The 248867-nt window shown below is 47.3% G+C and overlaps 1 protein-coding gene across 3 annotated transcripts; it reads right to left on the bottom strand.

Moving 5' to 3' along the window:
- Window positions 1–16473: 16473 nt before the first annotated feature.
- Window positions 16474–159434, bottom strand: SLC8A3 (solute carrier family 8 member A3). Of its 3 annotated transcripts, none has more exons than XM_062181317.1 (7): window positions 157651–159434; window positions 34935–35041; window positions 26338–26355; window positions 22358–22482; window positions 21730–21829; window positions 19229–19504; window positions 16474–16850 (listed from the first exon to the last, which is right to left on the bottom strand). In XM_062181317.1, the coding sequence occupies exons 1-7, from the start codon at window positions 159432–159434 to the stop codon at window positions 16474–16476; spliced, it is 2787 nt and encodes a 928-aa protein (XP_062037301.1). The 3 variants fall into 3 exon arrangements, with proteins under 3 accessions (XP_062037301.1, XP_062037303.1, XP_062037302.1); XM_062181319.1 differs by lacking the exon at window positions 34935–35041 and adding an exon at window positions 31573–31676; XM_062181318.1 differs by lacking the exons at window positions 26338–26355; window positions 34935–35041 and adding an exon at window positions 31573–31676.
- Between the last annotated feature and the right edge of the window lie 89433 nt (window positions 159435–248867).

The raw sequence follows: 248867 nt of genomic DNA, 5'->3' as shown, positions 1-248867 counted from the left end.
AACCCCTAGCTTTAACCAGCCCAGCCCTGCTATTGCAAGCATTTGGGGAGTGAGCCAATGGATAGGAAATCTCTGTCTCAATCAATAAATACATTAAATACATTAAAAAAAAAAAGAATTGGGGAAGGTGCACGCAGAGAGGGAAGCAGGTGTAGACACGCTGAGGGTCAACAGGGCAGAGAGGGGCCAGCACAGAGTGGGGACGGTGCAGGGGACGCGGCTTTAGGACACGGAGCAGACCTGAGAGCGCCTCCTGGAAGAGGACCCACATCACAGGGGCTGGGCTGGGCAGGACGGGCGGAAACCACGACGGTGTGAATGTGTGTTAGAGAGGAAATGTGCCGGCCGGCGCCGTGGCTCAACAGGCTAATCCTCCGCCTTGCGGCGCCGGCACACCGGGTTCTAGTCCCGGTCGGGGCACCGATCCTGTCCCGGTTGCCCCTCTTCCAGGCCAGCTCTCTGCTGTGGCCAGGGAGTGCAGTGGAGGATGGCCCAAGTGCTTGGGCTCTGCACCCCATGGGAGACCAGGAGAAGCACCTGGCTCCTGCCATCGGATCAGCGCGGTGCGCCGGCCGCAGCGCGCTACCGCGGCAGCCATTGGAGGGTGAACCAACGGCAAAAGGAAGACCTTTCTCTCTGTCTCTCTCTCTCTCTCTCACTGTCCACTCTACCTGTCAAAAAAAAAAAAAGAGAGGAAATGTGCCAATGGGGCAAGAGGCAAGGGGAGGGGCAGAGAAGAGAGGAATGGTACGAAGAGCGCGCTGAGGGAGGGTCACATTGGAAGAAGTCCTGAGGGCCTTCTGGAAGGGGAAACAGCCCTGGAAGGGAGGGGCGGAGCAGGAGAGGAGTGGCGGGAGGGGGGGAGGGGGGAGCAGGGGTGGACGGCGAGGGCTTGGGAGGACTGAGGCATCTCAAAGTGGAAAAGCCAATGAGAAATAGACCGGATGGGCTGCAGGCTTTCTCGCCTGTGAGGAGGAGGGGCTGCAGGTGGCGCGTGGGTTATTTCCAGCTGAGAACAGACGCGCGGCGCACTGGACGGCTGCTGCTGAGACCGCCGAGCCCAGCTCCAGCCCGGGAGTCTGCTGAGCCCTGGCTCCTGGACCTTTCCACCTGGGCGTCCCATGAGCCCGCTAAGCCCAATATGCCTCCAGCTGGTGCAAGCGGCTAGCCCTCCCCCAGGCCTGGCCCGCCAGAGCTTTCCTCTCCCCTCCTGCCAGCATCCCTCCCTCCTTGTCCATCCTGGAGGTCTGCGTGTCCTGCAAATCCTCCCCCCAATTATCCTCTCACTCCTGTGCCCTCCTCTCCATGTCCTATGACATCACTCCACCCGCTTTCTCCATCAGCCCATGGTTAGGGTGGCCCTGGCCTCCATTCCATCCACTCTCTGCCCGACCACCTCCCACAGGCAGGCAGTCCAGAACTGGAAGGCGAATCAGATCCCTTTCACCTCTTGTTTTACGTCCCTCTGTGGCTCTGAATAGCTGCTGTGGGCTGAATTGTGTCCCGCAGTCCCAAATCCACAGGTCGAAGCTCTAACCCCTGATGCAGGCAGGCGGATAGGATAAAATTGATTAGATGGGAGCTGGAAGACCACGCCTTCACCATGCCACTGTGTGATCTCATGCCCCTACCTGACCCCACCTGTACATCCACTGGCCAATCAGACTACAAAACCACGCCCCCTTGGAAGTGGATAAAAGGCCTGGAACATGGTGGGCCCCGCCCTTTTGTTGCCCCTGCTGCCCGCGCCTTCGGGCAGCTCTGCCCGTGTTCTCTGCCTTCAATTCCCTGTCCGTGTTAGCTGCTAGGAGCTGTTCATAACCAAATGCTTGCTGCGCGTGGCTCCTGGCCTGCTCTCTGCTGGGTATGGGTCCAGGTTTCCCTTTTTCTCTTAGATAGAGCCCTCACTCTCCTAGGCATTTCTCTCACTGAATAAAAAGCTTAAAAAAACTTGCCCTGTCGTCTGGTCTATTTGAGCCAGTATTCAGAATTCTTTTCTGAATTCATGGCAGGAGCCCACACAGCTTATTAATTTCAGAAATATTAATAAGCAAATCGGTTTCATCCCAGGGTGCCTGCTTTTGGAGAAAGGGCAACAATGAAGGTTAAGTGAGGTCACGAGGCTGGATTCCTACCTGGAATGGCGCCCTTATAAGAAGAGGAAGACACCCCTGTCCTGCCCACTCCTGCAACTCCGCTCACAGGGCACACAGGAAAGATCGTGTGAGGACACATCAAGAACATGGCTGTCTACCAGCCTCGCCAGAACCCAGCCTGAAGCACCTTGCCCTTCTAGCCCCCTTCTAGGCAACAAGGGAGTAAATTTCTGTTGTGTAAGCCACTCAGTCCTGTCATCTTGTTAGGGCAGCCTGAGCGGCCCTAACACAATGGTTTTGAGGATTATGATTGCCTTAGCTTAGCCCAAAAGGCTAAGTAAACATCCTACTGACCTAAACCACTGCTTCCATACACATATCCCAGTGAAACATCCACATCTCATTGTGACATTGACTCACTGCTCGTACACAGCCATTGAAACCCTGCAGCTTCCACGTTCAAGCCCCTTTGAGTCATGCGTGTTATACCACTGTGTACCACGTGTTGTTCAAGGCCTAACACTTCTTGCTTTTGCCCAGAACAACGATGTCAGCCACGACACAACCACAAATCTACTAGGCAGCGTGATGCATGAGTTATAGCAGTTATGTATTTATTTCCCCCAAACTCAACAGTAGGTAATAGTATCTTAATTATGCAACTGAGTGGAAACAGCCAGGCTTCAGGACCTTTGGTGACACGGTCAAGGTCATCTTGTGGTAATCTGAGAGCTGGGGCTATGCAAATAAGACATTCTCTGCTCTCAGCCACTTCTTGCAGCACCGCTGAACTGCCTGGAAGATGCGTAGTGTGTTTTCTGTGTCCGATCTTCCAAACACAGCTCTGACATCATTCCTCTGCTCTGAATCTCCCCAGGCCTCCTCCTGAATGCCCCAGACTCTCCTCTACCTACCTTAGCTGGGAGCTTTCCGAAGGAATGTGCTGAAAATTAGAGTCTATTTTAGGATCTTAGGTTATCACCGGGGGAATGGTCAGCTAAAATCTTTGAGTTGGTACGAAAGCTGATCTCTGTGTTTGACGTTGTTTAAAATAACTAAGATCAAAACAAAACACAGTAACCATTCTTCAGCTTGAGACTTCCCTGAGCATCCCTTCCTTTTACAAAGAATCCCCAATTTCTTTGTCTGTTACTCATTGCTTCAGAATCTAATGCTTTAGCCCCAGGCTCCTAGATGTCTTCGCCTGCTCCTCCCCATAGCCTAATCAGTTATTTTCTTATCTGTTCGGTTTGACTGGCCTGGAGGCGCCACTGTAAGCCTTAGCATGCCTTGTATCCTGTGTGAGAACAGTGAAACGAAACCTTTTCAAGGATGTATGTGTTCGACTGAGATGTCTGTGTGAGAATAATTCTGTGATCAGCATATTTAAAGATGAAATTGGATATGCAAACACTGGGACTGTGTTTAAATAACAGAGTTAGACAGTGAGAGAGAGAGAGAAAGAGAGAGAGTTATAGAGAGAGAGAGACAGAGAGAAAGGTCTTCCTTCCGTTGGTTCACTCCCCTAATGGATACTATGGCTGGTGCTGTGCTGATCTGAAGCCAGGAGCCAGGTACTTCCTCCCGGTCTCCCATGCGGGTGCTGGGACCCAAGCACTTGGGCCATCCTCCACTGCCTTTCGGGCCACAGCAGAGAGCTGGACTGGAAGAGGAGCAACCAGGACTAGAACCTGACACCCCAACTGGGACTAGAACCTAGGGTGCCAGCGCTGCAGGTGGAGGATTAGCCAAGTGAGCCACGGCGCCGGCCTAAATAGCAGTATTGATATCTGCACGAGCATGTTATGTACATGGTAAGAGAGGAGACAGAGACAGAGAAACAGGGACACACACACTCACAGGCAGACAGTATAATGGCTCTCACCTTGGGGGTGTATCACATTTCCTCTGAGGACTTGGTAAACAGACTACCAGGATCCATTGTTAGAGGATGGCAGGGTGTCTGGGGGTGGGGCTTGAGAGTGTGCATTTCTAATATATTCCCAAATGATGCTGTGGGCCAGATAATGAAGCAATAAGAAATAAGCAATAATAAAGCAATGAGAATCATTGCTTTAGAGTTTGGTCTCCAGAATTGTACACATTGTGGTGTTAGTAGTTGTATGGATTCTGAGCAAATCAGTTGTCTGCTCTGAGCCTCAACTCCTTTGTCTGTAAAATGGGTTTAATGATCCTTTTTCATGGGGTAGCTGTGGTGGGTCAGTGAGATAATGATTTGTCCTGGGCACAGTGCCTGGTATAAGGCTGTCTCAGAGTCTGGGGCATCCTTCTCCTGCTCTTCCTTTGTGTCCCTGGTGGTCATTGGTACTGGGAGGAGCCTAAACATCACCTATTCTGATGTTTATACAGAAAGCTAAGTGGCCTTCTCCAGTTCAAGCTGTCAGTTAGTTGTAGAGCCAGGATTGCAAGCCATTTCTTCCAATGTCTAATTTGGTTTTCTTGGTCACAATTACTTTTCTCTACGTCTAAAGAACAATATGACATTTTTGAATGGGAAAGTCCAATAATGTGGAAGAAAGAGAGTACCTACTGGGATCCTGAGTAGTGCATTGCCAGTAGCTAGCAGTGAAACATTTAGGGAATATTTTGTCTACCTTCTAAAGCAGTGAAACAAGGTATAGACAGCATTGATGAGATGCACACACCGCTACAGAGTAGGATAAGGAGTTGTACTACGGGGAGAGAAATACTGGAGGAGGACATTTGTATGATAACTTAAACCTGATGTTTTTACTTATAAAATATTTCCCCCTCCAAGAAAGTTTTTCCTCTCTTAAGAGCTAAGACGTGATGTTTCCAAAGGAAAAATGAAATTATTTTCCTTTAGCTTTTTTTTTAAAGTATAATAGCTTTATACTTTCTTATTGTGGCAACAGACAGAAAATTACATGCAAGTGTTCTGGTATTCCTTTTACCACTTGGTATCAAGCCGTCTGAACTACCACCCAAGAGGTTTTTGAGCTTCTTAGCTGTTTTGAGCACCAGGTTCAATATGATACAGTATGGATATAAAATGTTTCAAAGGACAGGAAGTGGATACTCACTAATTTTTAGAACCCAAGCAAGTAATGTGCCAACATTTTTAAAGAAATCATAGAAAAAATATTCTGTACTATACTTAAGTACTGGCTGGCTTTTGATGTCTTCATACTTAAAAGTGATCATTTTCTTGCACTGTGAAATTTTTACATGAAGATGTTAAAGGGGACGTTTATCTTCTTTTATATAATGTTTTCTAAATGGCAATAAACTGGAAGCATAGACCAAAATAATAATAATAAAATAAAAGAGAGAGGCAGAGACCTAAGTACTCGGGTCATCTTTTGTTGCCTTCCCAGGTCCAGTAGCAGGGATCTGGTTCAAAAGCGGAGCAGCCAGAATTTGAAGTGGCACTGTCATAGGAGATGCTGGTGTCTCAAGTGATGGCTTAACCTGCTGTACCACAATGCCAGCCCCTGGATTGGCTCTTTTGATAGTATCTCCATGTATGGACTCAGAGCCCTCATCCATTGCCATGGTCACTTTCACAAGATTGTCTCTGAGCAGGTTAAACCAGTGGGTTTGACTGCATGTCTCCTTACCCAAAGGTGGCTTGACATAACTGTAGAATCACCTGCTGCAAACTTAATTACAGCACCAGCTAGAAGATAATATTTTGTGGTATTAAAGTGCTATCCTGCAGTGGAAGATGGCTCAAGTCCTTGGGACCCTGCACCCAAGTGGGAGACCTGGAAGAATCTCCTGGCTTTGGATCGGTGCAGCTCTGGCCGTTGTGGCCATCTGGGGAGTGAACCATCGGATGGAAGACCTCTCTTTCTCTCTCTCTGCCTCTCCTCTCTCTGTGTAACTCTGACTTTCAAATAATAAAATAACTTTTTTTAAAAAAATGCTATCCTACTGGATGCAGTAAAAAGCTTTAATTGAGGATCAATTTGTAGCTGTCTGGCCCTAGATGAGATGCACATGTCTGGAGACCGAGGGTTGGATGGAGTGACTCATCTCATTATTCTACCTAATAACCCACTTGAAGAATTTTGCATTCTGTTTCTCTAACCACAAGCTCCAAAGTCGCAATGCCGGAGGGAGAAATACACCCACCAAGGAACACAGTCATGGGTCTGAAACATTAGAAGCTGAGGTGCCCCTACTTATTCTGGGTTCACTGAGCTGGTTGGGGTGATTGTCCTGCACAAAGGGAAATCCGATTGTCGCTGCACCATGAGGGCAAGAAGGACTGTGTTTGAAACCTGGAGGCTAATTCTGTGCACTTTTCCCACCCCCTGGCCTGACAGTACCACAAATGAAAACTGAGCCACATGGCAAGAATTCAAATTTTGTAGGAATGAAGCTTCTCTCACCAGTAAAGAACTTCATGTGATAAGATGCTGGCAAAGATAATGGAGCATGGGTGATTGGAGAACATGACAGCATGGAACAGTAGAAAGTGCACATATGAGTCTACCACTTGCAAGCTATGCAAGACTCAAAATAATACAGGGTGACCAACCATGCATTTCTCATGCATGCTTGAGACTTCCATGCTAAAGCCATAATCCTATTTATGGTCTTCAATTTCATCTTCAGCAGTGTGACCATAAAGAAGGCATGTTTACATACATGCCTGACAGGTACATAGGAAGATAATGAGTAATTAGTTTGGAATCCAGTAGACCCAGATGTTATGTCCAGCTCTCAGGTAGATTACTTATACTTCACTTCTCCTGAGGTTTCTCTTTCTTTTTAAAATTTAGTTATTTTTTTTAATTTTTTTTTTGACAGGCAGAGTTAGACAGTGAGAGAGAGAGAGAGAGAGAGACAGAGAGAAAGGCCTTCCTTTTCATTGGTTCACTCCCCAAATGGTCGCTATGGCCAGCGCGCTGTGTCAATCCGAAGCCAGGAGCCAAGTGCTTCCTCCTGGTCTCCCATGCAGGTACAGGGCCCAATTACTTCAGGCCATCCTCCACTGCCTTCCTGGGCCACAGCAGAGAGCTGGAGTCGAAGAGGAGCGACTAGGACAGAATCCAGCGCCCCAACCGGGACTAGAACCCCGGGGTGCTGGCGCCACAGGCGGAGGATTAGCCAAGTGAGCCGTGGCGCTGGCCTGGTTATTTATTTTGAAAGTCAGAGTTACAGAGAGAGAGAGACAGAGAGAGAAAGAAAGAGATCTTCCCTCCACTGGTTCACTCCCCAGATGGCCAAAGCCAGGAGCCTGGAGCTTCACCCATCTCCCATGTGGGTGGCAGGGGCCAAGCACTTGGGCCATCTTCCACTGCTATTTCTAGGCCATTAGCAGGGAGGTGGATTGGAAGTAGAGCAGCCAGGATATGAAATGGTGCCTATGTGGGATGCCAGTGTCACAGGCAGTGGCTTTACCCACTACTCCACAATGCTGGCCCTGGGTTTTTCCTTCTTGAAGCCAAAAGTTGTTTCTGCTTATTATCACTTAGGTAGGCAGTAAGTTATTCCTTCCTACATTACTCTTTCTCTGACACTAAACATGTATATGACACCTATCTGCAGTTCCTTGGTGTTTGCCTGACTTGGAGGTCCTGATGCTCATTGTGCATATATCCAAGTCTTGACTTCCGAGTCTAACATTTCTAGGGTGTATGGTACGTGTTAGATACTATGACCATTGACTTGAAAATAGTTCATTTAGTCTATGCAACGATACATTTTTGGACTGGGGAAACTGAGGCTTAGGGAAGTAGACACTTGTTTAAAATTCCACAGCTCAAACCCCATGCAGCATGAAAGGCAAGCACAAGAAGTCGAGATGTCATACTTCATACCTTCATTCCATTGCTGGTATCACATGCACAAATGGCTATCGGCCTCAGTGGTCACTTGGATGAGAGAGCTGGGCAGGAACTCTGGTGAACGGAGGGCGTACGTTGTACATGCATGGGTGGCCACTTATCAGCTCCACTGGATTGTTCCCATATAGGAATGCCCACCCGGCACATCCAGAGAAGCCCAAATCCAGATTTTTACACAAAATATTTCAGTTTTAAGACATTAACAGGGCCGGCGCTTGTGTACTTGGGTAAAGCCACCGCCTGCAGTGCTAATATTCCATGTGGGCGCCAGTTCGAGTCCCGGCTGCTCCACTTCCGATCCAGCTCTCTTCTATGGCCTGGGAAAGCAGTAGAAGATGGCCCACGTCGTTGGACCCCTGCACTGTCGTGGGGAGACTTGGAGGAGGCTCAAGGCTCCTGGCTCCTGGCTCCTGGCTCCTGGCTTCAGATCGGTGCAGCTCTGGCCATTGCAGCCATCTGGGGAGTAAACCAGCAGATGGAAGACCTCTCTCTCTCTCTCTCTCTCTCTCTCTCTCTCTCTCTCTCTGCCTTTCTGTAACTCTGCCTTTCAAATATATAAATAAATCTTTAAAAAAAAAAGACATTAACAACTATTCCAGTTTTTGAAAAAGCACTATCTGGATCAAACACATTGATCCTGTTGGCCACCAGGTTTTAACTTCTGCACCACAGTCATGAAAGAGAACTGTATTGAATAGAGCCCAGCCAGAGGCACCTGTCACCGCCAAAGAATCATTAGTCATCAATCACGTAGTGTAGAAGCAATCCCGCTGATGTTTAAGTTGTAGTAAAGATGAAGGTGACTAAAAGCTCACATTGTGTTTCCTCTGAGATAAATGTTAGGAAGTACTTGGGACACTGCAGAAAAGATTGAGTATAAATCAGAATCCAAAGATTTTGAGGCACCAGGATAGTTTACCTTGAGTACTCTTTCTCAGATTTTTAAGAAGAAATGATGCAACCCTACTTCCTGGTTATATAAAAATACATGAAATCAGTATCTCAAAGAACCATCTATGTACTCATGTTCAGTGCAAGCATTATTCACGCACAGTAGTCAAAATATGGTGTTTGTTGATGGATGAGTGCGTAAGGAAATTATGGCATATACACACTGGAATATTGTTCAGCTTTGAAAATTTCTGCCATCTGTATAACATAGCTGGACCTTGAGAAGAATTTTTTTTTTTTTGGACAGGCAGAGTTAGACAGTGAGAGAGAGAGAGAGAGAGACAGAGAGAAAGGTCTTCCTTTGCCGTTGGTTCACCCCCCAAGTGGCCACTACGGCCGGCGCGCTGCGCCAATCTGAAGCCAAAAGCCAGGTGCTTCTCCTGGTCTCCCATGCGGGGGCCGGGCCCAAGCACTTGGGCCATCCTCCACTGCACTCCCGGGCCACAGCAGAGAGCTGGCCTGGAAGAGGGGCAACCAGGACAGAATCCGGCGCCCCAACCGGGACTAGAAACCTGAATGCCAGCGCCGCAGGTGGAGGATTAGCCTGTGAACCGCAGCGCCGGCCCGAGAAGACATTTATACTGAATGAAATAAGGCAGGCACAGAAAGATCTCACGTCTATGTGAAATCTATAAAAGTCAAGTTCGTGGAACAGAGTTGAAGGGTGGTTACCAGGGGTTGGAGCGGGGGAAGAAGGGAGGTGTCTGTCACAGGGTAAAATCTTGCAGTTATATGATGACTACATTTTGGGGATTTACTGTACAGCATGGTGTCTGCAGTTCTAGCAAAGTTTGTAGGTTATATATTTAAAATTTGCTAAGAGTGCATCTCAAGCGTTTTCATCACACAAAAGGCAACTCTATGAGGTGACAGGTGTTACTTCGCTTGATTGTGGCAATGATTTTACTTTGTATATGTATATCAAAACAGCATTCTGAACACCTTGAATATATATGTACATTTATATATAACTTTTATCTATTATTCTTTAAAGCAATAGAAGTGTAACAAAGAACAGGAGCCATTGTCTGGCCTAGTGGTTAGGATACCTGAGTCCCACGTTTGGGCTCCTGGATTTGATTCCCAGCTCCAGCTCTGGACTTCAGCTTCCCGCTAATGCAGACCCTGGGATGCAGCAGGGATGGATTAAGTATTGGGTTCCTGTCACTGACTTAGGAGGCCTGGATAGCAACTCCAGCTCCTGGCTTCTGCCCTGGCTCAGCCGCAGCCATCACAAGCATTGTGAACCCATAGATGGGAGTGTGCTCTCTCTCACATAAATAAGTTATTTTAAAAGGAAAAGAAAGAGTGATGACTTACTTTCAGGTATATGAGTAAGTGCTAATCTCATTTGTACAAAGTCAGTTTGATACCCTCACTCCTGTTCCCTTCTGAAAATGCTATAAATACCACATGACATACCTACCAGGAAGATTCCTGATAGTTTTTTTTTTTTTGGATATTTTTCCTAAGAAGATATCTTTGGATCCCTGCTCCCTGGAAACAGGTCACTAATGATCATTAATCATTAACGATCAGTAACTATGCTCTTCAAACTAAATCACTTTATCATGGTGAGATTGCCCCCAGTCTGCCGCTGGCTGCTAGTGGTATGCTGGTCCATTCAGGTGCCCCTGGAGGAAGCTCCTCACCCAGCCAGGATGGAGACAAAGGAGAGGAGAAGGAAACCTTAGGAGTACAAGAGAGCCCTTTGCCCGGCGGCCTCTGGCGCTCTGCTCCTTGGACACTGGCTGCTCTCTTCAGGATGCTGGCACTGGCTGGACCGACTCTCCTACGGGTCTCAGCTTGGGTTCTGGTGTTCACAGGAAGCCATGGTGTTCTGGCAAGAGTTTGGAGTTGGAATCAGACGATCATTGTTTGCACCTGTCTTTTACTATTCTCGTGTTCCTGGCAGATGGCTAACCTTTTGTGAATTCATTGTGAAAAAATGGGGAATAATATCTATCTCTTGTGGATCTTATTAGACTCAAACACATATACGGGAGAGGTTTTTCTGTAAACCATGAAAGTTCACAGATACAGGTCAGATTGCTTTTGGTCATTGATGTTAATACTATGTGTTTTGCATCACAAAGGGATTGTGGCAGAGGCAAATATTCATAAAATCCTATCCTTTTACAGCACAGAGAGGTCATCGGGAAGTGGCTGCCCAGCCAGGACTCTCCTCATCTCCTCTGAACTAGGGGGTTAAAGTGAAAATTCTTCACCAACAGAAGATGAGCAAGAGTGGCAAGTACTAATTTGGAACCAAGGAAGCTGGAAGCGTGAAAGGGAACTCTGCCGCTGGATGAAGAGAACAGCAAGGCTCCCAGGGCTGGCAGTCCAAGAATGGAAGGAACCCAAGGCCCTGGATCACCATGTGGAAGCCACCTGATGAACAAGAACATCTTCACTGTATGATCACAGGAGGGAGACACTTGAATTTTGCAAAGCCACTGAAATATTAGGGCTTACTTATTACGGTTGTTAACGTTAATAATACATGAGCCAAGGGGATGAGATGTGGCTCAGTTGGTACAAAGTGCTGAAAATGAACTTGTGCACAATGGCTGCCAATATCTTCTTCTTTCTGATGCACAGGCCACAGAGCCAGTGCTGGTCAAGTATGGTTCCCAGGCAGTTTGTCACCACCTTTGTTTATCTTCTAGAACCCCAGAGTTGAAGCTACAAGTTGGCTTCAGAGGCCAACTATGAAAACCTCACTTAGGCAGGGTGGGTGTTTGGTGCAGTGGTTAGGATGCCACTTGGAATGCCTGCATCCAATACAACAGTGCCTGGGTGCAAGTCCTGGCTGCACTCCTAATTCCGGTTTCCTGCTAATGTGCACCTTGGGAGGCAGAGGTGATGGCTCAAGCCATTGGGTTCCTGTCACTCAAGTGGGACACTTGGTTGAGTTCCTGCTCCTTGCTTTGGCCTGACCTAGCCCATCCATTACAGATGCTTTGGGAGTGAACCAGTGGATGGGAGTATTGCGTGTGTGTGTGTGTGTGTGTCTGTCTGTCTGTCTGTCTGAATGCCTTTCAAATAAATAAAATAAACAAAAACAAAAACCGCTCTCAAGATAGCTCAGGAAACTGTGATGGGAGAGGGAGATGGCCCAGCTCGAGGTCACAGAACCAGTCAGTAGTGGCATCTGGACCATTACCCAGGCACCCAGATTCCTGGGCTGCTCCCCTCAGCTCTCCTCCCCCCTCCCTGTGGCTCATCCCAGTTTCTCTCTTGACAAAGCCTAACATCTGGATAATCCAGAAAGGACTTAAAAGGCAGAGGCAAAAATGGATTTTATAATTTTGCATCTCTCATTTAATCACCTAAAAGGCAGTTTTCATTTCAACTTAATGCTTGGCAATAAAACCAAATGAACCTTTAAGCCAAACCCTTCTCTCCCTGCCTGCTTTTTTTGTGCTTTTCTGTTTTACTTGCAAGCCCCATTACTGTCTAGCTCTGTCTCGTTATCATGGTCACAGCAGGACTTGTATGCACTCCTGATCCTGCTTTCTAGGCCAACTACAGAGCCTTGCAAGGATTTTCTAGTACCCGCTCCCTGGCCTAAGATGCCCTCAGGAACCCACTGAAGGCAGATCCGGGTCCCAGCAGAGCATACAAGGGGTCCACAGTTAGGGTCCACCTCCCTTTGTTCTCCCTATTGACCCCACACTCTAGCTGGGACCACACTGCACCTGGTTTCATTCTTGCGCCTTTGTTCCTTTTCTGTCTTGTCCTTCCACACCAAAGTGAATCCCTATTTATGCTTCCTTCAAGCTCCTACTTACATTTTGTATTCTGTAAAGTCTTTTCCCTGACTCCTCCAGGCAGTTAGTCTTTCTTTTTAAGATGTATTTATTTGAAAGGCAGAGGATAGAGACAGAGATACAGAAAGATCTATCCACTGGTTCACTCCTTAAATGGCCACAACAGCTGAGGCTGGGTGAGGCTGAAGCCAGGAGATTGGAACTCCATCTGGGTCTCCCATGCAGGTGGCAGGGGACCAAGTACTTCGACCATCTTTTGCAGCTTTCCCAGGAGCATTAACAGAAGTTATATAGGAAGCAGTGCAGCCAAGACTTGGACCAGTGCTACTGTGGGATGCTACTGTTGCAACTGGTGGCTCAACCCACTGCACCACCATGCTGGACTCAGTGTCTCTTTCCATGGTGTCCTAGGGCCACCGTGGGGCACTCGTGGCTTAGCGCTGCTGTTGATTTGCACCTGAGTGTTCAGTTGCTCCAGGGCTCCTGCCCAGCACTTAGCTTGTGGGAGGGGCAGCAGTCCATGCCATCACCACCCCCCTCTCCTTACCTGAGTTGTTGGGGCCAGGGGTGGACACTCCGCCCACATCAACCAAAACATGGCTGCCCCAGCCGCCACGACAGCCTTCTACCAACGAGTCTGTCTTCTGGGACTGGCCCTCTGGGGATGGGCACTGGGTGACATTCTCTCAGCTGAGAAGCTGCACTCACAGAAGAGGGACGCTCCAGTTAGTCCTGGGGAGTGGAACTCTGAGGTCATGACAGTGTCAGGGCTGTGACAGCGCTGGGCTGAATGTGAGACAAGGGAAGCAGAGGCAGCCCCTTGGGAGACAGAGGAAGATGAGAGGCTCAACAGGAAGAGGGGGTGTGGACAGGAGTGACCACGTGGTACTGGGGCGGTGGGGAGCTGCTTTGGTTCCTGCGGCTTTATTTTTTTTTAAAGATTGATTTGAAAGTCAGAATTACACAGAGAGAGGAGAGGCAGAGAGAGAGAGAGAGAGGTCTATCCATCCGATGGTTCATTCCCCAACTGGCCACAATGGCTGGAGCTGCACTGATCCAAAACCAGGAACCAGCAGCTTCCTCTGGGTCTCCTAGGGTCCAAGCACTTGAGCCATCTTCCACTGCTTTCCCAGGATACAGCAGAGAGCTGAATTGGAAGTGGAGCAGCTAGCTGGGTCTTGAACTGGCGCCCATAAGGGATGGCGGTGCTTTAGGCCAGTAGGTTAACCTGCTGCGCCACAGCGCTGGCCCTGGTTGCTGAGGGTTTAAAGCTCCTGTAGCCTGTCTGTGTTTCCTGCCTTGGATCTCCCAAGATCCTCCTACTGGGTTTTCACAGTGGTCTCTGCCTCCGTTTTCTGAGGTTCAATGGGTTTCTAGACAAAAAGAAGTTTCACTTTACCCCTCTGGACTGTGAATTCCCTAAAGTCAAGCACTTTATCTTCCTCTTTGTGTCATTAGAATGTAGTTCAATGCATGTAAGACATTCAAAATATGTGAAGGAATGGTAAGTTACTGAATGAATTTATGTGTCCACTAGCAATAACTACGGGGATTATTTTCTTGCTGGATTCCTGCCCTGCCCTCTTTGTTAGAGAAAGATGGGGACACACACACACACACACAGACAGAGAGAGAGAGAGAGAGAGAGAGAATCTGTTGATTCACTCTTCAAATGGCCACAGCAGCTGGGGCTAGGCCAGGCCGAATCCGGGAGCCAGGAACTCGTTCTGGGTCTCCCACATGGGTAGCAAGGGTCCAAGCACTTGGGGGCCATCTTCTGCTGCTTTCCAAGGAGCATTAGCAGGGAGCTGGATCATAAGTGGAGCAGCTAAGATTCGAACCTGTACTCATAGAAGATGCCAGTGCTGTAGGTGATGGCTTAAACTCCTGTGCCAAAACACAGGTCCCCCAGCCCGGCCTTTCCAACACAAAGCCTCCTTCCACTTTAAACAGCACAGCTCTTGCTCCTTATGTGGCCCTGCTTCTCATCCGTCCAGGTTGTGACAGGCGACATTTTCATGAGGGGTTTTTGCTAGGAAAATACCAGGCCTGGCACATTGGCACTTGAGTGTGATACAAGCTGACACTGTCACCTCAACTGTAGCTGCTTCAGGAGAAACCCAAGGTGACCCTGGACCTTTCACTGAAGAAACACAGAGAGCGGCAAGCTGTAGGTACAGAGAGATAAGTAGAGCTTTTATTTTTTTTTTTAAACCAACCCAACGTTTCCACTGGCAACTGTCAACATAGCTTATGGCACAAGCACTGTTTCTTTTTTAGTTATTTTTTTTCTTAAAAAAATGTGTTGAAAATTAAACAGATGTTTTCTTCATTTCTCCTCCCCCCCTTAGAAAATGTATTTATGTCAATGCAGAAAAGCTAAAGACCCGTGGGCAGTTTCGTGGTGACGTCGTATGTGTGTTTCTTTGTGTGTGCCTGTGTGTATGTACGTGTGTGACTTCTAAAGCCAAGTCCTTTCAAAATCTGTTGGGAAAAGCTCAGGAGGGCATGGCAATCTCTTTTTCTGTGAACCCAGGCTCCCTGGGATTATGGCCACTAGGATTCCTCGTCTGGGGACAAGAAATAGCCCCATAGGCTGGGACGAGTTTCACCAAGTTTAAAAACAAGCAGGAACAGGGGAGAAATGAGGAATTCTGGTTCCTATCTAGGGAAGATGTTTTCAAATGCGACCGCTGGGCCAGGAGACGTGAAAGGAGCCCCTTGTGTCTGTGTCACTTGGAGAAATACAGTCGGCTTGCCCCGAATGGCCCATGAGGGAGTGAGGGGGTGGTGATGCCGACATCCTCAGAAACACAGATGTGTCTGATATGATTTCTTCCCCTTGGAAGCCCTCCCTGGCTGGCCACGTCTTCTCTCCTGCCTCGGACACAAAGCCACGTGAGAAGGCCTGTGTCCCCTCTGTGGCCTCAGCTGCCCTCTGCCATCACGTGTCTTTCCCATTTCTGTCCCATCTCTCCCACCAGGCGGGTCTTCCTGCAGAATACATACAGACACTGACCCAACAGCACATCCAGGGAAGAGGACATGGCGGCTAGAGCTTCACTTCATTTCCACGCCTGCCACTCCCCAGGTGGGTGTGGGAGCTGACTCCCAGCCGAACGCCAGCGTTCTCAAGGAGCTCCGAGAGAAAAAGACGAGCTGGGGGCAGGACCTGGCTGGACCCAAGGGGCAGCCTGTGATTGTTGGGAAGGCGTTGTGTCTGCAGGCCCCATGCCTCTGTGGGCCAGCTCAGACCAGGAGTCGCTCCGCCGCACCTGTGTTGCTAATTCGAGAGACGAGACGAAACAAAACGACAAGCAACACGGGATGGAAGAACAAAAGCAACCACAAGAGTGATTCCAATGAAGAGAGAACCGTAACCAGCCACGTGGCCAGGCCTCGTGTCCACGCGTGGCCAGCTGAGTGGCACAGTCACGACGAGTCGAACGAGATGGGCGGGAGGAGCTGTGCCCTCAAAGAAATGAGAGGCCTAGGAACAAGCAGAAGGTGGAAGAGGAGGAGGCAAAGGCACCTCCACTGTGGGCCAGGGGCCTGGGTGGGAAGGTGAGATGCAGGTGGATCTGTCGCTGCTGTCAGTTGGTATTTAATTAACTGCCTGGGGAGTGGGTGATTCCTTCATGGATGGATGAAGACTTTGCCCGCTCAGTGCACTGCCAGCGCTTAGGTCGGGTGAAGTTTCTGGGGCTCGGGCCCTGATGCTGCCTCTCTAGGGCTGCTTATCCCTGGTGGGGAGGCGCCCTTCTCTTTGGAGAAGTTCCAGGCCTGCCCTGCCAGCAGGCCTTGTTTTGTGGCTCAGAACCCCTTGATGTAGCAATAGGCCTCCAGTGTGGCGAAGAGTATGTAGAGGAGCCACAGGCTCACGAAGAGCCACGTCGTGGCCAGCTTGCAGCTGCGGGGACCTCCGAGCTCCCCGCCCAGGTGTGGCCGCCGCCGGTACAGGAGCACGCTGATGCAAACGAACGCGAAGATGGTGAAGAGGGTGACCGAGAAGGCCAGCGTGCCGGCCGACACGTGGAACTCCTGTCCCTGCACGGCCCAGTAGATGGCGGCCACGGACCAGGCCAGGCCGATACCCAGGAAGACGTTGACGGCGTTGCTGCCCGTGACGTTGCCAATGGAGGCGTCCGCATACACGTCCTGGAGGGCGGCAGCTTTGCTGGCAAAGGTGTCTGGAAAAAGGACACAGGCAAAGGGGAGCTGCTGGGGGGCTGAGATGTGGAGGGAGGCCCTCGAGGAAGCCCCCAGGGCAGACTGTGGCTGAGCCCAGAGAGGAGAGGGAAAGCAGGGAGGGAGAGGGAAGCTTCTTCCAGCTCTGCCTTTAACAAGCTGTGTGGCCGCGGGCAAGTCCCATCTGTGCTCTGGGCTTCCCAGCCCTCCCGGCAGACATCTGAAAGGTCCCACGGGCCTTTCCTGTCCTGGTACTTACTGAGCGGATTTATTGTTTTCCGCTGACTGTTTTACCAGGAGGGGACTTTGCCATCCCTTGTTATCTCCCTAGAGAGCCTTGCCATCCTGCTTGGAGGAGATGCCTGATTGTGACTGTCACATGGGGCATTCACCCACCTAATACCCGGTTACTAAGCAACGTCTACGGGCTCGGCCCTGGACCAGGAGCTGGATTTATGGGGGCAGAGGACACGGCGTGGCTCACGATGCCAGCATGAGCTGGGGACCTGAGGACACGGGCTGTGTCTCTGCAGCTTGTATGTGGATCACAGGGCTTTGCAGCAGGGTGGTCTTCAGACCTTGGCACAGTCTGTAGGCACAGGGAGAACCCTCCAGCTTGTCCGGCTCAACCTTATCTACTCTACAGGTAGGGAAAACAAGGCCCCAGGAATCTACCCCAGGTCACAGAGGAAGTCAGCAAGAGATCTGACCCTACAGGGCCCTCAGGCCCTCAATCTGCAGCAGAAAAGCGACAGCCCCACAGCCATGCAAGCAGAGGATGGGGCCACAGCACAGCCTTCTGAAAGGCCCAAATGTCAGCTGCTCTCCGGACCCACTGCCAGCCCTTGGAAGGGCCCCAAGATCTCTCCCTGCTCGGCTTGTCCTCATTTGCTTCACTGTCGCTCATTTCTCTGCTCTCCCAGAGAAAACCTCCTGCCCCTTTCTGCCTACGACCTTGCTCTTGGACCTCTGCTCCGCTGCTGTGTCTTCCCACATCTGTTCCTCACGTCAGCTCCTTCCCCTCTGATAGTTCGGATCCCTCAAGACTTGGAGACTGCAAGATGTTGCACACGCAAAGACTTCCCGGAATGCTCTGTCCCATTTCCTACCACCCAATGCATTTTTCAGGACACCCAATTTTGCATCTCTAATGTACAAATAATGCCTCCGGCCTGTGCTGGAGTTTTGAGAAAAAGTTTTCCTAGAGTATGATGAAGTTACACTCCAGAAGAGTCTGTTTCTTAGCAGGGGAAGGGTTTCTGTTGGTCCAACCAGCAGAATCCGGTCTGATGACACTCAGCCTAACTCTCCTGGAGGAAGATGCGGCTTCTGTTTCATTGTAGGGCAGCTGGGATGGCAGGAATCTGGGGTTCATGTCCTGGGGACCGCAAATTAAGTAAGGAACCTGGGCTAAGGCAGGGCTCTGCACCTGCCATCTCCCCCCTGCCCCTCAGGCCCATGTGCCTGCCATCTCCTCCCTGCCCCTCAGGCCCATGCGCCTGCCATCTCCTCCCTGCCCCTCAGGCCCAGCTTTCACATAACAGTCCTTGGAAGCCTCCCAGGCCTGACCCCAGACTAGCCAGGATCCCTGTTTTGTTGTTTACACAACACCTGTACCTTTTCTTCATGGAGCTCATCCACATGGCTTTGATTTCAGTATTGGAGTGTCATGCCCTTCACTAGATTATAAACTCAATGTGGAGAGGGAAGCCTCGTTATAATCCCAGTAACCAGCACTAGTCCTGTAGCAGGCTCAACAAGCACTTATCTACTGTATGAATTAACAGGTGCCTACTCTGTTTTGTCTTTTGGTATTGACAGGGGACAGCAGACTGTGTAATTCATCCTATGGAAGGACAGAAGCTCACTAAGCTCCCGTGCTTGTCCTCTGAGATGCAGTGCACTCAGGAATGTTCTTTTAAGCACGGAGGGTGCAGGGTGGGGGTGGGAGGGAATGATCGTAGGAATTTCTATGGTGACATCTCTGAGCCCCTCAGAGACCACCGGAGGTAGACAGGAGAATAATATCTATGTTCACTGAATTATATTGTTTGTGGCCCATTTACATAACACAGAGGTTAAGAAATTGGCCGCTTTACTGGCTTAACCTCCATGGTCCTCGGTTTCCTCATCTATTTAATAGGGCTCTGGTGAGCCCTGCAAGGATAAACGTGTCAATTGCTTAGCACCATAGCTCTCCATCTGAGAAATGCTAGCTGCCATTATTAACACGATCGTCCATGCACTTGACTGCACTGTGTGCATCTGAAGCGGAGAGGCGCTGTGAAGGCAGCTCTGAGATGATGAGGAAGAAGCAGCAGAGGGGTCTTTAAAACCAGGCAAGAACCTCTTTGCAAGCCCAAGCCCTTCTCACGCTCACCTGGCACGGAGGTGCCAAACGCCACAAAAACCACAGCCGTGACGGAGTCCTTGAGACCAATGGTGCAGCCGAAGTGGGAGGCCAGGTCCCCAATGATGGCGGTGAGCAGGCCGATGATGAGGATGGAGACGACGAAGCAGGCCCATCCGTGGCAGTACTCTGTGGGGGGCACGCAGGCAAACAGCACCTTCCAGAAGACTGTCAGGAAGTGCATGACGTAGTCAAAGCAGGACGGCAGCCGCTCCTCCCCGGATTCATCTTCATCTTCGTCCCCTGCTGCAGACAAGACACACAGGCCCGAGAAGGGCAGCGAGGTCATTCGTGAGAAGGTCAAGTCCACCCCAAGGACAGGCAGTGCTGGCCAGAAGGCAACTCCAGTTTTATTCTGGGCAGCTGATTAGAGCCAGGACACGTGCACCAGAAAAGAGTGAAAGAGAGGAAGAAGTGGGCCATTGGTCATCAGACAACTTGGTCATTGGTCAGTTTGGATGGAGAGTGGACTGGAGAGGCAGGAGGACAGGAGAGGAGGAGGGGAGAAAGATATGAGGAGGCAGAGCAGGAGGGCACGAGAGGACAAGACAGGGGAGAAAAGAGGATGGAGTTGGCTGCATTTGGTTGCTTTGGCAAAAAAAGCAAAATCAACTGTGTGCCCCCGTCTTCACCAAGGCTCCCCTTGAACTTTCTGATCTAACTGCTGAGATAATCATCATGGCTCTGGCCATGATCCACCCCCAGAGGGGCAGCTGTCATTCCCGATCATGGAGGTGCACCGGAGAGCTGGTGGGTGCCACCCTGCAAGTATCCCACGGGACAGGCAGCGTGGGCAACGTGGCCCAGGCAGCAGTCGGGTGGAGAGGATGTGCGGACCCGGGGCCGCCTCGGTCATGTTTTCACAGAGCCAGTGGAGGCTGGGTTTTGAGAGAGCAGGAGTCAGGACACTTGGGTTCTAATTCCAGCGTTGCCGTGAAGAAGATCTGTACCTGGGGTGCATTACCTCTTGTTTCTGAAGCTCAGGCCCTTCATTCTGTGGCCTACATTCTGTTTAGTGTCTCTTCAGGGGCACAGTCAGGTCATCAGAGGGGAACGAGAAGATCGATGTAAGAAGTGGGGCAGCGGCGGCGGCAACAACAAACCTCTCTCTGGCTGTACATTTGCTCTGGCTCTGGGGCCTTGGGGATGTGACCCTGTGGGTTGCTATGACAACAGAGCCTCATGAAAATAGACGAGGCCAGTAGTGCTCAGCAGTGCGAGGAAGCCTCATTGGTGCTGACGGGCAACAGAGCTGGAGCTCGGAGACCTTTTCCGTTCCCATCTGTAGGCCTCTGGGACTCCTGGCTGTGGCCTGGGTCCCTCCCGATGGACCTGTCAGTATATTCCAGAGGACAGATCTGGAATCATCTAGGGTGGAGGTTTGTCTGAGAGTTGATGCAATGCGTTTTATAAAAGGCTGGCCCTCTCGCCCTCAAATCAGACTTGTTCTACTCGATGGTTTCAGTGGACAAAGGACCACAATAACGAGCAGAGGAGATGATGGAAACTGGAATTTGTCGAGTGCCCATCCTGTAACCAATACCCCACTTTTCCACCTTCCCGGGGAAGAGCAGCAGTTCCCTTTTTGGCTGAGGAAATTGAGGTCAGAGAAGAACTTGTGCCCATTTGCAGAGCAGAACCAGGATGCGGCCCAGTGGAACAGGTGAATACCTAAGACTTGAGACAGGAAGACTGGACCCACAGCCTTCTGGGGATGGGTGGGTGTCATGGGTAGGTTCTTCCTTCTCAAGGGCAGCCGCCTTCCCCAACCAGGTTATCTTGAGGCCCCCACCCCCTTTTAAGAAGGATTTATTTATTTATTGGGGCCAGCTCTGTGGCAAAGCAGACATGCAGTGCCCATCCCATATGGGCACCGGTTTGTGTCCCAGCTGCTCCTCTTCCAATCCAGCTCCCTGCTATGGCCTGGGAAAACAGAAGATGGCCCAAGTGCTTGGGGCCCTGCACCTGCATGGGAGACCTGGAAGAAGCTCCTGGCTCCTGGTTTCAGGCTTCAGATCTGCCCAGCTCCAGCCATTGTGGCCATTTGGGGAAGGAACCAGCAGATGGAAGACCTTTTCTCTCTGTCTGTCTCTGTAACTCCACCTTTCAAATAAATAAATAAAATAATTTTAAAAAATAAAGATTTATTTATTCATTTGAAAGGCAGAACGGCAGGAGAGAGAAGGACAGAAAGAGAGACCTTCCATCTACTGGTTCGCCCTTCCCCCTCCACATGTTGACAGCATCCAGGGCTAGACGGGGGAAAAGCCAAGAACCGGGAACTCCATCAGGATCTTCCATGTGAGTGGCGGGACCTCAAGCACTTAAAACATCATCTGCTGCCTCCCACGTGCATTAACAGGAAGCTGAACTGGAAGTGCAGAGTAGCACTTGGCTATGGGAATGCAGGTTTTGTAAGCATTGGCTTAACCCGCCGTTCCACAATGCCCGCCCCTTGAGACCCTGCTTACCTGCACTGACAGTGATAGCCTCCATGAACTGGTCCCGCCAGGAATGGGTCCCCACAACCAAGGCCAAATTTGTCTTCCTTATCAGTTTGTCCACTGTAGTCTGTCAGGGAGAGGAAAACTGGCAACTATGAGGTTAGAATGCTCAGGACCAGTGAGGAGTCTGGTGATTCAAAGGAATGAAAGCTGTCCTGTCTTCAGGGGGATCCTAGAAGTCTTGCACGGAACAGCCTTGTGTGCCATCTACTGGGACAGTCCTATCTCCTTTTTCTTTGGATATTTACACTAATGCAATAGAAAAGAATGATAGTGATGTCAGTAAACTTTGTTCTGTAGCATTGAGGTTTAGTAACTTTGTTTAGAAACACAACCAAACAGTACTGATGACACATCTAGGGGCTTTCCAGCCCTTTTATTCCATGTTATGTTGCCTTGCAATATTCCTGGCATACAAATGGCTAGCATTATTTGTTCCAAGTTCCAAATGGGGAAACTGAGACTTGGGGTAGGTAAGTGATCTGTTCATTTTTAGCTTCATATTTTCCATGGTGAAACTGGAACAAAACCCCAGATCTTCTATCTCCCACCCTGGTTAATCTAGTATGCAGTTAGACCTCATTGGTGGCCTGACCTTGAACTCATAGGATTCTTCAATGATGACCTCTAGTTTAGGGTGTTCACCCAATACTGGCTTTCCCATTTCTGCTATCCTCTTGGCCTCCTCTTCTTCCACAGTCAGCTTTCTGTCAGTCACCTCTGCGGAAAAACAAAATCAGACTAGCTTTAGCACCTATTCTACTCCCGAGAAGTTCTACAGCTCAGGGCAATGGGCATGGGCAGTGTGTACAAAGCAAATAGCCCTTGAGAATGGGGACTTTGTATTTTTAGTGCCTCCTTCTTCTATGAAGTACCAGACTACCAGACTATTCCATGAGGGTTCCTTGCAGGCCTGGGATAAACATTCTTCCTTGGTTTAGACTTGAGTGGGCAACCTGATCTAAAGACATTCCTTGAAGTAGTACCAAGTGAAGTTCCCAAGTCACTCAGTGAGATGTTGGGGAGCTAGGGTGAAAAGCCAAGTCTACTGACCTGTAACTACTTTGAACTTTTGGCCATATTTGTTCAACTCCTTTGTGTAAGTGTTCTTGGAGGTGCAAAAGTTCATTTATCCAAAGGGAATATCTACTGGCTCACATTAACATCTGTTTCCCACACTGTTGGCACTATCCCCTCCACAAAGGAGAGATGGGGGATGCTTCAGGGAATGACATTTCATACAAGTGAATATTATCCTCACAATGAGAAACTTGGAAAAGTCCCCCCCCCAAAAAAAAAAAGAAAAAAACTTCATGGTATTCCAATGAAAGATTCCCAGATTTTCTATATGAATCAGGCACATTTCTTCCGTAACACAGTGGTTTTCCAAAACAAAACAAAAGGAAGTTCTTCCTTTTTTTGAGGCATTCTCTGTGTCCCTTGGCATCTTGACTCGTTTAGCAAGGGTCCCTTCTCATATTGAATAGTTAGAAATTTTTTCCACTTCAGCTAGTGAGTCCATTTTAAGATCACTTCGCCATGAAGACATGTTTTCTGGATTAGAGTGAAATAGAGATTGAATCTTTTTATTCCCCTTTGATTAGAAAATTGCTCTTGGCAGCCTGCTTCTTTGAGAGCTCATTTAAACATCTTCCCATCCAAGTCCACATCCTCACATGCAATTAATTCCTTTATTCGGCTCCTTAATTGCTTTCATTCCACACAGTAAACTTCCCAGGGGAATCCTCTATTCCTTGGATAATCTCAAGGACAAAATGGGTCAGAGGCCAAGATGATCTTCTTTTCTCTCTGGTTGGGGAATTGGTGAAGCGAGGCAAAGGGTGAGACTCAAGATTTTGACACTGCATTGTAAGGCTAGAATCTGATGGTGTATGTTACCAAGCAGAGAGCCTTATATTCTATAGAAGGACCGCCTAGTCGACCTCGATGCAGATGCTATGCGAATGTATGGAGTATTCCTGAGCTGGTGATTTTTCTCAGTGTTTCTATCACAAACACAGAAGGCAATCCTCAAATGTTTGGGAGCTGTCCGTGGTGCTGTCCTCTTCCCAGTGTGGGGGGCCACTTTTGGAAACTATTTCTCAAAGATTTTTGCACGTCTGTGTATTTCCAAGTCAGTAGATAGCCTCTATTAGCCTGTATTCATGATGAACTAATTCTGCAGGCAAATCTGGATTCATCCAGGGTTCTGTGTCCAACTATCCTAGAAACCAGACTGCAAGCCACTCTGGGAAAATACTCTCAGAAAAAGACACATAGATCTCTTAAAAGAATCGCTGCCCTTTTCCTCTGCTCCCAGGTTTTGGCACCCTATCACAATGCGTATCTCAGCAGTGTCAGTGTCATTCCTCAATTCCCCCATGTCACACTTTACATGTGCCATAAGAACTTTCTACCAAAATAATGAGCTCTCCAGTGACATATAAATGTACCTGTCTAACCCCTTGTCCAGCTATCAATCTAGCACTATATCCATCTGGCAGGATATTGATCTACCTGCTGACCTGTCCACCCCTGTGGTGACAGTTTTTCAAGCTAGCTTTCTGCAAAAGTCTCCTTGACAAATAACCAATCCTCTTATCTTTGGGTCTCCCACAACCTCACAGAGGTACTCTGTGTTTATCTGTTAATTGATTGATTCCTATGTCTTTCAATCAACTCTGATTAATTGTTTTGGTTTGGAAGCCGTTCCTGTCTTTTTCTACTTTTGTCCTGACCATGGCTTTAAATTCAAATGACGATAATTTCTGGAGAGAATATTAAGTCTTGAACTCAAAAGACCATGGTGATTCTAGACACTTGTTTATGTGATGCCTCAGAATTTCAAGTTAAGAGAGTAAATAACAGGTAATCTTAATATTCAGAATGACTAAACAAACTCTCAGTTTTAGGAATAGTAAGTGGGGGAGAGGAGAGACAGAATATGAATGGGATTGAAGATCGAATAAATAGTGGAGGAACAAAGAGTGTGCTAGGTCAGACAAGAATCGGTTCCTGTGAATATTTTGCAGATGTCATCAGAAAGAAGTGGGTGATGCAGCCAGTGCACTCACTCCCAGGGCCCTGCACACGGTGGGCAGCTCAGAATGAACATATTTGCTCTTCTCCTGTAACCAGCAAGCATTGTTAATTACGTTTGCCTTCCAACCCAGGAAAATTAGAAGGAGGATTTGAGATTTCCAGTGGATTTAAAGCCTAATCAAAGGCTCTTAAATGAAAGGTTTACAGATTGGAAGATCCAGGCCCAACTACTGTTCCCCTACATCCATTTTAGCTTCTCTAGGGATCTGCAAATATGTTAAAAGTATAACATTAAGCCACAATCTTTGTTGTATGTAGATATGTGTGTGGATGGAGGCAAGAGTTGGAACAAGGAAGTCAAAGCTCAGGCAAGTGGATGAGAGAAGTGAAGAGGAAACACCCATGCAATGAAATCAAGACCCTGGAAAAGAACGGAGCATACAGGGTTGGAGGTAGCTGAAAAAGAAACTGAAGTAAATGGGAAGTCAAAGTTGCCTCCGTTTCTGTTTAAGGCTCCACGGAGGGCAATGTCCTCACTATGTTCACCACCCTTCTGAAGCTCACGGTAGGGACTGTAGAAGAGTCTGAATACCAATGAACTCTGTAAGATGTTTTGCCTCTTAAGTGACCTTCAATTTTTTCCTGTGTCCCAAGAGCTGATGACATGTAAGATATTCTTTTAAAGTATATTGAAACTGTCTTGTATAGCCCACTCCGCCTGCACCAAGAGTTATAGTATTGCCACATATGCCGGACATGCTTAACTAACTCTCTGCTCACACAGCTGGTTGTGTTGTGCACAACTGGTTTCCACTCATGCATGTATGCTCTTAAAGTAAGTGTATATTCTACACAGGACCTGGACTTGGCATGAGGCAGTCTCCAGAATGAATTCTCTAAAATTTTTACTTCCAGCCAGAGCATTGCACCCAGCTCCCATACCAACCTAATTCTTCTTGCCAGCCGTGGAACTTATAACTTTAAGGGTCAATGACAAATGATCCAAAATTACAGCAATTTTGATCTCAGCTGTGAGATGGCATAGATCTCCAGGACTGGTAAAATTCCAGATTCTTTAAAAATTGCCTTTTGTGTTTTCACAGTAGTTCTTGATCATTTCCCCCTGAATCTCTTGGGGTTAAAATATTTTCTTTCAAATGCTATCACAATCTCATTAGGAAATTCCAGCTCTGACTCTCACCCTCTCGGCACCCACAACAAGAGAGGGCAGGTGAACTGAGCCGCAGGAGAAGTCTACAGCCCACTATCTCCTTGCAAAGTTTCAACTTTTCTTCTTGATCCCAGAGAGGATCAGCTATGTCTTATACCCACATCCACTGACAGAAATGCTGTTCAAGGAATTGTCTACTTCCTCATCATTACTTTATGTGGGGAAATAAATCACCCAGTTGTTGGATGAACTTGTCAGGTTGACTTGAGCCTGTAGTTACTAACAAATAAATCAAAGGACACTGGTGTTAAGCCAATCAATGGCGCTGGAAAGAACTGGAAGAGGAGGAAAGCACCTCTTACCTGGAGATAACAGGAGCGCTGTTTGCGAATGATACCAGACAGAGGGAAGAGAGAAAAGGAGAGAGCATTACGGTCCCATCTTGAACATATCCCCAGGCTCTGTGGCTGCTGGCAGCAAAAGAAAAGCAGTGAGCTTAGGAGGTGAAGCTCAGCAGCCACGTGCGAAAGAGCGGCGTTTGGAGCATGCACAGCAGCAGCAGCAAGAGGTGCGAGCAGCTGGAGAGGCCGACAAACACCAGGGCCTGCAGTTAGAAGTTTCCCCCTTGTCTTCCTTGTAAGCTTGAGGGCTAGGGATAGAGGAATGAGGGTGCAGGGAACCAAGCGGGCGAGGCAGAGACCAGGGTGGTCACTTATGATCTTTTGGGATCGCAGGTTATCACATCCACTCTGTAAAGATGCTGTGACAATCTGGTTATCCTAACTGTAGCTTGTGCCCCTGCTGGAACAGCTGGCTTATCACAGCAAATATCACCATGGAGTCTGAATGGGGGCTTAGGGCATGGGTTGCAGCGTCCAAGAGTGGCAAAGTGCTCAGTTCTGTGCTTTCTATCTCTGACCTCATAGTCAAGTCATGCTCTGCTTCCCAGGGCCCACAAGGTTTTCATGGCCACAAATGGCTTCCTGGTTACCATGCTGGCTAGAACTTCGATTTCCTCTAAAGAGTGGCTCAGGGACACTTAATTCCTGCAGAATGACTTCCCTGAATTTTTGTATATCTTGGAGATTGGGGCCATGAGCTTTTACAGTTTTCCATCACCTGTGTCTAGCACAGTCTCTGCACTTACTAGTGCTCAATAAATGTTTGTTTTTGCTATTTTGGAAACTGCTTTATCCATAGATCCTATGGTGCTGCATCTCTGAATGGTGGTCTTTCGTTCCATAAAAGGTAAGCTAAACCAGATATTCCAGAAGACAGAAAACTGTTATACTAACAGCTGAACATAGACAGGAGATGACAAATGCAAGACCCCTACATGGACTTGGAAAGTGAGTCAAAGACCCACTCAACATAGGTTGTCCCTGGCGACTGAATATGTACTTATGCTTAGCTCTTAGACTTCAAGGTCTAAAAACAAACAAACAAAGTATTGACACACCACATTTTCATCTCAAGGGTGTCCTGGTACAGCCCCTCATTTCTTGGCTCTTGTCAGATAAAGGTCTGTAAATACCCTTCTATGCAATCCCAGTGCAGCTGGTGACTGATGGAGGCAGATGAGGAAGGAGTGTGTGCATGTGTGTAGTGTGTCTGAATGGTTTCTTCTAAGAGTCTTTAGGAATGCAATTCGGCCTATGATCCATCATCCATATCCACAGCCACTGAATTCACATGTAGACCTGGAATCTCTGTGGAATATTAAGAAGAGTCAATAACAGTTGACTTTTTCTGATGTCTCTCATCTAGAAGTCCAAGGGAGGTAATGGATCAATGTACTTCCTCGCTATACAGAGATAGACAGATAGATAGATAAACAGACAGAGACATCCTGTTCATTTTGCTCCTTCTATGGGTCTGCATGGAAGAGCCCAGAATTTTGGCCCTCAAGTTTTAGTGGAGACAAGAGATTCCAACATATCACTGTACCCAGGTAGACCAGTTGTGGGTGGCTTCTCCAAAAAGCTCCCTGATGTTCTGGTTGTCACTCAGAGGTCCCTCCCCATGCCTGCCTGAAGCAGCAAGAAGACCTGCAATCAACTGGAATTGTGTCACTGTCTTGTCATTGTGCCCACGAATCCAAGACATCCCTCAGCAGTCATAGAGGGACCAGTGAGATCCAGGAGGGCCAACTCTGAGTGACATGGCAGCTTCAGGGTGTTTCTCCTGCTGCTTCTGTCGCTGCTGTGAGAAGCTGCAGCTGAACTTCCTGCTGTATTGATCTCCAGGGCCAGAGGAGAATCCTTCATCCTTTCTCAGACATCCAGAGATGAGCAGGAATGAACGTAGCTCTGAGTAATGAGGAAGCACCTGGGCGCTTGTCCAGGTAAGGCCATGGGTGTATAAAGAGGAGGAACAAACGGGCCCCTTCCCAGGGAGAGGTTTTCCCATCCCACCTGAGAGACTTCAGCATCCAGGCCCAGGCCCAGGCCCAGCAGCCCTGCCTAAGCTGCTCTGTGTTGCTCTCAGAAGTTTGCTTCTCACCTCCAGGGCTTCTCTACTTCCGGCCAACCATGTTTCCCCTTCATCTCTCCTTTTTTCCCTTCCCCAGCTTGCTCAGTTTTCACTCTCACCTCTGAAGTCCTCGTTGTTTGCCAAGAATAGAATCTCCGTTTCAAATCCAGTCCTTTTTTTTTTTTTTAATGCAATTGTCATTTGACTATGCAGAGTCCATGTCACTCTGAGTGCCCAAGACTCTCCCAGGCAGCAGTGATAATGAAAGGCAGTTTCCACGGTACCATCTCTCACTCAGAGAGCAGCAGGCAATTCTGGAAATCCGGAAAGGTACTCATTTGATTCTGGGTCTAGACAATCTGGTCTGATCCCAGAATCTGGGAAGAACTGAAGAAAATGAAAATCAACATCCTAGACAACAGAACAGGAGGCTGTGAACTCGAGGGATTTCTTACTGGCGCTTTCCATCTTAGCGTCTCGGTCACTGGGAAGGTCTGGAGGCATACCCCTCCGAGAGCTTACGAAATCCTTGTCTCTCACCTACTTACCTCGCCCTGCCAAGGCAAGGCTTCACGAGGGCTCTGTTGACATCTCCTTGGACCAAGAATCCAGGGAAATAAAACAAGATGTCCACAAATGGGGAGTGGCCATAGACACTGCATCTGAGAAGTCTCTTAAAAAGCACAAGTCTTATCTCAGGTCACTCTCCATCACTCTGCTGCTGGTAGAGGGCTTTACGGGAGGCGGAAAAGATCCTCTTTACCGCTGCAATAAAGGCATGGGTGAGGATGGCTCTTGGGCACAGCTGTTGGGCGACACTTGTATGCTCATATCCTATATCAGAGAGCCTGGCTTGGAGTTCAGTCTTCACTTCCAATTGCAGCTTCCTGCTAATGTGCTCCTTGGGAGGCAGCAGGTGATGGCTCAAGTATTTGGATCCCTGCCACCCATGTGGGAGATCTGAATTGAGTTCCTGGCCCAGTCACAGCTCTTGCAGGCATTTGGGAAACGAACCAGCGGATGGGAGATCTCTGTCTGTCTCTCTGTTTCCCTCTTTCAAATAAATATGATACATTTTTTTTGAAATAATGACACGGACAGACTTTCAATCCTGTTTTCCCGCCTGGAGCCACTGCCTTCTTCCAGCTGCTCTCTATGACTCACTGAGCTACTTTCATTAGTAGCTAAGTAGCCGGAGCTGTGGAAACTGATGAAGCTGCTCCACAATGGCCTTGGTTGTCCTCTGCTTCTTACCAGTCATGAAGATATGGAGCTAATGCACAAAGCAGGTGGAAATGAGGTAGGACAGGTGCTGACACACCTTCTGAGAGCACTCTTGGCAGCAGGGACTGGAAGATTGGCAGGAAAACAAAGCAGGAAGCAGTGACAATGGAGACTTTCTTCTCTCTCTGGCAGCCAGGCCGACGGCAGGACCCTATTATGTGGCTAACAGGAGAGCAGGCCCTGGAGGAAGGAGAGGCCTTCTGCTCCCAGGTGTGTCCAAGCCACTGTGGGCACAGAACTGGTCCGCTCTGCAGAGTCCCCGGCAGACACTGAGAACCGACTGACCGGGTGGGTCTGGGCAGAGGCCTGGGAGACGAGCCCTTTGGAGCGTCACTGCTGAGTCTCTTACATCTGGCTTTGAGTGACAGACAGACTTTCTGCTGCTCCTTGTCATGTAAGTAGGAAGTCGTTATACAATGCCACTCCTTTGGGACAAACAGGTGGATTTCACCGCTTCGGTCTCCATGAGACTCCCGGCAGCACACCCTCCCGAAGGGGGTGTGAATGTCCTCCTCTTGGTATTTCCCAAGAGCACTCTTCCTGCATCCCGCCTCTATCCCCCATCACTTCCCTCATAGGGGTTCCAATCACTTTCTTCAGGGAAAAAAAATTCTTCCTTACATGTGCTGTGGCTGTATCACAGTCAGCCCCTCAGGGAAGCCACTGGCAGCTAATCTGAGGTGTGCATCCTAGGAAGGGAGAAGGGGAGGCCTGTGCCGTAGGGTGGGGCAAGGGAGACTGTGGGGTCAGGGTGATATGCTCACTTGTAGATGTCAAGCAAAGGCAGGAGTCCATGAACCGTCCAGCACCTGTCTCTCGGGTGTCAGCACCAACTACACCATTTAAAGTCCTTTCTCCTGTTGGAAAACCCACAAGTCAATGCCCCAGCTGTGCCCAGTGTTTGTCCTTTTCCAGGGCCCACTGACTAGGACCATTACCCAACCCAGGGTTACTTCCTTCCATTTGTAGACTCTCAGTTTTCTGCATTCGAGACTGCATTATCCCAAAGTGGCCTGAATAAGGTACCCTACCCTGGGATAGGGACACAGTAGATGGAATTGTGGGGATAGAGGAGATGTAAGGGGAGGATAACTCAGGATTCCAGATTGCATGACTACCCTGGAATACAGCTGTCCTGTGGCCTCTCGTAACTGCTAGACTTTCCCATGCCGATCTGCCCAACTGTGAAATAGCCACATAATACACTTACCTCCACGAAGGGCAGAGGGGCTTACAGGCCACTCTGCGAGAACCTGCTAAGCACTCAGTGGAGGTTGGGGAGTACAGCAGACGGCTGTCAAGCACCCCTGCGACACAGGCCCGGCCCCCAACCCCAACTCCCCCACCTTCAGTTCAGGCCAGAGTGTGCGGAGTGGCAGGGCAGGGTGGCAGGGCAGGGTGGCAGAGCAGGGGCACAGGCATGCGTCACATCACATTCCCTTCCTTTTCTCCTCCTCCCCACCCACCAAGGAGTGTTCACATTTACAGGGGACTGTGTAGGGGTGGGGTCTGGGGGGAGTGCAGGGGACAGTGGCAAGGAGGTCATGGGATAACCGCAGCAAACCAGAAACGTAAGTCGTTAGGGGCAGGAGGAGTTGAGGCTACAGTGCTGCCCGGAGGCGGGAGAGGAGGAAGTGAACTAAAGCTGAAAGGCAGAGATGATACCGAAACAGGGTGAGAGCGAGAACGCAGGCGGGTAAAGAATCAAAACGCCCGTCGGTCAGAGGAGAAAGGAGAGGGAAGAAAAGGGTGGAGAAATAGGCAGCTGCTGTTTCCCCCCTCCCAGTTTGTTTAAATTGTGTTCTTTTCTTCTGTTGTTTTGTTTTTAAAGAGTCTCACACCTGATATTCCACGTTCCATCCATTTCGGTTCACCAAGGGCAATGAAGAAATTCTCTTGCCTTTCGTATTCCTCCTCATCTACTATTTTAACCCTTATGGTTTTCCTGTAGGGACAACAAGAGAGAGAGTGTGTCGATGGGGTCTGCCGACTGGGCGGTCACCGGGAGCACAGCCTTTCAAATGGTTCCCTGTCGCTCTTGGCGCATGGAGGCTGCTGACGGGGTAAGGGTGACCTAGGTTGTTCTGGTGTAAAAAATGGGCTTAGCTTTTCTTGTCTCCTTGGTCGTAGTTGTTCGTATGGTGAGAGGGACAGGGAGCCAGGAGGCAAGGCAAGGTGGGCAATGGAAGGGAGCTGGGGCAGACAGGAAGGGGAGGGGCAGACAGGAAGGGGGCAGACAGGAAGGGGAGGGACAGACAGGAAGGGGAGGGGCATACAGGAAGGGGGCTGGGGCAGACAGGAAGGGGAGGGGCAGACAGAAAGGGGAGGGACAGACAGGAAGGGGAGGGGCAGACAGGAAGGGGGTAGACAGGAAGGGGAGGGGAAGACAGGAAGGGGAGGGGCAGACAGGAAGGGGCAGACAGGAAGGGGAGGAGAACAGGGGGAAGGTGATGGTGGGGAGTTGATTTAGATCCTGCCAAAGGTTAGGAGGAAGTGAGTTGGGCAGCACATTCCATCAGGTGTCACATGGTAACAGTTACATTTCTTTGGGCAATAGGTAGACTACCTCTCCACTGGAATGACCCAGGGCCCTTCCACAGTAGGAAGCAGCAACAGAATCCAGAGCTTTCATCCTTTCTTTTTGTTAATATTTACTTATTTTTTGAAAGGTGGAATTTTAGAGAGAGAGAGAGAGAGAGTTCTTTCATCCACTGGTTCACTTCCCAAGTGGCCACAACAGCCCAGATTGAGTTAGGATGAAACCAGAACCCAGCAGCTCCATCTGGGTCCCCTACATGGGTGGCAGGGGCCCAACCACTTGGACCATCTTTCACTGCTTCTCCCAGACCACCAGCAGGAAGCTGGATCAGAAGTGGAGCAGCCGGGAATCAAACCAGTGCCCATATGGGATGCCGGCACTACAGACAGTAGCTTAACCCACTGCGCCACAGCTTGCATCCCCTCTTTGTGACTACAACCACTACTTAAGAGAGCATCATAAATAAAACTTTCAAAGTAAAGTGTTTATGAGGAAGGGAAGCAGAGAGAGGTGAAAAGGAAAAGGAGGCAGCACTCTACTCTCTTCCTTGTTTATTTCAAAGGCAGTGTCAGTGGTGGGAGCTAACATAAAATACAGGCATGTGCTTGAAAACGTTTGTGGAAAATGGAGTTTACAGATATGTTTATTTTAGTCTTACAGTTATTTTTAAAACCCATGCATAGTTTCTTCAACAACATGCATTTTCAATGAACTTTTGAGAGATCCTTGTATGCGTGGATTTCAAAATTTTGTGCACCAAAATGAAATAATATTTAATTCCATTTTCCACAAGCTTTTTGAAGCACTTTGTATTAACCACACTATGATGCACAATAGGAATCATTTACAGCTGAGGTGCTCCTGAGCAAACGCAGAGAAGAAGATGTAAATAATCAAATTCCAAATCATCTTTGGATTTCTATCAAATGGGGTTACATGTCCTAGGCTGGCTTCCTACATGCTGAGTACCATGGGGCCAGGGCACAAGGTGATGAAGGTTTCTATTCAGCTCTGGGTATCTCAGCAAAGCATAGGGTCTTTTAAAGTAGACCACCATGACAATCAAAAGTCTACTTGGAGAAAAATGACTTCAAAGATTGCCTCAAGGCTGGCCCAGGCCCACTATCATGTGGAGAGACTGCTGTGTGGGCCTGGCTTCTCTGGTCCTTTCTGGAACCACAGCGGTGGTGAGTAGTCCCAACAGTGGGCTGGAATTATTTTCTGTTTTCCATTTTCATTTTTGGCCTGGAATCTGAATGGTTTCAAAAGAATAAGGAGGTGCGGATGATCAACAGCCTGAATGTCCCCTCAGACCCTCTCTGTTCCTATAATGTTTTGAAGATGCACTTGATTTGCTATCACAGAAGAGCAGGTGGATCAGAGGTAGTTTGCTGGGCCCAGGACTTACTCTCTGTGTGTGTATGAGCTGTGTGTGTGTGTATGAGCTGTGTGTGTGTGTGTGTATTTTACAAGTCCATTTTTGGTTACTTTTTGGCTACTTTATTGACATCTTTCACACCTTTCTCAATGGACAACAGACAAATCTCATTGATTGGTGGCAATTTTGGAGCATTTCTCTCTTGGCTCTCTATATATGGGACCCCGTCCCAAACACTGTTTTTTTGTTTTTTTTTTTTTCCCACGTGGACTCTGCTATGGAATTGGCTGGGCACCCAGGGGCCTGGCCTGCAGGGCCATGACTGGGGGCTCAGCCAGGGAAGGGATGCTGCCCCAGAGGATTTCCTGACTTGCCAACCAGAGGCTGTGTGATGTGTGGGGTTATGTAAGAGGACGGCTAAAACTTGATCCCTTCCTTTCTGAGAAGTTGCATGGACTTTTGAGAGGGCTCCCACTCAGATCAGAATCCCCTGTCTCACTCCTCTCTCTGCCTCCAACGTAGATGTTCTCAATAAAGATGGCAGAGTAAGGCAGACAGGTCTTTGATGAAGACCTGGAACTCAAACCTGTGCTTTGAGTTTTGTCAAGTCAGGGCGAGAAGCAAGTCCCGAAGGTAGCGGTGTGGCAGACAAGAAGGCTCCTCGTCAGGCTCGCTCTGGGGTTGTGGGATGAGCCATGATGCGATCACACTGATTCTCAACTTCCTGGACGGTAAGCTGGGCACACGGACATCTACGGGAATCTGTGTCTACAGTGTGTCTCTTACTGCTGCCCTCCTGCCTGGTACTGTGCTATCTGGTCATTTTCTTTCCTGTACTCTCAGCCATTCAGGAGAAGTGATAGCCTCATATACAATACTCTTAGGACTTTGGATCTATTCCTATTTCTACTTCCTCTCTCTCTCTCTCTCTCCCTCTCTCTCTCTCTCCCTCTCTCTCTCTCTCCCTCTCTCTCTCTCTCCCTCTCTCTCTCTCTCTCCCTCTCTCTCTCTCTCTCCCTCTCCCCCCTCTCTTGATACTCATTTTCGCATCCCAGAAAAATTAATTACCATTTGTTTTGAGCCTCCCTCTTGTGCATACCATGTGACAGGCTGGTAGGTGTTAGGATTAAGCTGGGAACATGGAGGAGAGGAAGAAGTGAAAAGACAGCAAGAGAGAAAGCAGGGATAGTGAACCGGAGAGGTAGAAGACACGTGGGTTGGAGAAAGGAAGAAAGAGAAAAGGAGAGAAGAATGCCAGCGTCAGTGCGGAGGACAGGGTACTACACCTTTCTGAAAACTCATATCCACCATGCGGGGGCCCAGCATCTCAATGAAGAAATTCTTGTTTTTCTCATATGCCTCATCATCAATTACCTGGATGTGAACTGTTTTGCTGTGGATGGAAAAATAAGTATCATAAGCAGGGAGCAGAGAAGGGGACAAGCCATCCAGGAGAAGAAACAGGAAGAGAAGGAAATAGCAAAGAGATCCAGAAAACTTCCAGTTGCCCGGAGAGTGGCTGTCCCAGGCCCCCTCCAGCCTCACTGGGCGCCTCCTGGGCTTCATGTGACTTCGTGGTACACTCATAGGAGCTCGGGCTTGACCGTCAAAGGTTGGGTTCTAATCTTGGATTGCCATGTGATCTTGAACAAATACTTTAACCAATATACACACGAGACAAATAATGCTTCTATCATCTCAAGACAGTTATGAGAACAATGGCATAGAAATAATAATACAATAATTCCCCCCTTTGCTACAGGAGATACGTTCCAAGGTCCTCAATGGATGCTTGAGATCACAGATAGTACTGAATCTTACAGCTACAATTTTTAAATTTCTTTTTACAAGAGTACTTCAAAAAGTTCATGAAAATGGAATTAAAAGGCAAACTTATTTTGGTACAATTTTTGAAATCTATGCACAGTTTTTAATTGAATTTTGGGAAGACACTTCATATGGCATGGATTTTGAAACTCTTTTGCATCAAAATAAACCATTTTTCAAAAAAGATTTATTTATTTATTTGAAAGGCAGAGTTACAGAGATGCAGAGGTAGAGAGAAGTCTTCCGTCCTTTGGTTCACTCCTCAAATGGCCACAATGTCTGGAGCTGGGTTGATCTGAAGCCAAGAGCCAGGAGCTTCTTTATTTCCTATGGGGGTGTAGGGGCCCAAGGACTTGTGCCATCTTCCACTGCTTTCCCAGGCCATAGCAGAGGGTGGGATTGGAAGTGGAGCAGCCGGGACTTGAACTGGTGCCCATATGGGATGCCAGTCCTGCAGGCAGTGTTTTACCCATTATTTGGCCCCTGCAATTTTTAAATTTTATTTTTTATGACCTTTTTAAAGTTCCCTCATATATATCTGTGATAGGCTTAATTTATAAATTAGGCACAGTAAGAGATTAACAGCAGTAAGGGATCAACTATCAAAATATCCTTTAATGAAAGTTTTTAAAGATTTATGAATTTCATTTCTAGAATTTTCCATTTCACGCTTTTGCATTGCAGTTGACTGCAGGAAACTAACCACACAAAGTGAAATCACGAACAAGAACTACTGTTTACTTGCAGAGGCTCAGGCATTAAGGTCCTCTCCTAATGATTTACTTCCTTATCCTTCTCGCTTTGCAGGAAGGAGAAAAGCTTCCGGCTTTTGATATCAGCAGATACTGATCTGAAAGCTTTATATTATAGAAAGAGAGGGACAAATTGGGCTGTGCGAATCCTGCCAGAATCCCTCCCCTTCTGTATGGCAGGGAGTTTCCCAGGGGAGCCAGGATGGCTCTTCGACCCATGTCGCACATTCTGCTAATCTATAGCAGGACTCAAAACCCACCGCCAGACCCAGCACTGGCGTAGCAGGTAAAGCTGCCACCTGCAGTGCCAGCATCCCATATGGGCGCTGGTTCGTGTCCTGGCTGCTTCCGATCCAGCTCTCTGCTATGGCCTGGGAAAGCAGTAAAAGATGGTGCAAGTCTTTGGGCCCCTGCACTTGCATGGGAGACCCAGAGGAAGCTCCTGGCTCTAGGCTTCGGATCGGTGCAGCTCTAGCCATTGCTTTTCCTCTCTCTGTGTAACCCTGACTTTCAAATAAATAAAATAAATCTTTAAAAAAAAGAAGAAAAAGAAAAAAAAAAACTGCCACTGTCTCCAAAGAAGCTACTGCAGTCATGTGAACACGGTGGCTGGACATTATTGCTGGACACTCAAACACGATTCGTTTCTAAGGTCTTACAATGATCTTGTGGTTAGCACGGTTGCATTGCTCTTTATGTTAGAAAGTGCTATTTTATTAATGTAAACATGAAAAATAATTTTTGCACTTCTTTATTGAAAAAAGGTTATTGGGAGCTTTAAACACAGAAGCAGAGCCTGGCATCTCCAGAGCACGGCTGAAAGGGGACATTTCAGGACCTTGGCAGAAGCAGGAGGTCTGTGCTGCTCCTGGAGGGGGTGTGACGTTGCTGGAGGGAGTGGGCCTGGAGCTGTCTCCCCTCAGCAAGGGGAACCAAGAGCCTCCAGCAGGAGCCGCTGGTCCACTGCCCTGGGCATAGACCCTTCTAGGCTCTGCTGCCCTAAGGCTGGCCTGTGTTTAGGAGAATCACAGCTTTAGCTCCTCCCTTTAACCTTTTTTTCCTTTTCTAAATAGAGTAAGAATATTTTGCGATTCTAACTCAGGACATAGCCTCTGTGCTTGCCTGGGCTTTCTTGAGTCACTGTCAGAGCTTTGGGACTTTACGGAGCCTCTGTGGTCCATACTGTGGATGCCACAGAGTCCAACCTGGGTCTGTAGCTCTAGCAATGAACACAGCATGGCCGGCGCCGTGGCTTAACAGGCTAATCCTCCGCCTTGCGGCGCCAGCACACCGGGTTCTAGTCCCGGTCAGGGTGCCGGATTCTATCCTGGTTACCCCTCTTCCAGGCCAGCTCTCTGCTATGGCCCAGGAAAACAGTGGAGGATGGCCCAAGTCCTTGGGCCCTGCACCCACATGGGAGACCAGGAGAAGCACCTGGCTCCTGGCTTCAGATCAGCACGATGCGCCGGCCGCAGCGGCCATTGGAGGGTGAACCAACGGCAAAAAGGAAGACCTTTCTCTCTGTCTCTCTCTCTCTCTCACTATCCACTCTGCCTGTCAAAAAAAAAAAAAAGAAAGAAATGAACACAGCAGCAGTTACTGACACACCCCAGTCCCTGGCGCCCCACTGCTCATACAAACAAAGGCTCCAAACCTTCACCTCTTACCACACCCACCCTGGTCATTGAGAACCCTGGCTCACTGCCATGGAAAGCGTGACTATGCGACCTGTGAGGGGACCCACTGCTTTAGCATTCCATCTGCCAGGTGACTGGAGGCCCACAGACTGGGTTGGAATCCCATCCCCACTCCTCACGAGCTGCGTGATGTGGGGCAACGTGCTAACGCTTCCCGAGTCTCATGTGTAAGGTGGAATAATGGTGACGCCTCCTTTGTCATGTTCCTTAAAGAGACAGTGCAAGTGAAGCACCTGGCAGGATGTGTGTCCTGCATCATGTGGTGCAGACACAGCAGCCGTTACGACCAAGAGTAATAACGACTCTGTGTGGTGGTTTGAGAGGAATATGTAAAGGAATCTCACCATCTCCAGTCATTAAGTCAGAAAGTAAGGAGAAACCAATCAATAGACCTGGTGACCCAAGAGGTGCCAGCCAGTTCAAGAAAGGCTTGAATAAAACAAGCTGATAGATTCCAAATGGGCTATTAGAGGGGCCTGGAATGTCAAGCATGGTGACAGAGAGAAACTCTCATACTCGCTCAAAATCTGGCCTGTGCCCCTGTAGCAACAGCTCTGAGCGGGACCGACTGCTTGCCACACATAGCATAGCTTGTTCTTGGTCTGAGTTTTAGTGAACACATAAACCGGAAAGGAGAGGCCATCGACATCTTAGCTGAGGGCAGGCATTGAGGAGCAGCAAGTGGAATGCACCAGTCAGAAGGTGGAAGCGTGGGGGCTGGGTGCAGGATTCCCCCACCGCGGTGGTTCATGGGAAACACACCACTTCTCTCGGGACTGAAGGTGTTACGTTGCCTGGAGGAAGAGAAATCCCTCCTAGCTCTTGAAAAATCAAGGAAATTCTCACTTGTGCTCAAGTCACAAAGGAGGCCACAAGAACATTTAGGAAGCGTTCCCGGCTGAGCGTTGACTTCTGTTTCCAAACCGGTTCCCCCCATTCCAGTCAATGGCATCATCGTCTACTGAATGGCTCCAAGCCCAACCCCAGACACCCTTGATTCCTTCCTTCCCCTTCTCCCCCCTCCACTGAGCTGTCCCGCCTCCAGGATACTGAGTCTGCAGTCCAGAGCACCAGAGCCGCTCCCCTGGACTTTGTCACTGACTCCCGAGAGATTTTCCTAATCCCGCCTTTGCCATCTTTCTTTAGCTCCTCCTCTACATTGTGGCCAGGCTTAAATATGAAAAATGAAGTCCAGGTCCTAGCAGTCCCTGTCCTTGGAACACACACAAAGCCTTTCTTTACCCTGGTCAGCTGCCTATCTTCAGACGTCACTCATGGCATGCTCCCCTTGCTCTGGGTCCCAGACAGGCTAATCTTCCCTCTGCCTGGGACACTCTTCACCCAGGGTTGTGCCTGTCCTTGTCGTTTGGGTCCCCGCGTAAACGTCGCCTTCTCAGAGAGCTCTTCCATGGCCACCTGACCTAGAGGATGTCCCCTCTACACCACTGATCACCTTCCATCATGCTGCCCCGCTTGTTTCCTGAGCTTAGCTGATGAGTTACTTGTTCACAGCCGGTCTGTCCGCCTTAGAGGGTCAGCTCCATGAGGACAGGGAGCCGTCTGTCTTATCCATGACTGTAAGCCTGGCACCTGGCAACATACCTGGTGCACAGGAGTCTCCAGTCATGACTTGTTCAGTGACTAATGGCATTTCTAACACACCTGGGTCTTCTTGAAACAACTCCATTTTTTTTGCAGTAAAAATAAATAAATAAATATGTCATTAGGGACAAAAAGTATTTTGAAGGTCATGTGGTGTCTGCTTAAGACTTCTTGTTGGGGCAAAGAGGCTCAAGTCCAAGATCATCAAACGGAGACCCTCAGCTCACTCTGACCTACTGCATTCACCACTCTATTGAAGATCCCTCCAACCATGCTGGGATCGAACTTGTGGGTTCTGGTGAGGTTTATTTATTTATTTATTTATTTGAGAGGCAGAGACAGAGTTCCCTTCCTGCAATGGCTGGGTCTCAAAGCCCAGTTCTTGGAACTCAACACAGGTCTCCCATGTGAGTGACAGGAACCCAACTTCTTGAATCATCCCTGCTGCTTTCCAGCGCCTACATTAGCAGGAGCCAGAGGTGGGTATTGAACCCAGGCTGTCAGGCATGGGACCTGGTGTCTTACCCTCCTGGCCTCAGGTGAGGGTTTCTGAATCCTTCGTTCCTCCGATCTCCAGCTCCTTCTCCCGGCTCAGTGGCAGTTACCGAACGGTCATGGGGACAGATTATCCCAAGCAGCTACTCACGGAGCCAGTAATGCTGCCAGAGGCTACAGGGGCTGCACCTGCCTTTTCGCTAAGCCTTTTGCTGACGGCGGTGCCAGAGCATGCAGTGTTCCCAGCTAAGACCTGGCTGTGCTGCTTGGAAAAGACGCTCCCAAGAGATTGCCACTGACAATTTGGAAGGCAGCAGAAAACACATTTCTGTGCTACCTGGCTGACCTCTTGGAATATTATTATTATTATTATTTTGCACTGAGGACATCCAATTCCAAATCAGGCTTCTGATGCTCATGGAAGGCAGAGGGAGGTGTTCTCTTTGCACTCCTGGACTCCTTTAGTGTGAATGGGGGAGGAAGCAGCATTTATTAGTTAATGAGTGGATAGCACATCAGAGAAGGACTCTGTGAATTTCACTTCACACAGGAAAGAGGAATCTAAGCCAATGCAACTATATGAGGAAACTTCAAAAATTTTGTGGGAAAATGGGATTAAAATATGTTTATTTCACTGTAAAAGTGGAATTCCATATATAATTTTTCATAATATGCTTTTTCCAAGAACTTTTTAAAATTTTTATTTATTTTCACTTGAAAGGCAGAGAGAGAGAGAGAGAGAAAGAGAGAGAGAGAGAGAGATCTTCCATTCACTGGTTTATTCTCCAAATGTCTACAACATCCAGGGTTAGGCCAGGCAGAAGCCAGGAGCCCTGAACCTGACCTTGGCCACCCACATTGAGTGACAGGGCTCCAACTACTTGAGCCATCACCTGCTGCTTCTCAGGGTACGCATTAGCAGGAAGCTGGACTGGAAGCAGCATGGACTTGTACCAGGTAATCTGACGTGGGGTGCAGGTGTCTCAAAGGAGTCTTAGCTGCTGGGCCCCATTCTTGCCCCTCCATGAGCTTTTCGAAGATCCCTCCAACACTGTGTCTGGTACCACGAGAGTGTTCTTATTTCATTCTTACTTCTACTGTGTTCTCATAGGTATTATTATTACAGCAATTCCATTTAAAAAACGAGAAAACAGATGCTCAGAGAGGTTAAGCAATTTGTCCAGAGTGACAGAGCTAGTAAGCAGCAGAGCCGGGGATTTCAGCTGTGTCCCCTATTACTCCTATGGTTTAATTCCTACAAACAGATGCATGAGCTCCTGGTGCCACTGCAGCCACCATGGGGAACCTGGGATTCCCACACTGAACCTGGGCAACACAAGCAGGTGGTAAGTGGCCCTGCCTTTGCACCATAGCTGGCTTCCTAACCTTTTGGGCTTTCCACGCCAGAAATAACCCCTCAATTCAGCCTGGGCTCCTGGCTTGGTGACCCCTTCCCTCCTGATTCCTACTCAACGACTCTTCACTGTGTCAAGAAGGGCTCTCGCATGAGCCAAACTTATATTGATCTCATGCTCACAAAGCTTCCTGGAGCCAGGGCAGCAGGACAGAGCCTGCGCAGAGCCATAGCCTGTGCGTGGGAACTCTCCAAAGTCTCACATCTCCGTGTCGGCTTCTAGTTTTAGTGTCCTTTGTCATTCTCCAGGATTTCTGACTCTGTGAACTTGGACAGAAATGCCCCACCCCAGCACACCCTGACAGCCCCATGGGGACTCTTCAATATGCATATGAGTCACCCAGGCACCCTCCTCAGGTGTAGATTCTGATTCTAGGGTAAGACTGAGATTCTGCATTTCTTTAAGCTATGGCCCAAGACTCGGTAGAGAAGTTTCTCTGTTAAAAACAGGGAAAGGAGGCTGGCGCCGCGGCTCACTAGGCTAATCCTCTGCCTTGTGGCGTCGGCACACCGGGTTCTAGTCCCGGTTGGGGCGCCGATCCTGTCCTGGTTGCCCCACTTCCAGGCCAGCTCTCTGCTGTGGCCCAGGAGTGCAGTGGAGGATGACCCAAGTGCTTGGGCCCTGCACCCCATGGGAGACCAGGAGAAGAAGCACCTGGCTCCTGCCATTGGATCAGCGCGGTGCGCCGGCCGCAGCGGCCATTGGAGGGTGAACCAACGGCAAAGGAAGACCTTTCTCTCTGTCTCTCTCTCACTGTCCACTCTGCCTGTCCAAAAAAAAAAAAAAAAAAAAAAACAGGGAAAAGGATGGGGGAGGAGCCGGAATCAAAGGCTAGCACTGCAGCCACAGGCTGGACTAATTAGGTCAATTCTAACACTACATTTGAGAGTAAATACACCCAGAGGAGGGTGACTAGGGTCATGACGGGTTTAGAAACTACATTCCAAATTAATTTAGCGACATGCATGCTGTGTACCTTGTGCTAGGCATGGTCCTCAGCATTTTACTTGTATTAAGTAACTGAATCTTTATAAGGAAGTTGTGAGGCTCTATGAGTGATCTTCTAGAATTTCATGCAAATTGATTATTATGAAAAAGCTGTGTGTGGATTTCAAAATATTTTTGCACCCAGGGGCTGGCACCGTGGCTCACTTGGTTAATCCTCTCCGCCTGCGGCGCCGGCATCTCATGTGGGCGCCGGGTTCTAGTCCCGGTTGCTCTTCTTCCAGTCCAGCTCTCTACTGTGGCCCAGGAGGGCAGTGGAGGATGGCCCAAGTGCTTGGGTGCCTGCACCTGCATGGGAGGCCAGGAAGAAGCACCTGGCTCCTGGCTTCGGATAGGCCATTTGGGGAATGAACCAACGGAAGGAAGACCTTTCTCTCTGTCTCTCTCTCTCTCTCACTGTCTAACTCTAACTGTCAAATAAATAAAAAAAGTATTTTTGCACCCACCTAAACTCATCTTTAACTCCACTTCTATTTCTTTGAAGCTTTGGACATCTCCTTGTATTATCTCACTCAATAATGGGTGAGACAGGTACCCTTTTAACCCTGTTCTCACTGATGAGGAGCCAGGCGATCAGAAAAGAGACTTGTGCCCAAAGTCACAGCTACATAAGTGGCAGAGCTGGGATATGAACTCAGGATGGCTCTAAAGATCATGGTTCCACCCTCTGGGATCTGATATGTGGAACTAGAGGAGAGTTCTCCTGGGGAAGATGCACCCCACTCCAAATGGTCTGGGACTGTCACAAGGGCTGCTTCCAAAGGACCAGGACCAGGGAGGTGGACTTCAACTCTACCATGTTCCACTGCAGCAGTGAAACCAAACGGCTTTTAAAGAAGGAGCTGCCTCATTCCCATTGATATTAAAAATAGGTTATTGAGGGGCCCACTCTGGCGCACAGTGCCAGCCTCCCATATGGGTGCAGGTTTGTATCCTGGCTGCTCCACTTCCAATCCAGCTCTCTGTTAATGCCTGAGAAAGCAGTGGAAAATGGCCCAAGTTCTTGGGCCCCTGCACCCCTAGGTAAGACGTGGGTGAGGCTCCTGGCTTCAGACTGGCCCAGACCTGGCCACTGCAGCCATTTGGGGAGTGAACCAACAGATGGAAAATCTCATTCTCTCTCTCTCTCTAATTCATTCAAATGAAATAAAAAAGAAAACAATAGAATATTGATAGTGCATGAAAAAGGATATGAAAAGCATTCCTGCATGCCTCGGGAGGTTGCACCCAGAGGTGAGAGGGTAAACCAGCTTTCTGGGAAAAGAGGAACCTTCATTTGGAGGTTTGCCTTTCATGGTGAAAATGCTGCTAGCAACATCATTTTCAAGCTGCTAATAATTTGACACCCAACTCAGCAATTCTTAGACCTTTAACAATCAGCTCTTGTGAGCAGGTAGGAGCCTGCTCCAGTATACCACTGACAGCTCCACACTCTGCCAAAGTGTCTGAGTGGGGTTATGATGGGAAAAGGTAGTTCTGGCTGATTTACACATTACTTTGCCACATGGTAGCTTTGCTCAGAGTATCTGATAAAATGTGATGTGAACACACTTATAAGAAAAGCCCTTGGAAGAAAGTCTTAAAGACCTGACTTTTCAAAGAATTATCATGGTGGAAAGATTGTAATGGGCAGAATCTCTAAAACATTCTATCAGAGATGTTCTTCCTAGTCCCCCAAACCAGCAAATGTGCTGACACATCACTCCTGTAAGGTATATGGAATAGTACATGATATGGCACAGTTGACATAAAATAGGAATATTAGCCATGGCCTGGTCTAATCACATGAGCTCTTAAAAGCAGAGAGCTTTCTCTTTCTCTGGCTAACTAAGAAGGGTAAGCCGGAACCATCTGATGTGGGAGAAGGACCGAACATGATGGTTTCGGTTTGAAGATGGATGGTAAGAAGGAATATGGCCAGCAGTCCAGTGTGGTGAGTGATGCCTGGATGACAGCCAGCAAGGAACTGGGGACCTCAGACCACATGAGACTGGATTCTGCCAGCAACCAGAACGAGCTTGAAAACTGGTACTTCTTCCCAGCCTCCAAGACAAGATCCCAGCCTGGCCAACACCTTGATGTCAGCATGTGAGATCCTGAGCAGGGAGCCCAGTCAAGCCTGCCTGGACTGCTGTGCTGTAGAACCATGAGATCAATAATGGGTGTTGTCTTAGGTCCCCCAAGTTCATGATCATTTGCTACACAACAATAGGCAACAAATATGGGAGATGATTTATTTTATGGAGGCAGAGATTCAGCCAGATGATCTCTTGGAGTTACCGTGCAGCTCCTATTTTGTAACCAGAATACCTTGTCCTATTGGAGAGGTCCTTTGTACTAAGTAGAGGGATACAGCCTTGGATATTCACAGCTCAGCAGGGAAAGGGTGCCTTCCTCTGGCTTCCAAAGCACCAGAGTCTTTATGCAGTGCACAATTTGTACCCCTGAATCCAGCAGCTCTGATGGGCAGACTCTTGCCAGGTTCACTATCCCACATGCATATCTGAACCACTAGGAATATGGGACAGGGCTGAGGCAAAGAGACAGGTTTCCCTGGAGAGCTTTCTGCAGTCTTGGGAGATGGTCAAGTGGGCAGGAGGATGGGCAGGAAGGAAGGTGCAGAGTGGGAGAGAAGGGCATTTAGGTGTGTAGGGGGAGAATGCATGGGATCCCTGGGGCACAGGGGTCTCTCCTGGATCCTCCTGATGAGGATCTGCACTTGCAGCGTCTCTACCCCTGTGACTAACTGGACTGAGCAGAGAAAACCTAGGGCGTTGTGGCTTCCCCTAGGCGCAATGTAGGAGCATTTTGTTTCTACTGACAAATAAGACCTGACGGCTTGGCATGGCCATGAGTGCACGCCCGGGAACTTGCAGGTTTGATGCCTGTTCTGTCCCTTCCGGGATGTCTGAACTCGTAACTGGGCCCCACAGCTCATGGTTGACTCCTCTGCTCTCCTAAATATTCCCTTCCCCAGTGCCTGGGAGTGGTTACCTGCAGCCAAGGAAAAGGTCCTCTTAGGAAAATATGTGACCTAGGCTGCATGTCAGAGGTTAAGGAGGTATCCAAACCCAAAGGAGCTGTTCACTCTGTTTCCCAAAGGTCAGAGCAAAATGAGGGAAAGGTTAATTTTTTTAGAAAAGAATTCTTCTAAAGCAGCCACTCTTCCTATTGAGGCTGTCTTGCCTTGCAGGGCAGTAAGGTAGAAAAGACTTTACATCACAAGGTTTTTAACCCCCCTCCCCTTCTTTTTACTGGGGATAAGGACCTAATCCCCCTTTTAAAAAATGTAATGCTTTTTCTATTTTTAAGAAGAGATTTATTTATTTATTTGGAAGGCAGAGTGACAGAGAGAGGGAGAGACAGAGAGAAAGAAATCTTCCATCCACTAGTTCACTCCCCAGATGGCTGCATCAGCCAGGTCTGGGCCAGGCCAAAGCCAGGAACCAGGGACTCCATGCAGATCTCCCATGTGGGTGGCAAGGACCCGAGCATTTGGGCCAACCTCTGCTGTCTTCCCAGGCACATTAGCAGGAAGCTGGGTCAGAAGCAGAATATCCAGGACTCAAGCCAGGACTCAAGCCAGGACTTGGGGGATGTGGCTTAACCTGCTAACACCAACTCTCAAGGACTTAACCCTTTACCTCAGAAACTGGAATCTCTGTAGTGCCCATCCATCCATAACATCTATCTGTCCATCCATCCATTCCTTTCATTCAACAAATATTTACTAAGTACCTAATACATGTCAGACATGATTATCAAGCAAAAAAGACACAATGTATGCCTTTAGTAGTCAGGTAATTAATCAGGGAATAATTGCAGTGAAATATGAGAGTGTGATGAACGGGAGGAGCAGAGCCGGGGAACATGTCTAGAATATTGAGATCGGGAAAGCCTTTCCAGAGGAGGCTAGGCCAGCACAGGCCTGAATGATGAGTCAAGTTGTTCTGGCCATGAGGTGAATATCCCAGAGACAGAGGCACAGCAGGTGCAAAAGTCTTGCTCGGGAGAAAATCCAAGGTGGCTTCAAGGTGATGAATGAGTTGTCTGGCTACAGTATCAAGAGTGTTCATGGGAAGGAGTCTGAGATAGCCTGTTCTCTCTACCTAGTCTGTTTCTCCTTGTCCATTAAAATAGAGAAGGTGAAAATAGAGGTAGCAGTGATGCCTCAAGGACTAGGGTTCCTGTCACCCATGTGGGAGAAATGGATTGACTTCCTGGCTCTTGTCTCCAGCCTGACCAAGCCCTAGCTGTTGTGGGCATTTGGGGGAATCAACTAGCAGAAGGGGCATCAGTCAATCGTTCTCTTTCTGTCTCTGTCTGTCTCTTTCTGGCTTTCAATTATACAAAACAAATTTTAAAAATCTAAAACAGAGCCTAGGTACATCCATCCCAGGCTAAGTTTCCTACATTCTGGTTATTGCACTAAGTTAATTAGGTACTGCCTGATGTATGTCCTGGTTGCTTCATGTCTAATTATCTGGCCTCCTGAGCTAGGTTGCATTTCAGGGGCTCAAAATAAGTCTTATTCCCATATCCTTCTTTGCTTCCTCTTTAGTGAAAGAGTTCTGAAACGCTTGCTTACCGGTTGCAACATCTCCGATCCATCCATCCATCCATCCATCCATCCATCCATCTTCTTACCCACCTACCCATGTACCCAGCCTCCCACCTACTCATTGTTTAGCAGAGCCATGTTCCTGCTCTCATGTTTACAGTCTAGTGTTGTGCCCAGGCATAGAGAATCTTCTCCTTGCCTTTCCCCTTTATTTGATCATGGAATTGCCATGAGGCAGGGAGCAATATTGAGCTCTAGGAAATGCAGGGAGGGGACCAACCTTATTCACACTCCTCAGACAGCTCCAATATGTCTTGGCTTGAGTACATAAATCTCAAGGAGACTCCTAAGCTTGACTGTTTGTCACGGTTATGCATGTGTGTCCTCACACATGCGGGAAATGAGTGTGCTTATCAATGGTCTCATTTCTCTTCTAGGACAAACGTATTCTCATGTCTAAGTTACAGGAAAAACTTGGTTTCCTTTTTGCTGCCCCATATTGGGGAGCGCTTTGTGCTTCTGATTGTGTATGTGAGTGGGAGTCCAGCGGGGTGGGTAAGGGTTGGGACTATTTCCCCACACATTAGAAGAATCTGGCCTTTGTGAGAATAGCCGCTGCAGGAGTCTTGCCTACTCATTCTCAAAGGGGAATTAACTTTCCAATCTCCATCACAGTGGGCCTGTGCAGTTTTCAGCTGTGTGTGTGACTTGGTTATTTGCAACCCTATTTGGGTCCCAAGTTTGCCCTGACTCACCCCAGGGGAATGGGGTGTGGGAAGAGAGGAAGATTCATAACTCCAACTCTCTCCTTCTAAGTCAAGAGGGAAAGTTTAAAAAAAAAACAATAAAGAAAAAAAAAAAAACAAGAACAATGGTCTGGGAATAAATGGTGGCCGTGCCCTGAGGTTGATAAATCCCCTTTGTGGAAAGGCAGTGAGGGCAATCTATAACACCATTTTATTTAACAGTGTGTCCACCCTCCTAGCTCAGAAGAGATCAAGTGGCTGCTTCTCTGATTCATCACTCTGGAGATACTGGGTCTCTCCGTCTGGCTTTCTCTCTCTGCTGGAGATCTCATTTTTTAAAGAAGGATTTGATTCAAGCAGAATGAAGATAAGTTTTTATGGCATAGACATGAAACCTCAGGCCCAAGAAAAATGTTCTAATAATTAGGAAGAGAGAGGAGCTGGCTCTGCAGGACCCGCGTCTAATGCAGTCAAAGCTCCTGGCCTTCCACCTTAATTCCCTGTCTGCGCAAGTACTGGCGCAGCCCCTATTTCTGGTGGATAATTGCTAGAGATCCCAGTGAACAGCAAATCCAGGCTAGATTGCTATCTCTGGGTTGGACTGAGAAAATCCTTCAATTAGAGACCTAACTACACAGAAGAGGGGCTGACTCTATAGACATTTTCTTGAGTGACAGGCTAAATCAGGGACTACCTGAAGCCGGGCTGCAGCACTGCACAGCTGCCCTGGGCTCCCTGCACCTAGGAGGGAACTTCAAAAACGTCATGGAAATTCAGAATTAAAAGATCAGGTGACTTAGGTGCAAACAAAATTTGAAATCCATGCATAGTTCTTTTTCATAACAGGCACTTTCAAGAACTTTCTGAAGATCCCTTGTATGCATGGATTTCATTTTTTTTTTTTTATCACCAAAATAAGCTAATCTTGTAATTCCATTTTCCATGAATTTTTCTGAAGTGTCCTTGCAGGAATCAGTGAGAATGTCACCCCTGGGGCTATGTGATAGCAGTGGCCGTGGATGAGAGAGCAGTAGACAGTTTGCATGTCAGCCACTGGCACCAACTCGGAAGCATAGAATTGGGAGGGTCCTCAAGGGGATATCAGAAATGTACACCTGTGGCACTTAAAAATGACCTGTTTTCTGGCTCAGGATTCTTCTCTTCTGCCAGTCGACGGGCAGGTTTTTGTTTTGCAGCGTTTAGGAGAAAAATGGGGCCCAGGTTTTAAGAGTTGGTGCTAGAGGGCCCAGGGTCTAGGTCCAGCTCAGCTGTAGCAGTGGTCCACTCTCTACTCTCACATGAGAATCTAGCCCACTGCTGGTGTCATAGAACCTCAATATGAGAGGCTGAGAGAGTATAATAGGTCCAGGGCTGGGAATAAGATGAGACAAGTGAGGCACAGATGCCAACCCAAGGGTGCACCAAGAATTCTGCCATCAAGAATGCAATGTAGGCCAGCGCTGTGGCTCACTAGGCTAATCCTCCACCTGCGGCGCTGGCACCCCGGGTTCTAGTCCAGGTTAGGGCGCCGGATTCTGTCCCGGTAGCGCCTCTTCCAGTCCAGCTCTCTGCTGTGGCCCGGGAAGGCAGTGGAGGATGGCCCAGGTCCTTGGGCCCTGCACCCGCATGGGAGACCAGGAGGAAGCACCTGGCTCCTGGCTTTGGATCGGCGCAGCACGCCGGCTGCAACATGCTGGCTGTAGCGGCCACTTGGGGGTGAACCAACGGAAAAAGGAAGACCTTTCTCTCTCCCTCTCTCTCTCTCACTGTCTAACTCTGCCTGTCAAAAATAAATAAATAAATACCAAAAAAAAAAAAAAAAAAGAAAAATGCAATGTTTTCACAAAACTGGAATTAATGCAAGACAAATCCGCAACGAACAAAACAGCAACATTTCAAATAAAGGCAGGTCCCCATCCAGTACTTGCATAGCTCACCTCAGTCACCTCCCCCTAATCCTTCCCTGGTTAGGTTGTTCTGGTGGTCATTTGATGCCACGGAGGAGAGAATGTCAGACTAGGAAAAGACTCCCCTCTTGTTGCTTGCTGCAGGCTTTCCTAAACGTTTGCTCTTGCTGAGCCTATACAAAGAGGACAAGAGGGTCTATATTTCTACTGGGATTTTTATGGGTAACGACAGGAGCAAAAAAGCACAACCCTTATTTTCTGAAACTGTGGGTCTCATCCAACAGGGTGTGTGTGCATGTGCGTGCATGTGTGCATGTGTGTGTATGTCTGTGCGTGTATAATGTAAATAGGCTCCTGGTTCACTCTCCAGAACTAATCCCTAAGGCAGCAGGGCCACTTTCTCAAGCCCTCAGTCTGTCTGTTCACCACTGCCCCTCCTGTTCTTCTTCCTTGGCAGAGGAAGGACCCACACTCCAGAGCTCTGCTCCCGTGTGCCTGCCCAGGGCTCACCATAGGCCAGATCTCCACGGTGCTCACTATGCTATCCTTAGACAACAGGGAGGGACTGGGAAGAGGGTGGGATGCCTTCTTTGAGGAGACTGCCTGTGAACTACGCTCTGGAAGATGATGGTGAAAGTTCTCAGTGGCACTAACCTCTGCCTGCCTCCCCCTTGTCAGGCTTTTGTGAGCTGTGTGTGCTCCATCCGTCCACGCAGTCCCCCTGTGCAGGGACCCCTCCTCGGGGCCACGCTACCCTATTCAAACCAGGATCACCTCTCACCTGCACTTTTGCAACAGCCACCTGACTCTTCTCCCCGTGTCTGTCCCTTATACTTGCTTACTTTCCATTCTCTCAGCAATCAAGAGCACTTCGTAGCCTTTTCAAAGAAGATCACGGTGGTGCTGTGGCATAGTGGGTAAGGTCGCTGCCATCCCATATGGGCGCTGGTTTGAGTCCTGGCTGTTCCATTTCTGATCCAGCTCTGTTCTACTGCACCTGGGAAAGCAACAGAAGATACCCCAAGTCCTTGGGTTCCTGCACCCACGTGGGAGACCTGGAAGAAGTTCCTGGCTCCTGGCTTTGGTCTGCCCCAGCTCTAGCTGTTGTGGCCATCTGGGGAGTGAACCAGCAGACAGAAGATCGATCAATCTCTTTCTCTCTCTTTAACTCTGCCTTTCACATAAATAAATAAATCTTAAAAAAAAATAGAAAAAAGATCACAGCATGCCACTCCTACTTTAACCCTCAAAAGATTCCCACTGATCTTAGAATAAAATTGAAGCTGCACAATCTAGCTGAGGAACTCCGAACATTCGGCTACTCAGATCACCTGCAGAACTCGATAAAACACAGACCCGGGCAGGGCCTGAGAATCTGTATTTCTAACAAGTTCCTGGGTGGTGTTAATGCTGCTGACGCCAACACCACACTGGAGACTGTTGATCAAGCCCTCAAATTCAGCCTAGCTTGCCTCCCACCTCCATCCCCTGCGTACTCTACTCTGTCATACGTGACTGCTTTCTGTTTTCTCAAATGCACTGGCCACATTCCTGCTTCAGGGCCTTTGCACTAGCTGCTTCCTCTGCCTGGAACTTTCCTCCTTGGGACACTCTCATAACCTGGGTCTCTTTAAATGTCTCAGCGTGCAAACCACTCACTTCCTTGTCTACCCAATCCAATTGTCTACCCAATTCAGCAACTGTCCGTGGATCAGCAACTGTCCGTGGAGCATTCTGCTTCATTTTTATCTTGTTTGCTTATCTGTGTATAGTCTGTTTCCTCTACCAGAATGAAACCTCTTGAGAGCAGGCACCTTGTCTGTGTTGTTAGCCAGCTCTGGGCAGACGGCAGTCTCTAGCACACACATGGTACCCTATAGGTTCTATTGACTGAATGAATGAGTGAATGGTTGATTAATGAACACCAGCAAGTGCTAGATCCAGAAATTGGGCCCAGCACCGTCTGACTGCAGAGCTTGTGCTGAGCACCTAACATGGACTACTGCAAGGGAGACTGAGGCAGTCTTGCTGGTCTCCTTGACTCTATTCTTGCACACACAAGGGCACTTCAAAAAGTTCGTGGAAATCCATGCACAGGCATACTACTCCCCTTGGAGCACTGCTATTGGACTTCTCTTCTGAAAGGGCCATTTTAACTGGTCCCCTCTCCTTCCCCCAGCAAGTCTGAACTGCTTTTCTTGGCCTTCAAGACATGCATGAAAGGAGCCACCTTGGCTAGAATCCTGGCGCTGCTGTCACTTCAATTATTCAGTTACAGCTTTAGTTAAACACATTCTCCATTGTTCCTTCCTGTGGCCGATGCCATGAAAATAATTATCCGCTACTTCATTTAGCAGTCAAGAGCATGGGTCTTACAATCAGATGTCTGCATAGAGTCCTTGCACGTTTTAGGACTTGTGGTAAATTGCTCATTCTCTATGAGCCTTGGCTTCCTTATCTGAAGATGGGTACAATAATAAAAGCTACCTCGTAGGCTTTTTTGAGAGGATGAAATGAGATAATACAAGGAAAACTCAGAGCTTGATAACTGGCACAGACTAAGCAGTCCTAGATGTCACTTAATTTCATGACGGTCTGTTTGAGTTGAAACTGGAGCAACCAATTAAAAAAGATTTTCCTCCTGGTTTCAGGGCAGGGTCAGAAAAGGGTGCGATAACTTGGAAGTCTGACAGGTGCTAGTCTGGGACCACACTGGATATCTGATCGACTTCGTGGTCTGGCCTGAGGAGCAACTGCAGATGAAGGGGTCCACCCTGAGAGCGCTCCACTTGCCTCAACAGCATTGCTCAGGTCATAGCACTGCACACTGGCCGCACCCTGTCTCAGGAAGTCTGTTGGCCGGGATGTTAGCCGGAAATCTTTCTCAGGGTAACCTTCTGTGTCATCCCCCATTCTCTTTGTCCTCCCCTAGGGTGACTGCAGAGGCAGTCCATTTGCATACTTCAACCCCATTGGTTAGAGACAGCCTGAGCCTTCAAGGGTCCTGTTTCATCTCCATGGGGATAGGTGTGGGAGACCCAAAGGTAGCAACTTGCACTACTGAGGGCGAGGAGATGTTGGCCTTGACAGTCAAATAGGTGGCAACAGCATCCCCTTCCTTCTGGCCCCACCCTTGCTGAGACATGAGCTGCTCTTCGGTTCCTTTTCTAGTCACAGAGATGTCAAAACCTGATCTTGCGGGCCCAGTGCCCGTTTCTGAAGTTCTTTTTCCACCCTGGCCCCACTTCACTGAATCTGTCCCCTCACTCTCTTGGCCGGCAGGGTGAGGTGGTGGCAAAGAGTGTTTCCCTTTCAGAACACATCTGCACTCCCTCCAGCTTCCACCGCTCACCTCTGATAGGGGCAGAAGGTTTGCACTCAGTACTCATTTCAGAAAGGACACATTTACGTATTCCTGTCCTGTTGCGGATATAAGACAAGCCTGGGAAATCCTCAGCTTAACCAGAGGCGAGGGCCAGCGGACAGGGGCCAGCCCCGAGAGCCTTGCATCCCTCAGCTGCAAACATGTTTGTGGATCTGCACATGTGTGGGCTGCGGCCTCTCCGATGGCAGTCAGGGTGTGGAACAGGCAGGCAGAGCTGTTCACCTGAGTCAGAAGGCGGTGACACTCCAGGGCGATAAAGGAAAACATAATGACAGTGACAGTAATATAATACATTTTAAATTCTACATCTGCCCGGAGGGCCCTTAATCAAGGATTTCAAAGCACTTTCCCCAGATCTCGCCCATCCATCTTCACCACATCCCTGGGAAGTAGCTGGCAGGTAGGAAGCAGTGCACTAAGAATAGAGAACTGTATCATTATCTTTGATGGGAACACTATGTGTTTACACAGCGTTTTCTCTGAAGAGCTAAAGGGCTCTGCACACATTACATTATCTAATTCTTACTCCTTCATACAGCAGCCCCATATTGGCTGCCTTGCAGGTGCTTTGGAAAGCTTTGGATCCACAGAAATTCACAACTCTAATGCCTACTCCTCCGGCTACCACTTCTGCGTAGTTCACAAGCACTTCTTAGTGCTGTTCTTGCTATCCTTAAGTAACCAATACCATAGTTTGATTACTGTGTGTGTCTAGATATCACCATGACTCAAATACCCCCAGCTCACACACTCGGTTTTATGTCAGTGACACCAATAGCTATAGGAAGAAGACAATACTTTTCCTTACTGTCAGGTTCCATTTGGCTCTAGTTTGTTGGTTCTTGAGGTCTCCCTTGTGTGGCTAGGCGATGGATTTCAGGATTATTATGAAGATACAGGGAAGGGGAAAGACCTGCAGGGTGCAGTGATCATACAAGTCCAGGGTTGAAGCTAGGCTACTAGTGCAGTCTCTCTGTTCTCCTGGAAAATGTGGGATCCAAGGGACTTCTTTCCTTTGCAAGATATCCACGGATATCATTGGGCAGGTGGTACTGCCTGTACATATAGCACATGTCACAGTCTCAAGCGATCCATCAATCATGTAATCGTTTCCTTATTTGTCGTCTAAGCTCTGCAGGGGCAGGGGTTGTATTTGTTTGAATTGTCTCTAGGTCATCAGAGTTGAGCACATGTCAGGTGCTTAATAAAGCTATTCATTGAATGATTGCCTGAGTGTATGAGTCGCAGTGAGCTGACTCTTGTTTAAGGCCCTTTTGCCCTGGTGTTAGGTTCCATTTCTTTTTATTTTTTTTTAAATATTATTAAGAGCATGAAAACCTTTTTTTGAAAATTTATTTGACAGATAGAGTTAGACAGTGAGAGAGACAGAGAGAAAGGTCTTCCTTCCATTGGTTCACTCCCCAAATGGCCACTACAGATGGTGCCGCGCTAATCTGAAACCAGGAGCCATGTGCTTCTTCCTGGTCTCCCATGCGGGTGCAGGGCCCATGCACTTGGGCCATCCTCTACTGCCTTCCCGGGCCACAGCAGAGAGCAGAGAGCTGGACTAGAAGAGGAGCAACCGGGACCAGAACCCGGTGCCCATATGGGATGGCAGCGCCGCAGGCGGAGGATTAACCAAGTGAGCCACAGCGCTGGCCCCCCATTTCAGGGCATCCTAATGGCCTCCACCTCTACTCCACACCATCACACACTCACTTAGCCTCATCCACACTTCCCCTCATTCTCCTCGGCTCTCCAGGAACACACAGGGGTAGATGCCGCATATCTGGGTTAGTCTCACCCAGTATTTTAGTTGAGCTCTGGACTCAGATCATGCATGTGAGCTGCTCGTAAAGCCCAATGCATCAAGCAACATCTCTCATCTGCACCTGTCTGTAGGGGACTGAGGGGAACCACGTCATCTCTAGGGCCTCAGAAACTCGAGTGAAAAGCCTGGCTCTGTTACTTGCAGCTGTGTGAGCGTGGCCATGCTTCTGACCTCTGAAGGCTATTTCTTCAGCAAGAACATGGAGGGGACACCACCCCCATCAGGTGGTCATGGAGCTTCAATGAGAAAGCACAGGCAGCAGGCTCCGGAAATGACTGTTCTCTTTCTTTCCCTTGACCCTTCCTTTGACTCATCCTCCCTCCTGGCTGTCAGTTATCCTTTGGATGCTCCTTGCTGTCACCCCCTAGGGTTTAGGCTCCATGCTGGAAGTGTTGAGACTCAGATTATATTTAGATGCCTTATCTCTTGTATTTTTTCTCACTACTGTGTTGCTATGGTGATGGTGGAGTGGAGAGGGGGAGGACAGCTTGAAAGGGAGGATGAAGCTGAGCCGCGGAGACGGGCAGCTCTGGCTGTGGACCGTTCCTAGTGAGCCGGCGCCCTCCTGGGGTCCTTTCCTGTGCATTCCACCAGCAGGTGCTACCGGGAGACAGAGGAGGGGCCGCGAGCACAGAAGAAAAGGAGAAGCAAAGAGGACTGCTGAAAACCCCTCCCTCCCCTGGGCCAGACACAGCCTCAGCTCCCAAAGCCTTCCTCCAGTGGCTTCTCTATCCGTCAAGTCAGGTGTTAGTTTGGGGAGAAGAAGGACATCAGTTACACTGGAGGCTGGAAGATGCTCAGACCTGACTTCTTCCCAGGAAGAAAGTTCCATCTCCTGGCCATGGCCCAGGCTTGTTAGGAATTTAATCCACAAGGGGAAATCAAAGTCACACAGGGCAGAAGGAGAAGAGAATTCTATGTACTTGCTGGATTTGGAAGTGGGCATGGCAGTGCTGAGCTGAAGATAAAAACTTGCCCTGGAGACTGATCCAGTATTCCTAGAGCTGGGGCTCACACAGCATTGCACTGGGTCCACAAAGTGGCCGAGTGAAGCAGGATCACCTTTCAAGAGGAAGCGACACGGAGAGGTTGGCAATTTGCCCAATGCCACATAGCTGGTCAGTGGCAGAGCAGAGACTGGAACTTAGGCTGCCTGGACTCCAAAGTTAATGATCTTTCCAGGGTAGTCATGGCTACCAAAAATCAATTTTTTAAAGCTGAAGAAAATTTATGTAAGGAAACCTTACAGTGAAATATAATTAAACAAAGCAGACAAAAAGCAGAGCTTCTGAAACTGCTATAGAGGATCCCTACTGGACAAGAACCCAGGAGATTCTGATCAACAGGGACTTAGCCGGAGATACACTGGTAACTTTCAACTTGGGAAACTGGGAGAGAGCACAGCTGCCTCACTTACCTCTCACGCCCTATCCGAGCCCTCGGGCTCACCGGTGGCAGCCTGTGGCCAGGCATCCCAGAACAATCAGGCAGGGTTGCTTTGTGGTTTCCCAACCATCACTAGGGCTTCTGGCCCCAGGGCTCTAGTCTTTGGGAATCCTATAGTCCAGAGACCTTGGCGGGGTCGTCACTGTGCGGAAGGAGCTGCTGTTCCAGCGAGGAGGCTCTGTGTGGAGGGGACACAGGGAAGATGCTCTCTTTGAGAGCCCAGAAGGAACGTTTGTCAGGTGAAAAGTCCCAAAGCTTGCGTGACATTTGGACAGAAAAGAAAATGTATTGGTCATATAGAAACTATCAAGGAAACAGATGTTTGATTTCTCATTCAAGAAGGGTGGAAAGAACTGTATAACAGAGGGAAGGTGTTCCGGCAATGATGTTGAAGGGGCAGCCAGGACTGAATCAAGTTTTGTAGCTCCCCTAAATTCTGAACACCTTAGGATGCTCCCTCTTATAAATAATAGCTTCCTATAGGCCAGACACAGTGCTTTGCACAAATAACTCATCTAATCTTCCCCCTATGAGGGGCCATTTGCAGCCCATGTTACAGAGGAGACTGAGGCCATTAGAAGTTAAGTAACTTTGTCTGACACCCGGCTTGGAAGTGACAGCACCAGCCCTTGATCCCGGTGTTCTCATTCCAAGACCCATGCACACTTTTTTTTTTTTTTGACAGGCAGAGTGGATAGTGAGAGAGAGAGAGAGACAGAGAAAAAGGTCTTCCTTTTTGCCGTTGGTTCACCCTCCAATGGCTGCTGCGGCTGGTGCATTGTGCTGATCCGAAGCCAGGAGCCAGGTGCTTCTCCTGGTCTCCCATGCGGGTGCACGGCCCAAGCACCTGGGCCATCCTCCACTGCCTTCCCGGGCCATAGCAGAGAGCTGGCCTGGAAGAGGGGCAACTGGGATAGAATCCGGCGCCCTGACCGGGACTAGAACCCGGTGTGCTGGCGCCACAAGGCGGAGGATTAGCCTGTTAAGCCATGGCGCCGGCCCCCATGCATACTTTTACTCAAAACTAACCCACAAAATGGTTCAATTAGGTCCCTATGATGTGATTTTCTAAAATATAAAACTATTTCACTCTTTTTCCTAGGCTTTTTTAGGGGGACAACCCAATTTAGTGGATGCTGTCGGGGAATCCAGCATCGCACTGGGAAGTGAAGGAATGTCTCCCTCCAAGAGCACTACTTCCCAATTTTCACTTTGATGATTCCTGCTCTTTCATCAGATTATATTTTTAAGTTGTTTTTACAAAATTTTATTAAAACAACAAAAAGACTGAGTACAGTGATTATGTAATCCTGCCTCCAAAGCAGAATTGAGACCACATCTGCCCCAGAAACCCTCCCTGGTGGCCTGACCCGCAGCCCTCCCTCCTCTGAATCTGGCCTCATGTCCAGTCCTGTAGCACCAGTTGCACCCAGCACCCACACCTTCTCTCTTCTCCCAACCTGTGAGCCCTATGGGGACGTGGCCATGCCATAAACCTGCTTCTCCAATATCTGGCAGAGGGAGGTTAACTTGAGCCATCAAGTACTCCATACAGGAATAGGAAATTGAACTAAGGCGAAAATAAAACTGAAGGGAGCAAAAGAATTGTGAGCCCATGAGGAGTGAGATCCGGATGCACTGGCTTACCCTATAATTTCAATATGAGTCAAAGGCTCTTGAATACATTCCTCTATTCTCCATTGGTACCAATTCTCTCAGGCCATAATCTACTTCTACCTCCTAGCATTTTGTCCTGAGGTCAAGGAGGCATAGATAAGAAGGAGAGGGAGGGGAACTGACTGAAGGAGACCTGTCCTGGCCTAGCCGCAGCTCCCTATCTGAGCTTATGCAGTGAAGGAAGTTGGCTGATTTTGGTTCTGAAAACCAACCTGGTTCCTCTCGCTAGCATCTCCTTCATATTTTAGCCACTTACGTAGAAGGCTAAGTTTTCCAAGAATTCACGCCTTCAGCATGGTGCTCTTTAACTGAGATTTCTTCCCTTTGGACATTTCTTTACTGGCTATGAAATACTTTCCCATCCATGACCATTCAACACCTTCCCAACCACCCTGTAGGTTGGGCAGGGCAGATCATTTGTGGCTGAATATTGAATTGTGGGGTTACCTTTGGGGTATCGTGAACTATCTCCTTTCTCCCATAAAAAAGACAAAATCCTGCTGGGGAGTCAGCTGTAAAGTTTTGGAGGAAGAAGAGAAAGAGAGAGTAGTCCTCTTTTCACAGAGCCAAAATTGACCACAGCATCAGTCAGCAGATAATTGACCATATTTCTGGCTCCCAGTTTGTCTAACACCAACTTCTTTATTTTTATTTTATTTGACAGATAGCGTTAGACAATGAGAGAGAGAGAGAGACAGAAAGAAAGGTCTTCCTTCCATTGGTTCACCCCCCACGTTGGTTCAGCCACCACGGCTGGAGCTACGCCGATCCGAAGCCAGGAGCCAAATGTTTCCTCCTGGTCTCCCATGCATGTGCAGGGGCCCAAGCACTTGGGCCATCCTCCACTGCACTCCCGGGCCACAGCAGAGAGCTGGACTGGAAGAAGAACAACTGAGACTAGAACCCGGCGCCCATATGGGATGCCGGTGCCGCAGGTGGAGGATTAACCAAGTGAGCCACGGCGCTGGCCCCCTAACACCAACTTCTAATCCCTTAAGGTACAGAGTGGCAATAACCTTTTGAATTCGCACTGGACACTTCTTTTTATAGAATGATTCCATGTTATCCTCACAGTTTCCCAGTGAGGGTCATGCAGTTCCACTCCCTCCTAGTAGAGGGATGTGGCGATTGAGACGGAGAGGCACCAAGGACTCTGTCCAAGTTCATATGGCTAGTCCAGGCTCGTGTCTTCAGATAATGAGTCCGGAATCTTGTGGATACTCTGCTCTTCCCTGCCTTTGACCTTTCCCCAGTCCATCCCCAGGCATTCTGAAAGTTAACAGCAGCAGGGTAGGGAGATGGTCTGTGTCAATGGGCAGCGTGTATTGCAACAGAGGAGGGCAACTAAGAGCAGAGATCTGGTAGTCAGAGCAACGTATGCTTGCATGTCTCTGCCATGAACAGCCATGTAACAAACGCTGGAACGTGTACTTACAATTTTTAAAGACATTTAAATAAGGGGAACATATTTCATGTATTTCACAGATACAGTTTTTTTGGTTTTTTTTTTTTTTTTTTTTTTTGACAGGCAGAGTGGATAGTGAGAGAGACAGAGAGGAAGGTCTTCCTTTTTGCCGTTGGTTCACCCTCCAATGGCCGCTGCGGCCAGCGCATCGTGCTGATCCAAAGCCAGGAGCCAGGTGCTTCTCCTGGTCTCCCATGCGGGTGCAGGGCCCAAGCACTTGGGCCATCCTCCACTGCCTTCCCGGGCCACAGCAGAGAGCTGGCCTGGAAGAGGGGCAACTGGGATAGAATCCGGCACCCCAACCGGGACTAGAACCCGGTGTGCCGGCGCCGCAAGGAGGAGGATTAGCCTATTGAGCCATGGCGCCGGCCCACAGGTACAGTTTTAAGAACATATTATTTTCCATCCTTCCTCCTCTTTTCTTTCTTATTATTCTTTTAATTTTTACTTTTTCAAACTTCGATTTTCTCATTGTAAAAGGATTCAGTGAAGATACCCTCTTGAAACTAGCTTAGAATAAATTACGCAATATGTACCCATTGCTGTGTGATTGCTGACAATGACACTGACGTGAGTCCCTGCATCTGTGTCAATTAAGATTCTAAGATCGAACCCATCTTGGTTTTTTTTATTTATTTGAAAGGCAAAATTATAGAAAGTGAGAGAGAGATAGAAAGATCTTCTATCCGTTGGTTCACTCTTAAATGGCCTCAGGCTGGGCCAGGCCGAAGCCAGGAGCCAGGAGCTTCTTCCAGATCTCCCATATGGGTGCAGGGGCCCAAGGGCCTGGGCCGTCTTCTGCTGCTTTCCCAGGAGCATTAGCAGGGAGCTGATTGGAAGTGCAGCATCTGGGACTTGAACTGGTGCCCTTATGGGATGCTGGCATTACCAGGTGGCAGCTTAACCTGTTATGCCACAGTGCTGGCCCCAGATCTTGGCTGTTTTATAAGATGGAGGTGGTATCTCATGTGCTTAGATATCTTCATCTTTCAAACCTTCCTATCCTGTTTCCTAAAAGTGGCCACAATGGTGCTTCTTGAGCAGACCCTCCACTAGGGTGGCCTCAGGCTTCTTGTCTCGAGGATAGAAATTCCTATGAGTGGATGGTTATCATCTTTTCACCCTGCTGGCCATCATTCAGCCAAGCTGAACACTTTCCTGTCTTTTCCCTTTCCCCTCAAACTCTGTCTAGTCCAGTTTCTACAAAAGCAAACTTGTCATTGAAGTGATCAGACAGAAAGAACACTTAGCATTTTCCTCACATGCACACAATTTCACAGTACGTTTCCATCGCTCCCCAGTGTTCCATGTCTGGAGGGAATGTCCAGGAGTGTGGCATGAGGACAGGGGGAAATAGAATATTTTCTGGAATTTCTGTATGCCTAATGGAGACTCAGAAAATTCTCAATGAGGAAAAGAAGAAATGGAGCTGGGAGAGGAATTAACTAAAACTCCTGGAGTGCAGGAATAGCCCTAAGCCTTTAGATTTCTAGAATTGTGTTTCCTGAAACGGCACCAGCGATTCTTCACTCGGGAGAAGCACAGCAGAGAGGTGGTGGTGGTGGTGGGGGTGTGCCTGAGGCAGGGATAAGGTGCCTGAGGCATGTTTACATACAGTTTATAAGGTGCGAGACAAAGACAGATGTGGCTGGGCAAACTGTGTCGTAGAGGAGGGTCAGGAAAAGGTGAAAGCTATTCTGGCCTTTGGACATTCAAGTCCACTTCCAAATGGTTATTGGATTTCCAAGGACAGAGTATGTGACAGGCATTAGGTGCTGAGGGAGTGCAAAAGATGAGTAAGACATTGCACTTTATTGCAAAGAGCTCGGCGTGAGATAAACTGAGAAAAAAGTGACCTAGAACTCATCACAGCCAAATGCATAGCCTACAAATCTCTACTTGTGGCCATTCACCCTGAGTTCTAGTCTTGGGAAGCGGAGTGGCTTGGTTCCCTATTTTTCATGCACACTGAGACAAAACAAATCAACCTATACACAAAGCCGTATAGTAATAATAACAACAACAGCAGGAAGCAGGCTATGATTTCCTCCTGCACAGTCTCCCTGGGCACTGCTGGTGTGGACATGAAGGTGAAATACTGATCCGATTCCTCCTGGGTAGCAATGTTTGGCTTCATGTCGGTTGCTGTTCACTGGGATGGCCCCTCAGGCCTTGCTCTGACCTTTTGTTGACTCACCTCCCTAGCTGCACAGATCCACATTGTCTGGATCCCTACGATATGCCCTGAACAGTGTTTGGCACCTAGTGTATACCAGGCATTGTAAGCTAAGATGCTATGCAGACATGAATAAAGCAGTTCTCCTGTTCTTTAGGAATTCACGTTCCAGGAGCAGGTGTTTGGTGCCGTGGTAAACATGCTGCTTTGACCCCCGCAGCCCACGATCTGTGCCTGGGCTGGACTCCTGCCTCTGCTCCCAATTCCTGCTTCATGATAATGTGCACCGAGGAAGGCGGCAGGTGATGGCTCAGGTCGTTGGGTCCCTGACATTTAACATGGGAAACCCAGACTGAATTCCTGGCTCTGGACTTCAGCTTGGCCCAGCCCTGGCTGTTGTGGGAATTGAGGAGTGAACCAGAGGATGAGACATCTCTCTCTCTCTCCTTCTTTCTCTCCCTCTCTTCCTTTCAAATAAATAACATTAGACGAATAATTCTAAAAATAATTTGCAGTCCAATGGGGAAGGCAAACCATGTAAGCAGATATTAACACCACAAAATCAGTCCGATCTATGAAACCAGGAAAGCCGTCAAAGACCTTGAAGTTCCTATACATAAATAATGTGCCACACATTATTTAACAATAATAACAGCTAACACTACATATAATTTAATACATTTAGACACTGTTATAAGTGCTTTATATGTATTAACTCATCCAATCTCTGTGTCCCAACAGGGTATAAACTATTACCACTCTTCTTTAATAGATTATAAAACTAAGGCACAGGGAGGTTAATTCACTTGCCTAAGGTCACACAGCTAATAAATGACAGAGATAGAATTTGAACATGTGTGCAACCACTATACTACATGGCTTTTCAAATGACGCAATAAAAACTGCTTTTCAATGAAATAAGAAGGAGCTCACGGGGCCAGGACTGTGGTACAACTACTATGGCAGCATCCCATATGGGCACTGGTTCGAGTCCTAGCTGCTCCACTTCCCATCCAGCTCCCCACTAACGAACTTGGGAAAGCAGAGAAAGATGGCCCAAGTGCTTCCTACCATCCACATGGGAGAAGCTCCTGGCTCCTGGCTTCGACCTGGCCCAACTCTAGTGTTGTGGCCATCTGGGGAGTGAACCAACAGATGGAATATGTCTCTTTCTGTCTCTCCCCTGCCCCCCCCTCCCCAACTTTGTATCTATGCCTTTCAAAAAAATAAATAAATCTTATAAAAAGGAGCTTGTGGCCCCCAGGTCTCCCTGGTTTCCATACAATCAGCATTTTTGAGTGTTTCCCATGTGCCAGACACTATACTAAGTGCTTTCAGCCTATCTCATGTAACTCTCATTCCAGGCCCACGGGGGACGGTACCAGCGATGCCTCCATTTCACAGGGGGAGGGACTCAGACTCAGTACTTGCCCAGAGTTACACAGAGAAGGGAGAAGAAGCCTGGATTCCAGCCCCACTTAGTCTGATCCCAAGCCAGAGCCGTCCCTTCACCTGCATTTCTGCTGTCTGTGTGACCAGTCAGTTTTGTTGGCTTCTCAAGAACAGTGGGATAAATATTTCTATCAAGATTCCTCTGCCTAAGACCACACACACACCACACCCTCTGCTCCGGGACTGTGTTTGTGTCCACCTCTGGGTGAGATGAGATCAGATTCTATAAACCAGTCCCCCTGTGAGAGGGAGCCAGCGCTGCATCAGGAGTGCTGGAGGGCAGAGAATGGAGATGCACGTAGATGAGTCCCTCGTGGTTCAAAGGCCTCGACTGACTGGAGCTGGGGGGCTGCTAATGACATCGCCTAGCACAGGAGCCACTGCCCAAAGCACAGGCCCTGCTGTCTTCTATGGCTGCTCAAGAAAACAGAAAACCTCCAAGGATTTCCACCCATCTGCCCTATTTGAAAAAGTACCACAACTATCCAAAGGGGAAAATAATTCAGGATCAGTTCTATATCTGCAGATGTCCCGGGCAAGGTCCAGGCTAGTGTACTATTGGGATATCCATCACGATAATGAGAAGGGAAAGATGGTTTGATGTGACGATCGAGAACAGGTGGACAGGCAGATGGTGCTCCGAAGGAGCACCGCCTTCCTAAGGAGACTCTCGGGCTGCTGCTCAGCTCCCATTCATCTTCGCAAACTTCCTGGAACACTGGCTGCTGACGCAGATCCTCTACCTAGCAAAGGCCCAGCAGTCACAGAAACGTTGTCCAGCAGGGGCTGCGGGGGCTGTGTCCAAAGGTTCAGACACTTGCCATTCCATCTCCTTGAACTTCACTTTTTTTTTTTTTATTGCTCTGCTCTAAGAAAAATCTTGAGAGCTACAATCTCCCCCTCTTCCTGTCTCAAGCAGTTACTCGCTATCAAATACCTAACTTCATTTTCTGGATGTACAGAAAAATCACTTAAGCTGCCATTCACAATTTCAGCTCATAGGCAAATCAAACAAATTCAAAACAATTGCTACAGAGTTAAAAGGGGAAAAAAATTCAAACCTCACCTCTCATATGCTTTTGCCGCATGGAATTTGAGCTCCATTGAACCACCTGTCATTTCTATTTTATACAAGACACACAGAAACCAGCCATGTCAAATAGGAAGTTAACTAACCAATCTTCTAAATACCCATGGTGCATCCACATATCCAATGAAATGTGCTAGAAATTGACAAAGAATAAATCAGATTCTCTGTCTACAAAGAGACTGCAATGTGTGTGCATGTGATCACTAAAAAATGGGTGCTACAGGAAGTGTGTAGTCACTGGTGAGAATGATCACTTAGGTATTAAAGAATTCTTGGCAGAGCTGGGATGGAGCTGGTCATTAAGAATACATAAGGGGCTGTGGCTGGCACTGTGGCATAGCAGGTAAAGCTGCCACCTGCAGTGCCATGATCCCATATGGGTGCCGGTTCAAGTCCCGGCTGCTCCACTTCCGATCCAGCTCTCTGTTATGGCCTGGAAAAGCAGCAGAAGATGGCCCAAGTGCTTGGGCCCCTGCACCTGTGTGGAAGACCCAGAAGAAGCTCCTGGCTCCTGGCTTTGGATTGGCTCAGCTCCAGCCATTGTGGCCATCTGGGGAGTAGATGGAAGACCTCTCTCGCTCTCTCTGCCTCTGTCTCTCTGTAACTCTGCCTTTCAAATAAATAAATCTTAAAAAAATTTTAAAAATTTTTCAAAAAAATTAATACTATATAAGGGGCCAGTGCTGCGGCTCAGCAGGTTAAGCTGGATGCTGCAACCCCAGCATCCAACAGGAGCACTGGTTTGAGTCCTGGCTGCTTCATATCCCATCCAGCTTCCTGCTCATGTGCCTGAAAAGCAGTGAAAGATGGTTCAAGTGTTTGGACCCCCTCCACCTGGTGGAGTTCCTGGCTCCTTGGCCATTGCAGTCATTTGGAGAGTGAACCAGCAGATGGAAGATTCTCTCTCTCTCTCTGCAACTCTTTCAAATAAATAAATAAATCTTAAAAAAAAAAGTCAAATACATAAAGTTGGGCTGGGCATTCGGCCTAGCAGTTAAGACACGCATCCCACATCCTGGGTTTGATTACCAACTTCTGACTCCAGCTTCCTGCTAATGTGACCCTTGGGATGCAGTGGTGATGGCTCCAGTAGTTTGGTTCCTGCCAGTCATGTGGAATAAGTCCTCTCTCTGCTCTCGTGGGCATCTGGGGAGGGAACTAGTATATAGAAATTTCTCTGCCTCTCAAATAAAGTTTAAAATAAAAATAAGAATACGTAATCGGAGAGGTGAGATGAAGAGGCAGAGAGAAAGTCATGAACAGGGAGGCACTGGGACAGGAAAACGGGAACAGGAAGTACACCGAGCAGACAGGATTCAGGATCCTGTGGCCAGGCAGAGGGGTCGTGAGCACAAACAGTAAGACACACATCTGCCTGATGCTATTCTGAGAGCCAACCAGGCCTCTTGTCTGGGGAACAGAATTCACCTAGAGTCTAGCGCCCACCACCCATCTCCTTACTGCTGAGTCTGCCCTAAGAACTGCTCTAGAAGCAAGCCCTCCAGAGCTGTGCCGCTCTGGGTAACACAGTCCCTGTGGCCCCTCCCCACCAGGCTGGCGCCCTTCCTCCTCTGCTGCCTGCACTCTGAGGTTTCTGACATCTGAGTCACTGGCTCCACCTTGAGGACCTGGGTACCTGGGGCACAGTCTTCCCGCCAGCATCCTGGGGGATGTGAGTGGTCTAAGACCACTAAATACTCTTGACTGTCAGTCCCTGGATTTCTTCCATTGCATGACCTTTGCCTCTACTGCAGCCCACATGCGAAGCGTTATCACCTAGAGCTGTCCCGCATCAAACTCAAACATCCCATCCTTTAACCCCCATACCACTATGCATGCATTCCTGCACCAGGCAGCCTCTCTGGACTAACCCCCATTTCCAATCAGACACCATATTCTGTTGCCTTTACCTAATGTTATCTCAGCAACAAATTTTCTTCTTTTCATTTCCTGCTGAAATTCTCCATTGTTGGCCTCTATTACCTCTGGCCCAGATTCTGATGCCAATCTCCTAACTCGTCTCCCCGATCCGATGGGTGCCGCCCACTCAACTTCATTCTCCGACACAGAAGCAGTCGCCTGTTCAAAGTCCAAGTCCTATGCCTTTCCTTCCTTCAAACTTTAGAAAATTATCTATTTACTTATTAAATTTATTTGAGAAACACAGAGAGAGGGACAGAGACAAACGGAAGTCTTCCATCCATGGGTTCATACCCGAGATGCCTAGAACAGGAGGTCCACCTGGGTTTCCCATGTGAATGTCAGGGACCCAAGGACTTGAGCCATCACCTGCTGCCTCTCAGGGTGTGTACTGACAGGAAGCTGGAACTGGAAGTGCAGCTGAGACTCAAACCTAAGTATCCCAATAAGGGATACTGGTGTTCCAAGTGGTGTCTTAGCTGCTGTACCAAAATCTGCCCCCCACAGAAGTTTTCAGTGGTTTTTCACTGTCCCCCAAACTTCCCAGCATGCTGTAAAAGGCCTGCTTTCCTTCTGTCTTGCTCAGTGTCCACACAGTGTCCGGATCACAGACACCACCCTCTATGAGAAGCTTTTCCGAAAGCCCTAAGAGGGTGGTGTGATGGGGTCCTCCCCAGCACCCTGTGGCGGCCTCTGCAGTGGCACGCACCACACTCAGTTGAAATTGCTAGACCAAAGTCTATCTCCAGCACCCACGCCAGTTTCCAGAACATAGCAGGATTTCATAAACGCTTATGAAATGGATGAATGAATGAGTGAATGGATGCAAAGGGAGACGAGAGAAGCATTTTGAATGCAGAAACGGGAGGTCACACAAAGTCGAAGATAAATGTTAGGTTTCACACTGGGTGGAGCAGGTGGGTATCACGGTGTAGTGGACATAACAAGGGACTTCCAGAAGAGGAGAAGGAGCTGTTTGTGGAAATGGCCCTTTCACTCTGGGACTGCTGACTTGGAGAATGGTTGCATTTGAGGGACCAGATTTGGGACTCACACAGAAAGAAAATATCCTGGAATCCATCATCAAGATGAGGTCTTCAATATAGAATTTACAGAGAAAGGAGGCTTCCATATGATGTGTGCCAATTAAGCAGATAATTCAGGTCATTTTTTTCCTTAACTTTCTGAATAATTGTCTCCACTGTTGCTGTTGCTACTGTTTGAAATGACACATAATAATTGCACATACTCGTGGAGGACTGTGAGCTATTGTGGTCCATGCACACAATCTGCAATGATGAAACCAAGATGTCTAGCCCATCTAGCATTTTATCTTGTGTGTGTGTGTGTGTGCGCGCGCATGTTGGGAGCATCCAAAATCTGCTCTTCTAGCTCCCTGGAAACATACAATAAATTGTTGTTAAGTAGACTTTCCATGTTTGTGATTTTGATGACCTGCTGGGATGTTTTTCTCCCCTAACTACTCTGCCTCTCTTTCTCCCTCGGTTTTGAACATAGTTTGCTAACTCCAGCTGTTAATTACCTCCACGCAGTCAGGCCACTGTGACTTCTATCTGCTGGCTTTGTGCAGCATGATGCTTGTTTTTCAATTAGCTTCTCCTGTTTTCTGTCAAAAGATAATTTCTTTGATGGACACACTGGCTGACTATCGACTCATCCGAGTTTTACCGGAGGTATTCTTGCCTGCTCGCCCTCCTGCCTCTTCCGCATTGATTTTCCATGAGAAATTCTGTGCTCAGAACTATCTTCTCCACTGCAAGTGAACATCTATGAGTCCTCAACACAGCACATGGTACATGCACATCCTTCTGTCTCCTGGAAAACTGCAAAACTCAGTGCCCAGTGGGTAAAAGCCCAGGGCACCGGCTTTTCCCAAAGGTTATTTTACCCCTAGAAGCCAAAATCAACCAACATTTCCCTAGTTGAGGTGTGAAGGTTTGATTTAGTGAAATCACAATTGTCTTTCAGGGTTGAAACAGAAAAACAAAGGCATTTCATGAATTTAATCATGTTATTTTCAACCAAAAGTAGAATCACTGGACTTCTGGGAGGCAACTGTATACAGTGGTTCATATTCTAAATAAATTCAATATACTCAATTTCTGGTTCTTGTGGAATTACTGCAATACATTCTTGATGGATTTGCCCAGCTGGAAATAGATCTATTTTGAAATGTGAAACTGGCCGGCGCCGTGGCTCAACAGGCTAATCCTCTGCCTTGCGGCGCCGGCACACCGGGTTCTAGTCCCGGTTGGGGCGCCGGATTCTGTCCCGGTTGCGCCTCTTCCAGGCCAGCTCTCTGCTGTGGCCCGGGAGTGCAGTGGAGGATGTCCCAAGTGCTTGGGCCCTGCACCCCATGGGAGACCAGGAGAAGCACCTGGCTCCTGCCATCGGATCAGCGCGGTGCGCAGGCCCGCAGTGCGCCAGCCGCGGCGGCCATTGGAGGGTGAACCAACGGCAAAAGGAAGACCTTTCTCTCTGTCTCTCTCACTGTCCGCTCTGCCTGTCAAAATAAATAAATAAATAAATAAAAATTTTAAAAAAATTAAAATAATAAAAAAAGAAGACCTCTCTCTCTCTGTGTGTGTGTGTGTGCCTGCCCCTGTGTAAAAAAAAAAAAAAAAAAAAAAAAAAGAAATGTGAAACTGCATCACACTGATCAAAATCAAGGGTAGCAAAACTTTCCTTTGCTCTAAGGAGCGGCTCTTAGCCTCAGTCATGAGCTGGTTTCAGTTCACGATGCCAGTTGCCAGAAAAAATGTACATGCTCTCACACACTGTTTTGTATATAAAATTTCAGGGGGTTCACAGGCCCTGATCCCCTAAAAGCACATGGACTTCAGGTTAATAACCCTGGGGCTAAGGGCTAAAGAGAAACCGTTGATGGGTGAGGAGTTCACAGATCTCAGAATGTGCAGAAAACAGCAGCATTGCAAGTATGAGCCACTGGGCAGTGGCTACAGCTCACAGCTGCAGACGCGTGGCTCTTGTGCAGTCAAACCCAGCGTGGCACTGAGCAGACTGCCACCTTCCCTTCTGCAGGACATCCTGTTTCCTACTGATTCTACTCCATGATTTTATTTTATGATAGCATAACTCTGATTTTTTTCTTCCGTTATTTTACCTAAAACAAATCACTGGTTTTAATAAGGGGAAGGAGGACGGAAGAGGAGGCACTCACATTCAAGAATCACTCTTGGCCAGCGCCACTGCTAAATAGGCTAATCCTCCGCCTGTGGCATCGGCACACCAGGTTCTAGTTCCGGTCGGGGCGCCGGATTCTGTCCTGGTTGCCCCTCTTCCAGGCCAGCTCTCTGCTGTGGCCCGGGAGTGCAGTGGAGGATGGCCCAAGTCCTTGGGCCCTGCACCCTATGGGAGACCAGGAGAAGCCCCTGGCTCCTGGCTTTGGATCAGCGCGATGCGCCGGCTGCAGTGGCCATTGGAGGGTGAACCAATGGCAAAGGAAGACCTTTCTCTCTGTCTCTCTCTCTCTCTCTCACTGTCCACTCTGCCTGTCAAAAAATAAAAAATAAAAAGAATCACTCTTTTTGCCTGTTTCCTTCCTTCCCACAAACCTCTACTCTTCATTTTCTCTAGTACCATATATTCCCTTAACTCCGAACTCCTTTACTAGGTCTCATTTCATTTTCTTGGAGCTAGTGTCTGAAAATCCTACATCAGCTGCAATCTTTTGAATGCCTAGTATTTATCTCATTCCATTTTGCTTTGCACCTATCTGATCTCTGAGCTGCACATCATTCCCTTGAATCCTAACAGGCAGCGTGGTGCTTTTGATCATTTGAGTCACCATCTCCTCTGCTCTTTTCTAACTTGAGGCAACATAATCTCTCTCCTTCAATACTTCTTTTCAAATTTAACTGAACTTTGATTTTCCAAAGTCCTGTTTAAAAGCACAACCTGTTGGATAGGCCAAATTAATAACCACTAATTCCTACTACGCTCTGAACGACTTTGCCTAGTTCATCTTCATCCTCATAACAGAATTTATTCAGATTTTATATGTGCAGGGAAGCTCATTGGTTCCTGGGAAAATCTGAGCTTTTTCTCTCCCTTCCCAAAGGTAAAAATGCCACAGTGCTATGGACACAGCTTTCAAGCCAAAACTTCTCACCATCTTAGTTGCTGACCATTCCTCATGGCCCTTCCATTTGTTCAAGTTGCTCTTTGATCCCAAAAATCTTCTCAAGGTCCTTGAAATCCTAACTCCACAAAAATGGGCTACTTCAGAAAGTTCATGGAACTCTTAAAAGCTACCTTTATTTTGGTGAAAAACTTTTGAGATCCATGCATCATTTTTATAATACACATTTTCCATGAACTTTTTGAAGCCCCCACTCTAGCATTTGCATGGATTTCAAAAATTTTAGTAACAAAGTAAACTTATTTTTATTTACATTTTACATAAAGTTTTTAAAGTTCCCTTGTATGTTTTAATTTTTATGTAAAAATGTTAACATGAATATTAAAACTGTACATACTGATGGGGTATTATGTGATGTTTTGTTACCAGTATATATTGTGTAATGTCCAATTAGGGTAAATACTTTGTCCTTTCAAGAATTTACCATTTCTTTATAGTGAAAATATTCCCAAATCCTATCTGTTAGTTTTTTTCAGTAAAGAAATACACATCAACTTAACATTATCTATCTTTCCCCTGTTGTCAACAGAACCCAAGAACTTCTTACATTTATGAAACTATAACCTAGCACCCATCACTCAACCATTGCCAGTCCCTCCCTCCCCACTTCCCTCCTCAGCCTCTGGTAACCACAATTATAATTTCAGCTTCCATGAGATTATCTTTTTTTTTGGACTCCACATATGAGTGTGATCATGTGGTAGCTGCCTTCCTGTGCGTGGCTTATTTCACCTAACAACACAATAACCTCCAATTCCATCCATGTTACTGCAAATGATGAGATTTCGTCCTTTAAAAGGTTGAGTAATATTCCGTTGTATATATGGTAACATTTCCTGATAGACACTTACATTGGTTCCATTTCCTGGCTATTGTGAATAGTGCTGCAATAAACGTGGTGTGTGGACGCCTTCTCAATGGATGGATTTTACTTCTCTAGGATACAGTTCCGAAGTGGAACAGCTGGATTCCCTAAGTTCTATGAGTTTTTGAGGAACCTCCATACTATTTTCCACAATGGCTGTACTAATTTACATCCCCACCCACAGTGTGCAAGGGTTCCATTTTCTCCATAACTACATCAATGCTTGCTATCTTTTCTCTTTTTGATGATAGTCAATCTTACTGGAGTGAGGCGATACCTCACTGTGGTTTTGATTTGCATTTCCTTGATGATTAGTGGTGCTGAACATTTATTTTGTGGCTTTCTCATCCTCCCTGTTGTACCCTGACCTCCAAGAACACCGAGCTACTGAGCGCTCACATGCTGCTGCATTCTCGTCAGTGATTGTTCCTGTCTAGGATGCTCTTCCTCCCCTGTGTACTTCATGTCTACCAGTCATCCTCCGAGAGTGTGCTTCAGTGTCCCTCTGTCCCTCTGCAATGCTTTGCTGATGCGCCTTCTCACATCAATCCAGACCCACCTGGGTCACCTTCAGCTGAGCTCTCAAGGCTCTCGTGTGCCTGCAAAGCTTCTGACACTACTTTCCAGCTGTCTGACTTACCTTCCCTCTTACGACCCCACTAGACTGTAAGCGCCTCAACTTGAGAGCCATGTGTTGTTTGTGACCTGCAGCGTCAACCTCCTTCCTCCAGCTCTTCCTTTGGGGTTTGTTCATTCTTTTAACTCTGTGTGTTTCCAATGGGAGCTGCCATCTCCTGGCATACTCCCTCTCCTGCAAAGTGGAGGGTCTCAGTGTTCTCTGACCCAAGAGGGATAATCAGTCTCCAATGTTTAAGCTAAGGATGTGGGCCTGATGAATGCTGGGAGCTCTGTCTCCAGCATGGTGGAGGGAGCCAGCCCAAGAGATAAAAGCTAGCATGGACGGAAAACAAAGAATCCTGGAGACACATGACTTCTTAGTTTTGGTCATTCTGTGCTTTGTTTGTGGAAGCTGGTGAATTGTCTTTTGCCAAAGTAAATTCAAGTTGGGTTTCTGCCATTTGCAACCAAGGCATCCTCTCAAGGGATGGTGATCATCTTATTGACATCCCCACCTCCAGTAAGTAACCCAGAGTTTGGTATATGACAGGGGAGCCATACACTTAGTCACTGTTTAAAACCCGAAGTTGCATCATTGTAATGTGCATTCAGGTTTTGAGGTGAGAACGGATGCCATCCTGTGGTAGTTGTGTGACGGTCACACTTGAGAGCTGAACAGTCAAGTAGTGACTCCACACACATTCTGTTTGAGTCTGAGTTTATTTTGTTTGTATTTGGACAACCATCTTGCAGAAGTATTGGTTGTTTTTTCTCTAAACAAGAATAATTAGCTCTCCCAGGGTATGGCCCTGAAAGACAAAATGAGGAGACCGCAGCACGCATGCTCTGTGACGGGCTATTTGATTACCCAGCTGACTTCCTATTTGCGTGGTGCACAGAGTGTTGGATGTGAGAGACGGAACAGCTGAGATGGACACTCCCAGCTGTGTGGCTCTGAGAAGGAAACTTCACTGCTCTGGGCCCCGTTTTCCACATTTGCCAAATGGAGAGAGTAATACCTGCCCCACAGGCCTCCCAGGACTACTGAGAGGATGACATGAGAGAACACATATGGCGGCCCCTGGTTGTTTTTAGCAAATGGTTTCTTGGAGAATCATGTTAGGTCCTTCTGTAAACACAGAGGCCACTGCAGGGCTGACTGGCCTGCTTTGGTCAACACATGGCCTGAGGCAAGGTCACGGTCTCAGGGGCTGGCCCGATGCACTCTCATCAAGAGTTGAAGCAAGCCCCCCCAAGTCTGACATCCGCTTTCTTTTGTTTCTGTCCTCCTGGCTTGGTTGTCAACCAAAGCCTCTGGACACTGCCTACTCTGCCAATGCTTAGAAATCCTCTCAGCTCAGCCTTTGGTTTCGACACTGGATCCTGAGTCCCTTGCCTATGTGTTCCTTACTTTGGGACACACTCACTGGCACCTGCCTGAGCTAAGGACGTCGGACTGAACCCTGGTGAAGCCTGACAGACTGTTCCTTCACAGGCTCCCAGCAGTCTGTGCCATGCCTCAGTGTTCCTGTAGAATGCAGCCATCCCTGTCTCAAATCCGTTGATGATGACAGCTGGCTGGTGGTGTAGACCAGCATGGGCAAGCACCCGGGGAGGGCCCATCTGGTTTCAGCTGTGCGTCATTCCTTCTTGATACTTGTATAAGCAGCTTCCAGAGGCTTCCCAGGCCATTAGACTAGAAAAAGACAGCTCTGACACCAAGACCATGACCTCTCCTCCAATGAAGGCAACGGGAGAAAGAAGAAGGCTTTTGGGACTTGAGTTCAAATTCCGGCACTGCTGCTAGATACCTGTGGGAATTAACGCCTGGAACACAGCCTGTCTGGGTCAGATTCCAGCCTGTGGCATGGGGATCATAAAGTCTGCATTACATTCCAAAACTGACCAGCAGTCAGGTAGCTGCCTGATGTACAGGAGGTGATCAATAAACGTCCGTTTCCTTTCCCATCTCTCAATTATAAAACAAACAGTAGACTGGCCCTGTGGTGTAGTGCATTGAGGCGCTGCCTGCAGCACCAGCATCCCATATGGGTGCCAGTTCCAGTCCCAGTCCAGCTCCCTGCTAATGCACCCAGGAAAGCAGCAGAACGTGGCCCAAGTGCTTGGACCTCTGCACCCATGTGGGAGATCTGGAAGAAGCTCCTGACTCTTGGCTTTGGCCTGGCCCAAGCCTGACCATTGCAGCCATTTGGGGAGCAAACCAACAGATGGAAGATTTCTCTCTCTCTCTCTCTGTAACTTTGCCTTTTAAAATAAATACATAAATCTTTAAACAAAAAACAGTACCCATTTTGATATACCATATATTTCTGGAAGAAATTTGCATGCCAATTTGAATCCACAAATGAAAACATTTCAAAACGAAATCTTGGAAACATATATGTCCTTATCGCCCCAATCTGCTGATTCCTAAATTCCAGGTTCTGCATCCCCTCGGCCACAAGGCAGGACATAGCATGAGCTGCACTCCTTCCTCGGCATGGGGACACAGGGACAGGAGTAGGGCTCAGTCTGCTAGCCTTGTTCAAGATGGAGACAGACTCTCCCCCACCTCCCACTGTAGGTGGGGGGGGGGGCACCACCAGGGCTCTCAGCTGAGTACAGCTCAGCCAAGCCCCAGGGGCTGGTGGTGTGTGACAGCCGCAAAAATAATTCCCATCTGCAGGGGCTGCTTCCGTTTTCAAAGGACTTTCTCTTCTTTTATCTGGTTTCCCCCTACAATATCCATGTGAGATGGGTGTTATCACTTCCATCTGGCAGACAAGGAAATGAAGCAGAGAGCTGGAGGACTTCGAGCGGCTAAAGCACAGGCTCTTCGGAATAAGACACAGAGCTGTGTCCACGCACGGGCTCAGCCTTGTGACCTTGAACTCTGGCTACCTTCTGAGCCTCAAAATGCTTGTCTGTAATAGGAGCCTGAAAGCACCCATTTCAGGGGATGTTGTGAGGGGAGGTTTAGGAGGGCTTGTCACACAGTAGGAAGAAGTCTGGAGATGGACCATGCAGCAGATCAGCAAAGAGCTGGCCCAGGACCCAGGTGCCCTCATTCCAGGGCCTGAGTTGTTCCAGTTTCCCTTTGGGTGCTTTTGTCCTGGGGCTCTTGACCTGTGACTGTCCTAAGAGGGGTCCAGGACCTCTTGGTCAGCCAGTACTCTGTAGCAGGCCAGAAGACAAGGTAGAGAAACCCACTTCCAACAGAGATCAGGCACCACGCCCGGTGGATTTAACACAGGGACGTGGACCCCAGTTAGGGTCCTCTGTGCCTCAGTGTCTCTGCCTGGGAAAAGGACATGATTTACTTCTGCCCTGACCTTTTGCACTGCCACTTGGACCAGGACAACAGATTCGTCCCCAGCTTCACTGCCATTCATGGATCTGGCGGATGCATCTTTACTCCACTTCCCTGCCCTTCAGCTGGGCTCCTGACTTGATTTCTCCTTGGGATATGGTGGCTGTTGTGGCATAATCAGTTAGGCCACCTCCTGGGGTGCCTGCATCCCACATCAGAGTGCCAGTTCCATTTCCAGATACTCTGCTTGCCATCCAGCTTCCTGCTACTGTGTCTTGGGAGGCAAGAGATGATGGCTCAAGTGTGTGGGACCCTGCCACCCATATAGGAGACCCAGATGGAGTTCCTGGCTCCTGATTTTGGCCTGTTCCAGCTCTGGCCACTCTAGGCATCTGGGGAGTGAACCGGTGTATGGAAGATATCCCTCCTGCTCCTCCTTTCAGGTAAATGGAAATAAATAAATACACAATAATAAAATGATGCTATGGTCGCTAAAGCCACTGCTGTGATGTCGGTGTCCCATATGGGCACCGGTTCAAGTTCCAGCTGCTCCACTTCCAATCCAGCTCCCTGCTAATGGCCTGGGAAAAGCAGTGGAAAATGACCCAAGTGCTTGGGCTCCTACACCCAGGTGGAAGACCTGGATGAAGCTCCTGGCTCCTGGCCCAGTGCTAGATGTTGCAGCCATCTGGGGAGTGAACCAGCAGATGGAAGATCTGTCTCTTTCTCTCTCTCTCTCTCTCTGATTCTTTCAAATAAATAAGTAAACCTCAGAAAACAAAAGCAAAAAAAGGATACCAATGACTGCCCAAAATGAGAATATGTAAAACTGGGCATGTTGCTACAAGTCTTACCATGTGCATGATGAAGCAACAAAGAGATAGGAGAGAGAGAGAGAGAGAGAGAGAGAGAGAGAGAGAGAGAGAGAGAGAGAGAGAGAGAACACGGGTACACAGAGAAGCAGGTGAAACCTATTTGGTTCCAGGTAAAATGACAAGGAGGTACTGGCCACTCCCCTGTTCCTGTTTGCCCCATAGCCTATACATTCAACCTGCCTCCTCTTTTTTTTAACTTTATTTGAGAGGCAGAGAGAGAGGTCTTCCTTCCACTGGTTCACTCCCCAAATGGCTGCAATGGCCAGTGCTGGGCTGATCTGAAGCCAGGAGCCAGGAGCCTCCTCTGGGTCTCCCACATGGGCACAGGGGCCCAAGGACTTGGGCCATCTTCTACTGCTTTCCCAGGCTATAGCAGAGAGCTGGATCGGAGGAGCAGCCGGGACTTGAGCCAGAGCCCATATGGGATGCTGGTGCCACAGGCATAGGATTAACCTGTGTCAAAGCGCTGGTCCCCTCCTCCTCTTCTCTTGACTTGACCTTTAGTGAGCTCCTGCTTCTTGTAGCCAAGAGAGTGATGTGGATAATGTGTGCAGGCTCTGCCCAACCTTCCCTTGCATGGGCTACATGACTGAGGAAATCATGGCCATTGGCTATGCCTGCTGGTATCCAACTGTCACAGCACCCAGGCCGCTCTTTGGACTTTAGAGGCTACTGCTGAGCACAGCCCCTTGACAGTGAAAAATAAGGTCAGTGAAACTCCAGGACAGTTGACATCTGCTTTTTTCTTGTGCAAGGTTGCAGCTGAAGTATCTCAAACTTTTCCTTAGATGTTTTCAAGGGGGAAGCAGTCCATACGGGAGTGGTGGTTAAGAGCCCTGGTCCCAGAGCCACATTCCTAGTTTTGCATCAAAATTCTACCCACTTTCTAGCTCTGTGACTTTGGCAAGTTAACTGCATCTCTCTGTACCTTGGTTTACTCATCTCCCACATGGAGGGTATTTATGGCACTCAGCTCACGGGGATATTGTAAAGCTGGAGATGTGCAACACAGTAAACGAATCCTCACTACGCATCCTGCTTTATTTTCATGTTCTAAACGGAGCAGAGAACGCCTTGTGAGAGAAGGCCTCGGCCGTGGGGCTGTGAATGGATCTGGGTTTCATCTTCTCCACTTTGGTTCTTTGCAGGATGAAGAGGGAAGCTGGCAAGTTCAGAGAAAACCAGCCCTTGAAGAGGGGTGGTCGACAAAGAGATAATCGGAGACTGGCGGGCAACGAAAGAAGGGACGCAGCCTGCCAAGGCCAAGTAAGACGCGCAAGCCACCCCTTGGGGAGGTGGCTGGAGAGAGAATTGGGAAATTAAATGCAGTCCCGAGAGGGGCAGCAGGACTGAGGGGCTGGCCAAGGAGAGAAACTCCAGCTGCCTGAGAATGCAAAGACAGGACACAGCCCTGCAAGCAATGTCAGGGTGCCCTGAGGCTCAAGAGAGATGAGGCAATAAAAGTCAATGGAAAGTCAGAATGAGACTCCTGGAAATTTTGTTCGTAAAGGTTTTTATGAATTTAGATACCGCCCTCGGTAAAACCTTGAAAAAAAAAAACCTATCTTTGAAGATGAATGAAATCCCCACAGCTGCAGACTGCTTTCAGCTCATCAATAACAAGTTACTATACATGGCCTTGTGCAGAGAAAGTTGTGTAAAACGTATAGGACAGGGGCCGCCAGCATTGTGAAGTAGTGGGTTAAGCTGCTGCCTGCAAAACCAGCATCCCATACGAGTGCTGGTTCTGGTTCTGGCTGCTCCACTTCTGATCCAGTTCCTTGCTAATGCACCTGGGAAAGCAGTGGAAGATCGGCCTGAGTGCTTGGGCCCCTGCACCCATGTGGGAGACCTGGATGAAGCTCCTGGCTCTGGTCTGGCCCAACCCTAGCTGTTGTGGCCATGTAGGGAGTGAACCTGGAGATGGGTGATCTTTCTTTCTCTCTCTCTCTCTTCCCCTCTGTCTCCCCATCTCCTATAACTCTGCATTTCGAATAAATAAAAATAATTCTTAAAAATAAAAGTATGACGGGCCAACAAAATGCTACTGATTCAGGACTATAGAATCTCAGATCAGGTTGTTTGGATACAAAATCTGTCTCCAGCTCTGAGAAGCCAAATGACCAGGAGCAAATCTCTCACCTTCTCTGTACCTCAGCTTCCTTGTCTGTAGAATGGAGATGATAAATGTCTGTCTAGTCTGTAGAACTAAGGAAAGGAAAAGACGCATACGGCGTGCCTCAAACACCATGTGGTTTAGTACAGGTTCTGTAAATGTTAGCTGTTATCTCTGCCTGAGGCGTTATCTCTTTATATGCTGTTAAACAAAGACACACACACACACATGCATGTTCACACACACACTCCAACCACACCACTGCAACCACCCAGTCCAGCTTCAAGAGCTCTCTAGGGGGCAGGGCCAGGGTGAAGGCACCACCTAACTGAAGAGTTTGAGCAAGAGTTTGAGCCTGCATAGCCAAGGGATACACTCTGGGGCTGGTTCTTACACTGGGACACTGGATGCCCTCCCAGGACCCTAAATCTGGTCTTTGGGTGAAACCTCCAACGTTTTAATGTTGCTGTCTCCCCCCTGCTATGCTCTGCACCCTTACAAACTGCACACCCCAGAGCACCCCCTCTCTGCCTCTGCTCAGGTCCCTGGGAAGGGAAACCCATGGGCAACAGCAGCAACAGTCACACTTCCTGGCTTAAGTGTCACTCTTTCCAGGCCAACTGGGCTCACGGAAAGGGAGATCAGAGGTTCCCCTGACATGTGACCAGGACAACTGTCGTGGCAAGTGTCCATGGGCATCCGGTGGGAAGGTTCTAGCCAGGAAGCAGCAGCCATAGCCGCCCAAAGGGAAGGCTCCATCCTTCCCAGCGTTTGTGAAACCCTCTCCAGAGGCTGTCCTTTCTATCCTACCACTACTTTTAAACACATCTTCTCTCTGTCCATACAGTACCCCCCCTCCCCAATCCCTATCTCATTACGCAACTGCATGGGCTAAAAATACTCCTGGCAGCCGTGATCAAACCCAAACTGAGCAAGATGCAGATTTAACGAGGCTTCCATGGAAACAAGATTCCTCTTGCCAGGCAGGAGAATGTGTCTGCGCCAGGCAAAGGGAGAGGAGACGGAAGCATGTGGAGAGGAAATGGGAAGTTCTGGCTGGGTGGGGGCCGTGACGGGTGACAGGAAGCCTCCTGGGCCAGCAACTCTTCCTGGAAGGGGTTCAGTCTGCAGCCGGGGGCTGCACCTGCTGATACAGTCAGCCATCCTGGCCAGCAGCCTCCCAGGAGCCACACTGTGTGAGCTCTGCAAAGGCGACCCCGCAACTTCTTCCAGACTAGGGATAAATATTTACCACTGGGATCCCTTAAACAGTCAAACACTTAGCAGCTGAAAAAAAAAAGAAAGTATATAAATACAAAAAGTGCTGACTGTATGGCTCCTGATAGTGCTTTGAGTATAACCAAGAAAAAGAAAGGTGGAGAAAGGTCAGCCAGATGAAGATGGGTTTTTGTCCTGCAGGTTTTTTGCTCCCTTGAGGAGGAGCATCCCTGCAGCTCCTGCTGCTCTGGGCTGCTGGAGGCATGAGGTTCCTGGAAGAATCTCGGAGGGAAAGCTGAAACCTTCTGGGCACAGCTGCCAGGTGGACGAATGACTCCTGATGTCATCTCACCAGAGCAGGGACAGTGCCTACTGTAATCCTGCCACCCGTCCCGGGCCCTACCCTTGCAAACATACTGGCTTTTCACATCCTGAGAAGCATTGTGCACTTGGTTACAAGAGAGGGTCAGCAATTATAGGCCATATCCGGGCCAGATCTGACGCGTGAGCTGTTGCTGCAAACTTGGTGACTTTAAAATGATTTTTACACTTCTGGGGCCAGCACTGTGGCGTAGCGGGTAAAGCCGCCGCCTGTAGTGCTGGAGTCCTATATGGACGCCGGTTCTAGTACCGGCTGCTCCTCTTCCAATCCAGTTCTCTGCTGTGCCCTGGGAAAGCAGTAGAAGATGGCCCAAGTCCTTGCCCCTGTACCCAAGTGGGAGACTCGGAGGAAGCTCCTGGTTCCTGGCTTCGGATTGGCACAGCTCTGGCCGTTGTGGCCATCCGGGGAGTGAACCAGCGGATGGAAGACTTCTCTCTGTATCTCTGCGTCTCTCTGTAACTCTTTCAAATAAATAAAATAAATCTTTAAAAATAAAAAAAATGGTTTTTACACTTCTGAAAGTGTAAAAGTGGAAAAGTGTAAAAGAAGGAATTCTTGTATGTGATGGTGACCACATGCTGCCCACAAGGACTGAGATATTGATTATCTTCCATCAGAAATAGTTGTTTTACTCCTGGTTAAGAGCAAAGACAATGGAACCAGACAGAGACAGATTTAGGTTCAGATACCAGCTCCTCCATGCACAAGTTCAATAGCTTTGTGGAGTTTATTTAATATCTTTGCTTCTCTGTTTTCCCAGTGGTAAAAGTAGGTTAGAAGCACTTATCACATGGAGAATGAAGTTAACAGCTTAGCAGAGTGTTTGGCACATAAATGCTTGGAAAAGGGTAGGTAGCACTGTCACCGAAGGATGGGAAAGTAAGTTTGAAGTGTTGTGGGAAAATGACCTAGATTTGTTTTTAAGGATTCTCCCAAATGCAAATATTTTGCCCTTTGGTTTGGGCTAAGCATCAAATGGTCATCCTTGGGACCAACTGACTCAGAAATTAGAATTGATTAGAAATTAGAATTCCCAGAGTTGTGAGGCTCTGATGGAGGCAGGGATCCTGGGTGGCAAGGAGCTTGACAAGCTCTCTGATGATGAACACTGCAGCCAGAATCTGCTGTTCACCCAAATCGCTATCTTACACCATTGTGTTCTAATGTGCAAGTCACTCCAACGGCAACACTGCTAGGAAGCCTCTGCTGTCTTGAAATCGTTAGAATGTGAAGCACAAGGAAAGAGGCCAAGAACATGCAGCTGGAAACCATAGTATGAAACCACCACTTCTGCTCCTCTTCACCTTTTGAAACTGAATGGATGGATAAATGAGTTCAAAGGCCCCAAAGAGACACGAACACTGCATTCATTCTCCCCATGGAATATATCACTGGGCTGCTCAGCCAGAGTGGTGCTGAGAAGGTAGTGCTGGTGAGGTCAAGGTTAAACCTGGATCGGCCTCTCAGCTTTGTGTGGTCCAAAATCGAGATGGTGAGGCCAGTGCTGTGGCGTAGTGGATAAAGCTGCCGCCTGCAGTACCAGTATCTCATATGGATGCCAGTTCGAGTCCCGGCTGCTCCATTTCCAATCCTGCTCCCTGCTAATGTGCCTGGGAAAGCAGTGGAAGATGGCCCAAGTCCTTGGGCCCCTGCACCCACGTGGGAAACCCAGAAGAAGCTCCAGGCTTCTGGTTTCAGATCAGACCAGCTCCATCCCCCTCTCTCTCTGCCTCCGTAACTCTGCCTTTCAAATGAATAGATAAATCTTTTAAAAAAAATCGAGATGGTATTCCTGGCTTCAGCCAGTTGTCCTGTGCATCTCCCTATAGGTCACAGAGAGGCACTAGCTGGCAGGTGCACTGCTCAGCACACTCACTTCTGTCTGGTGACAACAGCAGACAAGTGTCTGCGGGGTTTTTGGATTGATGCTGAGTTTTATCACAGTCTTTATTGGCTTTAAAAGAGAGAAATTAAGATATTTGGGAAGTATTTTTGCAACAAAAGGGCCCCAGCAATTTTACATCTTAACAGGGATGGTAAAGAGCTCCACAAGGCCAAGAATGGGAATGAGGAAACCCTGTTGAAGGTGGAAATTGATGGGAACAAAATGATTGGAAGCCCATACGGAGTTTCCCCTGGGCTCACTGGTCTTTTTTTTTAAGGATTGAAAAAGCCAACAGGATTCCCATATGAGAGACTAAAAGCCTGTTTCAAAAACAGGATTATCCTTTGTAACATTTTGCCTGAAAAAGTAAGGGTGGAAAGAACCCAAGAATATGGGAGACCAGCAGGCCCTCTAGAAAAAACTGATGAGATGCCAGGAGACCATTCTTGCCATGTTTCTGCCGCTGGTGGTAAGAGCTTTGGAAAATCACCTAGCTTTTCTGTGTTTCAAAACTCTTATCTGATAATATTCACAATCTTCCTTACAGGGTTTTGTGAGACTCAGAGGAGTTATGTTGGAAATCCCTTTTTGAAAAGTGAAAAGAAAAAAGGCTATATGAAGGTAAGGTGTTCTGCTTATTATCAATGATGCAATGAGTACAAGATATAAAAGATAGAGGTTGTTTTATTTATTCAACAAGCATATATTAAGTGCCTACTGGGTGCCAGGCACTCATAAATGCTGGAGATGTGGAGAGGATCTCTGTTACCCTGGATTGTACATGCATTCCAGAGGGGCAGGCAGGCATTAATAACAACCACAAACCCGTAATTTAGTGTTTGAGGAAGAATATAGGGCGAAAAAAGAGCGTTAACAGGGGGCTGTACCCTGGACCAGCGAGGCCAGGAATGGCCATCCTCAGGAGATGACAGCACAGCTGAAACACGAGGAGTGCAGGGAACAAGGAAAGAGAACCAAGCATTAGAGTGAAAAGAAAAGCAGGTGGAACGACACTGGGGTCAAAGAAAGAGAGAACAGAAAGAGGGGAGTGGGGTCGCCGCTGCGGCACAGCAGCTTAAGCCTCTGCCTGAGGCATCGGTATCCATATGGGTGTCGGTTTGTGTCCCGGCTACCCATCTTCAGATCCAGCTCCCTGCTTATGGCCTGGGAAAGCAGTGGAAGATGGCCCAAGTGCTTGAGTCCCTGCACCCATGTGGGAGACTTGGAGGAAGCTCCTGGCCCCTGGTTTTGGATCGGTTCAGCTCCAGCTGTTGTGGCCATTTGGGGAGTGAACCAACAGATGGAAGACCTGTTTCTCTGTCTCTCCCTCTCTCTGTCTGTAACTCTGCCTCTCAAATAAATAAATAAATTTTTTTTTTAAAAAGAGAGGGGAGCACGTGAGGGTGGTACAATAAGAAACTGGAAGAAGCATTCAGAGTTCGCATCACAAAGGGCCTTGAAGATGATGATGTGGATCACAAAGTTAACCTAAGATCAACACAAAAGCTACCAAAGGGCCTGGCAAGGAAATGACATGAGTTAATTTTAATTTTTTAAAATATGCAAGCAGTAAAGGATGGCCCAAGTGCTTGGGCCCTTGCACCTGCATGGGAGACCAGGAAAAAGCTCCTGGCTCCTGGCTTCGGACTGGCCCAGCTCCAGCCATTTTAGCCATCTGGGAAGTGAACCAGCAGATGGAAGATCTCTCTCTTTCTGCCTCTGCCTCTCTGTAACTCTGACTTTCAAATAAATAAATAAATCTTAAAAAAAAAAAAAAAGATGCAAGTTGAACTTGTACCTCTGGTTACGTCAGAGTAACTGGTACCAGCATTGACCTCCCACTGAAACAGTCATAAAACTAGGGGGGGAGGGGGAAACCTGCAGAAGTGATTTTCAGGTATTAAACAACAAGTAGCACACACCATGATCCTTGTGAAAAAGGAAGTGCACGAAGCAAGTGCCATAATCAGTCCACAGCTGTCCGGCCTTTCTTCTGGGAGCTGATTCCCTGCTGTGGAGCAGGAAGATGGAGCCCAGAGTGGAAGCTTAGCTGAGCCGAGGAGGCAGAGTCCAGAGTTGCTGAGGTGGCTGAGATTTGCAGGGCAGGATCCCTGAGAAGAGGAAGTCAGACAAATGGGGGTGCCCGGGAGTTTGCTCAGGGGCTCCCTGAAAGTCTCTGGTTGAGGATGGGCTGCAGAGGTACAGGAATGATTCCACACAGCCCAGCAGAGACCTCGTCTTGCAGGCCCAAGAGCTGTTAGGATGAGCACAGGGATCCTTGTAGTTCCAGTCCCATCAAAGTGCTGACATCTCAGTATCTCTGGCAGGAGAAATAACTGTAGTAGAAACAAGGGGCGACCGGCGCCATGGCTCAACAGGCTAATCCTCCGCCTTGCGGCGCCGGCACACAGGGTTCTAGTCCTGGTCGGGGCCCCAGATCATGTCCCGGTTGCCCCTCTTCCAGGCCAGCTCTCTGCTATGGCCAGGGAAGGCAGTGGAGGATGGCCCAAGTCCTTGGGCCCTGCACCCGCATGGGAGACCAGGAGAAGCACCTGGCTCCTGGCTTCGGATCTGCGAGATGCGCAGGCCACAGCGGCCATTGGAGGGTGAACCAACGGCAAAAAGGAAGACCTTTCTCTCTGTCTCTCTCTCTCACTATCCACTCTGCCTGTCAAAAAAAAAAAAAAAAAGAAGAAGAAGAAGAAAAAAAAAGAAACAAGGGGCATACCCTACAGAGCATGAACTATACTGTAGGAGTAAATTTAAAACTAAACGAGACTCATTGTAACAAAGAATAAGACCACATTTGACAGGAACAAAAGTATCTGTCAGTAATTTAACTACTTTCGGAACAAAAATCAAGGGAAGTTGATATAATTGGTACTGTTGGTAATATTTCATTCTCATGCCTAGCAAATTACTAGACCTGTGCAAAAATAGGAAAATGTGGCCAAAAGACAATATAAAAATCAATCACTAGAAAACCATCCCAAGATGGCCTAGCTGTTGGAATTAGCTGACACGAATGTGAAAGCAGTTATAAATACATTTAAGGACTTAAAAGAAAAATGTGGTCATTGGGGCCGGTGCTGTGGTGTAGCAGGTAAAGCCACCACTTGCAGTGCTGGCATCCTATATGGGCACCGGTTTGAGTCCCAGCTGCTCTACTTCTGATCCAGCTCTCTGCTATGGCCTAAGATGGCCCAAGTCCTTGGGCCCCTGCACCTGTGTGGGAGACCCAGAAGAAGCTGGCTCCTGGCTTCAGATCGGTGCAACTCCAGCCACTGTGGCCAATTGGGGAGTGAACCAGTGGATGGAAGACCTCTCTCTCTCTGCCTCTCCTTCTCTCTCTGTGTAACTCTGTCTTTCAAATAAATAAATAAATCTTAAAAAAAAAGAAAAATGTAGTCATAATAAAGGATCAAGATGAAGACTCTTAGCATAGAAATGGGAACTATTAAGAAAAGAACATAATACAAATTCTAGGTCTTGATGACCTTACTATCAGATTGGAAGTGATACATAAAAGGATAAAAAAAAGAGAAAAATTATCTAATCTGAACAGAGTGAAAAAAAATGGAAAAAACAATGGACAGAGCTTCAGTGATCTATGGAGCAACATCAACCAATCACTTATGTGTAACTGGAGTTCCAGAAAGAGAGAGGAGGGGCTGGCGTTGTGGTGCAGTGAGCTACACTGTTGCCTGCAACACCAGCATCCTGCAGGAGAGCACTGGTTCGAGATCCAGCTGCTACAATTCTGATCCAGCTCCCTGCTAATGCACCTAGGAAGGCAGCGGAGGATGACCCAAGTCCTTGGGCTCCTGCACCCACATGCGAGACACAGATGGAGCTTGGGGAGTAAACAACTGGATGGAAGACCTTCCCTCCCCCATAATTCTCTGCCTTACAAATAAATAAAACTTAAAAGAAAAAACATAAAATAGTAACTTAAAATTTCCCAAATTTGTTGAAGAAATTAACTTACAGAGTTTAAAGGCTCAGGGAACACCAAGTAGTGTGAATACAAAACAATAATATTTAGGCCACCATATTAAAAATGCTGATAATCACAGATAAAGAGAAAAATCTTGAAAGCAAAGAAAAATAACACAGGGAAATATATAGGGAAAGAGAACATATTGAATGGCCCTTCTTCATAAATAACAGAGGCCAGAAGACAATGAAACCTAAGAAAGAGGGGGAAAAACTGCCAATCTATTTCTACAGCCAATGAAAATATATTTTGAAAATGAAGGCAAAATAAAGACATTTTAAGATAAATGAAAACAGAATGTGTTGCCAGCAGTTCTGCACTAGAAATGCTAATGGAAGTGACACCAAATAGAAACATATCTGCAGCTAAGACTGAAACAGTCTACAGATAGGAATGAAAAGAAGGCAGAATGGTAAATATGTAGGGAAGAATAAAACACTTTATGTATTTTCTACTCATAAAATTTTATAACCCACATGAGAGTTTGCAACAAAAGCTAAAATACTCTATTGTGGTTCTTAAAATGCATGTAGCTGTAAGATATGAGGATACTTCAAAATGTTGTTGGAAAAATGGAATTGAAAGACAAGTTTAGCCTGATGCTAAGTATTTTTAAATCCACACATAGTTTTTTTATAATACACAAACTTTTTGAAGGCTACTTGTATGTGACAACAATAACACAAAGGATAAAGGGTGTAAATGAATATAAATTGCTGCAAAGTTATTCTATTTTATGTGGAGTACTATGTATTATCCCCAAGTTGATATTGATAAGAATGTATACAGTTATTGCAGAGTAACCAAGAAAAATAGTGCAAAGAATACCTATGTGGCTAACAGAGAAATTAAAATGAGGTACTAAAAAAAAGTTAACATAAAAGAAGCCAATAAATAAGGAATTGAGGTACAACAATAGATAGGAGATGAGACAAATAACACAGCAGACTTAAACCCAACCATACTAACAAGCAGATTAAGTGAGAAGCTGGAAATTATCAGCTAGGAGTAAAAATAATCCATTCATGGTTGAAAAGAATTTACCAGGAAACAGAAATAGAAATAAAAAATTTCAATCCTGACCAGCGCAATAAAACAAGAATAACAAATAAAATGAATAAATGTAGGAATGAAGTAAAACATTTGCATATAATGTGATTGTCTATTTTTTTTTTTTTGACAGGCAGAGTGGATAGTGAGAGAGAGAGAGACAGAGAGAAAGGTCTTCCTTTTTTTTTTTTTGCTGTTGGTTCACCCTCCAATGGCCGCTGCGGCCGGCGCATCTCGCTGATCCGAAGCCAGGAGTCAGGTGCTTCTCCTGGTCTCCCATGCGGGTGCAGGGCCCAAGCACTTGGGCCATCCTCCACTGCCTTCCTGGGCCATAGCAGAGAGTTGGCCTGGAAGAGGGGCAACCAGGATAGAATCCGGTGCCCCAACCGGGACTAGAACCCGGTGTGCTGGCGCCGCAAGGCGGAGGATTAGCCTGTTAAGCCACGGCGCCGGCCTGATTGTCTATTTTCAAATATAAAATATAAAGCATATATTTTAAATATAAAATATAAAGCAACTTACTAATGAGGGAATTTAGCAAGGATGCAGGACATAGAATTATGAATAAGATATCAGTTTCGGCCGGCGCCGCAGCTCAGTAGGCTCATCCTCCGCCTTGCGGCGCCGGCACACCGGGTTCTAGTCCCGGTCGGGGCACCGATCCTGTCCCGGTTGCCCCTCTTCCAGGCCAGCTCTCTGCCGTGGCCAGGGAGTGCAGTGGAGGATGGCCCAAGTGCTTGGGCCCTGCACCCCATGGGAGACCAGGAGAAGCACCTGGCTCCTGCCATCGGATCAGCGCGGTGCGCCGGCTGCAGCGCGCTACCGCAGCGGCCATTGGAGGGTGAACCAACGGCAAAAGGAAGACCTTTCTCTCTGTCTCTCTCTCACTGTCCACTCTGCCTGTCAAAAATAAAAAATAAAAAAAAATAAAAAAACAAAAAGATATCAGTTTCTACACTAGTAGTAGACATCAAAAGCATAAAAAATTTAAAATAAATTTAACAAAATATGTGCAAGACATCTACACCGAAAACTATAAAACATTCCTAAGAGCAATTTAAGGCCTAAGAAAATGCAGAGATGCATCGTGCTTATGGTCTGAAAGCCTCAATGTTGTTATGAGTTTAATTCTCTCAAATTGGCCTGATGGCCAATGACATATTTTCAATTGTAATCGCAACCAGTTTTTTTTTTTAAAGATTTATTTATTTATTTGAAAGTCAGAGTTACAGAGAGAGAGAGAGAGAGAGAAAGAGAGGTCCTCCATCTGCTGGTTCACTCTCAGATGGCCACAAGAGCTGGAGCTGTACTGATCTGAACCCAGGAGCCAAGAGCTTCTTCCAGGTCTCCCACACAGGTACAGGGGCCCAATGACTTGGGCCATCTTCTACTGCTCTCCCAGGCCACAGCAGAGAGCTGGATTGGAAGTGGAGCAGCCGAGACTCAAACCCACACCCATATGGATGCCGGCGCTTCAGGTGGTTACTTTAGTCACCAAGCCACAGTGCCGGCCTCATAACCAGTTTTTAAAATAAAAGTTTATAGCCAATTTTAAAATGTACTGGGAGATGCAAAGAACCTAGGACGATCTTTGAACAAGAACAAACCGAGGAACTCATCCTACGTATTAAAATGTCACAGTAATCAAGCCAATATAGTACTGGCAAAAGGATAATCAGATCAATGTAATAAAATAGCGAGTTTCTAGTCTTCACTGAGGACAGACTGAGAAATCAAAGATTGCATAAGCTTTTCTAAGAAAATTAGATTACCTGGAGCTCAAGAATAAAATTCTCTAACAAAGAGCATGAGAACAGTTGGTAATCTGTGCAGTAATTGTGACCTTTAGTACTATAAGGGACAGGGACAATAATTAGAGCTATATAAATATTACGACTATGACAGTGCCTTCACCATTGCATTTCTAAATACCTGTGCAACTTATTTCACATGTGAATAAATAAAATTTATTTTTCAACCCCTTCACGTGCATTTTGTATTTTATGAAAAAAGGAAATATTCTTGAGAGAACAGACTACGTTTAATGTCTGTAAATGGAACTCATTTTATTTTACTGCTTTTCAAAACTATTAATATAGCTTCATTCCACTTCCTGACTGACAAACTTACATTAGTGGTGTAAAATACAATCAAGAATGCTAGCATTTAGAGGTGTCTTTAGAAAGTGAAGAGTCATCATTTTAATATGAATAATCTCATAAAATGTTGCTTTGAAAAGGTCACACATGATAAGCTATTTTTGTTATTTTATGATGATGGTGATCCTGTTGCTGCTGACTGTGATGGGAGGAGTGATTACCTTTATTTAAGAATATGACTCAGAGCAGGCGCTTGACACAGCCATCAAGACACTGCCTGAGAGTGCATGGGTTCAAGTCCCAGCTCTGCTTCCCTTTCATTTTCCTGCTAACACGCACCATGGAAGACAGCAGATGACGACTCAAGTGCTTGTGTCCCTGCTACCCATGTGGGAGACTCAGACTCAATTCTGCATCCTGGCTTCAGCCTGGCCCAGTCCCAGCTACTGTGAGCGTTTGGAGAGGGAACCAGCAGATGGGAGCTCTGTCTCTGTCTCTCTGGTTTTCAAATAAAATGAGAATGAACACATAAATAAAGAACTGGATGAGCCTAATGTATGCCTTGAAGGGTGCCAAGGTAGGAATATGAAATCACTAGAGCAAACCAAGAACTCCATTATGATGGAAGGTCTCAGAATTGGGGGCCATGTTTAATTTCACTTGGCTTAATTTTTTATCCCATGCCCTTGTTATAGAAAGCTGCACGTAGTGTATTTACTGTGTCTGCCTTCCGACCAGATTGTGAGGTTTTCAGGACACAATCACTTTGCTACACGACTTTGTATCCCCAGTGCCGAGCACAGAACCTGAGCTATGGGAATCTAGAAGAAAGAGCCACTCCAGTAGGGACAGGAAGGATTTTTCAGAATCATTGAGCTTTCAGCTGGATCATAAAAAATGAGAAAAAACTTCCCTGGTGGAGAGGAAAAATAGGACCAGTCCCAGCAAAGGCTGCCAGTTCAGGGGCCCAAGAGTAGGACAGAAGAGCAAGAGTCACAAAGAACAGGCAGGAGTGGAGCTGGAAACAAAGATTGGCCAGATTGGGAGCTCTGGTTTTGACATTAACAGCAAATGGTTTAAACTAATTGGCTTATCTCCAGGAACTCAGATGACCACCTCTATGACTGAGAAGGGATAGCACTTGGCCAGCAACTTCCTGTCTGCTCCCCAGACTCAAGGTAGAATAGTGAGAGAAAAATAAGCTAACTCTAGAGAGCCAACAGTGAAACCAGGCTCCTTATGCATCCACAGTGGCTGACAATTTTTATCAGACTCTTCGAACAGAGTAACGCATTTCACATTTGGGTTGTAACAAATGCTGCCTGCAGCCACTGCGCGCTTGTAGACATGCATCTATTCGTCATATCCTATTGGCAAGGGCACCCAAGGCATTTTCTGGCTCAGTATGGGGAGGCATCTGGCTTGCTCTGCACACAGGCCTTGGGTCATTTCCAGTAGAATCTAGCCTCTTGATTCAAAGAGATGCTGCAGTAGATTAATTCATGTTAGAACCATCCAGGGGAGTCCTACACAGTCACGGCAGCTCCAAGAGTCATGGCGTATCTTTTAGTTTAAGGTGCTTTCTGCCATAGGGCTGGACGTGAGGAAGTCTTCCTTTCTATAAACTCATGCTGGAAACCACTCCAGCATGAGCTCCCTGCAAGCTTTTCAAATTCAGGGCTGGGGTAGAAAAGGACTAGTGAGAGGGAGTGAGGTCCCAAAGCACACTGAGGTTGCCACCCAGATAATTCCCCTTGTCATTCCTTTCTATTTTCCTATCCAAAACCTCCCTTTTGTTATTCAGGTCAGGTCTTCAAATCCCTCTCTCTCTTGCCTCTAATAGAAGCTTGGCATCAGTGGCTATGTTTGTCCTTTGTCTTTCTGCTCTTGGACGTGTCTGCAATGACTTCCTATAAGGGTTGCTTCAACTGCCTCATGTGATGGAGGCTCCCTGACAGCAAGGGCTCAGCCTATTTCCTCTCCTCGCTACCAGCATCTGGCACAGCCGGGAACACAGGAGAGGATCAGTTCACTGGATGACTTGGATGGGTAGCCAGAGTTATTTCTGGGGTTCCCGTCTTCTCCAGCCAGGGAGTGCACACATGAAGACAGGTTTCCCTGGGTGACCCAACCGAAGGCTGTGGATTAGGGAAAAGGGTTCAGCACCTCCTTTCCTCCTCCTGTGCTTTCCATAGCCGTGTTCCCGCAGGCTGACTTCTTTGCTGTCTCATCTCTTCCTAGACGCAGGTACTTCTCCAGACAGACTGCTGGGTTCCTCCTGGAGAGAAATGCCTCCTCTATGAATCAGAGCTTTGTCCCACACAGGCTTTGGCAAGACGATCTTCCCTGAATTACAGCAGCTGCTGCTCTTGGTGTGGTCCAAGTGCACAAGAGTTTATTTAAGAATTTGCCATCCTCAGACAACTTAGCTTTTTAAACAGCAATCACATTATTTTAGAATGCAAAACTGCTTCAAACCTCCCATGTTCCTGACCGCACTGAGAAGAAAACCCAAAGTACTCGTAACGGCCTCTGAGGTCCTCCCGGCCTCTCCGCCTTCCCACTGTCCCATCACACTGGCTGTCTTTCATTGCCACGTCTTTGCTCGGCTTTTTATCTTGGACCTTTGCAAACGATGGTCTTTCTGCCAAGACTGCTCTTTTCTCAATATCTGTCCCTTCAACTATTCTTTACAATTCTTTCGGGTTTCACCTTAAATGTAAGAGGTCTCTTAAATCTAAAGTTCATCCATTGCTTCCTATTCTAGTACCCACTTATTTTACTGACAACACTTTTCACAAATTACAATTTATATTTATATTTATTTGTTATTTAAACCAGTTTTCCCCACTAAGGTGAAAATTCCTCATGGGGAAGTACTTGGTTTGTATTGCCAATGCACCATAACCACTTAGCACAGTTATTAGTATATAGAAGTTTCTTTCTTTCTTTCTTTCTTTTTTTTTTTTTTTTTTGATAGGCAGAGTGGACAGTGAGAGAGAGAGAGACAGAGAGAAAGGTCTTCCTTTTTCCATTGGTTCACCCTCCAATGGCCGCTGCGGCCAGCGCACTGCGCTGATCTGAAGCCAGGAGCCAGGTGTTTCTCCTGGTCTCCCATGCGGGTGCAGGGCCCAAGCACTTGGGCCATCCTCCTCTGCACTCCTGGGCTATAGCAGAGAGCTGGACTGGAAGAGGGGCAACCAGGACAGAATCCGGCACCCCCACTGGGACTAGAACCCGGGGTGCCAGCGCCACAGGCGGAGGATTAGCCTATTGAGCTGTGGCGCCAGCCAGAAGTTTCTTAATAAATGTTTTTTTATTTATGAGAGAGAGAGAAAGAGAGAGAGAGAGAGAGAGAGAGAAAGAGAGAGAGAGAGAGAGAGAGAGAGAACACTATTTGCTGGCTCACTCCTCAAATGCCTGCAGTGGCCAGGGCTGGGTCAGTGCCCAAGGAGGGTCAGGAGCTTGCTCTAGATCTCCCACATGGCTAGCAAGGATCCCATCACCTGGGCCATCACCATTGCCTTGGCAGGAAGCCAGAGTCAGGAGTCAGAGCCAGGATTGAAACCTAGGCACTCAGATGTGGGGTATGGGCATCTTATCTGCCAGGCTAAATGCCAGATTCTAAATATATATTTTTAAGTAAAGGAGTAAGTAAAGGGCTTATCTGAGCTAGCCATTTCCCCTCCTTCTCTTTAACACAGAAATGACCTCTATATTGTCCTTGACACAGAAATAAAGAGCTCATTGAAAACAGTTGTAGGGTTATAATGCTCCAAGTGTTATAAAGTTTTTTTTTTAATCAGGTTCATAATATCTTTCTGCTAACATCCACTGGTTGGTTTTAGTTCTAAGATATAGAGACACATAGATTAAACCTACTCTTGATCTTTCATGGATCTGAGACCACCAGATTTTCAAGCTGCCATGACAGTCCACAAACACTGCATCCATCCAGCGAATGAGGATTTTTCTAAAGCGAGACTTTAGATCACAGAACACACCTGTGGGCTAAAATGGAGATAGTCGTCCTTAAGTGATGAATATCTTGAGGACTAAAGGCCACAGTTAATTCAAAAGCATTTTGTAAACCACGGTGAAACAAAGCTATATTATTTGTTTCCTTCCCAGAAGGAAGTCTCTGAAATAATGATCCTAGGAGGCAGAATATGAGGAGAGACAAGAGAAATAAAATAAGGAGTTGGTTGGCGCCAACTAATCCTCCGCCTTGCGGCACCAGCACACCGGGTTCTAGTCCCGGTCAGGGCACCGGATTCTGTCCCAGTTGCCCCTCTTCCAGGCCAGCTCTCTGCTCTGGCCTGGGAGTGCAGTGGAGGATGGCCCAAGTGCTTGGGCCCTGCACCCGCATGGGAGACTAGGAGAAGCACCTGGCTCCTGGCTTCAGATCAGCGCAGTGCGCCGGTCGCAGCGCGCCAGCTGCGGTGGCCATTGGAGGGTGAACCACTGGAAAAAGGAAGACCTTTCTCTCTGTCTCTGTCTCTCACTATCCACTCTGCCTGTCAAAAAATAAATAAATAAAAATAATAAAATATGGAGTCCAAAGACAGTGACATACAAACATAAAGTCATTTATCTTCCCTGATCTGTTCCCAGATTTGTCCAAGGACAACGAATCCTTACCCTTTTTGTGAGACTCATGAGAAAACATTTTGGAAACTGTGAAACACTATTCAAACATAAGGCGACAGTTGTGATGATGGCTATGCTGACTTGGAATAGATTTTGAAATATATCCTGAATTGTGACAGGTAGAGAGATACACGGGGGACAGGGAAGAGGAAGGACCAAGGTACAGATGCTGAAAAAGATCAGGAGTGCCAAGGAAACTGAGCAGCTAAATACAGGAGAATAGTGGGAAGTTTATCTGCACCCCTGTGGTGGGGAGATTTGTTTGCTATCTTGAGATCAGCTTGAGTCTTCTGCTATGGAAGAATTCTCTCTCTCTCTGTCTCTCTCTTTTTTTTTTTTTTGACAGGCAGAGTGGACAGTGAGAGAGAGAGAGTGAGAGAGAGAGAAAGGTCTTCCTTTTGCCGTTGGTTCACCCTCCAATGGCCGCCGCGGCCAGCGCGCTGCGCTGATCGGAAGCCAGGAGCCAGGTGCTTCTCCTGGTCTCCCATGCGGGTGCAGGGCCCAAGCACTTGGGCCATCCTCCACTGCACTCCTGGGCCACAGCAGAGAGCTGGCCTGGAAGAGGGGCTGCTGGGACTAGAACCCGGGGTGCCGGTGCCACAGGTGGAGGATTAGCCTAGTGAGCCACGGCGCCGGCCAGAATTCTTTTTTATTAGGATGGAGTCATGCTCCTTATGGCTCATTCCTCAAACAGCACTTTGGAAAATATTTTTCTATCAGTATTGAAGTTGACATTGGCTCAGGGCGAACCCAGATGATAAGGACTAGTTTGGAATCACTGCAATGGTCCAGATGAAATGGGACAAAAGCCTTTTTGGAGGTATTAGGAATAAAAAAAATCTCAAAAATGAGTTTTCAGGGATAGTATGAAGCTAGAATCCAAAGGATTAGATCACCAATTAGATTTGAGGGGTGATGGAGATGAAAGCCTGGAAAATGGCTTTAGGTGACCAAGTAAGTTGGCACAGACAGAAACAGGGGCTCAGAAAGAATGGGGTCAAGAGTGGGGTGGGGTGCAGAGAGGTGCCAGGTACAGAGAAGAAGAGCACAGAATACTAGGGAAAGATAAGGAGTTCAACTTCAGGTACGTTGAGGAGAGGTGTCCGCTGAGCATCAGGACACAGCCACAGCTCTCAGGGTGGGGCCAGAGGGCAGGATCTGTGGGGAGACAACCAGCCAGCTCTGCAGTTCCCTGTCATCCCAAAGCCTGGCTGTGGGAATGAGAAAGGGCAGTGGACGCGTCAAGGCTGGGGCTTTCTGGCTCTTGTCATTTGCTAAAATGTGGCTCCCAGAGGTGTCTCCCTCTTGGTTTTATGAAGGTTCTTCAAAAAGTTTATGGAAAAACGGAATGAAATGTGTTTATTTTGATGCAAAACTTTCTTGAAATCCATGACTAGTTTTTTAATCAAATACATTTTCCACAAACTTTTCAAAGACCCCATGTATTAGTTTCCTTAGGCTGCTATACAAACCTTTCAAATTGGGTGGCTTGAGACAACCAAAACTTATTATCTCACAGTTCTAGAAGGTAGAAGTTCAAAATCAAGGTTCCTGCAGGGTCATATTCTCTTTAAAAGCTCAATGGAAAAATTCTTCTTTGCCTCTTCCTGGTTTCTAATGGTTTCCAGAAATCCTTGGCATTCAGTTCTAGATACATTGTTCCAATCTTTATCTCTGCCCTAACATGATCTCCCTTGTCTGTTTCTTTCTTTTTTTTTTTTTCCTGATAAAGACACTAGTTATAATGGATTTAGGGTCCAATGTTCTCTGTTTTCCATCTCATTTTAACTTATTACATCTACAAAAGCCCTGTTTCTTTATTTTTAAAGATTTCTTTCTTTATCTGAAAGGCAGAGTTACACAGAGAAGGAGAGATGGAGAGAGAGGGAGATCTTCCATCTGCTGGTTCATTCCCTCAAATGGCTGCAATAGTTGGGCCTGGGCCAGGCTGATGTTAGGAGCCAAGAACTCCATCTGAGTCTCCCACATGGGTCTTCTGCTGCTTCCCCAGGTGCATTAGCAGGAAGCTGGATCAGAAGTGGACCAGCTGAGATATGAACTGGTGTCCACAGGGGATGCCAGCACTGCTGGCTGCAGCTTAGCCCACTGTGCCACAACCCTGACCCCCAAGACTCTATTTCTATATAAGGTTGTATCTTGAAACACTGGGTGGACTTACAGTTTTGGGATGCTGTTCAACTTAGAACACTGGTTTCTGTGTCAAGTGGAGACTCAAGCCTGGGATGGTCTTGAAATTTAGTGTCTAGAAGTAGACTCAATGCCACGATTGGCCCAACAAGTATGACATTTGCCAACTGCAGGAGAGTCAAGAAATCTTCCTATTTCTACCTTTCACCTGTTTCTATTTATAAAGTCATTTGTATTCCAGAAAGGGATGTTATTAGCCATTCTTACCTCAAGGCTGATCCCTTAACATACAGAAAAGGATCCTGCTAAAGGGAAAGTGGAGATTAACAATGAAGTGAATCACTAAATTGTTAACACTATAACCACAGGTTAAGTCATCCTGCACTGATGGAGCCATGGTTGCTTAAAATTGGTTTGGAAATCCACAACTGCTTTACAGAAAGCAACAAGATTTTTTAAAAAGATTTTATTTATTTACTTGAGAGGTAGAGTTACAGACACAGAGAGGGAGAGACAAAGAGAGAGGTCTTCCATCCACCGGTTCACTCCCCAAATGGCTTTAATGGCCAGAGCTGGCTGATTTGAAGCCAGGAGCCAGAAGCTTCTTCCGGGTCTCCCACGTGGGTACCGGCGGCCCAAGCACTTTGGGCCATCTTCCACTACTTTCCCAGGCCACTAGCAGAGAGCTGGATTGAAAGAGGGGCAGCCAGGATATGAACCAGTGCCTGTATGGGATGCCTGCACTGCAGGCGGAGGCTTAGACTACTATGCCACAGCGCCAGCCCCAGGAAGCAACTAGTTTTAAAGCATTTCATTAGTTCACTTGTCTATCTTGATAGCAAGTTCAAAGTCAAATCAGAATTCAGCAACTTAACCTGATTATGGCATAGGGGACTCTTTTTTTCATTTTTTTTGATATTCTTAGGTGCTGGTAGAATTCCAGCCTTTGGAGATTTGAGAAAATGCCCTATGGATTCTCAGCATCAGGAATGATTCAAATCATGCTCCTTCTAGAAGGCATTTGTAATCCAGAAAGGTAGGTGCCTTCTACCTTTTTCCCCAAGAAAGCTTATAAAATAAAGCCCGAGGTTCTTGGATATTGAGGTGGACGGGCAAAATTGCATCAACAAAGGTAACTGAGAAGTTCTGGATGCAAAAAAGAATTTAAACAGGAAAAAACTAACCCTTTGTGGACCAAATGATATCATGCAGTCTTGGGTTTAACACTGTTGATGTCTGAGGATCATCTAGGATTTTAGAGTTGGAAGGGACGTCAGGGTTATTTGGTTCAACCTTCTGACTTACAGATGAGGAAACTGATATGGGAAGTAGCTCACTCAAGGACATTCCGAGGGCTTTTGGCTGAGCTGGGAACAGGCTCAGGTCTCTCGACTCGGCCCAGTCATCTTTTCACGGTTTGCAACAACATCCAGAGGAAAAATGTAGGTGCAGGAAGCGAACCCAACTCTCACACACACCTGCCCTGATTTAATTCAAGTTCAGAAATGCAAAGGCTGAAATCGTCGGGGGATTCATTGGCTCTTAAAAAAGCACTTTCTAAACATCTCTTCTCCTTGCTCCAGCCCTACCATCCTCTGGCAATTCCATTAAAAATAGCTTTGACTTGAAATTGGCCTGGAGATCATCATCGACTGCAATTATATAACCCCTCAACTGAGTGCATTATCATACCAAGCAAAATCCAAATGAATTTATGGTAGGACTGTGTTCCCTAACAGGAAAGCCAAATCCCAGCTAGGAATCTGCAGGTGCTGAAAACAGCTCAGATATGCAGATTCCTCCTCACCTGAGCAGGTGTGTGTGTGTGTGTGTACGCATGCGTATTGAGGGTGTGATCCAAAAAGTCCAAGAAGTTGTTTGCCCTTGTCTCAGTCTCTCTCGGCATCATGGACCAGGCAGGGCCAACATGAAGTGGACTTTGCAGACCTGGGTGGAGCCGAGGAACCAGTGCTTGCCTGCCTTGTCAGGAGATACGACCAAGATAACCTGAAGGATTAAAAATCATAGCTCCTGAAAGTGCGTCTGCTCCACAGACACTTGCATGTTCCATCTTGTCTGTACACTTGCTATGGCCTGGGTGTGGTTTATCCCCAAAGGCTCACCGGCTGGAAGCTTGGTCCTGGATGTAGCAGTATTGAGACATGATGGAACCAGAGGTGGAGCCTCATGGGAGGTGATTAGGTCAACAGGCCATGAGCTTGGGCTGATGTCTTGAATATCTGCGGGGATGGGTGGGTACCTGGGAGAGCAAGCTGTTACAAAGTGGGTTCACCTTTCTCTGCTTGCTCTCCAGCTTCCTGTCTCATCACCTGACCCCTTTCTCTCTCTTCCTCACTTTCATTACACCATGTTGACTGCAGCAGGAGGCCTTCACCAGATGTAACCACCCAGCCTTGAACTTCCCAGCCACCAGAGCCAGGAGCTCAATAAGCCTCTCTTCTTTATAAATCACACCTCTGGTATTTTGTTATAGCAACACAAACCGATGGAGATAAAGGGACATACAGGAAACACTCAGCTGGATTAAGAGTGGCAGAGTCAAGGTGAACCCCTAGGACATTCAATTCTACTTCCAAATGTACTTTCCTTATCTCAAGATCCTGGTTGTGTTCTTTTCCCCACTCTTTCATTTTCATTGCTGGCGCTTTTTGTTTGTTTGTTTGTTTTTGTTTTTGACAGGCAGAGTGGACAGTGAGAGAGAGAGAAAGGTCTTCCTTTTGCCGTTGGTTCACCCTCCAATGGCCGCTGCGGCCGGCGCATTGCGCTGATCCGAAGCCAGGAGCCAGGGGCTTCTCCTGGTCTCCCATAGGGTGCAGGGCCCAAGGACTTGGGCCATCCTCCACTGCCTTCCCGGGCCACAGCAGAGAGCTGGACTGGAAGAGGGGCAGCCGGGATAGAATCCAGCACCCCAACCGGGACTAGAACCTGGTGTGCCGGCGCTGCAAGGCGGAGGATTAGCCTGTTAAGGCACGGCGCCGGCCGTTCATTGCTGGCTACTTGCCTGGGATAGGGTGCTGGTGAAAAGCCTAGATTCTTTTGCTTGAATCAGTGCCTCAGCTTTCCCTTCTGCAAAATGGGTACAGTACTGTATTAATTCATGGGAAGCACTTACTTAGCACAACTCTTGGCACAGGAAGTACTGCCACATGTAAGCTGCTGTTGTTATTACGTAGTTTATACACGAGAGGAGCACAGCAGCTGTTAGGAACGGCTGCTACCAGCAACTACGCAAATGGAACATGGTGTCGATGAGGAGACGTGACTGACTCGCGGAGCACACGGCAGGCGAACTCAAATGGGCCTGAGTATTTTACTCCTGCCCCTTCTACTTAGCAACTCCATGATCTGAGGCAAGCAATCACACCTTCCTAGGTCTCAGATCTGCAAAACAAGGGGGCTGAACCGGTGCTGTCTGCGACACACTCCAGTCCTAACATTGTGCAGTTCTATGAAAATCTCCCTTCCCGTGATTAGAGGGCAGAAAGCAGAGGCCTTGTGCCACCGAAAAAGCATCTGCAAGATGCCTTTTCTCTCCACCCCTTTAAACTAAGCATTTGTCGGACATCTTCAGAATCAAGTTTCCCAACAGAATGTCTAGGCTTGTGTCCACTGGGCGACAGGGGATAAAGAGGGGAAGGGGCAGAAGGCAGTAGGGCCCCCAGAAAGGGGTTGTGCAGAGAGGCCAGAGAGACAACTGCAGACTTTGGCACAGGTTGGGAGTGGTGCCTGCGGCTTCCAGATACGGTACCTGGGTCTCCACATCTTCCTCCAGCTTCCCAAACGTGACCTTCTGAGAGGTCAGGGCAGAACCAGATGCCACACACATCCGGAGCATGTTAGCTAGCGGTGGGCATTGAGGACACTGTGTGTGGGCGGGGGGGGGGGGGGATGTTTGTATCTGTGTGTTTGTCTTTATGTATATAGGTGTACATGTCTGTAGATGTGTGCCATGTGTTTATGCACCCCAAAAACGACCTTCTGAGAGGTCAGGGGTGGAACTAGAAACCACAAACATTTGGTGCATATTAGCTAAGTGGTGGGCATTGAGAACACTTTGTGTGTATTTGTATTTGTGTGTATAGGTGTGCATGTGTGAATGGGTGCGCCTGTCTACATGCATGTATGGGTGTGTATACATATGTTTGCACGTATACAAGGTGAAATGTACGTATGGGAGTGCATGAGTGCATATATATGTATGTGCATATATGTGTGTGCATATGCACGTGTGTGTGTGTTACAAGGTGGAATGTACATTTGGGTGTACAGGATGGAGGGTGTATGTGTGTATAGAGTGAAACATGTAAGTTTGCAAGTATGTGCAGATATCTACGTGCATGTAGGAACATGCATGTATGTGTGTATGTGTTTGTGTGTGCAAAGGGTGGTGTATGTGTGTGTGTGTGTGCAGAGCGTGGGGTATGTGGTGTGCATGTGCATGTGTGTGTATGTGTGTAGAGCAAGGGGTATGTGGAGTGCATGTGTGTGCGCACGTGTGTGTGTGTATAGGGTGAAATATGTAAGTTTGCAAGTATATACATGAGAAGATATCTGTGTGTATGTGTTTGTGCGTGCAGATTGTGGGGTGTGTGGAGTGCATGTGTGCATGTGTGTGTGCGCGTGTGTGTGTGTTCAGGGTGGAATGGGAAGGATCTCTGCAGCCCGGCAGGAGGCACAGACAGACAACCCGGGCTCTAAGGAGAATGGCGCTTCCCAGATGCCGTGGGCGCTGCCGAGCCGCCAGACTGTGGCCGTCTTCCGGTGAAGACCGGCTGACCCTGGCCTTTCAGAGGACTGACACATCACCTACTCCTCACTGCACCTTGGGCCACTGATAAGTCTGAGTTACGAGAGCCAGAAGGTTAATGAAGAAAGGAAGGGGGGGCGAGTCAGTATCTGTGGCTCCCAAACAAGCCCTCTCCACTCAGTCTCCCTCCTCTTGTGAAAGACAGGCAGCAGCCGTCCCTCCTGGCAGGCCTGGTTTCTCCACGTGCAGGAGGAAGCTGGCACCAGATGAGCCTCGGCCTTTAGAAACACGCCCACGCACGCGTGAGGAAATATCGAGGCTTGGGTTCTCCCCGTGGGATTTTTAGCAACAGCGCCGCTGTGCCACAAGCATGTCAATAGATCCGTTCGATCTGTGCAGAGTCAACAGAATCCGAGCCGAGCTGTCGTTTCAGCATGAACAAGCCAATCTGGCTTGGTGACTTTTTAAAGGCAAAGCAGGATGTCTCACCACATAGCCTCAGACACGGCTTGATTTAGGAAAACACATTGCCCTGGTCCTCCAGGGGAACCCCTGGCTGGGATGCCACCTGGTTCTGAGACGGATTCTCCATGCCAGCTTCAGTAGGGGTCCAAGCGAGACTGCAGATCCCCCTTCAGGACTGAAGCACCCTTCCTCTGGTTGCTGAGAGCATGGGGCCTCCTCTCAGGGTTCCCTGTATACCCAGAGCTCACTTCCTTAAGAGCACACCACTCCTGGGTGGGGTGGAGAGCCCACGTGCAGTGATGGCTCTGACCCCGGACCCCAGTTTCAGAAAGGCTCTGCATCTCCCTGTAGACCTGGGTGCACTAAGGCCTTGGGTGCTGGGCACTGCACTCCAACTTCTCCTGTACCCGTCAAACCCCGTCCACCCTCTCTACAGCTTAGCTAGAGCATTACCCTTCCTTCATGCCAATCTCTCAGAACTTGATTTCTGGGGACCTTGCCCTGCAACACCAAGGATCAGCATCCTTAGGTCACTCTTAATGGTCCACAAACTAGAACTCTTGCAGGTGTATGAATTAATCACGTCTCTGTTGGACATTAATTCATTTTCTATATTTTCTGATGCTCTGACAGCTGACACCTTGCTGTCCCTGAGAAGACTGCAGAGAATTCACTTGCAAGTGCCCCTTTCATACGCAAACCAAGCCAAAGCCCATGGCTTCCTCGGCCTCCTTGACTAAGCTCTTAGACTGCAGGCCGCTGTCCATGAGCTCTGATCACTCCAGGCCTGGTGCCAGGCAACAGTCAGTCCCTGCACCCCAGAGCTCACTGACATGACTCAAACTAGACAACCCTAAGCGTGCCGCGGCTGCCTCCCCCACTCCTTCAGGTGGAAACCACAGCAGAGGTTCGTGCCCCCAAGCCTCCTCCTTAACCCTGGTGCTCCCCCAGGGCCCTGCCAAGCGTACTGAGCCTCCTGTTCCTAGGCACTTGTGAGGCTCATCACTCCATTCTTCTGGACACTCATTTCCTTGTCTATGTGTCCGCCACTCCTGGTTGTAATAAATTCTGAGTATACTCTACATCAAGGTACTAAACCAACAAAGTCTGAACCCCTGTGTCTGACATCCTTTAAGACACAGGAGCCGTGGGGAAGTCATTTGTTAGTTGTTCCTGAAGCTGCCTGGTGCTCCCCAAGCCAGGGGACAGCAGGCATATCCCAAGTGCCCCATGCTTCCTCCCCTGACTCCGTTCACCCTCAGGCATATGCATGAGAGCCACTTACTCCAGAGAATCTACCCAAACAAGGTCTTGGGAGAATCTACTCTGGAAATTCCTCCACCCAGAAGTTGGCCTTCTCAACTTTGGCCTTGTGCCAGTGTCTGAGGTCAAGTCTGTATTTCTCTCCCCTGCCTCCTTCTGGTATCCACCTGCTCTTAGAAGCATCACTCATCCCAAGAAGGAATGTCTCCTTCATAGCACATTTGTCCCCACAAAATGTGTGAGATCCTTTGGGCATGCTCTTCCTGTTTCTTAACCACCTGGTCAACGTACCACAATATAGAGCCTCCAAAAGACATTATAAGAGGCCTTTGGATCATTTCTTATCCCCAAGTTTGGGAAAATCCAAGAGAAACTTGGACTGAGCTTTGGGATGTTACATTAGCTTTTTATTATTTTTATTTACTTATTTTTATAAAGATTTATTTATTATTTATAGGAAAGGCAGAGTGACCAAGAGAGAGAAAGACAGAAAAATAAAGAGATTTTCCAACCACTGGTTCATTCCCCAAATGGCGTCAATGGTTGGGGCTGGGCCAAGCCGAAGCCAGGAGCCAGAAATTCCATCCCGTAGGTGGCAGAGGCCCAAGTACTTGGGTCATCATCTGTTGTCTCCCCAAGTGCATTGGCAGGGAGCTAGATTGGAAGCAAAGCAGCTGAGATTCGAATTTGGTGCTCCAACATGGGATCAGCCACTTAACTTGCAGTACCACAACATCAGCCCCTTGGTCAGCTTTTTGTTACCATAATTAGAATACCTGGGACAGGCTACTTTATGGATCAGTTGTTTATTAGGGCTCATGGTTCTGGAGATTCAAAGTCCAAGACTGAGCAGACTCTATTGGTAGGCCCCTGATGATGTCATTCTTGATGGCAGAGTCCCAGGTGACAGACACAGGCTCCTCATGGAGAGACAGGGAGGCGGCACACATCTGTCTCTTTCTTTATAAAGTCACCAGGATTCAGTCATGGAGGCTCCAGTATGGTGACATAAATCAATCTAAAGACTTCTCAGTGTCCCACCTCTGAACACTGTAATTAAGTTTCTACCCTGTTAGTACCACTAACATAAAGTCTTAGAATTTAAACTGCTGCATGAATTCGTGGGGCAAATCATATTCAACCCATAGCAGATGTTGTATATGGAGTCATCAGGAGGATGTAGCTAGAAAGGACACATGCAGGTACATACACACACACACACACACACAAGCCATGGTCTCTTTTAGACACAGTGAAATGTAGTATTGCTGTATGAGGCCATTGAAGGCTGTCCTTTCATTAGATATACTTGGACCCAGCATGAGATTGGAGCTCACTCTGCTACCACCTGAAGCCTCTAAGGAGAGGTCGTGCTGGGTAATTCATATACCTCAAACTCTTCAAGAGCTTGTCAAAGTTCTATAGCTTCATTCTTTGAATTAAGTGCAAAAAATCTAGGGGGAATGGTTTGTTTCCATGTGACATATTTTGGTTTCTGGAAACTAGCATTTGGGGAACAGAAGCAGCACTTCATCCCCTACCTTAGTGGCAAGAGTACTAGACAAAAAGTCCTCTTTCCAAGGCCACCCCTCAGTCACGCTATGATCTGAGGGGTGGAGGAGACACTCCTTTTTTCTGTACACTGATTTCTTTATTAGGTAAATGGGAATAATTTGACCTGCTCCCGCCCTACACGGACACCGTGAGACTTCCCGTTACTATGACGACCTAGGAAACCTCTGGAAGGGCCATGTTATGGTTAAGTGTCATTGGGGACCTCATCAACTTGATCTGTCCATCCTAAAGAGTCTTATGATGTCCCAGCTGGCAGACTACCTTGGATCTCCTCCAGTTTAACATCTTCACTTGACAGAGAATGAAGTCTAGGCTGAGAAGGGAAAAAGAAAACTGCTGAAGACTACATGGGCTACATATTGGCCAGTGCAGATTCTTGGGCCAGAAACTTCCAAGAGTAGAATATAGTAGTCATGCAGGCTCACAGCCTGAAGTTTGGATTTGCAACCAACTATTTAAGCAACTTCGAATGAGCTAAGCTACATCTCTACAGTTAGTCTGAATAATAAACAAGAATAATAACCACATGGGGTTGTTGAGAAGATTAAATGAAATAAAACTTGGCACATTTCCTGGAAAATAATGAGTTGTATAAATGCTAGTTACATGCGTTGGAGACCAATAAAGAAATCAGGCTTTCCTTTCTTAGCACAGGGTCGTTGCTCGGGTGTAGCTAGACAGCCTCCTTTGCATCTAGGTAGGCCCATGTGACTAAGTGATGACCAGAGGTGTGTAAGTTTCATTGACGTGTGTCACTGGTGGGCCAGGCAGTTGGGCAGTAGGTGTAAAACTTTCCTCCGCTTGTGGCTGAATTATGCAGAGCCACTCCGCAGCCCCAAAGTGACGAGGCCCACAAAGGGGAGCAGACTGCATCCCTGAGTGACAGCTTGGAGAATGGCATGCCCAAGATGCTCGACTTTGTACGAGTGAGGGATACATTTGAGAGTGTAAGCCAGTGAGTTTTGGAGGTTGTCAGAGCAGCTAGCATGGAATACCTAATATACTACTGCTGCTACAACCGAGACAGGACATATGCTAAGAAAAAAAAGGGGGAATGAGTATTTTGGTACACAACTGGCAGGCTTGCAGGTGGGGAAGGTGTGCGTTTGTGCCTCCCTTCCTTATCCTTATCATAATCCTTACAGTCAGAGGCTTACGCTCCCCTGCTGTGAAACAGCAAAGGGCAAAGAAGCAGAGTCCAGGCGAGCTCTTGTCCTCTCCAGGGGCTGACATGGGTTCCTGATGAGTGCTAAGAGGATTCTAAATGAATGCAGCCCTGGTGGCATGTTCCGGCAAAATCCCTTGCAAAGATGGCAAAAGAATTAGAAATGTCGCAGGAAGGGTGACAGCCAGGAATGGGGTCGAGATAGACCGGTCCTGGTCCTTCTTTGGCCTTTAGCTGAATGCCCTTGACCAATTTATACAGTGGTTTTTAAAATTATTTTTATTTATTTTATTTGAAAGACATAAACATGGAGACAAAGATCGTTCATCCAGTGGTTCACTCTCCAAATGTCTATAACAGCTGGTGCTGGGCCAGGCCAAATCCAGGAGCCTGGAGCTGAATCCAGGTCTCCCAGATAGGTGGCAGGGACCTGAATACTTGAGCCATCACTGCTGCCTCCAAGGGTGCTTTCGCAGGAAGCTGGAATTGAAAGTGGAGCTGGGACTGAACCCCTTGCACTCCCATATGGGATGCAGGCATCCCAAGCAGCATCTTAACTGCTGCCCCAAAGGCTTGCCTCCACATAATATCTGAGCCTTAGCTTCTCCATCTATAAAATGAGAGACTGAAGGATCTTAGAGGATCCTTTCACTAGAATGATTTGGAATTTTTACAATTCATTCATTCACTTAACAAACATTGAGCACTGTGCTGGGTGCTGAGCTATAAAGATCTTTAAGATACAGTCTGTGGGCCGGCGCCGCGGCTCACTAGGCTAATCCTCCACCTGCAGCACCGGCACCCCGGGTTCTAGTCCCGGTCGGGGTGCCAGTTCTGTCCCGGTTGCTCCTCTTCCAGTCCAGCTCTCTGCTGTGGCCCGGGAGTGCAGTGGAGGATGGCCGATGTGCTTGGGCCCTGCACCTGCATGGGAGACCAGTAGGAAGCATCTGGCTCCTGGTTTCAGATCGGCGCAGCGTGCCGGCAGTGGCAACCATTTGGGGGGTGAACCAATGGATGCAAGACCTTCCTCTCTGTCTCTCTCTCTCTCACTGTCTAACTCTGCCTGCCTGTCAAAAAATAAAAATAATAAAAAAAAAAAAAGATACAGTCTGTGACCACAAGGTACTCATGGATTTGCCTGTCCTGGAGTTGGTCTTTGTGCAGTGTTCTCTGCCTGCACAGTCACTCGCAGGCTTCACTTACTTTGGCATAAAGTAGAGGAAGAAGAGATAAGGACTATTTCACAAGGCCAAGCACACTAAGAAAGCTGTTCACAGGGGCCCAGTGCTGTGGCGCAGCGGGTTAAAGCCCCAGCCTGCAGTGCCGGCATCCCATATGGGTGCCGGTTCGAGAGCCGTGTGCTCCTCTTCTGATCCAGCTCTCTGCTGTGGCCTGGGAAAGCAGTAGAAGATGGCCCAAGTCTTTGGGCCCCTGCACCCACGTGGGAGACCTGGAAGAGGTTCCTGGTTTCTGGCTTCGGATCAGCTCAGCTCTGGCTGTTGTGGTCATTTGGAGAGTGAACCAATGGAATGGAAGACCTCTCTCTCTCTCTCTCCCTGGCTCTACCTCTCTTTGTAACTCTGTCTTTCAAATAAATAAAATAAATTAAAAAACAGAAAGGAAAGTGTTCACTTTGGCATAGCCCAGAATCAACATACGAAAGGTCTCTTCTTTCCCCCTAGAAACTCCAAAACACTGCATTCAGGACCACCCAAACAATCTCCTTTCTGTTATTCCTTCATTTCACAAGTGAAAACAGGCCGAGAGAGATGTAACAGGCCATCTGAGGCCGCTCACTTGAAGAGTCCATCAGGCCCAGGATTCGTGTGCCATCACCCTCGGGAAGGAAGGACAATTTGACACCAACACCCTGCGCCTCATGGAGAGCCAGGGGACAGTTCCGCTCTGCCGTGCCACCCAGCTGCCTTGCTTCGAAGCTCTGGATCTCTTTAGCAGCCGCTACCTAACTGGGAGACTCCAGGTTCTGATGACTCTTGCCCCTAATCAAGGCCGACATCCTTAGCTGCAACCTGCAGTTCTGAGAAATCTCTGGACCAGTGGCTGCTGCAAGCCTTCCAGCCTCAGTTTCCATAGATTTTACCTTTTTCAATTATGTTTGGAAATCCAAGATTGCAAAACCAGTCATGCAGCCACACCAGGGTACCGGTGGAATGCGGATTGTGGAGAAGTGCCAAGAGCTACCTCTGGTAGGAAGGATTCAACCTTTTGAGGAAAACAAAAAAAGCCCCTCACTCTGTTGCCATGGGAACGGCTCAGCAATGCTGAGGGTGCTCTGCAGGAGGCTGCCTTGGAGCAGAGCTGGGGAGGGGGCTTTCCTTCCGATGCGATGTGGTGAGGAGCACTATTTGTAAGAAAGCACCACTGTGGGCTCCTCTGATTCCTGCAGGGCTGGGAGTGGTCCCCTGGCCTCTGGCCCTAGGGCATCTTTTTTCTTAGCATTTCTCAGACAGCAAGAAGAGGAGCCAGGGCCAGAGGTTCATTCCCAATGATTGTGGAGCAGGGCTCTCTCAGTCACCCCTTCATCTCTGCAGCTACAGCTCTGGACAAGATGACTGGCACCCCTTGTCTGGAAGAGCCAGAGACAGAACCAGAAAGAGTTCCAGCGGAGAAGATCTGGGGAGGAGTGGTGGTGATGGGGAGAGGGGGCAGCTGGAGTCCTCCGGCACACCCACTCCCACCCCACCCATTCACACGGAGATTGACAGTGAGTCCTGTCCCCTGACCTGTTTTGTGTTGCTTTGCTCTCTTTCATGCAAGGGTCACTTCTCAGCCCATTCCAGCTGTTTCTGAGTCCAACACCCCTCTGGGGACACATCCTCCAGCCGTCACCTTTGAAGAACTCCGGTTTTCCTGAGTCCAGGACACTGGGAAAGCCTGCAGGGCACAGTTCTGATGTCAGACAGACTTGGTCTTGCCTGGCTCTGCCACTTCTTGGCCCTGTGGCTGAGGCCAGGACACCAAGCCTCTAAGTTTCAATTGCCTCACCTGTCAAATGGACAGTAATTACACTTGGCCCGTGAGACTTCTGGGTGGACCGTTTATGATGCATTGCATGGGTAGCACTTAGCCACGGGCCTGGAACATACTGGGTGTTTGGTACAGGTAGACTTAGGGAAAAAAAATTAGGCTAGATGATCTTTCACAATTCTCTCTCTTGCCGTAGCTTATGTTTTCTGTCCTCACATCTCTAAAAGTGAAACCACCCTCCACGGTTAGGATTATTTCAACTTTTCCTTTCAATACTTTATTTTCTTTCTCTCTCTTTCTTATTCTCCCTAAGAATAATCATTTCTGTTGGAAACAAAAAATCATGAAGTGAAGAAATACAATTGAGTATAATAACAGGCTTGGTGGTAAGATTCTCTATGGAGTTGATTTTTTTCTTTTATGATTGCAATTAAATAAAATATTTTGAAAAGTGGTGTTATCCAACATTCTACGTGATCTCCATTCTCTTTCTGAAATCTATTTAAGAGGTCTTAACCATCCCCAAACTTTAATTAGCTTTTCCATGTAAAATGTTTTCAAGTCTCCATCTCCAGATTTGGCTCCCCGCCCAGCCTCTCGTCCCCTGGGACCAGCATTCATCAGTCCACGTGGAAGACCCAGAAGAATCCATAATTAACCACTTGTACACGGTATCTAACTGTTTACCCAGGCCTGCCACACTTGTCTTATTTAATGCCCCAAATAAGCCTCTGATATGACTACTGATATCTTCATCCCCATTTCACAGAAGAAACAACAGACATGACTCCACTTCCGTTTCGGTCAGTGCACACATGGCATCACTTGGGATCTGAGCTCAGGTGTGTCAAGGCCACTTGAGGATTCCCCAGGGAGAGACGTCCGGACACCCCCTAAGTCAGTTCTCTCTGAACTGAACCAAGGGACTCCTCTTGCTCCTCTCTTTTCAGTCCTGACATCACCATCTCCTCACTTACCTAGCCCCCAAGCCTGGATGTCATCGACTTCTACTTTCTCTACTACTTCACTCTACCAACCACAAAGACCAGCCAATTCTTCTCTTTCAGTGTCTCTTACATTGTCCCCTTCCTCCTGGCCCCACCGTGGTCCCGCACGTTCAGGCCCTTGCCAGCTCATACTCTGATGATTCAACTCTGCCCCAGATCTCACTAACTGTAATTTCTTTTTCCTTTACAGTAACCAGGTTAACCTTATTTACAGTCTGTTCTGCAAAAACTTCAATAAGTCTTCATTGCCTAAGAAATAAAATTCGAAATCACTGCCTGAGAGGCAAGACCCTCCACGACCTCCTGTAGGTCCTGCTTTACACTTTAAATTATTCCCCTATTCCGTCAACCCACTCCAGCCACTCTTGCCCTTCCAAGAACAGCAAAAAAGACTCCTTAAGTACCGTGCGATGAAAGGGTGGTCCGCATCTAGATCTCTGCATCATAGGTTTATGGGGTCATACTTGGGTCAAATAATAAGGGCACCAAAATCAATGAGCAGCCCAGATCTGCCATTGTCAAAAGGCTGGAGGGTGGAATATGGTGGTGTCCCTTTCTGTCCCCTGTGTGTTTTCTATTGGTTTGAAAACTCATCTGGGACATGATCTTTCCTTCCCCCCAATCTAATTTCCCTATAGCCACTCAACATAGTGCCTTGCATGGAGCAGCTATTCAATAAATAATTTAAAACTTATCTGTAATTTTTTCTAAATTCAATTTTAGCTACAACAAAGCAGAAAATCCATTGAATAGCAGTGCCTTCCAGCCCTAGAGAACTTTAAAAAAAATACTGATGTCTGGGCCTCATTCCCACTAGTTCTGCCTTAACTAGTCTGGGATGAATCTGGTGTGTTTTTTTATTTTTATTTTTTTAAGCTTTATTTATTTGAAAGAGTTACACAGAGAGAGAAGGAGAGGCAGAGAGAGAGAGAGAGAGAAAGGTCTTCCATCCACTGGTTCACTCTCCAATTGACCACAATGGCTGGAGGTGTGCCCATCCAAAGCCAGGAGCTTCTTCCGGGTCTCCCACGTGGGTGCAGGGACCCAAGCACTTGGGCCACCTTCTACTGCTTTCCCAGGCCATAGCAGAGAGCTGAATCAGAAGCAGAACAGCCGGGACTCGAACCGGTGCCCATATGGGATTCTGGCGCTGCAGGCGGTGGCTCTACCTGCTCGCTACAGCGCAGGCCCCTGACGTGGTTTTTTTTTTTTTTTTTTTTTTTTTTTTTTAAAGATCCCCAGGTTGAGAACTGCTGGTTTCAGGAAACAGCACGGGATGTCAGAAATTCCAGTTTTATTGAATGGGTGTATGATCACAAACAAACCACTTTACTTCTCTGGGTCTCAAGTTCCCCTTCTAGGAAACAAAGTGGTTCTACCACATTATTTCTACAGTGCACTCAGGTTCTAACAAATTCTCTTCTTTTCCCACAGCAGAGTCCAGAAGCAGACCCTACCAATGCTGGGGGGACTCAAAGGTTTTCATGAGATGTTGCCAATCTCCGGAGAGACAGGCAGCCTAATGCGGGTCTTTTAATTTTTGCCTCAGCATGGGAAACACCGCTTCTTCAGTCAACTGATATAATAAGGAGTAACTTAAGGCGGAGTCATGAAGCCTTACCCTACCCATCCTTAGATGTGCACAATTGGCATTTCCCCCTATTTGTGAAATGTACTTTAGGAGAAGTCCCTAAACCTCTGTCCAAACAAATGGTTATTTTTAAGGCTCCTCCTACATAGAAAGTTGGGAGCTGCCTGAAAAAAGATCTTAGTGAATGCCTACTATTGTTTAGAGCCACGCAGGGGGTTGTGTAGAAAAGACCAAGAAATACAAAATTTTGTCCTCTTAGAATAAAAGTAAAGAAACACACACACACACACAGAATTCAAAACTAAATGCGGGTCCAGGTCCCTGACTATCCAGAAGGCATACAGGACAGGGCAAGTTTTGCATTCTTTCATCATTTCCACCTAGATCTCTTTGACCTTAGAAGGCTGGTGTCATTCAGTGCTTACAACCAAGTTTATTCCTGCTGTGAACAACGCCCAGCTACAGCAAAAGGCTCCCAGAATGCCTTCCAATTGTTGAGCACAGCGGGAAGCAACAAAAAACATCTTCCACCCTTCCCAATATGTCTGCCTTCTATTCCCCTAGTAATGGCTCTCAGATTCATTCCCGAGTAATTTCCATGTAAATTAGACTAGAAAGAGGCAAAAAAAAAAAAAAAAAAAAAAAAAAAAAAGATTGAGGGTGGGGATTGGGAGCAAATAAGTTGTATCCCAGCGACTCACAACTGAGAACCAAATGCTCTGTTACTGAAACCAGAGTCTGGGTGATTGTACCTGTGGAGGATGCGTGTGGACTTGGCAAAGGTCAGACACCTCGGCCCTACGTGCTGGGCACACAGACTTTTTTGTAACCTGCTCATTGTCTTACCTAAGTGCTTTCTTGGCAGTATCATAGGCCAGTATTCTCTGGCCATCTCCCTAGAGTTGTCTCTCAACTCTATCGCTTCTCTTCAGTGAGTGTGACCAGTAGTAGCCAAAGGCCACTGATGGGGTGGCAGCGGGCTATTTAGTGATCTGAGTGCTGTCTACTGGGGACCAGCTCCAGAAAGGGTCTTTCCCTGTGCTGGACTTCAGTGCTGAGTTCCAGCTGGGACGCGCCCTCGCGACAGAAGCTGGTTTTGTTACAGAATGTGGACCAACCTGTGCAAGCTTTAATCACACAGATGAGGGCTTCAGGCCTTTCTAGACAAGGACCGCCCTTGGTGGGCACACACACGGTAGGGTTTTCATCATGACATAGCAAAGGGCTGTGCTCAGCTCTGAAGGGCACCGTGGAGGAAAGGACACCACGGACTTAGTCTTTGCCTCATCTTTTCATTCTGAATTCTCCCCCTCGGTGTCCCCATCTACCCCAATCCTCTATAGCACCTCCACTCTGGTGATCCCCTCATCTGTGTCCCTCACCGTGACCCCATCTTGAATTCCAGGTCCATATTTCCAACCGCCTACAACATTTTCACTTGGCTGTCTCAAAAGTGATTATGCCCCAGAGAGAATTCATCAGCAACCTCCAAATAACTTACAAACTTGTCCTCCACTTTTGGGCTCCTCCATTTTTTTTATTATTTTTAAAAGATTTTATTTATTTTTATTTGAAAGGCAGAGTTACAGAGAGAGAGAGAGAGAGAATCATCTTCCATCAGCTTGTTCACTCCCCAAATGATTGCAACAACTATAGCTAGGCCAAGTCAAAGCCAGGAGCTAGGAGCCAGGAGCTTTATCTAGGTCGCTCACATGGACACAGGGGCCCAAGCACTTAGGCCATCTTCCAGTTTTCCTAGGTGCATTAGCAGGGAGCTGGATTGGAAGTGGAGCAGCCAGGACCTGAACCAGCGCCCATATGGGAAACCAGCACTAAAGGCCATGGCTTTAACCTGCTGTGCCACAGTGCTGGACCCAGGCTTCTCCATCTTACTTAAGGGCAATCGTTTCCATTCTGCCATGCTGGAGTGGACAGGGAAGCCATCTGTGCATTTCCTCCATAGTGTCACTCAGTGTCCAAATGCATTTCTCATTCCAGAATTCTTACCCATATTCCCCCTTCCCTTTCAATGGACACAATCCAGGCACCTGTCTTCCTCCACCTGCATTACTGAGAGTTTCCTGACCAGTGGCTTTCTTCTTGGATCCCCACCACCAGCACCACCACCCGTCCCATCTGTCAATTATCCATGTCCCATATTGCTGCCCAAAATTTCCTAAAACACAGGTCTGCCATGTCATTCCTTTGCTCAAAACCTGCTGTGGCTACTTCACTACCTAGAGTGTAATGTTCAAAACCTTCATCCTGCCGTCTAAACTCCATTTGGGGCCATACTCCGGCGTTTCTTCCCTCTGTGCCTGGTTCCAGCTGTGTTTTATCACTCTTTCTTCCATAGGCTCTGTACTTCCTTCTCCAATCTCATGCATTCTCCCAGAGTGGCTGCCTTTTTAACATTTTCAAGTTAACTGGATGACAGAATGATCATTTTGAAGATGTGAGAAGCAAAAATACGAAAAATCTGGAGAAGGGGGGCTCTCTTTTAACGTGTTTTTCTTTGCACTAATGGGCCAGGCTTGGGCTGTTCTTTCTTTCCTGCCGTTGAACTTGGTGCCTTCCCTGTAACTCTCACCATCTACCTTCCATGATAGGAGTAGGCAGAGAAGTTCTTCCTCCCCACCAGTTTAAAAGTTGATGGAGAGCATATAGGATGTCTCAACCTAGACTACCTTAACATTTGTTAGTGTTATCACCAGGCTAATGAGCACTAAGGTACTCCCATACCCTAGGTGAGACACCTTGGGAAGAAACATTTTCCTACACAAACACAATTCCCCTCTATACTCAAATCTATCTCAGTTCACTCCTTTCTCAAGCTTTGAAAGACCATACTTCATGTCTGAGCAGAGGGAAAGAGCGCAAAAGAGCATGATAGGGATCGGAATAACCCGATTTATTCTCCAGGGAGCACTCCCACAGAAAAAACCTGGGTTCCTGGAATTGGAACAGTGTGACCTGGACTTCTGGACAGACAGTACAGGAGGGGTAAATAACACTGAGGTTGCCCCTAGTGGTTACTATTACAGTAGTGGCCACTAACCTGTGACCTGGTGTCTGTGCTAAGAGTTTGTACACATTATCTCACTTAATCCTTCCAGCAGTCCTATGTGGGTATCACTTTTATTTTACAGAGAAGAAAAATCAAGTTCAGAGAAATAGGGTTTTGTGTCTCACAAAAACCAGCATTTAGTAAGTTTCATGCATTAATCCAGTATTTCTCCCCAGAGACTGAGATACAAAGATAACCTAGATAGACTCCCTGGCTCCAAAAGCTCACAGGCCAGTGGGAAGGAGAGTCATGTTCTCAAGGGAATCAGACTTGGTTAGGGAGAGGGAGAAGCTGCCACCTGCTCGGTGATCTTATTTAGGAAAAAGAATTGAGGGCAGTGGTCTTGAAAGATAGGTCTGACTTCAAAAGATAGAGATACAAGGTCATGTCTTTTCTGTGAAACTAAATGGTAAACTCTTTGAGGACAGAATCTGATGTTTTATGCATAGTTCAGGTCAAGAGATATCTAACAAGAATCCTATGTACCTGCCAAGGTATGTGGGGCAGGAGGGATATGACAATAAATAGGACAGAGTTACTGCCCTCTGCCTCATGGCAAACTTCTTCCTCAGTCAATGAGGGGAGTTCTTCCTCCAGATGCCCAGGGACTGTCCTCTGTCTGCCCCTCAATGGATACTGCACTGCCTTGTTTATCTTATTGTCCTCTGCTGTCTGGAGCAGACAACCCAGGATGGCACCAGGGGCTACAGATCTAAAAGATTATGGGAAAGAGTTCCATGCCCTAAAAGAATTGAGTCTATCTACATGCACATTTGATAACCTTCCCTAATGATACTCAACTCACCTGCAGTTCACCTGCTGATCCCTATGTCCCCACCCCTTGAGGGAGATGCAACAGGCCTGATGGCTGTGAAGGCAGAGATCCTGGGTTTTCCCATTTGCATCTGTCTTGTGTATGCACAGGTGTGTGCACGTGTGAGCATGTGTGTCAGGGCAGAGGCAGAGAACATGCAGGTACAATACTTCTTTTTTTTTTTGACAGGCAGAGTGGACAGTGACAGAGAGAGACAGAGAGAAAGGTCTTCCTTTTGCCGTTGGTTCACCCTCCAATGGCCGCCGCGGTTGGCGCGCTGCGGCCGGCGCACCGCGCTCATCTGATGGCAGGAGCCAGGTGCTTCTCCTGGTCTCCCATGGGGTGCAGGGCCCAAGGACTTGGGCCATCCTCCACTGCACTTCCTGGCCACAGCAGAGAGCTGGCCTGGAAGAGGGGCAACCGGGACAGGATCGGTGCCCCGACCGGGACTAGAACCCAGTGTGCCGGCGCCGCAAGGAGGAGGATTAGCCTAGTGAGCCGTGGCGCTGGCTCAGGTACAATACTTCTCAGGGTGTCCATCCACACTAGGGGAGCCCAGGTCAGCTTTCTTGCAGTCCTCTGCAAGGGGGATACTTTTGTGTAACCAGGAAATCACGCTCAAGCCTGGCTAATTGACCTGAATGGTAGGAGACTCCTCTGGGAATCCCCAGGGGCTTGTCTGAAGAGAGCCACAAACACTCATAATACAAAGGCAGAAAAAATAACAACAGTCCATCTTGGTGCCCTGGCTGTAAATGGCTCATTTACCCTGGCAAGAGGAATGGAGTTTTAATGACAAATTGTAATGCCGCACAGCAGGCTTGGTTGTGTGCTGTAAATTATTTTGAAAGAGGCACTATGCCTTAATAAAAAGAGGATTGCTTTCTGGGATGGAGTTTGGATTTAGCTGTGGAGAGAGAGCCTTGGGCATCTCCCATTTCCCAGCTCCACTTCCACTCCAGCTCCACTTCCCCACTCCATCCCCTGACACACTCTTTCCTGCCCCTTGGGCAATGAAGAAGTGGCATGGTGAGCGGGTTTCACAGAGGTGCATTTTCTTTCCTAGTGGGGCAAAAGGATCCAGTGGTGTCTGCTCAGAACCAGAGGGTCCAGGGTGCAAGGGGCATCTTCATTTGCCCTATTGAGAACTTTCTAGTCTCCTTCCATACAGGACTGAATTCCACAGAGGAGGGCAGAGCTCTGAGGACTGTGTTGGGAGGTTTCAGAGGCCCATCAGGAGATTTGAGAGCTCCCACCACCAACGTGGCTTAACAAGGTGATTGATGGGAACAGCTGCCATTGGAGGTAAGACACTGTGGCAGAGAGAATGCTTACTCAAGACCCACGGCCTCCATTGCATTTCCCCAGCTCCCTTGCAGCTGCAGTGGGCCACATGAACAGTTTCAGCCAAGGAACATAACCGAAAATGCAATGCAATATGTCATTTTGTGACCAAGGAAGTTAGGGACCTGGCCCTGTGCAGCCTCTCTCTCCCTCTCTCTCTCCCCCTCTCTCCTTCCATGGTGCTCTTGGAGGTCATTTGTTCCATGTGATGACGGAAGGCCACGTGTCCTATATTGAACTTTGCATTCTTGTGGGTAACAATTACATCTTGTACTTTGTGGGCCTGTGACATCTCAGGGTTCATTTGTTACCACAGCATACGCAAGGCTATCCAAACCAATGCAGCCAGCATCTCCAAGGCTTGTACTTGGATCTGTGTTGCCCAACGCTAGGTAGTATATTCCTTGCTCTACTCCCAAGCATTTGCCCTGTCCGTCTTGAGGCTTGGCTGTAGAGCAATGTCAATGCCATCAGACAGGTATGAATTCCTGCTTCTGCCACATGCTGTCAACATGCAGCTCACCGAGCCCATCTGTGCCTCCATTTTTCAATGTGTAAAATGTGAGCATCTATGTTGTCATGCTCTGTGAAAAATAAGGCAATCTTTGTAAAACCCTTAAGGCAGTGCTTGACACATAATAGGCACTCGAAAATATCAGTTCTTCCCTTCTCTCTTGCTTTGTTCCTTCTAGGCATGTGATGTGGTCCTGCACGAAAGTGAGGCTAATTTGGCCCATGAGAATGCAGCCTGCAGAATGGGTCTTCTCGGAACTCTTGGATCTAAATACCTGAATACGATACACACCACTCACAGGCTATGCCTCCTTGGGCAAGCTACATAAACTCTACACTTCCATTTCTTCAGCTACAAAATGAGGCAGCAAAGGGACTTCAGTCATTGGGTTGTTCTGAGGATTAAACAAGATGTGTGTATAAAATTTAGAATGTATAATAATATAATATGTAGCATATATAGTATAGGTATGTATGTATATGTGTTTGTAAATACACACACACACATAAAATTTGTTTGAAAGGCAGAGAGATAGACAAACAGAGATCTCCCAGCCACCAGTTCACTCCCCAGATATCCACAAATAGCCAGGGCTGGGCCAGGCCCAAGTCAAGAGCCAAGAATACCATCCAGGTCTCCTATGTGGATGGCAGGGACTCAAGGAGTTGAGCCATCATCTGTTGCCTCCCAGGTTGCACAGTAGCAGGAAGCTGGAATCAGGAGTAGAGCCAAGAGTCAAACAGCACTCCAATATGGGATGCAGGCATCTCAGCCAGTGTCTTAATTACTGTGTCAAAACCCTCCCCACACAAAGTGTATTAACTATGTAACATGCTTGAATGAGTGTTTGGCACTAGTACCCACTACACAGAAAAGTTATCTGCTTGTTTTTAAGAGTTATTTCTTTATTTGAAAGACAGAGAGGCAGAGAGAGAGAGAGAGAGAAATGTTGGTCTTCCATCTGCTGGTTCACTCACTCCCCCAAACAGCCACAACATCCGGGCCTGCGCCAGGCAAAAGCCAGAACCCAGGAGCTTCTTCTGGGCTCCCCAAGTGGGTGCAGGGGTCCAAGGACTTGGGCCATCCTCCACAGCTTTCCCAGGTGCATTGGCAAGGAGCTGGATCGGTTTTTGTTGCTGTTATTACTACCACTATTATTATTATTATTATTAACTCTCTGATCCTTGGCTAATCTCCCCTTGAAAAAGTACCCCACAGCAAACTGCCAGTGGTGCCGGTGTACTGGGATCAGAGGTGGCAAGTTCCCTCCGTGGAGCCCAGCTGGAGAGTGACACAGAGGGAACTCGAGGGCCATGAGGTGAGAGGAAAGCACAAAGCCAAGGAGCCAACGTGGAGTGAAATCTGGGCTAGAAGCTGGCTTGTCTGAGAGAGGAAGTCCCTGATCTGGACCCACCAACATCACGGCTCTGTCTTGACTCAGTAACCTTTGGTACCCCATCTTCTTCTGAATTCCTGGCCTGGGCTCGCCACAGCCCCAAGCTCTGCTTCTGTGGGAGCTGGGTTTTCACCACAGCATCCCCGTCAGTCTGTATCCCCACTGCCCTTCCTGGCTTGAAGCCCTGTCCAGTCAGCTCAATGTGGGCATTTGGGATGACAATAACCAAGGCAGCATCTTGGCAGGGACTCTGCCAAAAGTTACACGTTTAGTGTAAGCGTCTCACAGCCTCCATGCACTCCGTTCGGCGTAGGCTGTCACCGCCCAGTTTGCCTCTGCCAGAAAGGGTCCCCAGTCCTCTTATAGCAGGTGACAGCGAAGGAAGAGGTGCCGCTCAGAGCCTGGTGTCAGGTTTGCTTGCTCAGCCTGTTAAGTGGAGGCGTCTGCACAACCCAAGAGCATGTAAAAGTCTTACACACCCTTTATGTACTGTTTTATTGTCTTTCTTCTCTTTGCCTTCAAAGCCTCATTTTTTTTTGTTTTGTTTTGTTTTTTGGCTTACACTAATGGTGAATGTTTCTCCATGAAAGTTCCCCAGCCAATGTTGACTTGGTTTTATTGCCAGGCTGCTGGGCTGGAGGTGGGAGTGTGGGAAAGCTGCCCTTTCCGCTGTAAACCTTCAGAAAGCCACGTGTTTGGTTTGGGAGATTGGAGGAGTGGTCTGTCGTCGGAGGAAGGGAAAGTTTCCTAACTACTGTTTTCTTGGCCTTTATGGAGTGTTGGACCTGGCAGTAAATTCGAATCAGAAGACAGCAGCCAGAGGCAGGCCGAGAGGCCACACGTGTTGCCATGGGCAGGGAGCAGAGAGAGACAGGCTAGTGGCTGGCCCCACAGAAGGGATTTGAAAGTGTCATTCTGTCATGGGGCGAATCCCTAGGTGCCGAGGAATGCCTGTGATTACCTGAGCTCCTGCATCCGCTGGCTCGGCTGCCCTCCCTTGGGGCTGACAAGCAACACACTTTCGCTCACAGAGCAAGCAAAGCAGAGCGGAAGTCCTCCGGTTGATTTAGATGCCTTGTCTTAACACCAAAGTGCCAGCATCATCTCTCAAAAGGCTGCTCTGAGATGCAAGTGGAGAAAGGGACACAGGGTTTCCTGTTTATTCCACATTCGCCTTCTAAGCTCCTGAGAGCAGCCAGTGGAAGCAGCCAGGGCCCCGCTTGCTTGCTTCCACTGCACACAATGATGTCCCTGTGGCTGCAGGTCGGACGGAACACCTCAGCGCCAGGTCCCGCTTGGCCGTACATTCCCTGTGTGCTCAGCAAACAGGATGTTTCATCTGTAAAATGAGTTGATTGTATCATGGCTGTTTTTATTTTTATTTATTTATTTATTTATTTTGACAGGCAGAGTGGACAGTGAGAGAGAGAGACAGAGAGAAAGGTCTTCCTTTGCCATTGGTTCACTCCCCAATGGCCGGCGCACTGTGCTGATCCGAAGCCAGGAGCCAGGTGCTTCTCCTGGTCTCCCATGCAGGTGCAGGGCCCAAGGACTTGGGCCATCCTCCACTGCCTTCCCGGGCCACAGCAGAGAGCTGGCCTGGAAGAGGAGCAACCGGGACAGAATCCAGCGCCCCCACCGGGACTAGAACCCGGGGTGCTGGCGCTGCAGGCAGAGGATTAGCCTAGTGAGCCGTGGTGCTGGCCATGGCTGTTTTTAAAGAAGCATTAACATGCTATGATTCTTACTAATAAACTCAAGTGCTATCTTGTGCAAGGGTTGGGCCCCCAAGTGTTACAGGGAAGGCTACGGGGCTTCCTGATTGCCGTTTTCTCTGAATGAATGTTTTCATTTCTTAGTTTGGTTTCCTCTCTCCCGTTCTAACCTAACCAAAAGGGGAGCTCACCAAACCAAGGAAATCATTCTTGCATTTTTCATGCATTTTCAACCAAGCAGATGCCACAGTAATAGCCAAAGAATCCAGACTTTAGCTCCAGCTCTGCTGCTAACCACATGTGCAACGACCCCAATCAGCCGTTCTGGTCACCAGCATCCTCCTTTGCATTGTGAGGGTTGACGATCTGTAGTCACTCTTTCTCCCATGCGGAAATTGGCTCACCTGGGAACATTCCCAAGAGGCTTAGTACTAGAGGATGTCTCCATATTTAGAGACAACCCTTTACTCTCCTCTGCTTCCCTGTCTGTGACCTTGTCCCCTCTGCCCTCTTGCTTTGATCTTTTCCATTGTTCTCTGCCTGTACCTATCACTTCTGAATGATCTCCATGGCCACCCTCCCCTTCCCAGGGTGACTTTCTAACATCCCTGAACTTCGGCCTGATTTTCACACAAACACAGTGTCTTCCCAAACAATTACAGACTCTGACATGTTCTGTAGCTGACATATTTCCCTCTGTCAAGTGTAATCTAGGAAACCTACAATTTCTCCTAGTTCTAGCAAGAGGAATCAGCAGAGCTTGAATTACACAGCTGGACATTATTAGGGCCGATGTCTGAATGTGTCCTATCTGTCTCTGTCATTTCTGTTCTACCTTATCTTTTAGGAACCTATGACTGGTGTCCTCCCCCAGCTCTGTTTATTGAGCGCCTACTACATATCCTGTGAGCTTGCTTCTATTATCTAAATACCACGGATGAAGAGATATAGGCTTGGGGGTTAAATTATCTACCCCAAGCCACACAGTTGTGTAGGAGCTGAGGTTGCAACCAAACCTTGTCTGTCTTCAGAGCATGCAGAAGCTCCACTCTCGGCTTTCCTTTCCCACGTCATTCCAATGTTGTCACTCTTCCATCTCCAGTCCCTATCCAAGTTTCTTGGGTAATCCATTGTGTCTGTGTCCCCAGGTCCCTTCACTCTCAGCCTGACCTCTACTGAGATCATCCAGTGTGTCTCTGCTGTGTGTGATGCTGTGTGTGCGTCTCTGCTGTGTGTGATGCTGTTGATTCCTGACTTCCCTGGAGCTCCCTCCGCCCACACACCACGAGACAGAGCATTCTCCTGGCTTGTCTCCTTCTGCATAGTCTTTTTCACTGATGGCCTTTTCTCCATCATATCCTGTCCACGGGCCCCACCTTTGGTCCTCTGCTTCCTTGCTGTATAGTCCCCTTGATCTAGCTCATCTACTCAAGTGCTGGCCACAGCTTCTGTGTTGATAAAAACAATTCCACATATCAAGTACTGTATCCAATTGCCTGCTGACCATGTCTATCTGAGATTCACAGGTATCTCCAGCTCAACAAGTCCAGTTGTATTTCCCATTGAACCATCTCTTCCTCATTTGGTAGCATCATGGCCACTGGATGTATAACCTGGGATTCAGTCAGGAATTTGCTGTGCATCCAGTGAAATCCCACATCCTTCCTCCTAACACTTTCTCAGACATGTCTCAGATCTCACCTTTCCATCTGCCTATCACCACCCTACACCAGGCCTTCATCATGGCCATTCTTTGTTACCACAATAGCTTCCTAAATGGTCTCTGTCCCCTTTCAAATCCATGCTTCCTGTGGCCACCAAAGTAGACTTTGCTCCTGAAACTATCCAGTGGCCCCAGCATCAACAGAATAGGACGGAAGCTCCTCATCCCGGGGAGGGCGTAACCTCTGTAGCCCACACCGTGTCCACCCTATCGCTCTGCACTCTCTGCCTCATGCTTTGTGTTTTAGCAGAACATTGCAGCCTCTGGTTCCACATCCATAATTCAACCATTTGTCCCTGTGCCTTTGTGCAATTACAGTCACCTTGAATGCCTTCTTCCCTTTTCTGGCCCAGAAACTCCTACATACCCTATAAAAATCTCAGCTGTAAGTCATTTCAGGCTGCTTTAGTTTATGTTTCTTGACCTGCCCTGAAAATATATTGTGTACATCTAGTCTTCCCATTCATATTACTTCCTGACTGTTCATCTGTCCATCCTCAGGCAGCCAGCAGAGCCTAAAGACCATGACTCATCCAGCCTTGGTACTTGATCTAGTACCTGGAACATAGCAGGTACTAAATAAATGCTCAGGAGATAAATGAGTGTGTGCACCAAGGGCGGAGCAGATATTCAACTTAGATTTCAGGACATACTGTCCTTCTCCTTTCTCCTCTCCTAACCTTGATTGTCTAATCACAATTAAAACACTTAAGAGGCTCTTGAGAGCTAGAGAAGAGGAGAAAGTTTCAGAACATCTTAGGGCAAGGGAACATACCTTGTCTGTTCTCCAGGCTATGTGAGTACCTACTCTGGATCTTAGGGTTGCTCAAATTCTTGTAGGCACAAACGGGAGCCTACCAGTAGACCCGGCCAGGACACTCTGTGTGGATCTCATTGCTCTGTCTGTCCTGAGTGCGCTCTCTCTGATGCCCTATTTGCCACTTTGTCTCACTCACAGGCAACAGCTGCTTTGGGGTAACACATCCTTGTGTTTCCTCTCACAGGGATACTTGCATATTAACAAGAAATTGAGCTTTCAAAAATGGAAAGCTTTACTTACTTACAATATTTTAGATAAAAGTAAAATAGTGGTGATGGTGGTTAAGGAATGTTCCTGATTTTTAGCCCTGCATTCTCTCCATTCTTTCCCCATTCAACTATTCCCAGCTCCACATGGGATCCTTTCCAAATTTGCTCCAGAAAAGTAACTGGCACTGTCAAGCCTTGGCACCTGAAGTGAAAATCCCAGACACCACCCTGAGTCCTTCCTGGTCATCACCCCACATCCAATCCACAGACACATTTTGCCATTCTTCCTACCAAAAAACAAAACAAAACAAAACAAAAAAAAAAACCCACTAAAATCCCATTCTTTTGTCGTATCTCTATTGCTACCACCATAATTCAGACATCACGATCTCTTAACCTGGTCCAGCCCTTTACAAATCATTTACTAGTCACCAACCCAGCCTCCCCACCCTAAAGAAATTTTCATACAGCAGCTTTGAAAACACACAGCTCATCTTGCCTTTTATCTGCTTAAGACACTCAGGACGTACATGAAGAACAAAGTTCAAGGCCCACATTGTACTATGGAGGGTAGAGCTACTGCCTGCTATGCTGGCATCCCACATGGGCACCAGTTCAAGTCCTGGATGGTCCATTTCCAAAGCAGCCCCTTGCTAATGGCCTGGGAAAAACAGCAGCAAACAGCCCAAGTGCCTGGAACCCTGGCACCAATGTGGGAGACCCAGAGGGAGCGTTTGGCTCCTGGCTTCCACCTGGCCCAGCCCCAATTGTTGTGGCCATCTGGGGAGTGAACCAGTGGATGGAAGCTCTCTCACTCTCTGTAGCTCTGATTTTCAAATCAATCAATCATAAAAAAAGAGAACAAAGTTCAAGCATTTACCACGATATTGTAAATTTAATTATGCCCTACTAAGATTCATATATGGAAGTCCTAATACTTAGTTCCCCAGAATGTGGCCTTATTTGGAAAGACAACTGCTTAGTTAGGATGAGGTCATACCAGAATACAGGGGGCCACTAGTCCAACATGACTGGTGTCCTTGCAAGAAGGTGACCATGTGAAGACAGAGACACATAGAGAAGGCCATGCGATGGCAAAGGCAGGGACTTGAGTTATGCAGTTGCAAGCCAGGGAATGCAAAGGCTTGCCAGCAACCCACTGGAAGCTAGGACTCCCCTTCAGGCTGCAGAGGGAGCATTACCCTGCTAACACCTTGATTTCATACTTCTAGAACTGTGAGCCAATACATTTCTGTTGTTCTGTTTGTGGTGCTTTATTATGGTAGCTCCATGGCTTCTAAGAACCTGAGTGGAGATGTTCTGCCTGCCACACTCAACTCCTTCCGGGCCATCTTGCCCTCACTCCTGCCACTTTGGAATTCATATCACTGGTGAGGTCTCTGCATGCACTAGTCTTCTAACGTACAGCATTGTTCTGCCAGCTCTTCATGTTATTGGCTTCTGCTTAGGATGTGTGTTTTGCTTTAAATGCCACCACTTTAGAGAGATCTTCCTAGAACATCCTACATAGACTCAAAGCGTCCTGCTTATTTCCTCACAGCACCACCTCAACCTAAGATTTTTATTGTTGTTATTATAGCTGTGTGCTTTACTCTTCTACTGAAATATACTGCGTAGGGCATAGGCCAATAAAATGGGATTGCTGTTCTAAGCTGAGCTCACAGCCACTGATTGGAAAACGTTCACCAAACATCCTTGGTGTTTTCAAAATATATTTTTAGGGCTGGTGCTGTGGCATAGCAGGTAAAGCTGCCTGCAGTGCTGGCATCCCATATGGGTGCCAGTTCAAGTTCTGGCTGCTCCACTTTCGGTCCAGCTTCCTGCTAATATACCTGGGAAAGCAGTAGAAGATGGCCCAAGTCCTTGGGTCCCTGTACCCACATGGAAGACCCGAAAGAAGCTCCTGGCTCCTGGCTTTGGATCAGCATAGCTCCAGCCATTGAGGCCATTTGGGAGTGAACCAGTAGATGGAAGACCTCTCTATCTCTCTGACTCTGCATCTCTGTAACTCTGCCTTTCAAATAAATAAATAACTCTTAAAATAAAAAGAAATCAAGATTCAGGCATGAGTGCGTTCATTCTTAGAAAAAAATTAAATTAAAGAATAAAATTTATTTTATTTTTATCTGGCACATGGTAAATTTATGGGGTATGCTGTAACGTTTCAACACATGAACACAATGTGTAATGCTCAGAGCAGGGTAACTATCACCTCAGACGTTTGTCATTTCTTAGTGTTGGGAACATTCAAAGTTCTCTCTACTACTAGCTACTTTGAAATATCCAACTAATTATTGTCAAGCATAGTTATCCTATTGTGTAATAATAGAACATTAGGAGTCACTCCTTCTATCCAACTGCACCCTGGTATTCATTAACCATTTTCTCTCCATCCTCCTCTCCCCAACACATAGAAGGTACTCAGTGAATATGTTCTGAATGAGTGCAGGAATGCTGCTACATGGGAGGTACATTCTGTTTGTATCTCCCTATATTGAAGGCAGGAAGCAAAGTCTCAGGACACTTCCTATAAAGTAAATGGGCTAATCAATGTGGGAGATGGCATACCTTGTTAAGAGTCAGAAACGGAATTGGAAACCAGGCCACCGAGACTCAAAATGCATGCTCATGATGAGAGTATCATGAAAATCTGCTTATAGATCAAGTTTTTATAAATCAAGTCCTATTTTAAAAGTATTGGGGTTGGCGCTGTGGTGTAGCGGGTAAAGCCTCCACTTGCAGTGCCAGCATCCCATGTGGGCACTGGCTTGAGTCCCGGCTGCTCCACTTCTGATCTAGCTCTCTGCTGTGGCCTGGGAAAGCAGTAGAAGATGGCCCAAGTCCTTGGGCCCCTACACCTGCATGGGAGACTCGGAAGAAGCTCCTGGCTCCTAGGTTTGGATTGGCTCAGCTCTGGCCATTGCAGCCATCCAGGGAGTAAACCAAGGGATGGAAGACCCCTCTCCCTCTGCCTCTGCCTCTCTGTAACTCTGCCTTTCAGATAAATAAATAAATCTTAAAAAAAAAAAGGTATTGGGGAGCTGACCACTTAGAAGGATCCAATTTGTAAAGTGAGCAACAACATTAACTCAAGACTTGTGAAAATTCAGCATCCTAGTTATTGAGGTAGCTGGTATCAAGGCACTGTCAAGACTTCTGTTCTGCAAACACAATGATGCTTCATTGTACCACCTACCCAGAGGTAGAAGAATCTGCAGTGCAAAGTCATGCCTCCATTCCTCGCTCAGGGTTAAATGCCAAATACAATCAGCTCCTAAAAGCAACTTGAAATCTCCCCATATCTTGTTAGTTTTTGACTCTTCAAACAATGGGATCCTCAGTTCACCTCCTTAGGGAACAACAGTGAGGGGCTCAGCGTGGCCTGTCCTCTGAGAAAGTCTGTTTGTTCTCCATGCTGGGCAAAGATTCACTTGCACAGTGTCTCCATCCATCACTCCTCTCAACCCTCGCCATACGCCTGGCCCACTGCTCCTCAGGAAGTGGAAATGGTTGGCAGATGTTCCCCCAGATCTTGTTTTCAGGAGGGGGGAGGCAGCAGGGAAGAAGGGGTCCTGCTCACAGCACACTGTCTTTAGCAGATGGGTATCAGTGTGATATGATCCGCCCCAGGACTTGAGGGTTGGAGGCTCCTTTCTCAACAGCCTGTGGTTTCTCAAATGATGAGCAGCTGCTGGGAAAGGGGTCTTCAATCACTAGAAGGCAAGCTCCCCAAGACAGGGATTTCATCTGCTTTGTTCCCTGCTGCATCGTCAGTACCCAGCAGAGTACCTGGCACACAGTAGGGACTCAAGCTATCTTTGTGTACTGAAGGAATAGAAGAATGAACAGAAGATCATGTGTGCATCCCACCAGGCTGAAAAGCGGCTAGGATGCTATGGCTTCCTTCTTGGAACCTGAATTTCTTCCTGCTCTGAGCTCATAGCTCTGCCCACTGTACTGCTCATTTGGATCAAGCACATTGAGTTCCGATTCATACTTCTTCCTTCAATACATCAACTCTAAGCTCCTAGAAGATAAGGATTTGGAGCTCTATGTAGAACACCATCTCTTTCCTTGTCCCTGTACTTGAAGTTGTACCCTGATTTGGAGTTCAGAAAAGATGGTTTCCATGGGCAAAGAGCAAGCTTCAATAAAAGCATGTGTGCAAACCAGCATGTCTAGGCTCTGCCTTCCAGACTCCTGGGTAGGATAAGGACACAGGGCAGAGAGGAGCAGTCTCTAAGCTCTGTTTATCTTTCTATGTTGGGACAAACAGATGGTCTTGGCCACCTCAGAGGTAAAGCAAAGAGGAAAATAATACAGCAGGCCTCCGATTGGCTTCCTTTTAGAAAACACCTGCCTAGTGCCAGGCACTGGGCTAATATGTGTTCCATATTTAACAGGGCTTTGGATGGCTCTTTTCCTGCTGTCCCAATACTGGCAACTGGCATGCAGAGCTGAGGCAAAGAGACCTTCAGTCTCCCCAGAATTAAAGAGAACAATCAACAATTGAGGACAGGCTCTTTGCACCTAGCAGAAAGCAGCTGAACTGGCTCTGCCACCCCCAACATTACTCTAGCAACCCCTTCCTAGCCTACAGAAGAGCTAGAAGGAGAGGTGCCTGAGCTGTTGACTAGCGGGGATGGTTTTGGCTTCTTCCTTTCCTTTCATGAGGGAAAGGAGGTAAGTGTCTCTTCTCACCCCCACCAAGTCAAGTACAGGGGCACCAGTGACACTGTTCAGAAAGATCAAGGGTACACCGGTGTTCACCCCAGCTGGAATCTGCATCTATGCCCTCCTTTTTGCTGCCATCAAAATGAGCAGAGCAGAACACTGAGTTCTTAGAAGAGCTGATGTGACCCCCAGAGTCTGGAGGCAGATAAGAACACAGGGATCCAGGATCTGCAGCTCCTTGCCCAGCGGGAGACCTGAGGCAGCCAGAAGAGGAGGGATGGCTGTGTAAAGGCCTGCAGGGGAAGACGTTCCCAGGCCCCAAGTACCTTTGGATCTCAGAGGGTGTGAAAGAGGAACCCAGAGGCTCCTCCATGAAGCAGGACACAAAGACTAGAGGCTGGAGAAGAGCCTGAGGCCACCCAGGCTGCTGCAGGACCAATAAAGGTGATGCCCAGGGAGAGAGGGGCTGAAGATAGTGTGGCTGTATCCCTTGGGAGGGCCCACAGTGACTGAGGACTGTGACAAAGCTAAATAGCACCCCCCAAATAGCCAACATGTCAGTTGAGGGTGGTGCCAGAGTGAGAGATAACCCCTGACATCTCTTGGATTTTCCCTTCTTGAACCAAAACACCAGAGAAGTTACAGGCCAGAGGGGATCCAGGGAGGAGGTGTCCCAGAAGCTACTTTAAGGATGTAGGTATGGGCAGGGGGTCAGAGATCAAGCAGTAGACCACTCCTGAAGCCCCCACTGTCTACACATCCCTTGAGTCATGGATATGCATGAGATCAGAGGAGGGAGTTTCAAATCACCTTTGAGACTGGTGCTTTACATAGACGGACAGAATAATTTTAACATCAAAAGTCGCAAGCAAATCACACATTCTGCCCAAGATACCATCACAGAATGAGCTTAAGGCATGTGCCCTAGAAACAGAAGGCAACTCAACACAAGACTCTGAGAAACAAGGAATGGGGAAAAAGAAAACTGTCCCGTTGTTATCCCTTCGGAGTTCTGAATGTTCAATAAATGAGTGACCCTGATACTCCATCACTGTATCTCACAACAGACCTGTGAGATGTGCATGTACCATCCTCTCATTGACCAGATAAGGAAACTGAGTGCTAGAGCGGAAAATAACTCGTCAAAGACACACAGGAGTGGTTGCCCATGCTCACAGATCCTGTAGGACCCTGCCTTCCCACTCCTTTCTGTGTAGAAATTCCAGATGTGTTCACAGGCAGATGCCGGGCAGAGGGGTTGAGAGCATGGATTATGGGTGAGGCATTAATGGACGTGGTGGGTGTTTGCTCCACTCCACATGGTGAGATTCTGTGTGTCTGAGCCTCACTTTCTTCCTCTGCAAAATGGGAACAGTACTTGATTTAAAAAAAATATTTTTGCATTGGGTCTAGCAGGTAATGCAAGCATGCATTAATTACTAATTATTTCACTGCTTTTTTCAAAGCCTAGTTCAAAGTACACTATTTCCCCCTTGACCTCCTATGGCACCCATGAGATTGTCTCACTGAACCCTATATCTGCAACACCTGGCAATTACTGAAAACCGCTCTGCATATGAGTGCTGCCAGCTTAATTCCCATCTAATTACATCTCCCTAATCAGACTGCAAGCTACTTAAGGACAGGACCAAACTCAGTTCTCTTCATGCGCTATAGCATCTAACTACACACACAGTAGGGACCCAATTAAACCAATGTTTCTCCTGGAACTTTGCTCTGTTAAATAGCTTGGAAAACTTGAAGCTTGTGGAAGAGAAGAGCATGATGATAATAATACGGATAACAATTAATTTATTGAGCACTTACTCTGTGTCAGGCACAGTGCTAGGTGCTTTAATGCATTCTCTTGTGAACTCTTCCCATCAGTCCTGCATACAGGTTGGTTTGTTGGTGAGTGAGCTGGTTGGCTTTAACTAGCATGAGGAGCTTACCATTGCACTGACACTGTTGGAAGTAGAGACAATATGCATTGTATCATTTTTTATTTTACTGCAAAGCTGTCTGACACGCACTAGTGTATAGGTAGGAAGGGAGGCAGAGACAAGTTGGATACACTGCTTGTCACACAGCCAATAAGTGCAAGAACCCAAATTCACATTCTTGAGCTCTGTCTCCAAAGCACCATGTAGCCATTCTGCTCCACTGCCAACGGGTTAGGTGACTTGCCGAAATGCTGGTCAACAAAACACACCCTCCTTAGACTTAGTGGGAAGAAGAGTGAGGTTTTGGATGAGACACCGAAGAAGCAGCTCCCTGGTTCCAATGACTATCACAGTCTGCTAACGGATCCCACCAGAAGTCAGATGCTGTCATTTCAGTTGTGTCACCCTGCACGAGAGCCATCCCTGACGCCCTTCTCTCACACTCCCGGGGGCTCAGTACCTTACATCAGCTCTCGCTCCTTCTCCCTGGCCGGCCTCACAGTGCACCTGTCTTTCACCTGTTATCTGTTCTCTCTGGAAAGGGTGCCCACACAACTCCCATACCTGGCGTTTGTAGCTCATACCAATTGCTCTTGTCCTTCTGGTGAGGACAAGAGGCCTGCCACACAGCCTGGCTCTACCGAGCCAAGTCTAGCACCTAAGGAGACCCATGCAGCCCCACACGAGCTGGGTGAGAGAAATCAGAAGGGCCAGTAACCCTAATTGGGCTGATCAGAAACCCCCAAGAGAAGCAGGTGTGACGCAGAGAATGACATTGATTCACATTAGTGCAGCCATCAGATGGGTTTCTAGTCTCTCCCAGACAATCTTCCCTGGGCTCTTCTGTAACATGCTGTAGCCCATCCTTGTGACGCTCAGAAAAGGAGCTCAGACCTGCAGAAACTCTGACTCTCATCATTCAGATTCCTGTGGAAGCTGGGTGCAGTGGAGGAGAGCAGAAGTCATGACTTTATCTGAACGAGTCTTCATTTGGCCACCAAAACTACGATTTCACACAACTATTCACAAATGTGTGCCAAATAAAGCACCCAGGTGATCCTTTGCTAAGCTTTGTGGGAAGACTGCATTATTCTTTTTTTTTTTAAGATTTATTTGTTTATTTGAAAGTCAGAGTTACACAGAGAGAGAATGAGAGGCAGAGAGAAAGAGAGAGAGAGAGAGAGAGAGGTCTTCCATCTGGTTGTTCACTCCCCAATTGGCCACAATGGCCGGAGCTGCGCCAATCTGAAGCCGGGAGCCAGGAGCTTCTTCCGGGTCTCCCATGCGGGTGCAGGGGCCCAAGTACTAGAGAATCTTTCACTGCTTTCCCAGGCAAAAGCAGAGAGCTGGACTGGAAGTGGAGCAGCCAGGACTCAAACCGGTGCCCATATGGGATGCCAGCACTGCAGGTGGTGGCTTTACCCAGTACGCCACAGCACCAGCCCCAAGACTGTATGCTTAACTCCACTGCTCTTGACAGAAGAGACATCTGTCAGATTTTACCATAGACTGCTTGATTTCTCTCTGAGGCAAACAGGGGAAGTCAATGGATTTTCGTTTTGGAACAATATGTAAGTCAACACATTGCTCTTTGATACTTGCACTGGAGATAAACATATTGATTGTTGGGGACAGCGCTGTGGCATAGTGAGCAAAGCCACCGCCTGCAGTGCTGGCATTCCCTATGGGCACTTATTCGAGTCCGGCTGCTCCACTTCCGATCCAGCTCTCTGCTATGGCCTGGGAAAGTAGTAGAAGATGGCCCAAGTCCTTGGGCCCCTGAACCCACGTGGGAGACCAGGAAGAAGCTCCTGGTTCCTGGCTTCAAACTGGCACAGCTCCTGCCACTGCAGCCATCTGGGGAGTGAACCATCGGATGGAAGACTTCTCTCTCTCTCTCTGCCTCTGCTCTGCCTCTTTGTAACTCTGCCCTTTAAATACATAAATAGATCTTTAATAAAAAATGTTGGCTGCATTAGTCAGCTTCCTGCTGCTTTAAAATACGTTTGGGAAGCAGCTTAGGAGGGAAGGCCTTTTTCAGCTTAGGGTTTGGTGATTCAGGAAGCCCCTAATGGGTCTGGCATCTGCTGGAGACTGGCAATGGCAATGGCAGAGCAGGTGTGGAGGGAGGAGTCCACGGCAAGTCAGGAAGCAGAGAGACAGGGAGCACACCCTTCATCTGCCCTCATTCACAGAGCCTGGATATGGTCTCTCCTTGAAACACCATCATGATTTGATCATGGGGCTCCACCCTAGTAACCCAAAGCAGTCTAATCACTTCCTAAAAGTCCCACCCTCAGCCATCAAATTGGATTAAGCCTCCACCCTAATCCATCAACCATTAGCATTGATTTATCAACTGTTTTTTTTTAATTAATTTATTTATTTTTATTTTTTGCCAGGCAGAGTTAGACAGTAAGAGAGAGAGACAGAGAGAGAGTTACAGACAGTGAGAGAGACAGAGAGAAAGGTCTTCCTTCCGTTGGCTCACTCCCCTAATGGCTGCTATGGCTGGTGCTGCGCCGATCCAAAGCCAGAAGGCAGGTACTTCCTCCTGGTCCCCCATGTGGGGATTTATCAACTGTTAACATAAGACTTTGGAGTTCAAATGTCCACATGAGTCTGGGGAGTCAACTCCTATTCCATGCATAACATTGACTGACGAGGGAACCTTCTCCAGGAGACCTAACTCAAAGGCAGTTACTTGAATGTGAGTTGTTGTTTTTTTTAAATTTATTTGAAAGAGTTACAGAGAGAGGTAGAGCCAGAGAGAGAGAAAGATCTTTCATCCGCTGGTTCACTCCCCAAATGGCTGCAATGCCCAGAGATGAGCTGATCTGAAGCCAGGAGCCAGTGCAGGGGCCCAAGCTCTTGAGCCATCTTCCACTGCTTTCCCATGCCACAGCAGAGAGCTTAATGGGAAGTGGAGCAGCTGGGACTTGAAACTATGCCCATATGGGATGCCGGTGCTGAGGGCCAGGGCTTTAACCCGCTGCACCACAGTGCCGGCCCCCTGAATGTTAGTTGAATGTTAGTATTTTGATAGTGAGTTCTGTTCTTTTTCTCATTGATTTTTTTTTCCTCATCAACTCTATTTTTTTAAAAATTTTTTTAAAAAAAATTTTGACAGGCAGAGTGGACAGTGAGAGAGACAGACAGAGAGAAAGGTCTTCCTTTGCCGTTGGTTCACCCTCCAATGGCTGCCACGGCCGGCGTGCTGCGGCCGGCGCACCGCGCTGATCCAATGGCAGGAGCCAGGTGCTTATCCTGGTCTCCCATGGAGTGCAGGACCCAAGGACCTGGGCCATCCTCCACTGTACTCCCGGGCCACAGCAGAGAGCTGGCCTGGAAGAGGGGCAACCGGGACAGAATCCAGCGCCCCGACTGGGACTAGAGCCCGGTGTGCCGGTGCCGCAAGGTGGAGGGTTAGCCTGTTGAGCCACGGCGCCGGCCCTCTCATCAACTCTAAAGGGCAAGACTGCCCTATGGATTGCCTCAGGCTAAATATAATCTAGATTCTTCTGCTCACTGTTCTAGAGTTTTTCCTCTAGGTGTGCAAAACTAACTCATTGCTCTTGCCTCACTAACAAAGTTTTGGTCTAAGGGCTGCTCTCGTTTTTCATTAGCTTATTGTTGAGAACAGGTATGATTGACATCAAGTGTCTTCCTGAGTCTCAGTCTGTTCCCAGCTGGCCCCACGTAAACCCACAGGGATCATTCTCTCAGCTATAGCTTACAGGCTCTCCAAGTGGGAGCCACTGGAGATAAGCGGTGCCCACAGATTTTCACTTGTGACACAAAATCTCTTACATCGGACTGTTCCACGTGGTTACATTGAGTTTTGAGGGCCCAGCCCATGGGACCTGTGCAGAGATTATTCCATGGACACAGCACAGTAATCCTATAGGGAAGTACTATTGCTGTCCACATCTTAAATTAAGAACTTAAAAAGTTTAGGAAGTTTCGTGACTTGTCTAAGATGATCGCTAAGAGCTGAAAACAGGTCTTTTTTTTTTTTTTTTTTTTTGACAGGTAGAGTTATAGACCATGAGAGACAGAAAGAAAGGTCTTCCTTCTGTTGGTTCACTCCTCAAATGGCCGCTACGGATGGCGCCGCGCCGATCTGAAGCCAGGAGCCAGGTGCTTCTTCCTGGTCCCCCATGCAGGTGCAAGGGCCCAAGCACTTGGGCCATCCTCCACTGCCCTCCCGGTGCCCATATGGGATGCCAGCGCCACAGGCAGAGGATTAACCAAGTGAGCCATGGTGCCGCCCCCCCCTTTTTAAAGATTTTTATTTATTTATTTGAAAGACAGAGTTACAGACAGTGAGAGGGAGAGACAGAGAGAGAGGTCTTCCTTCTGTTGGCGCACTCCCCAGATGGCCGCAATGACCAGAGCTGTGCCGATCCAAAGCCAGAAGCTAGGAGCTTCTTCCTGGTCTCCCATGCGGGTGCAGGGGCCCAAGGACTTGGGCCATCTTCTACTGCTTTCCCAGGCTACAGCAGAGAGCTCAATTGGAAGAGGAGCACCCAGGACTAGAACTGGCGCCCATATGGGATGCTGGCGCCACAGGCAGAGAATTAACCTACTGTGCCACAGTGCCGGCCCCAAAAACAGGTCTTGACCTCAGGTGTGCTGGGTTCTGGAGCTCTGGCACATTAGCTGCTGCAAGAAGCCTGTCCACTGGGGAAGGGATGGGCTTGGGAGCAACTCTGGAGTGCAAGTAGCTCAGTCCCAGCAGCAGCTATCCACCATGGCTATGGATGGGACTCACCTTAGGTACTTTTAAATGCTTATTTATTTATTTAAGAGATGGAGAGAACTCCCATTTGCTGATTCACCACCCAAATGTCTGACATCAGGAACTAGAGCCAGGAATCGAACCCAGGCACTCCAATATAGACATAGCTTAGCTTCTAGGCCAAACACCCACCCCATGGGGTGCTTTTAAAATGTACTGATGCTGGGGCAGGTGTTGGGGACAGCACTTCATGCACCTGCATCCCGCATCAGAGTGCCTCCTTCAAGCCCCAGTTCCTCTGCTTCCCATCCATCTTCCTGCTAATGGGCATCCTGGGAGGCCACCCAGGTGGAAGATCCACACTGAGTTCAGGTTCCCAGCTTAAGCCTTGACTGTTGCAGGCATTTGGGGAGTGAACCAGCTGATGGAAGATCTTTCTCTCTGTGCCTTTCAAATATGGTGAATAAAAAATAAATATTTAAGAATACATATACTGATGCCCTGGTCCCATCTCAGCCCCATGAAATCGGCCTCCCTGGAGCCAGGGTCAAGGTATCTATTTTTTAAGCTCCCCAAGTTAATTCTAATGAGAAGCCAGGTTGACAGCCACCAATCCACAGGAAAGAACAGAGCTCATGGCTTGGATGATGCTTGGATTGTGCATCGCAGAGCTGATCTGAACTCCAGCAGCTCCAGTAACCTGCTGGTTTGGCTGCTGCAGCTTCAGAACCCCAGCCTTCTCACTGAGTGCCCTGCCCCTGCACCTTGGTGAACCAGCTGCACTATCCATTCCCTCAGGGCTCTGAACCAGAGGCTGTCAGACTGCACACACTTCATGCCACCCAGCTTCTCACCTATCCCCTGCGATCCTTCACCTGCACCCAGGCCGCCTCCTGCTTTCTTTCTTCCTCCCATGCTGAACGACACCCCCTGGCCTGTTCCCACAACACCACGATCCTCCGAACTCCAGGAGTACTGCTCTCTTTGAACTGTTGCTCTCTGTTCCTAAGTCTGTCTCCTTCCCTGGACTGAGAGCTGTGCAGGAAACGGGGCTGTGTCTGATTCCTCTCCACATCACCGCTGCTTGGCAGGGCCCTTGGCGCCTGGGTGGTGGGAGGGGACCCACACATGGGTTGGAAGAACATATTCAGGCTTGAAGAGCGGGTCTCTGGTACCAGAAGACCCTTTCTGCACTGCCAAAGCGTTTCTCTTTATTCAACACAGAGATTTCTATAGGAAGGAAAACACAAAAGCCATTCACCCTTCAAGATGTGGCTCCCCTCTCCCTCCAAAAGGAAGCGTCTGGGATTGCTCCCAGTTCTTAATGATCTCTTTTAATGAACGCTGAGCGTCACTGCAGTCTGTGTGATTCAGTTGTGGACTGCATTCTCCTGTGGCTGACTTCCATCTTTTTTTTTTTTTTTTTAATGCTTGGAGGTTTATGTTTTACCTTCTTACAAAACTGTAAACCCTTGAAATTTTAGGACTAATGCTAAGAGGGCAGCGTCATGTTGTGGACTCATTCATTTGATGCCTGAGCAGGCCTGACATGCTCTGGCATTCATCTTCCTGTGACAGCAAAGGCCCAGAGCTGGTGCTCACCTGGACTTTGTTAAATGAAGACAGTGGTAACCCCTTGTAGCCCCGTGACCTGAACTTACGAGGTACTCACAGATCATACGTGCTGACAAGGGGTGAAATGCAAAAGCTTAATTCTTATTAGAAGATGTGGTTTATTTGAGGCAGAGAAACTCCAAGAGTAAACTCTCCTTCAATATTTCTTTTGCTTTTTGTAAATGCTTGATGATTTGACTTCAAAACTGAATGTAAAATACTGAGGTGGTATCCCTCACCCACTCCCCAGTCCCACATATTTTACACAAAGCCCTAAAATCGCTCTGAATTTCACAAAGGAAGGTGATTTCAAATGTTCATAGAAAAACATAATTTTATTTAGGTGCAAAAAATTTTGGAAATCCATGCAGTTTCTTCCCCTCAATACACATTTTCCATGAACTTTTTGAAAATCCTCTCATGCATAGATTTCAAATTTTTTTGGCACCAAAATAAACATCATTTAATTTCATATTCCATGATGTTTTGGATGTCCCTCCATACGTCCATTAATAAATTCCACACATCACAGCAGAGAACAGAAAATGGGGCCAGCTGGGTTCGGTTGCTGCCTGTACACCCACACCTGCACCTAAGCGTCATTGCTAAATATGGAATCTGCTCGGCTCTTTAATTTTGCAGCGAAGGAAATAGATGCCCTGCCCCCTCACCAGAGATGCTACCCGTCTGTATCAGCTACAGAACACAGGGTTGGACTCTGTTTTGCTGACTGATTATACAGGAGGGTTCACCAACCATGGCAGGCTTGGGGCCCAAAGAGAGAGTCACACTGTCAAGTGGATTATGCTCTCCTGTTTTCCTGTGGTGCAGAAAAGTGTGTGTGGGAGGAACGGAATACAAAAGAAGCAAATAAACTCAACTGCCCCTGAAAACCACCCCAACGCCCTGTTCCCCAGCACGGAGTCCCCAGCCCATCTGTGGGGCTACGGGTGCTGCTGCCGGGCTCAAGCGAGCTCCACTTCGCAGGGTGGGAAGGAAGGAGGAGTTCCAGTGCCACCATGGGGGAGGCCGAAAGACAGGCACTCGGGATGTTGGCTTTAAAGCAGAGAAAGTGGAAGGGAGGCAGGCGGGGGGCTGGGGAGCCAGCTTGTCCCAAAGTGCTGGAAGGAGAGGCTCAGTGCAGGGTGTCCCCTGGGACACAACAGGTGCACTTCAGTGCCATTGCTGCCTGCCTCCTGCCACCTGCAGTCCTTCCCCACAGGCTGAGGGAGGCAGGAAAAGGCTGACCCACAGCCAGCTCCAGCCACCTGAGCCTTGGCCCCTTGACAACAGCTGCTGTGGCCCTGTCCCCGTCATAATGTCAACAAGGCCATGGCTGGGAAGTTCAGGCCAAACCACCTGCAGTGGGGATCCGAGTCTGTGAAGAGGGCTGGGGCAGGGGGAGGCGGTACTGCAGGTCTCAAAAGGCTCCCCCCCTCCAACGCCACGTATTTCACCTCTTAGCGCAGAGTGACTGGCAATCCTGGGTTTTTCACCAGCACTGACTCCATTTCCCCCTTCGACTGGTGCCCAGAAGTGTCCTGAGACATATCGAGGGGGTGATTACTCTCTGAAGAGGCCCAGCGAGGGAAACGGAAAAAGAGCCCTCAAGGCTGACCCTTGCTCTAGTGCCTCTCTGCATTCATTGACAAAAACACCAGAAAAAAGAAATCTGAGGACAAAAGTAACCTACCTGTTGTTTTTTAAGACATTTTTATGTTGATAAAATATAAGTGACCTGGCTGCACACTCCCAGCCGGGGATGAGCAAGGTCATCCTCTGCCTTCTCATTCAGCTCTTGTGCTATAAACAAGTGTATTTTCTACTCTGTATAGTACTATACTTTTAATATAGCACTAAACGTGTGTGTGTGTGTGTGTGTGTGGTATTGGTCATCTTGCTATTTAATGTCTGCCAGCGGCTAGCATCGTGACACAGACGATCAGGCCGTTGCTTCGGATGCCTGAATCCCATAGCAGAGTACCTGAGATCGAGTCCCGCCTAGGCTTCCCGTCCAGCTCCCTGCTAGTGCTTACCCTGAGAGGCAGCAGATGATGATGGCTCAAGTACTTTTTGAGTCCTTGCCATCCACAGGGGAGACCCAAATGGAATTATGGTTCCTGTCTTTGACCTGGTCCAGCCCTAGCTTTTGCAGGCATCTGGGGGAGTGAACCAGGCCGCGAAGGTCCCTCTCTCTGTTACTCTTTCAGATTAAAAAAAAAAAAAAATCACTATCTAATATATGTGATGGGACTTTGTTAGCAGCAAATTACCCTTAGAAAAATAAAATAAAATAACCCCCAAGTTAGTGCTGGCTACTGCCCCTAAGTGCAAAAGGCCTGGAGGTACCTTTAGGTGAAAATGCATGTGTTGGATAAGCTCCACTTAGGCATGAGTTACAGCCCCTTTGCCCATGAGTCCAAAGTTAATGACTCAACAGTGTGTATGAGACAAGAACGGGAATGTGCATAGACAAGGTTATTTATTGACTGGTGGAGGAAAATGTGACCCAAAGCTCACAGGAATCCAGCCCTGTATTTCCTCCAGGAGCGATGCTTTCATATTCACTATTTCAGTGTTTACTGCCAATTTATAGAGAATAACTATTATGAATCATGGGAACTGATTACACTTTCTGGCTTAACGTTGGCTGCTTGGAATTTCAAATCACAGAGACTCCAGAATAGATGGGAAATTGCTGTCTACCCGTGACTAGGATCTGCCAGCCTTGTTCACCCTGTTATATCTCATTTAGTCTTTGTGAGAACTCTGGATAGCTGGTCTTACTGCCTATTTTGCCAGGTAAGGAAATGAGCCCTCAAGAGACTTGTCCATTTATTTGAGGTCATGTAGCATGAGAGACAGAATTCTTTAGTGGCCTCCAAATTGCTTCCCTTCTTCCCATACCTACGCTGTTTATAACCAGTCCCTTCCCTCGATTGTGAATACAACAATGATGACAGGCTGTGATCATGTTACATGTCAAAAGGGAAGGGATTCTGTGGATCTAATTAGAATCCCTAAGGAGTAGATGTTAAAGCATTGACTTGTACAGCAAATTGTCCCGGGCGGGCCTGAATTAATATGGCAGGAGATTTCAAAGTTGGGAGATTCTGTGGCTGGCCCTGATGTCAAGGCATGAGTTAGTTCCACAGCTGCAAGGGACGTGATCCGGCCAACAACCGCCTGAGCTCAGAAGAGACCACCAGACTCAGCTAAGACCACAGCCCCAGCTGGGGTCTCAACTGCAGCTCAGTCCTGGCCCTGGGTGCTAGATCATGGAAACTGGGGGATAATAAACGTTATTTGTGGTCTTTAGTTATGCAATGATAGAAAATTGATGCACACAACCAAGGAGTAGCAGAATCAGGTTCAAACACAGGCCTCCCGGCCTCCAAAGCTGATACTCGTCCCCGTGATTCCACGTAAAAACCACATTTTGTTTGTTGGTTTGCACCGCAGGACGAGACTGGTGGAAGTGGGTATTGTTTCTTTCAGAGAAGGGGATATGGAAGACATTCCGACACAGTGGCTAAGGCCACAGCCCTAGCACAAAGGGGTTCTCTTCAGCCTTGGGTGGTGGCAGTAACTGTGACCAGTCAAAAGGTGGAGCGCTTCTCAATGCTGGCAGGTGAGGAATGAGCATACATTTTATCTCCTTTTGCTCAGGAAATAGCTAGAGGTGATTTGGAGGGCAGCAGAGTTCGCACAGGACAAGCTAAGAGCTCTGGATCCCGAGTGTTGGGTGAAGCACACAAAATGGCAAATCTGTGTTTCTGATGTTCACAACAGCAATTACATGTGCTTCAGCTAGTACATGGGGGGACAAGGCCTGAGCAGTGGTTAGACATATTAAATGAATGCATATTATTATTTGGCATTTCATAAGGTGTTAGAAAATAAGATAAAGGAAAGGGTGAATTATGTCCAAAATCAGGGATTAAAATACATATATATATATATATATATATATATGGTATAGGGAAGGTGTTTAGTCTAGCAGGTAAATACCTGAGATGCCTATTAAAATGCCTACATTCTGGGCTGGTGCAGGTAAAGCTGTTGTCTGCAGTGCCAGCATCCCATATGGGCACAGGTTTGAGTCCCGGCTGCTCCACTTCCGATCCAGCCCTCTGCTATGGCTTGGGAAAGCAGCAGAAGATGACCCACGTCCTTGGGCCCCTGCACCCATGTGGGAGACCCGGAAGAAGCTCCAGGGAGTGAACCAGTAGATGGAAGACCTCTCTCTCTGTTTCTCCCTCTGTCTGTAACTGTACCTTTCAAATAAAATAAACAAATCTTAAAAAAAAAAAAAAGCCTAAATCCCATGTTGGAGTACCTAGGTTCAATACCAGTGTCCAACTCCTGACTCCAGCCACCCTGGGAGGCAGTGGTGATGACTCAAGTAGTTGGGAGCCCTAGCGCCCAGCTTCAACCACAGCTGGGGGCCACTGTGGGCAACTGGAAGGTGAATCAGGATAGCATCTTTCTCTCTCTGCCTCTCCAGTTAATTAATTAAAAAATAAAAGGCATAAGACCACTATTGGGAAAACCAGCATCAGACAAGAAAGTGCTTAACTCTTCAGTCACTCAACTTCCTCTTCAGGGCTGTGGGAGGAAGGGGGAGGCAGCCTTCCACAGCGTGCAGGGTGAGCTGGCTCATCAAGGGCAGGGCTGTCCATCAGGGGGAGTACAGGGGACGGCCTTAAGGTTTCTGTCACATGAGCCCATAGATGTGGCTCTACTCTGAGGTCACAATTGTTCCGTGTGGACTCCTCGGTCATTAACTGGGTGTGGAAGGTGGTGGAGTGAGGGAGGCCTTCACCCTGGCTCCATGCTGCCCAGAGTCATGCCCACCGGCCCTCTGGAGTCCGTGTCGTAATTACTGGAGTTGAGGGCCCCAGCAGTAACTCCACGTGCACTCACCTTTGAGCTAACGGAGCCTTGCCCATCCTCCTCCCTCTGCTTTCATTCTCCTTCACTCTCTGAGTCCCTTCTGTCTTCCCCTTCATCTCCCAAACAGGTCTAATAAAGTCCACATCAAGATGCAGAAGAGTCAGTGTCAAGGTCACCTTTTGCCCTAGCCTGGGGCTGCTCTCTCCTCGGGGAACAACCTGTCATGTTTCCTGACATCCTCAAAGAAAGCCCAGGCAATGACATTTTCCTCCACCTTCCTCCTTTGACTTTCTATCTTGAGATCCACTGTCTCTTCCTGAAAGTTCACCTTGGGCTCAGGGAGGGAATATGAGGGGTCTTCCAAAAGTTCATGAAAAAGGGGAATAATGAAAATTATGCATGAATTTGAAGAATCTGGGCACCAAATGAAACTTAGCTCTTAATTCTATTTTTCTACAAACCTTCGAAGTCCCCTTGCACATAACAGGGAAATCTGAGCAAAATACTGGCCCAGACGGATCAGAATAGCTGGGACATGGTTGAGACTCTACTGGCCACTTAACTAATAACTAGCACATAAGACCCCTGTTTGAGTAATGGAGGCTGGGCACTAAGCTGAAGATCTTATCTGGCACGACCACATTCAATTTTTTCAGCAACCCTGGGAGGTAGGCAGCGACTTTCCACACTATGTGAATGAGTCAAATGAAAGGTTAGGTTAACTTTCCGCAGGCCACATCACCAACAAGTAGCAAAGCTGGGACTCCAACTCAGTCTGTCCTGGTCCATGCAGTTAACCATGCTGCTCTGGTAACCTGATTCAAACCACGGCCTTGCTCTCACTCTCTCTTTATCGATGATTTCACTATAGCAATGATTCTGTCTTCCAGCTCCCTGACCCTCATTCGGCATCCCCTGCTTACCACTGGGGCTGCACTTTTTTTTTGTCATGGACAACCGTGGCCTCAGTCCACCTTAGGAGGACCCATGGCACTTTTAGCCATGCCTCAGCAGAGGAAAGCAGGTGAAATACCCACATTCCAGGACAAGCAGGTGACATACTTACAGCTCAAGAATCTGGGAACTTCCAAGGGAGAAAGGGTTTGGGAATAGCTCCTTCACTCCCCCAGTCACAGATACATGAGGTGGGGCTTTCTCCAGTGCTTGGCAGGTTGGAAAAGCAGGTGAGAGCATGCAGCTCAGGAAGTATGGGCCACAGCCTCTGGGCTGTCCAGGGACCAGGGCTAAGGAGATGATGAGGACAGGGCAGGAGGCCAATGCAAAAGCTGAAACAAAATAACTCAACAGAATGCTGTGCATGGCTTAGACAATGTGGCTGTTCGGCTGATTTAGATTTTCATCTGCATGCAAACAGGAATTGAAGAGATTTACAATTAGAACCCTGCTATGTTTTAGATATGATTTCAGTGTGCTCCCCAAGCTTCCCAAGTTGAAATTTAAGCCCCACTGTGAGGTATTAAGAAAGCAGAAACTGGGAACAATGTTGTGGCAGTGGGTTAAGGCAGTGCTTTGCAATGCCAGCATCCCGTATCACAGTGCTAGTATGAGTCCGGGCTGCTCTGTTTCCGATCCAGCTTCCTGCTAATGTGCTTGGGAAAGCAGCAGAGGAAGGCTCAAGTGCTTGGGACCCTGCCACCCACATGGAGACCTGGGTGAAATTCCTGGCCCCTGGCGTCTGCCTGGCCTAGCTCTGGCTGTGGCAGCCATCTGAGTAATGCACTAGTGGTTGGAAGATCTTTCTCTCTTTCTTTCTCTCTCTCCTCCTCTCTCTGTCTCTCTCTGTCACTCTGCCTTATCTTTAAACAATGATAAAATAAAAACATAAAAACAATGTGGAGGGGCCGGAGCTGTGGCATAGTAGGTTAATCCTCCGCCTGTGGCGCCGGCATCCCATATGGGCGTGGGTTCTAGTCCCGGCTGCTCCTCTTCCCATCCAGCTCTCCCCTATGGCCTGGGAAAGCAGTAGAAGATGGCCCAAGTCCTTAGGCTCCTGCACCCGTGAAGGAGACCCGGAAGAAGCTCCTGGTCCTGGCTTCGGATCAGGGCAGCTCTGGCCGTTGCGGCCATCTGGGGAGTGAACCAGCGGATGGAAGACCTCTCTCTCTGTCTCTCCCCCTCACTGTCTGTAACTCTACCTCTCAAATAAATAAAGTTAAAAAAAAAATGTGGAAACTTTAACTCTGGGGCTTAGAGGTGGGGGTCTTTGGAAAGTGATTAGGTTTGGATTAGGTCATTAGGGTGGGGTCCCCATGATTGAATCTGATGGCTTCAGGGGAAGAGGGAGGGGCAGACGAGTGTTCACCCTAGTATCAGGCCGCCAGCTAGGACACCAGAACACCAGCATCCCATATCAGAGTACCTGGGTTCAATTCCTGGCTGTGGCTCCTGACTCCAGCGTCCTGTTAATGCAAACCCTGGGAGGCAGCAGTGATAGCGCAAGTACTTGGGTTCCTATTACCCATTTGGGGGACCTAGATCACATTTCTGGCTCCTGGCTTTGGCTATTGCAGGCCTTTGAAGATTAATGGCAGGCAGCTCGCTCTCTTGCTCGCTCTCTCTCTCCTTGAAATAAATCAAAGGTGGGAGACCACACACACACACACACACACACGCGTGCCCCATCTCTGGCCAGGCAATGTTCAGTGCTACCTTCAGACCCTGCCAGCAAGGAGGGCATCAGCAGACAAGACTTTTGCACCTGTAAGACCATGAGCCAAAATAAACCTCTTTTCTTCCTACCTCAGAAACTTTGTGGTAGTGATGAAAGCAACCCAGCTGCCATGCCACAGAGGAGGTGAGTGAGTTCTAGGCCCTTCTTGTCTTGGGAGCTGAGGGTTAGAATCTCGGGGCAGTGCCGCCTGGGAGCATGTCTTCCCCTCCCCCAGTTCTTAGTGACCATGGCTGTGAGGTCCCTAACTCCCATACTGACGTGAAGAGGAGGAGCTATATATGATCACTTCCTTTAGCTGCCATGCAGATGGCACAAACAAGGTGGCTTGCAACAGCACGAGTATGGAAGTGAGAAATCCGAAGGCAATGTGTAGCAGGGTTGGTTCTTTCTAGAGCAGGGGTGGGAAACCTTTGTTCTGCCAAGGGCCATTTGGATATTTATAACATCATCTGTGGCCCATACAAAATTATCAACTTAAAAATTAGCCTGCTATAGATTTATTGAATTTTGAGACCTGCCTGTGGTTGCCTAAATGATTTCATGAGGCTTATGGATGTTCCCCACCTGTGCAAAGGCTCCCACAGAGACTCTGCCCCAGGCTTCCCTACAGTTTGTGTTGTTTCCAGGCAATCCTTGGAGCCCCACGTCTGCATCCCTGCCATCTCTGTCTCCGCCACTAGAGAGTTCTTCACTGAGCGTCTTCACTTGTGGAGGATACCCATCACATCCACCATCACTTTATCATAACTAGTTATATCTGCAGAGAGTCTGTTTCCAAATAAGGTGGCATTCTGAGGTTCAGCCTAATGCAGTTGTCAGTGACATTGTGGATGGAGCTCATGTAATGCCAGGGAAAGTATTTCTGCTCTTCAGCAGGAACGTTGAAGTTAACCTGGGCCACTGGTTCCCAGCAGGGTGTGGGTGAGGGGTCACCACCTTGGGCAATGACCATGTCACACCGAGGCACCACCTATGGATTTAAAACACGGCATGGAAATCATGCTGAAGGCTAGCATTGTGGCCCAGTGGGTTAAGCTGCCACTTGCTATGCTGGCATCCCATATGAGAGCACTGGTTCAAGTCCCAGCCACTCTGCTTCTGATCCAATTCCCTGCTAATGCACCTGGGAAGGCAGCAGAGAATGGCACAAGCGTCTGGGCCCCTGGGGAGACCCAGATGGAGTTCCTGGACCCTGGCTTCAGCCTGACCCAGCCCTGACCATTGTGGCCATTTTGGGAGCGAACCAGTGGATAGAAGATTTCTCTCTCTCTCTCCATCACTCTGCCTTTCAAATAAATAAAACATATCTTAAAAAAGAAAAAGAAATCATGCCCAAAAGAGCAAAAACAAGTGACACAGAGAATTACAGCAACTCCCCCGCTGCTCCAGACACAGCAGGCTCCTCTCCACATAAAATCCAGCATTCGTATCCTCCAGGTAGAACCCACAGTGACTCCGGCAAACATCTTCTCTCCCCCGCAAGCTGAAACAGAAAACAGGCAAAAGCCTCCAGTCCTCTCTCTCCCTTCAATCCCAGCACGACTGGGAGAGACCACAGGTTTGTGACCAGGAAATGGCAGGGGGAGGTCTCTCGGCCTCCCACACACCAAGGACAGTCCTGAGCACAGCAGCTCAGGTAAAGAACAGAGTGGGACTGAGGGACCCCTCAGTGTTCCAAGGCAGACCTGTCCTGCTTAGCAAGGACTCCGTTCAGAGGCGCTCGGGTAACTGCTGCACAGAACTGCATCCAATCTCCTAAACAGATTAGCTGCCTCCCAGGGACAGGTCCTGGGCAGCTCCAAGCAGTGGCAGGGGGCTGTCAATACAAGGCCCAGATAGGACATAATTACCGGCTCCCAGGAAGGGGTGCTTAATTGAATTACAGGGTGTCTCCTGAACATCAAAGGCAGCCCATGCTCAGAGGTAGCCCAGCAACAGACCCTCTGCAGGGGAGGGAGCCCCCGCAGGGGTCAGACTGTGGAGGGCCCAAGGATGCTGTGGATCCTGCTGAGCCTGGGAGAGCAGAGGAGAAAGAGGTAAAGAGTGGGGGGGGGGGGGGGGTGGCGAGCACTCTCTGGGCTTCAGTGTCGCTATCCTGGGTCTCCCCGGGTTCCTGCAACCTGGAGGTGGCATATAGATCAGGATGTGCCAGGAGTCCACTCATTCATTCATTCAGCAGACATTAATATTGTCCCTATGGTGTGTGAGGCACCCTGCTCAATACTGGGGAAGAACCAGGTAGAGCTCTGGCCTGACAGCATGTGGCCGACATGGGACCACTCCTCACTCCTGAACCAACTTCTACTTCCGTCAGTGCGTGCTCACAAGCCAGAGCCAATGAGCTACCCTTCTGAATCAACTGCAGGAGGTGACGAGCAAGTCACTGTTAATGACAACCTGACAAAAGGCAGGAGAAAGGCTTGCCTCTGTGTGGCCACAGCCCTCGGTGGCTTCCTCTTCCATAGCAACTAACACCACACTCTTGCTCACCAGGTTCCGGTTTTGCTGAGCACCGGGACTGCGCTATCTCTTTCTGTGCTCGGCCCACAGCATGAGATCCACAAATGTCTGTGGACTGTGCCCCGAGTGCCTGCCACCCAGCCCTGCTCCACGCACTCCTCTGCTGCTAGCAGCCTCACAGCTGTGGGAGCCAACAGGCTCCAGGGGCTGCAGCACAGTCCCAGCTGCTCCTCCTTCTGGGGCCCTTGGCCGTGCCTGCCCACAGACATCAGGGACGTGGCATCAAAGGAGGCTCCCTGCCCCAGGATCAGAGTGTGTGGCCCTGAGCCAGGCTCGCTCTGTCCCACAGGCAGCAGGTGGAAGCTGCACTTCTTGGTAGTTCCTGGTGACGGATGACACAAACAAGAATCCTGCGTGGATCAACTTGGGTGAGCGGGGTGGTTCTGAGCCAGCAATCCTGGGTGGTGAATCAGACTTCAGAGCTGGGCGTTCAGGAGCTTATGTGGCCCTTGCCAAATGCCCTGGGCCCAGCTGCCCCTGAATTAAAAAGGAAAGATGCCGACTGTTGGTACTAAGGAAGAAGTGTGGGAGACGCTCTCAGCTTCCTCCGTGACAGGAAAAGGAAATCCTCTGCTTTCAGCCTCATCGCCTTATTCTAATGCAAAAGTATGGAATACAGCAGAAAGAACATGCAACTTAGAATCAGAAGATCTAGGTTTTGAAACTTACCCTTAAAAATTCTGTGTTCTGGGGCTGGTATTGTGGTGTAGCAGATAAAGCCACCTCCTGTGCCACCATTATCCCATATAGGCACTGGTTCATGTCTTGGCTGTGTCACCTCCAATCTAGTTCCCTACTAATGTGCCTAGGAAAAGCAGCAGGATGGCCCAAGTGTTTGGGTTCCTGCCATATATGTGGGAGACCCCGATAAAGCTCCTGGCTCTGCCTGGCCCAGCACTGGCTGTTGCGACAGTGAATCATAGGATGGAAGATGTGTGTGTGTGTGTGTGTAACTTTTTCAAATAAACAAATAAATGCATATTTTTTTAAAAAGTCTCTGTTCTGGGGCTGGCTTTGTGACACAAAGGGTCAAGGTCACTGCTCATGACACCAGCATCCCACATCCGAGAGCCCCCACTCTGATTCCAATCCAGCTCCCTGCTAATGCACTTGAAAAAGCAGCAGAAGATGGTCCAAGACCTTGCCACCCATGTGGGAGACCTAGAGGGAGTTCTGGACTCTTGGCTTTGGTATAGAATAAGTCCTGGCCATTGTGGACATTCGGAGGAGGGAACCAGCAGATGGAAGATTTCTGTCTTTCCCTCTCTGTTGCTCTGCCTTCCAAAATCAATCTTCATAAAAAAAAATTCTGTGTTCTGGGGTCAATTACTTAACATTTCTTAGATTCTGTTACTTCAAACAGCATCATACCAGTAAATTGGAAGATATGACTAAATCTTTATACAGTCATCCCCAGCATCCATGGGGTTGATTCCAGAACCCTTTGTAGACACCAAAATCCACAGATGCTCAAATCCTTATGTAAAATGGTGTAGCACTTGCATAGAACCTACACAGTCCTCCTGTATCCTGAAAATCATCTCTAGATTGCTAATAATACCTAATACGCTGTAAATGCTATGTAAATACTTGATACGCTGTATTGTTCAAGAAAGAATGACAAGGAACAAACATGTTTAGTACAGAAACAATTTCTCCCTGAATAGTTTCAGTGCATAGTTGGTTGGATCTACAGATGTGGAACCCATGATGGAGGACCAACTGTACTTTAAGATGTTTTACACAAATACTACATGTCATTTTGTGTAAGAAAAATACAACCAGGAGTAAGCCTTACCAGACGTCTCAACAACGGCGAAGCCCAGGTAACCAACACTCCCCAGAATATTCCGTTCTCCTTAGAGGTCTACCCCTACCTAAACAACTGTAAACATTTAGTGGCTAATATTTGCAAAGCATTTTATATCATTCTGTTCCTTTGACAGCCAGCCCTTGGCTGTGTTCACTCTACACTCTCCTTAATGCCCTGAAACAGAAACCATAATATTCTTCTAGCAGTCCACACAGATTAACTACAGCAGTATCAATCTTTGCTTTGGATAGAATTACATTAACTCATTATAGTACTCTTAGTTCTCTTTTGCTGTTTTATAAGAAAAAATGGAACTCTATTCCATCATCAGCTAAAAATATTCTAAAATGTGGGTTCCATGGGGTGGGGCAGGTACTGAAAAAGGTCGAGGAAAAGGCTGGATTGGCGTGTTTAGGGAACCTACTGTGTTAGGAAGGGGTTTGGAAGATGCTAGTCTGATAATGGAATTTTCTTTTTCATATGTCCAGGTAATTCATGTCCCCGTGGATTCATCCAGGGAACAGAAGGTTCTGGGTCTTGTAGGATAAAGAGGGTGATGCAACGGGGTTTTTCTCAGTAGGATTGGCCCAGTATGGGAGGGACAGTGTGACTTCATCCTAATACATCTCAGTGAAATGGAGATTCCCAGTTTCTTTATTTTTTGTTTAAGAGTGATTAATTTATTTGAAAGGCAGTGTGACAGAGAGAGGGAGAAACACACATACATGCATGCCCACAGACAGATCTTCTATCTGCTGGTTTACTCCCCAAATGGCTACCAATAGCCAGGGCTAAGCCAGGTCCAATCCAGAAGCCAAGAACTTCCATCTGGATCTCCCATGGGCGTGGCAGGGACCCAAGTACTTGGGCCATCATCTGTTGCCTTCCACGTGCACCAGCAGGGAGCTGGATGAGAAGCAGAGTAGCCAAGACTCTAACCAGCACTCCCATAGATGTGGGATGTGGGTGGCCTAAGCAGCAGCCTGTTGCAGCACAACGCCCAGCCCTCCTAAGTTCCTTGTATCTCTAGTCTCAGGTCTAGGGTTGGCAGATACCTGGTTTTTCCTTCCCACATCCACAGCTGACTTCAGATAGAGCCTCACGCATCCTATCCAAGTTGGCCCTGGATAGCCACTACTAACTTACTGCAGCAGACACAAAAGGAGAGTCCCATTTCCACCCCAGCCCCGTGCACCTGATAGAGCCACACACTGTGCCTCCAGCAGATGAGAACACTCTGGCTTCCGGGGGAGCTCCTAGACAGGACTCAGGTTACAGCTCTCAGGATCACCAGTGGGGCTGCCCGCTGGCTGCAGCAAAGTGCAGCTGACCAGTTGTCCAGCAGGGGAGGGGTGGGGAGAGAGGCTCAAGGGGAGCCGACATTCTATCCCTGGAAGGTATTTCAGGCAGCGAAGCTTCTGTCTTGGTCTGGAACACAGGCTGTCCTGGAAACCCAAACCCAAGGAAAAGGCTTTGGAAGTGACTCAGCACCCAAAGACAGCACCTGAAAATGACAGCCAATTATCTTCTGACTCTGGTCTCCTGCAGAGGACAGACTGGAAAAGGGTAAAGGGGGAGAAATGACCCAAGTGGCCTTGAGATTGGTGCCACCGAGCATCACCCACTAGGAGTGTTTTCTGTTGATGCGGGCAGAAGCCAGTGTGACCTTGGCTGTGGGGTTTGAGATCAGCTTGTGATAGGGCAGGGGAGCTCCAGAAGGGGCCTATTTCTATTTCTCCCATTGTCCAGCCTAAGGCTCCAGGACAGACCACTGTATAATCAGCATTCTCTCAGGATGTGTACCTGTGCCAGTTAGAAGGTGACAGGCACCTACCTCACTTGGGACTACCTTCTAAGAGACACTGCCCAGCACCTGTAGATACATCTGCTTAAGTAGCTTACCACCAAATCCTCATGGCAACTTCATTTTTCCATCCCATAATCCAGCTGTGTCAGATTAACAGGGGTGGGAGGACAATGTACTTGACACAGGGAAACCAGCTTGCATCTGGCCAGTGGCTTTGACATGGCCAAGTTGGGGGGGGGGGGAAGGAAGTGTGTGTGTGTGGGGGGGGGGGGATCAGACTCCTTCTCTCATGAATGTTTTGACCAGAAAGATCTTTCCAGGTAGGAGCTGAAAACATTTATGGGGAAGGAAACCAGGAGAGAGGACTGACGGGCTGGCAGGTATCACTGCAAGCTTCAAGGAACCAAGAAGGCCCCAGAGAGAATCAGAGATGCTAAGACACAGAGACCATGAGGCCCAGGCGGGAGTGACGGGAGAGCAAAGGCAGCCCCCAGAGCTACTGCAGTCTCCAGCGGCTCTCGGATACTTGTCCCAGCCTGGGCTGCATCTTCACAGTTGTGTCTTCCTGTCTTCACATACATTCAGGTAAACACTTAACAGTGAAGGGAAACAGAGCACCAAAGTGAGCGAGTGCCTGGCTTCCTGGGAGAAATCCATCGTTTCCGTCCAATTCTGAAGCGAGTTCTGCCCGAATGATGTAGGCTCTGTGACGGGACACCTGCACAGCAACTTCTCCGTCCCTCAAAGAGACCATGGATCAGATGGGAGGCAGGCAGTGGCCCAAGTACAGATGCCAGCCTGGTGGTGGACGGGAGTATCGGGAACGGGGTAAGAAGAAAAGAGAAGACGTGGCCCAGGGAACTGAAGATGTAAATGTGAGGCGTGAGTAGGCGTGGGACCATGGTGCTGCGGCTGCCACCCCAGACAGAGCGTGTGCAGTGCAGGAGGAAAGGGTGCAGTGGGGAGCACTCGGACAACACAGAAGATCTCACACAATCGGGGAAGCCAAGGACACCCAGGTGAAGACTTGCTGCCACAGCCTTGGTTAGCCTGGTGGCTGGGAACCCCCTGCACCACCACAGCTCAGAAAGAGAAGGCCAGGAGGGCAGTGGGGTCAGCGAGGGCCACGTGGGGTTCACAAGGGGAAATCCAAAATGTTGATGAAACAGGACCTAACAGTCTGGGAAAGGATGGATTACCTGAGAGATAGTGGTTGGAGTCCTCTAAAATCTATAACCTGGGGGGCCGGTGCCATGGCTCACTTGGTTAATCCTCCGTCTGTGGCGCTGGCATCCCATATGGGTGCCGGGTTCTAGTCCTGGTTGCTCCTCTTCCAGTCCAGCTCTCTGCTGTGGCCCGGGAGGGCAGTGGAGGATGGCCCAGGTGCTTGGGCCCCTGCACCCGCATGGGAGACCAGGAGGAAGCACCTGGCTCCTAGCTTCAGATCAGCACAGCGCCGGCTATGGCGGCCATTTGGGGAGTGAGCCAACGGAGGGAAGACCTTTCTCTCTGTCTCTCTCTCACACTGTCTATAACTCTGTCAAATAATAAAAAAAAAATCTATAACCTGTTTAGCAGCCAGACTCTGAGTAATAGATTATAATCAAAATTCTTTTATTTGAAACCTAATACAAAATGTGGCATAGATCATAAATAACTGGTTCTTCCAGAACCCCCACCCACCAAACAGTAACTCAAGTGGGCTCAAGGTAGCCAAGTTGTATTGTGCCTTTACTGATCCTTGGCTAGGAAGGGTAAGGACGGGGCCAAATCGATAGCTGAACTCAAATACACATACATATCTGGTGGTCTCTAAGTTTTCAGAAAAATGTTTCTCCATATTAAATAAATTGCACTCTGAACTTTGAATTCTTCTCTATCTATCCAGGTAATTTCTTACTTGGATACCCAGTAGGTGGTAGGGGTGGAAACAGAATTCTTATGAATGATAACGCTCATGCTACCTGAGAATATTTACCCAGTGCTTTCCTTCATGGTTATTTAGCCAAATCCTCAAAGCATTTGATTCTTGCAAAAAAGTTTCCACATTGTGCAAAATTTAAATATGGGGGACCTTGCTCTATTTGCAGATCAAGTTCTCTCTCTTCACCTTTCAAGTATATGCCACTGGCTCTACTTTCAGACTGGGTTCTGGAAACATAAATTAGTTTCTCTCTAAAACAACAACAATAAGTTGAAGACCACAGCTCTGACCTCTACCCTGCCTCATGCAGTGGACAGGGGGCATAGCCAAAGGGGAACGAAGGCATGAATGCCCATGCTCCATCCAAATACATCCGGGAAACTGATGAACAGTGGGCCAGCCAGGGAGGGCCTCCTCACTCCCCAGCCTCCCCTTGTTCGAGTAACCCTGGCCTTCATTCTTGTGAAGGAAGGAGGAAGCTGACTGTTAAGGGCCAGAACCATTAAGAAAAAAATCCGCAAGGCCCAGGGCAGGATCTCCGCCTGCATTCCTTTATTATTGTTGCCTGAAGCCCCAATTAGCACGTCTCCTAGCAGTAGGCAGGAGAGCACACTTTGAAGATTAAGCCTTTCATTTTCTGAGTGGCTGGTCAAGCGACCATCTCCAACTTCAAACCCACACTGTGTTCTCCCCACAGTGACCTCCTACCCTACACCGCTGGGAGAAGATCCCTGTGAGCAGGCCAGAGCGGGCACACTAGACGTTCTGCTGCAGACAGCACATGGCTAAGTCGGGCAGGAGGAGAGCTGCCTGATCCAGCATTGCCGGGCGAGGCTGCACCCCTTGGCTCTAAAGCAAACTACCCAGGCGGGCCCTGGACTTCCTGGAGATTTTTGCAGACACACAGGTTTTCAGGTGGTCCTGAAATTGGAATATGCCATTTTTTTGACATCGTCTTCTTTTGAGATTTTGGAATCAAATATAATAATATAATATTTATAAGGTCTTTGATGTATGATTTGACAATCTCAGTAATTAAGAGAAAACATTTTATCAGTACCTAGGGTCCTTCTGGACATAATACCAGAGCTTTTGCTAAAAAAATACATATAGCATTGGGCATTTAGCCTAGTGGTTAAGACACCCGAATTCCACATGGGAGTTCCTGAGTTCAACTCCTGGCTCTGGCTCCTGATTCCAGCTTCCTGTCAATGCAGACTCTGGCAGGCAGCAGGTGATGGTTTAAGTAGCTGGGTCCCTGCCAAGCACATGGAAGACCTGGTTCCTGGCTCCCTGGCTTCAGCCCTGAGATTAGCCCTAGTCATTACAGGCATCTGAGGGGTGAACCAGCAGTTGGGAGTTGGTGTGATTTCTCCCTCTCTCTCATTAAAAAACAAACAAAAAGCCCCACATAGCCTTTCATCACTCCTTTGGGCATGGAAACCAGGGAACTGTGTAGGAACAGTCTTACTTGAATGCTCCACTGCACTGCTCCGTGGCCCCATTCAACAGCCTCCTCAGGACAAATCCGGGCCAAGGTCATGGACTACTGAGGGTTTCCTGAAGCTGCAGGTTCTAGTGACTGGATGTCTGCCAGAAGGCACAAAGGGATCTTGATCCTGGCATGGAAGGCAGGTGGAAACAGAAAGGGAGGGTGTGGCGGGCAGAGAACCCTCACTGCCTCTCCCCTGCTCCCACCCTCCCTGAGCCTGGGGTTTGTGACTTGTCTCAAGCAGTGAGAGATATTCTAGAGATAAGCAAGTCTGCTGTGTGGCTGGGGAGACACTATCCCACACCTGACTGAGCCAAGTCAAACTGGATATTATACAAATTGTACCCTGGCAGGTTTTGATGGGCAGATTTCTCTGGGTTAGAACATTACAGGGACAGCAGCCCTGGAAGAACATGGCCTTCAATACTGAATGGAGCAAGATCTAACCTGCAGCTGATCAGCACTCCTCAAAGCTGTCCCAGCTCTCTGTGTCACCTTTGCTTGCTAAGGAATCAACTCAGAGAAAAGATTAAAAAAAAAAAAAATGTCTGTGGGGGCTGGCGCTGTGGCATAGTGGATAAAGCCTCCGCCTACAGTGCTGGCATCGCATATGGGTGCCAATTCGAGTCCCAGCTGCTCCACTTCCAATCCAGCTCTCTGCTGTGGCCCAGGAAGGCAGTGGAGGATGGTCCAAGTCTTTGGGCCCCTGCACCCACATGGGAAGACCTGGAGAAAGCTCCTGGCTCCTGACAGGTGCAGATCTGGCCATTGTGGCCAATTGGGGAGTGAACTAGCAGATGGAAGACCTCTCTCTCTGCCTCTCCTCTTTCTGTATAACTCTTTCAAATAGATAAACAAATATTTTTTAAAAATGTCTATGGACCCAATATTTTCCTTCCTCAACAGTCTCAGGTGAACCAAAGGTTAAAAAGCAGTCATGCTGTGTTATCACTCTCAGTTGAGGCAGTCACATCATGCTCCTGGATTCGGAATGTCAGAGCATCTCTCACTCAAGAACTGCCTTGTCCTTTCCAAACCTTTACTGATGGATAAAAATAAAATGGAGAATCCAAACCAGAAAGGGGATGTGCATTACATTGGTAGCTTCTACTAAAGTCCTTTCCAACACTGTCACTTTTTTAAAAACAAGATTAATTTTATTTACTTGAAGGGCAATGAGAGATGGAGGAAGGGAGGGAGAGAAGGAAAGAGGGAAAGAGAGAGAGAGAGAGAGAGAGAGAGAGAGAGAGAGATTTTGCATGCGCTGGTTCACTCCCCAAATGGCCTGGAACTCCACCCACGTCTCCTATTTGGGCTGCAGTGACGCAAGGACTTGGGCCATCTTCTGCTGCTTTCTCGGGTGCATTAGCAGGCAGCTGGATCAGAAGCAGAACATCTGAGACTCCGATATGCAATGCCTGTGGATGACTTAACCCGCTGCTCCACAAGCTGGTCCCCCATCCCCAAGTCTTTTATGCCAGCTAGCTGTGTGATCTTGGACAAGTCCCTTTCCCTCCCTGAATCTCGGCTTTGTAATTTGTGAAATGGGAGGTAAGATATCTTCCAGCTTTCACTTTCTGATTTGGTTGGCAAACGTACAGCCCAGTCAATACTCTGTTCTCCTTTGAAGGAGGCCTGTGCTATTTAATTATAGTAGATATTGGCATTTGCATATTTGACATCTGTGGCTTTGACTATTCCCAGGGACCCCAAGGGCCCGTGAGCTGCCATAATCTGTTATTTTGCAGAGGCATGCTGTGAGCCCGGGATAGAGACGCCAGTCATTGTTTTAATGAATGGTATTAGCATGCGGGCAGAGCCCATAACTCCATGAGGTTTTGTCATTGTATGCTGAGTCTGAAAGGCCATAATTCTCATGAAGTACTGTAGTGACAGTCACAAAGGTGGGGGTTCTTTAGGTCATGAAGACATCAATAGCAGCCCTCTCCAATGTCGAGGGCTTACTGTCGCATGGGTGCACCTTCCCCCACAGCACCCCTCCCTGCTGCTTCCTTCACGAAGGTCACTTTGGAGTGTCACACACGGCACGAAGCTCCCCTTCCTCTGTTACTGATCTACCTCTGCCAGCCCACTTTGATTTGTCTGGATACCTTGATCCTCTCTCCCCGGGAGTAAGATCCCTGAATGCTGAAATGCCATCTTGTTTTATTCCTTTATCTTTTCCTGTTGTTAACTGACTTGGTACCTTCTATGAGAAGGTACAGTGCTAAGGTGCATTTTTTTCATATTTATAGGTAGTACTTATCACTCCCTTGCATCATTATTTTTATCATTCCAACAAAAAATCTGGGACTTGGATACGCGAAGTGGCTTCATTAAAATGTATATGGTTGGTGAATAATGGATTCACAACTGTTTGTCAGATTCCAGTGTTCACGCTCCTCCATCCTACTGCACTGCTAAGGACATCTCTGAAGAAGTAAAGCATAAAACCAAACAAGTGATTTCATGGATCCAATATTATTAGTAGAGCTCCAACCTGACTATATAACTTGATGATATGTCGAGGGGTATGGTGAGGACAAAATATACGCTGCTACCAGGCTTGGTAAGCAAATAAAGCTACACAAAGAGGGGGTATTAGAAAATGGAATTGTTCCAAGTTCACACAACTTCTGTCCAAGTACCCTAAGGGTTTCAATTTCAGTTTCCGGATTGGTGTACTGCAATTAGCAGGGCCTCAGGGTAGGAGCTGGGTTCTTGCTAGGCTGGGGTTGGGGTAGGAGCTGGGTTCTTGCTAGGCTGGGGTTGAAAGCTGGAACTGGAAAGCAAGCATTTGTGATTGAATTAGCAAGTCATTTTTGAAAAGCCACTTTCTTGTCTGCATCTCATTGTTTGGTCAAGAGCTTTAAAGCCTTTCCACTCTATGCTGGGACTAGCAGCATCAGAAATATTGCAAATAAAGAATCTCAACGCCTAGCTGAGACCTTCTGCATCTTGGCAAGACCACTGGGAGAAAAGCAAGTTAAAATTTAGGAAGAAAGACTTCAGAAAGCATTCCAAAGTCCTTTCTAGCTCTAATATTTTATAAGTTGATGTTAGGACTCTCCTTGGTAACCAAAAATCTAGCATGTTCATTGATTATGGTTCCACAGCGATCCAAGTAACTTGCCCATCTCAGTAGTGTCTTCTGAAGAATACTGTTAATTCATCAATATTACTATTAAGGGCCTCATTTGCTCAGCACATATCATCCACCAGGTACACTGCACACAACCGAATCATCACAGCCCTGCAAGAGAAATATTATTCATTTTCCCCATTTAACCAATGAGGAAATGACCTCCTAAGTTGATAAGATTTTCCCAAACCACATAGTTAAATCTGTAACAGAGCCAGAACTCTAATCCAGAGTACTTAGAACCCATGGCTTTTCTGCTTACATAACACCGCTTCAAGTTGGAAAATTACAATTTGTCAAGGGCAGGGCCACTAGGTGAGGACACAGTAGTGGGTTCTGGACTCATTACTCTACAGTGAAGAAGTCTAAAGGGATAGAACTACACAACAATCTAAAAACATAATGCAAAGAACAGATGGAAGCACAGAATTGTTTATCAAAGCCTGGAATATCTGGATTAGGATCTTAAACCTCTGGAGGTTGACACGCACATAGAGTCAATGTCACCTACATGTGATCGCTCATCAGGCTCACTTACCCCCAGGTACTGCACAAACTAAAGCCCAAATGAATCTGAGGAAGGTTTAGTCACATCAGAGATCACAGGTATAGGAATAATTATTAAGAGAATAAGGAAATTGGAGCCCAGTCTCTGCTCTCTCAAAACTACCTTCCCTGCCATCAGTAGACAGGGTACCAAATCAGAGGCACCCTGAGGCTGGCGAATTGCAGCAAATTTGCAGCAAATTTTGTGGTCTCGGTGTCATACGATGCCGACTGACATTACCACAAACATGTGTGAAATTTCAGAGTTTGTCTTCCCAGTGGGGCCTGTCCTTCATTTGTATGTATAAGCTCTCTCCCCAGAGCATATATAAATGGATAGTATTCTCTGGAAGACACAGGTTTTTACTTACGCTAACAAATGATTATCCTTCCCAGCAAAATGACTAAACAGAGCCCTAATAAATCAATTTGTCAACAGCTATTTTCCTTCAGCAGACAATATCCCCTGTTCCATTTTTGGCTTAATACAAATATGACCTACACTGAGCACCTGTGTCAATGCTCCAGACAATCCCAGAGCGGGAAGGAACTCCAGAAAGATCTCACCCTGCCTCCAGGCAAGGAACATAATGTTATTCCCACTTTGCATGTGAGACAGGTAGTACCAGAGCCACCATGTGACTTGCCCAAAGTCACATGATTAGCAAGGGATTGGAATTGGGGCAGGAGCAGAGTCCCGGGGGTCACTCAGCTCCGTGGCCAGCAGAACCCGCCCCTTTTTGAAGAAGGACTTCTAGGACACTTCTTCCTGTGTCTGAAGATCCCTCTTTCTGGGGCGTTCCTTCCCTCCCTCTTGTAGAAGCCATATGGTTTCATCTCAGGTTCTTAAGGCAATTACACATCTCCCTTTTTGTACCCTTCACAGCATCTGAGGCTTCTCCTTGTTGCTTGTGCAAACCAACAGGAATTCAGAGACAGGCTCCCCTTTCTCATCTCTGTCCTACTTGGCCACCAGAGAAAGTCTACCATCTCGTAGGCTGTAAATCCCAGGAAAAAGGCAGTCTGTTTTCTTTTTCAAAGCCCACCAGCTAGGAAAAGAACAGAACACCCCATCTGCAAGAAGGCTCACTGGGGGAGATGCCGTAGGGTCACAGAGACACCTGTGGTCTCTGGGAGACTACATGTATCAGTAACCCGAGCAGTATTTCAGGAGAGCCATGGACTGTGAAAGATGACCCCACAGAAGGCGGATTTTTCTCCCACAGTTCTGAAAAGGCTTCTTCTTTACTGTTTGGCCATATTTTGGAGTTTAGAGCCAAGACTGCCCTGGGAGTGCTGACCGGTCCAGCTCACCTAGGCTGGGGAACCCTGCACTGTAAAACAGCGCACGGGCCTTTCAAGATATTGCCAAGCTTCAATCAATTTTACAATTTCCAAGGCGCCTGTCACTTGGCTATCCAACTGCAGAACGGGACCAGCCAATGCCGCCTGTTCCCTTGGGAGTGTCCTGAGTGGGCTATCCCTACCACAGAACAGAAAGGACTGGTTTCAAAGTTCAGAAACTTTTGGTATGAGATGGGCAGAAAGGAGAGGCCTAAGCAGCTTCCAAGCTCCTGTTTAGTCACAGAACCCTCCAAAATCCACTGTCACAAAATACTGGTCAAGCCACACCCCCACCGGCCATCATTCAGTGGACAAAGTGTCCTATACCCAGAGGCCCTGTCACCAGATTCCTTGTCCAGCCACAATTTAAAGAGAGAAAACTGGAAGGGGGGTTGGAAGCAGAACCTGGCCGGTAGTATCTGCTGATCCCACACACCTGTGACAGAACCAAAGTTTGATGTTAGCACAAACACAAGCAAGAGTGTCCAAAGAAGGGAACAGAGGGACAGAAAGAGAAGGCAAGAGATGGAGTGGGGAGGCGGAGACTACAAAGAGGTCACTTACACAGTCTCGTCGTTCTGGAATTCCAGCTCCCCGTATGTGTCTTCAAAGTCCTCACCACCACCCTTGGCTGTCCCTTCCACTGTCCTAAAGGGGACGATGACTGTGCCCCGGGCACCTGAGGTCCGCAGAACCTTGACCTCCATAACACCAATACTTTCACTGACGTGAACAGTGTCACACTCAAAAGTGAAGATGCCTGCATGGTCATCATCCAAGATAGTCACTGTGGCCACACAAGGGGACGCTAGGACAGCTTGAGGCAAGGGAAGACTGTTGAGCATTGTTGGAGGCATCCCCTCCTCCAGCTGTTCCTCCTCTACGCGGACGTTGCTCAGCCTCACAAAGAAGTGCTCGTCTTCCTCGAAAATGTCGTCATCAATGATGCCCACGGAGAACTCCTTCTGCGTCTCTCCTGGCTTCAGCACCACGGTGCCCTCTGTGAACTCATAGTCAGCCCCGGCATTGGCAGAACCATCCTCTGTTTTGTAGTCCACATACATGGTCTTGGACATGTCTCCCCCTTTCCTCACCACTGTCAGGAGCACGGCCCCACAGTTCTCCAGACACTGGTAAGAACACGGGTCAAAGAAGATCTTGGAGACAAAGTCCTCCGGCTCGTCGGTGTGCACCTCACTCATGCTGGATGCCTTCTTGGCTTGTTCTGCCGCGTGCTTCTTCAGGATGTTGCCTGCGCCCGTCATCATGCGGGTGGCCTGGATCCGGTAGAAGGCGCGGCTCTTCTGCTGGTGGGAAAGGGCATAGTAATTGGCCATCTCCACCAACTGATCCAAGTCCTTCTCTGGATGCTTCTGCTTCAGATCCTTGAGAATCCGGATCATCTCCCTGCGGGACTCATCCACTTCCTTCCCTTCCAGGGGCACCAGGTTCCCATCCAGGAAGTGGGAATTCATCATTTTCCCATCCATCTCAATGCCCTTGGGGTGCTCACCCTCTGTCTCTATGATAATTCCCCGGTGTTTATCTGTGCGGTACTTTTTGTGCATGTATTTGTAGAACAGCAGTCGTTTATCTGCCACCCAGGCCAGAAGGACACACACCGGGAAGAAGAAGAGAGTGAGGAGGCCTTCCCAAACCTGAACCACACCAGGGGAGAAGACTGCCAGGATCATATAGAGCCAGATGTAGGCAAAGATACTCCAAGCAGCGGTGACGAAGAAGACTCGTAAGTGCTTGATCTTGCGCGTCTCTCCATCGGGGATCACGTAGACACAGATGCCAATGATAATGAACATGTTGAAGGCTGCACTGCCTACAATGGTGGAAGGTCCCAGATCACCAGCAATGAACCCGTGACCACACACTTCAATTAAAGAGAGGAGTATTTCGGGAGCGGAGGAACCCAGAGCCATAAGAGTCAGGTTGGAGACAGTTTCATTCCAGACCCGAATCGTGGTTGTGCTGGTCTCTCCATTAGGCTTTCTGATAGTCACCTCCCTCTCCTGAGAGGTGATGACCTCGATAGATGCCATGAAGCGGTCAGCAATGATGGACACCCCTAGAAACATGTATATCAGGGCTACGAAATAGACAATGACCCTGGCAATCTTGTCCCCGAGGGAAGGGTTCTCCGGATACCATATGGGTAGGATGACGCCCTCTTTGCAGTCTGATGACCCCGAACAGGACTCATTGTTCTGCCCTGTGCCGGGCACATCCCCTGAGCCACCAGCCTCTGCCCGAAGACCGTTCAGGAAGAGCACAAAAGTAACCAGCCCAAAATGGAGGAAGGCAGAGGTGAGAGGCTGCAACCTTAACCACGCCATACACGAGACTTAGCCGCTGGCTTCCACCGCAGCACCAAGGGTCCTCCTGACAGGCCAGAGACCTAGGAAAGATCAGAGGGGCAGGAAAAGACGTGAGAAATTGGGTCAGCAAAGGGTAGGTTCCCACCAACACAAAAGGATGCTTCACCTTGAGTGGTACAAGGCATGAACTTTGGGGCAGTATCTCACTTGGAAAAACAGATGTCATTGGGAGGCACTAATTGCTGTTCTGTCCTCAAAACTATCAGGTGGGGAGACACAGTTAAAGAATGGCTTGAGATAGCTGGGAACACTGGTAATGGAAACACAAGTGATACCCTTCTAGTCTTACCTTCCAACCCCAGTGGAATCTGTGAGACTCAATGAAGACAGGCCACGGATAAGACAGGCCTGCCTCTTCACTGCCACGGAAGCTGTTTCTAGGGTTCTCAGCCTTCCTTGTCCCATTATCATCATACTCAAGAATTCTGCATAAGTTTGGGGCAAGGGTACATACTGAATTACATTACCATGGGTTAGTCCCCCAAGAGAGAATACTTTGCTCTGTGTGTAGGTTAAAAACTTTCTCCCCAAATTCATAACTTCTGGAGGCAAGCGATGATTCTGAGTGTGGGAAACTGAAAGAGCCAATTCACACAGAATACTACTGCCCTGTAGCTCAACTAAAGTCCTGTACAATGTGCCCAAGGCTGAGTCCACAGCAGCTCTTAACACGCCAACGAAATATACTTATGGATGGTTCAGGCAGTTGGTTACAGGATGATAAATTTCAACCAGTAACTCAAATTCTTAACTCAAACATGGAAAGATTCAAATGGTACAGCTTACTATTAATAAAGCAAATCAGCTATTAGTTAATAGAGACAAGATCTGGGGGTGAAATACAGCCTCGTGTGCTGGCCTCACACCACTAAAAGGTGAGTACAAAGTGAATAGAAATAAACAGAAATGGAGGGCCCAGTGTTGTGGCACAGTGAGTTAAGCTGCTGCTTGCAAAAATGGAATCCCATATTGGAGCACTAATTTGAGTTCCAGCTGCTACTGATCCAGCTCCGTGTTAATGTGCCTGGGAAAGCAGCAAAAGATGGCTCAAGTACTTGGGCCCTTGTCATCCATGTGGGAGACCTGGATGGAGCTCCATGCGCCTGGTTTCAGCATGGCCTAGGCTTGGCTATTGCAGCCATTTGGGGCGTGAACTAATGAATGGAAGATACCTCTCTCTCTCTCTCTCTCTCTCTCTCTCTCTGTACTCTCTCTCTCACACACACACACACATACACACACTTGTGTGTATACATATATACTTGTATGTGTGTATATATGTATATATATTTGTACTCTGTCATCTAAATAAATAATTTTTTTAAAAAGAAAGATATGGGGCTGGCACTGTGGCATAGTGGGTAACAGTGCTGGCATTTTACATGGATGCCAGTTCGAGTCCTGGATGCTCCACTTTCAATCCAGATTTCTGCTATGGCCTAGGAAAGCAGTAGAAGATGGCCCAAGTCCTTGGGCCCCTGCACCCATGTGGGAGACCCAGAGGAAAATCCTGGCTTCAGATCAGCCCAGTGCCAGTCGTTGCAGCCATTTGGGGGAGTGAACCGGCGGATGGAAGAACTTTCTTTGTCTCTCCCTCTCTCTGTAATTCTACCTCTCAAATAAATAAATAAATAAGATCTTTTTTAAAAAAATTTATGATCTAAATCACAGCATTTGTTTTGAAAATACATGGCAGGCTTATGGACAAATTCTGACTATCATTTAGGAACTATGTCAGACCTCTTTAAATCCTTTAAGCTTGTAATCAAAGAGAAACTCCCTTTGGGACATGGTATGCCAGGTGTCTGCTATAACCAGAAAGGCCTTCCTTCCAAAGGACTCCGTGGATTAACTTGGTTTCCTGTGCCCCAGAATGGCAGCCAAGTGCTGAGGCCCACGTTCCCCACTGGTCCAGCTACTAAACTCGGAGAAGAGGCCATGAGGATGACTGTGGAAGAGCTGGGTGATTGAAGATGTTCAGCATCCATTTTCAATGGTTGGCAAAGCTCTCATAACTCTGATATGCACAGAGAGCCTCATCTCCAGGTTAGACACTCATCCACCCTGCAGAAATGCACAGTGATCGTGGCTCCTTGCCTTGACCTCCGAGCACCCTGACGTTGTCGATTCTGATATGCCTTGTGCAGAAGGGGACAGAAGTTGGACACAGCTGAAGCAGCTGTTTAATCAGGAGCCAACATGGTGACGGGAGGTGGCAGCCCCAAGGGGACGAGGTACCCACAGGTGAGGGAAGAGAGTTGGCCTTCTGGGGGAAAAGGACACGGAGTATTCGGGGCGTAGCGTTATCCTGATTGATGGGGTCACTGGTGCTAGGAGAATTAATGTGGCTCAAGGTCTTTATTCTCCCTTGGCCTTGCAGACACTGGTGCCAGGCATCTAGAGGGGGTGGAATAGGCTACCCTGTGGTTAGAATCAGAAGCCAGTTTAGAAAGACAAAGGAAGCAAAGGACGCAAGAAGACAGGCAAGAGGTGGTTAGTGAATGCCTGAATCCAGGTTTTAGAACTTTTGGTGGAAAATGCCCTGGGAATTCCCAGTTGCTCTTTCTGTTCCTCCCAGGAAATTGTTTCTGGCTGAGATGCCAGAGGGAGAGAAGGCAGCTTCCGGGACCAAGTCAATGGTCACTTCTTTGGTGCTATCGCTCGGGGCCCAGGCGCCAGTGAGATGGATCCCAAATGACCTCAGACATACTCAGGTCCAGGACTCCACTGGAGACCCTGTGAACCTCCCCAGATAACAACAGATATTAATGATAGCAATTAACATTCATACGTGTTGACTGTATACATAATGCTAAGTACTCTCTCATGTAATTTTCATACCAACTCTATGAAATTACTCATGTTTTCATCCCTATTTTACACTTTAGGAAACTTGTGTCTTAGTTAAGTCACTCATTCAAAGTATACAGCAGGAAGGAAGAGCGGCCCAGAACAAGCACGCTGATGACATAAAATGTGTCTTAACCACTCCTTACAAAGATGTCCCACTTGGCTGTAGAAACTGTGATTCCCCAATCCAGCTGGTGTGGACTCAGCAGCCATGTGACTGACTGTCCCCCTCATAGAAGAGGCTAGCCACTGGCAGAGTTTCCCAGCCCCCAGGTTTACTGGGGGTGTCCTGGCTGCCTGCTACAGTCTCCCACCTGAACATTCTCTTCAGTTCAGTTTGACAATCCCTGACAAAAGCCCGTGCCTTGCTGAGCCTGGCACTAGACACTGGTGGGCAAAATGAAAAATCAGACAGGGGTCTGCCCTCAAAGGTACGATGGAGCAGGGGGAGGGAGACGCGCACAGATATTCTTCAATTCAAAAGCAGAGGTAAAGGCAGAATGCTGGGAGAGGACTGAGCAGGCCCTGAGCCAGCCTGGGGATTCAGGGAGGCGTTCCGAAGGAGGTGATCCCTGAAATGAGTCTTCAAGCATGAGTGAGCTTTAGTCAAAAAGAGAAAAAGAAAGTAGGAAGGGCATTTGAGTCAAAGAGAATAGCTGGAGCCCAGCAGACAGGGAGACATGGGAAAGCCCATTGTGGCCATGGGATAATGAGGGACGCAGGGTGAGGCAGGAGGCTCGGAAGCTGAGGCTGACCATAGAAGACTCCTTTGCTCCTGGCAAGTCTTAGAGGCCAGGTTGCAAGGATGAGATTTTGTCCTAATGGCAGTGAGAAGCCCAGGAAGCGATTTTAAGCAACAGAATGACAGGGTCTGATTTGTTTTGCAGAAAAACCAATTTCACTAAAGGGTTTAGGATGGTTGTCAGGGGGCAAGACTAGAGCAGGAAGATCAGGTAGGAAGCAATTGCAAATGGAACAGACCCAGATAAGGAGGGTGAAGCTGGGGTAGGTTCCACGGATGACCACCCTCCGCCCCCAGGTCACATTCCTCCCTCTCAGCCAAACTGAGCACTGGTTCAAGCCAAAACCTCTCCTCTCTGTCCTGCGTTATTTTCCTGACCCCCCCCCCCCCCGGGCCATCTGCAAGGTGTCTGTGTCCTCAGCAGTGGCTTCTGACAGCTTTTAATATCACTGGCAAATTTAATTAAAGTCACTGTTCCTCTGCTCCTCCAGATCATTAATAAAACAGTGCCACCAGGCCAGACTGAGCAAATTCTCCCTCCCGCTATGCCGTCCACTTCCTCCAATGGGAACACCGCTCTGGGCCTGTCACCAGCCTGAGTAAAGTCATCCTGCTCTGCTTCTACATCTGGGCCCCTACACGGGCATCACAGCCAGTTTACGTTAGAGTTTTAGGTGCAGCCAGGCAGCACTGGCTCCAACATGTTAGCCAAGTTCAAGGCCACTCTTCTGCTCCTGCACTTACTCTGCCTACAGGAGGTGAGAGTCAGTGCAGAGATTTTCTCTGCAAAGCAACAGTCTGAGAAACACAGGAGCTGAACTCCCTGCTCTCCCAACAGCAGGAAAGCTGTAACCTCTGCTGCTTACAGCTGATGGTCACAACGGGAACCTGGATCCAAGGAAGAAACACAAAACTGCAGAATGCCTTTCCTGCATTATTATCTTTCTGAATCTTCAAGGTGAAGAAGCTACTATTACCATAATACCCATGTTTAAATTATTCATTTTATGTATTTGAGAGGAAGGGGGAGGGACAAACTGCTGGTTTGTTCACCAGATGCCCACAACAGGCAGGACTGGGTCAGGCCAAGCCAGGGGCCAGGAACTCAAACTGGTATCCCCCATGTGAGTGGAGGGACTCAACGAGTTGAGCCACGCTCTGCTGCTTCTCAGTGTGTGTGCATTAGCAGGAAGCTGGAATTAGGAGTCCAGCTGGGACTTGAACCTAGGCAGTCCAGTATGGGATGTGGGCAACCCTAGTAGCATCTTAACCACTAACACCAAACACCTGCCCCACACAGATGGCAAATTAGAGCTCACAGAGGTTGAGCACTTTGTCCAAGATCACAGTTAGTAAGAAGGGTAAATAATTCCACTCTAGTAGTCTGTTTCCAGAACACCTGGTGGTGACCACTGTGCTTGGTCTGTACCCTGGGCTGGGAGACCCTCAGACCAATGGTCTTGGGAGGGCAGGGTGACTCTTTCTGGATGACTTCTTCCCACAAGCTTGAAGGGTCTAACACACCAAAGCATCATGGGGAAGTGCTAGAGCCCCTGCTGAAAAGAAGGAGCAAGAAATTTCTTCCCAGCTGTGCCTCAATGAACTGTGAGACCTTGAAGAGTGGGTGACCCTTGGCCGGCACTGTGGCTCACTAGGCTAATCCTCTGCCTGCAGTGCTGGCACCCCGGGTTCTAGTCCCGGTTGGGGCACCGGTTCTGTCCTGGTTGCTCCTCTTCCAATCCAGCTCTCTGCTGTGGCCCAGGAAGGCAGTGGAAGATGGCCCAGGTCCTTGGGCCCTGCACCCGCATGGGAGACCAGGAGAAGCACCTGGCTCCTGGCTTTGGATCAGCGCGGTGCACCGGCCATAGCGGCCATTTGTGGGGTGAAACAACTGAAGGAAGACCTTTCTCTCTGTCTCTCTCTCACTGTCTAACTCTGCTTGTCAAAAAAATTTAAAAACAAAGAGTGGGTGACCCTTTTAAGGCGTCAGTTTCCTTATCTGTAAAGCTCAGGTTGGGTCAGACATCACTATAGTTCCTACGAGTCAAAGACTCTTTATTTTTATTTTTATTTTTATTTTTTTGACAGGCAGAGTGGACAGTGAGAGAGAGAGAGACAGAGAGAAAGGTCTTCCTTTCCATTGGTTCACCCCCCAATGGCTGCTGCAGCCGGCGCGCTGTGGCCGGCGCACTGCACTGATCCGAAGCCAGGAGCCAGGTGCTTCTCCTGGTCTCCCATGCAGGTGCAGGGCCCAAGGACCTGGGCCATCCTCCACTGCCTTCCCGGGCCACAGCAGAGAGCTGGCCTGGAAGAGGAGCAACTGGGACAGAATCTGGTGCCCCAACCGGGACTAGAACCCGGGGTGCCGGCGCCACAGGCAGAGGATTAGCCTAGTGAACTGCGGCACCGGCCAAAGACGCTTTGATTACAGGAAAACAAAGAAGTGAAACAACATATTTAGGTTGGGTTGGCCAAGAGCTGTGTAAAAGGCAGGAACACGTGGACTGTAGACTCTCAAGGAGACTTCAGAGGGTCAGAGAGGGAGCTAAGGGAGGCAGGGAGGTGGGAAGACAGGGCCAAGAAAAAGTCAAGGGGAGCCTACATTCTGGCTTTGCCAAAGCCCTTGGATCAAATCCATTTCTTAAATGACTGCTCTTTGACCAAACACTGTGCTCGCTAGCAACTGAGAGTCAGCCATGAACAAGCTGCACCTCATCCCAGCTTGCAGGTTTATCTTCAGATGATCAGAGACAACCAAGTAATTATCGGAATAATTGATTACAATTATTACAATTGATTACAATTGATTACTGGGAAGTAAGCTCTTTTTCTTGTCATGCTCTAAGACCTCAGGTTGGTGGCTCTGAAGCTGCCTCAATCTATGTGAGTGGTGGCTGCAACGAAGCAGGGTGCTTTAACACAGAGAATCGTGCAGCAGCATGTGAGGCAACATCCCTTGCATACTGTTCTTGCTTCTCCAACCTCATGCAATTGTTATGTTACCTTCCCTGAGGCCCTTCAAACACTTAATGACATTGAGCCATGTGATAGCTCCATGGATAGTCTCCTGCTGACATTCTCCCAGGCACTACCGCACTAGATGAGAAAGATCCTTAGGCCAGGGCACCAAGAGGCCTCTGTCTCCTCATGCTTTATGAACCAAAGACTTAAAAAAATGACAACGACAACAAGAATCACATCCATTTATCAAGCACTGCTCTATGGCTTGCACCACACTAGGAACTGTTTGTTTATTTATTTATTTATTTATTTGAGAGAGAGAGAGATCCTAATGCTGACTCACTCCCCCACTCCCAAAATGCCTGCAATGGCTCAGGTCTAGGTCTCCCACATGGGTGGTAGGGACCCAATTACTCAAGCCATCACTGCTGCCTCCCAGAGTGCTCATTAGAAGGTAGCTGGAATCAGGACCCAGAGCCAGGAATCAAAACCAGGTACTCTAATATGGGACACAGGCTTGGACCGTCCTCCACTGCTTTCCCAGGCCACAGCAGAGAGCTGGACTGCAAGCGGAGCAGCTGGGACTTGAACCGGCGCCCAGATGGGATGCCGGCTCTACTCGCCACGCCACCACACTGGCCCCGGCCCCCTCTAGGGGGCTATTTACACCTGCTATTTAATACCTCAAAACCCCACAATGAGAAATGTACTATTTTCTGATTTAGAAAGGAGGAGATGAGGGCTCAAAGTTGAAGAATTCACCCAAGGTCTGTTAGCTAGGCAAGTGGCACTGCAGGGCCTGAAAGCTGGTACATCAAATGCCAAATCTGCTTTTAGCCCCAGGGATGAAAAGGATGGAGGAGGCAGAGGGGAGGAACCTGAAGACTCTTTCAAGTCAAGAAGCCAGGGCACCAGAAAGCTCCAACTCTTCTGGGAGGACATCCATGACCACGCCCTCTTCCTCGAAGTGAGTCCTTTACTCCCTTGGCTTCCTCCAACACACTGACCACCACTGAAGCACCTGTTACACCGCACTGTTTACATTTATCTTTACACATCCACCTTCCACACTCTTCTGGAAGCTCCATGTGGGCGAGGTTTTGCTTTTGTAACAGTGCATAGTCACACTCAGTAAAACTCTATGGAGCACGCTAAGAGGTTGGACTTGATCCCACCTATCTTCTCTGCTTCTAAAATTCTATGATTCAAAGATTCCTAAAGCTTACTGGGCTTGGAGAAGTCAAAGAACTTTGCCCTCTGCACGTCCTTCTCAGATCTGGGGAGTCACAAACTCTGAGAGCAGGCCAGAGGCTAGGAAGAGAGAAGGCTTTGCTCAGCTTAATTGAACTTCTGCTTCTCCAGTTGCTGAACCTACTTCTGCACTGAAGGCACGCTCAGACCAGACAGCCAGCATCCAAACCGGGCCACATTCTAGAGATGGCTGTGAGTCGGAACAACTCTGGAGGACTCTGGATTCTACTCCAGACCTAAGTTACGCACCCTCCGGGAGTGGAGCCTAGGTCTTCCTGTTTTTAGGTTGATAATTCCGGGAGGGAAGACAAGAAGACAGCCTGACAGTGTCAGCTGCATCTCAGGGATTCCAACCATGAGAGACTCTGAACTGGGAGGAGGGCCCTCAGGGCATCATGCGTTCACTCACAAGGCCTTTTCGACAAACAGCCCACCTTCATGGACTCTCACTTGCTTCCCTACCCTGCCAAAAATAGCATAAGCCCCTCCCCCCATATAAGCAGCTTTTCTCTTTGTTTCTTCTTCCACCTGCCCATCTGCTTGGTTTATACTTTTCACTGAGCAAACATAAAAGACCCACAGTTCCCTTATCTTTATGGGAAAATGATGCCACTTGTCCATTTGCAACAAGACATGGGTCCAGTTATTTTCCTTTCCGGGATGATAACTTCAATCAACTTCACACTTCCTCACGGTCTTTTGTTTCATCCACTCATTCACTCATTCCGTCATGCATGCATTTGTATGAAACCCAGCCAATGTGTCACAGATTGACTTTCAATGGATTATAGTGAGGCTACTCTAATTTCTTCCAAGCTCAGCTTTTCCCCACATGCTAAAAAGGAAAGAAAAAAAATAAAAGTAGAACATAAGCTCCAAGAGAGTAGGCATTTTTATATCATATTTTTGTATCCCCAGTGTCTAAATTAGTGTCATGCATATAGCAGATGCTAAGCATATATTTATTGAATGAATGGATGTCCTGAATGAAGGTGCAAAAACAGAAGGGATAATATCCAGTGACTTCTCCCACCCTTGGCCGTGTTCAAATGGAGGCTGGAGAACCATCTGTCAGAGATGCTGCGAGCAAGGTTTTTTCAAATTTGAGTAATATGAACAAAAGATAATCCCCCTTGAGAAGCACACACTTCACTGGAGAACAGTGACAGAAAACCAAATAATTACAACCAAACAAGTATTAGATACTGAAGCATGTGCAGTGTGCCAAGAATGCACAAGGAGGGAAGGTTTAACACCGCCTGGGATCAGCAGAGCCAACTCCATGAACCAGGTAACATGAGGTCTAGGATTTGAGGAATGAGCATGAGTGAACTGGGGCGAAGCCAGTGCATCTCAAGCAAAAAGCAGTAAGGAGGATGTCCATGCTAGAGGGCATGGAAGCATGAGGGAGAACAAGAGTGAGCAGCTTGGTTGAAGGACGGGGCACCTGACAGCAGCTGCAGAGACATGGGAGGCATCACTGGCAAAAGACCTTGTGTGCCCAGCCAGGGAAACTGGGCATTAGCTAGGAGGCCATAAGGAACCAATGAATGTTTTTTAATCATAGGAGGACCAAGAGCGATGTTTTCCCTTTTCATGGGCAACCTACAGTGTGACAGTGAATGGAAGAGGAAGACTGGTTCAGGTCAGACTCTCACAGTATTTGGTGAGGGGGTGATGAGAACCAGGTGAGCAAGGCTGCAGGGGAAGGTGTGGGCTTTACAGTTATAAAAAGTAGAGTCAGCACAAGTTGGAGAGCAGTGAAAACAGAAGATGATGGTGAAGGAGGATTGAAGTGGCACAGCAAACACCAAACCACCTCATGCACCTTCTTCATCCCACGGGCCCTCATTCAGAGAGCTTTAGGCCCAAACAAACAGCTGAATCAACGCAAAACCACCCAATTGACCTCTCTGCTTGGCTTTAGGACCTCTTCTAATGGTGGGACAAATGAGACCAGTGGAAGGTCTGGGTTTTCCAGGTGGAGAACAGGAGGAAGTCCTTGAAATTCCACCAAGATGTCAGAGTGTTTCTCAGTCTCGTGAAGGTAATAACCAATTGTAGGCTCAACAGCCCAGACTGGGATACGCTCTGGAGATGCACTGATGAAGCAGGTCTGGTCCCCACCCCACAGTTTCACATAGAAGAGTTTCTATGATCAGTATCAAAATAAAAGCATGGGTTTGGGGAATTGTGATTACTGACTGAGTATCACAGAAGTGTGGAGTTGGACTTCTCAGATCTATTTCAAAATAGAATGTAGCTGCACACAGAAGAAAATGAATCCATGGAACCCACTGATGCTAAGAAATACTGCTAGCTAGAAAAACAGTATTTTTAAAAGACACAAAATACTGAGATTATCCCAAAGGCTAGGGTGCCTCCAGGAAAGCCTGATTCTGTCCAATGATTCACAAAAGGAAGTATTTTTTGAGCACTTCATCTATACTCATCACATTTGCAAGTTCTTTAAAGATTCTACGGGGACCGTTGCTATGGCATAGTAGATTATGCTTCTGCCTGCGGTGCCAGTATCCCGTATGGGTGCTGGTTCAAGTCTCGGCTGCTCCACTTCTGATCCAGCTCCCTGCTAGCGGCTTGGGAAAGCAGCTAAGGATGGCTCAAGTGCTCGGGCCCCTGTATTCCCGTGGGAGACATGGGAGAAGCTCCCGGCTCCTGGCTTCAGATCAGCCCCCCCTCCAGCCATTGATACAGCCATTTGGGGAGTGAACCAACAGATGGAAGACCTCTCTCCGTCTCTTCCTCTCTCTCTCTGTAACTCTGCCTCTCAAATAATAAACACATCTTTAAAAAAAAAAAAAAGATTCGCCTGGATGTGCTCTCAGATTAACTGTGTGCCAACTATGTGTCCCACTACATTCTAGCTATGGAAGATTCAAGATTTCCTCCCTTGCCTGGGTCACTGCAACGGCTGTCAATCTTGCCCCACTTCTTAGAGACTATTCTCCACAAAACAGCCAGAAGCATCTTTTAAGAATATAAATCAGTTACATCACACCATTCTTTGTGTCTCCTCTCCTCATGCAGCACCTACTAACTCCTCTTTTAACATCTAACATGCTGACCTTATCTCTTGTCACTTTGTTTTGCTCTGCCCACAATCCATTCCAGCCAAGATGGAGTTCTCTGAGGTTTCTAGAACATGCCAACCATGTGCCTGCCTTAGGACTTGGTATTTACTCTGCTGGAAACATCTCCTTACCCTAAATAACCACATAGGTCACTTTTTCATTTCAATCATGTCTCAGATGCCACTTCTCAGGCTTCCCTGTGCATCTTCTGTAATGGTGACCAGCCCTCCCACAGAACTCTAACACATCACTTCTTGTTTTCTTTATACCACACATGACTCGCTGAAATAACTGCTGTGTTTATTTGTTCACTTACAATTAGGGAATATAAACTCAGTGTCTCAATGAGGGCCTGGGCACAGTGAGTGCTCCGTGAGTATTTGTGGAACGGTTGTACGATTACTCTATGGGAGCAAATGATTTTAGAAGGACGCCATCTGTGAAGCAAGACTCCAAACTTCCTGGCAAGCGTTGGAGGACAGAGGTAAAGGGTTAAAGCCAAAGCTCTCAGAGAGCAAGCAGTCTCGTTCATTCAGAAGAACCAACAGGTCCCCACAGCGTTAGGACAGGAGCCCTAAGTGTATTCCTAAGCACAGTTCCTTCTGCCCACCACAGCCCATTCACTGGCACCTGATTTTTCCTCCAGGCTAGGGCATAAGGATAACCAACATTTATCATTACGCATTCAATAAAGGCTTCACCAAGTTCATGGAAAGTGAAATGAAAAAATGCTTTGATGTCAAAACTTTTCAAATCCATGTATACAAGAGGTCTTTCAAAAGTTGGTGAGGGCCGGCGCCGTGGCTTAACAGGCTAATCCTCTGCCTTGTGGCGCCGGCACACTGGGTTCTAGTCCCGGTTGGGGCACCGGATTCTATCCCAGCTGCCCCTCTTCCAGGCCAGCTCTCTGCTGTGGCCCGGGAAGGCAGTGGAGGATGGCCCAAGTCCTTGGGCCCTGCACCCGCATGGGAGACCAGGAGAAGCACCTGGCTCCTGCCTTCGGGTCAGCGCGATGCACCGGCTGCAGCAGCCATTGGAGGGTGAACCAATGGCAAAAAGGAAGACCTTTCTCTCTGTCTCTCTCTCTCTCACTGTCCACTCTGCCTGTCAAAAAAAAAAAAAAAAAAGTTGGTGAGAAAAGATATTGTGATAAAACCATGCACGGGCTTCAATTTTGGCACCAAAATAAATTTATCTTTTAATTCCATTTTACCAGGAACTTTTTGAAATTCTTTGTACTAAGCAACTCTGTGTGTCATTTACAGAGGCCTTCTCATTCACCCAATCTCATTTAATCCCATAAGGACGATTGTTCAGGTGAAGAAACTGGGGCTCAGTTAACTGCCAAGAGTCTCTTTTTCTAGATGTATTTATTTCTTTGAGAAGCAGAGAGAGACAGACACCAACACCTCCCTTACCAGCTTGCTTCCCAGATGCCCATGACAGCTGGGGTTGGGCCAGATTAAAGCTAGGCGCCAGGAACGTGATCTGGGTCTCCTTAGTGGGTGGTAGGACCCCTGCCACCACTGCAGCCTCCCAGAATCTGCACCGGCAGGAAGGTAAGAGACCAGGAGCTGGAGCCAGGTATCGAAACTAAGCCCTCCAATGTGAGACGCAGGTATCTTGGCCACTAGGCCCAAAACAGAGCCGGAACCGAACCTTGGTCCTCTGGCTGCCAGAGGGGTCCTTCCACCAGGCCTGAAGGAGTGCATCATGTCAGGAAGGACCAACAGAAAACAGCTCCTAGGATCTAAAGGAAGTCAGGGCCAGGATCTGAGGAGTGAGAAACTCAGGGCAGCCTGGGGCACACATTGTCTCTGCGCCCCCAGAGACAACCATCTGACCCCTGTCTCGTGAAGTTACCCCTGGAGATAGGGCTGACACCCCTCTGCCCCACTGCCCAGCCAGCAAGGGGAACTGGTGATCAGCTTCCTTTGTGTACATTTTCCTTAGACCATTCTCCAGGAGCCTGATTTACTTCAATGCCCTTTCATTTATCTTAATTTTCCAAATGCTGAAATATGGATTTAAATCATATCATTCCCTGGATGAAGAAGCAATGGGATCTGGCAAAGCCATCGAAGCCCTCTGAGACACAGCTACAGTGTTGTCCTGTATCAGCTCTAGGGGAGTGCTGGGCCCCCCTGCCACAAGAGAGTGCCAAAAGCAGACTCCTCACCCTCCCAGAAGCTGTGTTCTTTCCCTCCTCCCTTGCAGCTGATCTCCCCATTCCTGCCTTCCAAGGGGCTGAAGGGTACAGGCCCTCAATGACTCTTTCCATCTCCCTCCCCAGTGAGGAGTGGGGATGCAGCTGTAGTAGGCAGCGCCTCTGGAAAGCCACTGAGCAGAGAGCAGCTCCTTTAGACTCTCAACAGAGTCAACTTGGCTGTGAACACACACACCCTTCCTGGGGGCCCTGGGTAAGGCAGAAGCACGGGGTGGAGACAGGACAGCTGGAGTATTTGGAGGACTAGCACTCCCGGTCATTCTGTGAGCGCCCTAGAGCACTGAGGTGGCAGGCGACCGGGGAGGACCAGCCTGGGACCATCACAGCACTCTGCCCAGCTCAGGGTGCCTGGGAGGCCAGACACACAGCCAGACTGACCCAGCTGACGTCTAGATAACAGACACACTTCAAGGGCTTCCAGTTATAGCTGGAACGTTCTGAAATGAAACATACCAGCAGCGCTAAATGTATGCTCAGCAGGAGGCAGTCCACAAGGGTCCTCAAAAAGTTCATGGAAATACGTACTATGATAAAACTATGCATGGATTTTTTAAAATGTTTTGCGTCAAAATAAACATCTTTTTTTTTTTAAATTAAAAAAGTATGTATCTGAGAGGTAGGGAAACAGAGAGACATAGACATAGCTCTCACCCACTGGTTCACTCCCAAATGCCTGCAATGGCCAGATCTGGGCTGGACTGGACCTGGTAACTCAATTCAGGTCTCCCACATAGATGGCAGGAACCCAATTACTTGAGCCACCACGGCTGCCTCCTAGGGTCTGCACTGGCAAGAAGTTGGAGTCAGAAGCCAGAGCTGGGAATTAAACCCCAACATGACAAGGTGGGAGCAGACAGCTTAACTACTAGGCCAAATGTCCACCCCGACTTATCTTTTCATTCAATTCTCCATGAACGTTTTAAAGCACCTTGGGGCCGGCGCTGTGGCACAGTGGGTTAACGCTCTGGCCTGAAGTGCCGGAATCCCATATGGGTGCCGGTTTGAGTCCCAGCCGCTCCACTTCCGATCCAGCTCTCTGCTATGGCCTGGGAAAGCAGCTAAGGATGGTCCAAGTCCTTGGGCCCCTACACCCACGTGGTAGACTGGGAAAAAGCTCCTGGCTCCTGGCTTCGAAATGGCACAGCTCCAGCCGTTACAGCCATCTGGGGAGTGAACCATCAGATGAAGACCTCTCTCTCTCTCTCTCTGACTCTCTTCTCTCTGTGTAACTCTTTCAAATAAATAAATAAATATTTAAAAAAAAAATAAAGTACCTAGTATATGCTATAGATCAAGACTCACAGAATACAAATTCGACAAGTCAAGGGAGACAGTCTTAGAAGTCAACACATCCAACACAAACTTTTTGATGGATAAGGAACTGAACGTACAGGGTGAAGATGGGTTTTACCCATGGCTGTCAGAGTGCCAAGATCTAGAAGATAACCTCTTAGCACCAGTTCAGTGCTTCTTCCATTACACCATGTTGCCTGTTCCTGGTCTGGGTTTTTTTTTTTTTTTTTTTTTTTTTTAAGATTTATTTATTTATTTTAAATTCAGAGTTACAGAGAGAGATGGAGAGACAGACAGAAAGAGAGATCTTCCATTTGCTGGTTGAGTCCCCAGATGGTTGCAACAGCTTAGGGCTGGACCAGGCTGGAGCCAGGAGCCAGGAGCTTCATTCAGGTCTCCCACATGGATGGCAGGAGCTCAAGCACTTGGGTCATCTTCCATTGCTTTTCTCAGGCCATTAGCAGAGAGCTGGATTGGAAATGGAGCAGACAGGACTTGAACCAGCAGCCATATGGGATGCCAGCATTACAGGTGGCAGCTTTACCTGCTACGCCACAATGTTAGGCCCCTGGTCTGTTCTTTTAAAGTTTAATTATTTATTTGAAAGAGCAACAGAGAGAGACAGAGACAGAGATAGAGCTAGAGTTAGAGCTAGAGGGGGTGGGGGCTCTTCCATCCACTGGTCCACTCCACAAATGCCCACAACAGTGGGGACCAGGCCAGGCTGAAACCAGGAGTCAGGAATTCCATCCTGGTCTCCTACATCAGTGGTACAAACCCAATACTTGAATTATCATCTGTTGCCTCTCAGGTGCATTAGCAGGAGGCCAGCTCAGAAGAGAAGTAGTCAGAACCTGAGCTGTCACTCCAACACTGGACGTGGGCATCCCAAACAGTGGGCTGACCTGCTGCTCCACAACACCCACTCCCTGGGTCTCGGCTCTGACTCCACCTCCGGCTCCTTTTATGATGAATGGTACAGGTTCCTCTCTTGACCTTGTTTCATCACCTCAGGAGCGAGGCAGGTATTCAGTCATTCACTCCTTCATTTTTCTTCCTTTTTTTTTTTAAAAAAAGAATATTATTTCTTTGAAAGACAGAGTTACAGAGAGAAGTAGAGCCAGAGAGAGAGAGAGAGAGAGGTCTTCCATCCGCTGGTTTACTCCCCAGAATGGCTGCAATGGCCAGAGCTGAGCTGATCTGAAGCCAGGAGCATCTTCTAGGTCTCCCACATGGGTGCAGGCGCTCAAGAGCTTGAGCCATCTTCTACTGCTTTCCCAGGCCATAGCAGAGAGCTGGATCGGAAGTGGAGCAACCGGGATTTGAACTGGCGCCCATATGGGATGCCGGTGCTGCAGGCTGAGGTTTTAACCCGCTGTGCCACAGCACTGGCCCCCACTCCTTCATTTTTCATGGCACACCCACTGAATGCAAGAGAGGGGTAGAGCAAAAACACTTGGTCCAGGAGGGGAGGTAAACCATATGCCAAAACATAAAAATAAAACTGCACTTTGGTGTAAAGAACTCAGGAGAAACAGATGCTGTGTTATCAAAATCCAAGTAAGAAGGGGGCTGCTTCTCCAGGAAGCCCTCTCACACTTGGAAGAAGTACCTGAATGGAACACTGGAGAACAGCTGGGAGCCTCAGGGAAAACCGGGTGCAAAAGCATGGAAGAGAAAAAGGCCAGTTTCCACAGGGGACCACATGGCTGGACGTGAGTTGGGATCCAGGCCAAGGAGGGCCGTGAATACGTAGAGTTGGAGAAAATGGGAAACCTTTCATAGTTTTTTGTGTAGGAAAGTGCTAGGCTTAAAAGGGTGTTGTAGGAGGCAAATCTTGTAACAGCGGGTAAAATGAACTGAAGGAGGAGGATGTTGAAGCTGGGAAGAAGCAGATAGCTATTTTATACAGTATAATAGTAACTACGTCAACAGCTATGCTTAGGACTGAATGGGAAAATCAATGTAATGCACTTGCAACAGAGTGGCTGACAGATGTGATGATGATGATGATGATGCAAGAGGTTATAAAGTCTGCACTTAAGAAGTGGTATCAGGAATGCAGGAGAAGCAGCTGGGCTTAAAAGACCTTCAGCAATACCTGGGCAACAAGGGAGAGAGGTCCAAGATAACCTTAGGGAGTTTGAACCAGGGTGACTGGAAGTTTGCTGGTGTGATCAAGAGGAAAGTGAGAAGTCAGGAGGAGCTGCCCCTAAGGACAAAGAGGGCATCTGATCAGTGAAAAATGCCACTGAGGAGTTGATGGGAAATCTTGTTGGAAACAACTGGGTAACCAAAGTTGCAGACTCTGGGTACTGTCCACACTGGAGTGACAACTGAAACTACTGAAGGAGCCTTCTGTGGGCTAATGAAGAACAAGACAGTTGGGAGAGAGGAGAGAATCTTGGAGCCAAAGAGGAACAGGTGCTTCCTATAGCCGGTGGGGCCTAGAGAGAGAGTGCAGGTTGAAAGAAGCCAAAAGAATGAAGTTTTGAGGAGCTAATAGTCAATGTTATCTGGTGGGCACGGGGAGGAAGAGAGACAGCAAGAACAGGAACAGCCATTATAATTTGGGGGATGAGAAGTCCTTGGTGCATGTACGTTGGTCAGGAAGAGAAGTTGGGGAGTAAGGACTGAATGAGTGAATGATGAGTAAATGTGTAAAATTTTGAGTTCGTTGAAGGCAAGATGGGGAAGGGCGACTGGACAAGTGCTGTTCCTTTTAGGATGGGGTTTTTGGAGGGAGAAGATTCTGTGTCCAAGGAGCAAGAGATTCCAGCTAAGAGAAAGAGCCTGGGGCAGCTTAGGGCAGGGGTAGCTCCTGGGCAACCATACAGGAGGATGTACCCTGTGATTAGTGACAGCTAAAGATGAAGAACCACGTAGAAGAAGGTGTATCACACTCACACCGTTTGGCTTCAATCTCTAGAACTTTGAGGTCCTTTCTTTTCAAGTGACTTAGAAATTCCCCCATGGAAGCCAGGCCAGGAAGACAGTTTCCAGTCCCATTTCCAGATCCAGTCCCCAAATGACCCAGTGTTTCTGTGCACAACCAAGAAAGCTCTACGTGTCGTTCCAAGTATCAAGCAGCAAATACTATTTGACCTGTTCCAAATTACATCTCAGATGAGATGGAGCTGTTCTCTTAGGAGATGTGACTCTGGATGGCCCAGACACACATTTTAGATTGTGGAATTAGTCTTTACTCACTCTATATTACTTTTTTAAAATCTATATAGATGCACACGTAATACCTCTGGTGTAGACCACTTGCTTTATAGTTCCTATGGATTAAAGTGTGGATGGAAATCTTCCTTAGCCTTCCAGGAGAACTCTCCGTCTCAAATCACAGAGAGCTGGCCTTGCTCGGTAGCTCCGTGGGCCAGCAAGTATCTGTCAAACCTTTTAGACTCTTTTCTCCTGTCGCCTAAGGAGCTCTGCCCAGTGCTGGGTTTAGAAGACTCTTTCAGAAAACCAATGAACAACCAAACACAATCCGATTTCACTGAAGAGAACTAGTGCAACTTCCTAGAATGGTAACTCCGGTTTGTAACTAAAACCAAAGGAGGACCCCCTTACCTCCACCCTCTTAAGTCTTGCCTCCCTCTACTGACATTTCATTCTGGCAGACTCTCTAAAATGCGTATCTAACCTTCCCGTCATGAGTGAAAACCTCCCGAAGTCCCACCAGAAACTCAGTAGAAATCCTTAGCACGGAGAGTAAGACCTTTAAGGCCTGACCCTCTGGCTTCTCTAAGATATCTCCCTTCCTTCAGGCACTGGAAAGAGCTCTCACCTGTGTCAGGTCCTGGCACAAAGACCCCTTCATCCATAAACTTTCTCCCCTTCCCTCTCCTCCCCTCCCTGCTTTCACCAACACTACCTCCTACTCCGCCTTCTGCACCGACCTGCCCCTACAAATCCTCCTGCCTACGGAGAAGTACTCTCCCCACAGGCTACCTTTCAGCTGGCATTTACCCTCCACAGGTAGAAACCACTTTACACAGAAACCGCCTGTTCACCAATTGGTGCTGCCTGCTGGAATGTATGTTTATGAGGAAGGAGCCATTCTATTTTATTTGCCTCTGTACTTAACACATGCCTGGTAGAGTGGGTGGTTTGCTGAATATTTAATGAATAAATGGCTAACTGTACAAACAAATGAATGCTTTCTCTTTTGGAGCCCATTGTATTTCTGAATCTCACCAAATAGTTGAACCTTCAGGCAAAGTAAGCAGGCTTGAGTGAAGGGGAGGTTCTTCTCTTCGCACTGAACCTTGGTGATTTGAAGAGGAAGCAAGATGTGTGACATACAGGTGAGCATTTGGCACAGGAGTTACGATGCTGCTTGGGTTACCCACGCCCCATCTCAGAGTGCCTGGAGTTGAGTCCCCAGTCCTGCACCCAACTCCAGCTTCGTGCTAATGCACACCCTGGGAGGCATCAGGTGATAGTTTAAGTACTTCAGTCCATCCACTCATGTGGAAGATGTGGACTGAGTTCCAGGCTTCTGGCGTTGGCTCAGCCATGACAGTTGCAGGCATTTGGGGAGTGAACCAGCAGTTGGACCATCTCTGTCTGTCTCTGTCTTTCTCTGTCTCTCGGCCTTCCAATATTCCCTACATATGGACTGCGGGCAGTGCCTGCACCATGTCTGCCTGGGAACAGTGCTCATGAGTGCTGCTGTACAAGGAACAGCCTTGCACAGGGATAGGGCAGGGGCCAGCTTCAGGGTCCCAGCTCACGGAAGAGTGCAGGTGTCAGTTTGATAACTCTATTTTCCCTTCCATGGACAGGAGGCCGTGGAGGGCAGAGCAAAGTGGAGATCAGAGGAGGAGGAGCACAGAAGGGAAGAGGTAATTTGCTCCTCCAATTCCATTCATTCATCCAACATTTACTGAGGTCTCTTCTCTGCCAGGCACAGGGCTAGGCTTGTACCCTGAGGGCACAATGTGCATAAACATCAACCCCCTTTCCTGCCTTCGTGGAGCTTACAGTCCAGCGCTGTGCCCAGAATTAACCATGCAAATAAATGTCATGCGCATCTTAAAACTTAGGGGATCTGGCCGGGACGGTGTGCAAAGCTTCCTTGGGGAAGGAGGGAACTGATGGGTCCAGAATGACTAGTAGGAGTGTGGGAAGGGCTTGGAAGAACAATCAGGCATGCCAGGTGGAGGAACCCACACCAATGGCATTGCAGTGCCCAGCAAGTTAAAGAAGGAACCGCCTGGGCCAAGTTCAGTCCTGCAGATGCTGTCTGCTTCCTCTCAAGCAAGCGTCTGTATTTATTTTTCAGAAGGGGAGCCTATGGCCGGGACTTGTGTGAGTGCACCGCTGATGGGAACTGGAGGCTGGCAGTGAGGGGCCGGGGTGGTCAGCCCACATCTAGAAGGTGCGAGCTCCCCGTCGGCCGACCGGCATCCTCATCTGGACAACTGCAAGGCATGCAGGGGCAGGTTGCTCTCAAACTTGGATCCAGCCTGGCTGGCCGTTAGAAAAGAAAGGCGGGCGGGAGGCCAAGCGCCAGACACGGGGAACTGATCCCCCTACTTCAGGAAGAGCATGGCGCAGCAGCTATATTTGAAAAGCGAGATAAACAAGAGCTCAGCTCCCGTAGACGGGGCACAACAGCTGTGGAAGATTAATCACACGCGGCTGCGAGTCACCAGGTCGCCAGAGGCCCGGAGGCTTCCCTTTCGGTGCCCCCACCAGAAGGCCGGACGCGCTCCTATCAGGGACCCGCAGCCTCCCTGCTCTGCGCTTCGGGGGTCGCTTGACCACCCAGGAGCTCGGCACCTGGCGCCCAGCTGCAGCCTGCGGTTCTGATAAATTGCACCCAATTTCAACCCTTCCGCCAGGGAGACCTAAGCACCGAACATTCAGGGGTTTGTTTTTTAATCACTAGGAGAGAAAGCGAGAAAGAGGAGGGGGGAGAGGAGGCGGCAACGGGCGGGTAAATTTATGGCACTGCATTAAAGGCGTTTGTTCTATTTAACCCCCTCCCTCTCTCCACCGTTAAAAATAAAACACAATGCATAAAGACCAAAACTACGGTTTTTTTTAAACGCCCGGAACAAATAGCTTTCATCATCTCCCCCGAGTGTCTCGGGTCCTCGGGGCAGGTCAGCCGGGCCCGCTGGAGCCGCGCTATCCTCAGTGGGGGCCTGTGGCGGTGTGTGTGCGCGCGCGCGGGTGTGCGTCCGTGTGTTGGGTGGCTCGGGGGTGGGAGGTAGGATTGATGACTTCTATACTTCGCTCCTGTCCACCCGGCCCGGGAGCTGGGCAGCGCAGGACGGGAGAAGCCCCCCCCCCCATCCCCGCCCAGCGGCCGCGGCGCACGGCTGCGCCCGGGCTGCGGCTCCCGACCGCGGCGGCGGAGTCCCGAGGCTGGGGGCGCGCGTGCGTGCGTGTGTGCACGCGGGCGCGCGCCGAGTGCCCAACACGCTCCCCTCCTCGCCCCCAACCCCAGCGGGCACTCACAGTCCCAGGAGCGCCACACGCTCCGGCACAGGCGACACACGACATGCACACGGGCGTCCGGCGCGCGCCACGCAGCAGGCGGCTAAGCCCGCAGCTCACGGCCCGACTGGGCACGCGTTCCCGGACGCCGCTTCCTGCCCACCCCCGCAGACACTGGCCTGGCCAGGACCCCTCCCCGCCCCCAACACCGCATCCACGGCGTGCACTTTCCGGGCGCGCCCCCACCCCCTCCTCCTCCTGGCACTAAACCCAGAGAAGGAGGCGCTTCGCATGAGCGATATTGAGAAATAACTTCACTCACACCATTATGCGTAACCAGGGACCCTCTTGGGGGCATCCCGAGCTCCCCGAGCCCCTGCCCCTCACTCCTCGGCCGCCCGCCGGGGGGAAGGGCAGGAGGCTCACCCCATTACTCACCGTTTCCTCTCCGCCTCCCGAGCGGAGTGGGCAAGCGAGGCGGGTGAGGAAGGTGCGCGGTGCCCCCGCCGCCGGGCTCTCAGCGGCCGCAGCGGCTCATCGCCCCCGCGGGCTGCCCGCCGGCCGCAGCCGCGTCCGGGGCATGTCAGTCCGCCGCCGCCGCCGCCGCCCGCCGGGGCCGGAGCGCTCGCAGCTGTCAGGGAGCTGCGGGGCAGCGCATCTGGAGCGCGAGGTCTGCGCGGCCAGGGGGCTGGGGCCAGGGCGAGGAGGCCCGGGGTGGGGGGCCCTGCGCACCGATCCTAGGGCCGGGGAAGACCCGACCGCAGCTCCCGACGACGACGCCCGGGAGAGGCCCGGAGTCCCGGCCGCAGGCGGCGGCGGGGCGGGGGGATCCCTGCCGGCAGGGGCGGGAAGCAGAGCAGCCCGGCGCGCCCCGGCGGCTCGGAGGGACCCCGGCTGGGGCTCGCGGCCGCGGCGCCCGGGCTTTCCCAGGGAGGGAGCGAGCCGGCTCTCCGCCTCACACGCCGTCACCGCGGGAGACGTCTCGGCCGCGCCGCGCGCTGAGGGGACGCGCGGAGGGGCTGGTTTCTGGGCGAGCCGAGAGCTTTGCCCATTAAGCTGCCGCAAGAAGCCAAATCAAAAAGCCAATCTCCAAGCCTGCAAAGCGAACGTCACCCTATCAGCTGGGAGGGGAGAGCCGCACCTCAGGACGAGCCGCGCGTCTGCAGCGCCGCGCGCCGCGGGGCCCCTCTCCCCGCGCTTCCCGCCGGGCCCGCACCGCGCGCCGCCTCGCGCCCGGAGAGCCCCGGCCAGGACCGCGCTCGGACCCCGGCGTCGGCGCCTCCCCGCCCGCGGCGGAGCCGAGACGGCGGCGCGTCCTGACCTGGATTCCCCGGACTTGGGCGCTCCAGGCAGCAGCAGGCGGGCGCGCGGCACCCGGCTTTCCCCTTGTCCTCAGGAGACGCCGCCTGCGATTCCGAAATTAAAGTCTCCACCAAACACATCTGTGGTTTTTAAATATAGCAGGAAGCGATTACCCAGGCGGGGTCCACCCAGCGTGGGGGAGGAGCTGAAGGGATGGGGGTTGGCAGTGGAGGGAAAATAAAACTCCTTTCTCCCCCCTCCCCTCCTTTTTCTCTTCTCTTCTTGGTGCAGAACTCAGCCTCTCATTTTCTCAACCCAAATCAAACAGCAGCTTGTGAGAGACGGCTTGGGTGAGCGCGCTGGTATGTTGGCTTTGGGGGTTTTTAAGGCTAAAAATAAGAGGGGGGCTGCCTCTCAAATTGCTGCTTACTCTGGGCTTGGAGACTGGAGGAGAGACGGTCCTTTGATGCAGGAGGAGAAGCAGGGTTTGGGGCTTGGCGCGGGCCGAGTGTCCGCACACAGCTTGCATCAGATGCCTGTAATTTCTGCTATATTTGTCGGGCTGGGTCCTGGAGGCAGCAGGGGTGGGGGCAGGCTTCTCCTCCGAGCGGGGCTGCGTGTCCCTAGTTGATCGGTGGCGGTCGGCACATCTAAGCGGAGCACAGTGGCTGGCCTTGTGTGGCCACGCCGGTGCACCTGGGACGGCGCGAAAGGGCCAGAATTGGTTCCCTGAGGCTCTGCTGCCTGAGGCCACGTGTGCAGGAGCCAACAAATGATACTGACCCGAACCAGGGCCAGGGGTGGGTGGTGCCGGAGAATAGGCTTGTATTGTCTCCGTCTTCCTCTTAACTGCGACTGGGGACAACTACCAGCTCCTTTTCTGTTGAGGAAGCTGCCTTAGAGAGGCTAAATTACCACCCCAAGGCCACATGCGGCAGAACCACAGCTTGGAATCAAGCGGAACCCACCACAGTGCGCGTCACTCCCGGGATCCCTGGCTGCTCTGGGCCCAAGAGGTTAAGTGGGAGTGGAGCTGTGTGAGTTCTTTCCTGGTCGCCTGATGCCCTTGTTCCTTTAGCAAGTCACGTGGTAGTTTCCGTGTGGAATTTGAGTCCTGTGTGTGCTCAGCTAGGAGCTTTGAGGCCACAGACTCTTAGGAGCCTGAATTCAGTTGCAGTTCGGGCTGAACACTGGCCCCGTGAGGTGTCAATAACCTCTGAAATGGTGGGATTGACCTTGGGTCTCCTTGGGTTTGCCTTGATTCTGTGTGGTGCCCTAATGCTGATGGGTCAAGACCCAGCGACGGCGGGTTTAGCTTTGAGGGAGGGTGACTTTGAAAGACACGTCAAATTCCCTAGAAAACGTGAACCACTATGGCTCAGTCATTTTGTTGGTAGAAATGTGTCCTGTGGCAGTCGTGAAGGATTTGCTCAAATGTTCAATTACAAAAATATGCGTGGCCGTGTTTGTAATAGGGAACGGTTGGGGCGAGCTTAATTTTCCGACAGAGAACTGATGGAGGAAATCATATCATCCTGTGTTTTACCCTATGAAAATGCTGATGCAGCGTTCTGTGTACTGACACGGGAAGGTTTTCATGATATATTATTGAGGGAGAGAAAAATGCAAAACATTGGATATGATACAGTGTGTGTGTGTATGTGTGCGTGCGCGCGTGCGCTCCAGCAACATAGAAATGCCAAAATGCTCCGGCAATATAGAAATGCCAAAATAGCAATGGTTATCCTTGGTGGGATTTCTGCTAACTGCTTTTTCTCTTTACATCAGTTTTATTGAGGCATACTTTACACACAATAAAACTCATGCATTGTAAGTGGTTAGGTTGATGAGTTGTAAGAAGAGTTCCTATAAGTAGAGCAACAACCACAAACAAGGTACAGAATATTTTCGTCTCCTCCCAGAAGTACCTCAGGTCCCTTGGGACTCATCTTCGCACCTTCCAAGCAATCATTGATCTGCTTTGTCTCAGTGCAGATCGGTTCCATTTGTTCCAGAATTTTCTTTGTTTTACTTATTGAGACCTATTGATATTTCTCCATAGAATATTACCTAATCGCTAAAATGGCAACAGTGACAATAATAGGTACATAATTGGTCTTGGCACTTTTTTAGTAAAACTATCCAAAAACAAAAAATCAGATAAGAGCCTGATTTTCCTCTCCGTGCCTGACCAGGCCTGGCAGGGTAGGAAGGCAGGAAGCGAAGGAGGTACCAGAGCCTGTTCAATCTAGCCATAGGCAGAGCCGTCTCGGGCGGGTTTTCTGAGCTCCGGGTAGGCTGGCCTAACAAAGTGCAGCTCTACATTCCGGGCCTCAGTGTCCGCTCCAGTAAAACGGAAATAATAATAATAGTAACACACACTTCATGATAGTGTTGTGAGGGAAATTCATTTTCCAGCGTAGAGGAACTGCCAAATCTAGGTGACTTCTCTTTCTCCCGTGCCTCATCTGCCCCCAAACCCTGCTTCCCATCTACTCTGCGTTCCTCAACCAACCTTTGTGTGGTTATCAAATCTCAGACACCTTGACCTCTGGAAAGTCTCACTTTTGTTCTCTCTTGAGGCCCAGAGAAATTAGCAAATTCAACCCAGTTACAGACCTTATCAATGAATAGATAGAATATGATATGAGCTGTTTTGTGTCCTCGAAAATTTGTATATTGAAGCCCTAAGCCCCAGTTTCTGAGAATCTGCCTGGATCTGGAGTTAGGCCCTTAAAGATCATCAATTTAAATGTGGTTGCTAGGGCGGGGCCTGAGACAACATGTCTGATTCTTTACAGGGAAAGGCTATTAGAACACAGGTAGACAAAGGGATGGCCTTGTGAGGACACAGCAAGAAGACAGCCATCTGCAAGCCAAAGAGAGAGAAACCAAGTGTGCCAACACCTTTATCTCAGACTTCTAGTCTCAGGAACTGTGCAAAAAAAAAAAAAAAAAAAAATTGCTGTTGAGGAAGTGTGAGGAGTTTCATTGTAATGGACCTAACAAACCAGGGCAGAATCCAAATTTTCTGGCTGGTTCCATGAGCCTTTGTCATGGAGTGCCCGTCTTCAGCACACAAAGGTCCCGACTGGGTGAAAAGTGGGAAAAGGCCATGCAGCGTCTTAGTTACACACTGTTAGTTACTGTCGTGCTCCCCAGAACTCCACGAGTAGGTGTCTCTCCGAAACTGGGGCCTTAGAAATTTCCCAGGGAGCATCCCTGCCTGCCCAGATGCCTTCAGTACAAACAAAAGTGTTGCTTCTTACATACAATCTAGATGCCAGCATCCTGTAGCCCCTGGACAGTACCATCTATAGCAGTTAAGGAGAAGCAAAAGCAGACCATCCAGCTAGCTCTGAAGCAGTTGCAGGCAAGATCCAAGTTTAACAAGTGCCATTTGATAATAGGGTAGTTCAGTGAGACATAAGTCTTCCCTGTAGGTTGGTTATACAGGGGTACTTCAAAAATATTCAGAGAAGAATGGAATTAAAAGATAATGCACATTTTCCAGGAACTCTGTGAAGGTCCCTTATATTATCTTAACCACGCTGTAACTTGCATTTCACAAATTTATCACCAATTATGTTTTCCCCTCTAGTGAAATTGTTTATTATAGCATAACATATATAGAAAACATGCACACATAATAAGTGCAAATAATTTTCACAAATAAATTTTAGTTAATGATCACTCAGAACAATAAACATTCCCAGTACTTCAAGTGCTCTTCTCATGCCCCACCCCCATTCTCCTTTCACCTTCTTTTCAAAGGGAACTGCCTTCCTGACTTCTAAAACCACACTTTAGCCTCACGTGATTTTGCACTTTATATAAATGGAAGCATATGTCCTAATTTTGTTCAATATAAACTTTTATGAGATGCACTCATATTGTATATAGCAATAGTTTATTATTTTTATTGTTCTCTAGCTTCTGTTGAATAAATACATGATTTAACTTTTCATTCTGCTGTTGATTGACATCTAAATTTTTCAATTTACATGCCTGTTTTTTGATTCACATGTAGTACTCACTTCTTGCAGGTATACACCTAGGAATGGAATTGCTGACTATTGATAGAGTATATGAGTAGATCATGACAGTTTTCAGTCGTGTATACCTATTTACAACAATTGTTTATAACACTATACTGACATTGTTTTGTCTCATTCCTTTTCCCACTTGATATTGCCAGTCTACTTAATTTTAGCCCTTCTGCTGGGTGTGTATTTAACCTTAATTTGTGGTTTTAATTTTCATTTTCCCAATGACCACTGAAGTGGAAACTTTCATACATGCATTAGTTTTGGGATATCCTCTTTTGTTAAGTGTCTGTTGAAGGCTGTGGCTTAATAGTCTGTGGAGTTTTCTTTTTCTTATTGATTTGTGGAGATTCTTTACATATGCCAGGTGAGTCTTCTGACAGTACATGCATTGCAAATATATTTTCCTAAACTGTGGCTTGCCTTTTCATTCTCTTTATAATATCTCTTGATAAATGAAATTTCAGCGTATAATCTGGCCCACTTACTGTGTTTTTCTTTTTTATCCTACATGCTTTCTGGTTCCTATTCCTTTGACTACCAAGGTCATGAAGATATTTTTCTTTGTTAGCTTTTAGAACTCTTTCTTTAATCTTTCAAATTTAGATCTTTGATTCTCCTGGAATTGATTCTGTATTTACTGGGAAGAAGGAATGGCTTTCATTACCTTAACTAGAATGCGATAGAGGAGCTTCTTGGGAAAGAAAGAGTTTATCTCAGCTTGCAGCTTGGAGGCTACAGGCAGGATTGGGGGGCCCCATGGACCTGTGTCCCTAGTCGTGGTGGGTACAGAGGAACAAACACATGGTGAATCAGGAAGCAGAGAGAAAAGCTAGGCTGATCTTGACCTCAAAATAACACTCTCACACAAGAACCACCTCCTGAGGACACACCCCCAATGACCTAAAGACCTCCCACCAGACCCACGTCTTAGACGTCATAATTAGATCAAGTCTCTACCCTTAATCCATTAACGATTAACACTAAGACTTCAGAGTTTAAACATCTGGATGAGCTTTGGGGAGGCAAGTCCTAGTGTACCTATGACAAGTGAAATTTAATTTTTCCCCATATAAATGTATAAATGACCCAGTACAATTGTTTGAAAAGTGATCATTTCACCTGCAACATCACCTTTGAAATAAATCAAGTGTTTATATTTGTATAGGTCTGTGTATGGACTCGCTTCTCTGTTTTATTGTTTTTTTTTCCTACTCTTTAACATTTATTTATTTATTTGAAAGGCAGAGTTACAGAGGGAAAGGCAGAGAGAGAAAGATCTTCCATCCACTGATTCACTCTCCAAATGGCCACAAAGGCTGGCTCTGGGCCCGAAATAAGCCAGGCGCCTGGAACTCCAGCCAGGTTTCCCATGAGAGTGGCAGGGACCCAAACACTTGGGCCATCTTCTGCCCCTTTTTCAGGAGCATTAGCAAGTAGCTGGATCGGGAGTGGAGCAGCCAGGACTTGAATCGGTGTCCATTCTCTGCTTTTTTCTGATCTCAGTGGAAATGCTTTGAATATCTTCTTCTTAACTATGATGGTGGCTCTGTGTTCTTTATAGAAACTCTATCAGATTAAGGAAGTTCCCTCTTTTCTTACTTTCTTAAGGTTTCTTTTTTTGTTGTTGTTATAAACCTGTGATGAATACTTTCTTTATAGCTGTTGAGATGATTATGTGAAAGTTCTCCATTGTCTGTTTAAGTGTTAAATTATAAGAACTCAGTTTCTAATGTTAAATTTCACATTTCTGAGATAAAGTAATATCTGTTGTGTTGTATTATCCTTTTATACATATAAGAGTACTTCATCAAGTTTGTGGAAAGATGGAATAAAAAGTTAAGTTTATTTTGGTGCAAAAAAGCTTGAAAACCACGCATATGAGAGTCCTCAAAAATTTCATGGAAAATGTCTATTTTAAAAACTGCATGGATTTCAAAAATATTTGCACCAAAATAAACACCTTTTAATTCCATTTTCCCACAGACTTTCCTTTTTTAAGACTTTATTTATTTATCTGAGAGGCAGAGTTAGAGAGAGAGGGAAAAGCAGAGAGAGAAGTCTTCCATTTGCTAGCACACGCCCTACATGGCTTCAGTGGCTGGAGTTAGGCTGATCTGAAGCCAGGAGCCAGAAGCTTCTTCCAGGTCTCCAACATAGGTGCAGGGGCCCAAGCATTTGGGCCATCTTCCACTGTTTTTCTCGGGTGTATTAGCAGGGAGCTGGATTGGAAGAGGGGAAGCCAGGACACGAACCGGTGCCCATATGGGATCCTAGTGCTGCAGGTGGAGGCTTAGTGACACCAACGCTAGTCCCATTCTACAGACTTTTAAAGTACTCCCATTTTACTAGATTTGGTTTGCTTGTTATTTGTTAAGGATTCATATATCTGTTTCCATGACAGAGATTAGTCTATAAATTTCTATTCTTGTAATATCCTTGTCAGACTTGGAAATCAAGGCTTTCTGGTCTCATCAAACTAGTTAGGAGGAGCTGGCGCTGTGGCGCAGCGGGTTAATGCCCTGACTTGAAGCGCTGGCATCCCATGATAGGCGCTGGTTCTAGTCCCAGCTGCTCCACTTCCAATCCAGCTCTCTGCTATGGCCTGGGAAAACAGTAGAAGATGGCCCAAGTCCTTGGGCCCCTGCACCCACGTGGGAGACCCGTAAGAGGCTCCTGGCTCTTGGCTTTGGATTGGCACAGCTCCGGCCATTGTAGCCAAATGGTGAGTGAACCATCGGATGGAAGATTTCTCTCTCTCTCTCTGCCTCTCCTCTCTCTGTGTAACTCTGACTTTCACATAAATAAATAAATCTTAAAAAAAAACTAGTTAGGAAATGTTGCCTGACCTCTGCTCTTTGGAAGATTTTGTGTAACTGACAAATCCAGTCTGGACTAGAGTTTCTTTGTTTGGGAAGATTTTTGAATTAGGGATTCAATTTTCTTAGTAAGTTGTATTAGGTTCCTAAAACAAATTAACACAGTGTACATTCATTGGCTTATCGTTTAGTGGATTAGAAATCCAACACGGATCTCACTGGGCTGAAACCAGGGTGTTGGTGATGTGTGTCTTTGGAGGCCCCAGTAAAATTCCTTGCTTTGCCTTTTTTGGACCCGAGGTCATCCCCTTGGCTCACAGTCCCCGTCCTTGCTCCTCACTGCCAGCCAGCGTTGCACCTCTCACCATTCTTCTCCAGTCACATCTTCCTCTGACTACAGAGTGGGAAGGTTTCACCACCTCTAAAGGTCCAAACTGGACAATCCAAGATAATCTCTCAACTCAAGATCCTTAACTTAACTGCATCTTCAAAGGTTCACAGGATTAGGACACAGACAATTTTGAGAGACCGTTATTCTAAGTAGCATATTTCAGTATGATCAATTGTTTTTTAAAGGATCTGTCCATTTCTTATATATTTTCAAATTTATTAGCCTAATATTATGTACAGTGGGCTTTTTCTATAGGATCTGCATTTTGATGCTATTTTTCATTTAGATCTTATATGGATAATTTTAATTGCTGAATCTTTAATTTTTATTTATATAAAGGGAACAAATTTTGTGTATTTCATATATACAGTTTATGTTATATGGATAATTTATGTCACATTTTTTTCTTTCTTCAATCAGTCTTGCTAAGGTCTATAATTTTGTCTATTTAGTATTTTTTTTTTTTTACAGGCAGAGTTAGACAATGAAAGAGAGAGAGAGAGAGAAAGAAAGGTCTTCCTTTTTCCGTTGGTTCACCTCCAAGTGGCTGCTACGGCCGGTGCACTGCAGCGGGCACGCTGTGCCAATCCGAAGCCAGGAGCCAGGTGCTTCCTCCTGGTCTCCCATGTGGGTGCAGGGCCCAAGGACCTGGGCCATCCTCCACTGCACACCTGGGCCACAGCAGGGAGCTGGACTGGAAGAGGAGCAACTGGGACAGAATCCGGTGCCCCAACTGGGACTAGAACCCTGGGGTGACGGGCACCGCAGGCAGAGGATTAGCCAAGTGAGCCACCCACCGGCCTATTTAGTATTTCAAAAGAAACAAATATCAACTATGTTGATTTTAAATATTGTAAGATTGCCATCTATTTCCTGATTTATTTTTATTATACCTCTTATTTCTGTCATTATTCTTTCTGAGGGTTTGATTTATGGTTCTTTCCCTAGTTTCTTGAGATACATATTTGGTCATTGATTTTTAACTTTTCTACTTTTTTCAAAAAGGATTTATGTATTTTATTTGGAAAGACAGAGTGACATGGACTGAGAGGAGAGCGAGAGCAAGAGTGAGAGAGAGAGAGAGAGAGATAAGTTCCATCTGTTGGTTCATCCCCAAATGGCTCCAAGGTCAGGACTGGACGAGGGTAAGACCAGGAGCCAGGAACTTCACACAGGTCTCCCGTGTGGATGGCAGGAACACCTGTACTTGGGCCATCATCTGCTGCCTCTTAGGCGTATTAGCAGGAATCTCCATTGGAAGTGCAGAGTACCCGGGACTCAAACCAGGCACTGTTGTATGAGATGTAGGTGTCCCATGTGGCTACTTAATCCCTGGCACCACAACGCCCAGCCCTCTCTCTTCTTTTTTAAGTGCATGCTTGTAGAGCTTTACGTTTTACCCTAAGTATGGTCTTAACTTTATAAATTTCTGAGGTTGTAACTTCTGTATCTTTTGAGCCAAAAATACTTTATAATATCCACGGTGCTTTTTTCCCCCTTTAACACATGAGTCATTTAGCTAAATTTTTTCCCCTTTAACTCATGAGTCATTAGGAGTGTGTTTCTAAATTTCTATCACTTGGAGATTTGATTTTCTTGTTACTGATATCCAACTTAGTTCCACTGTATTAGGAAACATTCCCTCTGTGACTTTCCTCCTTCCAATGAATGGATTGAGACTTGCTTTATAACTTACCATATGGCCATATGTCCCACATGCCCTTGGGAAGAAAAATGTATATCCTGCAACAGTTGGATAACATGTTCTGTATTTCAGTTAGGTTATTGTTAATTGTATTATCCAAGTCTATTTACATTTTATTTCTTTTTTTTTTTTTTTAGTTTCTGAGATAAATATGTGAAAATATCTCACCAAGAATGTGGGTTAGGGTGTGATAATTTGTGCAATTTATATTTTGAGACTATGTCATTGGGTACGTTACCTATTTGGAACTGCTTTACCTAGCAGTGCTTCTTTCTTTTCATATCTTTTCCCAATATTAATGTAGCTGCATCTTTCATCTTTTGGTTGGTGTTTGTGTGGCCTTTTTCTATCCTTTCATTTTCAACCTTTCTGTATTCTTATACAGATGGTGTCCCGTGCATAGTTTTGCTTGTTTTGTTTTTGAAGCCTCGTCTGATAATAGTTTGCATGGACTGAGTTTGTATTTAATATAATTGTAGATATATTTGGATCAATTCTGTCATCTCTCTTTGCTTACTATTTGTTCTTCCTAACTTACTCTTTCTTGTGCACTTATGTCCTTTCTTTGAGTTCATCTGATTTTTTTTACTGCTTTCTTTCTCCTTCTTTTTGCTTATTTGTTCTATATACTTTTTACTGCTCTTTTAGAACAATAATCCCGTAATCTGAAAATATGTGGTGGTATACCAATATTTATACTGATGGTTTAATTTTATTTTCTTGTTGTTTGGGCTAAAACTTGTCAAACAGTGTTGAGTACTGAAAGAAATAGTAGGCATATTTTTCTTGTTACTGATTTTAGTATGACGGATGTGATTTCTTTCTAAGCGGGTCTGGGGGTCTCTTGCTTGCGAATGGCCATGAGCCAAGACAGTCATGCTCCAGGAGATCCCAGAGCAGGAAAAGAGTCAGGCCCAGTGTGTTGGACAGGAGACACACAGAGGCAACAGCAAACCAGAACCAGTAGGGAATAACAGGAGCATTTTATTACTCACAGGTCCATGAGGAAGAGAGTGTCCACAAGGGCTGGCGTGAAGACCAGAAAAGCAGCATACTCAACCAGTAGGGAAGGACCTGTGGCACTAAAGCTTTTGTTGGAGTCCAGGAAGTAACCCAACCACGTTTTTACTTGGTGTACGTAAAGCAAGCAGGCACGTTTCATGGAGTCACTCTGTGACTTCAAGGTGCCCCAAAGCTTCACAATTCATCCCTGGTTTCAAGGCAAGTGAGTCAAGTCAGGTATGTAGCATCTGGATATCCCATAGAAAGAGGGTCCCCAGGAAGCAGCTGGAAGTTTGGTCTTCAATGGGTCCCCTATCAGATGAGCCGTTGCCTGGCCTGTGGAATAGCTATGTTTAAGGCTTTCATGGAGCATATGTGACCTTAATTCTGGTTTCCTGCCCTTGTAGGGTGGGGATAAGACTGAAAATTTGTACAGGTAGGTTAAGACCAGGGGCCAAATAGAAGCTTATTTGGGCGTTTACTTGTTGGAGCAGAATGTGCAAAGGGAAACCAGCGTGTCTTTGAGTTAAGCCGGTCACTGGGGATCTACCACAGACATGAAAGCTCTGCCATGTCTTTTTTCAAGAGCTCAGCATTGTGTACTTTCTGAAGTGAAGAGAGTTTCTCAGTGGTCTCTGGAATTCTGAAGGAAACAGGTGTGTCTGGCAAGGCCTTGTATGGTGGTCTTGGCATAGGCGAAGACGTGTGTGATTTAGATTTGTGTCTTGGGTATCTGTGAGTGTTCCTACCTTAAAAGGGACGTTATTTAGGAAATGACTCAAAACTGTCCCATAAGCATGAAGATGGAACCATTTGTTGACTAGAGCAGCCAGGGCTAAGATGACTGACTGGAGTTTGGTCAAATGTGTTGTTTTGGGGGTTTCACTCTGGCTCGGGATGGAAAAAGAGCAACATTACTTTATGCTCCCTCCTGCACGATGCTGAACGATGCATTTCCTGTCCAAGCACCCCATGATTGCTCACTCAGTTAACCCCAAGGAGCTCCCCAGGAGGTCTAGGGGGCTGGAGAAGGGTGATGTCCTCCAGTGCCCTGGCCACTGGCAAGGTGCAGAGGAAGTCACCCATCCTGTTCCATCCTCTCTTAAGGAGGCCTTGGTGGCCCTGCCACAATGGTGGCTGAGTTTGGAGGGTCACAGGCTCAGAGACCATGGAAATGTCTGCTTCCAAGAGAGCCCAGCGGGTAGCCAGTCACTGTTGTTGGAATGGTAAGCAGCATGAGGCCAAAATGGACAGTGTCTTTGTGTCAGAAGTCCCGGGGCATCTTAAGGAAGCAGAGAGTCCAAGAGGTAAGAGAAGAGACTGTCAAAGCCTTTACCATGAGGTTTTTTTTTTTTTCTTTTCCTCTTTTAAGGCACTAACAGGATAGTATATTGTGTCCCTTCAGAGGTGGAAGCAAGTAGCAGTCAAGAGGCTGCTGAAATAGGCATTGAACAGAACATTCCAGTGAAATCTATGAGTAGAATATTTACAAGTTGTTGAACATAATCAGTGATTTAAATAATACTGGGTACTGGGTATGGGGGCCTTGATGGATGAAAACACATTGTCAGGTTTGTAGTAATCTGTCACAAAGTGCCATTTATTCTTCCAAGTTGAGAGCAGGCTATTAAGTGGAGAACTTATATTAATTATTAATTATATTTTTATATAATACATTTTAATTCTGAAAGGCCTTATTTAAACTTCTGTTGGGCCATGTTAATTATCTTAACTGGAGGTTCACAGGTCCCATTTTATCAAGTCAGTTTTTTAAGTGGCAAGAAAATACTTTGTTTCGGTGTATTCTTAACTTTCGACTTACTTGTTTACATTTTATTTGAAAGGCAGACAGACAGACAGACACAGAGAGATTGTCCATTTGCTGGTTTTCTCCACCAAATGCCCACGATGGCTAGGGCTGGGCCAGGCTGAAATCAGGTACCTGGAACTCATTCTGGGTCTCCCATGTGGGTGGCAGGGACCCAAGTACTTGAGCTGTCATCTGCTTCTTCGCAGGGTGCCCATCAGCAGGTATCTGGACCAGAAGCAAAGCAGGACTTGAACCCAGGCACTGTGATATGGAACCTGAGCATACTAAGTGGCTTCTTGATGGCTGTGCCAATCACCCACCCCTAATTTATTTATTATTTCATAGCATCGATACCCAACGTTGAATATTTTGTAACAATATTTTATATGACAATGGAAAATTTAGGCAAGGGGCAGTTAAACAGAGGCCTATTCATTTTTCTCCAGTTTAAGTTTTGTTACTTTCTCAAGATGGTAGAGGCTGAGGGTTTAGACTTAGTGAGACTGCCAGGTGAATGTTAATTTGAGTCCTAGTTTTGATTATATGCATGAATTTTTGTTAATTAGTGCATTTTAGCAAATGTAAAAGTTAACTGTGAACCTATACTGTACAGCCACAAAGCTAATCAGCATCCTTTTTAGAAATCTTTTTTGCTATATAAATTATTTTGTTAAGATTTATTTACTTATTTGAAAGAGTTACAGAGAAAGAGTTACAGAGAGAGATAGATCGAGAGATCTTCCATCCGTTGGTTCACTCCCCAGAAGGCTGCAACGGCCAGAGCTGGGCCAATCCAAAGCCAGGAGCCAGGAGATTCTTCCAAGTCTCCCACGCTGGTGCAGGGACCCAAGGACCTGGGCCATCTTCTGCTGCTTTCCCAGGCGCACTAGCAGGGAGCTGGATCGGAAGTGGAGCCGTCAACACTGCCTACACTGCCTTGGAATTCTCAGCACCGGCCTCTTTGCAGCAGCGGCACTAAAGAAAACAGTGCAGGAGGAAGCCGGGCTTGGCAGTGGGCAAGACAGTGCTCCACGTGGCTGCTGTCTGGGGCAGGGCCCCACTGTGATGATCCTAGGAGTCTCCTGACCACCCCCTGCTACTCCCTAATTCGTAAGACCTAGTCAGAGAGCATAGGGAAGACTCAGAGACCAGGGGACTGGTTTTCAGAACAAGTTATTTTGTTTGGTGTAGAGCTGTCAGCCAGACTTGCTTCAATGCCTAGCACATGCTGAGGAACACACACACACACACACGCACAAATACATTCCACAACTACTGTGCCCGCCCATCGTGGCACCCACATCCTGACTGGTGCCCTCGTAAGTTGGCCTTTTTAACTTGAGACGTTGTCTGATTCTTTGTCTTAAGAGATGGGGGAGCTGCCTTCACAATGGTGTGTCAAAGATTTACACTTCTTCTTCTTCTTTATAATGTGCTTGTTTGAGAGACAGGGTGAGGGAGGGAGAGAGAGAGAGGCAGAGAGAAAAGTCTTCCATCTGCTGGTTCACTCCCCAGATGGCCGCAACTGCTGGAGCTGTGCCAATCTGAAGCCAGGAGCCAGGAATTTCTTCCAGATCTCCCACGTGGGTGCAGGGATCCAAGGACTTGGGCCATCTTCTACTGCTTTCCCAGGCCATAGCTGAGAGCTGGATTGGAAGAGGAGCAACCAGGACTTGAACAGGCGCCCTTATGGGATGCCGGCGCCACAGACGGAGGCTTACCCTACAATGCCACAGCGCTGCCCCCTAAAATTCACACTTCTCTGCCTGGTGGGACCATGAAGCTTCAGTTGTCTCCTTACTTTGCTCAGGCTGGGCCTCTTCATAGTGTTCATGATGAGCCAGGCTGTACAGAGCCTTTTAATAAGCTTCTGCATTCCTGTGGTCTTTGTGTCTTTGTCATCTTATTCATTCTGTAACCAAGGCTAAATGCACAGATCCAAGCCACCCTTGTGGCTCAATCAGCATATGGAGGGGGCAACTTGACCATGGTTTTCAGAAGACAATAGGAAATATCACGTGAGCAGCAGGCAGTTTAGCTGCCTAATAGCCATTTCCGCTCCTGCCCTCCCTCCCTCTCTTTCTCTCTCTCTTTTTTTTTTGGGGGGGGGGTGGTTATTTATTTTATCTGAAAGGCAGAGTTACAGAGAAAGAGGTAGAGATCTTTCATCCACTGGTTCAGTTCCCAAATGATCGCAAGAGCTAGAGCTGGATGGGGCCGGAGCCAGGAGCCCAAGCACTTGGTCCATTTCCCGCTGCTTTCCCAGGTGCATTAGCAGGAAGCTGGATTGGAAGTGGAGCAGCCGGGACTAGAACTGGCGCCTGTATGGGATGCAAGTGCTGCAGGTGGTGGTTTTATAGGCTAGTCCCCATTTCCCCTTGGCCATAGTGAGAGTGAGAAATCAGGGCCTGTGCTGTGGTGTGAGATAGCAAAAAAGGCATCAAAAAGGTGGGAATAAACAGACTGAACTAAGCCAATCATGGGGATCTTAATTCCCTTGGCCAAACGGCCATGTCCCAGCCTGTCTTAAAGTGACAGTGGCCAGTGATTTCTTTCCTACCATGGGCATGGGAGAAAACCTTGGCAAAGTTTCCTTCTTGATGAACAGAAAGATGTTTGCCATTTGCCATTCTTTTTCTCATTTTGGAATGAAGTGTGAAAACCTAATGCTGGGAGCTGTGGCAGCCATACTGTGACAATGAGGCAACAATTGTGCGAATGAGAAACCAGCATACTGAGGATACTGGAGTTGAAGGATGAAAAGTATCAGGACCCTTGATCACATTTTTTAGTTTCTGATCAACTCTGAACTGCTGCTGTGGAATCTTTCTTTGAAAAAAGAAACTTTTGGCTGGCGCAGTGGCTCAACAGGTTAATCCTCTGCCTTGCAGCGCTGGCACACCGGGTTCTAGTCCCGGTCGGGGTGCTGGGTTCTAGTCCTGGTTGCTCCTCTTCCAGTCCAGCTCTCTGCTGTGGCCCGGGAAGGCAGTGGAGGATGGCCCAAGTGCTTGGGCCCTGCACCCGCATGGGAGACCAGGAGAAGCACCTGGCTCCTGGCTTCCGATCAGCGCAGCGCGCCTACCGCGGCGGCCATTGGAGGGTGAACCAACGGCAAAGGAAGACCTTTCTCTCTCTCTCTCTCTCTCTCTCTCACTGTCCACTCCGCCTGTCAAAAAAAAAAAAAAAAAAAAAGAAAGAAAGAAAGAAAGAAAGAAAGAAAGAAAAAAGAAACTTTCTTGTAGTTTCAGGCACTCTTTCTGGCAGGTGAACCTGTGGTGATTCCTGCATGCCTGGCGTGGCCGATGAGGTGAAAGGCCATTTTTCTGAAGGGCCACCTCATCATGTAGGAACTGCAAAACTTCAGTCTGACAAATTCGTTTCAAGAGTTGACCAGAGGGGGAACAACTTGCACTTATGCTTCACCTGGTGGAAGGTGGTCCCTCCAGATGATGGACACACTGGCATCACAGAGTGGGCAGAAAGAACCAACCAGAATCTATACCTCACCATACCCTGAGATCAAGTCACGTAATATACTTTTCTCTGTGTTTTTGGTTTTTTTTTTTTTTTTTTTTTGCTGTCAAGCATAAACTATATTGGTACTAGTTCTTATATTTTTTGACAATAACCTACAGAAAAAAAAATGCAAGGCTTCTCAAAGAGCTGTAGAGAGGGGCCGTAGCAGGTAAAGCCGCTGCCTGCAGTGCCGGCATCTCATATGGGCGCTGGTTCGAGTCCCGGCTGCTCCTCTTCCGATCCAGCTCTCTGCTATGGCCTGGGAAAGCAGAAGAAGATGGCCCAAGTCCTTGGGCCCCTGCACCCAAGTGGGAGACCTGGGTGAAGCTTCTGGCTCCTGGCTTCGGATCAGCTCAGCTCCGGCCATTGCGGCCAATTGGGAAGTGAACCAGCAGATGGAAGACCTTTCTCTCTCTCTCTCTCTCTCTCTCTCTCTTTCTCTCTGCCTCTGCCTTTCAAATAAATAAATAAATCTTTAAAAAATAGTAGTAATACAGTGCAAAACGAAAAGAGCAGATTTAAGATATCATGGAGAATAGAATCCATTTTGCCAAAATTACATGTATATTAAATGTGGGATCTATACTTAGGTTTAGATATAATTATTTAAAGCCAGACTTCGAAGATTCTTTACAGATTTTTTTTTTTTTTTTTTTTTTTTTTTTTGCCAGGCAGAGTTAGACAGTGAGAGAGAGAGACAGAGAGAAAGGTCTTCCTTTGCCGTTGGTTCACCCTCCAATGGCCGCCGCGGCCTGCTCATCGCACTGATCCAAAGCCAGGAGCCAGGTGCTTCTCCTGGTCTCCCATGCGGGTGCAGGGCCCAAGGACTTGGGCCATCCTCCACTGCCTTCCTGGGCCATAGCAGAGAGCTGGACTGGAAGAGGAGCAACTGGGACAGAACCGGTGCCCCAACCGGGACTAGAACCCGGTGTGCCGGTGCCGCAGGCGGAGGATTAGCCAAGTGAGCCTTAATCAATTTTGCTTTCAATCCTGAAAGAGGCTGGGAGTTGATTTTACTTTTGGAGCTGAGGGGCCAGCCTTAACCTGATTCAAACCATTTGGATGCTGTGGTTGGTACTCTGATTGTCATCTTTCCCTAGTGTGCTTCAATCAGAGCCCCCTCGAGACTCTGTAGTTTCTTTGGGTTGAGGGGGTCAAGATGAAAACAAAAAGAATGGGGCTAGTGCTGTGGCGCAGAGGGTTAACGCCCTGGCCTGAAGTGCCAGCATCCCATATGGGCGCCAGTTCCCAGTTGCTCCACTTCCGGTCCAGCTCTCTGCTATGGCCTGGGAAAGCAGTGGAAGATGGCCCAAGTCCTTGGGCCCCTGCACCCACGTGGGAAGACCCGGAGGAAGCTCCTGGCTCCTGGCTCCTGGCTTTGGATCGGCATAGCCCGGCCGTTGTGGCCATGTGGGGAGTGAACCAGCGGATGAAAGACCTCTTTCTCTCTCTCTCTCTCTCTCTCTCTCTCTCTCTCTCTCTGTGTAACTCTGCCTTTCAAATAAATAAATAAATCTTTAAAAAAAAAATAAAGAAAGCAGAAAGAATGTTGTGTTGCCTGTGCGAATTCCGAGAAACTGCCTTGCCAAGGGGTTGCTTGTTTTGGTGAAGTTATTGGTGTGGTTGTTTTTGTTTTTTGATTAATTATGGGCAGGATATCTGGCACGGAGGAACTGAAAACTGCAGCAAGGACACGAGACAGGCTCTTCCCTTATGAACAGAGTCTATAAAAAGTAGCAGGACCGGCCGTGTTTTAGCTCAGCGGGGGCTGGATGATTGATGTCCATGTGCGGAATTACTTAGGACAGAGAAGCCCCGAAGGCACAGCTGCTGGACCATTGTGATCGAATCTAATTGTCTGGCTCAGGCCCTATCTTGGGGCTGGAGGAACGGAGTATCCTCTAGAGCAAGGGGTGCAAACGGAAGTGCTGAACCGTGGCAGCCGGTGGTTACACAACAAGGACCACTTACACGTGCCAAGGCGTGAGCCAAGGGCTTTGCCTGAATCGTTCCTTTAGACGTTCACATATTCTATGAAGCAGATACTGCTATTTGCTCCCATGTAGAAAATAAAAGAGATCTAGACACAGAGGCTGATTAATTTGTCTCAGGATCCAGGGCCGGTAAGTAGGCAGAGCTGGGAAGAAAGCCCGGTGTGGTTCCAGAGCGGTGTTCTTAACCACGGTGCCACGGTGGTGTGCTCGGGCAATGTCCTGAGTGAGGCTGCCCGGAGAAGGGCCCCCGGGCAAACTGGAGGTGAAGGTCCCGAGGACAGAGAGCTCCCGGCCAGCGCCCGCTGCTGCGCTGGGACACCCTAACAAGTCCCGGCACAATTTTTAAAACACAAGCACTTCTCACATAGTGTGTGGAATGCATTTATACTAAAAATTACTCACTATTTGAAATTCAGGTTGAACTGGGGATCCTGTGTTTTTGTGGGTTAAGTCTGGCGACTCTGCTGCATGGACAAGAGGGAACTTGAGAAATGTAAACTGATTTTTTTTTTTTAAATCACACTTTGACAAAGCTAGAGATTATGTAATCAACTGATGGAAAACTGGAAAGATAGAAATCCGACGTCAAGGCCGGCGCCGCGGCTCACTAGGCTAATCCTCCGCCTTGCGGCGCCGGCACACCGGGTTCTAGTCCCGGTTGGGGCGCCGGATTCTGTCCTGGTCGCCCCTCTTCCAGGCCAGCTCTCTGCTGTGGCCTGGGAAGGCAGTGGAGGATGGCCCAAGTGCTTGGGCCCTGCACCCCATGGGAGACCAGGAGAAGCACCTGGCTCCTGGCTTCGGATCAGCGCGGTACGCCAGCCGCAGCGCGCTGGCCACGGCGGCCATTGGAGGGTGAACCAACGGCAAAGGAAGACCTTTCTCTCTGTCTCTCTCTCTCTGTCCACTCTGCCTGTCAAAAAAATTTAAAAAAAAAATTAAAAAAAAAATAAAATTGAAATCCGACGTCAGTACTGCCCTCACTGAGTGGCAGTACTGCAGTGATGTTAACTCCAGCATTGTTCTATGTTAGACAATTAATACGGTGTTTGATGAGAATTAATATGTAATTAAAGAGAAAATAGTGTGGTTTCCCCAGTGAAGAGATCTAGAGACCTTCCTAAAAGGCGCACTGGTCAGACCATGCTAGCTGATAGGATACACAGCCTCAACCCTCCAGTGGCCTAGCCCAGCAAAAGTGTATTTCTCCCCCACACAAAGTCCAAATGAGATTTAAGAGCAGTGGGCTCCTCTCCTTCACATGGGATTCAGGGGCCCAGGATGCTAACATCTGTGGCTCCTCTATCTTCAGCCCGTGGCTTCCAAAGATGTCAGGGCTTGTTTCCACCTCCATCTAGCCCCAGGAAACGGGGAAGGGAAGGTGGAAGGCCACTGAGCGAGAAGACTTTATGACCTCAATCAATACATCATCAATTCCATACACCAGTTTAATCCATGGTGCAGTCGCCGGAATTCACACAGTGGTTTCTGCTACCGAGGAAATGAATGAAACGCTTGAACAAACTCACAGTGTGGCTGTTCCCAGTATGTTTCATGGCTACTTGATAAGTTATTCTGAAAATCCTCTAGAAGTAAAACTATTCTCAAAAGAAAAGAAAAAAAACAATAGCAATGAAAACCTGTGTGGAGGAAGGTACCTTCAGAATCATATCTGAGAATATATTAAAAGCTTACAATGTTAAAATCAGAATGAGAGAGTGAGAGCGAGAGTGAGAGAGAGAAAGAAAGAGAGGATAAATAGCCCAGAAAGTGACATTTTTTTTTTTTTTGGACAGAGTTAGACAGAGAGAGAGAGAGACAGAGAGAAAGGTCTTCCTTTGCCGTTGGTTCACCCCCAAAATGGCCGCTATGGCTGGTGCACTGCGCTGATCCAAAGCCAGGAGCCAGGTGCTTCTCCTGGTCTCCCATGCGGGTGCAGGGCCCAAGCACTTGGGCCATCCTCCACTGCCTTCCCGGGCCACAGCAGAGAGCTGGACTGGAAGAGGAGCAACTGGGACAGAATCCTGTGCCCTGACCGGGACTAGAACCGGAGTGCCGGTGCTGCAAGGCGGAGGATTAGCCTAGTGAACCGCAGCGCCGGCCGGAGAGAGAGGATAAATAGCCCAGAAAGTAACATGACTTTTAACTAGAAGTCACTTCCAGTGATAGAAATAGACCTCCCCTCTCTGCTGCACCCCAGGACAAAGTAGCAAAAGCTTCCATCTAGTGCACACTGCTTCCCCCTCTATTTGAGAACAGGGAAAAGTCGGACAATTAAAAATGGAGAAACCTGCTCTGGGTCATGATCTGGGGTGCTACACAGCCATTTACCTTTGTAAAAATCCATCCAGCTGCACACTTACGAAGCGTTCACTTTATTGTAAAGAGTGTCTCAAAGGACGAGCCTGAGTGACTTGAGCATTTGCCACAGGGGAATCTGATTAAGCCTGGCTAACCCAGGAAGGCCTCTCTGAGGAGGTAACGCACGTACTGACATCTGAAGGGCATGCTGGGGGTCGCAGAGGGCCCAGCACGCACCCTGGGCCCGCAGGTAGGAGAGGAGTGTAAGGCTCTCTCTGATACTGTCTTTGAGAACCTTTATAGTGTTGCCTTAAACATTTACATTCTTCTTAAAAATTATTTTATTTATTTATTTTAAAGGTAGGGTTACAGAGGTCTTCCATCTACTGTTCCACTCCCCAAATGGCTACAACGGCCAGGGCCTGGCCAGGCTGAAGCCAGGAGCCAGGAGCTTCTTGTGGGTGGGTACAGGGACCCATACAGTTGGGGCATCCTTCATTGTGTTCCCAGACACATTAGCAGGGAGCTGGATAGGAAGTGGCACAGCCAGGACTCTAAGCAGCACCCACGTGGGATGCCAGCATTGCAGACGGTGGCTTAACCTGCTGTGCCACAACACCAGCCCTGACATCTAGATTCTTGATCCACTCCTTAGATATTAATTTGTTGTGTACAATGTGAAGTATAATTGCATTGTACCCATGTAGAGAACCAATTGTCTCTGCATCATTTATTGAAAAAACAAGGAATCCTTTATTGCTATTTATCTGCTCGGCCAATGCTATTACATACCAAACTTCAATACTGAGGCTCTTTCCACGCTCTCGTTTTATCGTAGATTGTCTGCATCACCACCAATAGCGCACCATCCCTAATTACTGGAGGGGAACAGACATTCCATATCTGGCAGATTCCTTCCATCTGGAAATTTTTCCTTGGGGGCCAGCACTGTGGTACAGTGTGCTAAGCTGCTGCATGTGACGCTGGCATATCATACGGACGTTCCGAGTCCTGGCTGCTCCACTTCCGATCCAGCTCTCTGCTGTGGCCTGGGAAAGCAGTGGAAGATGGCCCAAGTGCTTGGGCCCCTGCCCCCACATGGGAGACTTGAATGGAAGTCCAGGCTCCTGGCTTCAGCAGGACATTGCTGCCATTTGGGGAGTGAACAAGAGGATGGAAGATTCTCTCTCTCTCCCCCCCCCCCCCACCACCCTCTCTCTGTAACTCTGCTTTTCTAAAATAAATACATAAATAATGAATAAATAAATAAATCTTTAAAAAAAGACAATTTTCCTCAAAAGCATCTTGGCTGTCCTTGGACCTTTGTTCTTCCCTAGACATTTTAGAATTAACTGTTAATATCAGCAAAACTGCTACTAGTGTTTTAATTGGAATTGCATTGAATTAATAACATTAATTTAGAAGAGAATTGAAATCTTTGTGATATTGTCTTCCTATCCATGAATATGATGTAGGTCTTCTTTTACTTAGGTAAGTAATTCACCGAAGATATATAATTTCCTCAGTGAGAAATCTGTGTGCCTTTTGTTGGCTTTTTCTAGATATTTCTGTTTTTGAGGCTCCTATAAATATTGTTTTTATGATACTTACTGTTTCTTAGTATCACACAGAAATCCAATTATTCTTTTGTAATTATCACATACAAATACAATTATTTTGTAATTATCACATACAGATCCAATTATTCTTTTGTAATTGTATTCATCTAGCAGACTTTCTAGATGCTCTTAGTCTGATAATTTGTAGATTATTTTGGATTTAATCATATCACTTGTGAAATGTGACAGTTTTATTTACTTCTTTCCAATTCTTATACATTTGTTTCTTGTCTTAGCCGGCTTGGAACTCCAGAAGAATGATTAATGGAAGTGGAAATACATAACCTGTGCCTCTAATAAATCTTAAGAAGAACACTGCCTTGGTGCAGAGATAAGTATGACATTTGATGTAGGTTTATTTTTGTTATAGAAGGAATTTTCCTCCTATTTTTAGTTTGTTAACAGTTTTTCTTTTAAGGTTATGAGTGGGTGTTGAATTTTAAGCAAGTAATTATAATACTTGATCTGATTATCAGGTTTTTCTTAATCTTTTAATGTAGTGAATTATGGTATATCTATTGATTTTCAAATGATGAACCAATATTGAATTACTGGGATAAATCAACTACATTATAGCATACTATCTTTTTATATGCAGGTTAATTGAAGTAAAAATAATGTATACATGCACACATGTACTTGTTCATCTATGGAAAGAGGCCTGTGCTAGGCGTCCCTATCTCTTCCTAAAAGTTACCTCTGTGCCTGGGAGTAGAGTGGAGTGGGGTGAAGGCAAGTGTTCTCCTTTACCCTCTGCAAGCCCTCAAGAGCCGCCTTCTTCCTTATTTTTTCATACATTGCTAAATTCAATTTGCTAGTAAGATTTATTTATTTATTTGAAAGTCAGAGAGAGAAGGAGAGGCAGAGGCAGAGAGAGAGGTCTTCCATTCGCTGGTTCACTCTCCAAATGACCAAAACGGCTGGAACTGAGCCAATCCAAAGCCAGGAGCCAGGAGTTTCTTCTGCGTCTCCTATGAGGGGGCAGGGGACCAAGGACTTGGCCCATCCTCTTGGCCATAGCAGAAAGCTGGATCAGAAGTGGAGCAGCCAGGACTCAAACTGGCACCCATATGGGATGCTGGCGCTGCATTTTTTAAAAAAGATTTATTTATTTATTTGAGAGGCAGAGTTACAGAGAGAGGGAGAGACAGAGAGAGACAGAGAGAGAGTCTTCCATTTGCTGGTTCACTCTGCTGGTTCAGCCAGAGCTGTACTGATCTGAAGCCAGGAGCCAGGAGCCAGGAGCTTCTTCCAGATCTTCCACGTGGTGCAGGGGCCCAAGCACTTGGGCCATCTTCTACTGCTATCCCAAGCCATAGCAGAAAGCAGGATCAGAAGAGGAGTAGCTGGGACAAGAATAGGCACCATATGGGCTGCAAGCAACACAGGCGGGGGCTTAACCTACTATGCCACAGCGCTGGACCCAACTTGCTAGTATTTTAAAATCCATGCTTACTAAGAGTGACCTATAATTTTCTTTTGCATACCCTTTTTCTCGGGCATAAGTATGATAATTGCCAATTAAAATGAATTGGAAAGTATTCCCTTTTTTATGATTTCTGGAAGAGTTGGTATAAGATTTGAGTTGTGTATTTCTTGATTGCTAGGAAGAGTTCTCTTAGAATGCCATCTTAGCTTCTTTCCTTTTCATAAGGATTTTTAACTACTCATTCAAATTTTTAATTGAGATTTTAATGAGATAATTATAGATTCACAAATAGTTACAAAAATAAAACGGAGATCCCACAGAGCCTTTATCCAGTTTCCCCCAATGACTTTGTCAACATCACAACCAGGAAACTGATGTCAATACAATTTAAATCGTTTTTTCAGATTTCTCCAGTTCTATACAATTTTTTTTTTTTTTTTGACAGGCAGAGTGGATAGTGAGAGAGACAGAGAGAAAGGTCTTCCTTTGCCATTGGTTCACCCTCCAATGGCCGCCGCAGCCAGCATGCTGCGGCCGGCGCACCACACTGATCCGATGGCAGGAGCCAGGTGCTTCTCCTGGTCTCCCATGCGGGTGCAGGGCCCAAGCACTTGGGCCATCCTCCACTGCCTTCCCGGGCCATAGCAGAGAGCTGGCCTGGAAGAGGGGCAACCGGGATAGATTCCTGCGCCCCAACCGGGACTAGAACCCGGAGTGCCGGTGCCGCAAGGCGGAGGATTAGCCTAGTGAGCCGCGGTGCCGGCGCAGTTCTATACAATTTATCATGTCTTCAGCCCTGTAGTCAAGACATAGAAAAGTGTCATTAATACAAGGATCATTTAGGCTACCTTTTTTTTTTTTTAAGATTTATTTATTTATTTGAAAGGCAGAGATACAAAGAAGCAGAGGAAGAGAGGGAGAGAGGAAGAGAGGGAGAGAGGGAGAGAGGTCTTCCATGTGCTGGTGCACTCCCCAAATGGCTGCAATGGCCAGAGCTGGGCCAATCCGAAGCCAGGAGCCTGAGTCACGCAGGTGCAGGGGCCCAAGGACCTGGGCCATCTTCTACTGCTTTCCCAGGCCATAGCAGAGAGCTGGATCAGAAGTAGAGCAGCTGGGTCTCAAAGTGGCACCCATATGGGATGTTGGCACTGCAGGTGAAGGCTTTACCTGCTATGCCACAGCGCTGACCCCTATGCTACCTTGTTTTAGCAACAGTGTCTCCCTCTTGCTCCTTTCTGTTCCCAACCCCTGCAAACCATTAAATGGCTTTCTGTATTTTTTTTCCATTTCAGTAATGTTATATATGACATTATATAGTATATAATATTAGAGGGTTAGTTCTTCTTTCATTCAGTATAATTTCCTAGAGATTCATCCATGTTGTGTGTATGGATAATTCATTCCTTTTTGATCCTGAGTAGTATTCCATGGTTGCATATGACAAAATTGTCTAACCATTCATTCGTTGAAGGACATCTGGGCTGCTTGCAGATTGTGGATGTTACAAATAAAGCTTCTATGAATCTTCACGTACAGCTTTTTGTGTGAAAAGTGTTTTGATTTCTAAAGATATTTGAGAATGAATGCCCAAGAGTACAATTATTGGGTTGTACAGTAGTTGTATATTTAGTTTTTTAAGCACCTGCCAATCAGTTCTATCTTCCCTATCAGCAACATATGAATGCTTCAGTTTGTCTGCAGCCTTGCCAGTATTTGTTGTGTCACCATTTTTTATATTAGCTATTGGGACATGTGTATGGTTTATCTTATTGTGGATTTGATTTACACTTTCCCGATGACTAATAACGTTCAGCATCTTTTTATGTGCTCATTTGCCATCTGTTTATCTTCAATTAAAGCTTCTTCATGTCTTTTGCTCATTTTCTGATTGGATTGCATAATTTTTTTTCACTTTTAGTTTTGAAAATATTTTTATTTTCCAGGTGTTAGTCCTAGTAGGACGTTGTTTGCAAATATTTTCTCCAAGTCTATAGTTTGTCTTTTCGTCTTTTGCACAGCAAACATTTTTACTTTTTCAGAGGTATTATTTAACAAGTATTCCTTTTTAATAGAGCATGCTTTTCCAGGTATTAAGTGCTGAAGATTTTTCCTACTGCAGATTTGTCCTACCTTTTTCAGAAAGTTTTATAATTTTACATCCTTTTGAACTAGTATTTATATGAGGTGTGAGGTGTAGGTCAAGATTCTCTTTTTATTCTTTTAAAAATATTTATTTATTTATTTATTTGAAGGAGAGAGAGAGAGAGAGAGAAATATTTTCTATCCATTTTTTTACTCCCCAGATGGCTGTAACAGCTGGTCTGGGCCAGGCTGAAGCCAGAAACTCCATCTCGATCTCCCACATGGGTGGCAGAGGCCCAAGCACTTTCTTCTGCCCCTTCCTAGGCACATCAGCAGGGAATTTCCACATGGAGATTAATTGTGAGAGCTTTACACAGGCAGATGTAGCTACCTGCCTGTAAGAGTAAATATATAAGAGTTTACAATCATTCAGGCTAATTTTGTGTCTCTAATTCCCAATAACACACATTCCAGTGTTTAAACAAAAGAATGAAATGAGCAGTGATTGGGAAGATGAAGAAATAAAACTTTACTTGCATTCTGTCATTCTATGTGATCACACGGAATTTGGGTTTGTGCGTTAAGTTTTTGGATTATAGATATATTTGAAATCACTAGAATTAACCCTGCAGAACTAAGACAAGAAATCTAGCAATTTGGGGAATTTTGTTGTGAAACTGGACTCCCATAAAGCTCTTCATATCTTTTTACTTAAGACTTTTCTTAGTCATTTTATTATCCTGCTTCATATTAACAAAACTTTTGAAGCTGAAATGAAGAAGAGATTGACAAATCTAGCTACACTGTCCATTGAGTATGACTACGTGTAGATGAGTTTGTCAAAGTCATGAAAACAATCGTGAAGTTAAGGCTCAACAAAACAGAGATGTTACTAGTCATTTCTCTGACAAGCCAATATGTAGTGTTCAACAGGGGTTAATTTCTTACCTTTTTTTTAAAACTACTCTGTTCTTTTATACTGCCCTATTTATTTTACTTTTTCTGTTTAAAACTTTTCCAATGGTTTGATTGTATATGGCAAGTTCAATGAAATAAAAAATTTTACTCTTTTTCTTTTTTTGAAATGGGATTTTTATTTTCACTTATTTCTTTTTTTTAAGATTTATTTATTTATTTGAAATTTAGAGTACAAAGAGAGAAGGAGAGGCAGGGAGAGAGAGAGAGAGAGAGAGGTCTTCCATCTGCTGGTTCACTCCCCAATTGGCTGCAACGGCAATCCGAAGCCAGGAGCCAGGGGCTTCTTTCAAGTCTCCCACAATGAGTGCAGGGGCCCAAGGACTTGGGCCATCTTCTACTGCTTTCCCAGGCCATAGCAGAGAGCTGGATCGGAAGTGGAGCAGCGGGGACTCGAACTGGCACCCATACAGGATGCCAGCACTGCAGGTGGCGGCTTTACCCGCTACACCACAGCACTGGCCCCTATTTTCACTGACATCAGATATTATGAAGTTCAGTAAAAGAAATTTCACTATTTAAATTTTTTTCTGGCCATTATGATTAATTGTTTCGAGTCAAAATAACATTGCCTTATTGGGGAAGAAATGCTGTCAAATCCACTAGATAAAACACCGAGGTTTGATCCAAAAATAAGTGGAGTTTATTTCCAAGGCAGTCCAGTCAGTGTTCGCCCTCAAGCAGCAGGGGTCCTGCCTTGCCCTCCTCTCTTCTCTCTGCTCACTCTGTTTTCCTGCTCCCCACTGCCTCACTCAACCCCTAAGTGCCATGTTAATATGATGGGACCACTGGTATAAAAGTGATCCCGAGACAATTAATCATGCCGCATGGGGGAGTGAATGCAAGGCTGTGCGCCACAGGCCAGGACACAGGAAGGGGCCAGCAAAGGATGTTTTGTCAGGTGGTCACCTTTTGGCAGCAGAATTCTCGACTCAATTTCCTGTTGTAGAGATGTTCAGTAGGTCTGACCTTGTTGTTCCCATGAACTCTCTTTAAAAAGGATTTATTTGAAAGGCAGAGTGACACAAAAGTGGTGGGGGGAGGAGAGAAAGGAAGAGAGACTGTTATCTTCCATCTGCTGGTTCACTTCCCAAATACAGTGAAGGTTGGGCCAGGCCAAAGCCTGGAGCCAGAAACTCCATCTGGGTCTCCCAGTTGTGTGGCAGAAACCCAAGCATTTGGGTCATCATTTGCCACTTCCAGGTACATTAGCATGGAATAGCTGGGACTCAAACAAGGCACTCTGATTTGGGATACGGGCATCCCCATTGACAGCTTAACACTCTGTGCCACAACACCTAAACCATAGCTTTTGGTAAAGATATAACCCTATGTATGTTAATTACAGCATTATTAATCATATAGAGAATTTATAAATACGTCAACTGTCCAAATATAATGTTTTGGTTAGGTATACGATACCCTTTGACTGGAAATTTATCTGGTGGTTAAAAAATTACTTTCTAACAAGTGTTTAAGGACATGGAAAACGTATCAAGTAAAAAAGCCAATTGTAATAATTAGATTTTTCCTCTGCTAGTAAAATGGAAAGATGTATTTTGAAGTAAAAAGAAATGTCTTCATCTTTTGTCTTACTTTCCTTTCTTGTTCTCTCCTCATCCACTTAAATCCCAAGGAACTGCTAATTTTTTCAAATTCCGAGGTGGTGTTTGGGTCACTTACTGACAGCCATTGTATAGTTAGCAGTACCGTGTGGACCCTTTCTTGCTTCCTATTGCCCCCATGTGGTGGAATTAGTGAACTGAATCAAGGGTGTTGAACTAACCAATTGGGTTCCCCTGGTCTCTCCTTAGAGGCATCACTGTTGCGACAGAGAACAGAAGAACCTGAGAAATGGAATTGAACCTGGGGAGAGGTGGAAGTTCTGTTAGGTTTACAGGGAGCAGGCACCACGGCTGTCCTTCAGGCCCATGCTGTCTTACCCACAAGCAAGGTGAGGAAGCAGGTGGGTCTAATAAACTATTTACAGAGCCCAGAAAAGAAAGTTCAAGGAGTGGAGGCTTTTAAAGTGAAGATGTTTTCTATCAAATCAAGGGTAGTAAGAAATGGTAGTAAGCATCTGATTTTGTTTATCATGAATTTATTTTTTCCTTTTTTTAAAAAAATATTTATTTATGTATTTGAAAATCAGAGTTACACAGAGAGAGAAGGAGAGGCAGAGAGACAGAGAGAGAGGTCTTCCATCCGATGGTTCACTTTCCAGTTGGCTGCAACAGCCAGAGCTGTGCCGATCTGAAGCCAGGAGCCAGGAGCTTCCTCTGGGTCTCCCATGTGGGTGCAGGGGCCCAAGGACTCGGGACATCTTCTACTGTTTTCTCAGGTCATAGCAGAGAGCTGGATTGGAAGTGGAGCAGCTGGGACTTGAACCGGTGCCATATGGGATGCCGGCACCACAGACAGCGGCTTTACCTGCCACGCCACAGTCCCGGCCCCCATTTTTTTCTTATTCTGATAAAAGCCCTATGACTTCCTCCACTCAGATTTTTGACTTGCATGAAGCAAAACTCTTCCTGGTATCAATAGTTGTGTCAAGGCATAGACTCAGCCACTAAGGGGACTAAATTCCTCTGTTCTCAGCCTTTTATTTGGAGATGGATACCTTGGAACCAAGTCCCATGTTTGGAGCGCTGGCACCAACTGCAACTCTGAAACCTGGCAAGTCTGTACAAGTACAAACAACCTCTGAAGAGGTCCTCTAGGCTGAGCAGCAGAGAACACGTGTTATAGGTGATGTCAGTGGAACAACCCCTGAGGCCTGACACGAGGTCCCACAATATTAATCCCAACATAGCTAAAACACATTCTTAGAATATATTGAGCTTTGGACACCAAAGTTGGATCACTATCAGAGGAGTGGCCACAGGGGAGACTGATGGCGTCTATTTTTCTGATTTTTAACCTGTTTTTAAGTGGGGACAGGGTACAGATCAGGAGGCTTAAAGCAGAATAGTATGATTGGTGTAGGATCTGGCCAAATGGGATGGTTAGTTATGGCAGTGAAAACCAAAAATGTCGATGATGTGTGCAAAGGCAAATTCTAGGGAACAGCAAGGTAGAAACACTCCGAAAGCTAAGTTTGTGCTCAAGTCGAAGAAGTCATTTGGAGTTTGGGACAAGAAACAAAGATAAAAAAGTCAAACTCTGATTATATTGTGGATTCAATTAGAAAGCAGAAACCAGGAAGCAGGCAAGGTAAGAGAGGGTCAGGGTAATTGCTTAGAAAGGGGAGTGCTGAAGATTCCCTGCTAATGGGGTCAAAGCCAGTAATCACTGGGTAGGTTAGTGTTTTTAAAGCTATATGGGGGGCTGGTGCTGTGGCGTAGCGGGTTAAAGCCCTGGCCTGAAGCACCGGCATCCCATATGGGTGTCGGTTTTAGTCCCGGCTGCTCCACTTCCAATCCAGCACTCTGCTGTGGCCTGGGAAAGCAGCAGAGGATGGCCCAAGTCCTTGGACCCCTGCACCTGCATGGGAGACCTGGAGGAAGCTCCTGGCTTCAGATCAGCGCAGCTCCGGTCGTTGCAGCCATGTGAGGAGTGAACCAGCTGATGAAAGACCTCTCTTTCTGTCTCTACCTCTCTCTGTAACTCTGCCTTTCAAATAAATAAGATAAATCTTTTAAAAAGAAAAAAGCTATATGAATCAGTGGCAGGCCGGCGCCGTGGCTTAACAGGCTAATCCTCCGCCTTGCGGCACCGGCACTCCGGGTTCTAGTCCCGGTTGGGGCGCAGGAATCTATCCCGGTTGCCCCTCTTCCAGGCCAGCTCTCTGCTATGGCCCGGGAAGGCAGTGGAGGATGGCCCAAGTGCTTGGGCCCTGCACCCGCATGGGAGACCAGGAGAAGCACCTGGCTCCTGGCTTTGGATCAGCGAGATGCGCTGGCCGCAGCGGCCATTGGAGGGTGAACCAACGGCAAAAAGGAAGACCTTTCTCTCTGTCTCTCTCTCTCACTATCCACTCTGCCTGTCAAAAAAAAAAAAAAAAAATCAGTGGCAGGCATTTGGCACAGCAATTAATGTTGCTCCTGAGCGCCCCAGCTTCTCTGCTTCCAATCCAGCTTCCTGCTAATGCGCATTCTGGGAGGCAGCAGGTGATGGCGCAACTGCTTGGGTCCCTGCCATCCATGTAGGAGACCCAGATGGAGTTCTGGGCTCCCGCCTTTGGCTTGGCTCAACCCTGCTTGTGGCAAGCACTTGGGGGAATGAACCAGTGACTAGAAGCTCTCTGTCTGCCTGCCTTTCAAATAGATAGTAAATAAATAGATTTAAAAAAAAAAAAAGGCTCTATGAAACAAACATCAGCTCTACAATGGTCTCACTAGTGTACCTGTTACAGAATAAATGAAAATCAAGGGACAAGCTGGAAAATTTGTCTTACACACTTAGCAGACTGTGCCCAGTTCTACAGTCACACAGTAAAACTGAAACTTTGGACAAGTGTTTTCAATTCTTCTCATTGCTTTAATATGTATAGTTGTGCTAGCAAGGACAATAGGGAAGTCCCAAAGACCAAAAGAAAGGAGCAAAAGCAAGAATTCAGAGAGGAAAATGACATTGAGGTTGGTACCTTCCCTGAGGGTATCTGTCAAACCCTGGTGGACCTGAACTTTTACTTGGATGACTCCAGAGAATGCTGGAGCCAGTCAGCAAACTCTGGGCTCCACCCGGGAGGAGATGCTAATAGGGGTGCCACAGGATAAAAACAAGGTGAATGAAAAGAAAATCTACCCTGCAGGAGGGGATGACAAGGAAAGTTGATTATTGCCTTTGGATGTGGGAGAAGGAAAGCAAATTGCAGGAGTTTTCCTGCACACCAGCTGGCCCTTGTGTGAGTTGGCACTAAAAGTGTTGAGTAAAATGTAATTTATTTTGAAGGGATATTGGGTTGTGGTATTTTTAAGGCATGGAAGCAAAAAATTGCAAATCCTCTCTGGAGCAATGCATTTTAAATTTAGGCTTCCTAAAATTCCCCCACATATTAATTCACCAATCTTGAGCTCTCAAACATCACAAAATACACAAGAAAACAAGGTCCCATGAATGGCAGTCAATAATAAAAATAATAGCAGAAAGAGCCTAACAACGAATTCTGTTGCTTATATTATCAGACAGAACATAAAAATATGTTTCAAAATGTCAGTAATAGGGGCCGGTTCTGTGTCTCAGTGGGTTAAGCCATAGGCTACAGTGCCAGAATCCCATATGCGACCCGGTTTGAACCCCAGCTGCTTCACTTCTGGCCCAGCTCCCAAGTCCCTGGGCTCCTGCTACCCAAGTGGGAACCCCAAAAGAAGCTCCTGGCTTCAGCCTGGCCCAACCCCAGTCGCTGCGGCCACTTGGGGAGTGAACCAGCAGATGGAAGATCTCCCTCTCTGTGTCTCCTCCTCCTTTCTCTCTGTATCTCTGACTTTCAAATAAATAATTAAATTTTTTTAAAAAGTCAGTAAGCATATTGAAAGATTACTGAAATACTATAAAATGGCTAGATTTTTTAAAAACTAGAACGTGAAATATATATTTTAATATGTATATTAAAACATACATGTGTAATATAAACATTCTACCTATGCATACATGAGTGCACTTTTAATGGAATTGTACGATAATCCTCTATTATCTATGAATTTTTTGAAGACGCCTCATGTCTAGAAACAAAAAGTGGACAGGAAAAGTTTACTGGCAGGTTATATATGATTAAAGAAAAATTAGTAAGCTGACAAGTAGTTCTAAGGAAATTATATAGTATATATAGAGAAGAGGCAGAGAGAAACAAAACGTAAGATAGATTTAAAAAACTCCCTGGATGTTAGAATGAGGTTTACCCTGTATCTAATCAGGCTTTCAGGACAGAATTGATAAAGGCCATGATCCGTGAGATGGAGGCTGACGCCCTCCAGATTGATGAGAGACAAGAATCTTCAGATGTAAGATTGCCAAACCCCAGCTTGGATAAATTAATTATTTCCACATCCAAATTATAGCTCATGACAGAACAGTAAAGAAGATAATGAAAGAAGCCGTAAGGAAAGGCAGGTGAGGTTCAAAGTAACGGTTTCTTACAGTTGAATTCTCAACAGCAGTACTGTCAAGACAGCAAAACCAGACCTTCAGAATATGAAATGAAAGCCTAGGATTGGGTACCCAGGAACATCAACTTCCCTTCCAAAAGGGAGAAGGCGATGAAATAAAACCTCGTCATACAAATGAAAGAATCTGCTACCAACAGACTCAGCTGAGGGATTCTAAAGGCTATGCCTGCATTTGACACATTAAAAAATAAATTGAGTGGGGCTGGCGCTGTGGCGCAGTGAGTAAAGCCACCGCCTATAGTGCCAGCATCCCATATGGGCGCCGGCTGCTCTACTTCTGATCCAGCTCTCTGCTATGGCCTAGGAAAGCAGTGGAAGGTGGTCCAAGTCCTTGGGCCCCTGCACTCACGTGGGAGACCCAGAAGAACCTCCTGGCTCCTGGCTTTGGATTGGCGCAACTCCGGCCATTGTGGCCATTTGGGGAGTGAACCAGTGGATAGAAGACCTCTCTCTCTGCCTCTGCCTTTCTGTAACTCTGCCTTTCAAATAATAAATAATTAAATCTTTTAAAAAAATGAATAAAAATAAATTGAAGTGCTAAAGATGTAATATGAAAAAGGAATAAAGAAAGTGGTAAACATATGAATGACTGAATAAATACTGACTGTATAAAACAATAGTGTTAATACTTAACTGGGAATAAACATTAATATATAAAGCTAATAATCTGGGAACTCAGAATTATACTTTCCTAATGCCCTATTATTATTTTAAAAGAGGTTAAAATACTGACTTTGTTCTTTGTTGCTGACATTATTTATTTATTTATTTATTTTTGACAGGCAGAGTTAGTGAGAGAGAGAGAGAGAGAGAGAGAGAGAGAGAGAAAGGTCTTCCATCTTCCATTGGTTCACCCACCAAGTGGCTGCTACAGCTGGCGCATTGCGGCTGGCGCACTGCGCCGATCCGAAGCCAGGAGCCAGGTGTTTTCTCCTGGTCTCCCATGCAGGTGCAGGGCCCAAGCACTTGGGCCATCCTCCACTTTACTCCCGGGCCACAGCAGAGAGCTGGACAGGAAGAGGAGCAACCAGGACAGAATCTGGCGCCCCAACTGGGAGTAGAACCCGGGGTGCCGGCGCCACAGGCAGAGGATTAGCCTAGTGAGCCGTGGCACCGGCCTGTTGCTGACATTATTGCAAGGCTTCAGTATTTATGGCTCTCCTCTCCTTTAGGGAGTGTGGGAAGCCTGAACCTCCTTACCTACGTGGAAGTTAGTCTTGACTATGAAGCCAGGTAGGACAGTGTCACTTCCTAGACAAAAGATTCAATCCTGGTTTCAGTAACCATTCTCTCCCTGGCCACTGTGACTAGTGACTTCATAGCCTATAATCCAGAGTGAAATCCTGGTTCCTTCTGGAATCTTTATTGTTTGTGGTTTGTATAACATACAACATGTATGTATAACAACATAACTTGCTTTATCTCAACAGAAGAAGCACTGGAATCGGAAGCAGTGAGGAAGATCATTTTCAAGGTGAGAAAGAGATGATGCCAACATTCGTGGTAAAATGTCTACTGGCCATAACCTGTTATGTGCCCAAGGAAGTTATCTGTAGCTCTCAGGAAAGAAGCTGGAAAACAAAACTTTACACTAGTGAGCCTTGGTTGTTGGCTGAATCTGGCCAATTCCTGAGTTCAGGGAATAAACAGAAACAAAAGAGAGCAGAAGGTGTATAAAAGTCCCTGGGCTTTCAGGAATGGAAAGCCACCTCGCCACAATGTGCGAGTTAAGAACAGCTCCGAGGAACAATGGCCGATTTCAAGTCAGCCTCGAGGCAGGGGTTAAGACAAAGTGTGGACCCTACCCCCGGTGAAAACTGATGGGCGGGCTGAGGAGGAGCTTCGTGTCTATCATGTAACTCAGGATAAAGAGCTGCGCTGTCTTTCCCAGACACAATTACAAGACTCAGCTTCCTGGGTACTAAGGGAGGTGCGGAGTGGGGAGTGGGGAAGTCGAGCTGTATGTGTGAGGAAGGAAAACAGAGCTCCTGCAAAAGCCCATCTTAGAAAGAACTGTGGACATGGACACTGGGCGGGTAAGAAGCGGATAGGAAGCCCATTAACACCTGGGGCAGTTTTATTACAAGTAGGACAAGAAGAGGGCTGAGAATACCGCATGGTCCATGAGGAGGCTCTGCTGCCTTCTATTTCAGATGTGGCCACGGATAACAGAAAAGGAAGAAACTTCTAGAAGGTGGAATTAGGGCCACAGAGGATAATTTAAAAGGAAGTCCCTCCATCCACTAGAAAGTAGGTCTCATGAGGCACATTCTCCACTCCATGGATTGAATGCCTGGACAACACTTGCCGATCAGAATTTCAAAACTGTGCTGGGCCAGAAATCCTATGTATCCTGATGGTTTTCTTTTCCAAATGGCAGTGCCTGTGTCATCACTGTCTTCTGGGTGCTTGCAATCAATGCAGTGTATCTTTTGGGCTCAGAGACTATGAAGAGCGCTCATATGAGGATCCGGTGTAGAGACTGCTGTGCCTCTGCCCTACCCCAGTGTGTGCAGGGAACCTGACTTTGAGCGAAGCTTTCTAACTGCTAGGACTTTGTGGTTGCCTCCTTTGAGAGGCGCGTATATGGTGAGCAGAAGGGCAACTGTGCAGGCGTTGCATTTCCTCACGCATGTTTCAACTTTCCTTCTTCTTCCACTCATACAGGACTGCACTTCCCTGTTGCCATAAAAGTAGGTGCTGTGACAGAACTTTTGTCTAATGAAATAGGAGCAGAAGTGACCCAAAGCCTTTTTTCAGGCAGACCCATTTAAGTGCCACTGTAAATGACCCAGTTCTCTTCTTGCTACTGTCCCTACACGGTGGCTCCTCTATCAGCTATATTGCAGAGGGAAAAATGGGAACCTTTATTGTTCTAAACTTGAGAACTTGGAACTACTCCTAGTGCATAATATAGCTTACTGGCACACATGTTAAAATAGGTAGGGGCCAGTGTTGTGGTGCAGCAGGTTAAAACCCTGACCTGCAGCGCTGGCACCCTATATGGGCTCCGGTTCAAGTCCCAGCAGCTCCACTTTTGATCCAGCTCCCTGCTAATGTGTCTGGGAAAGCAATGGAAGATGGCCCAAGTGCTTGGATCCCTGAACCCACGTAGGAGACCCAGAAGAAGCTCCTGGCTCCTGGCTTTGAATCGGCTCAGCTCTGGCCACTGTGGCCCTTTGGGGTGTGAACCAGCAGATGGAAGACCTCTCTCTCTCTGTGTGTCTCTACCTCTCTCTGTAACTCTGTCTTTCAAATAAATGGAATAAATCTTTAAAAAAAATAGATAGGGAGATAGCTTAACAGAATATAGAATACAGAATATGATTCCAAACTGTTAGGAGGAGAAAAAAAATAAAAACATCTTCAAATTAATCAAGAAGAAAGCACAACATGAAAAAAAGAAAGACAGAGAACAATATATAGAGTAGCAAATAATCTAGCAGAAATAAGTGTAAATGTATTAATCAGATTTGGAAGGTTGCTCTGCAAACAAGTCAGCCACAAATGCCAGTGGCTTTCAGAATCTGTTTATTTCTCACTCTCATCACATAGCAGCCTTCATTTAGCTTTAGCTGCCCAGTCTGGGACCCAGGACAAAGAAGCAGCCTCAGCGGGGAGCCCCCTGCTATTGTGGCAGAACTGCATGATGACTCCACATGCAAGTCTACCCAGAAGGGGCACGTTTCCTTCTACTCACTTTTAGTGCTAAAAAAAATCACATAGCCAAGTCTATTAATGGGCTTAGATGTTAATGGGGTTAGAAATGATAATACTTCAGCAGGGATGGGCCTGGGAGAGGTAGGCCTTGTAAAGGGGGAGCTCAAAGGAAGGGCCAGTGAATATTTTGATGATATAATGACAGATCACACTAAATAGACAACTGATCCCAACCAGCAGAAATTACTGGTTATTATCCAATTAAAAGTCAAAGATGGTCAGAGGGGATTAAAACTAATCCAACTCTGTGCTCCCTGAAACCGAAGGACAAAGAAAGCATGAAAATCAAAGCATGGGAAAAATAAACTAGGAAAATACTAAACCAAGTGCAGCTAGAGCAGTTTCAGACACACTGGACTTTAAAGAAAACAGAACTTCTAGAGGAACAATCACCACATAATGAAATAAGCCTTAATTCATGGGAGAATATAAATTCTAAACTTGTATTCACTTAGTAATGATATGTACCAACTCATCATCACAGAGGAAGATTTTAATAATTTCATAGTAATTCAAAGAAACAAGCAAAAAACCCAAAAGGAGCTATAAAAGATCTGAGCAACACAATTAATAAGCTTAATGCAAAAGGTATATATAGAACCACTGCACTCAACAGCTGGAGAAAATACAGTCTTTTCTTTCTTTCTTTTTAAAGATTTACTTATTTATTTGAAAGTCAGTTACACCACAGAGAGGAGAGGCAGAGAGAGAGAGAGAGACAGAGAGAGGTCTTCCATTCAATGGTTCACTCCCCAATCAGCTGCAATGGCTGGAGCTGCGCCGATCCGAAGCCAGGAGCCTCCCCCAGGTCTCCCACACGGGTGCAGGGGCCCAAGGACTTGGGCCATCTTCCACTGCTTCCCCAGGCCATAGCAGAGAGCTGGATAGGAAGTGGAGCAGCCAGGACTCAAACCGGTGCCCATATGGGATGCCAGTGCTTCAGGCCAGGGCATTAAACCGCTGCACCACACCACTGGCCCCCAAAATATATTCTTTTCAAGCACAAAATATTTAATACAGCACATAAAGAAAGTTCAATAAATTTTAAAAAATTGGCATCATACTGACTACTGTAAAATTAAATTAAAAATGAATAACAAAAAGACAAGTAGAAATACCCCCATGGGGACTTCAACACCCCACTTTCATCAATGGACAGATCAACTAGACAAAAAAATCATCAAATAAACCACAGAGCTAATCTACACCATGGACATAATTGATATCTACAGAACATTTTATCCCACAGCCGAAGAATACACATTCTTTTTATCAGTGCATAGAACTTTCTCTAGGATAGACCATATGCTAGGCTATAAAGCCAGTCTCAACAATTTAAAAAACACTAAGGGGCTGGCGCTGTGGCACAGCGGGTTAATGCTCTGGCCCGAAGCAATGGCATCCTATGTGGGTGCGGGTTCGAGACCTGGCTGCTCCACTTCCAATCCAGCTCTCTGCTGTGGCCTGGGAAAGCAGAAGAAGATGGCCCAAGTCCTTGGGCCCCTGCACCCATGTGGGAGACCCGGCGGAAGCTCCTGGCTTCAGATTGGTACAGCTCCGGCAGTTGCAGCCAATTGGGGAATAAACCAGCAGATGGAAGACCTCTCTCTCTCTCTCTCTCTCTCTCTGTGCCTCTCATTCTCTCTCTGGGGCTTTCAAATAAATAAATAACTCTTTAAAAAAGAAAAAAAAACACCTATGGGATACAGCTCTGCTCATCTCAATAGATGGGAGAAAAATTCAATTATTTACTATCTATCACAGTAACAATTGCTAGCAAACTAGCATCAGAAGTAGATGAAGGCAAACACCACAATTACATGTGAGATGAGTACGGGAACAGATTTTATTTGTGTGAGTATTGGGGGGTATTTGTAAAATTTTAGCAAGATATGGCCCAATTTTCCCATTTTTCTCACAATCCAATGTAGAGGTGAGCAGGTGCCAAAATATTGGTGGACAGGGATGTGGCTGTGCGCTGGGAGTGTGGGAGATACACACTCTGCAGACTTGTTCTAGAGCTTACCATGAGGAGTGAGAGTGGCTTTTGTGCACGAAATACATTTAGGGCATTTGCAGCAAGCAAAAAGGGACATGAGAGCCCCTGAGAGATCTGTGATGATCCCCTGTCCCTTCGCTCCTCCAGCTTCCATGCAAGCATCAGGGCAGCCTTGTGTGGGCGAACAGTCAGGTAGTAGCTCGACACCAAGGGCTCTAGCCTTAGATGCCCGCCCGTGAGGCAATGGTCAGGGAACATCAGCCGCTTCCACTGGATTTTCTTAAAATGGTCTCATTGAGATATCATTTACATTCCAGAAGTTTGTCCATTTTATTTTAGTGAATCTGGAAAATGTATATTATGAAAAAACTATGCATGGGTTTCAAGGTTTCTTTGCACCCAAATAAACTTATCTTTTAATGCTATGTTTTCCACGTACTTTTTGAAGTATCCTGGTACTTACTTAGCAGTGCCAATCTTCCCTTTCTTACAGTCAGAAACAAGACATTTCGGGGCTGGCATTGTGGCTTAGTGGGTAAAGCTGCCTCCAACCCATCCCATATGGGTATCGGTTCAAGTCCCAGCTGCTCCACTTCCAATACAGCTCTCTGCTAATGGCCTGGGAAAGGCAGTGAAAGATGGCCCAAGTGCTTGGGAGTCAAGTCACGTGGGAGACCTGGAAGAAGCTCCTGGCTTTTGGCTTCAGCCTGGCCCAGCTCCAGCCATTGTGGCCATTTGGGGAGTGAACCAGCAGATGGAAGATTTTTCTCTCTCTCTCTCTGTCTCTTTCTCTCTGTAACTCTGACTTTCAAATAAATAAAATAAACCTTTTTTTTAAAGGAAACAAGACATTTCTATACGATGTATTGAAGGTTCTAGCTAGCAAAAGCAAGAAAAAGTTAAAAGTTCCAAGGACTAGAAGGGAAGAATCAAAACAGTTCTTGAATTCAGAGATGCAGAAAAAAATTAAAATAATTTACAGATAAAGTATCAGAATTAATGAGAGATTTTGCAAGGTTACTGCATTTTCAAGATTTTGTCAGTTACTTCTAACCATCACAATCGCAGTTAATTTTAAATATAAAACAATTTAGAAAGAGACTGCAGTCAAAATAGCACATTAAAGTAAGGCAGCAAAAAATGTATCTAAGCAAAAATATGCAAGTTCTTCCTGGGGGAAACTGTAACACTTCACTGAAGGACACTGAAGATAACTTAAGATAACTTCCCAAAAAAATGTATATATATATATATATATATATATATATATATATATACACACACACACACACACACTTATATATAGACTCAATACTGAAGCAATGTCAGTTCTCCGCAGATGGATTTATAAATCCAATTCAATCCCAACCAAAGCTTATTAAACAAGCTTTGTTTTTTTGGTCATTGGCTCAACAAGCTATTTCTAGAATTTCTGCAGAAGAATAAAAGGCCAAGAATAGTTAGGACACCCCTAAACAAAAAGACTAAAGTGGGATTCTTGTTGCCTTAGAGGCCAAGACTTACCACTGAGCTAGTATAGCATAAGTCTGCATGGCACTTGTACAGAGACATGCACAGAACTCAGGAACAGATCGCATGTCATGCAAACTTGATTATGGCAAAGAAGATACTGCAGATCAAAGTGTTAAGACCTCTTCAGTAAGAGTTTTTGTTGGTACTGGGAAAACTGTTTTTCGAAATGGTTAGCTATGAAATTAAGATATAAACTGTTAAAGCCCTTTGAAAAAAAACTCCATTTGTCATCATCCAAAAGAGTAGAAGTACGATGCAGAAATTCCACTCCTGAGCACACTCGTTGGAGAATCGTATACTTTTTCACCAGAGCTCATGAACAAGGGTGTTCCAGGATTTATCATATCTGAGATCCAAATGTAGGGGATGGTGCCAGCATTGTGCAGCGGCCTAAGCCACTGCCTGTGATGCCAGCATCCCACGTCAGAGAACTGGTCTGAGCCTGGCTGCTCTGCTAATGAGCCTGGGAAAGCAGTGAAAGATAGCACAAAGTGCCTGGGCTCCTGCCACTCACCTGGGAGACCTAGATGGAGTTCCAGCCTCCTGGCTTTGGTCTGGCCCAGTCTAGGCTGTTACACCCATTTGGGGAGTGAACCAACAGATGGAAGCTCACTTCCATCTCTCTCTCTCTCTCTCTCTCTCGCTCTCTCTTATGTGTGTGTGTGTGTGTGTGTGTGAGAGAGAGAGAGAGAGACTCTGCCCCTTTCAAATAGAGAAATAAATCTCTTAAAAATAATACATAAAAAGGGAGGGGACAAAATCTAACATGCCCATGGAAAGTAGAGTTCATATGTCACTTGTGGGCAGTGGATATATGATACTGTAGAAAAAAATGAATGCATGAAACTACATGAATCAACAAGAATAAAATCTTCAGACACTGTTGAGAAGAAAAGCTTCCAAAATAGCATAAGTAGTACAAATTCATTTACATTGGATTTATAAACATATAATGTATATGTACATGTATATGTAATTTAGAAATTTTTACATCTGTGGTTAAAATATAAGGATAAATGGAGTGATAAACAATAAAAAGTCAGGCTCATTAGAACTCTAAAGAGCTGGGATGAGGAATTGGTTCAGGAAGTATGAGGCATGAAATCAGGGAGAAGAATTTCAAACATATGGATAATGTTTTATTTATTAGGCTATGTGATAGGTCCAGAATGTCTTCATTTTTTTAAAAAAATATTTATTTTATTTATTTGAAAGACAGAGTTAGAGAGAGAGGTAGAGACAGAGAAAGAGGTCTTCCATCTGCTGGTTCACTCCCCAGATGGCCACAACGGCTGGAGTTGCGCTGATCCGAAGCCAGGAGCCAGGAGCTACTTCTGGATCTCCCATGTAGGTGCAGGGGCCCAAGGACTTGGGCCATCTTATACTGCTATCCCAGGCCATAGCAGAGAGCTGGGTGGAAAGAGGAGCAGCTGGGACTAGAACCAGCGCCCATATGGGATGCTGGTGCTGCAGGCCAGGGCTCTAACCTGCTGCGCCACAGTGCTGGCCCCGAATGTCTTCATTTTTTAAAAAGACATTTTATTTATTTGAATGGCAGAATGACAGAGAGAGAGAGAGAAGGAGATAGGGTCCGACACTGTGGCACAGTGGTTAAAGGTGCCGCCTGCAGTGCTGGCATCCCATATGGGCGCCGGTTCGAGTCCTGGCTGCTCCACTTCCAATCCAGCTCTCTGTTATGGCCTGGGAAAGTAGTAGAAGATGGCCCAAGTGCTTGGGCCCCTGCACCTGCATGGGAGACCTGGAAGAAGCTCCTGGCTCCTGGCTTTGGATGGGCACGGCTCTGACCATTGTGGCCATTTGGGGAGTGAACCAGTGGATGGAAGACCTCTCTCTCTCTCTCTCTCTCCCTCTCCCTCTCCCTCTCCCTCTCCCTCTCCCTCTCCCTCTCTGTAGCTCTGCCTTTCAATTAAATAAATAAATATTTAAAAAAGAGAAGGAGAGAGAGAGAGAGAAGAGAGAAAGTGAGAGAATGAAGGACAGACAGAGACAGAGACATAGAGGGATCTTCCATCAGGTAGTTCACTCCCCAGATGGTTGCAACGGCCTGGCCTGGAAAAGCCAGGAGCCTGGAGCTCCATCTTGGTCTCCAATATGTGTGGCAGGGGCTCAAATATTTGAGCCATCTTCAGTTGCTCTCTCAGGCACATTAGCAGGGAGCTGGGTTAGGAGTGGAACAGTCAGGATCCAACTGGCACTCCAATACGGGGTGCCACCCTCACAGGCAGTGTCTTGACTCACTGTGCCACAGCAGTGGCCCCTGTTTATGCTTTTCTTTTTTTTAATGCCACTGGTATGGTTTGAATGTTTGTGTCTCTCTGATGCTCATATGCTGAAACTTCATCCCATTGTGGTTTTATTCAGAGGAAGGGTTTTTTGGAAAGTGAAGAGGGCTCTGCCCTGGTGGATGAGAGCCACGCCTTTTCACAAGAGGCTCTGGACAGCAGCCTGGTCCCACCGCCCCTCCTGCTATGGGAGGACACAGCTGTCGTTCTTCCCACCAGGTGGGGATGCAGCAACATAGCCTGAAAGCAAAAAGCTGCTTTCTGAACCAAGTCTGCCTAGTGCCTTGACCTTGGACTCCCAGTCTCCACAACAGTGAGAAATTAAATTCCATCGTTTACAAATTACCCAGTGTTTGGGTATGGCCAGCAAGAAGGGACTAAGGCAGCTACTTTCATATTGCCAACATCTAAATTAGCATACACATGCTCCTTTGATGCATTAACTCGTAAATAAGATTGTTGTGGACACTTGGTAGAGTCAGGGTGGACCCCTGTTCAAAATATGATTCAGCTGCAGAACCCCTCCTGCTGAGAGGATGAACGGATTGATACTCACACGCTGAGTCTCTCTGGCGAGAGCAGGATGGCTCCCGAGCAGGACCCGTGATGGCTTCAGAAAGTCAAGAGGATTGGCTTGGCATGTTTGTGATGAACAGGGCATGGGGCCGGGGCAAGAGTTCCCACGCAAGATTTAAACTGCCCACGGGTGCCCAAGGAGACGTCCTCTGGCTGTTCTTGTCTTGCCCATATGTGGGACAGAGGGGGAAGAGGTGGAGATAAGGTTAAAAAATGTCAGAAGCAAACATCAAAAACATAAGAGTCAGACTCCATTACAAAAAAATTTTATAACAAAATTTCACAGGCAGCACAGGGGACCTCTGGCAGTTGGAGCTGACCGTCTGCAGAGAGGGGCATGTCACCTTTCTCTTTTAGAAACCATTGCTCCCAGGAGTAGCTCACTAGAGGAATAACCGTAGTCAAATTGTTAAATATGGTAGAAAATGGAAATTATTTACCATGCCACAGAAGAAATCGAACGTCAAGGGGGATTATTACAATAACATGAAGTTAGATGGCATATCCCGCAGAGTGAGGAGAAGAAGAGGGACTCGTGATGTGTAAAAGTTTATGCTGTGGAAGACATATCTTTGGGGCAACTTTGCTATCTAGCTGAGCCTGAAAAGAAGAATTTGCTTTAATGCCTTGGTAGTGAAGAAATGCTGCATCCTTCCACTCACGGCGAATGAACACCATCCCCGAAGCCTTCCCCCTGGAGCAGGTGTTTCATTCCTACTGAAAAGATACAATGAATTATAAGTGCACATGAATTTTGGAGTCACCTACTAGTGACTGCTGGGACTATCAATGAAAAAGATCTTGACCTCCGCTCTCCCGGGGCTCACAATCTCCTGTGTTATTTTTGCAGCCGGGGATGTAAACATGTGGGCAGCAAAACTGCAGCCAGAGTGACGGTTCAAATGAGAAGACAATCAATCAGATTGCTCTCAACATTAAAGAACTCAGGAGAGCCATTAGGAACTACTACTACATGATGGAAGGAGAGGGAAAGAGCTGTGCTTAAGAGAATTCTTGATAAAAGGCTGGGGGTGGTGGTGAAGGTGAAATTCTGGGAGCACAAGTCAGCAAGCTAAAGGGAGAGAGAGAGACAGCTAAATTACTTAGCATTCATGAAGATTAGAAATGTGGAGGCTGGCGCCGTGGCTCAACAGGCTAATCCTCCGCCTTGCGGCGCCGGCACACCGGGTTCTAGTCCCGGTCGGGGCACCGATCCTGTCCCGGTTGCCCCTCTTCCAGGCCAGCTCTCTGCTGTGGCCAGGGAGTGCAGTGGAGGATGGCCCAAGTGCTTGGGCTCTGCACCCCTTGGGAGACCAGGATAAGCACCTGGCTCCTGCCATCGGAACAGCGCGGTGCGCCGGCCGCAGCGCGCTACCGCGGCGGCCATTGGAGGGTGAACCAACGGCAAAGGAAGACCTTTCTCTCTGTCTCTCTCTCTCACTGTCCACTCTGCCTGTCAGAAAAAAAAAAAAAAAAAAAAGAAATGTGGAATGAATGGTGAATGAGAAGAGGCTTAAGTTCCAACTGAAATTTTCTCAGGGACTTTTAAGGACAGAATTAAATACGCTGAAATTGTATGTTGCTGGCACAAACTAAATGAAAATCCCTCCATATGTTTAATCTTTAGTAAAGTCCCCCCCCACCTCCCCCGCCACACACACACACACAGCCTTTTGTGACAGGTTGTTTTGAGTGAAAACAAGGAAAAGAAGTGGAGCTCTACACCTTTGGTTTAATGTACAACAATCAGGTTAGCATAATTATAATAATGTAAAAATACTTAAGCACTAAGTAGTGTTCTCTTATACTATCATATATAAGTGCTTCAAATAATTATCTCACAATACTCAATGGCAACCTATTAAGGTAAACAATATTTTCACCATGTTGTAAGTTAGGCCCTAGAAAAACAGAAAAGTTCAGTATTTGTCCAAGTTCACACAGCAGCTGAGACGCTAAATTAGACTCTACCTCAGGCAGGCTGGGAAACAGTGTGGAAACCATCTGTCAACTGGACACAGTCAGTGGAACCGGAATGTGGAGTCAGGGGAGGCCCAGGGGACAGAGACTCTTGTAGAATTCCCAGAAATCCCATGGAGGGTTCTGAAATGTCTACAAACAATGTGCTTTAAATTACTCTTAGCCAGATCTGAAAGGATGGAGTCACCCCAGCTTATTCATTAATATTCTGTCTGTGTGTCTCTCATTTATAGTCATACACACCCCTGTTACAATTTTGAGTTTCTTTATTTTCAGCCAAGAGCTCACAAACAAATACAAAGCGCAGTGTCTACACAGGATAAACCCCTGCCCGTTCTACCATCGGCTCCATCCTGCGAAGCCCCAGCTGAGGCTGTTTGGCGCTGCTTCTGTGGTTACCCACTGACACGCTCTGTGCAGTCCCCGCCTCAGAGGGGGTCTCCTGCTGTCTGCCCTAGATGTCAGCCTGGCTGTTAGAGGCCTCCTCCCTCCCACCCATGGTGCCCACGTGCAGGACCTTACAGCGTCCTAGGTGATCTCCATCAGATCTGGGTCCTCATCTCTCACTACCCAACTCTTCCCACCGCTCCTCTGCAGCGAGCTGTCCCGCCTCCATGTCACTGGCCTCCTCCCTCCTGTCTCAGAGTAGCCTGAATCTTTTTGGATGAGACCCTCATACGCTGGGCCTCCAGGAATCATAAACTAAACAGGAGAAACAAGAGGCGGCATCTGGGAACATTTTCACTTAAACTCCGGTTTCTCCTCCGTAAGGGCCCTGGCCTAGTGAGTCTCTTTCTGTTGGAGTGGCTGTGCATGTATGTAAATATTTGCTCTGAGGCAGACAGGTGTAATTAAGCATACAGCTCTTATTTGGGCCAGACTTGAGATGTCAGGCATCGTGCTCAGTGCTTTATGTAAATTTACTCATTTCCTTCTCCCTAGATGAAGAGAACGAGACCCACAGTGGTTGTGTATCTTGCCCAAGGCAGTAGACTAGTGCCAGGCTGGAGCAGACTTCTCTGATGAAGCTTCCTTTAACTGTTAGCAAAGGCATGAGCCAGGTCTGGCCACAATCTTGGATTCAGTCCTATAGAGTGCCGGTGACATGGAATGACAACTTCCATACTAGTCTTGAAATCGTCTAATCTACACCTGCCTCTCCACTGTCATTGAGATGTTTCTGTTTTAATCCCTTGTCTTTTTACCTAGTTATTGGTTTCTAGAAGGAAAGCTACTGAGCTCTACACCAATGATCACAAGGTCAAATAAGTAGACAAAAGAAAAGAAGGAAACTTCTTGGTGGTTTTCAAGTCTATCTTTGGCACTGCCAAAAGTTACCTTGGAGATACAAACGATGCTGGGTTCTCCTGCTGTTGCCCTCAGTGTTCTTTCTTAGCAAGGAGTTGAAGGCCCTTTGTATCATGACACCGACCTGCCTTTCTGCTACCGTCTCCTGCTTACTCCATACTCCACCCTGAAAGAGACAACAGTCGTATTCAATGAATCTCCACTTCCAAATGCAACTAGAGGAAAATCAGGTCCATGAAGCCGCCCCTTTGTTTCAGGCAGCGTAAACTGCTCCCTCAACAGAGCCTTTGACTCGTAAGTCGCAAAGTACTCATACTCACTCAACTGTCATTCTTAATGCATGAATCAGTGTCTGGACTAAAGTCTCAGCAATACAAAAACTGGAGAAAATCCTACACTTGGAATCCCCACCATGTAGGAAAAACCCCTAGCAGATGGCATATGCTTTAAAATAAGTGTTCCCTGAATGAATGATGTAGATGATTTTAATACAAGTCTTCCACGCCAGTGGCTTCATCAAGTTGGTGCTATGAAGGAAATATACTTTCCTTGAAGGCGATTTCTGCCATTAAAAAGCAAACAAAACAAAACAAAAAGCTGGAACAAGCCAAAGCAGGGGAACTATGGTGTTCAGGCTTGGGACTCTGGGAGGGCCACTAGAGGAGATCACACTATACCAAGTGAGGGCCGTTGAACATCCTTGGGTTAGGTACACTGCCTAGGGCACCAAAGTGGACACCACTAAAAAACGCTTATCACATGTTGGGAAATGTTTCTGGAATTTCAGGACAGGGTTGTTCAAAATAAACCTCTCTGGCTGGTGTTGCAGCTTAGCAGGTAAAGCTACCACTTGCTACGCCGATACCCCAAGAGGGGTACTTCTGATCCAGCTCCCTGCTAAAGGCCTGGGAAAGCAGCAGAAGATGACCCAAGTGCCTGGACCCCTGCCACCCATGTGGAAGACCCAGTAAAAGCTCCTAGCTCATGGCTTCTGCCTGGACCAGCCCTGGCTGTTGTGGCCATCTGGGGGAGTGAACCAGCAGATGGAAGATTCTCTCTCTCCCTCCCTCTCTCTCTCTCTCTTACTAACTCTGTCAAATAAATAAAATCTCAAAAAAAAAAAAAAAAGAAAAGAAAGAAAGAAAGAAACCTCTCCATAGTTGACTCCCTAGCTAACTTTCAAAACTCTACCTCTTTTGCTGACCTATGCCACTTTATAAAATAGCATATAATTTACTTACATACCTACTTATTACTTAATGTCTACATTTCTCCATGATAATTTAAGGTCCACGAGGGTAGGATCTTCTCTTATTTCTAGACTGTTGTATTCTAGGGGCTGGTGTTGTGGTGTAGTAGGTTAGGCCGCTGCCTGCGATGCTGGCGTCCCATTTGGGCACCAGTTTGAGTCCTGGCTGCTCTACTTCTGATTCAGCTCCCTGCTGCTGCACCTGGGAGGGCAGCGGAGGATAGCCTGGATGCTTGGGCCCCTGCTGTCATGTGGGAGACCCGGATGGAGCTCCTGGCTACTGGCTTCAGACTGGCCCAGCTCTGGTCATTGTGGCCATCTGAGGAGTGAGCCAGTGGACGGGGGATCTCTCCCTCTGCATTCTTTCTCTTTCTCTACAAACTCTCAAATAAATAAAATATTTAAAAATAAATCAATAAACTGTTATATTCTGAACAGTAGATTGTTGCTTGGCTTTTAACAGTCACTCAATACTGCATTAACTAATCCTCACCATCTCTTCTCTGCTGGAATTTGTCTATGACAGAAGACGCTTTGTCTGCCTGACTGTAGTTTCCAGTTCAGGAATGATAATGCTTTCTTGTCAATAACTCACTTTGCAGCTTACTAAATGATACAAAAGAAATCTGATCAGCAGTTGCTTCGCAAAATTCCCACAGCTGCGGACTATATATAAGTCATCCTCATCCCAACCAGCTTCAGACTAAATGCTGGCATTCCTAGTATTTTTTCTTTCATCATAGAACTTATTTTCCCACTAATTGTGTCCATTAAGCATCTAATACACAGTGCTCAGCTGTATTTTCATGCATTGCAACATATAACACAGAAACACTCTAACCTGAATTTATGTCTGAAATCCATTAGTTGAGAAGATCAAAGAGAACTTAAATGAACCCATTACCACACAACATTCCGTTTATCATGGCAAGTCAGAGTATCTGTTCTTACAATTCATCTGGTTTTTATTTCTCGAAGACTCTAACACAGGTTAATTCTCCTTTCTAGAGAAACACATTATAATTTGGCTCAACACCAAAGATGCTCTCCAGCCACGGTGAATTAGTTTCTTGTCTCAGGGGTCACAGGCCCAAGCCAAGCCTGCTCTCAGGTATTGGAAGCAGGTATCTGAATATTCCCTACAATTAGGAAATGTGTCAAGTACCAAGAACTCAATACCTAAAGGAGAAGAGCTATTCTATGCTGGTTCTCTTGTTCTAGTCTCTCCACCCCAACACTGGCACTCTCTATCTGATACAGCTGCTACGCGGCAGATGTATTAACAACTGGTGGTAAGTGGTTAGGAGAGAGCAGTATGACATTTCAGGAACCAGTTCTTTTTCAGGAGGTAATACTTAACAGATCAGAGAAGAAAAAAGTGGATACAGCACTTTACTACTTTGCTTTTACTCTATAAGGGCTGGAATATGAAATGAAATGCAATAAATGGCCAATTAGGTGCTGAGAATTTAAACACTGGTTATATCAAGATTGTTCTACTAGCAACAATACAATTTAAACTGAGTCCTGTATCTCTCTTCCAAGTTCTCATTCCAGAGAATGAGCTCACAAACAGGAACGGGTGAAATGAGGCTTGGCATTTGGGAATAAAGCCAGATGCGCTGGAAGCTAAGGAGTGGGAACGCTGGCCTTCTACTCACTATTTGTTCCAAGAGGAACTTTCCCCAATATACACATTGCAAGACAAGGTGACCTTCCTATGAAATCCATTCCCTGCTCAGGCCTGTGGTCTGATATAGATCTGGAATAATCCCCAGTGAGTTACTCTAGGTACTTAGTGTTAAGGAAGATAAGGAAACAGGACCAGTATCAGTCAGTGTTCATTAGAAAGACAGAATCGATAGGACGGGGATACAGGTCTGCGCAGGTGGGTTTATGAAGGGAGTTGGCTTAAGGGATTATGGTGGCTGAGAAGTCCCATGACAGGTTCCCTTTAGGTGAGAGGCTGTGGCTCAGTCCCAGTCCACGGCCTCAGAACCAGGGCTGATGGTGTAACTCAGCTCAAGGCCAAGAGCCGGAAGGCCAGCGAGGGGGCTGGGGTCTAAGTCCTGGAGTCCAAAGATCAGCAACTGACGTCCAAGGCAGGAGTCCAGTGTGTCCCAGCTCCCAGAGAGCAATTTGCTTTCTGTGTTTACCCAGTCCAGACTCTCCCAGACAACTGATGCTGCCACCCACACTGAGGCCAGGTCTTTCTACTTAAACACACACAAATCTCATTTGAAAAATATCTCCAAGATAAATCCTACAGAACTCTTTTCCAGGATTCTAGGAATTCCTTAATCCATGAAATTACCCATCATGAGGCCCAAAGAAGTTAAGCCTAAGGCCGAACTCATAGACTAGATTCTCTTATTTTTTTTTCTTTTTTTTTTTTCTTTTTCTTTTTTGAAAGGCAGAGTTAGACAGTGAGAGAGAGAGACAGAAAGGTCTTCCTTTCCGTTGCTTCACTCCCCAAATGGCCACTACGGCCGGCGCATTGCGGCCGGTGCTGCACCGATCCGAAGCCAGGAACCAGGTGCTTCCTCCTGGTCTCCCATGCAGGTGCAGGGTCCAAGCACTTGGGCCATCCTCCACTGCACTCCCGGGCCACAGCAGAGAGCTTGACTGGAAGAGGAGCAACCAGGACAGAATCTGGCACCCCAACCGGGACTAGAACCCAGGGTGCCGGTGCCGCAGGCAGAGGATTAGCCTAGTGAGCCATGGCGCTGGCCATAGACTGGATTCTCAAAACACCTGGTGCTTACAGACATCATTCACACACAGGCACCCCCTCCCCTCAACAGGTTTCACGCCCAGTGGACACACGTACTCCCAGATACCTATGTGTCCAAGACTTGCCTGATTTTGTGAGTCATGGATAATACTGTACATATGGCTACACCCCTCTTGCTGTTCACACACATACAACCAGTCAACCAATACATATTTTAGCATGCATTTGCCAAGCACTGTTCAAAACTCCAAAGATATTGTATCTGCTCTCAGCGGACTTGTGTTCCAACCCACAATAACAAATTGAAACAAGCAGACTATCACAGCTGGCTCCTGTACCCCTTTAGCCTGAGGGTGAACCAGGGCTATCTTTATCTGGCAGTCAGGATAGCTGGATTTCAGTCCAGAGACTTCCATTTACCAGCTGTGTGGCCTTGAGCAACTCATCTTGCTTCTCTGGCCTTGTATTCTCCTTTAAAATGAGAGTCTTAATCAAGGATAGGTAACCTTTAAGCTTCTTTCTCAATTTCACATTCTGTAAATCTCTCCCCCTTGAGTAAATGTAGGCCCTGAATCAGTTGTAGGGGTGGAGCTTATTAGCTACTGGAAATTGATGATGAGCCTAGATTTCTTTATAGTGAATTTTAAGGAGTAGTATTTTGTGTTACAGAAATGTGCCATGAGGGGCCGGCACTGTGGCACAGCGGGTTAATGCCCTGGCCTGAAGCACAGGCATTCCATATGGGCGCTGGTTCGAGACCTGGCTGCTCCTCTTCCAATCCAGCTAACTGCTGTGGCCTGGGAAAGCAGTAGAAGATGACTCAAGTCCTTGGGCCCCTGTGCCCACATGGGAGACCCAGAAGAAGCTCCTGGCTTCTGGCTTCAGATTGGTGCAGCTCCGGCCGTTGTGGCCATCTGGGTAGTGAACCAGCAGATGGAAGACCTCTCTCTCTCTCTCTCTTTCTCCCTCTCCCTCTCCCTCTCCCTCTGCTCCTCCTTCTCTCTGTGTGTAACTCTGACTTTCAAATAAATAAATCTTTAAAAAAAAAATAAATGTGCCGTGAGCTCAGGGAATGGTATGGCACCTGGCTATCGATACAGGCCAGGTCGGGTCCTCACACACCAGAACATCAGAAGAAGCTCACGGTAAAAGCAGTTAACAGAGCCTAGCAAAGGAAGAGAGGAAAATGGGTGACCAATGTGGTGGTTTCTTGCCCTACTTTGATGGGAGAGAAGCAGAAGACAGTATTTGTAGAAAATAAGGCCTCCCATGGGACAGTTTATGCCTTCCGGCTGTTGTTAAATCCACATAGCTAGTAGTAAGAGTTTCATCAAGATTTTTTTCCCTGTGTGTTTATAAAGCATTATACTACAATCTAATTAGCCTGCTTCCCCAGGTCCTCTGTCAGAAATATCACCAAACAAGACGGCAGGAGCTTGGCCATATCAATGAAGACACTGCTTGGGAAGCAGCCTCCCGAATCAGAAGTGCTGGGATTCCAGTCTCAGCTCCACTCCGGATTCAGTGTCCTGCTCATGGGCGTCCTGGGAGGCAGCAAGTGATGGCACAAGAAGTTGGGTCCCTGCCACTCACACCAGAGACCTGGATTGAGTTCCTGGCTCCTGGCTTTGTCCTGGTCCAGCCCAGGACATTTGTGGGCATTTGAGCATCGACCCAGCAGATGCAGGATCTCTATCTATCATCTCCTACTTATCCACCCAGCAATCATCTTTCCATCATCTAGCTTTCATCTTTTTTTTTTTAAAAAACCAAACAAACCTTAAAGAATCTTTTTTTTTTCTTTTTGACAGTAAGAGTGGATAGTGAGAGAGAGAGAGACAGAGAGAAAGGTCTTCCTTTGCCGTTGGTTCACCCTGCAGTGGCCGCTGTGGCCGGCGCATTGCGCTGATCCGAAGCCAGGAGCCAGGTGCTTCTCCTGGTCTCCCATGGGGTGCAGGGCCCAAGCACTTGGGCCATCCTCCACTGCCTTCCCGGGCCATAGCAGAGAGCTGGACTGGAAGAGGGGCAACCGGGATAGAATCCGGCGCCCCGACTGGGACTAGAACCTGGTGTGCCGGCGCTGCAAGGCGGAGAATTAGCCTGTTAAGCCACGGTGCCGGCCACCTTAAAGAATCTTACTCTGGGGCTTTTGCAGCAAAGTTCTGGGATTTCTGAAAGTTGAAACTCCTCTCACACAGTGACTGGTGCCTGGTTTTAAACTTTGGAGTTTGCCTCCCCCCCCTCCCCCAAACTCACCCAACACATAAGAAAAACTGATTCTGATTCACCCAAAAGAGACTCCCAGGTCAAAGGAAATGCTGTTTGCAAAGACACTGCATTCTAAGCATGGAGGCAGACGCCACTTATGCTGAGGGCAGGCCTCACAGCTGCTCCCCGGGGCTGCTGTCATGGACGGCCCCTTCCCATGCACTGACCACGATGTAGGGATTGGCTGGTGCATCTGTGTGCGTGGGGGGGGGGGGAAGTGAGGAGGAGTTTGTGGAGCAGGTGGTCTGAGGGACCAGAAAGAGGATTTGATTATTACTGCCTAGAGGCACCTGATGCAGAAGAGGCCTGCTCTCTTGTCATCGCCAATATACCAAGGCGAGGAAAAAGGAGCTTTTGAGGAGTTGGAGAGGTGGGCAAGAGGCATGAGGGCAGGAAGAAATGGTGGAAAGAAGAGGGTAGATCCCAGTGGACACGGGTGGTTTGCAGTTCTCCAAACAGCAGATTTGGCTTCTGTTTTTGAATCTAGCGTTCTTGTGGATCTGCTGGGCTGCAGGCCTCAGCTACTGCACAGAGGATTCAGTATCTGAGCAGCCAAAGTGGTCTTGCAGGCCAAGAACAAACCGCCTCCGAGTCCGAGGAAGAATACAGAGAAAAAGCCAGGAGCCTTCGTGGTGAGCCTCCGCCACCCTGCACAAAAGCTGGCCCTTCCCCAAGTCCTCCAGCTACAAAACTCGATACGAGGCGGTTTTAGTGCGCCCTCTGGTGGTCTCAGCATGACTCTTCAAGCACTCTCAATCTAAAGACTCACACTCAAATATCATCCAATCGATGATTGTAGAATATTTTTGTTCACTCTTATTATTCCAGTGGTGTTGCCAACAGGCCAAACATGGGTTTAAGATTCAAAAGGTAGAGAAATCTTTTAAAAACTGAATTAGCTGAATCAGTATCTGTAGGACAGAATATCTAACTGTAGACAAGTTATTTTCATGTGCTAATGACAATCACTCCTTAATAGCTATGTTTTCCTTCCTGCCTCTTCACTGAGTTCCATGCGAATCATATGGACAGAAAAAATCACAAAACCCCAGTTTCCAGATGAGCTCATTGAGCTCAAAGAGGTTATGCAATTGGTGTAAGATGACACATTTATGGGGCCAGCACTGTGGCACAGCGAGTGAGGTCACTGCCTGCGGTGCCAGCTTCCCATATGGGTGTCAGTTGACTCCTGGCTGCTCCACTTCCAATCTAGCTCTCTGCTACGGCCTGGGAACACAGTAGAAGATGGCCCAGGTCCTTGGGCCCCTGCACCCATGTGGGAGACCAGGAAGAAGTTCTTGGCTCCTGGCTTCGGATTGGCATAGTTCTGGCTGTTGCGGCTATTTGGGGAGCGACCCAGCGGATGGAAGACCTCTCTCTCTCTCTCTCTCTCTCTCTCTCTCTCTCTCGGCCTCTGCCTCTTTGTGGCTCTGTCTTTCAAATAGATAAATAAATCTTTAAAAAAAAGATTGCACAATTTGGAAGTTATAGAGCTGAGTCCAGTTCTGGTCTACCAGTTTGCATGATTTTTCACTGGATTCTGCTTTTATAGAGAAGAGACATACAAGATCATTTAGATAGCTCTTTCCACATAGAATTAATTGCTACTAACTGAGCCAAGTTGTCACAATACTATTTTAGGTGTGACACTTTGATAAGAATATTTTATTACTAATTATCCTTTCCTATCTCGTACTACTAATAATAGCTAACACTCATCCAGTACATTCTCTATGCCAGTCATTATTTTAGGTTTACATAATTAACTCAACTTTAAGATGCTGTTACTAATGATTGTTCCTATTTCCATATGAGGAAACTGAAGCACCAAGCAGTGAAATAACTTTCCAAGACAATGCATTTATATTTAACTTATGTAATGTAATTTTCATCATCATGGTATGGGGTCATTTCCTGTAACAGAAATGAGCTTGTCAGTGGAAGATGGCCCAAGTCCTTGGGCCCCTGCACCTGCATGGGAGACCCGGAGGAAGCTCCTGGCTCCTGGCTTCAGATCGGTGCAGCTCCAGCTGTTGTGGCCGATTGGGGAGTGAACCATCGAATGGAAGACCTCTCTCTCTCTGCCTCTTCTCTCTCTGTGTAACTCTGACTCTCAAATAAATAAATAAATAAATCTTTAAAAAAAATTTTTTTTTTGACAGGCAGAGTGGATAGTGAGAGAGAGAGACAGAAAGAAATGTCTTCCTTTTTGCCGTTGGTTCACCCTCCAATGGCCGCTGCGGCCGGCGCACCGCGCTGATCCGATGGCAGGAGCCAGGTGCTTCTCCTGGTCTCCCATGGGGTGCAGGGCCCAAGCACTTGGGCCATCCTCCACTGCCTTCCCGGGCCATAGCAGAGAGCTGGACTGGAAGAGGGGCAACCGGGATAGAATCCGGCGCCCCGACCGGGACTAGAACCCGGTGTGCCGGCGCCACAAGGCGGAGGTTAAAAAAATTTTTTAAAAAGAAAAGAAATGAGCTTGTTAGCAGAGGATATGAGGATTGCTATGCAGGTTTGTAGGAGCTGAAGAAGCATTAAATTGCTGTGCACATGTAAGTAGTGGATTTTGAGGAGGGGACCAGGAGAAGAGTGACTTGAGGTGAGATTGGTTATGAACAAGAGAGGATTCAGGAACAGGGAATACAGGATGACCTGGGACCCGGCACAGGGAGATGGCCAAGCAAGAAGAGGATGGGGCATCCATGAGTGGTACGGCTCTGAAGAGTACTTTGTGAGGAAGAGAAGTTTGAGAAAGGGATTTCTTAGTTGCTTGTTGTGTGGTGCAGAATAATCTCCTCTCTCCCCTAAGGAATCGTCAGTAAATTTTACATTGATTACTTATACTTTGTGTTGGAGTTAACTTTTCCCCCTTTGGAATGAGGAGCTGAAAGACAATGGCAGAATACAACCAGTCAAGTGCATTGTAAATTGAAATGCTCCTAGGGACTGTCAACAACAAGACACCAATGCTGGCTGGAATGGCCTGCATTGTGGCTCAGCAGGTTAAGCTGCCGCCTACAATACCAACATCCCATATAGGTGCTGCTTCAATTCCCAGCTGCTCTGTTTCTGATCCAGCTCCCTGCTAATGCACCTGGGGAAAGTAATACATGGCCAAAGTCTCTGAGCCCCTGCCACCCATGTGGAAGACCTGGATAGAGTTCTGGGCTCCTGGCTTCAGCTTGACCCAGTCCCAGCCACTGCAGCCACTTGGAGACTAAACCAGATAATGGAAGATCTCTGTCTCTTCCTCTCTTTGAGTAACTCTGCCTTTCAAATAAATAAATCTTTTCTAAAAATGAAAAGGCAGGGGGGGAGGGTTGGAGCTGTGGCATAGAGGGCTAAAGGCCCTGCCTGTGGTGCTAGCATCCCATAAAAATGAAAAAAAAAAAAGATATCAATAATCAATGTCTTGACTTTTTTTTTTTAATAATTTTTTTTGACAGGCAGAGTTAGTGAGAGAGAAACAGAGAGAAAGGTCTTCCTTTGCCATTGGTTCACCCCCAAATGGCCACTATGACTGGCGTGCTGCGCCAAACTGAAGCCAGGAGCCAGGTGCTTCTTCCTGGTCTCCCATGCAGGTGCAGGGCCCAAGCACTTGGGCCATCCTCCACTGCACTCCCGGGCCACAGCAGAGAGCTGGACTGGAAGAGGAGCAACCTGGACAGAATCCAGCGCCCCAATCGGGACTAGAACTCCGGGTGCCAGCGCTGCAGGTGGAGAATTAGCCTAGTGAGCCATGGCGTGGATTAATCAACGTCTTAAACTGATACATTAATTCCTTCTGAGGACCTTGGAAAAAAGAGGAAAAAGACCTTCACACCATTCAGCTCAGAAACCACTATCTTTTGTGTTGTGGTAGAGAGAGGGAAGAAGGCGAGAAAGGAGAGAGGGCACTTAAACATCCCCTACCACTGAGGACCACACTTACAGTCTTAGATTCTATGCCACCCTGTGAGTGTCTAGTACCCTACCTTCCTCTGCACAGATAGAGAAAATGAAGTCCAGAGGGAGGCATCAGATTGGTCACATCCATCCAACCTTTCCATTTCCCAACAGTCCAGCTATTTAGGCCTCATTGTGTCAAGTGACACTCAGCCCTATTATTTTCTTAAAAAAAGACTTATTTATTTGAAAGACGGAGTGATGGAGAGGAAAGGAGAGGGGGAAGGAGAGGGAAGGAGAGGGAGAGGGAGAGAGAGAGAGAGAATGAATATCTCCCATCCACTGGTTCACTCCCCGAATGTCCACAACAGCCAAGCCTAGGCCAGGCCAAGAACGTCATCAGCTGTCTCACATGGGTGGCAGGAACTCAAGTACTCAGGCCACCCTCTGCTGCCTTCCCAGGTATTTTAGTAGGAAGCTGGATCAAAAGCAAGGGGTAAGACTTGAATCAGCACTCTGATATAGGGTGCAGGCGTCTGTCCCAAGCAGAAGCTTCACCTGCCATGCCACACTGTCCACTCCTCATCCATGTTCTTTCCATCCCATGAAACATCCAGTCCTAGGCTAACGCCACTTACGAAAATGACCAGTGGGGTCGGAGCACTATTTCTTCTCCCTCCATCCAGCTGCAAATAAGGAAGCTCCCAATGTGCTTCCACACTTTAGGTTCTGGCCAAGATTCTGAATGTCACTATATACAAGTCAGTCCCTTCTCTGACCTCTTTTCCCCTTTCTAGGACGTAAACCTGGATGCCAGTCCCAAGTATCTCACATGATGCCCTGAAGACAGCAACAACTCAAATAACAGGTGTTTGTGGAACAACCATATCCACAAAACGTTTTGTACTTCATATAGAGAGGCAATGCCATCTAAGGCCACACCACGCTGGACGTGCCTGATCTTGTCTGATCTGGGAAGCTAAGCAGGGTTGGGCCTGGTTAGTACTTGGTTAGGAGAGGCAACACTACTTGAAGTCAGATATCTTTGAAGAGGAAGTCTCCCACAAAGTTAAAATTGCCTTTAAAAAAGACAGTACAAATCGATATTAATGTCATCCATTTGCTTAAAATTTATATATATATATTTATAGTTTTTTAAAACATTAAATGAATTTTAACATCTAAAAGATACTGACGAATAGAATGATATGCACTGCCTAACCACATTTTGGTGGACAATGGGCTGCATGTATGAGGGTGGTCCCTTAAGATAATAATGGAGCTGAGAAGTCCCTATTGCCCATTGACACTGTCATAGCCGTTAATAATGTGTGTGTTTGTGTGTGATGTTGTGAGTTTGTGGTGATGTTGGTGTAAACAAACCTACTGACAACCGGTCTTACAAAAGAATAACACTATAGTTATGTAAAGTACATAATACTTGATCATAAAAACTCTTATTTGTTTATGTATTTATTCCACTACACACCATTATTTTATAATATACTACTTCTGTTTATGTATAAAACAGGTTTACTGTAAAACAGTTTGCCACGTTACCCCAGCAGCAGCCTCATACATCTCATGTTTCCTGCACCTCTTGGTCAAATCATTTTCTCTTGTGTTTTTGTAATTTAATCTTGTGTTGTTCATCATGGCTCCTACACATGCAAAATCTATTGCTAATGTTACCAGTCAGAAAAGGCCATACTGAGTGATGGAGCTGGAAATGAAATTAAAATTGATTAAGGAACAGGAAGGAGAAAACCAGTTGTTGCTTGCCAGTGAGACATGTACCTTTCTGCAACAGTTATGATCCTGAAAACCAAGAACAAGGTGGTGGGAGCTGTTCGAAGATCTGTGTTATTGAAAGCAACGAGACCAACAAACATTGAGAAGGGCCTGCATCAGGTGTGGGGAAACTTCTAATGACTTCAAGACCAGACACAGAACGAAATCCCTCTCAGCGTGATGATATCACAGCCTGAAAAAAAAAGTCTGTTGTTGAGGTTGAAAGAAAAGACTGGACGGACTATTCTGCTGAATTTACTACCAGTTTTGGTTTAAACTATTGGAGAAGTTACTCATTACGTACTGTAAAAGTGAGTGGTGAATCTGTGAGTGCCAAAGTGAAGGCAGCTAAAGAATTTTGGGGAACTCTAGGGAGCTGATTGTGGAAGAAAATTACTTGGCCACAGCAAGTCTTCCCTGTGGACAAAGTCTCCCCATTCTGAAACAGATGCCTCAAAGGACTTCCGTCCATAAGGGACCAAGTCAACGCTAGCTTTCTAGGGTTTCAAGCGGAGGATCACAAACTAGCTGCAAGCTCGTGTTGCAGACTACAAAATCAAACCTATTGTGATTCCACACAGAGAGATCCTCAGGGCCCTCGAGCATCAATGCATGCATCCTGCCAACGCATTAAAGCTGCATTAGGAAGTCAAGAGACCCTTCTGAAATGCCTATGCCCGCAAAATGGAGGAGAAGTACTGTCTGGAGAATGCTACATCTTTCAATATTTTGCTTATTCTTTTTTTTTTCTTTTAGAGATTTATTTATTTATTTGAAAGTCAGAGTTACAGAGAGGGAAAGACAGAGAGGTCTTCCATTCGCTGGTTCATTCACCAAATGGCTGCAACAGCCGGGGCTGTGTCAGGCTGAAGCCAGGAGCTGGGAGCTTCATCCATGTCTCCTGTGTGGGTGGCAGGAGCCAAGCATGGGCCATAGTCCACTGATTTTCCCAGGCCATTAGTAGGGAGAGCTATTGGAAATGGGAGTATCTGGACATCAACTGGTGCCCATATGGCATGCTGGTGTTGCAGGCAATGTATTTAGCTGCTATGACACAATGCTGGCCTCTATTTTGCTTACTCTTGATAATGTTCCCACATATATTGTTTGTACTGATGACTTTCATCTCAAAATCAAAGTAGTGTTTCTCCCTCCAAATGCCACCTCTTTGATCCAACCAATGGATCAAAGAGTTATAGATATTTTTAAGGCCTACCACCTGAGGAGGACCATTGACCGGGCTATTCCTGCAACTGAGGAAGACCCTGAGAAGACATGTGGGAAGGACTGTGATACTTAGAGCTTTGCTCGGGCTTGGGGTGATGCCAACAAGGAGTGTACGAATGGCATATGGAAAACACCCAAGAGGCCCATCCACAACTGCAAAGGATTTGCCAAGGATGAGGAGCCTGCAAAAACCACCAAGGCTGTGGTTGAGACGGCAAGCAATGCTAACTGGGTGTGGATAAGCATGGCATTAGGGAGTTCCTACAGATGGTTCCTGAGGAATTGACTAATGAGGAGTTGCTGGAACTAGAACAAGTACACATAGATGAAGACGGGGCAACAGAAAAAGGAAATTGTAGAAGAAGAAGAGGAATCCCAAAGAAAATCCACAGCAGAGGGCTTAGCAGATTTTTCAGACTCAAACGAGCTCTTCAAAAAGTTTTAAAACATGGATCCCAATACCAAAAGGTTTTCTCTAATACAGAGAATTGTTTATGGTACATTTTTTGCTTACAGGCAAATCTATGATGGAAAAAACAGGCATCATAGCAATGTTGGTTAAGCCATTGCTTAGGGTGCCCACATCCCATATCAGACTGCCTAGTATGGAGTTCCGCTTCCACTTGCTATCCAGCTTCCTACTAACACTTCCGGAGGGCAGCAGATAACAGCCCAAGTACTTGGCTTTCTGACATTCATGTGGGAGACATGGATGGAGTTCCTGGCTCCTGGCTTTGTCCTGGCCCAGCCGTGGCTGTTGCAGGTATCTGGGGGAGTGAATCAGTGAATGGAAAATTTCTCTTCTCTCTCTCCTGTCACTTTGCATTTCAAATAAATCTTTTTTTTTTAAGTAAATCTTTAAAAATTTACTTGCTAAAAAAAAAAAAAGAATGAGAATAAGAAGATGTAGAAAAAAACAAAGGAAGTTAAACCACCATAGACACATTTTTTTAAAAGAAGGACATCTCAAGAAAAGTGTCAGGTGCACCATTAAGAAGGTTTCCCAGAAGGGACTGTCATCACAGGAGTCAACAACTCCATGCATATTATTGCCCCTAAAGACCTTCTGGTGGGACGGGATGTGGAAGTGAAGCCAGTGACAGTGAGTGATGATCCTGATCCTGTGTAGATTTTTTTACAAGAACGTTTAGAAAGTAAAAAATAAATAAAATAAATTAAAAAAAAGCATTAACAGAAAAAAACCTTATTGAATAAGGCTATAAAGAAATGAAACATTCTTTGTACAGCTATATAATGTGCTTGTGGGTCATTACAAAAGCACTCAAAAAAATACGTCAGGTGGGGCCGGCGCCGTGGCTCACTTGGTTAATCCTCCACCTGCAGCGCCAGCATCCCATATGGGGGCCGGGTTCTAGTCCTAGTTGCTCCTCTTCCAGTCCAGCTCTCTGCTGTGGCCCGGGAAGGCAGTGGAGGATGGCCTAAGAGCTTGGGCCCTGCACCCGCATGGGAGACCAGGAGGAAGCACCTGGCTCCTAGCTTTGGATCGGCGCAATGTGCGGCCACAGCGGCCATTTGGGGGGTGAACCAATGGAGGGAAGACCTTTCTCTCTGTCTCTCTCTCTCTCACTGTCCAACTCTGCCTGTCAAAAAAAAAAAAAAAAGATATGTCAGGTGTTTGGCTCAACAGTAAAGGCTCCTGTATCCCATATCAGAGCACCTGGCTTCAAATACCTGCTCTGCTTCTGATAAAATTTCTTGCTGAGACACACCTTGGGAGATAGCAGGTGATGGCTCATGTACTCCAGTCCCTGACACCCACATGGGAGACCTGGATAATTTCTTGCTTCCTGCTTTGGCCTGGCCCAGCCCTGGATGTTGTGAGCATCTGAGAAGTGAGCCAGCAGATGGATCTCTGTCTCTCCATTCTTCAAATTAATAAAATTAGGACCAGCACGGTGGCACAGCATGCTAAGCCACCACTTGTAATGCCAGCATACCATATTGGATGCTGCTCCACTTTGATCCAGCTCCTTGCTAATGTGCCTCGGAAAGCAACAGAAGATGGCCTGGGTACTTGGGCCCCTGCCACACGCATTGGGGACCAGGATGGAGTTCTTTGTTCCTGGCTTCAGCCTGCCCCCGCCCCAGCCCTAGCTGTTGTGGCCATTTGGGGAGTGAACAACGGATGGAAGATCTCTCTCTCTTTCTCCTCTTGTCACTTTGCCTTTCTGGTACATATATAAATCTTTAAAAATAAAATAACTTTTAAAAAATAGGATACACCCACTTTTAAAAAGTCAGAAAGCTAAAATTTTTTTTGAAGCTTATAGAGTAAAAAAGTTAGGGTAAGCTAACTTTATTATTTCAAGAAAGTTTTTTTTTTTTTTGTGAAGCTAGTGTCAACTGGGTTTAGATAGTAGTGTATAGTAATGTCCTAGTCCTTCACACCACTCACCACTAATTCACCCAGAGCAACTTTCAGTCCCACAGGCTCCACTCATGGTAAGTGCCCATATAGATGTCCTTTTTTCTTTTTTTAAAGTTATATTGTATTGTACTTTTTCTTTTTTTTCTTTTGACAGGCAGAGTGGACAGTGAGAGAGAGAGACAGAGAGAAAGGTCTTCCTTTGCCGTTGGTTCACCCTCCAATGGCCGCCACGGCCAGCGAGCTGCGGCCGGTGCACTGCGCTGATCCCAAGGCAGGAGCCAGGTGCTTATCCTGGTCTCCCATGGGGTGCAGGGCCCAGGGCCCAAGCACTTGGGCCATCCTCCACTGCACTCCCGGACCATTAGCAGAGAGCTGGCCTGGAAGAGGGGCAACCTGGACAGAATCCGGCGCCCCAACCGGGACTAGAACCCGGTGTGCCGGCGCCACAAGGTGGAGGATTAGCCTGTTGAGCCACGGCGCCGGCCTGTATTGTACTTTTTCTATGTTTAGATACACAAATACCATTGTGCTGCAATTGCTTCAAACATTCACTACAGTAACAGGCTGTATAGGTTTGTAGCCGAGGAGCAATATCCTATAGAGCTCATGTGTATAAACAGGCCATACCATCTAGATTTGCGTAACTACACTCTGTGATGTTTGCACAACAACAAAAATCACCTAACGATGCATTTCACTGAATGTATCCCCATCTTTGAGGGATGTATGACTACAATATCTGGTGTCACTTCTTTTTGATTTGAAGAATTTCTTTCAGTATTTTTTTAAAAAAGATTTATTTATTTATTCAAAAGTCAGAGTTACACAAAGGGAGAAGGAAGGCAGAGAGAGAGGTACTCGATCCGCTGGTTCACTCCCCAGTTGGCCGCAATGGCCAGAGCTGTGCCGATCCGACGCCTGGAGCCAGGAGCTTCTTCCGGGTCTCTCACATGGGTGCAGGGGCCCAAGGACTTGGGCCAGCTTCTACTGTTTTCCAGGACATAGCAGAGAGATGGACAGGAAGTGGAGCAGTCGGGAATCGAACCAGTGCCCATATGGGATGCCGGCACTGCAGGTGGTGACTTTACCTGCTATCCATAGCGCCGGCCCCCAGGATTTCTTAGAAGGCAAACCTGCCAGCAACAAATTCCCTTCACTTTTGTTTATTTGGAAATATTTTTTGTTTCATCTTCACTTTTGAAATATATTTTCCTGGAATTTGGTTGACAATCTTTTCCTTCAAATATGTCATTCTATTGTTTTCTGTTCTCCAAGACAACGGAATGGCATATTTGAAGAGCTGAAAGATAAGATTGTCAACAGTGTGTCTGATGGAAAACCAGCCGTTAATTGTATTGTAAATTATTTGTCTCTTGCCACTTTTATGATTTTTGTCTTTATCTTTCAATATTTTGACTATGTCTGGGTGTGGATCTTTTTGCATTTATCCTATTTGAAGTTTGTTGAGCATCTTGAAATCCTAATGTTGTCCATCAAATCCATGAATTTTTGCCATTTAAAAATACTTCTGTGGGCCGGCGCCGTGGCTTAACAGGCTAATCCTCCACCTTGCGGCGCCGGCACACCGGGTTCTAGTCCCGGTTGGGGCACTGGATTCTATCCTGGTTGCCCCTCTTCCAGGACAGCTCTCTGCTATGGCCCGGGAAGGCAGTGGAGGATGGCCCAAGTCCTTGGGCCCTGCACCCGCATGGGAGACCAGGAGAGGCACCTGGCTCCTGGCTTTGGATCAGCGAGATGCGCCGGCTGCAGCGGCCACTGGAGGGTGAATCAACGGCAAAAAGGAAGACCTTTCTCTCTGTCTCTCTCTCTCACTGTCCACTCTGCCTGTCAAAAGAAAAAAAAGAAAAAGTACATGGAGTAGCGGGGACTGGAACCAGCACTCCTCTTTGGTATGCAGGTGTCTCAAGCAGTGGCTTAACCTTCTATGCCTTCCTTCCGTTATTCTTGATATGTGCATTTGGTCCACTTACTGGTCCTGACATGTCTCTGAGTCCTTTTGTTTTTTGTATTCATTTTTCTGTTTTTCAGAATGCATAATTTCTATTCAAGATTCTCAATTCTTCATTTCATCAGCCAAAATCTACTGTTTTGCCACTCTAATGAACTTACATTTGGTCCTTGTACTTTTCAACTCCAGAACTTCCACCGCCCCTTTTAAACAATTCTTTTTATTGATATTCTCTAATGAATCACTGCCATATCTCCTTTTAATTCTTTCTATAATAAGTTTAGAATCATTCTGTTAATATCCACAAAATAACTTGCTGTGCTTTAATTGGGATTGTGGTAAATGTATAGATCAAGTTGGGAAGAATTAAATATGGGTATTGAAGCTTCCCATTTGTGAACATAAAGCAAATTTCCATTTGTTTAGATCTTCCTTGATTTTTCACCAGATGTTTGTAATTTTCCTTTTTTTTTTTTAAAAAAAATATTTTATTTATTTATTTGAGAAGTAGAGTTACAGACAGTGAGAAGGAGAGACAGAAAGGTCCTCCTTCCATTGGTTCACTCCCCAAATGGCCGCACTGGCTGGAGCTGCACTGATCCGAAGCCTGGAGCCAGGTGCTTCCTCCCGGTCTCCCATGCAGGTGCAGGGCCCAACCACTTGGGCCATCTTCTACTGCTTTCCCAGGCCACAGCAGAGAGCTGGATTGGAAGAGGAGCAGCCAGGACTAGAACCAGCGCCCATATGGGATGCCGGCGCTGCAGGCAGAGGACTAACCTACTGTGCCATGGCACCGGCCTCCCTCTTATGTATCTTGTATATATTTTGTTAGATTTACATTAAAGTTTTCTCATTTTTGGTGCTATTGCAAATGACACTTTTTAAAAATGAAATTGTTTTAAATTTGACATCCTGATTGTTTACTACTGCTATGTAGGAGAGCATTTTTCTTGTATTACCCTTGTATTCTGAAATCTACTGTAACTGCTTTTCTGTTGATTTTTTTTTGAATTTTTTACCTAATCATGATACATATATATATATATACACACACACACACACACATATATATATATATATATATATATATATAAAATATCAATAGGTTTTTCATGGCCTTTAAAAAATTTCTGGTATTGGCCAGCCCCGTGGCTCAACAGGCTAATCCTCCGCCTTGCGGCGCCGGCACACCGGGTTCTAGTCCCGGTTGGGGCGCCGGATTCTATCCCGGTTGCCCCTCTTCCAGGCCAGCTCTCTGCTGTGGCCCGGGAAGGCAGCGGAGGATGGCCCAAGTGCTTGGGCCCTGCACCCGCATGGGAGACCAGGAGAAGCACCTGGCTCCTGGCTTCGGATCAGTGAGATGCACCGTCCGCAGCGGCCATTGGAGGGTGAACCAACGGCAAAAAGGAAGACCTTTCTTTCTGTCTCTCTCTCTCACTATCCACTCTGCCTGTCAAAAAAATAAAAAATAAAAAAATAAAAAAAAATTTCTGGTATTAGTTACTTATGTCTTCTCTCTTCTTCCTTTTTTTTTTTGACAGGCAGAGTGGACAGTGAGAGAGAGAGAGAGAGAGAAAGGTCTTCCTTTTGCCGTTGGTTCACCCTCCAATGGCCGCCGCGGTAGGCGCGCTGTGGCCGGCGCACCGCGCTAATCCGATGGCAGGAGCCAGGTGCTTATCCTGGTCTCCCATGGGGTGCAGGGCCCTCCTCCACTGCACTCCCTGGCCACAGCAGAGAGCTGGCCTGAAGAGGGGCAACCGGGACAGGATCGGTGCCCCGACCGGGACTAGAACCCGGTGTGCCGGCGCCGCAAGGCGGAGGATTAGCCTAGTGAGCCGCGCCACTGGCTTCTCTCTTCTTAGTCTAGCTGAAGGTTCATCTATTTTTACTAATCTTTTCAAAGAATCAGTTTTTGGATCAAGTTTTTCTATTCACTTTGTTTTCAATTTTATTGATTTCTGATTTTCATCACTTTTTCTGGATTCTTTAGATTTAACTTGCTATTCTTTTTCTAGTCTCCTAAGCTAGAAGTTTAGACTAATAATTTTAGATTTTTCTTTAACATAAATATGCATTGGATTCTATGAATTTCTCTCAAAACACTTCTTTGGTTAGCTGTATCTTAAACTTCACTTACTGTGAGACACTTCGGTTTCTCCTCTGACCCATGTGTTGTCTAGAATAGTGTGGTTTAATCTGCAAGTATGTGGGGATTTTCTGTCGCTGGTTTCTATTTTATTCCACAGTTTTCTGAAGGTGCACTTTGCATGATTTTTACTCTTTCGAAATTCGTTAGGGAGTGTCTTCTGGTTATCCACATTAGTGAAATGTTTAGTGTGAGCTTGAGAGGAATGTACATTCTGCTGTTATGAAGAAGTCTATAGGAGTCAATTATATCTGCTTGGTTGGTTTTTAGTCCACCTGTGTTCTTAGTGATTTTCTGACTGTGGAATTTGCCAATTTACTGATAGAGGATTGTTTGATTTAACTATAATAATCTATTCACCTTTTTCTCTGCAGTCTTTTGTCTCATGCATTTTTCTGCTTTGTTAGTATGTGCACACATGCTAAGGATTTTATTTGTAGAGAATGGACCCCTTGATCATTATGCAATGCCTCTCTATGTAACTTTTCTGAATATAGCCACCTCAGCTTCCTTTTTGTTATTTAGCATGGCGTACCCGTCCTTCTCCCTCCCTTTCTCTTTTCTCAGTCATGTCCATTCCACGGGTGACTCGCAAAGGCATTCTCCATGTGTTAGTTCTTTAGTTCTAGCTTTCATTTTGGTTCTTTTATTACCCACCTGTTCTTACACGTTGTATACGTTTTCCATTACAGCTCTTGGCACATTAAACATCATTAATCTCAATTCCCAGTCTGTTAAGTCCAACATCCCTGCCATATCTGAATCTGGTTCTGATGCTCATTTTGTCCCTTCCAAATGTGCTATTATCTTTCATTTTCTGTTGAACATGATATACTGAACAAAAGGAACTATAGGGGACATGCTTTAGTGAAGTGGTGACTTGTGTGTTTCAGGGGGAGCATTCTATATCCTATGATTAGAACTTTTAGATTTTAGTGAGCCTGGTCCCTGGACGCAGATCTGCACAAGTGCGTCTCAGTTTTCCTCTTCTCCCAACCCCTGTTTAGGTCAAACAGGAGGGATACTCTGGGCTGAAGCTGACTATGTCCCCTAGTTACTCAGGCTGTGGTAAAAACCCAATGGGACTGAATTCTAACAAAATAGTTTCACGTTCAGGCTTTTAAGGAAAAAGAGAATTCTCTGAGCATACTTATTTCCAAATGGTTACAATCCGCTCCTACCAGAGGCACAGGATTTTTCTCCAATATGTATCCCCACTATGACAATCTACTGGGACTCCTGGAGGTAAAATTCATAATTTCCTTAACCCCACAGGCTTTTTTCTCTCACGTGAGTCCATTCTCAGTCTCCAGCAATTAGTCAATTACTTTTAAGTATTCCTATACAATGCTGCCTACAGTGGTGGTTTCTAGACAGACTCTCCTCCAGGGAAATAGTGATTCTCTGTTCTTTTCTATGTCTCCAGTTTTCAGGAAAAACCATGATGGTTTGTCCCATGACATGTCAATTCTCTGATGCATCAAAGAGCTGATTTTCAGCTTTTCAACTTTTTTGTTAGGATGGTATGACTTCCAAGTTTCTTACATGTCAAACTGAAAATCAGACGTCCCTCATGCTGCCTTTAATTTTCCAGACTGCTTATAGCATTTTACATATCAGCAATGTGTAACAGATCTAGTTTCTCTATATCCTTGCCAGCATTTGGTATGATCACTAATTTTTTATTTTAGCTGTTCTAATAGATGCACAGTGATTTCTCAATGTGGTTTAAATTTGTATTTTCCTAATGGTTAGTGACATCAAACATCTTTTACTTGTGCTTATCATCCATATAGATCCTCTTCAGTATAATGTCTCATTGTTTTTTGTCTATTTTCTAATTGAAATTTTTAAAATTTTCCAAGTTCTTTGTATATTCTAGATATGAGTCTTTCACCAGACACATGGTCTACAAATATAATCCTCAGTACATAGGTTCTTTCAATCTTTTAACAGAGTCTTCAGGAAGCAAAAGTTTGTGATTCTGATGAAGTCAATTTGCAAATTTTTCTTTTATGATTTTTTTTTGGGTAAGAACGTCTTAACAAGAACTGTTTGCTAAGTCCAGAACACTTTCCACTATGTTTTTTACTAATATTTTCATAGTTTTCTTTTGCATTTAAATTAATTATACATTTTTAAGATAATTTTTGTGCAAAGAGATTCAGATGAAGACTTCTTTTTTTTAGCCTCTAAGAAATCCCATGACTTCCATGGTTAACTTACATCTTACAAATCATCTCTATCACAAATTATCTCCACTAGATAAATCAGCTTACTTTCCATGTTGCTAACACTAGCCTACTAAAAGGAATACAGATTTTGATAGGACAGGAGTAGATTT

The sequence above is a fragment of the Lepus europaeus genome, chromosome 22 (assembly GCF_033115175.1).
Source record: "Lepus europaeus isolate LE1 chromosome 22, mLepTim1.pri, whole genome shotgun sequence".
Taxonomy (NCBI): Eukaryota; Metazoa; Chordata; class Mammalia; order Lagomorpha; family Leporidae; genus Lepus; species Lepus europaeus.
This window is presented reverse-complemented; position numbering and strand designations above follow the sequence as displayed.

Bases quoted from the DNA above. Each gene is read 5' to 3' on its own strand.
- SLC8A3 (XM_062181317.1), bottom strand. From the start codon at position 159,434: ATGGCGTGGTTAAGGTTGCAGCCTCTCACCTCTGCCTTCCTCCATTTT. The intron at 35,042-157,650 runs GTAAGTGACCTC...TTCCATCCACAG, and splicing joins TTCCAGAACGACGAGACTGT to CAAAACAGTTCACATCCAGG. The intron at 16,851-19,228 runs GTGAGCGTGAGA...TCCTTTTTCCAG, and splicing joins GTTTGGCACCTCCGTGCCAG to ACACCTTTGCCAGCAAAGCT.